General features: G+C 48.8%; 5 protein-coding genes and 2 long non-coding RNA genes across 9 annotated transcripts; 5 read left to right on the top strand and 2 right to left on the bottom strand.

The window, feature by feature from the left end:
• Positions 1–28,194: 28,194 nt before the first annotated feature.
• Positions 28,195–44,412, top strand: HNRNPL (heterogeneous nuclear ribonucleoprotein L). Its single transcript, XM_079985526.1, has 13 exons — positions 28,195–28,528; positions 33,327–33,445; positions 33,561–33,798; positions 34,223–34,310; positions 35,523–35,617; positions 36,258–36,330; positions 39,814–39,885; positions 39,978–40,258; positions 41,345–41,466; positions 41,586–41,787; positions 42,185–42,242; positions 42,589–42,684; positions 44,078–44,412. Exons 1-13 carry the CDS (start codon positions 28,232–28,234, stop codon positions 44,134–44,136), a joined length of 1,800 nt encoding a protein of 599 aa, XP_079841652.1. The 5' UTR covers positions 28,195–28,231; the 3' UTR covers positions 44,137–44,412.
• Positions 30,800–31,728, bottom strand: LOC307221425. Its single transcript, XR_013841399.1, has 2 exons — positions 31,645–31,728; positions 30,800–31,281 (listed from the first exon to the last, which is right to left on the bottom strand). It is a non-coding gene; the product is annotated as an uncharacterized lncRNA (long non-coding RNA).
• On the top strand, positions 31,191–32,538 carry LOC307221438. The gene is made up of 2 exons (XR_013841412.1): positions 31,191–31,255; positions 31,624–32,538. It is a non-coding gene; the product is annotated as an uncharacterized lncRNA (long non-coding RNA).
• Positions 44,413–46,669: 2,257 nt separating the features above from the next.
• ECH1 (enoyl-CoA hydratase 1) lies at positions 46,670–74,148 on the top strand. 2 transcript variants are annotated; one of them, XM_079985674.1, is made up of 10 exons: positions 46,670–46,813; positions 49,239–49,419; positions 51,058–51,146; positions 55,132–55,256; positions 55,341–55,389; positions 57,853–57,917; positions 61,288–61,358; positions 62,417–62,488; positions 67,511–67,661; positions 71,894–74,148. In XM_079985674.1, the coding sequence occupies exons 1-10, from the start codon at positions 46,681–46,683 to the stop codon at positions 71,996–71,998; spliced, it is 1,041 nt and encodes a 346-aa protein (XP_079841800.1). In that variant the 5' UTR covers positions 46,670–46,680; the 3' UTR covers positions 71,999–74,148. The 2 variants fall into 2 exon arrangements, with proteins under 2 accessions (XP_079841800.1, XP_079841801.1); XM_079985675.1 differs by lacking the exon at positions 46,670–46,813 and having other exon boundaries at positions 49,064–49,419.
• Positions 74,149–80,096: 5,948 nt separating this feature from the next.
• On the top strand, positions 80,097–97,270 carry LGALS4 (galectin 4). The gene is made up of 10 exons (XM_079989365.1): positions 80,097–80,217; positions 86,307–86,395; positions 87,529–87,730; positions 88,761–88,921; positions 90,774–90,870; positions 93,210–93,245; positions 94,305–94,334; positions 95,112–95,200; positions 96,223–96,382; positions 96,991–97,270. Exons 1-10 carry the CDS (start codon positions 80,173–80,175, stop codon positions 97,135–97,137), a joined length of 1,056 nt encoding a protein of 351 aa, XP_079845491.1. The 5' UTR covers positions 80,097–80,172; the 3' UTR covers positions 97,138–97,270.
• A 10,333-nt stretch (positions 97,271–107,603) lies between these two features.
• LOC307221353 (galectin-7-like) lies at positions 107,604–122,652 on the top strand. Its single transcript, XM_079985821.1, has 4 exons — positions 107,604–107,736; positions 117,636–117,724; positions 120,117–120,330; positions 122,366–122,652. Exons 1-4 carry the CDS (start codon positions 107,713–107,715, stop codon positions 122,543–122,545), a joined length of 507 nt encoding a protein of 168 aa, XP_079841947.1. The 5' UTR covers positions 107,604–107,712; the 3' UTR covers positions 122,546–122,652.
• Positions 122,653–126,019: 3,367 nt separating this feature from the next.
• ACTN4 (actinin alpha 4) lies at positions 126,020–273,938 on the bottom strand. 2 transcript variants are annotated; one of them, XM_079985342.1, is made up of 21 exons: positions 273,695–273,938; positions 201,747–201,861; positions 199,654–199,773; positions 189,301–189,387; positions 187,292–187,379; positions 184,514–184,592; positions 177,507–177,588; positions 173,567–173,652; positions 157,323–157,415; positions 156,110–156,340; positions 152,606–152,753; positions 142,889–143,039; positions 139,779–139,887; positions 139,530–139,670; positions 137,500–137,682; positions 137,205–137,339; positions 135,215–135,394; positions 133,670–133,816; positions 131,874–131,954; positions 129,742–129,900; positions 126,020–128,551 (listed from the first exon to the last, which is right to left on the bottom strand). In XM_079985342.1, exons 1-21 carry the CDS (start codon positions 273,833–273,835, stop codon positions 128,393–128,395), a joined length of 2,715 nt encoding a protein of 904 aa, XP_079841468.1. In that variant the 5' UTR covers positions 273,836–273,938; the 3' UTR covers positions 126,020–128,392. The 2 variants fall into 2 exon arrangements, with proteins under 2 accessions (XP_079841468.1, XP_079841467.1); XM_079985341.1 differs by lacking the exon at positions 173,567–173,652 and adding an exon at positions 174,536–174,621 and having other exon boundaries at positions 273,695–273,937.
• Between the last annotated feature and the right edge of the window lie 4,536 nt (positions 273,939–278,474).

Below are 278,474 nucleotides of genomic sequence, written 5' to 3'. Positions count from 1 at the left end.
ACCTTATATATTATTAATTTTCAAGCATATTAATTATCATGCATTCCACAAAATTTCATCTCATACAATCTTTTTGGACTTCCATCAGCACCTCTGATGATCTTCCATTTTTATAATTTGTTCTACATTTCTTAAATTCATATTGCCTTAATTATCATAACTAACATCATCCTTTTCATTCAATAAAGCAATAATTCCAATTATTAACCTTACAAAACTTCCTGTAAACCTACAAATGTAATTTGGTCATCACAACTACTTTTCAAATAGCCCGTAAATTTACGCCAATCTTCTGTGAATCTCTGGTCCTGCCGGTTTCGAATTCTTCCCGTTAGTTTATCTAGTTCTGCATAGTCCATTAGTTTCATCCTTCAGTCTTCTTTCGTCGGTAATTCTTGCTTCCAATTTTGTGCCAATAATATTCTTGCTGCCATCATTGCATACAGAAACAACTTACAATCACTTCTAGTTATATCATCTCCTACAATGCCTAGTAAAAATGCTTCTGGTTTTTTAATAAATGTATATTTCAACATTTTTTTCATCTCATTATATATCATTTCCCAGAAGTTTTTCACCTTTTTACACTCCCACCACCCAGATGCTGCTGAACTACAACTCCCCTCATCGCTGGCCATTGGCCAGGCTTGCTGGGGCTCATGGGAATTGTAGTCCCACAACATCTGGAGGACCAAAGCACCTCTAGGCTGGAACCTCCCGTTAATTCCGACTTTCCCATTTCGTGCCAGTTTCGGAACATAGCAACGGGACCAGGGAATGCCTGTTTTCCTGAATGTTTCCTTCTTAACCCGCATTTGAGCCACTAAGGTGCCGTTTTAAATGGTTACGGCTGCACGCAAAGATTTCTGGAGACCCTTCTTCCCCTTCCCAGAGCTACAGTTCCCAAAACGGCTTTAACAATCCCAATTCACAAGGAACTTTGGAGAGTTGTAGTTCCATGACGGGAATGGGCTTCTCAACAGCACCCTCATAACAAACTACAGCTCCCAGGGTGCTTTGTGGGAAGCTGTAGAATTGGACTGAAATGTATGGTGAGACCCACCCGGGAAGAATGGCAGCTGAAGTTGATGGACTATATGGAACTGGCGGAAATGACTGGCAGAATCCGAGACCAGGGAGAAGAGTCGGTGGAAGAAGATTGGAAAAAAATTAAAGATTATTTACAGAAATATTGTAAAATTAATGAGCTTTAGAAAAATGGTGGAATGAAGTTATATGGCTTTGGCAGAAATGTTATAAGGAACTAGGTACAGATAGATTGTTAATGTATTGAAGGGGGGGGAAACTGGGTTAGAATATGTTAAGATTAATTATAGGACAGAAAATAGATGAAGATGGAAAGGACTTGCTGAAATAGTTGATTGAAGTGGAATACAAAAAGGGAGGCGTGAGGAAGTCAATGAAACAAGTGAATGAAAGTTAAGACTGAAAATATTGGAAGTGTTTTTAATTCTTTTCTGTTTTGTTTTGTTAATTCAATGTTTTATGTAGTGTTTTTGTTTTTGTTTCTGTATTTTATTGTGTTAAATCTTTCTTTTTTCTTTTTGTAATCTCTAAACTCTTAATAAATATTATTTTTTAAAAAAATGAAATGTATGGTGAGGCCCCTCTTCCCCTCGGAGAACTACAATTCCCAGAGCCTCCCTAGGAAGAGGGACAGGTTAAACCACTCTGGGAATTGTAGCTCTGTGGGGGGATGAGGGGCTCTCCTAACGCCTCAGCGCCCTTAAACTTTATATTGCACATTTACATGTGCAATATAAAGATATCCACAGTTTCTGGCAGAGTCTCTTTCAGGGCAGCTCTGATCCTCACGGAGGGTGAAGGGAAGAGAGGGGCAATTAATTTCTGCTTTTCTCCTGTGACTTAACCCGCTTGTGACGTCCGCTGAGTCCTTTTCTGGTTCCCCTTTAATTTAAGAGGTGAGGTGCAGCTGAGACTTTGCACCAATGACCGGGGAGCTGCCAGACGGATGTGCTGCTGTCAACAGGTTTTCATTTCCCCTTTTCTAAACATAACAAAAGAGAGGTTTGTTTGTTTCTTCTGCTGTTGAGAGGGAAATACTGCATCGCCTCTGCAGCCGCCTCCTGCAACACTGTGCCCAGATGGTTTGGACTGCAATTCGGGGCACCCTCTTAGCCAGCACAGGGAAAACCCGCTCGGAACAGCCGCCTGCATTTCAAAAAGCAAAACACAAGACACCATTTTCTCCCTACACCCATTCTCCAACATGGTGCCCTCCAGATGTTTGGGGCTGATACTTCCCATCAGCCTCCATCGTGCAAAACATTTGAAGGGACATCAGGCTGGCAAAGGGTGTACATGGGTTGTTTATTGCCAACCTGATGCCCACAGGCAAGTCTAGGCCGTCTAGAAAGAAAGTTATGCATCAAAATGTTCAGGTACCTTATTATTATTATTATTATTAATTATTTATACCCTACCCATCTGGCTGGGTTTCCCCAGCCACTCTGGGCGGCTTTCAACAGAATATTAAAATACAATACAGTGGTACCTCGGGTTACATACGCTTCAGATTACATGCGCTTCAAGTTACAGACTCTGCTAACACAAAAATAGTGCTTCAGGTTAAGAGCTTTGCTTCAGGATGAGAATAGAAATCGTGCTCCGGCGGCACGGCAGCAGCAGGAGGCCCCATTAGCTAAAGTGGTGCTTCAGATTAAGAACAGTTTAGGTTAAGAACGGACCCCTGGAACGAATTAAGTACTTAACCCAAGGTACCACTGTAGTCTATTAAACATTAAAAGCTTCCCTAAACAGGGCTGCCTTCAGATGTCTTCTAAAAGTCTGGTAGTTGTTTTTCTCTTTGACATCTGGTGGGAGGGTGTTCCACAAGGCGGGAGCCACCACCGAGAAGGCCCTCTGCCTGGTTCCCTGTAACTTGGCTTCTTGCAGTGAGGGAACCGTCAGAAGGCCCTTGGAGCTGGACCTCAGTGGCCGGGCAGAACGATGGGGGTGGAGACGCTCCTTCAGGTATACAGGACCGAGGCCGCTTAGGGCTTTAAAGGCTTTTAAGCAATTTCTGTATGGTTTTCCCAGTAGTGATGTATGGAAGTGAGAGCTGGACCATAAAGAAGGCTGATCGCCGAAGAATTGATGCTTTTGAATTCTGGTGCTGGAGGAGACTCTTGAGAGTCCCATGGACTGCAAGAAGATCAAACCGATCCATTCTGAAGGAAATCAGCCCTGAGTGCTCACTGGAAGGACAGATCCTGAAGCTGAGGCTCCAATACTTTGGCCAGCTCATGAGAAGAGAAGACTCCCTGGAAAAGACCCTGATGTTGGGAAAGATGGAGGGCACAAGGAGAAGGGGACGACGGAGGACAAGATGGTTGGGCAGTGTTCTCGAAGCTACCAGCATGAGTTTGACCAAACTGCGGGAGGCAGTGGAAGACAGGAGTGCCTGGCGTGCTCTGGTCCAGGGGGTCTCGAAGAGTCGGACACGACTAAACAACTAACAACAACAATATTTTTCTGGTACTGAGGAATGTTCCTTGTTGCTAATTCTAGGCGGCTAATTCTATTCTAGCCTGCCCTGCATTAACAGAAGCATAACATCCAGAACCTCTCTTCTGCCCCTAAATCCTTTTCGCATGCACTGCTAGTAAGCCAGGTATCCCCCATCCTAGGTTCGTGCACCTGTTTTTTCCTGCCTAAGTGCAGAACCTGACATTTGTCCCCATCAAAATTCATTTTGTGAGCTTGGGCCTGGCCAGGTCTCAAATCTGTTAAGGTCATTTTGAATTCTGATTTTTTGCACGCGGCCCCAGGATAACTCAAGAGAGGACTCTTAAAAGCACCGAGACACCTGGGGAAAATGGTTCGTGCGAGGTGCGGCTCCTGGCAGTCCCCCAACGCCTCGCTGCGACACCAGTGGGTTGTGCGAAGTGGGTGCGGTTTTGTGGCTTGAAGGTGTGGCGCCGCACCTACTTTTGAACACAACACCTTTATTCTTTCTCCTCTTAAGCAGGTAGGGGTTTGTCACTGGCAGGGCTCCAGGGTGGGGGTTCAAGGGCCATGAGCCACGCAGCTTGCAAGGCCGTTGTGGTTTCCATTCATTCGCGCTTTCCCAGCAAGACTCTCATGCCTTTGGCAGCTGTGTGGCAGGCAGGAATTCCACGGGTCTAGCTTTTGCTGTTGAATTTCATCTCCACGCCGGGAAACAATAATCCCAGTCTAATTGCTACCACGGGATGCTGGTGGCACTGGGGGTTAAACCACAGAGCCTAGGACTTGCTGATCAGAAGGTCAGCAGTTCGAATCCCTGCGACGGGGTGAGCTCCCGTTGCTCGGTCCCTGCTCCTGCCAACCTAGCAGTTCGAAAGCACGTCAAAGTGCAAGTAGATAAATAGGTACCGCTCCGGCGGGAAGGTAAACGGCGTTTCCGTGCGCTGCTGTGGTTCACCAGAAGCGGCTTAGTCATGCTTGCCACATGACCTGGAAGCCGTACGCCGGCTCCCTCGGCCAATAAAGCGAGATGAGCGTCGCAACCCCAGAGTCGGTCACGACTGGACCTAATGGTCAGGGGCCCCTTTTACCGTTTAATTGCTACCAGCTGCCATGTAGCTTTTATTTTTTTAAAAAGGCACAACTGGAATCCTGCCATGAAAATCGGCTGCAAAACCGATAGCAATATTTATTTATATCCCACCTTTTTTCTCTGATAGAGGCTTAAAGATAATAGTTGCTGTTAGAATGGTAGAGGTGGAAGGGGCACCGGTGTCATCTAGTCCAACCCTCTGCAGTGCGGGGATATTTCGCTCCTTCTTCTTTGGCGATCACTCGTAGCCGAGTAAGATTGTCTTCCACAAACACGGTTTTAACAATTTGTCCGTAAGTGACTGTGGAGGCCAATTCTGAATCCACACGTCCTTCCACAGTGGGGACATTGGTTTCTGTCCGGGAGCTGATCACGGTGTGGATTTGCCAAGCGTGCCTTCCTCTTAGCACGTTTCTCCCTTGCGTCCTGAGTTCGAGTGTCTTCAAAGCCCACGACACCTTTGGTAAAGGCTGTTCTACAACTGGAGCGCTCACAGGCCAGTGTTTCCCAATTGTCGGTGTTTATACTACATTTTTTAGATTTGCCTTGAGAGAGTCTTTAAACCTCTTTTGTTGACCACCAGCATTACGCTTTCCATTTTTAAGTTCAGAATAGAGTACGTTGAAACCTCAGGTTGCAAACGTGATCCATGTGGGAGGCACGTTCGCAACCTGCAGCGCCGTGTCTGCGCATGCGTGTGACGCGATCCAGCGCTTCTGCGTATGCGCAAAGTGCAACTTAGCACTTCTGTGCATGCGCGAGCACCGAAACCTGGATGTAACCCGTTCCGGTACTTCCAGGTTTCGGCGCATCCGTAACCTGGAAACGCGCAACCCGCAGCTATCACAACCCGAGGTATGACTGTAGTTGCTTTGGAAGATGATCATCAGGCATCCGCACAATATGGCCGAACTCACAACCTTGAGGATAAGAGTCTCATGCTCTACTGACCGAGCAAAACCACATAAAGACTGTGAGAAACACAAAAACAACAGATGCGTTTAAAACACAGCTGAGGCCCTAACAAATGGGGCACTCAGGGTAGAGACGAAAACTGGGAACACCCATTGGAAGAAAAATATCTGGCCCCGTCTATCCTACCTTCCATGCAAAGCGGTACCAGCCACCACCAAAAGCCTTCAGTGCTGGGAGGTTTTTTTTTAAAGAAGGGAGGCAAAGAAGACCAACTTTCTAGTCCTCAAGATTTTAGTGAGCAGCTTGTGTAGCCAAGCAAGGCCTCCCACCCTCCAGGGATGCAGCTCTTGGTGTTACCTGTACCCTCTACCCTGAGATGTCTCACCCTCCCCCGACTGTAGGCTCATTCAGTAGAGACACTTAACCTCAGGGTTGTGGGTTTGAGTCCCATGTCGGGCAAAAGTTTCCTGCATTGCAAGGGGTTGGGCTAGATGATCCTTGTGGTCCCGCCCGGCTCTATGATTATATGACATGGGTAGGCAAACTAAGGCCCGGGAGCCAGAGCCGGCCCAATCGCCTTCTAAATCCGGCCCGCGGACGGTCCGGAAATCAGTGTGTTTTTACATGAGTAGAATGCGTCCTTTTATTTACAATGCATCTCTGGGTTATAGTGGTACCTCGGGTTACATACACTTCAGGTTACGTATGCTTCAGGTTACAGACTCTGCTAACCCAGAAATATTACCTTGGGTTAAGAACTTTGCTTCAGGATGAGAACAGAAATCATGCAGCAGCGGTGCAGCGGCAGCGGGAGGCCCCATTAGCTAAAGTGGTGCTTCAGGTTAAGAACAGTTTCAGGTTAAGAACAGACCTCCGGAACAAATTAAGTTCTTAACCTGAAGTACCACTGTATTTGTGGGGCCTGCCTGGTGTTTTTACATGAGTAGAATGTGTCCTTTGATTTAAAATGCATCTCTGGGTTATTTGTGGGGCACAGGAATTCGTTCATTTTTTTCTCCCAAAAAATATAATCTGGCCCCCCACAAGGTCTGAGGGACAGTGGACCGGCCCCCTGTTGAAAAGGTTTGCTGACCCCTGTTCTATGACATCACCCTGAACTGCCTGTGCGTATGGATCTTTCCTCTACACGCTCTGGAAGAATGGCAAATGAAGGTGATAGACTATATGGGACTGGCAGAAATGACCGGCAGAATCCGAGACCAGGGAAAAGAGACGGTGGAGGAAGACTGGAAGAAATTCAAAGACTATCTGCAGAGGCATTATAAAATTAATGGACATTAGTGTGATGTTGGATAAAAATTAAGTGGTTACCAGCTGTAATGTAGAGGTTGAGTAATAAGTTACAATAAGTTACAACAAGTTATAATAAGGATTTGCTGAATTAAGAACTTGAACTGGAATACAAAAGGGGGAGGTGAGAGGAGGTCTGGGAAATAAGTTAATGGAAATGAGTAATGGAAACTACATTTGTTTTAACTGTTCTTTTTTGTTTTTGTATTTTTGTATTTTTATTACTTCTTTTTTTGTGTATGTTTATTTTTTTGTATTAATTGGAAACTTTAATAAATATTATTTTAAAAAAAAAAGGATCTTTCCCCTACACGCACTGCAAAAGCTTTCAAATGCCAGGCGCTCAAACCCACCAGCTCCCTTCTCTCTGACAAAGCCAACCTCCCTTGTGTCGTAGGAGACATTCCTCTTTTGCGTTGGAGGGTCCTGATGAACCCAGCGCCTGCCTCTTGCGAGCCAAGGTCTACGTGGGGAACTGAATCGAGCCCGTGGGAGAAAAGGCTACCTTCGTTTTATTTCAAAACCGAACATGCCTCTGGCAGCTTCCTTCAGCTCCTTAAAGTTTCTTTGTTGCTGGGTTTCCTAATGGGATGGACAGTGTAGCAAGGTGTCCGAAGGCCAACTCTTTCTGTTCCAGAGAGAGTGAGCTTTGGGGGGTGTGGGATTTGCAGTCCTCAAAAATCCTGGAGCCAGGCCTGAGCGTAGGAGTAAAAAGAGCAGAGAGGAAGGGTGCCAGCCAGGAGTTGGCAAGCTGGCAAGCTTTGCCAGTCCACAGTCCTGCACGTGCTGAGGTCTGGAACTTCTCACTACGACGGCGACGCCTTGTGGGGCAGCGGCGCAGAGGCAGCTGCAGCCTTTTGGGGCCGGTCCAAGCCAAATATTAAATGCCGGAGGGTGGGGGAAGAAGGCACAGAAGCCGAGCCTGTCTTTTGAATTGTTCCCCTCTGGCGGTTCTGTTTGGAGCGATGGCTGGTTGCAGGAACACAGAGAGAGTCCAAGCAAGGTTTTTCTGTTGTGATAGGAATTTTATGGTCTTAGATATATGGTAATGTTCATAAGTGTACCAACCAAGCACATACATAGATCAGCACAGGAAGGCCAACCTGGAACCATTTTGATTCCTAAACTGAGCAAATGTTTTCTCTGCAAGGTCAAAGTGGGAAAGCCTCCCCCTTGTCTTTTCCTTCACAAATCCTGTCTTAAGGGTATGTCTGTGTTTGAATAGGGTGTGAGCCTGTGACGTGGCCCAGGAACTAAGTATTTATCACTACAAAAGACTGGCCAGGCTCCCCAGGCAACCCAACCAAGTGACCTGCCAGACAGGAGATAAACAACGACAGGAGAAAAACAATATTCAAATTTCTGTTTTAGACCGCCTTTTCTGTGATGTAGGTGTGATGTATCTGAGGGGTGGTCTTAGGTTACACCCCTTCTGTGATGTATGCATGATGTTTCTGGGGGTGGTCTTGATCTACAGGGTGGCAATTACAAAAGTCTTTATAAGGCCTTGCACACCATTTTTCTGGGTCCCTCCCAGTGGTGTAGTGTGGGGGGTGCAGGGAGGCCAGCCGCACCGGGCGCAACATCTGGGGGGGGCGCGCTCGCCGCCTCCGGAGTCGCCGAAGAGCCTCGGGCGCAGGCTGTAGCAGAGCCCCATGTCTTGAGGAACTGACGAGCTGTGCGCGCGTCCGGGCTGAAGGCGTCCGGCAGGCAGCGGCTCTCAGCGCTCGCCGCGGTCCCCGCGCGTCAGGGCCGCGGAGGGCGCACCAGGCAGCCCCTCCTCACAGCCCCACCGCCGCTGCTGCTGCTGCAGCTGCTGGGCCATGTTGCATTTTCCTCGCCTCTCTGCCCTCCTCCTCCTCCGGGCAAGAGGCGGCGTTTGGGCGGCAGCGCCAGTGGCAACTCGCCTCAGATCACCTGACACGGACCTGCCGCCGCCGCCGTGGCTACCTTACCGTAAATACCCCAGCCCAGGCAGCAGCAAGAAGAAGCTGGCAGCAGCGGCAGGTTAGGGGTTAGAGGCGCAAATTACTTGCCTTGCCCCGGGTGCTGACAACCCACGCTACGCCGCTGGTCCCTCCTCTCTCCTGCAGGTGAGGGGAGCACCCTGTTGCAACAGATCAATAAAGGCCAAGCCTACAGGCTGCTGTTTTGCTCCAAGTTATCCTGGTTGGTGTCTTTGTTTTTTGTCCAAGGGAGCCCTTGGATTTTTCCGTTAACACTTTGGCAAGGCAGAGTCAAAGAGGAGGAACTGGCGCTCAACAGCAGGGATTATCGCCACATCCAGGCTAGTTCCGGCAAGAAGCTGGGAATCTGATAAGGCAGCTGGCATCTTGCAATGGTGTAAAAACATGCAGAGGATAATAGCATGGTTGGCCAATCTTATAAAAGAGATGTTGTTGTTGTTGTTGTTGTTGTTGTTGTTGTTGTTGTTGTTTATTACGACAAGTTGCAACAGTCAAAATGCAATACAGAGGTACCTCGGGGTTAAGAACTTAATTCGTTCCGGAGGTCCGTACTTAACCTGAAACTGTTCTTAACCTGAAGCACCACTTTAGCTAATGGGGCCTCCTGCTGCCGCCACGCCGACGGAGCACGATTTCTGTTCTCATCCTGAAGCAAAGTTCTTAATCCGAGGTACTATTTCTGGGTTAGCGGAGTCTGTAACCTGAAGCGTCTGTAACCCGAGGTACCACTGTATTGAAAACAGTTTGGCACGACTTAAAAATTACAGAAATAAGGTGGGAATATGCACCCCAAGTCTCAAGAGTCAGAATAAAGAGGTAAGACCTGCACCGAACGTACAGTGGTACCTCAGGTTACATATGCTTCAGGTTACATACGCTTCAGGTTACAGACTCCGCTAACTCAAAAATAGTACCTCGGGTTAAGAACTTTGCTTCAGGATGAGAACAGAAATCGTGTGGCGGTGGCAGCAGGAGGCCCCATTAACTAAAGTGGTGCTTCAGGTTAAGAACAGTTCCAGGTTAAGAACAGACCTCCGGAACGAATTAAGTACTTAACCCGAGGTACCACTGTATTGGGAAACGTTATTTATCAGAAGGTGAAGTTCCGTGACGGCTCAACCTTATCTATTATTTTCTCTCGTATGATTTGACCTTCTGCTTAAAATATAATGGAAACCAAGGACACCTACTAAGTTATGTAATGCTCCCTAAACCGCAATTGACATTTTTTTTTGTGTGGATGCAGGATATTAGGAAATGATATACAGATTATATATATATATATATGCATGCAGTAAATATTTTTTTCCCCTGTAGCAACATCCTCTTCTTAAAAATGAGGAACCTTTGCAGAAAGGAAGAGAGAATGCATCAGGCAGGAAGTGGGTGGCGAAGAGGTTGCAGATTCGTGGCTCCACCAAAACCGCAAAGGGACGTGTGTGTGTGTGTGTGTGTGTGTGTGTGTGTGTGTAACCGGTCCCAAGAGCCCAAGAATCCGCCTTTGAGACTGAGTCAGGCTTGTGAAGTATGACTGGTATTTATTCTGACTGGTGTTGGCTCTCCGTGATCTCAGACGGAGAAGTCTTTCTGGACGGCACCTGCCACTTTGGAACAAAGGAAATCTACCTTATACAGAGTTGGACCCACCATCCCTCTAACACAGTACTGCTTAACAGGAGATTGAAGCCAGGGTGTTTGACCGGCTGGGACGGCTTGGTCGCTAGAGCACGAGACTCTTAATCTCAGGGTTGTGGGTTCAAGCCCCACAAGGGGCCAATTTTATTTTATTTTTTTCCCAAAAAAATTTAAAAACAAACATACATAAATCTCAGCCGTATTTAAACCAAACTTTGTATCATTGTTAAGTGACTTCCTCGTATCCCCCTGGTTGACTTTCAGTGTATGACATTTTAGTGGTTTTCCAAAACCTAAATTCTTAAAAAAATTAAACGTAAAGGTAAAGGTACCCCTGCCCGTATGGGCCAGTCGTGACCGACTCTAGGGTTGTGCGCTCATCTCACTCAAGAGGCCGGGGGCCAGCGCTGTCCGGAGACACTTCCGGGTCATGTGGCCAGTGTGACGAAGCTGCACTGGTGAGCCAGCACCCGTGCCGCACATGTAAACACCGTTTACCTTCCCGCTATAAAGCGGTACCTATTTATCTACTTGCACTTTGACTTGCTTTCGAACTGCTAGGTGGGCAGGAGCTGGGACCGAACGACGGGAGCTCACCCCGCCGCTGGGATTCGAACCACCGACCTTACGATCAGCAAGTCCTAGGCACTGAGGTTTTACCCACAGCGCCACCCGCGTCCCTTAAAAAAATTACTTACCGGTAAACACTTAACATCTTTCTTTCTTTCCAATTCAGCATTAAACATATTAATTCATCACATTACATATCTAAATCCTAAGCCTATCCGGTATTTGCAAGCTTTTCCAATTAATTTAACTTAACATATTTAACTACCATATTTTTTTGCTCTATAAGACTCACTTTTTCCCTCCTAAAAAGTAAGGGGAAATGTGTGTGCGTCTTATGGAGCGAATGCAGGCTGCGCAGCTATCCCAGAAGCCAGAACAGCAAGAGGGATTGCTGCTTTCACTGCGCAGTGATCCCTCTTGCTGTTCTGGCTTCTGAGATTCAGAATATTATTTTTTCTTGTTTTCCTCCTCCAAAAACTAGGTGCGTCCTGTGGCCTGGTGCAGTGGCGTAGCGTGGGTTGTCAGCACCCAGGCAAGGCAAGTAATTTGCGCCCCCTAACCCATGGATTTGCGCCCCCTAACCCATGGATTTGTGCCCCCTAACCTGTGGATTTGCCCTAACCCCAGATGTTGCACCCGGTGCGGCCAGCCCCCCCTGCACCCCCCACGCTACGCCACTGGCCTGGTGAGTCTTATAGAGTGAAAAATACGCTAAGTAGTCTCTAAATTTCTTCCATTCTTCCTGGTTATCCTCCTCCTTCTGGTCGCGGACTCTTCCAGTCAGGTCGGCCAGCTCTGAAAATTCCATCATCGGACTGGATGGTCCCTCTCAGCTCTGGGAATCCGTTATTCAAATCTCACCCTGGCCACGAACTTGGTAAGGTGACTAGTGCGAATTGTCTCTTAGCCCTCCGTCTGCAATATGTGGATAATAGTGACACCACCTTGCAGGGCTGTTGATTTAATAGGAGTTGGCATGGTGTACTGATGCAGAGCATGTGGTGTTCCTAGAATCATATAATTGTAGAGTTGGATGGGACCACCAAAAATCATCTAGTCCAACCCCTTGCAAGGCAGGATTCTCAGCTAAAGCATCCATGACAGGTGGTCACCCAAGCTCTGCTTAAAAACCTCCAAGGAAGGAGGGTCCACAGCCCGAGAGAGACCGTTTCCAGGTCGAACTGTCAGAAAGTTCATCCCGGCCTAGGACCCACGTACCTACGGGACCGCCTCTCCTGGTAGGCCCCGCGGAGGACCTTAAGGTCCGCAAATGACAACATTTTGGAGGTCCCAGGTTGCAAGGTGGTTAGATTGGTCTCAACCAGGGCCAGGGCCTTTTCAGTACTGGCCCCGACTTGGCGGAACACAAGAGACCCTGCGGGACTTGACACCTTTCCGCAGGGCCTGCAAGACAGATCTGTTCCGCCTGGCCTTTGGTTTGGATTCGGTCTGACCCTTATGTTTCCTTCCCCTTATAGTCTTGATTTATCGGCTACTTTAAAATGAGGCTGCATTTTAAATTGCATTTTAACCTGTATTTTAAATTGTACCCCCCCCATTATGTTTTTACTGTAATTTTACTGGTGTTAGCCGCCCTGAGCCTGGCTCTGGTCAGGGAGCTCGGGGTATAAATAAAATTTATTATTATTATTATTAGTTGGAATTTCCTTTCTTGTAATTTGAAGCTGTTGGTTTGATTCCTACCCTCTTCCATGTGACAGCCCTTGAGATATGTGAAGATTTGTTTTGCGTCTTTAGTTCAAACGTATTTCTTTTATACCCCAACTTTTCCTTCAAGGAACTTGAGGTGGCAGACTAGTTCTCCCTCTGCTCATTTAATCCCCGAGACACCCCTGAGAAGTAGGTTAGGCAACCAGGGAGAAGAGACGGTGGAAGAAGATTGGAAAAAGTTTAAAGTTTATTTATAGAAATATGGTAAAATTAATGAGTGTTAGAAAAATGTTGGAATGAAATTATATGGCCTTAGTAGAAGTGTTATAAGGAGTTAAGCATAAATAAGTATTATAGTATTAATGGAAAATAAGGTTAAAATAAGTTAAGATATTTATATGACAGAAAATAGGGAAAGATGGAAAGGATTTGCTGAAACAATTAATAGAAGTGGAATACAAAAAGGGAGGTGAGAGGAAGTCGATGAAACAAGAGAATGAAAGATAAGGCATTGAAATGGTATGATGTATGTTTTTAAATTGTTTTTGTTCTGTTTTGTTTAGTTTAATGCGTTAATGTTGTGTGATGTATTGTTTATATATTGTATTGTATTGTTTTTTCTTTCTTTTGTTTTTTCTTCTTTTTTTCTCCTTTTCTTTTTCTTCTTGTTTGTAAGGTTTAAAAGTAATAAATATATTTTTTTTTTAAAAAAAAAAGAAGTAGGTTAGGCTGAGGGGCAGTGAATGGCCCACGGTCTCACCCCACTGAGCTCTATAGCCGAGGGCAGATTCGAACCCTGGTCTCCTAGGTCCTAGTCCGACACTCTAACCACTACACCATGCTGTCTCCATGTTACCCAAGCATTGCCTGGTTAGGTGGCCTTAGGGAAACACAGGTCCCTTTCTCTCTTGGCTACAATAGGAAGGTATCTCACAGGGCTCTTGAGCGCGAAGAGCGCTGATGCCGCAAAAGGACAGGTGCAGCTGTGATCAGCGGAACTTTGCAGGAGGTGGGAAAACGAAACCCGCTTTCGGATTAATCTCTGGGCTTTTGAGTGACAGCAGACAGGGTGGTGCCAGCGGCTCTATAATCTGCTGCTTCACGTATGCGACAACGGCTACGAGAGTTCTAATAGCACAAGGATGGAAGACTGAAGAAACCCCAACTAAAGAATCATGGCAAGAAAAATTGATGGATTATGCAGAACTGTCAAAACTGACATACAAGCTATGGGACAAGGATAACTGTGACTTTAAGGATGAATGGGAACCCTTTACAAAGTATCTGAAGACGCAACAAAGCAAACTGGACTCCTTGGCTGGTTTTGAATAAACATTCACAAACTTTTTATTGATAATAATCAGCTAAATAGTTTGAGGATCTATACAACTGTGTAACATGCAGAAAACAGCATTTTTAGAGAAATCAAAGACGAACTGAGGGACGTTGGGGGGGGGGTGGGGTGAGTTCTGTGGGGGGAGGGGGGGAGGTAAAATGGGGGGGAATTAAGGATGATATGTTTCTGGATAATATGTTTTTTAAAATTTTGAATAAAAAAGTTATTTAAAGAGGGGAAAAAATCCGCCTCTGAACGGACTTGCATCTCACAAGGTGAGCGTGCGTGCCCGGAAAAAGCAGCCAAACAGGTTAACGGCGGTTAATGTTCCACCGGCCATCAAAGTGTGAACTGATGCCCTTCCTGGCATTAAGTTTGCTCAGTCAGCTGGTCTTTGAACTTGCAGAGGGGGCGGCAAACAGGGGGGACGGACCGTGCCAGAGATCAGCTCGTGCCACAAGTTGCAAGCGCTTATTTCAATGCGCTGCATCCTTCAGCCGAGTGATGCAACTTGCCCTCCTGCAGCGGAAGCCAGTGCGCAGATGAGTCTCCTCTCTTTGTGGTCTGGGGTCGCCAACTGGTTGGCACTGACAGGTGCACGGGGCCCCCTCTCTTGGCTGAGGCAGTGGAGCATCTTAATCTCAGGGTTGTGGTCAAAACAAAATTAAAAAATTCCTTCCAGTGGCACCTTAAAGACCAACTAAGTTAGTTCTTGGTATGAGCTTTTGTGTGCATGCACACTTCTTCAGATACACTGAAACAGAAGTCACCAGACCCTTCTATATAGTGAGAAGGTGGGGAGGGGTATTACTCAGAAGGGTGGTGGGATTGGGTGATTGGCAGATAGCTGTGGTGAGCCTGTTGACGACTCTTAAGACCTATTGCAGTCATTAAGAGTCGTCAACAGGCTCATCACAGCTATCTGCCAATCACCCAATCCCACCACCCTTCTGAGTAATACCCCTCCCCACCTTCTCACTATATAGAAGGGTCTGGTGACTTCTGTTTCAGTGTATCTGAAGAAGTGTGCATGCACACGAAAGTGTTGGTTTCTGCTCTCTTCACTGTGCAGCGAAAGGCTTGTCACAAGACAATGTTTACATTCCACAGAGTTACTGTTGGAGTTTTCCCACGGGAAAGGGGAGGCTGGATGTGACGTACACTGGTTTCCTGTTTTTCACTGTTCTCACACAGTGTGATTCTCTCCGTGCTTCAGAGGAGAGAGGATGCAGTTTTCTGCTCCGGCAGAGACAAGATGGTTTTCTGTAATCTACCAGCTTTGAAATGTAAATAAAGCAATAATAGAGCATGTTGGCACGTATTCCTCATCATTCCGCTGTGCACTTGGATGCTACAAATCAACATTCTGGTTATGGGCCCAGAAGACGCAGTCATTGGAATTCCGGAAAAAGGATCGGAATGCAGAGGGACGGATCGGACGGTATCTGCGCGTCAAGATGATTGATGAGGTATGTGCTACTGCTCCGGGCAGCCTGCCAGCTTCTATTTAATGGCTTTATGGCTGGACTTTGAACTTTTATGTCCGTTTGCCGGCTACAGGCAGCGGCTATGGCTATGCTGGCGAAATCGAAAGTAACTTTTACAAGGGCTGAAGCAGCTGTAGAAGTGACGCAGCATGATTTAGGGCAGAGAGAAAGCACTTTTGAACTTGCCTTTGGAATGAGGCTTGAAGCAGCACAGACGCAGCTTGTATAAAGCAGCTTGTTTAAAGCAGCAGAGATGACGCAGAAGGCTAATGCCAGTGTCATGATGGCCCTTCAGGATGCTTGTGGGATTCCCAAGCTCAATAAGAAGAACTATACGGACTGGGTTATCTATGCAGAGGCTATTCTGCGGAAAGAGGGTCTGTTTGAAGTTATTACAGACACCCCCCCAGCTCCAGTTACAGATGCATGGAAAGCTAAAGATTCCAAAGCAAGGGGAACTCTTACATTGATAGTATCCCCAGAAGAGCTCTGTCTATTGCGTGATAAGACCTCAGCCAGAGAAATTTGGGACGCTTTGAGGGAGGCACACTTGAGGACAGAAGCTGAATCTTCTATGTTTTATTTTAACAAGCTGCATAATATGGCTAGCTGCAGAAGGCTGGCTGATGCACGTGGGGAATCTGATGCCAATCAGCCACATGCTCAGCTCAGAGTAGCTTGTGATACTGCCATGATTCAAAATGAAGCAGATTGCCAGGGTGATAGCTGCATGGGAAAGGGGGAGACTTCACAGTCGTCATCCCAGAGTGCAGTGGAACCACCAGATGGCGCCAAAGCTTTGAAGGCAGTGAAATGCTACTCGTGTGGACGTCTAGGCCATATGAAGAGGGAATGCAGATATCCCAGGGCCAAGACAGAGCAGCGCAGCGGAAGCTCATCGCGTGGAAAAGGCCAGAGCAAAGGCAGAGGTCCGGTGTCCAGGACAACGCAGCCCAAGGCAATGGTCTCACGCTTTACTCCAAAAGTTGCAGAGGTCCAGAAGACGTCTAGATCTTTCTTCGTTGTTGATTCAGCGGCAACCCATCACATGTGCAACGATAAGCGACTGTTCGTGTCTTTTACACCGCAGGAAGGTGCGATTCACCAGGCGGATGACCACACAATTCCCAGTAAAGGCTACGGAACTGTTGTTCTTCACAGTTTGGACTTATCGATACAGAATGTACTTTATGTGCCAGATGCCAAACATAATTTGCTCAGCGTTGGACAGCTGAATGAGCGGAACATTGACGTTTCCTTTAAGAACAAAAGGTGCATTATCACAAAGAAAAATGATTATGTATTGTATGCTGAATATGTTGATCGTTTATATGTTTTGTATTATGATGATGTTGTGCAGGATGACACTTGTTGCATTGCAGGTTCTAACAAATGTTTGCATGCAGAATGTATTCATGATTTTCATCGAAAATTTGGTCATTTGGGTTTTGAGGCAGTATCTAAAATGCCTGCCTTGGTTGAAGGTATGACTATTAAACCCTGCAGGTACCACATGAAGTGCAAGGCATGCGCAGCAAACAAGGTGAAAATGGCTGCGAAAGGTAAGATGTCTAGTAGGCAAGCTACAGAACCATACCAAATTGTTCATGCTGATTTGGTTGGACCACTAGCGCCCTCTTTGGGTGGAAATAGGTACTTCATGGTTCTCATTGATGCATTTTCCAGGTATATTTATGTGTACAATCTCAAGCAGAAATCAGAGGCTTTTCCTAGGTTCAAGGAATTCTGTGCTTGGTTGGAAAATGTGCATGGTAAGAAGGTAAAGACTCTTTTCACTGATCGCGGGGGGGAATTCACTTCTCAGCAGTTTGAAGCTTTTCTGACTGAGAAAGGAATTCAACACGATTTGTCTAGTCCTCGCTCGCCATGGCAGAATGGACTTGCGGAACGAGCAAATCAGACATTGCTTCAAGGGTTAAAAACCTTGCTGCATGATGCAAATCTTCCAGAGAGTTATTGGGCCGAAGCTCTCTCATGTTTCACTTACAGTTATAATCGCAGGTTATCTTCAGCGATTGGTTGTACCCCCTATGAGAAGATGTTTGGCAAGAAGCCATATGTCAAACACATGAAAATTTTTGGTTCTGACATGTGGGTTCACTCACCACAAAACTCCAAGTTAGACAAGCGTGGTTTGCATGGTATCTTTCTAGGTTATGAGAAAGGTTCTTACAGAATAAGGATGACTGACTCTAAGACAATTAAGCTCACAAGAAGTGTTGAGTACAATGCCAAGTGGGGGGAGAATGTGGGAATTTTCCAATGTTACCCTGATGACAGTGATGAGACTGAGGATAGTCAAAAGCAACCACAGCAACCCACACCCACTGATGAAAGTTCTGATTCTGAGTCTGAAACTGAATCGGGTGATTCAGAGGATTTCAAGAGTGCGAAAGCCTCTATGCGACCCTCTGAAAGTTCTGATCAAGAATTGGAGGAACCATTGTTCACAATAGGTCGCTTTTCTCCCAAGAAGGAAGAGGAGAGTGTTGAAGACTTAAGGCTAATTCGCAGGTCACAGAGAGCAACAAAAGGCAGACCTCCAAAGAGATTTGCTGATGAGTTTGCTAAGATAGCAGTAACAGCTGTTAAAAGCACCAAGAAGGTATTTGAACCTTCAAGTTTCCAAGAAATCCAGGATTTGGATTCAAAGGAAGCTGAGCCATGGTTAAATGCCATGAAGGCTGAGCTTGATTCCTTGGAAAGGAACAAAACATGGGAACTTGTTCCAGTAGTTCCAGGAATGAAACTGCTTGGAAGCAAATGGGTCTTCAAAGCGAAGACTGATCAAAATGGCAAGATAGTCAGACACAAAGCCAGATTGGTAGCCAGAGGTTTTGCACAGGTACCAGGTGAAGACTATCACGAGACCTACTCACCCACAGTGAGGTATGAGAGCATTAGGCTTATGCTCAAGCTAGCTGCAGAGGAGAATTTACACATTAGTCACCATGATGTGAATACAGCTTTTCTGTACGGATCTCTAAATGAATCACTTTATATGCTTCCACCTGATGGCGTACAGGTAAAACAGGGATTTGTTTGTGCTCTGAAAAAGTCCCTTTATGGTCTCAAACAAAGTGCACGGTGTTGGCACACAAAACTCACTGAAGTATCGTTTTCTCTAGGTTTTCAGCAAGGGAAAGCTGATCCATGTGTATTTGTCAAAGAGGAGGGGCAAAAGAAACTGTATTGTTTGTTTTATGTTGATGATTTATTATTCTTTTGGAAAGATGTCACAATGTACAATAACGCCCTAGCTCAACTGAGAGAACACTTTGACATGAAAGATCTTGGTGAGGTAAACAACTACCTATCTCTGGAAATAGAGAGAGATCAAGATGGTAACATTCTAGTACACCAGTCACGGAAAATTGCTGATGTGTTAGGCAAACTAAACCTGATGGATGCTAACCCTGTAGACACACCGATGATAACAGGTTATCAGGTAGATGACACTGAAGAAGCATTTTCTGACACTACACTGTACAGAAGTGTGCTAGGCAAGCTAAACTTCATTGCCAGATGTTCAAGACCAGACATTGCTGTTAGCTGTAATTTGCTAAGCAGACAAGTCAACAATCCTACTGTTAAGGATTGGAAAGCTCTGAAACGCATAGCGCGGTATTTGAAAGGCACTATGCATTACAGACTGAGATTTAACAATCAGAAGTCTGGTGGTCTTGAGATATTTGCAGATGCAAGTTTTGGAAGTGACACTACAGACAGGAAAAGTACGTCTGGAGTTTGCTACATGTACAATCAGGGTCTTTTTGATTGGTCATGCAAGAAGCAAACAACAGTTAGCTTAAGTACTTGTGAAGCTGAACTGAATGCACTGTCTTATTCACTTAAGGATTGTGAATGGTTGTTACAATTGTGCAAAGACATGAAAATTCCTGTCAAATGTCCAATCCAGGTTTACCAGGACAACAAAGCATGTTTGGCTTTGCTGAATTCTGAAGGTTGTAAGCAAAGCACGAAGCACTTGCAATTGAAGTTGCAACATGCTAGGGAACGTATTCAGAAGGGACTCGTAACGGTGTCCTATATGCCAGGTAATGAAATTCCTGCTGATGTATTGTCCAAGATTGTATCAAGGGATCAACACTGTACCTATGTGCAGAAGTTGGGTTTGTACTGATATTGTACGAACACGCTGCCCAGTGGTGTTCACAGAAAGGGGGAGGATGTTGGTTTCTGCTCTCTTCACTGTGCAGCGAAAGGCTTGTCACAAGACAATGTTTACATTCCACAGAGTTACTGTTGGAGTTTTCCCACGGGAAAGGGGAGGCTGGATGTGACGTACACTGGTTTCCTGTTTTTCACTGTTCTCACACAGTGTGATTCTCTCCGTGCTTCAGAGGAGAGAGGATGCAGTTTTCTGCTCCGGCAGAGACAAGATGGTTTTCTGTAATCTACCAGCTTTGAAATGTAAATAAAGCAATAATAGAGCATGTTGGCACGTATTCCTCATCATTCCGCTGTGCACTTGGATGCTACAAATCAACAGAAAGCTCATACCAAGAACTAACTTAGTTGGTCTTTAAGGTGCTACTGGAAGGATTTTTTTTATTTTGTTTTGACTATGGCAGACCAACACGGCTACCTATCTGTATCAGGGTTGTGGGTTAGAGTCCCACATGGGGCAAGAGAGTTGTGCATTGCAGGGGGTTGGACCTGATGGCCCTTGTGGTCCCTTCCAACTCGATCGTTCTGTGGCATCCTGTGGCCAACAGGTGGGTGGCCCCATGCGGGTGGGGAGACCTGCTTCATCAGAGCATCACCTACGTGCTGGCAAAGCAGCGCCCAATAAACACACGAGACATAACTGGCTGTGTTCTTAGAAAGAGAAGAGAAGAGTTTTGGATTTGATATCCTGCTTTATCACTACCCGAAGGAGTCTCAAAGCGGCTAACAATCTTTCCCTTCCTCCCCCACAACAAACACTGTGTGAGGTGAGTGGGACTGAGAGACTTCAGAGAAGTGTGACTGGCGCCCAAGGTCACCCAGCAGCTGCATGTGGAGGAGCGGGGAAGCGAACCCGGTTCACCAGATTACGAGTCCACCACTCTTAACCACTACACCACACTGGCTGTCTAATAGGTACACTATTCATAGTATCAAATTATAAATTTCAACGGAAGTACAGTGGTACCTCTGGATGCGAACGGGATCCGTTCCAGAGCCCCATTCGCATCCTGAAGCGAACGCAACCCGCGTCTGTGCGGGTCGCGATTCGCCGCTTCCGCGCATGCCGTAATTTTGAGCGTCTGTGCATGCGCGAGCGGCGAAACACGGAAGTAATGCGTTCCCCTACTTCCGGGTCTCTGCGGAGCGTAACCTGAAAATGCTCAACCTGAAGCATATTTAACCCGAGGTATGACTGTAACTCATGTTGTTGTTGTTGTTGTGTTGTTGTTTAGTCGTGTCCGACTCTTCGTGACCCCCTGGACCAAAGCACGCCAGGCACTCCTGTCTTCCGCTGCCTCCTGCAGTTTGGTCAAACTCATGCTGGTAGCTTTGAGAACGCTGTCCAACCATCTCGTCCTCTGTCCTCCCCTTCTCCTTGTGCCCTCCATCTTTCCCAACATCAGGGTCTTTTCCAGGGAGTCTTCTCTTCTTATGAGGTGGCCAAAGTCTTGGAGCCTCAGCTTCACGATCTGTCCTTCCAGTGAGCACTCAGGGCTGATTTCCTTCAGAATGGAGAGGTTTGATCTTCTTGCAGTCCATGGGACTCTCAAGAGTCTCCTCCAGCACCATAATTCAAAAGCATCAATTCTTTGGGGAACAGCCTTCTTTATGGTCCAGCTCTCACATTTTATATATATGACCTAAAAAAAATTATTTCAGGACCTAGGTAGCAAAAATGTATTTTACTCCAAATAGGATTTGAGCGAACAGGGAAAGGGGATTGCATTGGGAGTGGGGGAGAGATAGAAAGACTGTTTTTGGTAACAGCTGCAACCTGGGCAGCTGTCCCTGAATCCCAACACTGGTGTGAGGCTTCTGCAGCTGCAGCCGACACTTGAGAGACTGCTTGTTAGAAGCGAGATCTCTTCAAGCTTTGTGGTTAAAAGGGGAGGGAGCCCTGAAACCCGTCTCTCCACTGGTACCCTGCAAGCGTTGAAAGCCAATGTCACCTGCGTCAAACTTTCCGCCGCTCTCGCCCTCCCTCTGGCTGCCTCGTCTGCTTTTCCATATGGCAAGTCAGTTAAATCTGTGGTTACTCAAGTAAGCAGGATTTAGGAGCAGAGGGTTATCTGCAGAACCTTGCTGCTGTGAATCCAGAGCAAAGGGGTGCAATGCAGAGCAAAGGCTACAGACTCCTTCACAGTTTACGGTCGGCTGTTTGGGGAATGCCAAAACCCGCAGGTTCCCCAAACTTCTGATAGCAGAAGCACGCTTCCCCACACGCTTCTTCTTCTTGGATTAAAATGGAGGGCACAGTCCACTCTGAACATGCAGATGCACACACAGAGAGAGGTTTCCTGTTACACTGTGAGAATATAAGAAATACCTGCTGCAGAGGTGGTCAAATCATTATGTTTCTGCCTGAGTGGCTGACCTGGCTGTGCCTTTGTTCTGGGCAGCAGAACAGACTGCCCTCTGAAGCAGCTGGTTTTGAAGGAGGTGGAAGCGGAGCACCATAACATAACCTCCAACATCCCTCAGATGAAAACAGGGACATTTCTCACTCCCCTGCACAACTGACTCTCCTCAACCCTCCTTTTTTGCCCTTCCACCCCTCAAAAATATTTCCACTACCATTGAATGAAGAGGACACAACACACATGCCCTCCGCCATCCTGAGAAAACCCCTTAATCTCTTTTTTAAAAATTCTTTGGTAGATTTACAAAAAGGAAACACACATCCCAATACAGTGGTACCTCAGGTTAAGAATTTCCCGTAATTCGTTCTGGAGGTCCATTCTTAACCTGAAAATGTTCTTAACCTGAGGTACCACTTTAGCTAATGGGGCCTCCCGCTACGGCCGCTGCGCGATTTCTGTTCTCATCCTGAAGCCAAGTTCTTAACCTGAAGTACTATTTCTGAGTTAGCAGAGTCTGTAAGCTGAAGCGTCTGTAACCTGAGGTACCACTATACATAAATTTTACAAAGGGGCAAGATTAGATGCAGGTGCACAAAGCATTTTTGTACAGTGGTACCTCGGGTTAAGAACTTAATTCATTCCGGAGGTCCGTTCTTAACCTGAAACTGTTCTTAACCTGAAGCACCACTTTATCTAATGGGGCCTGCCGCTGCACCACCGCTGTGCGATTTCTGTTCTCATCCTGAAACAAAGTTCTTAACTTGAGGTACTATTTCTGGGTTAGCGGAGTCTGTAACCTGAAGCATCTGTAACCTCCTTTCCTGCGTGTGAGGGGAGTACCCTGTTGCAACAGTTCAATAAAGATCAGGCTTACGAGCTGCTTTGCTTCTCAGTATTCTCTGGTTGGCCTCTGTTCTTTTCTCCGACCGATGGAGAACCTACAAAGGACTCTATAAGGGCTCTTGTGTCCCCCATAAGGGAATATGGGCAGATTTTGTTTACAACACTCCCTTCAAAAAGAGGCTGGAAACAGTGGGTGAAACAGAAAGGCACAGCCTGACGTCTCCTTTCCACAAACCCATCACCTTCCCACAAACATATTTAAAAGGGTATCTGATGTTTATCAGCCAAAGGCCTGGTTGAAGAGAAATGTTTTTGCCTGGCGCCTAAAGGTGCACAATGAAGGTGGCAGGTGAGCCTCCCTGGGAAGAGCATTCCTCAAACGGGGAGCCACAGCGGAAAAGGCCCAGTTGTTGTGTTGCCTCCCTCTGGACCTCTCATGAAGGAGGCACACAAAGAAGGGCCTCAGAGGATGAACACAAAGTCCAGGATAGTTTTGAATTCTGGTGCTGGAGGAGACTCTTGAGAGTCCCATGGACTTCAAGAAGATCAAACCTCTCCATTCTGAAGGAAATCAGCCCTGAGTGCTCACTGGAAGGACAGATCCTGAAGCTGAGGCTCCAATACTTTGGCCACCTCATGAGAAGAGAAGACTCCCTGGAGAAGACCCTGATGTTGGGAAAGATGGAGGGCACAAGGAGAAGGGGGCGACAGAGGACGAGATGGTTGGAAAGTGTTCTTGAAGCTACCAGCATGAGTCTGACCAAACTGCGGGGGGCAGTGGAGGACAGGAGTGCCTGGCGTTCTCTGGTCCATGGGGTCACGAAGAGTCGGACACGACTAAACGACTAAACAACAACAACAACAACAGGATAGTTTGAATTGTGGTCCTGAGTTGTTTAAGGCTTTATAGGTCAAAACCAGCACTTTGAATTGGGCCCAGAAACTAATCTGCAGTTGGGCCAGGGTCGATGTGATATCATAGAATAGAATCATAGAGTTGGAAAAGACCACAAGGGCCATCGAGTCCAACCCCCTGCTCAAACCATCCTGCTGGGTGAGCAACCTGGCTGCTGAATTCTGGACCAGCTGAAGTTTCTGACCCGCCTTCAGAGGCAGCCCTACGTATAACGTGTTGCAGTAATCTAACCTCGAGGTTACCAGAGCGTATTAATATTTTAGATGTTTCTGCTCTGGTTATGACAATCTTGTGACCTGAAACCCGCACCCTTTCAGATAGAATCGGATGATCTATAGCAGCAGTTGTCTGATTCACTCTCCTTTGGATATATCTTGCCTCCTAATGCTACCAAAGTTCTGCAAAATCGCAGGGGGAGAGAACACTTTTCCTAGAAAAAAGGTAAAGGGACCCCTGACCATTAGGTCCAGTCATGAACGACTCTGGGGTTGCGGCGCTCATCTCGCTTTATTGGCCGAGGGAGCCGGCGTACAGCTTCCGGATCATGTGGCTAGCATGACTAAGCCACTTCTGGCGAACCAGAGCAGCGCACGGAAACGCCGTTTACCTTCCCGCTGGAGTGGTACCTATTTATCTACTTGCACTTTGACGTGCTTTCGAACTGCTAGGTGGGCAGGAGCTGGGACCGAGCAACAAGAGCTCATCCTGTTGCACCGAAAATAGCTTATGCGCATATGTACGAGTCTCCTCTGACCCAGACGTGCACTGGAAATATTGCTTGCACATGCGCGCAAGCTATTTCTGGTGCTCCTCCGACCCGGAAGTGGGCAGCTGCACAGCACATCATCGGTAAGAGTGGGCGGCGAGGGTTGCCATGGGCCAGATATACGAGTCCCTTGAGCCTTATCCGGCCCGTGGGCCATAGTTTGGGGACCCCTGCTCTAGTCTGACGAAGCTTTGAACAGAAGAAGCAAGGGGGCCTCCGTCCCATAGCAGAGATGGGTGAGGTGGTGCTCAAAATAGCCACAGTAGAACAGGCTGTGCTGCCTTCTTTTTGCTGAATAATCCCTTTGGCTGCATAGTAATCTCCTGCTATTAAACTGCTGAGCAATCTCCGTAAATCCTGCTCCGTAGACACAGTTAACTATTGCTGTCCAGGCCCCCGTGTGGCCATAGAGAGCTCTCAGGCATAGCTGTCAACTTTCAGATTTGAAAATAAGGGATCAGCAGCCTCACCTATCTTGGGGACAGTGTACGGGATATCTAACAATCTGGGATAGCAGCAGGAAACGGCACTGGAATAAGGGAATTTCCCGCAAAAAAAGGGAAGGTTGACAGCTATGCTCTCAGGACACATCCTAGGGAACCTTTTCCACCTGAGGACCACACTTCCTCCTGAGCAACCTTGTGGGGGCCGCATGCCAGTGGAGGGAGGAGCCAGGGGCAAAAGTGGGTGGAGCAGCACATTTTCTCTTTGAATAGTAGGCTGGTTTCCATGACCCTCACTAACTTCCTTTCAGACAAGCAAGGATACATTCCAGCCAGGTGAAAACACTTACGGAGAAATAAGAAATAGGGCTGGTGAGGGGTGTGGCCTGGGAGAGTCCTGGGGGCCAGGTAGAAGCCTTGAGGGTCCGCAGGTGATAGTGTTAGAAATTAGCCAGGCACTAGGCGTGTTTTGCAACTGATGTGGATCCAACTGCGACCATGTGATCTTGGATGCCAGTTTGGCGACTGGGGAATAATAAATGTCACTTGTAGAAAGTTCTGAAATATTTGGGACTGGCAGAGATGACGGGCAGAATCCGAAACCAGGAGAAAGAGACAGTGGAAGAAGACTGGAAGAAATTTAAAGACTATTTAAGCAAACACTATAATATTAATGAAGGCTAGAATTGATATGAGTCTTAAAATTTTGTGGTTTTCAGGGGTGTAGATTAAGGAAAAATAACAGAATTATAAAAAATAATGGGAAATAAGGGAATGGATTTGCTGATTAGATAAATGGAATTAGAATACAGAAGGGGGAGGTGTGAGGAGGTCAAGGAAATCAGGTTTAAGAAATAAGATTTGAAATTATACATGTTTTTAGTATTGTGTTTGTGTATGTTTTTATTGTTGTTTGTGTTTTTATGTGTTAATTGGAAACTTTAATAAATATCATTTAAAAAAAAAAGAAAGTTCTGAAATATTTTCCTTGAAGATTGGATTTGTTTTATTCAGGATTGCTTTATTTTATGTTTTAATGTTTTGTAAACCGCTTTGAGATTTGTTCTTTAAAATATAAAACAGTGTAGAAATGAAATTAATAATAATAAAACTCAATTGCAAAAAAAGAAGCCCCTAGACATTCCATTGTGGCAACCCTAACCTAGTGTAATAAAACAAAATTTGCCCTTATGGGGGACACAAGAGCCCTTTTAGAGTCCTTTGCAGGTTCTCCATCGGTCGGAGAAAATAACAGAGGCCAACCAGAGAATATTGAGCAGCTCGTAAGCCTGATCTTTATTGAACTGTTGCAGCAGGGTACTCCCCTCACATGCAGGAAAGGAAGAGGACCCAGAACAAAGGTGTGCTTGCCCTTATAATTGCCTTCCCTGGAGCTCAAGACCACCCCTCCATACATCATACCTACATCACAGAAGGGATGTAACCCAAGACCACACCCCACAAACATCATACCTACATCACAGAAAAGGTGGTCTACAACAGAAATTTGAATGTTGTTTTTTTCCCGTCAGGTTATCTGATAACGCCTTATCTGATTGCCTATCCTGGTAGTCTGGCCATTCCTTTGAGATGGTGATTTCCCAATTTCTGAGACAATGGGAAGGTTCCTTCACACCCTCCCTCCTTGCAGAGAAAACATTTGGACTGTTTGGGAGTCAAAATGGTTTCAGGACGGTCTTCCTGTGCTGCTCCATATCTATGTACGTGCTTGGTTGGTACATTTATGAACGTTTATTATATATATAAAGGTAAAGGGACCCTTGACCATTAGGTCCAGTCGTGACCGACTCTGGGGTTGCGGCGCTCATTTCGCTTTGTTGGCCGAGGGAGTCGGCGTACAGCTTCCGGGTCATGTGGCCAGCATGACTAAGCCGCTTCTGGCGAACCAGAGCAGCATATGGAAATGCTGTTTACCTTCCCACTGGAGTGGTACCTATTTATCTACTTGCACTGGTGTGCTTTCGAACTGCTAGGTTGGCAGGAGCTGGGTCTGAGCAACGGGAGCTCACCCCGTCGCGGGGATTCGAACCGCCGACCTTCTGATCAGAAAGCCCTAGGCTCTGTAGTTTAACCCACAGCGCCACCCGCATCCCTAATTTTGTGTGTGTGTGTGTGTGTGTGTGTGTGACCTTAATTTTTTGATTACAAGCCTTTGCAGCTGTGCACCCATTGGCTGCCTCAGGAAGGTGCAGGGCTGCTCCCATGACCTTTGCAACTTAACCAAACCTAGCCAAATACTGTATGCCCTTGGTCACACCAGAGGCCCATTGGCTTCATTGGCCAAAGTGCCAGGTGGCTCCCAGAATCCTTTGCACATGTGCCAGAAGCTCATTGGGTCCTTAGTCCTAATAGCATGGCGGCTCCCATGATCCTTTGCAACCTGACTGGGTTCTAGCCAGTGTCTTGCAGTATCTTGCTCAGCCAAGATGCCCATTGGCTAAAGTGAAGAGCTACTCCCACAATCCTTTGCTGCTAGACGCCCGTTGACTTTCTTGGCCAACATCCAGGAAAACTCCCACAATGCTTTGCGTTGTCCTCGGCCTGAGATGTGTAGGCGGGATTCTTTTCGTCTTAACGATTAGAGTGGATAGGCCTTTTGTGGCGGGAAAATCCCGCCTCCTGTTTTATTTTATTGGCTCAAACTCACAAGGGACGGAGGGGGGAGGGACTGAAATCGCGCTCACCAATTAAAATAAAGAGCACAGGCTTTAAGTCCAATGGTTTTCAGCGAGCAGGGCGACGGACACAAAAACTAGCCAATAAAATTGACGCAGGGAGACAATGCGTTCCGTTATAGGAACAAATACATAAGAGGGTGTCTTCTTGCGATATGGCCCAATCAGACTTTGCGTTGCTATGATAGATACTCCAAGTACCCAATAAGACAACAGGAGCGAAGTGCAGCGTTTTCTGGGAGCCAACGGTTTTCTGTAGAAGAAGGAGGGCGCTCCGTGAGAGGCAATGCGGTGGGGCGGGATGCCGACTGGAGAGACGTCGTTTCCGTCCAATTAATTTGAAGGGACGTCTGATGGACGCTGCCGCCGCCCAACCGGGCTTGCGGAGCCGCTTGAAAAGCAGGCACGGAAGCGAATCAAGCCGGCAGGCGGGAGACACCCGATCCAATGGCGTCGGAGGGCGGGACGCAGGTGGGTAAGGGAGCCGCTGGACCCAATGGGCGCCTGGGCGCTGTTGAATGACGGGAGGCGCGCCCAATCGAGGCGTACCTAAGGTGGGAGCGAGGGTGGGCTGCTGTAGTGCGGGCGCCATGTCGCGGCGGAGGTGGCGCGGTTCGCAGAGCGGCGAGGGCGGCGGCGGCGGCGGCGGCGGCGGCTCGGGACGCGGCGGAGAGATGGTGAAGATGGCCGGCGGAGGCGGAGGAGGCGGGTCGGGGCGCTACTATGGGGGAGGCCCTGACGGCGGCCGCGCGCCCAAGCGCCAGAAAACGGAAAACGCGGATCACGGCCCGGGAGGAGCGGCCGGTGGAGGCGGGGTGAGGAGAGCCGGGGCCGGCGGGGCGGGATAGGCCTGAGGAGGAGGAGGAGGAGGAAGGCCGCGCGGCGGTACTTTGGGGGGGGAGGGGGACGTGCGCGCGCAGGGTGGAAAACGAAGCGAAGCGGGCCTGGTCGCGGCCCCGGCGGAACCTCCAGGCGCAGGAGCAGCCTACCCCTCCCGGGAACCTCGCGCCCTCGCGCGCCGCCTTCGCTGGACGTAGCGGAAGCTCAAAAGCGGAGCCTCCACGTGCGGGAGCAGTCTACCAGAAGCAGGCGGGCGGCTGCCTTTCCGCGCGTGCGCCGGCTTTCCTAAGAGGGAAACAAGGGCCCTGATTCTACGCGAATGCAATTCTGGTTCTAAACGCAGCATAAGGGGTCTCTATAGTATAGTGTGTTTTTCAATATAGTATATTTTATTGTATTGTATTGTATGGTATAGTGTATTTAATAATAATAATAATAATAATAATAATAATAATAATAATAATAATCTTTTGTTATTTGTACCCCGCCCATCTGGCTGGGTTTCCCCAGCCACTCTGGGCGGCTTCCATAGAAACCAAAAATACACTAAAATATCACAGATTAAAAACTTCCCTGAACAGGGCTTTAAAAATGGGGTTTCAGAGTTTTTAGGGGTTTTTGAATGTTTTATGTAGTTTTTCAATTTCATTGTTCAGTATGGGACAATGACAATAAAGATATCGTATATCGAACCCTAAAAACACTTTGGATTTCGTATTCGGTGCAGTGCATGCGTACGTACAGTACGTAAACACACACATATACAGCTGTACCTCGGGTTACAGATGCTTCAGGTTACAGACTCCACTAGCCCAGAAAGGGTTAATAATAATAATAATTTATTACAGTGGTACCTCGGGTTAAGTACTTAATTCGTTCCGGAGGTCTGTTCTTAACCTGAAGCACCACTTTAGCTAATGGCGCCTCCTGCTGCCGCCGCGCCGCCAGAGTCCGATTTCTGTTCTCATTCTGAAGCAAAGTTATTAACCTGAAGCACTGTTTCTGGGTTAGCGGAGTCTGTAACCTGAAGCCTCTGTAACCCGAGGTACCACTGTATTTATACCCTCCCCATCTGGCTGGGTTTCCCCAGCCACTCTGGGCGGCTTCCAACAAAACACTAAAATACAATAACCTATTCAACATTAAAAGCTTCCCTAAACAGGGCTGCCTTTAGATGTCTTCTAAAAGTTTGGTAGTTATTTTTCTCTTTGACATCTGGTGGGAGGGCATTCCACAGGGCGGGTGCCACTACTGAGAAGGCCCTCTGCCTGGTTCCCTGTAACTTGGCTACTCGTAACGAGGGAACCGCCAGAAGGCACTTGGCGCTGGACCTCAGTGTCCGGGCAGAACGATGGAGGTGGAGACGCTCCTTCAGGTATTAAGGTATTAAGAGGTATTAAGGGTTAAGGTATTAAGTGGGACGCGGGTGGCGCTGTGGGTAAAACCTCAGCGCCTAGGACTTGCCGATTGCATGGTCGGCGGTTCGAATCCCCTCGGCGGGGTGCGCTCCCGTCGTTCGGTCCCAGCGCCTGCCAACCTAGCAATTTGAAAGCACCCCCGGGTGCAAGTAGATAAATACCAGCGGGAAGGTAAACGGCGTTTCCGTGTGCTGCGCTGGCTCGCCAGATGCAGCTTGTCACGCTGGCCACGCGACCCGGAAGTGTCTGCGGACAGCGCTGGCTCCCGGCCTCTAGAGTGAGATGAGCGCACAACCCTAGAGTCTGTCAAGACTGGCCCGTACAGGCAGGGGTATCTTTACCTTTACTAAGGGTTAAGAACTTTGCTTCAGGATGAGAACAGAAATCACACGGCAGCAGCATTAGCTAAAGTGGTGCTTCAGGTTATGAACAGTTTCAGGTAAAGAACCAGACCTCCAGAACGAACTAAGTTCTTAACCCGAGGTACCACTGTAGATAGATATAGATACAGTGGTACCTCGGGTTACATACGCTTTAGGTTACAGACTCCGCTAACTCAGAAATATTTTTTCTTCAGGATGAGAACAGAAATCGTGCTCTGGCGGTGCGGCAGCAGCAGCAGGAGGCCCTATTAGCTAAAATGGTGCTTCAGGTTAAGAACAGTTTCGGGTTAGGAACAGACCTCCAGAACGAATTAAGTTCTTAACCTAAGGTACCACTGTACATGTTTATAAATGCACACAAGGAGACCTGTGTAAACCTGGAGTTCAGCTGCCTCGTTTTTTGCAAAGGTTGGGAGGGGAATTTGGGAGGGTGCTGTTTCCCCCCCCCCAGGTGACAAAGATGAAACCCATAATAGTCCCTGCTGAATGTCAGGCACATGGGAAAGGCCTCATTTATTTTAGCAGGTATTTTAAGGTAGTTCTTTTGCTTTTGTAATGAATATTCATGGCTCTTACTCTCTTTATGATGGTTGGTTTTTTAAAAAAAAAATCCCCACCACTTAGAAATTCTGAATGAATACAGAACTAAATCCGAAGCAGAGTACGCCCATTGAAACCTATGAAACTAAGTTAATTGGGTCAATTAACTTCCTAGGGTCTACTATGAGAAGGATTAGCATTGAATGCCCCCATGACGCCTCACTTTGTGTGCCCTTTCCTACCCTGCTGCCCACCAGATGTTTTGGACTGCAGCGCCAATTGTAGTCCAAAACATGGAGGGCAGCAGAGTGAGAAAGAATGTACTGACGTAATTGAACAGGGTAGTAGTAGGTGTGAGGTGGTACTATTTTGTGCTCCACTAAAGGACTCTTTGGGGACGCGGGTGGCGCTGTGGGTTCAACCACAGAGCCTAGGGCTTGCCGATCAGAAGGTCAGTGGTTCGAATCCCTGCGACGGGGTGAGCTCCCGTTGCTCGGTCCCAGCTCCTGCCAACCTAGCAGTTCGAAAGCACATCAAAGTGCAAGTAGATAAATAGGTACCGCTCCAGCGGGAAGGTAAACGGCGTTTCCGTGCGCTGCTCTGGTTTGCCAGAAGTGGCTTAGTCATGCTGGCCACATGATCCAGAAGCTGCACGCCGGCTCCCTCGGCCAATAAAGCGAGATGAGCGCCGCAACTCCAGAGTCGGTCACGACTGGACCTAATGGTCAGGGGTTCCTTTACCTAAGGGACTCTATCTTTAGCAACTGCCACAAACTTTGATGGCTGGTAGACTGGGTGACACTTTAAAATAGACATTACACCTGTGAAGTAGAGGGACTTAACTCATAACTTGCAAGCAGAGCCTGGGAGTATAGGGCAGCATAGCTCTCAAGTACCAGATACAAGGCACAGAACATGAGGTCGTTGTCACTATTTCTCCTCCGTTTCTGCACCAATTGGAAATGGCAGGCTCAGTCAGATGGTGTCCTTCATTCTGATTCACAGGGTTTTTCCTTCGCCTCATCTTTAATACAGAGGCAAAGTAGTGTGTTGCTAGTAAAATTATATTGATAATAGGAGAAAGTTTAGGGTTTTTTAAAATTAACTCCAAATTAGCTATAGTTCAGCTGCCAAAAGCAAATTTCAGGAAAAGCAAACACCCCCTGCCCCCGCCCCCCAATACATCGTGGTGTGGAGGAAATAAAATGTAATAACATTGGTGGATAAATCTGAGAAAGATACCTTGCTCCACACACTCTGTGAGGTGCTAGGCAGGACAAAAGCTCTTTTTCAGATTTCTGAAAAAGGACAGTTCATTGCTAACACAGTGGAACCACAGGCATGGAACCTTGGATGAGGGCTTGTGTTGAAATAAGGACCGAACCTCTTGGCCAGAGGTGGCCAACCTTTTTTAACCAGAGGGCCACATTTACTTTTAGCTCACCCTCCTGGAGCCACATATGAGTGCTGGCTGTGGCTGTCTGCTACTAGCAACATGGGCATCTCTGGAAGGAGTTTGATTGGCTTGTGAGAGGTGAAAGAAATAATGATGACTTGAATAGAGGGTGATTTTCACAGTGTGCCCAGATTGAGAATTGGGAGAATTTTGTAACCATCAGTTGCAAAGTAGTCTCCCCCCCCCCCCCTGCAAAAAAAGAGTCTCAGATGAAGGCATGAGTCTTAATTTCTCTGGGGGAAATAACTGTCTTCTACAGTTCTTGGCAGTAACCTCTCCAGCTGCCCAAGGGCAACTTTGTTATCTTTTCTCAGACTGACAAGAGTGGTTTTGTTTTGTTATTTTAAAAATAAAGAGTCTAGGTTTTTTGGGGGAGCCAGTGTGGTGTAGTGGTTAAGAGCGGTAGTCTCATAATCTGGGGAACCGGGTTCGCGTCTCCGCTCCTCCACCTGCAGCTGCTGGGTGACCTTGGGCCAGTCACACTTCTCTGAAGTCTCTCAGCCCCACTCACCTCACAGAGTGTTTGTTGTGGGGGAGGAAGGGAAAGGAGAATGTTAGGCGCTTTGAGACTCCTTAAAGGGAGTGAAAGGCGGGATATCAAATCCAAACTCCTCTTCTTCTTCTTCTTCTTCAAATTTACTTGCCATTGGGAGGGGTAGTTACTTTTCTCTCAGAAATACAGTGACTTTGTGGTGTTGGAGATGAAGCCTTTATTTCGATCTAGAAATGTGTAGTATCAGTATGGAGTATAAAATAAAATGCCTGAGTCTAGCAAAGGAGGCTTTGGGAGAGTCAAGTTAATACAAAAAGTTTTTCCTTAATGTTTGATTACTCCACTGAGGAGGCTCCATGTCTTTTTGCTTGTGGGGCAATTCCTAGAGAGAACTAACCTTTGTGTAAAGAGGCTATTCTTCATTTGCAGCTAGAATGGTTTGCAGTAGAGAACAAAGTTTTTCTCTTCTTTCGTCCCTGGCAGGAGAACTATGATGATCCCCACAAGCCAGCTGCTTCCCCTGTTGTCCACATCAGGGGCCTGATCGATGGTGTTGTGGAAGCTGACCTTGTAGAGGCCCTGCAGGAATTTGGCCCCATAAGGTTAGGAGTGGGCAAATTGGGCATCTGACAAGATGGAATGGAGGATGGTTGGACGTTTGTGTAGTGTTGACTGCTTCGGCAGTGTAAACAGTCTGGTTCCTTTTCTTCCCCCAAGCTATGTGGTGGTGATGCCCAAAAAGAGGCAGGCTCTGGTGGAGTTTGAGGATATCTTGGGAGCCTGCAACGCTGTGAACTACGCAGCTGACAACCAGATCTACATCGCTGGGCACCCAGCCTTTGTCAACTACTCCACCAGCCAGAAGATTTCACGCCCCGGCGACTCGGATGATTCTAGGGGAGTCAACAATGTTCTTCTCTTCACCATCCTGAACCCCATCTATTCCATCACAACGGTGCGTAGTGATGCTGCGTGTACTCAGCCAGAAACACTTGAATGTAATTGGTCCATGTCTTTGTTGGGGGCCCCAGGGTTCATTTCATGCAGATGAATAAATTATAGCAGCCAGGATAATTGCTGTCCTTGCAAGTCCATCCAGGTCCACAAAATAGCTTGCCTGGATCCTAGGGTGGATGGCAGCAGTGTGTTCCATTGTTTTTGAAGATGCTCTGTTGCCTTTTCTCTGTTGCCTGTGGTCTTGTGACTAGTAGTCAGATCTACTAGGTTAGGGTCTGACCTTCCAGATGTTGGACTCCAGGTCTCATCAGTCTTTTTCACTGTGGCCAATGATCAGGGATTAGGAGGGTTGTAGGCCAACAACATCTTAAGGGCCACATGTTCCCAGTTTTAAAAATATGTGATTGTTTTTCATCTTACAGGATGTGCTGTACACGATCTGCAACCCATGTGGCCCAGTGCAGCGGATTGTTATCTTCCGAAAGAATGGTGTCCAGGCTATGGTGGAATATCCTTTTTCCCCCTGGTGTCTAGGAAGCCTGTAGTAATGGAACCATGTTTTTCCTTGGAATAGTTCAAAATAAGTGCCTTGCAGCTTGGGCAAACAAATTGCTTTTATCTGTTGTCTCAGGCTTTTTGACAATAACATTTGCTGTGCCACTAGCCTGAAGAAAGATTATTACTGTTCTGTCTTCATTTGAGTTTCAGTGAGTGGTCTCAGCTCCTCAGAAGACAGTTACAATGGTACCTTGGTTTTCGAACGCCTCCATAGTCGTACGTTTTGGAACTCAAAACGCCGAAAACCCAGAAGTAAGTACCTTGGTTTTCGAATGCACCTCGGAAGTCGAACAGGAAACACGGAGTTTTCCGTATTGAGGCTTGCGTTTTGAGACTTCCACTTTCGGTTTTCTGACATTTCGGAACTTGAACAGACTTCCGGAACGGATTATGTTCGAAAACAGAGGTACCACTTCTGTTTTGCGGACTCCTTTGATCAGGGGTCGGCAACCTAAGGCCCATGGGTCACAAGCGGCCCATGGGGGTTGTTTAACTGGCCCACAAGCTGCCTACTTGGTGAGTCCCTGCGCGTTGCACAGAATGGGGGGGGGGGGGGCTTGCTTCCGCAGCATCGGAAATCGCGTCTACGCCGACGCTGGAAATCATGTCTGCACCAGATGCAGACGCCGGAAATTGCGGGCACTCACATGCGCACATAATCCGGCCCACGGAGGGATCTCCGCTGGAGTGAACCGGCCCAGGCGAGGTAAACCTTGCCGACCCCTGCCCTTGATAGTCTTCTCTACTGTGAGTGCATAGGTTTACAAATCCCCAAGTCCTGTTTGAGCCTCTGGCTTTGGTCAAGGCCTGGAGCCATCTGGGAATTGGCAGAACACTGTGTCAGGCTTGTTCACGTGGCCCTCACCTGATTACCTGAGCACTATGCTTCCACACCACAGGTATCTCCACCACTAACCTGAAGGAGCAGTCTCTACAATAAAAGGCAAGAGGCAATTGCAGTTTCAGTGGGGTGGGTTTAGTTCTGAATGCATGTGATCTCAAGTTGGACATACGAGGTGAAAGTGGAAGGGAAGGCAATTCTCAGACACTGATGTACTTCTGAAAAGGTCCAACAATAAGGACTTCAAAGTTGAAGCGTTAAGTTTTTCCGATGGCCAAAAGGCTGCCCCAATTTCTCCAAGGCTTCCTTAACACTACAAACATTTGACTCTGTGCAGAGCGCTCAGAGAGCAAAAGCTTCTCTGAATGGGGCTGACATTTATTCTGGATGCTGTACTCTGAAGATTGAATACGCAAAGGTGAGTGTCCCTTTGAAGAATTTGATAGGGTTCTTTGTGCCCGCTGAAGGATCTTCTGTGAAGATCCGCTGAAGGATCTTGGTGAATTGAAAGGGTCATGACCCTTGCCATCAAAAATGTGTATAAGTATTCTGTCCCTTAGTTCAGGTATGTCACTCCCTGTTCCAGGGCTTGTGGGTAGTCACACTATTCTACAATGTTTTTTCCAGCCCTGAAGCCTCCCTTTCTAATGCCGCTCCCTCAAAAAAACCACTCCTAAAGCATACTGGTTTGTGCTCTGATTTATGTTGAGTCTTGCTTTCTCATCCAACATGGCATTAGCTACATTATGCTACTGCTGGCTATAAGGGGAATCACATAAGTGGAAAGGGCACGAAGTCTTCACATGCCGACTAGTCTGTGGAACATGTTGCTAAAAAGTTATTAATGGGCTAAAGTTGGGTCAGTAATGGTCACTGTATCTTGTTGATGGCTCTTAGACTGAGCTGGATGAATTGCTGATCTGGCCTAGTTGGTCTGCACTGTCTAGCACTCAACCATCAGTGCAATCAAGCTTTTGGAAGAGGCATAGCTAAGGGTTGGCCACATAATTTGGACATCTTGCATTACTTTTGTATGGCTGTGTGTGCTTGTTTTTTAGCCAACCCGCCTGAATGTGTTCAAGAACGACCAAGACACATGGGACTACACCAACCCTAACCTCAGTGGACAAGGTAACCTTGATAGACTGCTTTGCAGCCACACATGAACCCTTGCCTTTCCCGTTGAGTAGCACACTTCATAGATCTGATTTGTGTGATGTAATGCCATTTGCCTGCTGTCCAGCATTGTGGCTGATTTTGGAAGTCTTGAGCTAGTGCAGCTGTGCTTTGACTTCTGACGTTTTTTGTAAGGCGTTATCAGGCCACCAGAGCCTTTTATTAAGGAGGCCTAATAAGACATTTAAGATCAGCGGTTGTAAATAGTGACAAGTAGTTTCAAAGGGAAATGTGCATTCTCATTGGCATGTTTAAGGTCTTTGGGACAACAATGAATTCACTTCCTCCACCCAGTATAGGCAGGGCCATGTGACCAGGCTTCAGTCACAAGCGCCAGTTTCTCTGGCTCCACCTTCCTTTCCTTTCCTTGCCTAGGATAGTCTCCAATCTACTTGTGGCAAGATTCGAGAACTGGAACACAGCATTGGGAATATGGTGGCACAGTTAAAAGGAGGTGGTTCCTGAAGTTGAACTTCAGGGCACGTGTGGAGCCTGTGTAAGGTACAGCTAACCAGGGTGAAGAACGGGCATCGCTAATACTATTTTGCAAAAGGCAACGCCAAATGGACTTTCAGGAAGCGCTTGATCCTGGAGGTATCACTTCAGGGAATGGCTGTTCTCATCTGCTTGAAAAACAAGGTGCATTGTTGAAAGCAGGAGCGTCAAAATGGCCTATTGCCCCAACCCTGATCCAGCTGGGGGTGGTTGCATAGCGTGCCTGCCATTCAGTGGGTTGGGTGTGGGCTCCTTCCCACTGAGAAGTCTCAGGCGACACCTTGCTGTGCACATAGCACAGAGATGGTGAAGGAAGGGGGCTTTGCTCAGGCCGAAGGTAAAGCTGTGCATTAAGCTCACAGATATTTTTAGGGGCAAGGAATGTGGCCTTTCAGCTGGTGGTCTCAAGCGCCATTTCCTTGAAAATGGAATTAAGGAGGATGAACAAGTTAGAACGTTAACATGCTCCAGATCAGCCCACAATCGGCTGAAGAGCAGTGTCTTGGTTTCTGAACCGGAGGGGAGTGGCAAGTCTTATCTGACCCACCTTATTTTAGCGGCTTGTGTGCAAGGGTGATGCTGTCTTTTTGTGTGTTACACCACAAGCAGTGTAATTCACACAACAGGCATTAAATTGGCTTAAAGATGGGTTTTGTGTGGTCTTGGACCCTTAATACTTCGGCGTTGCACTGCCTTCTTCCATGGATGTAGAGATCACTGAGTGCTGCAGGAAGGCAGTTGTGGGGGGCGGGCTGGAGGAAGCTGTTGATCGAGGGGGCTGGCCAAGGTCATTTTGGGCCCCACCCCATAGCAAAGCAAGCAATGGCATTACATGACTTGACATGAACATGACTCACTTTCTCCTCCAAGGTACATAACTAGAAGATTGTACAGATTGGCAGTGGCTAGTTGGCAGGGCTGTGCAATTCAGTTAGCTGCCTCCTGGCTCTCCTGTCTTTAGGCTGGGCAAAGAGGAGGTACATTAACCTGGCCTTTCCCCAGCTCTGAACAGTGCGTTCACACATGACCCTGGGGGAACCGTATGCTACTGCAGCCGAAGTCCTGAATTGCCTGTGATCTGCCTTCTGCTACACATGCTTTAACACCACACAGTGTAGGAAAAAAAAAAGCCAACCTTCCACTAGCTCTGCCTGGAGAAAACACGCAGCATCTTAACAAAGTACCTGAAAAGCAGCAGATTTGAGTTCCAATCCTTTTACATCAAGAACACCACACCGTGATCCAAGAAACATCTACAAGCACAGAGTGAGACAGAGAGAGAATGAGAGAGAGAAAGACGCACCAGGCCACGACATTCTTACAAATCCAAAACAAACAAACCAAACCTTGAACCCAAGAATGTTACACAGAAACTAGGAAAACACAGACCAGATGGGTCTCTCAGACAAATGCACCAGCGCTCTTACCGGAGAACGGAGTAGATCCCAGAGACCCTCCAAGACATAGGACGCTCTCCATATCAACACGGTTTGGTTTGGGAGGGCAGTTTATCACTCCTTTTCTCGCAGTCCACGGCTGCCAACATTTATCAGCGCCGAGCGGAGACAGACAAAAAAACACCAAGTACCCAGAGCCCCCAGCTCCCTAGAGACTTGGGGGTGCTTTCTGCTCCAGGGGGCACTTGGGATCCAAGGCACATTCCATTATCAGAGGAGAGACATGCACACGGGAGACCTACACAGAGCCAGAAGCACCAAACCTGTTAACAGCACATGACAAAAACATCAGGAGATGCAACACGGAAGGGACACTCATTATTACACCTTTGTTATGTCCTTTTTTTCCTTGATACCATCTGAAGACAAACAAAAACATCTCTGTGAGCCCTATTTTTACTTTAAAAAACTTTTTTTTACTTGAAATTGTATCAGTTTGGTGCCTGTTGACTTGTATTTGACTCTGAAACCATGTAACGCAGGGTCGCAGTGTATGTTTGATGGGACGCCATCTTTCAGAACTGTGCTTACACTGTTGAAGCGTCCAATGGTAAGAGAAATGCAGAATATGTATGTGACAATGGACATTGTACTGTGTACTACTGCTGTAAGTAGCCCTTTTCAATCTTTGTAATGACTATCGAAATAAACTGCAAAACACCCCTTTTTTGTTTTGTTAGAGCAACAGTGATATTGTATGGATTGCTTAAATTCTTCTGCCTTGTATACAATCACGTGTTTTAACTTGACTGTTGTTTTTTTTGCTTTGCTTTTGGCGTACTCTCCTCAGTCTCTTGCTTAGTCCCTTTACCTTTGCTAGGGTTGGGTGGGGATGTTAGTTTTTTATATTATTATTCTTGTTGCCCTGAGTAGAACTGTCAAGTCCTTTGACTCCCTTCTCCTCTTCCTCCCTCCTCCCCTCAGCGAAGGTCACCTATCTTTATAACTCGTTTCCATGTTGATAAGGTTTGGCATGCTCTCAGACACCACCGGGTGCAGAAATTGAACTTCACTTAGGCCAAAAAGCAGCTGTTTCGAGGAGAACACTGGATCCAAATGCAAACCTGTGCCGACCACGACCTCGGAGTAGGTCAGACAAGTGGCAGTGCTCTGCTTAAAAGGCATATCAGCCTAGAAAAAATGGCTGGATTTGTAGCGTTGCAAGAGAAAGCCAAATGTCCCCTTCCAGAGCTGCTGCCCCTCCTCCCTAGCTCAAAGTTTGTGTTTGGGGGGTGGGGTGGAGCTATTTGTCTGCCTCAGGAGAAGAGTTAGGTGCACTTTGGACCCTTGAAAATGGGTAGACCTTTCGCCACCTTCTGTCTTCCAGTGGCTGGAGGCAGATCTTATTCTCAAGGTGTTGGAAATATTTAACTTAAGGAGAGCCACGGGGGTGGACTTGTGACTTTCTAGCATCCAACACGTGCCCCAGAGATACAAGTGCCGGGCTTTTGCTGCCTTTTCCTAATGGCCTCCTCTTTTTGGACAGGTGAGCCAGGTGGGAACCCCAACAAGCGTCAGAGGCAGCCTCCTCTCCTTGGGGACCATCCTGCTGAATATGGTAAGAGGTTGGCACACAGCATCACCATCCAGGAGAACAAACCCCAAATCTCTAGCCTCGCCTTGAGCTCTCGATGTTTGTTCCCTCCCCAGGAGGACCTCACGGTGGCTACCACGGGCACTATCACGATGAAGGCTATGGCCCTCCACCGCCTCATTATGAAGGGAGGCGGATGGGCCCACCTGTCGGGGGCCGCCATAGGGGGCCGAGCCGCTACGGGCCTCAGTATGGACACCCCCCTCCTCCACCCCCACCCCCAGAGTATGGCCCCCATGCTGACAGCGCAGTCCTGATGGTGTATGGCTTGGATCAGTCCAAGATGAACTGTGACAGAGTGTTCAACGTCTTCTGCCTGTACGGAAATGTGGAGAAGGTAATTAAGCTGACTGTCTCCTTCTCCCAGAGCCTGCTCTGTCTTGCTCCTTTTACCCAAATTTGAGAAGCTCAGTCGGAGAACACACGTTGAGCTTGCTGGCAAAACGACAGTGCAGTTCTGCTTGCCATCGTGATGATGGATGGGCCTAGATTATCTTTCAGCAGTAGAGGTTAGGCAGCAGCAGATTACTCTTCCCCCTTGATTTGGAAGCAGACCTGTGAAAATGACTTGATGCCACTGGAAAGAGACACTCTCAGTTCTCTTCGCTGTGGTCTAGCTCTGAGCTCTCTTTGTCATGATATGAGTTGTATACGGCATTGAGATTACTTCCATGTCTGGTCTTCAGGCTCCATCTCCTCTTCCTCTCTCTGCTCGTACCGCCCACTTGTGTGCCCCATCTTTCTGGGGCCATTTCACCAACACACCCAGGGTGATGAGCAGGGCAAAGCTTCAAAGATTGCTGCTGCTGTTCTTGTTGCTGGTTCCTCTCACTGCTCTGTTGAGGTCAGATGAACAGGCAGCAACAGGAAAAAGGAAGAGAGGTGTTGGGTGCAGCAGATGCTTGATAATGTCAACCCTTGAAACTGATGAGAGTGGAATTTGATGGCAGTAGGTTTCTTATGTCTTGCTGCAGTGACGGGGGGCTTTCTGATACTGGGAATTTACTCTTTTGAGAAGACAATTCTCATAGGTTCTCAGTCACTGAAAGTTGAACCAGAGTACCCAGAATGCCAAGAGTATAGAACCTCGTTCCTAATGCAGCAGGAAAACAGGCCTGAGTTTTAAAAAGGCAAGTGGTTGCTGAGTAAGAGAAGCTCGTACTTGCAATTCAATTAAAAAATGTGCCTCCTGCAAACCAGTGGCAAAATGAAAGATGGTGGCGGGATTGGCTAAGGAATCTACAGGCGACTGAGGAAAGTTAATACTGGCTACACTGGCTACACTCTTGTGCCCAGTGTCCACACAGTAAATGCCTCTAGTGCAGGTTTGTGGCTGTACCTTAGAGTTGGGGTTTTGTCTCCAAAAGGGATCAATCTATGCCAACAGTTGATTGTGTTTCAACAAAGGTATGTGTTTTGTTAGGTGAAGTTCATGAAGAGCAAGCCTGGAGCTGCCATGGTGGAGATGGCTGACGGTTATGCGGTGGACCGAGCAATCACTCACCTGAACAACAACTTCATGTTTGATCAAAAGCTGAATGTATGGTGAGTGCTGCTACTCCTAATTTTCCTCAGGGCTCATTCTGCTTCGTTCTCTGCCCTTGAAGGCTGCTTCTTGCCCTTAATGTTTGCCCGCTCTTAAGCTGTGCGTTTCCTTCCGACAGTGTTTCCAAGCAACAGGCCATCATGCCTGGCCAGTCTTACGGCCTTGAAGATGGTTCATGCAGCTACAAGGATTTCAGTGGCTCTCGGAACAACCGGTTTTCAACCCCAGAGCAAGCAGCCAAGAACAGGATCCAGCACCCCAGTAATGTGCTTCATTTCTTCAATGCTCCTCTGGAGGTGACAGAAGATAACTTCTACGAGGTAATGCCTCAGGCCCATCTTGGAGTCAGGTAACATAGAAAAGGGAGTTCGGCAGTTGGTCTGGCCAAGGGAGAGTCTCAAGAGGTGTGCCAAGGCCTGCTGCCCAGAGGGATCACAGGCATCGCCCGGTATTTGGCTCCCTAGGCGGATTGCCACATCATAGGTGTGGGAAGAAAGGGACTATGTGGCAGTGCTAAAACATTCTGTGAAAATAGGACTACAAGTTATTTGTCATGTCCCCGGCACCTTATGTTGTAGATAAGTAACTGTTCGCGGTGCAAAAGCATTTTTCTTCTCTTGGATTTGGAAACGGAACATGACTTAACATGCATGTTATAAAAAAACACTGCAATCAGTTTCATAACTTAACACTTGCGTTGTATTTTTATCCTGTCAGATCTGTGATGAACTGGGGGTGAAGAGACCAGCTTCAGTCAAGGTGTTTTCGGGGAAAAGTAAGTACATGCTGCAGTTTTCAAGCCTCAAAATGCTGCTACTCAGCAAGCAGGAATAGGGGCTGGAGGGTGCAACTCAGCTGGCTAGTTAAAACACCGTGCTCCACATCAGGTCGTCCATTTTACCTTATACTGGTGTTCAGAACAGTGTTTGTTGAGGCAGCAAAACTAAGGCTGGCTGCAGCATGCTTTCACTTGAGCCAGGGAAGAGCCTTAAAGATTTAAATGGTGTATGGGTGAGGAAACAGCATCATTCCCCTTTCTTAGCCACCCTAACCAGCCAGCCAGTCCTGTGCACATTCTCCGTGTTGGCCCAACTATGTCTTCGCTGTTAACATCTTCATAGGTGAAAGGAGCTCCTCTGGCTTGCTGGAATGGGAAACCAAGGGTGATGCCCTGGAGACTCTGGCATTCCTCAACCATTACCAGATGAAAAACCCAAGTAAGCTCTGTGGGGTGTGCATGTTGTGGGCTGGAGGCCTTCCCCCCCCCCCCCCTTACTCATTTTTTCTGGTCTCATCTTATGTAGAACAGTTTCCTCAATGGGTAATGGGTGAGCTGCTTTTTTCCTAAAACTTCCTGCTGGCAGGAAGTGGGAAGTGGAGTAGGTACCAATAGGTTTCTGACACGTTTGGAATTGTTAAGGCAGCATCATCTATATGCTCCCCCCATGTTGCTGGCCTGCAACTTCATCCTTTACCATTGGCCACACTGGCTGGGGCTGATGGGAGTTACTGTGATGTTTGAAGGGCCACAGTTTCTGCACACCTGATCTAGGGCCTACTAGAAGCTCTGTTGTTGGGCTGCTGCTGCCACTACCACAAACATAAACTATGTTGAAAAAGGGCAGGGGGGAGGGCAGGTTTCTGCATGGGCTCACTGCCAACTGGGCCTAAACTTTGAGGTTCAGCCTGTATTGTAATGAGCTCATTTTTCTGACCCCCCCCCCCTTTAATACTCTTGATACCATTGCTTTTGCCTACATAAGTAGGCAAGCAGGTCCCATCAGATTGGTCCAAATCAGAGATCGCCAAACTTTAAAAACTTGTCCCATGAGCACACTCGCAAACTGGAGGAACTGTCATGGGGTATCCCAGCAGTGACACCCACCCCCTGGAAATTGCCCCATCTCCATTGTAAAGGTAAAGGTAAAGGGACCCCTGACCATTAGGTCCAGTCGCGGATGACTCTGGTTGCGGCACTCATTCGCTTTATTGGCTGAGGGAGCCGGCGTACAGCTTCCGGGTCATGTGGCCAGCATGACTGAGCCGCTCCTGGCAAACCAGAGCAGCGCACGGGAACGCCATTTAGCTTCCCAGTGGAGCGGTACCTATTTATCTACTTGCACTTTGAGGTGCTTTCGAACTGCTAGGTGGGCAGTAGCAGGGATTGAGCAACAGGAGCTCACCCACCTTCTGATCGGCAAGTCCTAGGCTCTGTGGTTTAATCCACAGCGCCACCCGTGTCCCTGTCTCCATTGAAGTTACCCCTAAAAAATGTTTTCTGTAGCCAGTGAAGGAGTTTTTTCCAAGCTTAGTTGGAAGTGGGGGCATTTTCCCATATTGCAATTAGATGTTGTTTTTTAAAAAGGCTTCCAGTGGTTACAATAGAATTCTTCAGTCAAGCCTGTTGGCTGTGGGGGCCTAGACTGCATATGCACCCATGGGCATGACACATACTCTAAGTAGATTGGAGTGTGTGGAGACAACAGATCTTGAAATTTATGTAAAGCCTCTTTTCACTGGTTCATCCCTCTGAATACCTACATCCCTTGTGTTGCCACAAAAACAAATAAAGCTCAGGGGACCCTGATGCATGTCTCCTCTTCTGCCTAGATGGGCCGTATCCGTACACACTGAAACTGTGCTTCTCGACTGCTCAGCATGCCTCGTAAATTTCGTTTGGCTCCTGCCAAGGAAGACTTCCTCCGTTACTCTTTTTGTGTGTGTGGGTTTTTTCAAAGTGCCCTGCATTCCTTTTTTTAAAAAAAGAAAGAAAAAGCTTAAGTAGAGGCTGCCTGCAGCTATGTCAGCTGGGAAGAAGAAGCCCTGTGGAGTTCGGGCGACATTTTAAAACTATTGTACATGTGACTTGTTCCCCCCACCCCCCCAGTCTTACAATGTGCTGCCTGTGCAACTTGGCACACCTTAATAAAGCTGTTTGGAAAATACCTCTGGTGGCTGTCTATATTGGTGGTGTAGTGGGGCTCTTGAAAAAGTTTGCTTGAACTTTGGCAGGAATTTTTCAAGTACAGAGGAGGGATGTACATGGTTAGTATTGGCGTGGGGCCTTGGTGTGTGGTTTTGTCCCCTTAACCTTTGATTTCATGGAAGGAGGCATAATGGAATTGTCAAGACTGACTGCTCAGAAATCAAAAACACTAACTAGAATAATTTACTTATTTCTGGATTTATAATCTGCACTTTCATGAAAAATAATAGCAATGTGGAATGCAGCATTTAAAAATAAAATCAACAGAAACATACAAATCATAAACACTGCTTGGATTAACAAATAAAATATTGGTAAACAAGTACGAAATACTTGTCTAAACATAAACCTTTTCAAAATAGGTCTGGCAAAAAACAATCTTCTCTCTTCAATCTTTTACCAGTAGGGAGTTCCACAGGACATACTAATTCAAATGTGGACTCAGAATCTTCCATTTATTCTTGTATATTCTGATTTTGAGAATTTGATGTCGTAAGCAAAGACTACAGAAATAAAAAGTGCAATGGTAATGTGTGTGATGTGCTTGACTCCATATGGTGCTCTCTCCCAGAGGGCTCAACTGTTCTATAGTCAAGGGCCAACCTTATTTACTTGGAAGTGGATTTCTCTTATGAGAGTGTGCATTTAGCAGCATTGCAGGCTAAATATTTATACAGTGCCTGCTTTAAAAATTCAGTGGCTTCCAGTCATGAACGAAACATCAAAAACTGCCATGGATGCTAAGAGGTGACCTCCACCTGCCTGCAACTGGTTTGTGTACCAGTTAAGTTTTCATACTCGCTCCAAAGTTGGAAAAACAGGTAATGAGGCGGTGTGACTGTGGTTCCTGATCTTCCCTACCATAATATTTTAACAGAAGCAACGCTTCAGTTTTTGTAACGGTGAAAAACCAATGTCTATCCAGCCTTGAGTTTAGTAATAATTGGCATAAATTCAACACACACCCCTTCCCCAACTTCCCTTGCAATGACTTGTAACAGGGATGTTGAGCGAGAGATTCCTCCATTGCAGAGGAATGGACTAGATCCAGTGGCCAACTCCCAAGAAGCTGCCATCTAAAGGTAAAGGTAAAGGTACCCCTGCCCGTACGGGCCAGTCTTGACAGACTCTGGGGTTGTGCGCTCATCTCACTTAAGAGGCCAGGGGCCAGCGCTGTCCGGAGACACTTCCGGGTCACGTGGCCAGCGTGACATCGCTGCTCTGGCGAGCCAGAGCCGCACACGGAAACGCCGTTTACCTTCCCGCTGGTAAGCGGTCCCTATTTATCTACTTGCACCCGGAGGTGCTTTCGAACTGCTAGGTTGGCAGGCGCTGGGACCGAGCAGCGGGAGCGCACCCCGCCGCAGGGATTCGAACCGCCGACCTTTCGATCGGCAAGCCCTAGGCGCTGAGGCTTTAACCCACAGCGCCACCTGCGTCCCAAGCTGCCATCTACTCACAGTTAAAAACTAGTAGTGATCTACCCTGTTTTGGGTGGTTCAGGTCTACATTGTTGAGAGGCAGGAGGGAGGCCTGTTTTGGGGGGCTTGGGTCAAACTTGTTGAGCTTTTTGGGGGGTGCAAAGTTGTTGAGCTTTGGGGATGTTTTTGGGACTACAACTCCCATCATCCCAGACCACTAGTTCTGGTTAGCTAGGCATGATGGGAGTTGTAGTCCCAAAACAACTGGAGAGCAGAGTTTCCCTATGCCTGATCTACCTGTTGGAGGTGCCTAGACTAGATGATCTCCGGGGATCAACTGCTGAACTCCCTTTTCTGTGTTGTGTTGAATTGAATATTGAATTTTATTATTTTGGTCACAGACCAGTTCCAACCCGCATACAATACCAAGGAAGTCATAAAACACGATAGGGATACATTTGAATTTACAATTAGGTAAAACAGGGGCAATACAGAAATAGCAACAGTTAATATATATATATAAATTAAAACTTAGTTTTTCTGTGTTACTGCACTCCCAAGATGGGCCCTCGATTCCACGGCAAGGCAAACTTCAAGCGGACCTTCCACTTTCCCCTTTCCCACGTGCTCCTTCCGGCGCAACAAGAAGGTGGGAAGAGGGGTGGAGGCGACGAACCGATTGGATAGTGCGCGAATAGGTCCCGCCCCTTCCGCTTGCAATATTCTTTGCGGAGCAGAGAGAAGAAGAAGAAGAAGTGGGAGCGGCGGGGGCGAGGATTGGCTGGCTGGAGCGGAGGCGGAGCTAGATGAGGGGACCTTCTAGCCTTCCGACTCTGTGGTGCGGCCTCCAGCCTCCCCGCCCACCTTCGCCCTCCCGTCAGTCGGAGGAAGACATGGCGGTGTCTGCGGGAGCCGTGCTGAGGGGGATCCTGCCCAGGCGTGAGTGAGGGGCTCCCCACTTCCTTGGAGCGGGTGGTTCTCCTTCTCACCTGCCCTATTTCTCTCCTCTTTTTGCTCTCCTTGTGGAGGGAAGGCGTGTCTTTCCCCTATTATTTTTATTTTATTTATTTATTTATTTTTATTTTATTTCTTCTTATTTTATTTTATTTCTTCTTATTTTATTTATTTATTTATTTATATTTTATTTATTTATTTAGTTATCTATTTATTTATTTATTTATTTATATTTTATTTATTTAGTTATCTATTTTATTTATTTATTCATATCTTATTTATTTATTTAGTTATCTATTTTATTTATTTATTCTTATCTTATTTATTTATTTAGTTATCTATTTTATTTATTTATTCTTATCTTATTTATTTAGTTAGTTATCTATTTTATTTATTTATATCTTATTTATTTAGTTAGTTATCTATTTTATTTTTTTATTTTTATTCTATTTATTTAGTTGTCTATTTTATTTATTTATTTATTTATATCTTATTTATTTAGTTAGTTATCTATTTTATTTATTTATATCTTATTTATTTAGTTAGTTATCTATTTTATTTTTTTATTTTTATTCTATTTATTTATTTAGTTATTTTTTTATTTATATCTTATTTATTTATTTAGTTATCTATTTTATTTATTTATTTATTCATTTATTTATTTATTTTATTATTTATTTTATTTTGTTGCAGGGGCTCAAGGCAGCCAGCCTGCGGGTTAAAAACAAGAACCGCCTTAAAACAGGGGGGTTTGGTGTGTGTGTGTACGTGTGTATGTTTGGAAAACAATATTTTTTTTGGGGGGGGGTTTAAGCACTAATAGGATTCAAAAACTACCTTTAGGGGAGCTTTTAACGTTTAACAGACCACTGTATTTTAATACTTTATTGGAAGCCACCCAAGGTGGCTGGGAAAACCCAGCCAGGTGGGTGGGGTATAAATAATAAATTATTATTATTATTATTATTTTATTTTATTACCTGCGTATATATAATCTGTTCAAGAATATAAGGATATATACCAATAAGAAATGACCGCTGCTTCCTTGGATTTAGACGGAAAAGAGAAATGGAGCGGATGGTGTCGTTGGCACAACGGGTGGCACTGAACCCCAAAACTCTGTTGTTGTTTTTCTTTATTTATTCATTCGTTTATTTACTTATTTATTATCCACCACCTTTTCCCCCTGTCAGAGACTCTGTTGCCTTTCATGTCGCCCTTCCTCTCTCCGAAATAGGGCAAAGGTGACTCGACAGTAAATAAGGTCTCCTGTTTTTAAACTGCTTACTGAGCCCAGGAAGGAGTGTGAAGACACTTTGCTAGGGGTTTGTTCTCTCTTTTTTTTGGTGGGTGCATTGGGGGCTTAAAAAAAAGAAAGAAAAATGAGTCTTATTTGAATCACCCCTTTCCAGGCACTTTGAACCCTAAGCTGCTTTATTGCATTGTATTTCTATCCAGCCTTTTCCTTCAACTAGCTCAAGGTGGCGCCTACATTGTTTTCTCTCTCCTTCTTGCTCAGTCCCCTTCATTTTATTTGACCCCCTTCTGAGTCCGCAGAGGGGTTTCCCCTGTTGTTGTTTTTTAGTCATTTAGTCGTGTCCGACTCTTCATGACCCCATGGACCAGAGCACGCCAGGCGCTCCTGCCTTCCACTGCCTCCCGCTTTTTGGTCAAACTCATGCTGGTAGCTTCGAGAACACTGTCCAGCCATCTCGTCCTCTGTCGCCCCCTTCTCCTTGTGCCCTCCATCTTTCCCAACATCAGGGTTTTTTCCAGAGAGTCTTCTCTTCTCATGAGGTGGCCAAAGTATTGGAGCCTCAGCTTCACGATCTGTCCTTCCAGTGAGCACTCAGGGCTGATTTTCTTCAGAATGGAGAGGTTTGATCTTCTTGCAATCCATGGGACTCTCAAGAGTCTCCTCCAGCACCAGAATTCAAAAGCATCTATTCTTTGGCGATCAGCCTTCTTTAGGGTCCAGCTTTCACTTCCATACATCACTACTGGGAAAACCATAGCTTTAACTATACGGACCTTTGTCAGCAAGGTGATGTCTCTGCTTTTTAAGATGCTGTCTAGGTTTGTTGTTGCTTTCCTCCCAAGAAGCAGGCGCCTTTTAATTTCGTGGCTGCTGTCACCATCTGCAGTGATCATGGAGCCCAAGAAAGTAAAATCTCTCACTGCCTCCATTTCTTCCCCTACTATTTGCCAGGAGGTGATGGGACCAGTGGCAATGATCTTCGTTTTCTTTCGATGTTGAGCTTCAGACCATATTTTGCGCTCTTCTCTTTCACCCTCATTAAAAGGTTCTTTAATTCCTCCTCACTTTCTGCCATCAAGGTTGTGTCATCTGCATATCTGAGGTTGTTGATATTTCTTGGTTTCCCCATTAACAGTGCGTTTTTGCCCCCAGACCTGCTGACCCGTCCTCCTCCCTGCCTCAGTTTAAGGACGATGTCGTCGCAACCGCCGGAGAAGCCCAAAGCCTTGGACACCTATGAAACCCTGAAGCTGGAGCGGGTGAAAGAGAAGGTTTTGCACGTGGAGCTCAACCGGCCAGAGAAAAGGAACGCCATGAATGCTGCCTTCTGGAGGTAAAAGGGACGTAATGGAAAAGATCGCAGGAGGGGGCATCTGTTTTCAGTATGTGACAATCTGAGCGTTCTGAAGATGGTTGATAAGACGCCAGCTACCTGCTTTTTAAGAGGCTTGGTAAGGGCAGAAGACCCAGCAACATTGCAGTTTCTCATTGGCCCAGTACTTGCAGCCTAATACAGCAAGGCGCATTCATTCAGCCATTGGATAAGAAACAAAAGCATGTGACTTTGGATCATTTTCATCAGCAAGTGTTTTGTTTTGTTTGTTTCTTCCCCATCCTCATCCCCAACACAGCTTTAGAGCAGTGTTTCCCAACCTTGTGCCTCCAGCTGTTTTTGAACTACAACTCCCATCATCCCTGACTAGCAGGACCAGTGGCAAGGGATGATGGGAATTGTAGTCCAAAAACAGCTGGAGGCACAAGGTTGGGAAACACTGCTTTAGAGCAATCTAAGCAATGAGACGCGGGTGGCGCTGTGGGTTAAACCACAGAGCCTAGGACTTGCCAATCAAAAGGTCGGCAGTTCGAATCCCCGCGACGGGGTGAGCTCCCGTTGCTCAGTCCCTGCTCCTGCCAACCTAGCAGTTTGAAAGCACGTCAAAGTGCAAGTAGATAAATAGGTACTGCTCCGGCGGGAAGGTAAACGGCGTTTCCGTGCGCTGCTCTGGTTCGCCAGAAGTGGCTCAGTCATGCTGGCCACATGACCCGGAAGCTGTACGCTGGCTCCCTCGGCCAATAAAGCAAGATGAGCGCCACAACCCCAGAGTCGGCCACGACTGGACCTAATGGTCAGGGGTACCTTTACCTTTACCTTTAAGCAACGAGAACTTGGATTTGTCAGCAGCAAAAATCTTCGCAGTTTTACAACCGGGCTGAATTCGTGCCAGTTTTTGAAGACTGGGTGTGTAGGCTTGGGAGCATGGAAACAAATTGTCTGGACAATTGGGGCTGGTGGGGAGGGGCTCAGAATTTGTTTTATGGATAAGATGAAATGTCCCACCTCCTCAGCTCTCTTGTCTCCAGCAAAGGAAGTGCCCAAGCGATAGGTATTCTGAAAATTTTAATTTTTATTGGAAATTTTATTTACAACATAACATAACCCCCCCATCCCCCCAGTACAGAAATACAATAAACATAACATATAACAATACAAACAACCAAATAAAAGACTTTATTTATCCTGTATCTGGCCTCCTTATTTACTTCTTGTAAGAAAAATCTTAATAATTATTCATAAAGGAAACAGTGATCGGTATTCTGTTGGTGACACCCCACCCCACCCCCGTAAGCTGATCCTTTTCACAACATCAGAAGATACACTGGAGATTGCAAAGGAGGAAAAAGCCACAGAATAAACTCAGTGGGTGGCGTGGCTGATGGCTGCTTATGCTGCCCCAGTGTAGGGCTAGAAGAAAATGAATGTGCCGTTGTACTCCCTTCTCTAAAGTCGAAGCCCTGTACACAGTCGTATGCACTTTTGCCTACATGAGCCGCCACATGAGATTGTTCAGAAGACTTGTTAGGCAAGACATGCATCAACCTGTTTAAGTCAAATGGCTTCCTCCCACTGTGGCAGGAGGTGTTCCCAAACTCACCCTCTTTTTTTGTCTCTCACCCTCCCCTCTTGTCCTAGGGAAATGGTGGAATGCTTCAACAAGATTGCTCAGGACTCCGAGTGCCATGTGGTGGTGCTATCTGGCGCTGGGAAAATGTTCACCTCAGGTAGGTGAGGAGAGGTGCTGAGGACTAGAAAGATGTTTCTCCTGCTTTAGGGTAGAAAGTTCCTGGGCTGTTGTAGAGGCTGGCTCCTGGGGAAAAAATTAACTCTTCTTAAAGTGGGGCACCCCTGGCCACTGGTCCCATCACCTCCTGGCAAATAGAAGGGGAAGAAATGGAGGCAGTGAGAGAATTTACTTTCTTGGGCTCCATGATCACTGCAGATGGTGACAGCAGCCACGAAATTAAAAGACGCCTGCTTCTTGGGAGGAAAGCAACGACAAACCTAGACAGCATCTTAAAAAGCAGAGACATCACCTTGCCAACAAAGGCACGTATAGTTAAAGCTATGGTTTCTCCAGTAGTGATGTATGGAAGTGAGAGCTGGACCATAAATAAAGAAGGCTGATCGCCGAAGAATGGATGCTTTTGAATTCTGGTGCTGGAGGAGACTCTTGAGAGTCCCATGGACTGCAAGAAGATCAAACCAATCCATTCTGAAGGAAATCAGCCCTGAGTGCTCACTGGAAGGACAGATCGTGAAGCTGAGGCTCCAATACTTTGGCCAGCTCATGAGAAGAGAAGACTCCCTGGAAAAGACCCCGATGTTGGGAAAGATGGAGGGCACAAGGAGAAGGGGACGACAGAGGACGAGATGGTGGGACAGTGTTCTCGAAGCTACCAGCATGAGTTTGCCCAAACTGCGGGAGGCAGTGGAAGACAGGAGTGCCTGGAGTGCTCTGGTCCAGGGGGTCACGAAGAGTCGGACACAACTAAACGACTAAACAACAACAAAGTGGGGCAGGGAACCTTTTCGCTCTGGAGGGCCTCATTCCCTTCCAGGTAACATTCTCAGGGCCACATGTCAGTGGTCGGTGGAGGCAGAGGGGAAAATGGGCTGGAGGGCAATTGCTGCAAACACTCACACTCCCCTCTCCATCCTGACACACAAAAGGCATTGTCGGAGTGCAAGGATCCGTTCTAGCCTGGCAAAAGCCCTTGAGCTGTAAAATGTGTCCTTTTGTTTGTCCAGAGTCTGTTGTGTCTCATGTGGCATCACTACCTACAGGAAATGCTGCCAGGGTGGAAGAGGGAGAAGTGAGGCGAATATTAAAGGAGGTAAACACCAAGAAGGCTATGGGCCCGGATGGGGTGGCTGGCAGGGTGCTAAGAGATTGTTCGGACCAACTGGCAGGAATCTTTACGAAGATTTTTAACCAGTCTCTGGCCCAAGCCACTGTTCCACCCTGTCTGAAATCTGCTACCATTATACCCCTGCCAAAAACATCAAAGATAGACAGTCTGGATGATTTTCGCCCTGTGGCGCTGACACCCATTATAATGAAATGTTTCGAAAAACTGGTGAGGAAGCGCATCTTATCTTGTCTGCCAGTGGGACTTGACCCTTACCAGTTTGCGTACAAGGCAAAGAGATCCACAGAGGATGCTGTGGCAATGGCTTTACATGCTGTCCTGACTCATTTGGAGAAGCAAGGGAACTACGCGAGATTGTTATTTGTAGACTTTAGTTCTGCATTTAATACTATTCTTCCACATAGATTGGTGCCCAAATTATTAGACCTGGGACTTCCACCATGTTTGTGCAGGTGGATATTAGACTTTCTATCAAACCGTTCCCAAAGGGTCAGGTTGGGTTCCCACGTCTCTGCGGATCTCATCACGAATACGGGGACGCCGCAGGGGTGCATGTTGAGCCCGCTTTTATACATGCTCTATACAGCTGACTGTGCCCCCAAATACCCCAGTAATAAGATCATTAAGTTCGCAGATGATACAACGGTGGTTGGTTTAATTACGGCTGGAGAGGGGGAGACGGCTTATAGGAAGGAAGTTGAGCAGTTGGGGGAGTGGTGCAGGAAAAACAACTTACTGCTTAACTTAAAGAAAACAAAAGAGATCATTGTGGACTTTAGGAAATGTAAATTGAATATTCAGCCACTTATTATTGAGGGGAAGTGCGTGGAATAGGTCTCAGTGTTTCGATTTCTGGGAATGGAGTTGAGAGACGACCTAACCGGGGGAGAGAACAGCAAAGACCTGGTGAAGAGAGCACAGCAGAGGTTATATTTTCTGAGAATCCTCCGGAAAAACAATCTCTCAAAGGACCTGTTGATGGCATTCTACCATTGCACTGTGGAGAACTTATGGTTTGTGCGTGTGGTTTGGGAGCTGCACGGCCAGGGAAAAAACAATGCTATCCAGGGTTGTAAAGACTGCAGAGAGAATTATTGGGTGCACTCTTCCCACCTTAGATCAAATCTATGCTGCCAGGTGCCATAAGAAAGCGGCAGAGATAGCACATGATAGTACGCACCCCGGAAATGATCTCTTTCAGCTTCTGCCTTCTGGAAGAAGGTATAGGGTTATAAAGGCCCGGACTCGCCGCCTGAAAAACAGTTTCTACGCTAATGCAATTCTGGTTCTAAACGCAGCATAAGGGGTCTCTGTAGTATAGTGTATTTTAAAATGGAGTTTTTTAGGGGTTTTTGAATGTTTTATGTAGTTTTATATAGTTTTTATGTAGTTTTATGCAGTTTTTCAATTTCATTGTTCTGCAAGGGACAATAACAATAAATATATCGTATATCGTGTGTGAAAGAGGCATTAAGAAACACAAAAACAGTTTTTCTGACTGTTATGGGGAACATTAAAACTGCACATGCACAAGTGTCTGTTGTGCAGCTGTTTTGCACAACACAGAACGTGGAGGTCTTTGGAACAAAACGTTGGGTACCTACAGACTGCCACAATTTTAGGAGTTCAAGCTTATGCTGTAACTTTAGTGTTGTGAATTTAAAGGACTCCATCACCCTAGCACAACAAATCCACTTTAAAAAAAGAAGCCTTTTTGCTGTTTGGAAAGTGGCCAGGAAATGTGTTGAAAAGTATGGGACATACTTTCAAAGTGTTGGTGCTGACCTTCAAAGCTCTAAATGGCCTCGGTCCTGTATACCTGAAGGAGCATCTCCACCCCAATCGTTCAGCCCTGACACTGAGATCCAGCGCTGAGGGCCTTCTGGTGGTTCCCTCATTACGAGAAGTGAGGTTACAGGGAACCAGACAGAGGGCCTTCTCGGTAGTGGCGCCCGCCCTTTGGAACGTCCTCCCTTCAGATGTGAAAGAAATAAGTAGCTATCTTATCTTTAAAAGACATCTGAAGGCAGCCCTGTTTAGGGAAGTTTTTAATATTTAATGCTGTATTGTTTTTAACACTCAATTGGAAGCTGCCCAGAGTGGCTGGGGAAACTCAGCCAGATGGACGGGGTATAAATAATAGATTATTATTATTATTATTATTATTATTATTATTATTATTATTACAAGAGACTGATTAATGGTTAAACACCATGTAAGCAAGCGAGGAGGGACGCAGGTGGCGCTGTGGGTTAAAGCCTCAGCGCCTAGGGCTTGCCGATCGAAAGGTCGGCGGTTTGAATCCCTGCGGCGGGGTGCGCTCCCGCTGCTCGGTCCCAGCGCCTGCCAACCTAGCAGTTCGAAAGCACCTCCGGGTGCAAGTAGATAAATAGGGACCGCTTACCAGCGGGAAGGTAAATGGCGTTTCCGTGTGCGGCTCTGGCTCGCCAGAGCAGCGATGTCACGCTGGCCACGTGACCCGGAAGTGTCTGCGGACAGCGCTGGCCCCTGGCCTCTTGAGTGAGATGGGCGCACAACCCCAGGGTCTGTCAAGACTGGCCCGTACGGGCAGAGGTACCTTTACCTTTTTAAGCAAGCGAGGATGAGTGCTTATTGTCTCATAACCTGCTCAATATACAAAAGGATGCTCAGTAAAGCTTGGGTAGCCTAATCACTGCGTGATCTTTGTGCAAGCAAGTCAGGATGAACAAACAGGTTTTCTGAAGAAGCCGGGAAGTTTCTTTTGAGCAAAGCAGCGGCACAGAATTGAGACAGGGTGTCACTTATTTGGGAGTAATGATGACCGTCCTGGTTCTCCCATGCTCTCGCCCGGCAGGTATTGACTTGATGGAGATGGGCAGCACATTCCTGATGATACCAGGAGACGACACAGCCCGGAAGGCTTGGAACATCCGCCAGAAGATCCGGGAGTATCAAGAAACCTTCACGGTATTGGAGAAGGTGAGTGGGCTGATCCTGCAGTTGGCCCCACCCTTGGATGAGAAACCATCTCCATCCACAGCTAACCGTTCCTTTGTCTTTTAGTGCCCTAAGCCCGTAATTGTTGCCGTCCATGGGGGCTGCATTGGAGGAGGTGAGTCTACAACACTTGCGTCATAAATAACCTGAAACCCCCCTCTTCCCCGCTTCCACCATTCCCCCCTCACAACTGCAGTAGTTTTGTGGATGTTGCAAGTTGCAACAGGTAACCGTGGGCCAAATCTGGCATTTCAGCAGCGGCTTTTATTTCTTTTTCTTTACTGTGTATTTTGATCTTGCTTTTTTATTTTATTTTTATTAGTTTTTTTAAATACAGTGGTACCTCGGGTTACATACGCTTCAGGTTACAGACTCCGCTAACCCAGAAATAGTGCTTCAGGTTAAAGAACTTTGCTTCAGGATGAGAACAGAAATCGTGCTCCAGCAGCAGGAGGCCCCATTAGCTAAAGTGGTGCTTCAGGTTAAGAACAGTTTCAGGTTACGAACAGACCTCCGGAATGAATTAAGTACTTAACCCGAGGTACCACTATATTACAAAAAAAGAAATAGAAACAAAAATCAACACATAACACTGTACACAATATGACAATTCAGACTTGAATACCTATGACTACACCTTTTTAACAATGTTTTCCCACCTCTCTCTCCTCCCCCTACTTCCCACTCTCTATCCGTCTTATCGCTTAAATATTCATTCCAGATCTCTTCATATTCATCCATTCTTAATTTGCTTCAACATGCAATTCGTTCGTATGTAGCTAATCTGTCCATATTATCAATCCATGTGCTCAGTGGAATCTTTTTGCAGCTCTTCCAATTCATCAAGACAAGGTTTTTTTGCTTCTGATATGTGTCTTTTAAACTCCCTCAGATATCCCAACTGCAGGGGGCAGTGTTGTAACGTTTTATTATATATTATATTATATTATATTATATTATATTATATTATATTATATTATATTATATTATATTATATTATATTATATTATATTATATTATATTATATTATATTAAAGGTAAAGGTACCCCTGCCCGTACGGGCCAGTCTTGACAGACTCTGGGGTTGTGCGCCCATCTCACTCAAGAGGCCAGGGGCCAGCGCTGTCCGGAGACACTTCCGGGTCACGTGGCCAGCGTGACATCGCTGCTCTGGCGAGCCAGAGCCGCACACGGAAACGCCGTTTACCTTCCCGCTGGTAAGCGGTCCCTATTTATCTACTTGCACCCGGAGGTGCTTTCGAACTGCTAGGTTGGCAGGCGCTGGGACCGAGCAGCGGGAGCGCACCCCGCCGCAGGGATTCGAACCGCCGACCTTTCGATCGGCAAGCCCTAGGCGCTGAGGCTTTAACCCACAGCGCCACCTGCGTCCCATTATATTATATTGTATTGTATTGTATTGTATTGTATTGTATTGTATTGTATATATTTAAACCATTCTGAAAAGCATTTGATCCATGCTTCAGCTACATAATCAACTTTCCTTTCTCTTAAATGGGTGTAATCTGAAGGCACCCGAGGATGTCACACAGCTGAAGCGAATCAGGTCGTGCACCTGGTTGCAGGTTCCCAGACGTATTAAATATATAACGTTTAAAACATATAACCCAGGCTTTCCTGGACTCTCAACCCTGTTTTTTTCCCTTTCCTTTTGGTGTGTGTGTTTCTTGCTCTGTTTTACATATATAGTTTTCCTCGGTTTTTATGAAGTTCTGCTGAGTATTATTGCAGCACGCTTATATATTTAACGAAGCGTGTATACCGCTTGACTGTAATAAAAAAAAACCACACCTTGTGGTTTGCAAAGTTTATCAACGTTATCAATATGTCGCTGACTTTTTCTAATACAGTGGGTTACAGACGCTTCAGGTTACAGACTCCGCTAACCCAGAAATATTACCTCGAGTTAAGAACTTTGCTTCAGGATGAGAACAGAAATTGTGCTCCAGCGGCGCAGCATTAGCTAAAGTGGTGCTTCAGGTTAAGAACAGTTTCAGGTTAAGAACGGACCTCCGGAACAAATTAAGTTCTTAACCCGAGGTACCACTGTACTTTAACTATTTATTTGTGCTTTTATCTACTGTTTTTATCTTGTGAACCGCCCTGAGATCTTTGGATGAAGGGCAGTAAATAACTCTAATAAAAATTAAAATAAAATTTGGTTTTTTTGCATTCAGCATGCTTTATGTGAACCCTTAAGATTCGCTGCTGCATTAATCAGCATGTAAATTATACAGTGGTACCTCTGGATGCAAATGGGATCCGTTCCAGAGCCCTGTTCGCATCCTGAAGCGAACATAAGATGCAACTGCGAGGTCGCATTTCGCTGCTTCCGCGCATGCGCGTGACATCATTTTGAGCGCATGTGCGAGCGGCGAAACCTGGAAGTAATGCGTTCCGTTACTTCTGGGTCACCGCGGAGCGCAACCTGAAAATGCTTATCTTGATGCATATTCATCTTCTGGCCCTAGATCTGGAAACGTGCTGAATGTTCAGCTGCTGAGCATCCTTCTATTGGGACGTGAGCAGCATTGTTTATCTGTACTTGTTCCCTCTGCAGGTATGAATCTCATCTCCGCCTGCGATATCCGCTACTGTACTCAAGATGCCTGGTTCCAGGTTAAGGTGTGTTGTGAGAGCTCCTATCTTTTTTTTCTTTTTTTTTGAATAAATTTTTATTAGGATTTTTTTTTAAAGGTTACAGAAAAAAAAAGAAAATATAAATCAAAACAGAACAATCAAAAAAGAAAAAAAGAACAATACATAAAAAACAAACATCATCCAAAACAAAAAAAGAGAAAAAAAAACAAGTCAAGCCTTTACATCACTTGCTTTCATTCGCTTACTTCCTTGACCTCCTCGCACCTCCCATTTTTGTATTCTAGTTCAATTAGATATTTCAGCAAATCCTTTCCAGCTTTGTTTTTATCTTAATAATTTATCTTAAATACTGTGATTTTACATTCTCTTCTTTCACCAATTCATTTTTGCTTAATCCTTTATATCTTTTCTGCTAAAACCACATAATTTTATTCCAACATCTTTCTAACATTCCTTAATTTTACAATATTTCTGAAGATAAACTTTTTCCAATCTTCTTCCACCGACTCTTCTCCTTGGTCTCGGATTCTGCCAGTCATCTCAGCCAGTTCCATGTAGTCCATCACCTTCATCTGCCATTCTTCCCGGGTGGGTAGATCTTGTGTTTTCCAATACTTTGCGATAAGAATTCTTGCTGCTGTTGTGGCGTACATAAAGAAAGTTCTATCCTCCTTTAGCACCAATTGGCCGACCATGCCCAGGAGAAAGGCCTCTGGTTTCTTCTGGAAGGTATATTTAAATACCTTTTTCATTTCATTATAGATCATCTCCCAAAAGGTCTTAATCTTTGGGCACGTCCACCAAAAGTGAAAGAATGTACCTTCAGTCTCTTTACATTTCCAACATTTATTATCTTGCAAGTGATAAATTTTTGCAAGCTTGACTGGTGTCATGTACCACCTGTAAATCATTTTCATTATATTCTCTCTTAAGGCATTACATGCCGTAAACTTCATACCTGTGGTCCATAACTGTTCCCAGTCAGCCATCATAATGTTATGTCCAACATCTTGTGCCCAGTGAGAGCTCCTATCTCCTTTCTTCCCAGGGAACCTACCTGGCTTGGCAGTCTTGCTCCAAGCCCCTTAGGAACTAAGGAAGGTTCCTTACACCAAGTTTAGCTCAGTATTAACTACAGTGGCAGAAACTCTCCAGGATTCCAGACAAGGGACATTCAGGAAAATTCAGGAGAAACATAAGAAAATATTACAGTGCATAGTTACATACCCGCCAACTTTTCTCCGATGAAAAGGGGGACACCCTATTCCATAACAACAACAACAGTAATACTAATTTTATTATTTATACCCCATCCCCCTGACTTGGTTGCCCCAGCCACTCTGGGTGGCTTCCAACATACAGTGGTGCCTCGCAAGACGAAATTAATCCGTTCCGCGAGTCTCTTCATATAGCGGTTTTTTCGTCTTGCGAAGCAAGCCCATTGACGGCTTAGCGGATTAGCGCTATTAGCGGTTTAGCGGCTTTTAGCAGCTTATCGGCTTAGCGGATCAGCTGATAGGCAGCTTAGAAAAAGGGGGGGAAGAGGAAAAAAACCCCCGCAGGAACTCGCAAGACATTTTCGTCTTGCAAAGCAAGCCCATAGGGAAATTCGTTTTGCGAAGCGCCTCCAAAACAGAAAACCCTTTCATCTAGCGGGTTTTCCATCTTGCGAGGCGTTCGTCTTGCGGGGCACCACTGTATCTAGAAGCCTAATAGAAACATTAAAAAACCTGAACAAGGGCTGCATTTTGATGGGTCAAGGGTCATATAACTCCATGCCCTCCAACATCTCTCCAATGAAAATAGGGATATCCTCCAGAAAAGTGGGACATTTTGGGATCAAATCAGAAACCGGGACGGCTTCTGTAAATCCGGGACTGTCCCTGGAAAATAGGGGAACTTGGAGGGTCTGAACGGTTGCCTTCAGTTGTCTTCTGAAGGTTTGCATAGTTACTTGTCTTGGGGGGGTCACATAACTCCAGATCCGTTGCAACATTTCTCCAATAAAACCAGGGACATCTTGCCATACCCTCCCAACATTTCTTGGGTGAAAATAGGGACGTCTTAAGGAAAAGAAGGGGACACGGGTGGCGCTGTGGGTTAAACCACAGAGCCTAGGACTTGCCGATAAGAAGGTCGGCGGTTCGAATCCCCGTAACGGGGTGAGTTCCCGTTGCTCGGTCCCTTCTCCTGCCAACCTAGCAGTTCGAAAGCACGTCAAAGTGCAAGTAGATAAATAGGTACCACTCCGGCAGGAAGGTAAACGGCGTTTCCGTGCGCTGCTCTGGTTCGCCAGAAGCAGCTTAGTCATGCTGGCCACATGACCCAGAAGCTGTACGCCAGCTCCCTTGGCCAGTAAAGCGAGATGAGCGCCACAACCCCAGAGTCGGTCACGACTGGGTCTAATGGTCAGGGGTCCCTTTACCTTTTTTAAAGGAAAAGCAGGACATTCCAGGAGCAAATCAGAAACCGGGATGGCTTTTGTAAATTCAGGACTGTCTTCGGAATGCAAGAACACTTGGAGAGTATGTAGGTTTTTTGTTTTGTTTTGTTTTTTTGCAACTTAAATATATGTTTATTAAATATTTCTTAGTGTACAGTTGGAGAGTCTGTAATTAAACTATGGAACTCGCTCCTGCAGAAAGCAATTATGGCTGCCGTATTGGATGGCTTTTCAAAGAAGACGGCTAGCAGCCATGATGGCTATGCTCTGTCTCTGTGGCCGGAGGAGGAATGCTTCTGAATACCAGTTGCTGGAAACCGCAGCCGGAGAGAGGTCTCCGCTGCTTGTGTCCTGCTTGCAGGTTACAACATAATAATAATAATAATAATAATAATAATAATTATTTATTATTTCTACCCCGCCCATCTGACTGGGTCTCCCCAGCCACTCTGGGCGGCTTCCAACCAAATATCAAAAACAATACAGCGTCAGACATTAAAAACTTCCTTAAACAGGTGTCTTTTAAAAGTAAAATAGTTGTTTATTGCCTTGACATCACCTGGGACAGTGTTCCACAGGGCAGGCGCCACCACCGAGAAGGCCCTCTGCCTGGTTCCCTGTAACCTCACTTCTCGCAACAAGGGAACCGCCAGAAGGCCCTCGGTGCTGGATCTCAGTGTCTGGGCTGAACGATGGGGGTGGAGACGCTCCTTCAGGTATACAGGACATCTGGTTGGCCACTGTGAGAAGGGGATGCTGGTTCCATGGGCCAAAGGCCTGATCATTTTACGTTCTTAATATGCCCTGCCAGGAAGGTGTCAAAAGATGGAACCTTCTTCAGATGCTTTACCCCCCCCCCCCGAGCTACAGCCCTTCCCTTTATCTCAGTCCAAAGCGCTTTGATCTTCTGTGTCACGGGATGCCTGAACCCATCTTTCCTCCTTCCTCCAGGAAGTGGACGTCGGTTTGGCAGCCGACGTCGGCGTTCTGCAACGGCTACCTCATATCGTCGGAAATCGGAGGTCAGTGTTCGTTTCTCTTTCAACTTCCCTTCCTCCCCTCCCTCCCTCTTGTGGCTTGTAAGGGAGGTATTAGCATTGGTGACGTTGGTTTGTGGCACAGCGAGCCCTTTATAACGGTGTGAGAGATATTAATGAATAAAATTAGAAAAGATGAGACTATAAAAGGGATTGTGATGGGGGGGGGAGTATAAAGTAAGAGCCTTCGCAGACGATTTGATCATCGCTACTGAAAAATCCATTAGAATGTATCCCAAGGGCAATAGCATGTATAAATGAATTTGGACACCTAGCTGGGTTTAAGATAAAGTATTAAAAAAATGAATCTATTAGTTAAAAAAATGGGGAGCCAAGAAAAAAGTGAGCTACGAAGAATCTCAGGGTTGTAGATAAAAAAAAGAAAGAAAATGAAATACAGTGGTGCCTCGCAAGACGAAAAGAATCCGTTCCGCGAGTCTCTTCGTCTTGCGGTTTTTTCGTCTTGCGAAGCAAGCCCATTAGCGGATTAGCGCTATTAGCGGCTTAGGGGCTTAGCGGATCAGCTGTTAAGCGGCTTAGCGGCTTAGAAAAAGGGGGGGAAAGGGAAAAAAAACCGCAGGAACTCGCAAGACATTTTCGTCTTGCGAAGCAAGCCCATAGGAAATTCATTTTGCGAAGCACCTCCAAAATGGAAAACCCTTTCGTCTAGCGGGTTTTCCGTCTTGCGAGGCGTTCGTCTTGCGGGGCACCACTGTATTTCGGCATATGGATGACAACAAAAAATATAGACCTATTCTATCCCTTCTCCCGCTTCGCTGTGAAGCCAGCAGAGCAGTTGGACTTAACTGTCAGGGGTCCCTTTATTTTTACTATACCACCCTACAACAGAAAGACAAAATGGGAATGCAAAATACATAATAAAACCCTTGCTGTCCCATCCAACTGGAGAACGGTTTATAATACCACAAGAGTTGGTAGTTCAGCCGACAGTTCGGCTTTGCCCTGCAGGGAAAAATGCCTCACTTTCTTCTCCATGAAGGAGAAATTTTCCTGACCTGCTGATTCTTTCCTCCTCCTCCCAGCCTGGTCAACGAGTTGGCTTTCACTGCCAGGAAGATGATGGCGCCTGAAGCCGAGAGCAGCGGCTTGGTCAGGTATGTGGCACATTCCCCCAGACAGTCCGCCTATTCATAATTATGTGGGGCTGATAACAGCAACTTCCTCCTCGGCCCACAGCCCTCTTTTGAGGGAGGCAGGTTCCCCTTTTCATTGCATGGCCTCTGCCCAGCAAAGTCACGAGTCTGGAAATTATTAGGGGGAGGGTTTGGGGGTGGGGATGCAAATGAGAGTGGCTAATGGCCCTAACGCCATGCAAAATCTCCTGCCTACATCTCAAAAAAGAAAAAAGATACTTATAGAGCCAGGAAAGATCTGGAACAAAGAGCCACTTGAACGAGGTGAAACAGGAGGAAAAACTGAAGCAGGGTGGGTTGTTGTTGTTTAGTCGTTTAGTTGTGTCCGACTCTTTGTGACCCCCTGGACCAGAGCACGCCAGGCACTCCTGTCTTCCACTGCCTCCCGCAGTTTGGTCAAACTCATGCTGGTAGCTTCGAGAACACTGTCCAACCATCTCATCCTCTGTCATCCCCTTCTCCTTGTGCCCTCCATCTTTCCCAACATCAGGGTCTTTTCCAGGGAGTCTTCTCTTCTCGTGAGGTGGCCAAAGTCTTGGAGCCTCAGCTTCACGATCTGTCCTTCCAGTGAGCACTCAGGGCTGATTTCCTTCAGAATGGAGAGGTTTGATCTTCTTGCAGTCCATGGGACTCTCAAGAGTCTCCTCCAGCACCATAATTCAAAAGCATCCATTCTTTGGCGATCAGCCTTCTTTAGGGTCCAGCTCTCACTTCCATACATCACTACCAGGAAAACAGTAGCTTTAACTATACAGTGGTGCCCCGCAAGACGAATGCCTCGCAAGACCGAAAACTTGCTAGACGAAAGAGTTTTCCGTTTTGGAGGTGCTTCGCAAAACGAATTTCCTATGGGCTTGCTTCGCAAGACGAAAATGTATTGCGAGTTCCTACAGGTTTTTTTCCCTCCCCCCCCCCTTTTTCTAAGCCGCTTATCCGCTAAGCCGAAAAGCCGCTAAAAACCGCTAATAGCGCTAAGCCGCTAATGGGCTTGCTTCGCAAGACGAAAACACCGCTAGACGAAGAGACTCGTGGAACGGATTCTTTTCGTCTTGCAAGGCACCACTGTACAGACCTTTGTTGGCAAGGTGATGGGTTGGCAAGCGGGGTGGGTAGGGACCGTGTTTTCTTGTAGGCCGTCTTCTGCGTGTCTGGGGCAACGTCTGTGACTCTCGCCCCTCCAGGTAAGCAGGAGGTCTGGCCACAGTTGAAGATCACGTTTATTATGACGTTTATATTCCACCTTTTCCTCCAAGGTGGCACGCTTGGTTCTCATTTAATCTCCACAACATCCTTGCGAGGTAGGCTTGGCTGGGAGGTAGTCACTGGCTCCACGGTCACCCAGTGTGAGCTTCATGAGCTGAGGATTTATCCAGGTGGGGTGCTGAGGGGTTTGCCCTGGGGAAAATGTTAGAAAATGAAGCTTAATTGGTTTACGACCCCAATTAGCTGCAGTTTATAGCGGTCCGGCACGCTCCTCAGCCAAGCTGCGCCGATCTGCGTCTCTCCAGATTCGCCTTGCAGAGTAAAAACACAGCGGAAAAACTGTTGCTTGCTTAGATCCAGGCAAACACATCAGGCACTTGTGTGTCCATTTTGTCAGTCTTTTATTACAGCAGAATATTTACAACTCAGCATTTCTCAGATTAACTCTCCCGGACTTCTAGCACTCATGGCTAATGGCCGCTGTCTCTCTCGAAAACACAGAGACAAGTAAGGCAAAACTCCTCCCACCTTCCAAATTACAAGTCAGAATGTGAGGCATCACTCAGAATATCTTAACCCTGTAAGTTCTGAATCCCAACACCCCCTCTTGCCTTGCATTCTGACGAGACCTGTGGAACATCCTCACAACTCTCAGATTCGCATTGTGCGAAACTTACCCACGCACCTGTGGCCTGATACCTTTCATGTGGAATACCCTTCGTTGTGCGACTGGACCGCCTGGGCACAAACTCAGGTGTTTCCTCTGACTCACTGTGGCCAGCAGGTGTATCCTCTGCATCACCGGATTCCCCCTCTGACTTAAAGCGTCTTCGAATCCTCTGCATTACGCTAACAGGAGAACTAGGCTCACTCTTGGGCTCTCTTTTTACAACTTGTGGAGATGCCCCATCCTGTTCCTGACTTTGGTCAGTGAGCTGATCGTCATCAGCAGACTCAGCCTCTCCTTCCTCCTCATCAGAACCTTCCTGCTCTGAATCAGAAAAACATTCTGAGAGAAAATCATGCCTTGCAGGAGTCTTTGGCCTTTCATCCTGCTCATAGAATTCAGCGTGTTTACTGATCAGCAGCTTACTCTGATCACCTGATGGGTACGCAAACCTCCTGATGGGTACGCAAACCTCCATGCTTTAGAAACTGGCTCATACCCACAGAAGATCATTTTCTGGAACTTGGGTTCACCTGGCCCTCGCAAAGCCTTAGGCACAGATGCAACTGACCCAAAGGAACGCAGAAAGTGAATCTGGGGTTTCCTGCCGTGCAACATGAAAAAAGGTGTGTCACCTACCACTGAATTGTAGATCCGATTCCAGGTGAAGCTCACATACTTAATTGCCTCCATCCAAAAACTTGGAGGTAATCCAGAGTCTGACAGCATCACCTGTGCAGCCTTAACCAGAGCCTCACTTCTGAGCTCTGCCACCCCCCTCTGTTGAGGAGAAGTCACTTTGTGACGTATCCCTTTCTGTTGAAAGAACTTCTGCAAAGCAGACCCAGTAAACTGTGCACCTCGGTCACTAGTGACTGCTTGTACCTTGGTGGAGAACCTTAGTTCCACCTCCTCAATCCAACTTTTAATCAGTTGTGCTGCATCTTCCCTGGATTTGAGAGCATGAGTCCAGGAGTTCTGCGAAAAACTATCCTGCATCGTCAGCAGAAACCTGGCCCCTCCCAGACTTGGTTCCTTCATGGGACCCAACAGATCTATGTGCACAAGATCAAAAGGTTTTGTGGTTACCCTCTCCACCTTTGGGTAACTACACCCTTTTACCTTTGCTTGTCTGCAAGTCTCACAATCTATGGCACTTCCACATTCCTGAATTTTACAGCCTTTGGTGCATTCAGGTAGCACCTGTAGCTCTTCAAGAGAACTATGAGCTGTCTTCTTGTGCCAAACACATGCACATGAAACATGAGTGGGAACTGTAGCACGCATCGCTTGTGCTCTCTCAACCTTCCCCTCACCCTCCAGAGGCGTTTTAAGAATGAAGAGATCATTCTGCCCCTTTTTAACTTTGACTAGCTGCTTCCCTCCTTTGGAGATTGTACAAGCATCATTCTCAAAGGAAACCTTAAACCCCTTTTTTAACAAATAAGGGACAGATAAAAGACAGTGATGCATCCCTGGTACAGTGCAAACCTCCAACTCATCCTGCAAAACAGAAAGAAAGATTTTTGCAACATTAGTTACATTTCTTTTTTCCCCATCTGCAAACAGAACAGTTTTCCCAGCTGGAATTGCCTTGCAATTCCACATCTCGACAGAAGGGATCTCTGGAATCAAGTTGCGGTTCGCTGCTGAGTCGATTACAAAGCAGAGTTCATTGTCTCTCTCAGAGCTGTCCTCAAACATTGCCATACTGGCTGTCAGCTGATGAGCTACTTCGTTGTCTTTAGCACCAAAAGTCTCGCTGCCCCCTCCCTCTGGGCGTCTGCAGCAGTTCTCTCTGGTTGCCATGTCAACCAACTCCCCCTTGTTCAGGACCTGACCAGCTTCAGTAGAAACAACGTCCTCTGTTGCCTTGGAGACCGGACTGGCCTCTGCTTTCCCACGCAACTCTTTGGGGCTTATCTGGACTTTTCGCAGGTGGCTGGCCTTGAAGCATCTCAGCTTCCCAGACCTCTGCGCACGACGAAAACAACTCTTGGTAGCCTTTGGAACACAAGCCGTTTCTGAGCTTTCACCGCTCACTGCCCCCCCCCCTGCTCTCAGGGCTCCCAGGACGTTTTCCTGCACCCCCTCTGGTGGGTAAAGGGCTCCCAACGCTTGGCCTCTGGCCTGGCACCTCACACAAGGCACGGTGTAGCACTCAAACAGCTGCCAGCAACAGTCCCTTCGTCCCCCTCTGGGGGCTCACAGCTTCCCTCAGCTGTGTGCTGGCTCTCAAGAATGTGCCCAGCGCCATCTTGCCTCTCCCCTTCGGATGCAGCCACGTCTAGGCTCTGGCGTTCCACTCCTGCTTCACAAGCCTCACGGAGTGCTAGCCATGCAACCTCAGGCCTCTTAGCATCTTGGACAATAGGCTTCAGCGCATCGCTTACATTCTCTGCCAGGAAAACTAGCACACACTTCTCAGCTTCACTCAGCTCTGTAGCTGCTCCAGCCGCTTTCTGTAGTGGCTGGACTGCCTCCCAAAGGCTTTCTCCGACCAATAACAGTTCTACGTGGAGGCTCCACGTCCACCAGCCTTCACGCGTCAGCTTTTCACATGGCAGCTTAAGCTTAAAGCCATGCTTCTGGAACTGCGCCATCTTCTCCCCCAGTGTGTTGAATATGTCTTATAAATAACGCCCCCTCCCTGAAAAGAGGTGTCTGTGAATTTCCCCTTTTAGAAGGACAACTTCATGTGTGCGTGTTTTCTGCTAACTCCCCCACCTTTGGCATGGAGAACTAAGTGAGATGATGCCCTCCTCCATCATTGCCCTGGGATGATCCCCTGGGTCCCTTCCAATTATTCTAATGTAAGAATCACACCATCCTTCTTCCAGGATGAGCCAGTGTGGTGTAGTGGTTAAGAGCGGTGGACTCGTAATCTGGTGAACTGGGTTTGCTTCCCCGCTCCTCCACACGCAGCTGCTGGGTGAGCTTGGGCCAGTCACACTTCTCTGAAGTCTCTCAGCCCCACTCACCTCACAGAGTGTTTGTTGTGGGGGAGGAAGGGAAAGGAGAATTTTAGCTGCTTTGAGACTCCTTAAAGGGAGTGAAAGGCAGGATATCAAATCCAAGCTCCTCTTCTTCTTCTTCTTCCCTCCCCTGCTCAGCCGTGTCTTCCAAGACAAGGAGACCATGATGCAGAGCGCTTTCGACTTGGCCACTGAGATTGCCAGCAAGAGTCCGGTTGCTGTGCAGGGCACCAAAGTCAACCTGGTCTACTCCAGGGACCACCCTGTGTCTGAAGGCCTGAAGTATATGGTGAGTGCCGTGGGGCACGGGCTTTGCAGAGTAGGGGGTCTCGGGTTTGCTGCCCAGACCCTCCAAGAAACAGAGCAGAGATTTCAATGGCCTTTGGCTGCCTCCACTGCCAAGCCAGAGGCTAAGAGTGGCCCTCCAGTCCTTCCTACCTGGCCCTCAGGACTCTTCCCCGGGCTGCACCCCTCACCAGCCTTTCTTCACACCTTCCTTGCCTGTTTTTGCCTGACTGGAATATGTCCTCCAAGTCTGACAGTACCGTATTTTTCGCTGCATAAGACGCTGTCAGGGACTCAGCGGGAGCACAGGGAGGAGAGGAGATGGAGAGCGAGGGGGAGCAATCCGAGGGCAGCGTAGGAGAATATGACAGCAGCCCGATAGATTCCATGAGCCTCTCCAGCGAATCGGAAGATTCACAGAAGGGGGCGCCGATGGGCAGGGCAAGGGGCGACCCAAGGGGGACACCCCAGAAGCAAGGGGCCAGCGGGGACTCCCAGAGCACCAGTTGCAAATCAGGACCAGCTTCCCCACCAGAGCGCAGTGGGGGGGAGGAGTCCCAGGTGTCAGAGCCCACATATGCACCACCAGCGAGAGAAGATGAGTCAGGGGTGGCCACGCCTCCATCGGAGAGCGAGTTAACGGTTAAGAGGAAAGTTGCAGGCTGGGCGCGCGCGCCAAGTTCAAAGGTACAGGCGAGCGGCACAGAAGGTAGCCCGGATAGGGAACCAGGTCCTAAAGCCCGCCGGAAGGAGGGGCAAGAATCGTCAGGGTCAGCGTCAGAGGAGTCCAGGAAGGATGAGACCCTAGCGGGCAGGAGGGCCCAGAGGAGAAAGGAACTTAGGAAGAGGTGGAGCAAAGCGAGAGTCTTAAACTGGTGTGGTGGGGGAGGAGACTCAGACGGGACTTCGCCGGTCTAAGGTCGGGACGTAGAGCTGCACGCTGCGGCTTTAAAATGGAGACTGAATCTCAATAAAGACTTTTGTACATAACTACAGCCTAGCGTTGGTCCTCTGTGAGCTGGGACCTGGAGGCAGCTCTGACAGACGCACTTTTTCCCTCCTAAAAAGTAAGGGGAAATGTGTGTGTGTCTTATGGGGCGAATGCAGGGGGGAGGCAGGCAGGAAAAGCCCCCAAGAGCCACAAACAAGCTCCGTGTGGCTCTTGCGGGCTTTTCCCCAGGAGGGAGAAGGGACTGACGCGGCCAGTCAGTCCCTCCTCCCTCCTCGTAGAAAAGCCCGCAGGAGCCGTGCGCTCCTTAAAGGGTGCGTGGCTCCTGTGGGCTTTTGCGGGAGGTGTGGGTATTGCCATAGCCGCGCGCAGCCCCTCCGGCCGGGAGAGGCTGCGCGCGGCTATGGCAGAAGCCAAGACAGCGAGCAGGAAGGATCCCACTCGTTGTCTTGGCTTCTTTGCTCCTTTGGACTGGGGGGCGGGAACCCAGGCTTCCCCCGGCAGCCCCAGAAGCTCTGGGAGAAGCGCAGCCTGTCCGCTGCTCTTTGGGGCTTGGGGGGGGGGATATTTTTTTTCTTGATTTCCCCCTCTAAAAACTAGGTGTGCCTTATTGTCCGGTGCACCTTATGGAGCAAAAAATACGGTACCTATTGGGTGGATGAAGCCTGGCTGGAGGATCGAGAGGGTTGTTCACAGAAACTAGCCTACTGTTAACAAAGCAAAATGTGCATGGGCTGCTCCTCCCACTTCTGCCTCTGGCCCCGCCCGCCACCAGCATGCAGCCCCTGGAAGGTAATGCAGCCCACGGGTTTAAATACATCCCCCATCCCTGAAGTAGGCAGCACTTTGCAGGAAGGCTTCCGCCTAAACTGGCTCCGTGCAACTCATAAATGCATTTCGCCCTTTGTTCCCGTTTTGCAACAGGAACAAGGTGCAGCCGCCCTTGGTCTCTAGGATTTGGCACCAGCAGAAGCAAGCGTAGTGCAATAAAGCAATAAAGCGATTTGCACAACATGGTTGCCAGGCTGCGGAATTCCAGGCTCTGACTTTTGCACTCAGACAGCTGTCCCTGCTGTGCCACGGAAAACCCCAAGGTGCCCAGCTGACTTTCAGAGATGTGTCCGGCCAAGTTCTGCTCAGATCAAGCCCAGTGAAGTGAATGGGCCTGAGTTAATCTTGAATGCTAAGGGGGGTTGCTCTGAGCCACAACAACATTTCTAGTTAAAAGGTTTTTGGCAGGGACTGGGGAAAGTGAAGGCCCCTGCTTGGGGTGAGCAGGGAGTCCCCCAAGTGCTGCCCCACTGAAAAACAGATTTCTGACAAATGTGGAACAAGGGTTATGTGTCACCTGTAACAGTTCTTGAGCGGGGTCCATATACAGCGGCACCTCGCAAGACGAAATTAATCCGTTCCGTGAGGCTCTTCGTATAGCGGTTTTTTCGTCTTGCGAAGCAAGCCCATTGACAGCTTAGCGGATTAGCGCTGTTAGTGGTTTAGCGGCTTTTAGCGATCAGCTGTTAAGCGGCTTATCGGCGGATCACCTGATAAGCGGCTTAGCGGCTTAGGAAAAGGGGGGGAAAAGGGGGGGAAACCTGCAGGAACTCGCAAGACATTTTCGTTTTGTGAAGCAAGCCCATAGGGAAATTCGTTTTGTGAAGCGCCTCCAAAACGGAAAACCCTTTTGTCTAGCGGGTTTTCCGTCTTGCGAGGCGTTCGTCTTGCGGGGCACCACTGTACAGTCAAACCTCTGCTGTTGTTTTGGAATGTTTCGGCTCCCGAACGCTGGAAACCCAGAAGTTAAATGTTCCAGTTTTCAAACGTTTTTCGGAAGCCGAATGTCCAACGCGGCTTCCGCTTGAGTGCAGGAAGGTCCCGCAACCAATCAGAAGTCACGCATCAGCTGTCGAACGTTTCGGAAGCCGAACGGGCTTCCGGAACAGATTACAGGGGTACCTCAGTATTACCTACGCTTCAGGTTACAGACTCCGCTAACCCAGAAATAGTGCTTCAGGTTAAGAACTTTGCTTCAGGATGAGAACAGAAATTGTTTTCTGGTGGCACGGCGGCAGCAGCAGGAGGCCCCATTAGCTAAAGTGGTGCTTCAGGTTAAGAACAGTTTCAGGTTAAGAACGGACCTCCGGAACGAATTAAGTACTTAACCTGAGGTACTACTGTATGTTCGACAACCGAGGTTTGACTGTAACGTATGAATCTGAGATGTTTAGGTCTGAAGAATGGGTAAGTATCACTTAGCAGAAGGCAGTATAACTGGATGTTAGCTGAGAGAAAATATTTTGAATAATTTTTTGTATATAACTGAAAAATGCAAATCAGAAGTCCCTTTGATCTCTCTCTTGTCTTTCTTTCTCTTTTCTGTTCCTCTCTTCCATTTTTCTTCCTTTTTCTCCTCCCTCCTCCTTTTCTTGGTGTCCTCTGCTCCGGGTTTTCATTGGAACTGTACACACCTGAAGGTGACAGGTGGTTGGCAAAGGGTCTTGGGTGAGAAGCTGGGAGGAGAATGGGAAGCTGCCAACTAAGAGCTGGGAGGGTCCACACATTTCTGTGTGACAGAAGGGTTAAGGTCTGTCTTTGAAAGAGGACTCTGCCTTTTTCTTTCTTCCTCTGTTTTTCTTTAGATTACCGTATTTTTCGCTCCATAAGACGCATCTAGTTTTTAGAAGGGGAATGCAAGAAAAAAAAAATTCTTTAAAGGGAGCGCTGAGCAGAGCCTGAATGCATACCAGGCTCTGCTCAGCGCTCCCTTTCACAAGCCGCGTGGAGCATTTGCACGGCGCTTGCAGGCTTTTCCCCAGGAGGGAGAAAAAGCCCCAAGAGCTGCACACATGCTCCACGCGGCTAGTGAAAGGGAGAGTTGCTTTTGGGGGCTTTTCCGGGAGATGGAGGAAGGGCCTGAGGGGCTGCCCTCTGTCCCTTCCCCCACCTCCCACAAAAGCACGCAAGACCCGCGCGCTCTTTAAAGGCTGCGCGGCTCCTGCGGGCTTTTCTACGAGGAGGGAGAAGGGACTGACGCGGCCAGTCGGTCCCTTCTCCCTCCTGGGGAAAAGCCCGCAAGAGCTGCACGGAGCGTGTGTGCGGCTCTTGGGGGCTTTTCCCGCCTGCATTCGCTCCATAAGATGCACACACATTTCCCCTTTTTAGGAGGGAAAAAGTGTGTCTTACGGAGCGAAAAATACGGTAGTTTATTTTAAGATATGCTCGCATAAAGAACAAACAGCTAAGGCTGTTGCTCAGCTGTCTTCTGAGCCCGTTTTGTTTCTGCCCTGCAGGCTACCTGGAACATGAGCATGCTTCAGACAGAGGACATCTTGAAGTCCGCCCAAGGCATCATGGAGAAGAAGACAACCAAGCAGATAACCTACTCCAAGCTGTAGCTGCTCTGTGCTTGCAGCACAAGGCCCCAAAAGACCAGTAAGGGTGGGCTGCCGCTTTGGCCGTGGGCGAGACTGGACTCCAGGACCCCCTGCAAGAGGAAGGGGGCTAGCAAGTGCCTTCAGATACCAGCTCAGCCATGCAGCTGAGTGACACGTAACGCCTTAGGGAGGGGTAGAGAGGCCTTCCTTCTGAAAAATGGTGCTTACCCCACCCAAAGGAAGGTTAGTGGTAGAACCGGAAATAAACATTTAAAACACAATCAGCGCTCTGGGAGGAGAGGAGATGATTTCGGCAGAGAATAAACCCTGCTTCAGTTAACGCCGCTGCGAGGATGTTGGTTCTCGGCTCAGTTTGCTTGCTTATATTGGTGTACTGCTTTAATTCTGTTTGCAAATAAAAAGGTAGAAAAAAACCCGTCAACAAATAAGCTGGAAATATATTCATAAAAGTGTATGACAAAGTGAAGGTTGCCCTTCTCTTCCCTCTGCCTGAGTAAATAAGCGGAGAGCCAGGCTGACCTCTTCCTTTCCCTGAGATCCCACCGGTCTGTCATCAGGGCCACGTTGAAACTTAAATGTGGAAAAATAATACACATCAAAATTCTTCTGTGCTGTCTGTCTGGTGGCTTGACACATCGCAGTTTGAGCATGCAGATATTTATTTTGCAACCTCTCAACCTAATCCTGTTTTTGCATCCATGAGAACTAGAAGTTTGGCGGCATGCTCAGTAGGACGCTGAGTCGTGCACACCCTGTGCCAAATTTTCCACACCTGCAGCCCTTGTGTACAGTGCCCCTGCGGGAATGCAGCCCTTGACAGAACGCATAGTGTTCCCCAAACCGCCTTAACCTGGTCCAGAATCGAAGAAGGCACCCCAAACTGCCCCAAAGTCTTCCCTGTGCTCTTTGATAGCTGTGAATGGGGAAGATGGAATTCTAAGAGAACGGGAAGCAGCGTTGCATGCTGGTCTTCAGGAAGCGGTTGTTGTTGTTGTTTAGTCGTGTCCGACTCTTCATGACCCCCTGGACCAGAGCACGCCAGGCACTCCTGTCTTCCACTGCCTCCCACAGTTTGGTCAAACTCATGCTGGTAGCTTCGAGAACACTGTCCCGCCATCTCGTCCTCTGTCGTCCCCTTCTCCTTGTGCCCTCCATCTTTCCCAACATCAGGATCTTTTCCAGGGAGTCTTCTCTTCTCATGAGGTAGCCAAAGTCTTGGAGCCTCAGCTTCAGGATCTGTCCTTCCAGTGAGCACTCAGAGCTGATTTCCTTCAGAATGGAGAGGTTTGATCTTGCAGTCCATGGGACTCTCAATTCATTTCAAATTTGGGGTTTGGGACCTTTTGTGTGCTGGATAAATCCAGCAAGTGGCAAGGAACCTTTGACTCTCCCAAGTGTTGCTGGATGGAATCTCCCATCACCCTTGGCTACTGGGGGCTGGGGTTGAAGGGAATTGGAGTCCAATAATACCTGGAGAAACACTGGCTCTCTTCCCCTCACTCCTTAATCAAGTGGTTCTCAAAGGGTGTGAGAGACGGGAAGATTCAAGGACAATCAAAGAAAAATTTCAGCGTAGTATACAGCAACCCCCGATTTGCATGCGATGCCCCCTTTTCCGGCCACTTCTGGGCTGTGCGCCAATTGGACGTGTGTCAATGGGTTGTTGCCCATGGGATCAGAATTAATTTTTCTGTTTGTGGAATGTGGATCGGTATCTTCAAAATGAGAGCAAGAGCTCTTCTCCACGACATATTGCTGCGAACAGGAATTTTCAACTGACAAATATGGAAGTCTGTTTTCAACTGACAATGCGGAATATCAGAAAAAGAGAGGGCCTTCTTTGGGCCGATGAGGAGATGGGAGTTTGCTTGTCTCAAATTAGACCTAATATAGATGAGATTACCCAGCACAAAGCACGCCCACACCTTGCACTGAGTTTGTATGCATACTAGGTACATAGATAAGAGGCTCGTTTATCATTATATTTTGGGAATGATTCATATTCTTATGTAGCGTTTTATACTTTCCGGGTGTCCCGTGATCATATGAGAAAGCAGTCGTGTTCTGTGTTACAAATCAAGCACAGCAAGGAGCTGTTTCTTGTTTTCCATTGTATTTCTTACCAATAAATAAATTCAGTGTGGTGCGAATCAATTTTTATTCTGAAAGTATGGCCCAGAAAGAAAAGTCTTGCGAACCACTGCCTTAAGCAATTTCCCCCTTGCTGGTTCTTGTACAAGGCTCAGCCACGGGAATTTCGAACTTCAAGGCTGAATCTCAAAGCAGCTGTAACCTTGAAAAGCTACTCCTGTTCAGAGTGAACTATAGTGAGCTAGGCCAAACCAATGGCCTGATTCTGCAACAGCTTCCATGGCATTTTCGAGATTCTGAACCAACTCTCCAAGAGTCCAGGAAACGGGTCTTTGAATAGAACTGAGACCTAAAATATTAGGGAGGGCCATCTCAAAATTCATCGTTCGTCGGCCAGTCCTGCTCCCAGAACCGGGGCGGTTATATCTCCACAATCTTGCAATCTCTGTACCCATCAGTGACAGGCTAGCGCCTGAACCTTCAAAAATAACCCTTGATCATGGATTTTAGAGGTTCTGTTCCGCTGGCGCCGCACCCCTTGGCCTCTGGCAGATTGAAATCGGCGTTTGTGGGCGGCTGATAACTGAGGTTTAGCAAACAAGCAATAAAGGCTAAAGGTTAGTTCAAGGGGAAGGTCCATATAGATCAACGGAAGAGCATATAGAATAGATCCCAATAGATGCCCTGGCTAAATCTCTGGGCAAAAACTGGGGAAAACCCCCTCCTGGAGAGTTGCAGCCAGTCAGTGTAGGGAAAACTGAAATTTTTTCTCTCCCTCATCATAGCAGAGTTTGTGTACACTGTCAACGGATATTAGAAGATTTGGGACAGATAAATAATGATAATAATATTTTATACGGTGTGGGTTAAACAGAGAGAAGAGACGGTGGAAGAAGATTGGGAGAAGTTTAAAGAATATCTGAAAAAATATGTTAATATTTAAATCCTAGAATAGCTCTGGAAGTGGATATAGGCTGTAGGGTTAGAAGTAGAAGATAGTGTATTTTAAAATAGTATTATTTGTAAGTGATAAAACGTGAAGATTTCTATGGTAAAAGTAAGCGTGATTTTAAAAAATGGCTAGAAATTATGATATATGTAAACTGCTAAAGTTGAGGTAAAATGAAAATCAGATTGTGGGGGGGACTTGTGGAAGCTCACCTAACGATGTTTAGAAAAAATAAGGATAAGACAATAATTTGTTTGGGTTTTTTTGTGTGTGTGGTTCGGTTGTGTTATAAAATGAATAATTTTTTTTTTTTTTGGGGGGGGGGGAGAATTCCGGGAGCTGTAGTTTGTTATGGGTGCTGAGAGTAGTTAGGGGATTCCTTATTCCTCTCACGCAACTACAGTTCCCAGAGTGACTTATCAGCCAATCCCTCTTCCCAGGGACGCAGGTGGCGTTGTGGGTTAAACCACAGAGCCTAGGGCTTGCCGATCAGAAGGTTGGCGGTTCGAATCCACGCGACGGGGTGAGCTCCCGTTGCTCAGTCCCTGCTCCTGCCCACCTAGCAGTTTGAAAGCACATCAAAGTGCAAGTAGATAAATAGGTACCGCTCCGGCGGGAAGGTAAATGGCGTTTCCGTGCGCTGCTCTGGTTTGCCAGAAGTGGCTTAGTCATGCTGACCACATGACCTGGAAAAACTGTCTGCGGACAAACGCCGGTTCCCTCATCCAGTAAAGCGAGATGAGCGCCGCAACCCCAGAGTCGGCCACGACTGGACCTAATGGTCATGGGTCCCTTTACCCTTTATATATATATGCTGCCCATCTGACTTGGTTTCCAAAAGACCAGTCGCTGGAAACCCAGGACGACAGAGCACTATCCTTGTACACAAATCCTGCTTACTGTTTTCCCACAGGCCTCTGGCTACAGGGAACCAGGCAGAGGGCCTTCTTGGTGGTGGCGCCTGCCCTGTGGAATTCCCTCCCATCAGATGCCAAAGAGATAAACAACTACTTGACATTCAGAAGAGATCTGAAGGCAGCCCTATTCAGGGAAGTTTTTAATGTGTGACATTTTAATGTATTTTTAAATCTTTGTTGGAAGCCGCTCAGAGTGGCTGGGGAAACCCAGCCAGATGGGCGGGGTACAAATAAAAAATTATTATTATTAGGAAGGATAAGGCATTGAACGTTAGAACAGCGTGTCCCTTGTGGCTGTCCCCTTGCGAGATAGCCCTTTGCTGAACGTGCATATCATCGCCTCGTTGCTATACGTAAGGTAAAGGTAAAGGGACCACTGACCATAGGTCCAGTCGTGGCCGACTCGGGTTGCAGCGCTCATCTCGCTTTATTGGCCGAGGGAGCCGGCATACACTTTCCAGGTCATGTGGCCAGATGACTAAGCCACTTCTGGCGAACCAGAGCAGCGCACGAAAACACCGTTTACCTTCCCGCCGGAGTGGTACCTATTTATCTACTTGCACTGGTGTGCTTTCAAACTGCTAGGTTGGCAGAAGCAGGGACCGAGCAACGGGAGCTCACCCCATTGCGGGGATTCGAACCGCCGACCTTCTGATCAGCAAGCCCTAGGCTCTGTGGTTTAGACCAGTGTTCCCCAACCTTGGGTCTCCAGCTGTTTTCGAACTGCAATTCCCATCATCCCTGACCACTGGTCTTGTTAGCAAAGGATGATGGGAGTTGTAGTCCAAAAACAGCTGGAGACCCAAGGTTGGGGAACACTGGTTTAGACCACAGCGCCACCCGCGCCCCTGTTGCTATAGGAGTGCCATGCAAATGCCAACCCACTCAGCGCCTGTATGAGGAAACCACCTCATTGCCCTTTGCCTTGGGCGGCAAAAAGTCTCCGGTCAGCCTTGGCTTACATCTGTTCAAGTGGGCTGGCAACCTGGGAGCCTCCTCTTGAGTGCCTGGGCGCCCATCCCGTTGTTCCGTCTTCCAGCTGGCTGCCACAGTCCAGAGTCCAACCGGTGGGGCGTTGCCTCCATTTATGAGGTTCATCTGTGCCCTCCCCACAGTGCCCCCTTCCCTGGACCCAGCCCATCCTTCGCCACTCCCAGGTGGTTCCTGCCAAGACCTGCCACCTCACCCAGTCTCACCCACCCTCCCTTTCCACAAGCAAGGCTCCGGGAATGTTTGCTGTCAATTCATTCCCTCTGCCCAGCCCAGCCACAGCAAACAGCGCACCCACCTGTTAATGACCAATATTGGTTTCCCAGGGACAACAGTCTTGGGGGTTTATTGTAGCTGCTTCCTCCCAGGGTGTTCACGCCAGTTCCCGATGCAACCCGCTCCGCAGGGAGGGCGTTTCAAAGATTTGCTAGCCAAGATAAAGAAAGGAGAGAGGGGCAGAGGTCTCGGGTGAGGAGAATTGTCAACGGCTGGGCTTGAAGCCAGGGCCCGAGTCAGGAAGGTATGATGCCCTCGAATTTCCTCAATGCCATCTTTGTGCCACTTTAAAGAGCTGCAGCTCCCCCCTCCAAATATAAAGGTAAAGAGACCTCTGACCATTAGGTCCAGTCGTGACCGACTCTGGGGTTGCGGCGCTCATCTCGCTTTATTGGCCAAGGGAGCCGGCGTACAGCTTCTGGGTCATGTGGCCAGCATGACTAAGCCGCTTCTGGCGAACCAGATCAGCACACGGAAACGCCGTTTACCTTCCCGCCGGAGCGGTACCTATTTATCTACTTGCACTTTGATATGCTTTCGAACTGCTAGGTTAGCAGGAGCAGGGACCGAGCAACGGGAGCTCACCCCGTCGCGTGGATTCAAACCGCCAACCTTCTGATCGGCAAGTCCTAGGCTCTGTGGTTTAACCCACAACGCCACCCGCGTCCCTGGGAAGAGGGATTGGCTGATAAGTCACTCTGGGAACTGTAGTTGCGTGAGAGGAATAAGGAATCCCCTAACTACTCTCAGCACCCATAACAAACTACAGCTCCCAGAATTCTCCCCCCCCAAAAAAAAATTATTCATTTTATAACACAACCGAACAACACACACAAAAAAACCCAAACAAATTATTGTCTTATCCTTATTTTTTCTAAACATCGTTAGGTGAGCTTCCACAAGTCGCCCCCATCTGATTTTCATTTTACCTCAACTTTAGCAGTTTACATATATCATAATTTCTAGCCATTTTTTTATCACACTTACTTTTACCATAGAAATCTTCACATTTTATCACTTACAAATAATACTATTTTAAAATACACTATCTTTTACTTCTTACCCTACAGCCTATCCACTTCCAGAGCTATTATAAGATTTAAATATTAACATATTTTTTCAGATATTCTTTAAACTTCTCCCAATCTTCTTCCACCATCTCTTCTCTCTGGTCTCGGAGTCTCCCAGTCAGTTTGGCAAGTTTCATATAGTCTTATATAATTCTTGGGGGGGGGGGAGCCATATAAATTTGAAGTGGCACCATAGAGCTTTAAATGTTTTGAGTAACTCCAGCAAACAGGTTCACCGCCGGCACTCAGGTGGCAAACCCAAGCATTTTGGGGGGGGAGGTCGCGGGTCTTGGCCGATCAGAAGGTCTTGCCGATCAGAAGGACTTGCCGATCAGAAGGTCAGCGGTTCGAATCCCCGTTGCTCGGTTGAGCTCCTGTTGCTCGGTCCCTGCTCCTGCCCACCTAGCAGTTCGAAAGCACGTCAAAAGTGCAAGTAGATAAATAGGTACCGCTCCAGCGGGAAGATAAACGGCGTTTCCGTGCACTGCTCTGGTTCGCCAGAAGCGGCTTAGTCATGCTGGCCACATGACCCGGAAGCTGTACGCCGGCTCCCTCGGCCAATAAAGTGAGATGAGCGCTGCAACCCCAGTGTCGGTCACGACTGGACCTAATGGTCAGGGGTCCCTTTACCCTTTATATATATATGCCCCTTTACCTTTACCTTACTGTCCGCCTGTGGATCTTTCCCCCTGCTCACATAACTTTGAAACTTTCCCTGCCGGGATGATCACCCCAGTTTCACTCCTGCTTTGCGTTTGTTTCATTCAAGCCACTTTCGAGGTATTACTCAGTGGCGAGAGGTGAACTCTGCACATGGACAGAACCCGATCGTCCAACATCTTGAGTCCACATCTTTAGACACACGCCTTCTTGCCCGTGCTCCTACACAAGTCACAGAGACCCAAAGATATGATTTTTGGGTGGATGTGTTTGCACTGCCCCCAAAAATGCATGTTTTAGGGCATTGCATGACATCACAGCCCAGAAAATGTGCTTTTTTAAAAGGGTAAGATATCAGTGTGGAATTGCACAAGATCTCGACACTCCAAATGACTGCTGTGCTCTCATGTGAGAAAACAGGATGTCCCATTTTTTCCTGGATGCTTGGGGATGTGATGAGTTTGGGGGCTAAAATTACCCAAGCTCTAAAACACCCATATCTGCTCTGGCACCTTTCTGATGTCCGAAACTGCCCTTGTGGGAATTGTGTGAGGTGCCCTAACTCTCTAAGCGCCTGTGTCCCACTCACACGACCACAAACTTTTAAGGATAACTAGTATTGCGTATTCTTCAGAGCTGATTGGCTCTTAGCAAAGAAACAGTGGCCAACAGCTCTCGTTCTTCTTGCCCTGAATCCAGTAGATCTCCTCTGCAGCTAGGCGAATCATTTCCCCAGCCCCCTGCAAAATTTATTCCAGGTGAGCTACTGATCTACAGACGTTTCACGGGTGAAACCGTTTTCCAGGCACGGAGGAAAGCAAAATGGAAAGCTTGGCCTGTGAGATTTCTGCCTGCTGGGCTGTTAAAAGCACCAGAGCAGCCCAGACGGATTGACAAATCTCTCTCTGCAGCACTAAACCCTGGTGACCACCTATTTCCTTGCTGCAACCACTAGGCAGTCCAAAATAGGAGCAAAACCCCCGAATTTTCCATTGCGGAACAGCCAACGAGGTTCCCCCCCTCCCCAACTGCGTCCTCAGTCTGGGCTGAGGATAAGACAGGTGAGCTCCACACCTGTTGAGATGGGTGGGTCCTGGCCAGACCTCCTGGCTGCTCCACCCCTTTTGAGCCATGTGCTATAAAAGTATTCCGGGTGGCTCTGGGTGGTTTTCCTGCAGCCGGTCTTGATCCACATCTGAGCAGAAGTCAGACTGCAGTACCATGGCTTTCGTCCCAGCACCCGGTTACATGCCCACCTACAACCCGGTAAGCCTTCCGCCTCCATCTCTCCCTGCGCAATCTGTGCTCCCGTATTCTCTGCAAGAAAAGAATAAAATTTGCCGTCACTTAACCTGAGTATTCCATTCCCTTTCTCCGCCCCCCCCCCCCAAGACCTGCTCTGGGATTTTAAAAATGCAATTGTTCTGTTTAACTTATAGCTCATTTGCACTTACCCAGTCAAATGGGCAGGGTGCTAATAATAATAATAATAATAATAATAATAATAATAATAATAGCCACCTTTTGCCCTGCTCTATGCAGGCACAGCTTCATGCTATTATAGCTCTGTGTTTGAGCTCTCTGTCTCTCTCTCTTTTGGCCCAGAGCTCCCCCCCCCTCAAAAAAAACAACAACCCAGCTCTTTAAAGTTGAAGCGCCACGAACGATAATTCGCGTCTCCTGCGAATTGCAGTTGGCTCCAATTCACATTTAAAGATCAGGTTATCGTGGGGAAAACTCCAGAGCAAAAGAGAGAGAGAGCGCTTGGACACGGAGCTTTAAAGCTCAGAGGGAAGTGTGGACCAGCCCTCGTTTATTTATTTATTTATTTATTTAAATCAAACAGAAGCATTTGGCAGAGCGGCCTCTAAGGCGCCTTTAAATTTCATTTCAATTTGTATCACAAACAGCTTTTCCTGTCTGAGGTTACTGTAGATTTGTATTGATAAGTAACCTTGCCCGACTCACACGCATTCTCTCTCTGGAGAAGAATTTGCTACCGTTTTATCCAAGAGTTCTGTGCATTTCTGAAGCTTGCACTGCCTGGAGTTCAGTTCAAGCACTCCGTTTGAGAACAAAACTCCCCACTCCCCCAGTCTAAGAACTGCCAGGGCACCATGAACGAAAGTATGCGCAGTTCCTTTAGAGAGCACTCGCCGCAACTGGTGCCTGGGATTTTAGGCCATTGAACTGTCCTAGCAAATGGCTTTGACACCGGTGACCTGCTGTCTATTTTATTAAGGGTGCCGGAAGTCACGACAATTGTGACACAGAACGCACTCCACTGACATACCTGCGTGTCCTCCCCACTCCCTTGGTTGCACTTTTATTAAAATTAGTAAAGGTAAAGGGACCCCTGACCATTAGGTCCAGTCGTTACCAACTCTGGGGTTGCGGCACTCATCTCGCTTTATTGGCCGAGAGAGCCGGCGTACAGCTTCCAGATCCTGTGGCCAGTATGATAAGCCGTTTCTGGCGAACCAGAGCAGCGCACGGAAACGCCGTTTACCTTCCTGCCAGAGCGGTACCTATTTATCTACTTGCACTGGTGTGCTTTCGAACTGCTAGGTTGGCAGGAGCAGGGACCGAGCAACGGGAGCTCACCCCGTCGCGGGGATTCGAACCGCCGACCTTCTGATCGGCAAGTCCTAGGCTCTGTGGTTTAACCCACAGCGCCACCTGCGTTCACACAATATAAATAATGCCAGGCCTCAATATAGTTTAAACTCAATATAGTTTAAAAACGGCACAAGTCAAATGCAAAACGCTGGGTAATGCCCCTCTAGAAATCCTTCGGTTGCCACTGCTTCCACTCTTTCTGAGTTCCTGCTCCTCTGCCTATCTCCACTCCTTGCTTGCTTGCTCACTTGTGGGGGGGGGGCAGGTGAGCAGATGGTAAGAACCAGGGGAAAGCAAAACAGGACAAGGACTGACCCCCCCCCAAAGGAGTTCAAAGTCGGGAAGCCAACTTTGGCGCAGACCTCGGGATGTGCCAGTAAGGTTGACTCCTGACTCTGACCTGGGCAGCATCCCGGACTATGTCCCAGAATCCTTTGCAATGCACAGAGATTTCCCCCAGGAGACAATTTGTCAAGGAGGGGAAGAAAAGTCCTAAAAACCGGTCAATTTACTCAATGCAGCGAACTGAGCATTTTTCAAGGTCCTAAACGCGCTTCCGTGCGCTGCTCTGGTTTCGCCAGAAGCGGCTTAGTCATGCTGGCCACATGACCTGGAAAAACTGTCTGTGGACAAATGTCGGCTCCCTTGGCCAGTAAAGCGAGATGAGCGCCACAACCCCAGAGTCATTCGCGACTGGACTTATCTGTCAGGGGTCCTTTACCTTTACCTTTTTAACATAATAATAATAATAGAGTGGTACCTTTGGATGCGAACAGGATCTGTTCCGGAGCCCCATTCGCACCCTGAGTAGAACGTAACATGCGTCTGCGCATGCGCAGCTCACGTTTCGCCGCTTCCGCGCATGCGCGTGATGTCATTTTGAGTGTCTGCGCATACGTGGGTGACAAAACCTGGAAATAACACGTTCCGTTAGTTCCGGGTCACGGTGGAGTGTAACCTGGAAACGCTCAACCAGAAGCATATTTAACCCGAGGTATAACTGTAATAATAATTTATTATTTATACCCCACCCATTATTTACACCCCACTCTGGGCAGCTTCCAACAAAATATTATATAGTCCTTCAGATATTAAAAGCTTCCCTATACAGGGCTGCCTTCAGATGTCTTCTAAAAGTCTGCTAGTTGTTTTTTTCCTTTGACATCTGGTGGGAGGGCATTCCACAGGGCGGGTGCCACCACCAAGAAGGCCCTTTGCCTGGTTCGCTCCAGTGCTGCTTTTCCTGATGGAGACTTTGCCAGGTATATAATGCACCTGTTCCAATTTCCCTTTTAGCCAGGAATTTGAAGTGTTTGAATTTTGTTTAATCCATGTGTTCTTCTTACACTAGCATAGTGTTTGAGCCCGGCTCCCTAATGCACGGCTAGGGGGGCCATTGGGTTAACACAACAAGGCCTATGCCTTCCTTCATATGGGGGTGGGGAAGGCACTTCAATCAATGATGCCCATCCTGGATCCTGATCTCGCCAGTCCGACCCAGCTGGCGGAAATGTTCCCCTTCCTTGGTTTTTTCGTTTTAGTTCCGTGCGTGCAAAGATCTGATAAGGGTACGTGGCCATTCAGCCATCCAGCCGACCTCTTCCTCAACGCACCTTTCCCAAGTTCAGATCCTGTGGATAAAAGCAGAACTCATTTGCAGCTTGGACCTCAGCCAGCCTGCTCCACCCTAAGCGAGTCCGTTTCATAGCTGGATGGCTTAATAATTAACATGGCACTTTCTGCAGATTCCCAACCGATCTTGCAAAGCAAAGGATGAGCTGGCAGCTAAGGCCATTCCGAGTTCTCGGTTTCCCAGTCTTAAGTACAATCCTCCACAATTTCTGAACCTGTTTTGAAATAAAAATAAAGAAAAGGTTATCGGGGAAAACGCTCAGGGCTTTGAGTGCAGGGTTCCCCAGATAGGCACCTTTTTGTCCTGGTATACATAAGAAGAGCAGAAGAGCCAGTGGCCCAATTCGCCCAGCACCCATCCAGATCCCTGTGGGAAAGCCGTAAGCAGGATTCGAACGCAGGAGCCCTCTCTCCTCGTGTGGTTTCCAGAAACAGGCATTTAGAAGAATTACGGCCTCTCGACAGTGGAGTCAGAGAATAGCCACCAAATACATTTTTTGCAGGCTGGTTCAGGTGCATGAAAGGGACGCGGGTGGCGCTGTGGGTTAAACCACAGAGGCTAGAACTTGCTGATCAGAAGGTTGGTGGTTCGAATCCCCGCGACGGAGTGAGCACCTGTTGTTCGGTCCCAGCTCCTGCCAACCTAGCAGTTCGAAAGCACATCAAAGTGCAAGTAGATAAATAGGTACCGCTCCGGCGGGAAGATAAACGGCGTTTCCGTGCGCTGCTCTGCTTCACCAGAAGCGGCTTAGTCATGCTGGCCAGATGACCTGGAAGCTGTACGCCGGCTCCCTCGGCCAATAAAGCAAGATGAGCGCCGCAACCCCAGAGTCGTCCACGACTGGACCTAATGGTCAGGGGTCCCTTTACCTTTACCTCAGATGCATGAACTTGGATCTCGGTATATTGTAGGGTTACCAGACGTCCCCGTTTTCCGGGGACAGTCCCCGGATTTGCAAATCTGTCCCCAGACAAATTCCATCCCCGGAATGTCCCCGGATTTCATTAAATGTCCCCGGGAAACATGACACCCTGCTCTCCTGAAGTAATACGCAGATGGAGGGGTAGGAAGAGAAGAGATTGCAGGTGGGCGTCCGTTGCCCAGGCAAGACGGGCAGTTTCTCTGCTGGGCAAGGTGCAAAGCTCCTCTTTCGCACCCTGTGAAACTCTCAAAACAAAGGAGGAAGGGGGCAGGAGATTGGGGGAGGCTCGAGAGTCAAGGGCGGGTGGCACACAGTTGTCCAGGAGGGGCGCAAGGGGCACGGTTTCTCTGCTGGGCAAGGCGCAGAGGGGTGAAATGACTTCAATCCCCAACTGGAGTAGCGGTAGAGCTGGCGACGAGCCGGGCAGCTGAGTGTGAGAGACTGTGAACGAGAGCGTGTCCCTGATGGCCGGGAATACAGAAGTCAAATTAGAACAGGGAAGCCTTATGTTCTTTTAAGTTGAGGCTGCTTAAATTGAAGTACCGTATTTTTCGCTCTATAGGCCGCACCGGACCATAGGAGGGGGAGAACAGGGGGGGGGGGAATCTCCTCCTCTCTGCTCAAAGCCCTTTCAGCGAAGCAGCAGGAGAAACGGAGCCCCTTCCATTTTTCCTCCCGCTTTGCTGAAGGGGCGCTGCGCAGAGAGGGAAAACTGTGCAGCGCCTCTCCAGCGAAGCCAAGCCTGGAGAGCAAGAGGGATCGGTGTGCACCAACCCCTCTCGCTCTGCAGGCTTCAGGCGGCTATCCGCAAGCGAGAACTCCTGCTGCACTCCGAAGGCTTGCGGATAGCCGCCTGAAGCACCCGCAGCGCAGTGCGAACTGCCGCTACGCTCTGGGGGTTCCAGGCAGCCTGCCTCCACTCCCAGAGCTTGCGGGGCTGGGGGCGGGGGAAGCCCGAGCTTCCCCTGCCCCCAGAACAGGTTGGGGAGCGGCGGTCCCTTCTCCCTCCTGGGGAAAAGCCTGCAAGAGCCGCGCGAAGCTTGTGTGAGGCTCTTGGGGGCTTCTCCTGCCTGCCTCCCCCCCCCTGCATTCGCTCCATAGGACGCACAGACTTTTCCCCTCAGTTTTTAAGAGGGAAAAAGTGTGTCCTATGGAGTGAAAAATACAGTAGCTCCATTGCAGGGGGTTGGCCTAGATGCCCCTCAGAGATCCTTTCCAAATCTGTGATTCTGTGATCATCCCACCGTCGTATTCTCAAACGCTGCTTCTAACTCCACTCCCCCCAGGTTTCTCTCCTCCTCCGGACTTCTCAAGACAGCAAAACAGCTAATGTATAGATGTAATTAGGGATAATAAAGCATGTTGTCGTTTAGTCGTGTCCGACTCTTCGTGACCCCCTGGACCAGAGCACGCCAGGCACTCCTGTCTTCCACTGCCTCCCGCAGTTTGGTCACACTCATGCTGGTAGCTTCGAGAACACTGTCCAACCATCTCGTCCTCTGTCGTCCCCTTCTCCTTGTGCCCTCCATCTTTCCCAACATTAGGGTCTTTTCCAGGGAGTCTTCTCTTCTCATGAGGTGGCCAAAGTCTTGGAGCCTCAGCTTCAGGATCTGTCCTTCCAGTGAGCACTCAGGGCTGATTTCCTTCAGAATGGGTCGGTTTGATCTTCTTGCAGTCCATGGGACTCTCAAGAGTCTCCCCCAGCACCAGAATTCAAAAGCATCCATTCTTCGGCGATCAGCCTTCTTTATGGTCCAGCTCTCACTTCCATACATCACTACAGTGGTACCTCGGGTTACATACGCTTCAGGTTACAGACACTTCAGGTTACAGACTCCGCTAACGCAGAAATAGTACCTCGGGTTAAGAACTTTGCTTCAGGATGAGAACAGAAATCATGCTCCCGTGGCGCGGCAGCAGCGGGAGGCCCCATTAGCTAAAGTGGTGCTTCAGGTTAAGAACAGTTTCAGGTTAAGAACGGACCTCCAGAATGAATTAAGTTCTTAACCCGAGGTACCACTGTACTAGAAAAAACATAGCTTTAACTATACGGTCCTTTGTTGGCAAGGTGATGTCTCTGCATGTAATTTTTTTTTTTTTAAGTGTCCCCAGATTCATTGAAAAGATTCTGGTAACCATATATATTGCATCTCTCACCCCCCCAAACCTCTTGTCTTTCAGCCCCTCCCTCATACCCAGCCGGTCCCCGGTGGACTTCGCCCTGGCATGTCCATATATGTGGCAGGGATGGTGCCACAACATACCAAGAGGTAAGGGGTCCTTTCTGGGTAGGAGGGGTGGCCACAGAACTAGGACTGACCACCTCGGACCAGCTTACCTGCGAGATCACCTGAGCCCTTCTATGCCCTCTCAACTGCTTTTGATCTGCAGAACCGGCATCCTTACAGGTGCCACAAAACACCCCTTTCCACATTTGTATGAAATATTTTAGTGTGGCAGCACATGCACTTTGGAACTGCCCGCCTATTGACGCCTTCAGTTTACTCTTTTTTAGCAAATGCCCCAAACATCATCTTTTATTTTTTTTTAAAAAAAGGCAAATTTATCCAGACATGTAGAATGTTGGACATGTGTTTAACCTGTTTTCAGCTTATCGTTGATTTTAATTGTTTTTCGAATGCTTATAAACTGCTCTTACTGAGAATTTTATTCTTTTATTATGTTTGGGAACTGCTTTGAGGTGGGGGGTTTTTTTACACTCAAGTGGTATATACATTTTATCAAATAGAATATTTGTTTCCCCAGCCACTCTGGGCGGCTTCCAATCAAGTGTTAAAAACAGTACAGCATTAAATATTAAAAACTTCCCTAAACAGGGCTGCCTTCAGATGTCTTTTAAAAAGAAGATAGCTGCTTATTTCCTTCACATCTGGTGGGAGGGCGTTCCACAGGGCGGGCACCACCACCGAGAAGGCCCTCTGTCTGGTTCCCTGTAACCTCACTTCTCACAATGAGGGAACCGCCAGAAGGCCCTCAGTGCTGGACCTCAGTGTCCGCGCAGAAAGATGGGGGTGGAGACACTCCTTCAGGTATACAGGACCGAGGCCGTTTAGGGCTTTAATAAAACCTCAAAGCAGTTTTCCAAAATGTGCGCATTTTAGCTTCAGATACTTTAGCCTTAGAACTTGCTCCTTACATTTTTTGAATCGTATTCCAAAGCAAGGACTAGTAACTTGCTACATATATATGAGCAATGAGGGCTAGTAACTTGCCTATTGTTATTTAAACGGAAGCCACCCTTTGAAGGATGCCAAATTCAGTGTGAATCAAGCCTTATGGGAAGTGGGGTGGAAAATGTCGGCATCACAGTATAACAGCAAACAGGTTGCCCTCTGACTACATTTTATTGTTTTCCCCGTTTATTTCCATCCATGGTTTCCAGATTCAGCCTGAACTTTGTCTGTGGCATGAATGACGGGGCCGACATTGCACTGCACTTCAACCCTCGCTTTGATGGCAAAGACAAGGTCGTCTTGAACACCTTCCAAGGGGGCAAGTGGGGCAAGGAGGAACACCATAGCATGCCCCTGCAAAAGGGTTCACACTTCGAGGTCATCATCATAGTCAACCCCGACGGATACCAGGTTTGTGTGAGCACCCAAGGGTGTCAGACCCACCGATTCTCTGTGCAGGTCCCAGAGTTCGCCGTCCGTTCAGCCTGAATGCAGGAGATGCTGATGTCTGTACACAACAGGTTAAATAGGTAAAGGGACCCCTGACCATTAGGTCCAGTCATGACCGACTCTGGGGTTGCGGTGCTCATCTCGCTTTATTGCCCGAGGGAGCTGGCGTACAGCTTCCGGGTCATGTGGCCAGCATGACTAAGCTGCTTCTGGCGAACCAGAGCAGCGCACGGAAACGCCGTTTACCTTCCCGCCGGAGCAGTACCTATTTATCTACTTGCACTTTGAGGTGCTTTCGAACTGCTAGGTTGGCAGGAGCAGGGACTGAGCAACGGGAGCTCACCCCGTCGTGGGGATCCGAACCGCCGACCTTCTGATCGGCCTTCTGATTTAACCCACAGCGCCACCCGCGTCCCTCATAGGTTAAATAGCAGCCTCCTAATCTGATGCCATGGAATGTTCAACAATATTTGACATCTGTGTAATTATGCAAAATGTGCAAACTAGTGCAAACATACCATGATGAGACCAATATAAATTGCCATTCTACAGATGCGCGCCCCACCCTCCTGCTGCGATAAGCTTTTCTCTCAGATCTGCTTTTCTCCCAGGTCCAGAAGAGGCATGAACAGGGCGTAGGAGAGGTTGGCTTCATGCAGGCACAGTCTCCAATTGCTTGGGGGGGGGAACCCTGGAGACAAGGGGACTTAAGCATCTGTGGGGAGGCTGGGACCTTTGGTCTCAGCAACCGCTTCAGAGTGGCAAGACCGACTGGAGACAAGCTGCTGTGCCCGTTAGGCCCGACACCCCTGTGTCTTTGCTAATAGTTCGCTCCAACTTTCTCAGTGTGATTTATTGCTGGCTCGCTCTTCAGTAGGGTTGCTGGGTGTGAAGGAAAGTGGGAGATGGGGTAGGAATGGAATGGAGGGGCTGAAATGATGGGGGGCAGACTCTCGGTGGGCTGCAAATGGGCTCATTTGTGTCCCGGCAGATCCTTGTGAACAGGAACCCCTTCTGCACCTTCGGCCACAGGATCCCTCCTGAGCGAGTCCAGGCTGTGCAGGCCAATGGCGACTTGGAGCTGCAGTCGGTGACCACCATCGGAGGAGGAGCCATGATGGGAGGCGGGGTGAGCATCCGAGATCGTGGAAGGGGACCATTTTCACCCTTCTGAACAAGTTTCCAGGGCGCCACGTGGTAGCAGTGGGAGGGGTCAGAAGCAAAAGTGGGTGGAGCAATGGATGCTAGTTTACTCTCATGCGGAAACACACCCTCCCTATCATCTAATCAGGCAAGCGAGAATCTTTATCAGAGTTCAAAGACACATTCCAGGAAGGCAAAAAGGAGGTTGCAAAGCAGGAATTGTAGATAGGGGTGTGGTCTGTGTGGGAGTGGCCTAAGGAGAGGGGATGTGGCCTAAGGAGATGGGTCAAGGCTTGGGGAGAGTGCTAGAGGCCAGATAAAGAGTTCTCAAGGCCCACATTTGGCCCCCAGGCCTGAGGTCTCCCACTCCTAAGTAGAGATGGGGGTGGACTTTGATTCCATTTCCATTTGATGGCAAATCCGAAACAATACGAAAAGCGAAACACAGCCCTTCTGCAAAATTCACACTACCCTGAATTTTGCAGGGTGGTTCTCCAAACATCCAGCATTTCACAAAATGCATGCAAGAGCGAATAAGAGTTAACGCAATAGAGTAGATGGCATATAAGGGAGAAACAGCTTCCAAAATGGGTTAGCCAGTACTGCATATTAAATAGTGCTTGCTAGGAGAAATTTGCACTAAGATGCTGGCGAGTTTTCATGAGGGTTAAAATTGCAAATTGCTGCAGGAGTCCGGAGAACTGAACTTAAGATCGAGGAACGGAAAACAGCAGATCCACAAGCAGCGAAAATGAAGCAGCAATAAACAGCTATCAATTTGCTGCCTCTTTGCGATGGCCCAAAACCAGCTGAGGTGGCTGCTTCACTCTACCCAACGGTAGAGCCGGCCCTGTTAAGAGTCACAAAATGAAATAGAGTGGTACCTTGGGTTACAAACTTAAATCGTTCCGGAGGTCTGTTCTTAACCTGAAACCGTTCTTAACCTGAGGCGTGTTTTCTCTACTGGGGCCTCCTGCTGCCGCTGCGCCGCTGGCACCCGATTTCCGTTCTCATCCTGGGGCAAAGTTCTCAACCTGAGGTACTACTTCTGGGTTAGAGGAGTCTGTAACCTGAGGTGTTTGTAACCCGAGGTACCACTGCTCTCTACTGGGGAGAAGGGGAAAGGTGTCCATGGCCATTTCTGCCATAGGTGCCCAAATAGTGGCAACCCTCACTGGGTACAGGACCCCAAGAATTGGGAGGGACTTAGGGCATCATCCAGACTGACACCACTCCAAACCCACGAAAACAGCTTGATTGGCCTCGAGTTCTAGGCTCCTTGACTTTGAGCAGAGCAGGAGAGAGATGACATTCGCTCCCTCTCCTCCTGAGTTGGGGAAGCCAGTGTGGTGTAGTGGTTAAGAGTGGTAGTCTCGTAATCTGGTGAACCGGGTTCGCTTCCCCGCTCCTCCACATGCAGCTGCTGGGTGACCTTGGGCCAGTCACACTTCTCTGAAGTCTCTCAGCCCCACTCACCTCACAGAGTGTTTGTTGTGGGGGAGGAAGGGAAAGGAGAATGTTAGCCGCTTTGAGACTCCTTCAGGTAGTGATAAAGCGGGATATCAAATCCAAACTCTTCTTCTTCCAGATGTGGTTGGACCGCAACTTCCAGCTGCCCCAGCCAATCGGCCAATGGTCAGGGGTTGATGGGAGTTGTAGTCCAGCAAAATCTGGAAGGCTGCAGGCTCCCCGTCGCTGATATAGAGCAGGGTTCCCCAAACTGTTTTTGAACTACAACTCCCATCGTCTCCAGCTAGCGAGGCCAGTGGTCAGGGATGATGGGAATTGTAGTCCGAAGACAGACAGAGACCCAAATTTCGGGAAGAGACCCGCTGCTTCCCCAGCCATGAAGTGGATGCAGACGAAAGCCCCCCCCCCCCCAATTGCTTCAATCTTCTTTGCTTCTCTTTCCGGTGCAGGGAATGCCAGGGCAGCAGTATCCACAAATGGGGATGCCTGTAAGTACTGAAAGGTGGTGGGGAATTTCAAGGGGGCGGGGACTGGGCAGGGCACAGGTTGTGTTTGGGTGGTGTGTGTGGTGCTGGGGAGATGGGATGAGAGGCAGTGTGGCGCAGTGGTTAGAGCGCCGGGCTGTGAGCGAGGCGACCAGGGTTTGAATCCTCGCACATTCATGAAGCTCACTGGGTGACCTTGGACCTAGCCTACCTCACAGGGTTGTTGTGAGTATAAACTGCGGGGGGGGGGGGGGGGTAGGACCTCGCACACCTCCTTGAGCAACTTGGAGGAAAAGGTGGAGCAGATATACATGAACAAATAGATATCTATGTCTCGGGAGGCCAAATGGAGAGTTCTGTGCAGGTCTGATAAATTCTGCCGCACCACAACCTCAGTTGAATGGTCGTATAGGCCACACTTTTTAAAATCACTTTTGCAAAATTTATTCTCCTGTGTTCTGATCTCTTGCTCGTTGAGGCAGCAGCAATTGCTTTCAAATTCTCTACAAATGGGTTTGGGGCACCACAATACACAAAGCACAACAGGCGTATTTTTCGCTCTATAGGACACACAAGACACACCTAGTTTTTAGAGGGGGAAATCAAGGAAAAAAATATTATTTCCCCCCAGGCCCCAAAGAGCAGTGGACGGGCTGCGCGCAGCCCGTCCGCTTCTCCCAGAGCTTCTCGGGGCTGCGGGGGAAGCCCAGGTGTCCCCCCCCCCGTCCCCAAAGATCAAAGAAGCCAAGACAGCCAGTGGGATCCATCCCATTGGCTGTCTTGGCTTCTGCCATAGCCACGAAACCTCTCCAACCAGGAGCTAAACCTCTCCAGCATGGCTAAAGAAGCGTGGCTAAAGATGCCAAGGCAGCGAGCGCGATTCATCCCGCTCGCTGCCTTGGCTTCCTCTTTAGCCTTGCGCAGCCTCTCCCGGCTAGAGAGGCTGCGCGCGGCTATGGTAATTCCCCCACCTCCTGCAAAAGCCCACAGGAGCCGCGCACCCTTTCGGCAGCGTGTGGTTCCTGTGGGCATTTCTACGAGGAGGGAGAAAGGACTGACTGGCCTCCCTGCCTGCCTCCCCCCTGCATTCGCTCCATAGGATGCACAGACTTTCCCCCTTAGTTTTTAAGAGGGAAAAAGTGCGTCCTATGGAGTGAAAAGGTAAAGGTAAAGGTACCCCTGCCCGTACGGGCCAGTCTTGACAGACTCTGGGGTTGTGCGCCCATCTCACTTAAGAGGCCAGGGGCCAGCGCTGTCCGGAGACACTTCCGGGTCACGTGGCCAGCGTGACATCGCTGCTCTGGCCAGAGCCAGAGCCGCACACGGAAACGCCGTTTACCTTCCCGCTGGTAAGCGGTCCCTATTTATCTACTTGCACCCGGAGGTGCTTTCGAACTGCTAGGTTGGCAGGCGCTGGGACCGAGCAGCGGGAGCGCACCCCGCCGCAGGGATTCGAACCGCCGACCTTTCGATCGGCAAGCCCTAGGCGCTGAGGCTTTAACCCACAGCGCCACCTGCGTCCCTATGGAGTGAAAAATACGGTAATAATTGTGAACATTTTATTGGTTGTGAGTTCCTGTATAACAGAATCCTTAGGTAAAACTAGAAAAGTCCTCAAGGTAACGAGAACAACACAGCTGATGTAAACTGCTGGCACAAGGATTGTGTTATACAGGAACTCACAAGAAAAAACAATAAGAAAAGAGAAGAAAAGAAGAAATGTATTGGGACCAGAAACTCTTGGAAGATTGGAGTAAATATACAAGTTATTTGAAAGACAATTGTAACCAGCTGACTTTGCGTGTAGGACTACAAGAAGTTTTGTAAGCAGAACTATATGAAATATTGCAGAAAAGATTTATGGGAATGGATTTTAAGTTATGGATTATTAAAAGTAATAGGATAAGAAATGTAAGATTGAGAGATGAGGTTTGAAAACCATTTGACGTGGTTGATGGAAGTCTCAGGCTAAAATAGCCAAAATGTTGTATAAGATGAGATGTTCTGTTTGGAAAATATATGTGAAAACTAATAAAAATGTACATTAAAAAAGAAAAGGAAAGAAGAAATGTATTATCATAGGTTATACGCTGTATATGTGAACGGTATATATGTTGCACATACTGGGCTAGACCTTTACGTTAGGAAATAACCAATAAAATGTTCACAGCTATTATTGTTCAGCTGTTCTGCTTTGGGTATTGTGATAACTGTATTTGCGTCACAAGGTATTGAACTTGTTTTGGGTTTGGGGCACCAGACAGATGCCTGATTGTGCCAACCTCTTGACGCTGGCACAGAATTTAGTCCCCGCTTTATAATTTCTCTCTCTCTCTCTCTAGGGCATGATGCCAGCATACCCGTCTCCCAACCTTCCCGTAAGTGCTGCGAATAGACAGGGGGAAGAAGCATAAAACTTTCCCAGCAGGCTGACTTGCTTAGAGCTGACCAGTATGATTAATTTTATATATATATATATATATATATATATATATATATATATATATATATATAAGATTTTCACAATTATAACAAAAACAACATAACAAAAAGAAGAAACAACAACAGAAAAACATACAACCCCCCCCCACAACAATAAAAAACATAACCTTTATCCCCTGTCCCTTAAAACCCAAATTTTATTTACATTGTTAATTGACTTCCTCAAATCCCTCCCTTCTGAATTTCTTTGTATCTGCATGTAACAGCTTTCCAATATCATTCCAGCTCTTATCTAATTTATTCACTTTTCTTACTGTTCTGAATCCCATTTATTTAATTAAATCCTAATTTAATCCTAGGCCTATTTGGTACTTTCAAAGTGATTTCTAGTTTTTTATATTACAATATTTATTCAAATATGGGACGCAGGTGGCGCTGTGGGTTAAACCACAGAGCCTAGGACTTGCTGATCAGAAGGACGGTGGTTCGAATCCCCGCAACGGGGTGAGCTCCCATTGCTCAGTCCCCGCTCCTGCCAACCTAGCAGTTCGAAAGCACGTCAAAGTGCAAGTAGATACCGTATTTTCTTCCAGTCAGGTCGGTTAGCTCCAAAAAGTCCAACATCTTCATCTGCCATTCTTCCACCCTTGGAATTTATCGAGACTTCCAATTTTTTGCTAACAGCAGTCTTAACGTGAATAAAGTGTTAGACCTGTGAGACCCCAGTTCGAATCCCCGCTGAGCTGCCTCTCAGCTTAGCCTCTCTCACAGGGTTGTCGTGAGGAATAAAGGAAGAAGGGGAAGAACTGTGTATGCCACCTTCGGCTGCCCGGAGGAAAAGATGAGAAAGAAACGCAATAAATTAATGAAAATAACAAAAGGAGAAAGGCTGGTTCAGTGGCTTTTTCTTCCTGGTGCTCATGGGATTCAGGTTGGGAGTCTCTGAGGGGATGCTGAACAGGTAAATGACCTCTTTGGGGTTTCTTCCCTCACAGGTGATGAATGCTCCTGCTTCCTACCACCCGGTAAGTGTTAGCGGGATTTGCTGATATCTTCCTTTCTCTCTCTCCTTGCTGATTCTCAGCCAGTCCAGAGCCTGCAATCTTCATCTCAGGCCCTGCTCTGTGCAGATCGTGTTTTTGGCTAATAAAGAGTTAACTCCAACTTTCACAGTGTGATTTATTGCTGGCTTGCTGCTAGAAGGGTTAAATTGCTTGGAATAGGAAAAAGTGTTGCTGCGCTCAGTTCCTGCTTGCAGGCTTCTCCTATGCCAGGGGTCAGCAAACCTTTTCAGCAGGGGGCCGGTCCACTGTCCCTCAGACCTTGTGGGGGGCCGGGCTATTTTTTTTTTGGGGGGGGGGGATGAACGAATTCCTATGCCTCACAAATAACCCAGAGATGAATTTTAAATGCAAGGACACATTCTACTCATGTAAAAACACGCTGATTCTTGGACTGTCCGTGGGTCGGATTGAGAAGGCGATTGGGCCAGATCCGGTCCCCAGGCCTTAGTTTGCCTAACCATGCCCTATGGGCATCTGCCTTGGGGCTGATCCAGGTATAGGGCTGCTCTGATGTCCTCCTAAGCTTGGGCCACATTTTCCCCAGCTTGTCTGTCTTAGCCCCGAAACATCCCTGTGTTCCAGACACACTGCTGGCTTGAGAAAGTATTGCATATTGCCTTGAATCGTAGAATCTTAGTGTTAGTTGGAAGGGACCCAGGGGGCATCTAGTCCAGCCCCCTGCAATGAATATGCTTTTCAACTCCCGCCGTCATATATCTCTATAAACTCGTGTTTCAGCAAGTGCCATACCGAGGCAACCTCGCCGGAGGGCTGGGATCCAAGAAGACCATCGTGCTGAGAGGATTCATTCCACCACACGCTAAACAGTAAGCTGTCCTGTTTCTGCCTGTTTCCGTGAATAAGTGGCAGCCCTTTTCTTTTAGACCAGGGAATGGCATTAATGCACACATTGTGCACTACTCCCTCACAGCAATTAGACCCACTTTCCACCTGATTCTCCTTGGAGCCTCAGATCCCCACTGCTCTTCAGCCCAATTAGGAGTCCTGGGTTCGGGTTTCATCTTGCTGAATCCCAGAGCTATTAGAGGCTGAGAGTGATAACAAAATGGGGCTTTTCATGCGCTGTGCAAGAGAATGAGGAACCTGCAACCTCCCAGCTGTAGTTCGGCAGCTTCTGCATGGCCTCAGGTTCTCCAGAGATTGTTCCATGAAAACTGACAGGCAACGGGTTCAGGTTATGCCACACAAAAGGATTCCTTCCTTCTGTGAAAAGTTAGCACATGGCATTCACTCGCGACAAGACGCAGGCGCAGGCGCCCAAAGGTGGCTTTAAGAATGGACTTAGAATGATTTACAAAAGGGGGCAGGCCTGCAAGCTGCAATAAGCCGTGCTTGCTACGCAGAGCCCCCATGGTCAGAGGCATTCTACCTCTGAATAACAAAAATTGCAGACAAATTAACAAGGGTGTGGGGGTCTGTTTCCTTTGTGCCCTGATTTGTGGGCTCCCCAGAGTTGTCCAGCAGGGCTGCTATAGGAAACAGGAGGCCTTTGATTTGACCCAGCGAGGATATTTTTATTTTATTCATTTATTTATTCATTCGTGCCATAAAATCGATATACAGTTGCAGAAAACCTCAAAGCAGTTTGCGAAACAAACAGAGCGGTAAGATTATTAGTGAAAACGGTTAAAGCGCCCAGAAAATAAAATTAAAAAACTTAGTAAACTAAAAGCATGCCACCATTCTAAACACCCATCAAAACAAAAATAGCTTTTGACAGAGTCGAGTGGTAGCGCCTGCCTGATGTACATAGGCAGGGAGTTCCAAAGTGCCGCAGCGCTAAAAGATCAATTTCTTACAAATCCTTTCCTTCCTCCTCCTCTTCCAGATTCCGGATCAACTTCAAAGCTGGCCCGGATACGGTCCTGCACATCAACCCCCGCATGAATGAGCGCGCTGTGGTCAGGAACAGCTTCCTGAACGGCCAATGGGGACGTGAGGAACGGGAGCTGTCTGTCAACCCCTTCCAAGCCGGGCAATACTTTGACGTGAGTGTTCATTTGCCCAGAGCTGAGATCTGCCCCAGCCAGGATGGGATGGTGGGGTTAAGAACGACTGGCGGGTGGAGCCTGCATGCCTTGTGCCGATCAAATCGGCCGCGTTGCCTGGGGACTCGCCTTTGCTCAGCACTTCCCAGCGGAGAGGGGACGGTGGTTTTCCTTGCTGCATCCCCTTTGCCGGGTTGCTGCGCTGTGGGAACCACCGCTTGAGGCTTCGTTTGGCTGCTGGCTGGGCTTTCTGCTTTTGGCTCGAAGGGGCTCAGAAGTTGAACATAACTGTGCTTGGAAAATCCCTTATTTTGGCTCCTGATCCCTGATTTTCGAGGCTGCTGGTTCCTTATTTTCATATCTGTAAGTTGACAGCTATGAGCAGAAACCATACAGAATAATTGACAGATCCTCAATAAAATATTGAGCTAACTTGGGGCCAGCCTTGCTCTGTGGCAGAAGGGACAGCGCTCATGGGCTTTGACTCCTGCTCGTGGGTTCCCCCACAGGGATCTGGTTTGGCCCCTGTGAGAACAGGGACTGGGTGGGCCATGGGCCCGATCCAACAGGCCTTTTCTGACGCTCTCCTTCTCCCCACCCCGAAACAGCTTTCCATTCGCTGCGGCAACCAGCGCTTCAAGGTGTTTGCCAACGGCCAACCGCTCTTCAACTACAACCATCGCTACCAGAACTTCCAGCGCATCGACACGCTCGAGATCGACGGAGATGTGGAGCTTTCGTACATTCAGTACTGAGCCAAGAAGGAGGGGGAGGGAGTCGCAAGCACCCAGCACCCAGCTGCATTTTCTATGCAACCCCCACCTCCTTTGGCTCAAGGAAGAAATGGAATTTCTAATTGGCAGCTGCAATAAAGCGTCTTGTTTTGAAGGAGTGTGTTGCGTGCCTGCTTCTTTGCACAAACAGGGCAAGACCTGAATTCCTTTCGGTAAGATGGTAATAGCCACATCTTGGGAGCCTGGCTGGAAGTTGGGGAGTTTGGGCTGCTCATTTCACTCTGAGACCCAAAGGCAAATAACAGAGACTAAGTGAAATATACTCGGAGTCGAGTGTGGATTTCATGTTCTTTATTCAGCTCATAGTAGTGAGGAATGAAAAGTTTCCCCAAAATATCTGCTTTATATACATTATTTACACAATGGGTCACACATGATTGGCTAATTCTGGGATTCTCCTGTAGGCCAATCAGGTTGCGGATTCACTTCCACCTGGAGATGGATTGGGTGGCTCCTGTGGACCAATCATACTGCTGTATTGTTCTAGGACCAATCAGACTTCTGCATTCTGGACCCTATTGTTCTAGGACCAGTCAGACTGCTGCATTCTGAATCCTATTGTTCTAGGACCAATCAGACCGCTGCATTTGGATCCTATTCAACTCAGTGCATAACACTAAGGGTGCTTGCAGACGGCCCATTTCATAGAATTGGTCTTGAAAGACCTACATTGTCTCCCAGTATGTTTCCGAGCACAATTCAAAATGTTGCTGCTGACCTTGAAAGCCCTAAATGGCCTCAAAGGCCCAGTATACCTGAAGGAGCATCTCCACCCCCATCGTTCAGCCCAGACACTGAGGTCCAGCTCTGGCGGTTCCCTGCCTGCGAGAAGTGAGGTTACAGGGAACCAGGTAGAGGGCCTTCTCGGTGGTGGCGCCTGCCCTGTGGAACACCCTCCCACCAGATGTCAAAGAAATAAACAACTTTCTGACATTTAGAAGACATCTGAAGGCAGCCCTGTTTCGGGAAGTTTTTAATGACTGATGTTTTAATGTATTTTTAATCTTTTGTTGTGAGCCGCCCAGAGCGGCTGGGGAAACCCAGCCAGATGGGCGGAGTATAAATAAATTTATTATTATTATTATTATTATTATTATTATTATTATTATTATTATTAATAATAATAATAATAATAATTGGAAGGGACTCCAAGGGTCATCTAGTCCAACCCCCTGCAAGGCACAAATTGTTTCGTCCAACGTGGAACTTGCACCCACAACCCTGAGATTAACAGTCTCGTTCTCTGCCGACTGAGTTGAACATTCACCCAGATTTCTTTACAGCAGCGGTTCTTAAGCCTTTTTCTCTGGGACGCAAATAAAAATTTGCGCGTGCCACACCGAATTTAGGAACACATGGGGAAATGTAAAGAAATAACTCCTAGCAGCGCTTCATTTATAACATAGAACATATTATAATATGATAATGGGACATCCAGAAAGTATAATACAATGCCGCTACAGGGAACATTTCCAAAATACAATGACAAACAAGCCTCTTACATACCTACCTTAAGCATTATGCAAACTCAGAGAGAGATGTGAGCCGCACTGAAATGTTTAAATGTTTCCCTGTCCTTGAATCTTCCTGCCCCACTTGCTTTCTTCTCCAGCCAGGCAAGTGTGGCAACCCCTTTTAGCTCGGGTGGCGCTGTGGTCTAAACCACTGAGCCTCTTGGGCTTGCCGATCGGAAGGTCGGCGGTTCGAATCCCCACAATGGGGTGAGCTCCCGTTGCTCGGTCCCTGCTCCTGCCAACCTCCTGCCGAAAGCACCTCAAAGTGCAAGTAGATAAATAGGTACCGCTCCGGCGGGAAGGTAAATGGCATTTCTGTGCGCTGCTCTGGTTCACCAGAAGTGGCTTAGTCATGCTGGCCACATGACCCGCAAAAACTGTCTGCGGACAAATGTCGGCTCCCTCCGCCAGTAAAGCGAGATGAGCGCCGCAACCCCAGAGTCATTCGAAACGGGACCTAACGGTCAGGGGTACCTTTAACTTTTTACTGAACCTCTGCAGCTCCAGATTTCAACCTCCAGAGTCCGGCAAAACTTCTAGAAGCCACTGGAGGGGGTTGTTGTATTGCTTTCCTTTGAGGAAATGCACTATTTGAGCATTAGGGCCCCCTGGAGGATATCTGTGAAGCTACAGGTGAGGACAGGCAAACAGGTAACATGGATTGGGGGGCGGGCAGGAAACTGATTCCAAACAAGCTCAGGCACATGACATGAGCATCCCTGGCAGACCAGGGTTCAAATCCCTCAATCTGGCCATGAATGAAGCTTGCTGGGTGATCATGGGCCAATCTCTCTCTCTCTCTCTTAAATTTTAACTTTATAAAAAAAAAAAGGTAAGGGACCCCTGACCATTAGGTCCAGTCGTTGCTGACTCTGGGGTTGCAGCACTCATCTCGCTTTACTGGCCGAGGGAGCTGGCGTTTGTCCGCAGACAGTTTTTCCGGGTCATGTGGCCAGCATGACTAAGCCGCTTCTGGCGAACCAGAGCAGCGCACGGAAACGCCGTTTACCTTCCCACTGGAAGGTAATTTATCTACTTGCACTTTGACATGCTTTCGAACTGCTAGGTTAGCAGGAGCAGGGACTGAGCAACGGGAGCCCACCCCATTGCAGGGATTTGAACCGCCGACATTCTGATCGGCAAGTCCTAGGCTCTGTGGTTTAACTCACAGCGCCACCCGCGTCCCTGTGCATGCTCACAAAAGCTTATACCCAGAACAAACTTGGTCTCTAAAGTACTACTAGACATTTTTTAATTTTATTTTGACTGCGTCAGACCAACACAGCTACCTACCTGAATCTAGAACCACTGCTCTGAATAATGTTTTTTATAGGGTTGGGTTTTTCCGGGTCATGTGGCCAGCATGACTAAGCTGCTTCTGGCGAACCAGAGCAGCGCACGGAAACGCCATTTACCTTCCCACTGGAGCGGTACCTATTTATCTACTTGCACTTTGACGTGCTTTCGAACTGCTAGGTTGGCAGGAGCAGGGACTGAGCAATGGGAGCCCGCCCCGTCATGGGGATTCAAACCGCTGACCTTCTGATTCGGCAAACCCTAAGCTCTGTGGTTTAACCCACAGTGCCACCCGTGTTCCAACTTTTTTATTAACCGTGCATAAAAAGAATACAAAAGCACACAGAGAAAATACATAAGCACACAAAGACAAACTGCCATTTACACAGACAATCGCTGTCTCTCGACCTACTCCACAGGGTTGTTGTGAGGATAAAAGTAGAGAGTGTTGGGGGACAACCATGTGGAGCTCCTTGGAGGGGGGTGGGAAACGGTGTGATATAAAAGTAAATACAGTAGTACCTCGGGTTACAGACGCTTCAGGTTACAGACTCTGCTAACCCAGAAATATTACCTCGGGTAAAGAACTTTGCTTCAGGATGAGAACAGAAATTGTGCTCTGGCAGTGCGGCAGAAGCGGGAGGCCCGTTAGCTAAAGTGGTACCTCAGGTTAAGAACAGTTTCAGGTTAAGAACGGACCTCCGGAACGAATTAAGTTCTTAACCCGAGGTACCACTGTAAATGCAATTCTCTGCAGGGAGCAAAAGATGAGTAGAATGGTTGAATCCCAGAACTGGAAGTGACCCTGAGGGAATCCCAGCTAAAGAATGGGCACCCAGACTCTGTTTAAAAAAACTCCAGGGAAGGCGAGCACGCCATCTTCCAAGGGAATCCGGTCCGCTGTGAAGCCTCACTCGCCAGAGCTGTTATTGGGAGGTTCAAAGGCAAACAATTCCAAACAGGAAGGAAAAATGGAAGGCTCAAGTTTCCAGTGAAATGTACCAGAGAGTGCGAAAGGAAGAACCTGCTCTGAACCTCTCTGCTTGCCATCTTTGATGAATTGCAGAGAAGTGGTGAGGTGCTGTCACTGGGCTGGAGCCCTGTCAGAAAAGGGCGTGAAGAGAAACATCCAGGAAACTACAGGTGAATCAGCCTGACGTCTTGATTTGGTAGAAGCCGACGTTTTCCAAGAACAATTCCTATCCCATTAAAACATATCCCTTTAAAAAGGACAAACCAAAACAGGGTTCCTCGCTTTGTTGTTTAGTCGTTTAGTCGTGTCCGACTCTTCGTGACCCCCTGGACCAGAGCACGCCAGGCACTCCTGTCTTCCACTGCTTCCCGCAGTTTGGTCAAACTCATGCTGGTAGCTTCAAGAACACTGTCCCACCATCTCGTCCTCTGTCATCCCCTTCTCCTTGTGCCCTCCATCTTTCCCAACATCAGGGTCTTTTCCAGGGAGTCTTCTCTTCTCATGAGGTGGCCAAAGTAGTGGAGCCTGAGCTTCAGGATCTGTCCTTCCAGTGAGCACTCAGGGCTGATTTCCTTCAGAATGGAGACATTTGATCTTCTTGCAGTCCATGGGACTCTCAAGAGTCTCCTCCAGCACCAGAATTCAAAAGCATCAATTCTTCGGCGATCAGCCTTCTTGATGGTCCAGCTCTCACTTCCATACATCACTACTGGGAAAACCAGAGCTTTAACTATATGGACCTTTGTTGGCAAGGTGATGTCTCTGCTTTTTAAGACGCTGTCTAGGTTTGTCATTGCTTTTCTCCCAAGAAGCAGGCGTCTTTTAATTTCGTGACTGCTGACTCTAACCTTGCCATGTAGAAGGCCTGAAGTAAGAAAGGAACGGATTTGCATTTCTCTTCAGGTTATAGATCGTTTTGTCCAGCTTTTCTTTGGGGAAAATGTTCTCAGGGTTTATTTTCTCTCCAGACTTGATATGTTTGCTTTGCTGAAATAACTCTGCTAACACTACTCAACCTGGTGTGCTGTAGATTTTTTGGGCAGGAGTTTCTAGCCAGCACAGCAGTTTTGCAACGTGTGTTTTATCCACAAATAAGCAACGCAAGTGGGGAAACCAAGGTTTGCCTAAACCACCCTGCTGACGTCATCCCTGAATGACAGTCGACTTCCTGCTACAAAGCTCCCATTTTCAGTTCCCCGGTTCCACCGGCTCCAAAAAAAATTAGTGTGTTGCCTGAAGCATCTTCTGACACAGAATTACCCAGGAAAGCTAACGCCTTAAAATCTGCTCACTGAATCTGCTGCCCGTTATTGCACAGTGGCAATCAAATCCCAGTGGATTTACAACGTCCTCAATCTGAGTGTTCCAGGTGTGTCACCCACAGGACATCAACAATCCTCACCGAAAGCCTGAAAAGGAGAGTAGGTGGTGTAGTGGTTAGAGCAGTGGTTTCCTAACCTTTTTTGGCCTCCTGGACCTTAGGTTCCATAAACCCACCCACCCTGTGCCCCCAACCCTATTAAAAACATTATTCAGAGCAGTGGTTCTAGATTCAGGTAGTAGCTGTGTTGGTCTGACACAGTCAAAATAAAATTAAAAAAATGTCTAGTAGTACTTTAGAGACCAACTAAGTTTGTTCTGGGTATAAGCTTTTGTGAGCATGCACAGGGACGCGGGTGGTGCTGTGGGTTAAACCACAGAGCCTAGGACTTGCCGATCAGAATGTTGGCGGTTCAAATCCCCGTGACGGGGTGAGCTCCCGTTGCTCGGTCCCTGTTCCTGTCAACCTAGCAGTTCGGAAGCATGTCAAAGTGCAAGTAGATAAATAGGCACCGCTCTGGCAGGAAGGTAAACGGCGTTTCCGTGCGCTGCTCTGGTTCACCAGAAGCGGCTTAGTCATGCTGCCACATGACCCAGAAGCTGTACGCCGGCTCTCTCGGCCAGTAAAGCGAGATGAGCGCCGCAACCCCAGATTTGGCCACAACTGGACCTAATGGTCAGGGGTCCCTTTACCTTTACCTAAGGTGCTACAGGACAATTTTTTATTATTTATGATTTATTCAGAGCAGTGGTTTGCACAGCCCACTAAGCAAGATCATTAACACGATAAAATTTGAAGACGTGACAATTAATTGCAAATCCAACGAAAACTATTCAGTTCAATTAATTCAACAAATTAATTAGAATCATAGAATCATAGAATCACAGAATCATAGAGTTGGAAGAGACCACAAGGGCCATCGAGTCCAACCCCCTGCCAAGTAGGAAACACCATCAGAGCACTCCTGACATATGGTTGTCAAGCCTCTGCTTAAAGACCTCCAAAGAAGGAGACTCCACCACACTCCTTGGCAGCAAATTCCACTGTCAAACAGCTCTTACTGTCAGGAAGTTCTTCCTAATGTTTGGGTGGAATCTTCTTTCTTGTAGTTTGGAGCCATTGCTCCGTGTCCGCTTCTCTGGAGCAGCAGAAAACAACCTTTCTCCCTCCTCTATGTGACATCCTTTTATATATTTGAACATGGCTATCATATCACCCCTTAACCTCCTCTTCTCCAGGCTAAACATGCCCAGCTCCCTTAGCCGTTCCTCATAAGGCATCGTTTCCAGGCCTTTGACCATTTTGGTTGCCCTCCTCTGGACACGTTCCAGTTTGTCAGTGTCCTTCTTGAACTGTGGTGCCCAGAACTGGACACAGTACTCCAGGTGAGGTCTGACCAGAGCAGAATACAGTGGCACTATTACTTCCCTTGATCTAGATGCTATACTCCTATTGATGCAGCCCAGAATTGCATTGGCTTTTTTAGCTGCCGCGTCACACTGTTGGCTCATGTCAAGTTTGTGGTCAACCAAGACTCCTAGATCCTTTTCCCATGTACTGCTCTCAAGCCAGGTTTAATTGATCCTGCAATATCAGTTTTTTCAAAGCCCCCCATCAGAGGTAGTTTCCATGGTACTTTTTAGAATAAGCCACCTTCAGGGGGGAAGGTGGTGTATAAATAAATAATAATAATACTCAAATGAGGCAAGGGAGATGTACGTCACCTTGAGCTCCCTTCGAGGAAGGAGATAAACATAATAATACATTGTATTTTCATTTTTAAGAAAACGCCACCTTTGCTGATGAAGCTTGCTGAAGGACACCCCCGGGGGCATGTGGCCCCGTCGTGATTTGCACTTGTGACTTGTCCAGCTCACGAGTTCACCTGCTGGTTAGAGCACCCATAAACAATGGGGTGGGAGTCATCCATTGAGTTTAAGAATCTTGTGGTTTGGCAGATAGACCTGTGCTTTGCATGGTAGGTCAGAACCTCGCTCACTCATTGGGAGCAAGAACAGACAAACACTGAAATAAGAATATTGAGTGGTCCCTTCAAGGGGTTTCGCATCTTAAGGAAGACTGGACCTTTGGAGAGAGCCCACCTTTTAAGGCTCAAACCGGTCAGAAAATGAACAGAGACCAGACCAGGATATACTACAGGATATATTTGGACTACTGCAATGCGCTCTATGTGGGGCTACCTTTGAAGGTGACTACAACTAATCCAGAATTCTGGCAGCTAGACTGGTGACTGGGAGCGGCCGCCGAGACCATATAACACCGGTCTTGAAAGACCTACACTGGCTCCCAGTACGTATCCGAGCACAATTCAAAGTGTTGGTGTTGACCTTTAAAGCCCTTAACAGCCCAGTATACCTGAAGGAGCGTCTCCACCCCCATCGTTCTACCCGGACACTGAGATCCAGTGCCGAGGGCCTCCTGGCGGTTTCCTCACTGTGAGAAACCAAGTTACAAGGAACCAGGCAGAGGGCCTTCTCGGTAGTGGCGCCCGCCCTGTGGAACGCCCTCCCACCAGATGTCAAAGAGATAAACAACTACCTGACATTTAGAAAACATCTGAAGGCATTTTGATGTATTTTAAATATTTGTTGGAAGCTGCCCAGAGTGGCTGGGGAAATCCAGCCAGATGGGCAGGGTACAAATTATAAATTATTATTATTAGTAGTAGTATTAGAAAGGAAAGCGGCTATAAGCCTGATCTTTATTAAAGGTATTGCAACAGGGTGCTCCCCTGACATGCAGGAGAGAAGAGGAGATCACAGGACAAAAGTGTGCAATCCCTTATATAGATATTTGAAATGGCCCACCCTGGACCCCAAGACCACCCCCAGAAACATCATACATATATCACAGAAGGGGCGGTCTTCTCCTGGCTGGCAGGAAACCTGTTGATGGGTTGTAGCAGGAACCCCCCACCCCCATCATTCAGTTTGTACAAACTTCACACACACTCACACTCACACACTACATACGCTACGCTTCTGTTATAAATTCATAGAAGAATCAACCATGCATCGGTTTTGCACTGTTCCACTTTTATTTTACTCCATGAAGGAAGGACTACAAAATGGGGAAGGTTTGATACAGGCCAACCCATAATCCCTTCACCATCCCAGCACATCCACAGGAGCCCTGCCCAGTTGCTATGCCAACCCTGATGGTCTTAGACAGAAGACAATCAAGATCACAAAGAACTTCCATATGGGAGTGGATTCAGCATGGACTGGAACAAAGGACAATGATCAGATCTTCCCTCTGGGGGCAGGAAACTGCCAACTCCCCTTGTCTCCTGGAAGTGACTCATGGGGAGGGGGAGAAAAGGGAACCAGCCAGGTGACAGGACACTCAGGTTACCTCCACAACTCCTCCCTCAACCCCTCCTTTCTGTAATGTATGCATGATGTTTCTGGGGGTGGGCTTGACCTAGAGGAGGGGAATTTCAAAAGTTTTTATAAGGTCTTGCACACCATTTTTCTGTGTCTTTCCTCTCACCTGCAAGTGAGGGGAGCACCCTGTTGCAACAGTCAATAAAGGCCAATCCTACAGGCTGCTGATTTGCTCCAATTTACCCTGGTTGGTGTCTTTACTTTTTGTCCAAGGGAGCCCTCGGATTTTTCGGTAACAGGGTTTACCTGGCTATTCTTTTGTGATGGTAATTACTTAATTCCTGAATCCAGGTCACAGGCTCACCCTATTCATATCTTAAATGTGCCCTTGAGACAGGATCTGTGATCAAAGAGACAATGGGGTCAACTCCCCATTTCCTTCGACCTTGCAGAGAAATATTTGAGGTCATTTGGGAGAGACAAAATGATTTCAGGACTTTTTCTGTTGGTCTCAGACATGTGGTCTATACATTTATGTATATTCTTGCTTGGTATAGTGGTACCTCAGGTTAAGAACTTACTTCGTTCTGGTGGTCCATTCTTAACCTGAAACTGTTCTTAACCTGAAGCACCACTTTAGCTAATGGGGCCTCCTGCTGCTGCTGCGCTGCCGCCGCCGCCACACGATTTCTGTTCTCATCCTGAAGCAAAGTTCTTAACCTGAAGTACTATTTCTGGGTTAGCGGAGTCTGCCACCTGAAGCGTATGTAACCTGAAGGGTCTGTAACCCGAGGTACCACTGTACATTTATGAACATATACTTTATATATACAGTGGTGTCTCAGGATGTGAACGGGATCCGTTCTGGAGCCCCGTTCACATCCTGAAGCGAACGCAACCCGCGACTGCGCGTCTGCACGTGTGCGGGCCGCGATTCGCCGCTTCTGCGCATGCCATCATTTTGACCGTCCGCGCATGTGCGAGCAGCGAAACCCGGAAGTAACGTCTTCCGTTACTTCCGGGTCGCTACAGAGCGCAACCCAAAAGCGCTCAGCCTGAAGCAACTTCAACCCGAGGTATGACTGTATAAGACCTTAAAATTCTTATAACACACAAGAAGCCCGAAAAAGCCCCCTCCATACTACAGTGGTACCTCGGGTTAAGTACTTAATTCATTCCAGAGGTCCGTTCTTAACCTGAAACTGTTCTTAACCTAGAATCATAGAATCATAGAGTTGGAAGAGACCACAAGGGCCATCAAGTCCAACCCCCTGCCAAGCAGGAAACACCATCAGAGTACTCCTGACATATGGTTGTCAAGCCTCTGCTTAAAGACCTCCAAAGAAGGAGACTCCACCACACTCCTTGGCAGCAAATTCCACTGTCAATCAGCTCTTACTGTCAGGAAGTTCTTCCTAATGTTTAGGTGGAATCTTCTTTCTTGTAGTTTGGAGCCATTGCTCCGTGTCCGCTTCTCTGGAACAGCAGAAAACAACCTTTCTCCCTCCTCTATGTGACATCCTTTTATATATTTGAACATGGCTATCATATCACCCCTTGCACCGCTTTAGCTAATGGGGCCTCCTGCTGCCGCCGCGCCGCCAGAGCCCAATTTCTGTTCTTATCCTGAAGCAAAGTTCTTAACCTGAAGCACTATTTCTGGCTTAGTGGTGTAACCTGAAGAGTCCGTAACCTGAAGCGTATGTAACCCGAGGTACCACTGTACTTTCTGCTTCTAGAATCCAGGTTTTCTCTTTTGCAAGCTTCAGGGACGGCTCCTTTCCCTCCTCACAAAGGACCAGGCAGAGCTCTAAGCCACGGTGGTGTCAGGATGGAGCTGAGAGCACCCAAGGCCAGGCCGAAAGCGACGGTGTCTCCCTCTCAGGCTCCAGCTCATGGATCAAGCTGTGACTTCGCCCTCATGGGGAAGTGTGACTAAGCACAAAATCATCAGCTGTGGGAGGAGGCGCCTCTTCAAAATCTGCCCCGAAGGAGATGAGATTGCCACTGTTAAGAAGAATCGCCTGCTGATTGGAAGCTGGTCCTTGATGCCTGCAAAAAGTCTCCAGCAAAGAGGCGGCAGAGATGGCAATAGTGCCTGATAATTTTGTGAGTAAAAACAACCAAGAGCCTTTCCTTTTTCTGGTTTGTGGTGGTGGCAGGAAACGTAGAGGAGCGTCCTCGTTGTCTGCACCTTCGGGCGGGGATTCCCTGCCGGTTCCTACCTGCGGGTGCTGCTGGCAATTGAACCCGGCACATTTTGCTACGGCCCTGGAACAAAAACCAGCGAGGAGAGGCATCATTATTCGCCCCAGCCAGGTAGTGGGTTCTCCTCCCTCAGAGGCATTTCAACAGAGGTCCGTCAGGGATTCTTCTTCTGCAACTCCTGCATCGCAGCGGGTTGGGCTGGATGACCCCCAGGGGTCCCTTGCAACTCAGTGATGCCATGAAAACAGTTCGCCAGGAGGAGAAACGAGCTGAGGTGCCGTGAAGAACCATAGGATAATCCGCTGCAAAGGACGGGGCTCTCGTACCACTGAACAGGTATTGCGGAAGGTGCTCACCTGAGAAGGTGCATTGGCCCAAATTCCCTCTTCTGCACAACTCCGTAAACTGGGGGAGCCTTGCTGTTGTGAGTGCCATAGGAGCCAAGTCCTAGAGACTGAAATAAAATAATTGAGGGGGCCTCCGCTCAAAGTTAATGGGCATTGCCATTTAAATGGTGTGTGCATGCCATGTGATTGATTATTCAGGGTGGGGCTTATTTGGACCCCCCCCCCCAATTTTTTAAAATCCCAGTTGGCACCCCTGTCTTTAACCTTTCCAGACCTGGAAGCCACCTTTGATCAAGTGCAATGTTTTGACAGTGTTACGCCAGCCTGTCTCCCTTTCACCCCATCTTATTTTCTTTTAAAACAGACCAAAACATAAAGCCCATACAGTCCAGCCTTCTGTTCCCACACTGGACGCGGGTGGCGCTGTGGTCTAAACCACTGAGCCTCTTGGGCTTGCCGATCAGAAGGTTGGTGGTTCGAATCCCTGCAACAGGGTGAGCTCCCGTTGCTCTGTCCCTGCTCCTGCCAACGTAGCAGTTTGAAAGCACACCAGTGCAAGTAGATAAATAGGTACCGCTGCAGCGGGAAGGTATACGGCATTTCTGTGCACTCTGCTTTCCGTCATGGTGTTCTGTTGCGCCAGAAGCAATTTAGTCATGCTGGCCATATGACCCGGAAAGCTGTCTGCGGACAAACACCAGCTCCCTCGGCCTGAAAGGGAGATGAGCACCGCAAGCTTTGTCTGGACTTAACCATTCAGGGGTCCTTTACCTTTACCTTTTTTTGTGCCAGGGCATAGAGTCTCTTCTGGTGCCGCTTGGTGCTTTGTCGGCCAGAGACCTCTTCTCCGGCTTTTCACTGGGGGAGTCTACGTCGCCCTATCTGAAAGCCATTCAAGCCAGCGGCCATCGCAAAGTCCCGTAGACATACCGTACTTTCTGCACTTCTGCTATGCGCCAAATGCAGAAATGCTTTCTTTTGCCTGGAACAAATTTTCCAAACGTTGAGCTCCGTTAGAAACATAGAATTGTAGAGTTAGAACCCGGTGCAATGCAGCAATTTTTTCACCCAAGGTAGGGTTCGAACCCACAACCCTGAGATTAAAAGTCTGATGCTCTACCGACTGAACTATTCCACAAGTTTTTTTGTTGTTCTTGTAATTAGATAGTTTTCCAGCTAGATGGACCCAGGGGTCTGGCTACTTACGGAAGCGGCTTCCTTTTATAGCACATAGTGAAACTTTGGAACTCACTGCCACTGGAGGGTAGTGATGGCCACAGGTGTCGATTGTTAGACAGATTAATGGAGGGGAAGGCTATTGATGTCTGCTAGCTATGATGGCTGTCCTCTGCGACCGCGGTCAGAGGCAGCGATGTTTCCGAACACCAGTTTCTGCAAACTGCCCGAGAGAAATTGAGACATCTGGTTGGACCCTGAGGGAACAGGATGCTGGACCAGATGGGTCATTGGCTTGATCAAGCAGCCTTCTTCTTGAAGCACAGAATTGCAGAGTTGGAAGGGAACCTGGCGGTCATCTAGCCCAACCCCCTTTTGAACCCATGACCTTGAGATTTAAGAGTCTCATGCTCTCCCGACTGAGTTATCCCTACCTTACTCCAAGTGAGCCATAGATCCGTGGGCTGAGCGGGTGCTTGAAGGCAGTGTTTTGCTCATCCACTGCCTTTAAATGTCATCCTGGGTTTTCCCTCCTTACGTCAACTGAACCGGCCACCTTTCCAACCCTGCCTGCGCCCTTATGCTGAGCGCTCGTTTTACACCTGCGCTGCAACGATAAACCAGTTTGGGAACCAGTTTGTCCATGCACCTTCAGCAAGGAAGTCTGCATTTTGGAAGAGCACAAAGAGCAAAATCCACACTTGCCTCCCAGAACTACATCTCCCAGAGTTCCTTTGTCAGTAGGCTTGAAAAAGAAAACCAACTTATGATATCTGGGTTTGAGGACTGAAGAAAATGGGATTGTTGTGCGTTATATTGCAATGGGTGTTTGGAACAATTTTCTGTATTTAGCTGACGGATGTTGGAAGACGCCCAGAGTGGCTGGGAAAACCCAGCCAGATGGGCGGGGTACAAATAATAAATTATTATTATTATTATTATAATTAAGAATAAGAAGTTCTCCCCCCACCTCCTTTCTTTCCCCTCTTTCTTTTCTTCCTTTTGCTTTGAATTTTCATTTAGATTAGTTTTTTTAAAAAAACTTTGATAAAGAGATATTGGCCACTTGATGCTAACTTTTGTATTCCCCCAAAAAACTTTAATAAAATCCATTTTTGAAAAAAAACCAAACATTGCCATAAACAACATTTTTAAAAATTTTATATATGAATTACGTGTCCCTCCCTGTTAGACATTTGTGGATAAAATCCTGCATGAAGGAGACATATTGGAATTCATGGACATGGCGAACTTAAAGGTAAAGGTAAAGGGACCCCTGACCATTAGGTTCAGTCGCAGACGACTCTGGTGTTGCGACGCTCATCTCGCTCTATAGGCCGAGGGAGCCAGTGTTTGTCTGCAGACAGCTTCCGGGTCATGTGGCCAGCATGACTAAGCCGCTTCTGGCGAAACCAGAGCAGCACATGGAAACGCCGTTTACCTTCCCGCTGGAGCGGTACCTATTTATCTACTTGCACTTTGACGTGCTTTCGAACTGCTAGGTTGGCAGCAGCAAGGACCGAACAATGGGAGCTCACCCCGTCGCGGGGATTCGAACCGCCGACCTTCTGATCAGCAAGTCCTAGGCTCTGTGGTTTAACCCACAGTGCCACCCGCATCCCTATGCCGAACGTAGGTCCATTCATTTAAATGGGTCTACTTTGAGTAAAACTTCAAGGTCCAGAAAAGGAAAACTGAAATGATCAGGCAGGTAGCCTGACTCCGGTTCAAGGGAGAGCTCAGTTGGTAGAGCTCGACACTCTGAATTTCAGGGCTGGGGGTTTGAGATCCACGTTGGGTAAAAAGATTCATGCATTGCAGGGGGTTGGACTAGATGACCCTCGAAGGTCCCTTCCAATTCAACAATTCCATGAAAGTTTTGGGGACTTCTTAGGGAAAACGCGAGCAAATGGCAACGCAATAGGAGTTTATAAAATATGGAAGACACAGGATTTACCCACCCGGGAAGAATGGCAAGGTGATGGACTACATGGAACTGGCAGAAATGACTGGCAGAATCCGAGACCAGGGAGAAGAGTCGGTGGAAGAAGATTGGAAGAAATTTAAAGCTTATTTACAGAAACATTGTAAAATTAAGGAATGTTAGAAGGAGGCTGGAATGAAGTTATGTGGCTTTAGCAGAAATATTATAAAGGACTAAGTAAAAATAGACTGTTAATGGATGAAAGGAGGAAAGGTAAAGTTACATTATATTAAGATATTATAGGATAAAAATTGGGAAAGATGGAAAGGATTTGCTGAAATAGCTAACCGAACTAGAATACAAAAAAGGGAGGTGCGAGGAGGTCAAGGAAACAAGCAAATGAAAGATAAGTTATGGGAAGGTTTGTTGTGTTTTTTTTAATTGTTTCTATTTTTCGGTTTTTCTGTTTTTTATAATTATTATTTCTTTTTTTCTATCCTATTTTTCTATATTGTGATGTGTTGTTTAGTTTTTGTTTAACTTGGTGTTCTCTCTTTTTCTTTTTGTAACCTTTAAAACTTTAAAAAAATTTTTTTTAAAAAAAAGGAGTTTATAAAATAATCCCTGGAGTGGAGAATGTGGACTGAGAAACCTTTCTCTCTCTCTCTCCTAACACTGGAATTCGTGGGCATCTCAGGAAGCTGAATGTCAGGGACAGAGAAAAGAATGGTAGAATCTTAAGAGTGGGAAGGGACCTGGGGGTCATCCAGTCCAACCCCCTCCATGGCAGGAATCTCAGCTAAAGCATCCATAACAGATGGCCATCCGACATCTGCTTCAAAAGCTCCACAGAAGGAGAACCCACCACCTTTTGTGGGAGTCTGTTCCCCTGCCGAACAGCTCTTGCTGTCAGAAAGTTCCTCCTGCTGTTTAATTGCAGCCTCCTTTCTTGTAGCTTGAAGCCATGGGTTCGAGTCCTGCCCTCCGGAGCAGGAGAAAACAAGCCTGTTCCCTCTTCCATGTGACAGCCCTTAAGATATTTGGAGATGGCTCCTTCAAGCGCTCCTCGTAAGGCTGTTTCCAGACCCTTAATTATCTCGGCGATTAAGCTCTTTCACACGGTCCCTGGTTAATCGGTGGAACTCATTCCCACAAGGGGAGTGATGGCTACCAACTTGGATGATGATGATGAGTGTCCAGAGGAGGGCAACCAAAATGGTCAAAGGCCTGGAAACGATGCCTTATGAGGAACGGCTAAGGGAGCTGGGCATGTTTAGCCTGGAGAAGAGGAGGTTAAGGGGTGATATGATAGCCATGTTCAAATATATAAAAGGATGTCACATAGAGGAGGGAGAAAAGGTTGTTTTCTGCTGCTCCAGAGAAGCGGACACGGAGCATTGGTTCCAAACTACACGAAAGAAGATTCCACCTAAACATTAGGAAGAACTTCCTGACAGTAAGAGCTGTTTGACAGTGGAATTTGCTGCCAAGGAGTGTGGTGGAGTCTCCTTCTTTGGAGGTCTTTAAGCAGAGGCTTGACAACCATATGTCAGGAGTGCTCTGATGGTGTTTCCTGCTTGGCAGGGGGTTGGACTCGATGGCCCTTGTGGTCTCTTCCAACTCTATGATTCTATGATTCTATGATTCTATGATGATGATGATGATGATAATTTATTATTTATTATTTATTATTTATTATTTAATAAATTATTTAATTAATTTTATAATGAATGATTTTAGAGTGTTGTTTATGCTGTACTTTTATACTGTTTTATTGTTGTTAGCCGCCCTGAGCCCGGCTTCGGCTGGGGAGGGCGGGATATAAATAAAAATTATTATTATTATTATTATTATTATTATTATTTGCACCCTGCCCATCTGGCTTGGTTTCCCCAGCCACTCTGGGCGGCTTCCAACGAAGATTAAAAATACATTAAAACGTCACACATTAAAAACTTCTCCAAACAGGGCTGCCTTCAGATGTCTTCTAAATGTCAGGTAGTTGTTTATCTCTTTGACATCTGGTGGGAGGGCGTTCCACAGGGCGGGTGCCACCACCGAGAAGGCCCTCTGCCTGCTTCCCTGTAGCTTTGCTTCTCGCAGTGAGGGAACCGCCAGAAGGCCCTCGGCACTGGACCTCAGTGTCCGGGCAGAATAATGGAGGTGGAGATGCTCCTTCAGGTATACTGGACTGAGGCCGTTTAGGGCTTTAAAGGTCAGTACTGGGAGCCAATGTAGGTCTTCCAAGACTGGTGTTATGTGGTCTTGGCGGCCGCTCCCAGTCACCAATCTAGCTGCCGCAATTCTGGATTAATTGTAGTTTCCGGGTTACCTTCAAAGGTAAAGGTAAAGAGGTAAAGGTAAAGGGACCCCTGACCATTAGGTCCAGTCGTGGCCGACTCTGGGGTTGCGGAGCTCATCTCGCTTTACTGGCCGAGGGAGCAGGCGTACAGCTTCCGGGTCATGTGGCCAGCATGAATAAGCCGCTTCTGGCGAACCAGAGCAGCGCACGGAAACGCCGTTTACCTTCCCGCCAGAGTGGTACCTATTTATCTACTTGCACTTTGACGTGCTTTGGAACTGCTAGGTTGGCAGGAGCTGGGACAGAGTGACGGGAGCTCACCCCGTCGCGGGGATCCGAACCGCCAACCTTCTGATCGGCAAGCCCTAGGCTCTGTGGTTTAACCCACAGCGCCACCCGCGTCCCTATATAAAGAGGTACATACTGAATAATTATCAATGAAATATACATACAGTCATACCTTGGGTTATAGCCGCTTCAGGTTGTGTTTTTTCATGTTGCGGACCGCCGTAACCCGGAAGTACCAGAATGGGTTACTTCCGGGATTCGGTGGTCGCGCATGTGCAGAAGTGCTAAATTGCGCTTTGCACATGCGCAGAAGTGCCGAATCACAACCCACACATGTGCAGACACGTGTTGCGAACGCTGCGGGTTGCAAACGTGCATCTCGCACGGATCACATTTGCAACCCGAGCGTCCACTGTACTAGTGAAGATCATACTAGTGGATCAGTGCTCACTGGATAATGTAGCTGGAGGTTGCTGTTTTGTTGTCATTCATTGCTTGCAATTCCACTTCTAGCTCATGAAGACTTTATTCCGAAACAGTTGAACTATTCCAGATTGCAGTGTTCTTTTGAGACTTTGGAGAGATGTCTTCCTTTGAAACTTTTGCGAGACGTCTTCCTTTGAGAGACAGTTTGGCGTTCTTCGCTATTCATTGGTTGTTTGAACCTTTGTTTGACACTGATACATGTAACATCTTGCAGTTACTTGTACATTTTGTGAGATGTATTTTATGATATATATATATTATTTTGAAGTCGCTTATTTGTATATTTTGAATGACATCATTCCGATTATATATTTACTATCAGTTATTAGCCAGCGAAGGTCCGTATAGTTAAAGCTATGGTTTTCCCAGTAGTGATGAATGGAAGTGAGAGCTGGACCATAAAGAAGGCTGATCGCCGAAGAATGGATGCTTTTGAATTATGGTGTTGGAGGAGACTCTTGAGAGCCCCATGGACTGCAAGAAGATCAAACCGATCCATTCGGAAGGAAATCAGCCCTGAGTGCTCACTGGAAGGACAGATCCTGAAGCTGAGGCTCCAAGACTTTGGCCACCTCATGAGAAGAGGAGACTCCCTGGAAAAGACCCTGATGTTGGAAAAGATGGAGGGCACAAGGAGAAGGGGGCGACAGAGGACGAGATGGTTGGACAGTGTTCTCGAAGCTACCAGCATGAGTTTGACCAAACTGCGGGAGGAAGTGGAAGACAGGAGTGCCTGGCGTGCTCTGGTCCACGAAGAGTCAGACATGACTAAATGACTAAACAACAACATTAGCCAGCGTGTTGCATTTGCATTTTTGTAGATTGCCACATTTTGCAACACAAGGGTTTGTGTTTATTGTAGGAAAAGTTGTGGCTACAGGTAGTAATTTTCCAACATGAAAGCAGCTGCTTTCTCAAGTTGTCTCCTTTCTTCCTCTGATCATTGGGACAGTTCCTCGATTTCCCCACTGTTGCAAGGAGGAACCGAAACCAGCTGAGGGTGTCTCAATAATTCACAGGAATTTTTAAAAGCAAAATAAAACTCATCGGTACCGTGCTAGGATCCTTTGTACGCCACACCTTTCTGAAACCGCAAAGTGTCATGTAGCATCATGCAATTTCAAGGGGGCGAAAGGGACAGATTATGGGCCAATTCTGCATTGCGTGAAATGGGCTTCACATCCTGTGACTCACTTTCCCAGATACCAAACCTCTGACTTTTTCAAGGCTTGAACTCTGGTGGGAGTTCCTTGATAAGAGGAGCTATGGATTAAAGCCTCAGGAAATATAGATTAGATCTGCTTGATAGAAGAGGTTGAAGAAGGGCCAGGAAGTTCACAGGATGACAAGCAGTTTTAAGAAAGAAGGAAGTCGGTTATCTGAGGAAATGGGCTTAAATAGCAAAGAAGGAACTGGATGGCCGCTGTGAGATTAGGATGCTGGACTAGATAGGACATTGGCCTACGAGTGAGGAGGAGGAGGAGGAGGAGAAGATGACAACAACTCCGTTCTTCTAAATGAAGAGGGAATATTCAAAGCAGCATTTTGTTCAGACTGAGGCCTGAGTTCAGATTCTCACACAGTCACAATTTGTAGGTGACCTTCGCCCAGACTCTTTCTTTCTCTCTTCCCTGCCTGGCTGGTTTTTTGTGTGGTTGTAGAAAGATAAGAGACTGTTTGAGAACAAGTCGAAAGCTCTCAATTATATAATTGGAAATAGGATAAATTAGATGGAGAACAAAGTTTGGAGAAATAAAATAAGATGCAATAAATTAGAGGGGAGAAAAATGGAATCCAGGGCAGGGGCGGGGGTAGTCTATACTGTATCCTTGGGAAAGTATTGAAGTTATAAATTATTGCGATTATAAAATTTGAAAATATATATATATATATTTAAAGAAAGCTCTCATGTGAGAGTTTGGAGGGTGCACCACTTTCTGTGTGAGACAAGAGTTAAGTGCTACCTTCAAGAGGACTCTGTGTTTTCTTTTCTCTCTGTTTTTGTTTTTATTTAGTTTCTTTTATCTTATTGTATTCGGAAAAAGCTTCAATAAAACCTTATTAAAAGAAGAAACCAAGCCAATCATCTCACAGACTGGATGGTGTAATAGGAATTTTGAGGTCTTAGATATATGGAAATGTTCATAAGTGTACCAACCAAGCACGTACATGGATCAGCACAGGAAGACCAACCTGGAACCATTTTGATTCCTAAACTGACCAAATCTTTTCTCTGCAAGGTCAAAATGGAAAAGCCTCCCCATTGTCTCTTTCCTCACAAATCCTGTCTTAAGGGCACATTCAAGATATGAATAAGGTGTGAGCCTGTGACCTGGCCCAGGAAATAAGTATTTATCACTACAAAAGAATGGCCAGGCTCCCCAGGAAATCCAATCAAGTAACCTGCCAGACAGGAGAAAAACAACGACAGGAGAAAAACAACATTCAAAATTTCTGTTTTAGATCGCCTTTTCTGTGATGTAGGTGTGATGTATCTGAGGGGTGGTCTCAGGTTATACCCCTTCTGTGCTGTATGTATGATGTTTCTGGGGGTGGTCTTGATCTAAAGGTAAAGGTAAAGGTACCCCTGCCCGTACGGGCCAGTCTTGACAGACTCTGGGGTTGTGCGCCCATCTCACTTAAGAGGCCAGGGGCCAGCGCTGTCCGGAGACACTTCCGGGTCACGTGGCCAGCGTGGCATCGCTGCTCTGGCGAGCCAGAGCCGCACACGGAAACGCCGTTTACCTTCCCGCTGGTAAGCGGTCCCTATTTATCTACTTGCACCCAGAGGTGCTTTCGAACTGCTAGGTTGGCAGGCGCTGGGACCGAGCAGCGGGAGCGCACCCCGCCGCAGGGATTCGAACCGCCAACCTTTCGATCGGCAAGCCCTAGGCGCTGAGGCTTTAACCCACAGCGCCACCTGCGTCTTGATCTACAGGGTGGCAATTTCAAAAGTCTTTATAAGGCCTTGCATGCCATTTTTCTGGGTTCCTCCTCTCTCCTGCAGGTGAGGGGAGCACCCTGTTGCAACAGATCAATAAAGATCAGGCTTACTAGCTGCTTTGCTTCTCAATATTCTCTGGTTGGCCTCTGTTATCTTCTCCTACCAATAGGGAACCTATGTAAGGACTCTATATGGGCTCTTGGATACCCCTGGCAACCTGTTGGGTGGGGGGCGTGAGAGACTCAGTTTCCTGCCCCACCATGAAGAGGACTAGAGGCCTATTTAGAGATTCAAGACTGTTCATGCCTCATTTTCTTCTTTCCTCCCTTGCAGAATATACCATTTTACCGGGCTATCCCGCAAGGCCTGGAACCAGAGTCATGGGTGCTGTTGGAAGGTATCATTCCACCACAGGGCAAAAGGTAACTCAGTACTGATATTATCTTCCCAAGAATGGATTTGGTATCTGGAATTCGTGATGCAAGCAGAGGAGGCAAGTCGCAATTCTTGGCCAGGACTTAATGCTAGGACTTGTGGAATATTACAGAGAGAGACTGGGCCTGGGCATGTGCAGAGTGCCTTTCCTTCTGCTCTGAGGCACGGCAGCCAAACCTCCCATAACTGACACCAGGGGAGATCTAAGCCACAGCCGGTCCCAGCTTTTTAGTGATTTAACTGCGCAAGTCAGGTGAAGAGATAAGGGGTCTCTTATGTTACAAGGAACGCCCATAGCTCAGTTGGTAGGGCATCTGCTTTGGATGCAGAAGGTCCCAGGTTCGAGTCCTGACAGCCTCTCCTGGTAAGCCTGGGAATATCCCATCTGAACCCCTGGAGAAGCACTGCTGCCAACCAGTGTAGACAATACTAAGCTAAATGGACCAACCGTGGCTCCCCTTATTCCTATGTGGAGTAGACCAAGGGAGAAGAAACTTGTTTAAAAGAGTTTAGGTTCCCCCTTTGTAAAGTGCAGCAATTCCCTGTAAGTTGCCTACTGTCTATCCATATTAACTCTCTTAATTGTAATAGCCTCAATAGGAGATAGCCATAAAGGTGTTTCCCTTTCCAGCAGATTTTTATATTTCTCCCAAACTCTACACAAATTCTTTCTTAGAATATGGTTTATAAAACGTTTATAAATTTTCACCTTCCCATAGCAGAGACATGCATGCCAGCCAAACTTCAAATCAGGACCATTCTTTTAACCAGCACACGCAGGCTGCCTCATAATAGATTTGCAGGTCTGGCAAGGCAAAACCTCCTCTTTCTTTTTGTCTATCGAAATTTTATGTCCCCCCCCCCCCCAAAAAAAATGAATTTAGAAATATCCTTCTTCCATTCTTTGAAGCAGCCAGTTATTTACAAATAGTACTGATTGGAATAAAAACAACATCCTGGAAAGTAGGTTCATTTTGATAGCTGAGATTCTGCCAGGCAGGGTTGCTGGAAACCACAGAAGGGGAGAGTTCGCTTTTGCTCGGATCCTGTTTTCAGGCTTCCCACAGGCATCTGATTGGCCACCATGAGAACAGGATGCTGGACTGACCAGGTGGGGGCCACTGGTCTGACCCAGCAGGCTTTCCCTATGTTCTTATGTCTACAACTCTCATTATACCTAACCACTGGGCATGCTGGCTGGGGGCCACGGAAGTTCTGAGTCCAGCAACCTCTGCAGGGTCACAGTCTGCCTTGAACTAGGTGAGGGTGCTGGACTAGGACCTGGGAAACCAGAGTTTGAGTCCCTGCTATGAAGCTCGCTGGGTGACCTCGGAGCCAGTCGCTGCCTCTCAAGGCCTGACCAACCTGTTGTGAAGATGAAATGGGAGGAGGGGAACCATGTACTAGAGCTCGTTGGAAGAAGGCAGCATAAATACCGTATCTTTCGCTCCATAAGACACACCTAGTTTTTAAAGGAGGAAAACAAGGAAAAAAAAAATATTCTGAACGAAACAGTGGATGTATGATTTTTGTGGTTCATGCTGTGACCACAGACATGTGATCTGATGGTGATTTTGGGGTGACCCAATGCAAAAATCATGAGGATCCACATGGATCCGTGCTTTGAAACCAAGTTTTTGCGTCATTGCAGTCCCAGGCAACAGTGGGTGTGTGATTTTTTTGGTGCAGGCTGTAGCCATGGACATGCTATGTGATCTGATGGTGAATTTGGGGTGACCCAATGTAAAAATCCTGAGGATCCATGGGCTTTTACCTCCCCCTCCCAGGCAGCCTCCACTAGCGTCCCTTATCTCTCTTCCGATCCCACCAATCAGCTGCTTCCTTTCAACACTCCCTTCCCTCTTGTTTGCCTTAGTGTCTTTTCCTTAGCTGGAGCAGTTTTTTGCTCCTCCTTTTCTTCTAATTTCTCTCCTTATTGCTTTAGTCTTCCTGTTTTCCTTTGCAAGTTTGCTGTTTTTACCTCCCCTCTCCCAGGCAGCCTCCTTTATCTCTAGCGTCCCTTATCTCTCTCCCCGATCAGCAAACGATCAGCGGCTTTGTTTCAACACCCATTTCCCTCTGCACGATCTGCTTTTTGCCCCATGGCAATTCAGTTCCAGGGACCACGCATTCACTCCGTAAGACGCATAGACATTTCCCCTTTACTTTTTAGGAAGAAAAAAGTGTGTCTTATGGAGCAAAAAATACGGTATATAAAAAAAATACATATAAATAAACAAAGGACAGCAGAGGAGCAGGGATACAGGAAAGAAGTTGGCAGCACGGCAATCATTGTTCAGCTAATTCTTACCTGGGGGGGACAGGACATATGGCAGGATACGTGACCCACGGAACCTGATCTCTCACCTCTTTTCTCAGGTTCTATGTGGACTTTGCTTCCAGACAAGTCGAGGAGGGGAACAAGCCTCTGAGGCTGACGGTCAACTTTGAGGAACCCCCGTCTTCCCCTGGCTGGGTGACCCTCAACAGCTTCGCGGACCAGCAGTGGGGGGAGGGTCTGACGGTGATGGCCCCTTTCCGGCGAGGCCAAGAGTTCAGGATTCAAATCATCGTCACCCGGATGGGCTACAAGGTCAGGGTAGCAACTGAGGGGTCCTCAACGGGGAAGGGGAATCGGGACACACACACACACACACCATCCCCCCCAAAAATGGGGGCTGGGTGAGGGGCGATGGAGGCTGTATGGGGACTGGGAGGGCAGAAGGCTGCTGGGAGCCCAAAAGTAGGTACAGTGGTGCCCCGCAAGACGAATGCCTCGCAAGACGAAAAACTCGCTAGACGAAAGGGTTTTCCGTTTTGGAGGTGCTTCGCAAAACGAATTTCCCTATGGGCTTGCTTCGCAAGACGAAAACGTCTTGCCAGTTTGCTTTCTTTTTCGTAAAACTGTTAATACCCGGGGAATCCGCGCTCCGCAAGACGAAAAAATCGCAAGACGAAGCAACTCGCGGAACGAATTATTTTCGTCTTGCGAGGCACCACTGTATAGTATTGGACAGCGGGGGTAGGTATAGGAAGAGAACAGCAAGATCTTATGTCTGCCCAGGGGTCCCATTGAATTCATTGCCACTTGCTTCCAAGTAAGCAGGGCTAAAGGACCGGAAATTCTAAGGTTCGATATTGTTATCTCAAAAAGAATGTCCTGCAATCCTTCATTTTACTCCCTAGTTGTTGCTCTCAGATTGCTCTTCCCTCATCGCTCTCTGTGAACAGATTGCTTTGCTCACCGACAGACTTGAAACTCACTCCTTCCACTTTTAATAATAATAATAATAAATTTTTATTTATATCCCGCCTTCCCCAGCCAAAGCCGGTCTCAGAGCGGCTAACAACAGTAAAAATAGCACAGTTTACATAAAATCACAGTCAATTAATTGAAATACATTCTAAAATCAATTCAGAGTCAAATTAATGGCAACCATTGGGCTAGAGTTCTATAAGGATTACAGAAGGAGAGAGGAGGTCAGGCTGTGCCTTGGCCAAAGGCCTGGTGGAACAGCTCTGTCTTGCAGGCCCTGCGGAAAGATGTCAAGTCCCGCAGGGCCCTAGTCTCTTGTGACTGAGCGTTCCACCAGATTGGGGCCACGGCCTAAAAAGCCCTGGCTCTGGTTGAGGCCAGCCTAACCTCCCTGTGGTCCAGGACCTCCAAGATGTTTTTGTTTGAAGACCGTAAGGTCCTCCGTGGGACATACCAGTCCTGTAGGTACAAGGGTCCTAGGCCGTATAGGGATTTAAAGGTTAAAACCAGCACCTTGAACCTGATCCTGTACTCCACCGGGAGCCAGTGCAGCTGGTATAGCACCGGGTGAATGTGATCCTGCAGCGAGGACCCCGTAAGGAGTCTCGCCGCGGCATTCTGCACCTGCTGGAGTTTCTGGGTCAGTCTCAAGGGCAGCCCCATGTAGATAAAGATGACCCACTAAATAAAAAGCGCCAAACCTAAGAGTTTCAATCAATCAATCAATCAATCAATCAATCAATCAATGTGGACACAGCAGAGAGAACATGGCACTCTTTCTCTTTCCGAGTTACTAGACGGTTAACTCCCCTAAGGTCCATTTGAGTAGCCTGTACATTTAGGGCAAGCAATAAAAGCCAATATTCCTCCAAGCCAAGCGTGAGAAACTCGTGGAACTAACTTAAGTGCCTTTTAAAAGCAGAAAAATTAGTGGGTTTGTCAATCAAAGGCATGTTTAGAAAACATGGGTGGGGACTCTCTGGCTCTGCTCAGGTTGTTGGGCTTTAAATCGCATCAGCCCCACTCAGCACAGCCAACCAGGTATTAAGAGTCCCACAATATCTGGAGGGCCACAGGTTCCCTACACCTGAGCTTAGTGGAGCCTCCCAGGGGTGGGCGCAGTCTACCTTTATCTACCGGTTCCTAGGCATGAATAGTGGAATCTTGCAGAGCTAGTTGGAAGAGCAATGGTAAACCAGAGCGAACAAGCTCCAAAGCCTTTAACAGAAGCCTGTGCAGAGTATTGAGGTTCCCAAATATCTAAACAGGGGAGCTGCCACTCATCAAACCACACGGGATTCTCATGTCTGTTGGAGTTGGGAGGTTTATCTTCCAACCCTTCTTGACATGCCTTTTTCTGCTTCTTTGCCAGATCCTGGAAAAAGACATCTCCCTTTGTGAGTTCCGCCACCGCCTCTCGCCAAAGAGCATCCGCTTCCTGGAGGTCGATGGGGAAGTCAAGCTCCAGAACGTGGCTGTCAGCTGGGAGGGCAACAGAGCACCAAGGGGCCGCATCCTGCCAACATTGGGCATGGGCCGCTACGCACGTTAGGAGGGCGCCGAGTGCAGGGGGAGCGCTGAGCCTTCCCAAAAATAAAGGGGCACGCCTTGATGTGAGCAGGAGGATATCCCGGGGCAAGAATAAATTATGCAAACCAAGCGGGGCGTCTGTTGTGTTTTGCAAAGTTTTCTTTTTCTGCAGGTGCAAAAAAATATGAAATTACTTGAGCAAGGAGCGGAGGAAAGGGAGAACGGAAGAGTAGCCAAAGGCCCATCTAATCCAGCATCACATTCTCAGCATGGCCAAACGAGTGGCGTTATACTACTGGAAGCCTGCAAGCAAGAACCATAGCTGTAAAGGTAAAGGTAAAGGGACCCCTGACCACTAGGTCCAGTCGTGGCAGACTCTGGGGTTGCGGCGCTCATCTCGCTTTATTGGCCGAGGGAGCCGGCGTACAGCTTCCGGGTCATGTGGCCAGCATGACTAAGCCGCTTCTGGCGAACCAGAGCAGCGCACAGAAACGCCGTTTACCTTCCCACTGGAGCGGTACCTATTTATCTACTTGCACTTTGACGTGCTTTCGAACTGCTACATGGGCAGGAGCAGGGACGGAGCAACGGGAGCTCACCCCGTCGCGGGGATTCGAACCGCCGACCTTCTGATCGGCAAGTCCTAGGCTCTGTGGTTTAACCCACAGTGCCACCCGCATCCCTAACCATAGCTGTAGTCCTCCATTAATTTCTCACCCTCGTTTAATCTGCTCTGGTGGCTTTCTTTTGTCTGTTTCAAATCTTCCAACATTCAGCTCCGTTGCACGTTCCCGAGTTGTATTATGCGAGAGGGAGACAAACTTCTCTCTTCTCCGATACAGAGAACAGAATGGGGTTTGTGTGATGCTTTGTGGACTACGGGAAACAGAACCTATGAGATCTTGTGCCATGATATCAATGTCTTCCTATCGCCCAGAGATGTCCTTACCGTGAGGGAGATAAAATGGGATGCTTGGGAGGTCCAGGATCCCGAAAACCAGGAAGGAACAGCAACAAAACAAAGAGGCCACATTCTTTCTAGATCACAAAAGCTGCCGCAAAACTGTTTTTGTGTCAAAGATGCTCTTTTCGTACGTCTGTTGTACAGCCAATTCTCTGTTACGTCTTTGATTTCCACATTGCAGGAATGGGTAGTGTTTGGATTTCTTTTCTTGCCTCAAATCCCGCCGCCCAAAAAAGTAACCATTTTAGGTCAAGTCCTAATCCCTTCTGACTTCTTTGCCAAAATGTGGGTTGCCAATTCTCCACAACCCACATTCCCATTGCTCTGCTGCATTGGGGGCTGCTATTGGTTCAGTACCAGAAACCTGCAAAATATGCATCTGGAAAACCGGAATGTTAAGAAACCTCACAAAACCCTCATTGTACAGTGGTGCCCCGCAAGACGAATGCCTCGCAAGACGGAAAACTCGCTAGACGAAAGGGTTTTCCGTTTTGGAGGTGCTTCGCAAAACGAATTTCCTATGGGCTTGCTTCGCAAGACGAAAATGTCTTGCGAGTTCCTGCGGTTTTTTTTGTCCTCCCCCCCCCCTTTTTCTAAGCCGCTAAGCCGCTTATCCGCTAAAAGCCGCTAAACCGCTAATAGCGCTAATCCGCTAAGCCGTCAATGGGCTTGCTTCGCAAGACGAAAAAACCGCTAGACAAAGAGACTCGCGGAACGGATTCTTTTCGTCTTGCGAGATACCACTGTACCTCTTCTCTATGCCAGGAAGGGGTTAGAGACGGCTCCCGGCCAGAGATGAACCACACAATGGTTGCAACTTTCTTGTAGGAAAACAACATTAATAAACAGCAAGATTTAGGCTGCAAAGCACACACGCACACAAAGCATCTAACGCTTGCCTTTTTAGTGTTCAGAGAATGTGTTGAGCTGGAGAGAAAGTTTAACAGATCCAATACTTCTCAGCAGAGGGGGAAATGGTTTGTGACATACAGGGACGGCAATCACTGCCTCCTTGACAACAGTTTTATACTAGCTGTGGAATTTCTTTTCCAGTCACTGACCTTCAAATGCCTTAAGTTGAGGCTAAAACTGGATTTTGTCTCCGAAGTCCTTATTTGTGGGTGATCATGTGGCAGAGACAGCGAAAAGTGATAAGTTCGTGTTAGTCCATAGTAAGATTTGATGTGAAGATCTAAGCTTCAATCGCCCTCTCCTGGTTTCTGATCCATAATTGACTTCTGACTTCTGCTCAACGACTGAAACTAAGATCTTCACGTCAAATCTTACTATGGACTAACATGAGCTTATCTCTACTCATAAACTCTTTTCTTTCATACTGTAACGAATCATTGTGTTATACATATCCTTATGAGTTTGAGTCTGTAATCTCTATTTGAGTTTGTAATCCTTGTCAGAATACATACTTTTGAATGGATTAATTTTTGTTACAATTGACTACTGATTTGCGAGTAGGAACCATTCCCACTACTGAAACTTATATTGGCCTGAGTTCTTGGTGTGCTTTTTTCCTGGAAATTTCCTCAGAGCAGCCAGCCATTTTAACGACTCTCCTGCGTTGCTTTTAAAGGATTTTGTGTGACTCTACCCCGATCTTTTGCTGCATATAAATGCTAACGGTTGGGCCAGGACCCTCGTAATGTGCCAAGTCTTCCAATTGTACCAGGCAGCTTTGTGTGAATTTGCAAACGGTGGTAAAGGAACAGGGATGGGGAGGCAAATGAGTAAAGGAGGGAAGCGGTGGGAAATAATAATAATAATAATAATAATAATAATAATAATAATAATAATAATTTATTTATACCCCGCCCATCTGGCTGAGTTTCCCCAGTCACTCTGGGCGGCTCCTAATCAAGTATTAAAAACAATACAGCGTTAAATATTTAAAACTTCCCTGAACAGGGCTGTCTTCAGACGTCTTTTAAAAATAGGACAGCTACTTATTCCCTTCACATCTGAAGGGAGGGTGTTCCACAGGGTGGGCGCCACTACCGAGAAGGCCCTCTGTGTGGTTCCCTGTAACCTCACTTCTCACAGTGAGGGAACCGCCAGAAGGCCCTTGGTGCTGGACCTCAGTGTCCGGGTAGAACAATGGGGGTGGAGACGCTCCTTCAGGTATACAGTGGTGCCCCGCAAGACGAATGCCTCGCAAGACGGAAAACTCGCTAGACGAAAGAGTTTTCCGTTTTGGAGGTGCTTCGCAAAACGAATTTCCTATGGGCTTGCTTCGCAAGACGAAAATGCCTTGCGAGTTCCTGCGGGTTTCTTTCCCTTCCCCCCCCCCTTTTTCTAAGCCGCTAAGCCGCTAAGCCGCTAATAGCGCTAATCCGCTAAGCCGTCAATGGGCTTGCTTTGCAAGACGAAAAAACCGCTAGACGAAGAGACTCGCGGAACGGATTCTTTTCGTCTTGCGAGGCACCACTGTAGCTTTGAGGCTGTTTAGGGCTTTAAAGGTCAGCACCAACACTTTGAATTGTGCTTGGAAAAGTACTGGAAAGAACGACAGCAGAGAAATCATCCTTAAAAATATTACATTTTATTGTCTTGTTCCCAGTGGGAGGAGGGTTGGTTTTCCCCGGAAAGCTCGGAAGTTTGTAGAACAGAGGCAGACAGAAGCCAGCTACTCCCTATTGGCTGAACTGCCCGAACCCTGCAGAGGGCAGGCATTCAGGAGCAAACACAATAAAATAAGCTAAACCTTCTCCGATGACAAAAAGAAAGAAGAAGAGAACCAAAACGAAAAAGATGGGTGACCAAAAAATTAAAAAAGGTGTAGGAATGTTACTGGTTCCCCACGCCCGCCCCCAGTGCTACGGTCAGCCATAACTTTTTAATTACATGATGAAGAAAAAAGACAAAGACGGAAAAAAAACAACCGAACAAACAAACAAACCCAAACACACCCTTCGGCAATATACGATGCTAGATGTATATATATATTTAATAATAATAAATCTGGACGTTATTAAATTGCAACAGTTTGCTGTGTTTTTAATTTCTCTCTTTCTTTTTTTAAAAAAAGATCTCTGCACGGTTCTCTTTCGTTTTAGATTTGGTCCTCAGAAAACCCTGCACCATGATGAAGAAATTACAAAAAAATAGATATATATATAATATATATATATATATAAGCGTGAAGCAATGGATTTATTATTTTTTTAATGGGTTGTTCAGAGCGAGGCGAGAGAGAGAGAGAGAGGAAGACTAAGTGAGCAAGTCGCTCCTGCCCTGTGGGGGGAGAAGAGGGAGCAGCCAACAGTTTGCGAGGTGCCCAAAGAGCTGTTTTGCCTGCAGCGGAGTCTGTTTTGCTACCCTGACGCTACCTTGCAAGGATCACCCCAGAGGATGCTGGGAAGCACGGTCTTGGGGCTCCCCCCTCCTTCTCAGACACCCCTCAAAAGTTCCCTCCGAAAGCACCTGTAGTTATTTGCGATTTCCCCCTGTCCCTCGCCTTGGGGGTCACCTACCCACAATTTCACTTTTCTCACCCTCACCCAAAAAAACCACCCTCGGGCGTGAAGCAAGGGTGTCGAGAAGGGGGAAATGAGACAAATCCGTTCCGGATCGGCCTGCTTTTTAAGACTGATGCCCGGCTCCTAGCACCTCTCCCCCCTCCCGGAGAAAGTTAAAGCCCCTCCTTAAGACACCTCTGGGCGCACTTCGCGCGAGAAAACGAACCGTTTTTGCGTTTCGGCCTCAAAGACGGGCGTCGGTATTGCTGAGATTGTGTTATTTCCAAACTCTGTTACAAAAGCGGCTTGGGGGGGGTGTTGCCGCGACCTGATGGCGTAGGGGCAGAGAAGGATGGGTGGATTTATAAAACCGGAGACTAGGGTGGGAGAAAAGAGGCGAAAGGGCCCGACTGGGGTGGGGATATCCGTTCCGCAAAGGTTTTGCTTCTCCTGCGAGCGCCGGGGAAGAAGCTGCGACGGATTTGAGGAGAGAGGCACTGCCTCTTTGAACACTCGCGTGCTCAGTCTGCGGAATGGGAAAGGGCCAATACGCCCTTGCCAGGCGCAAGCCCTCCCAACTAGCCCCAAATGGGAAGGCAACCTATTTTTTCAAGCAGGTGAAGGGCAAACCGCGGAAGTCAGACTAAGCAGCGTGTGCCACGGGGAGCGTGGGTGGCCGTGAACGAGGGCACCGCTTAAAGGAGCTGCTTAGGACTCCTTCCCAGTCAAAGCTAACAGCCTGGGCAGAAACCGTGAGTTTGGACCTGGACACCTGAAGGGGGTCCCTATCCTCCTCCTCCTCTCGCCCCTAACGGGGGGAAAGAGCCAGTCGGAGGTGTGACGCTGGGGTTGGGGGGCGAGAGGCACAGGCTAGGCCCAAAAACTGCCTAGCGCAGCGAGCGGAAAGGTCCGGAATGAGGTATCTAGGTTCTGTGTCAGAGAGAGAGAGAGGAAAGCAAGGAAGCGGGTCTCGGCAGCCCCTCCGGATCCCGAAGGCGCTGGGTTTCGACGCGCTGCAGACCGAGGGCAGCTTGGGGGCACCCCAGACGCATAAATTAAAAGGCAGTGCCCGAGAAGAGATGGAGGGAGGGCCCCGAATATGCCAGTCGACATATCCGCTGCTCAGAGTTTGGGGGGAAAGAACTGTTGCATAGTGTCCGTCGAGTGCGCAGTGGGGATGGGGTGGGGTGGGGGAGAAGGGGGTGGGGAGGGGGTGGCCCAGGCCAGCTCCCAGGGTCGCCCAGCGTGGAGGCAGCTTTCTGTCCTCGGAGAGAAAGAGAAAGAGAGAGAGAGAAGGAAAGTGAAAGACAACGTTCCCATTGCTGTGTTTGTGTGTGTGTTTGTGTGAATGGGGGAAAATCAAAAGCGTCGCCCCCCCTCCCTCCCCAAAAAGCGCCAGCGCTTGCTGTTGCCGCCGCTGCCTCCGGCTCTAGCCTCACAGGTCGCTCTCGCCGTAAAGCGCCGTGGAGAAGGACTTGTAGTCGAGGGCGCCGGGGATGGCGTCAGGGCCCTGGTAAGGTGCCATGCGCGCGATGCAGTACTCAGCCTGGTCGGGGGGAAGCTCTCGCCGAAGCTCCTCTGCCGTGATGTAGTTCTGTGTCAGGGACGGAGAGAAGAGGAGAGGCCTCTGTGAGGTTGTGCCCACCGAGTGGAGGATCAGGAACATTGGAATAACACAAAGGGATTGTTTGGGGTCCCAAGCCAATATTTGTAGCAAACTCCATCGATTTGCGGGACGCGGGTGGCGCTGTGGTCTAAACCACAGAGCCTAGGTCTTGCCGATCAGAAGGTCGGCGGTTCAAATCCCCGCGATGGGGTGAGCTCCCGTTGCTCGGTCCCTGCTCCTGCCAACCTAGCAGTTCGAAAGCACGTCAAAGTGCAAGTAGATAAATAGGTACCACTCCGGCAAGAAGGTAAACGGAGTTTCCATGCACTGCTCTGGTTCGCCAGAAGCGGCTTAGTCATGCTGGCCACATGATCCGGAAGCTGGACGCCGGCTCCCTCGGCCAATAAAGCGAGATGAGCGCCGCAACCCCAGAGTTGGTCACGACTGGACCTAACAGTCAGGGTTCCCTTTACCTTTACCATTGATTTGCAGCACATTGATTTAAAGCACATGGCCCTCCCCGCAGAATCCTGGGAACTGTAGTTTAAGGGTGCTGGGAGTTCTAGCTCTGCTATTAGCCTATTAACCTTATCCATTCACCTAAATCCTATATTGCAATCTTTTCTATTTTCTTTCCATTGCGCACAAGGCAAAACCTGTATGAAATTTTATTTTGCTGTATTGTGTTCCTATATAAACTAAAAAGGGTCTCCGTTCTTCCACAGATATTTTGTCTTTCTGATTGCTTATTTTAGCTGTGAGTTCCCAGATTCTTGGGCGGGCATGGGGGAACGTTGTGTGCTTCTAATGCGGTGCTGAATGTGTTTGAAACGTACAAGCAGATCTGTCCCCAAAACTCATCTCAAGGCAAAAAGACCACGCTCTCTGAACTTTCAAAAAGTTTTCTAAATTCTGCACCGAGAGAAGTCATATTCTGTCCTGAAATCAGGTGAAAGCTTGCACAAATCTGCATGATCTCCCTTACTTGGTCTTTGAGGGGGCTAAGGAGTTCCTGAAGCCCCCAGCCCCAAATGCTAGAAAACCGACTCAGTTCTTCCTCTGGCTTCTGAGATTCGAGCACTCTCAGCAATGTCTTTTCAGCCTCAACAACTAGAAATGTGGTTGGTTCTTTTTGCTCGTTTCTTTAAAGTCTTTCCCCTCCCCCTTGTTGAACTCACCTTGTCTCCAGCCAGGACCTTGAAGGAGGCAATGACTTGGTCGGCAGTATCCGTGTCCGTGGTTTCCCGGGACATGAAATCGATGAAGGCTTGGAAAGTCACCACTCCGCTGTTGTTGGGGTCCACGACACTCATGATCCGGTTGAATTCCGCATCTCCCTGGCGAGGCAGAGGTGGGGGTGAGAGAAAGGAGGTCATTTGAGCCTCCTGGCAAAAAGGCAGCAAAACAGCTGAGTCCATTTGACGGCACTGACACGTTTGCTGGAAAACTCAGCTGCGGCCTCAAGCTTTAAAGAAGGCCCCCCCCCCATTCCGTGTCAAAGTGGCTGTCCGAATTTGGACTGGTGGGAATTCTGCGGAGTTTGGAACTACACCCGGACGAACTTGGCCCAAACCTTTCTTGCTTAAGGTTTCCTAGGCCTAATTTCCATTTGAATCTCCTGTGATTGCAGCGTTATACTAGGGAGGGGCCATAGCAGGACAGCAGGTCTCTGGTCCCTCCCATCTCCAGTTAAAAAAAAAAAAAAAAAACAGATAGCAGGAAATGGGGGAGAGCTTCTCTCTGTCTCAGATCTTGGGAGAGCGGCTGGCAGCCTTGGCAGCCAATGCTGGGCTCAATCAGCCGACCACAACCTAGCGTCCTCCAGAGGGCCAGCAATGAAGGAGGGCACCGCGTTGGAGAAGGCAGAGCTAGATGGGTGAACAAGTCAAACCTGGCATAAAAGCAGCTTCCTCTACACTACTTATTAGAAATCTATACCCTGCTTTTCACTTTATATGGGTCTCAAAGTGGCCGTCGGAGAATAAAAACATACCATACACCGACGCTGTCATGTTTACCTGAAGCACGTGGCTTTCCCCCAAAGAATTGTGGGAACTGTAGTTTGTTAAGGGTACTTGGGAGTGTGGTTCTGTGGAGAGCAAACTACACTTCCCAGCATCCTTTGGTGGAAGCCACGTGCTTCAAATGTATGGCACAGCTGTGCCCGAAATTTAAAATGTTGGAGAATGAAACATCGGAGCAGCATTTGTGAGGAACAAAGACCTCCTGGAATAAAACCATCTTAACCGGGCACCTGAAACTTAGTAGGGGTGGTGCCTGCCTGATTTCTGACCCCGCCCCCCATGTTTATTTTATACAAAGTCTTCCCTCTACAGCCATCCCCACTCAGCCAAAGGGAACTCCCCCCACCCTGCCGATTCATAGTAGGAATAGTCTGCAAGATCATCCAATCTAGCAACCTGTCCCATAGCGGCCAAACAAACACCCCATATGGGAATCCCACAGACAACAGAACCCTCTCCCCACCTGTGACTCCCAGCAGCCCTAGCAAATGCCCACCCACCAGTAACCCTGAATTTCTCACCCGCCATTTCTTGCAAACCACTTGGCTGTAAGCACAGCCCTGACCCTTGACCCGACTTGACGTCACGTTCCGACTCACACCCTAGGCCCGTGTTCTTCAGCCTGGACCACAACTCCCATAATGCCCGGCTGAGCTGGCAGGGGATGATGGGAGTTGGGAGTTCAGCAAGGCCTGGGTGCCCAAGGTGGAAGGACACTGCCCAAGGCGAGGGCCGGCCATACAACGGATAGATGCAGCATTTCGGCTGTTGCCAGCTGCTGCCGCTGGCATGGAGGACAGAGCGAGGAAGAGAAGTGGGGGGGGGGCGAGCAGAGAGCAGAGCGTACCAGGCTGTATCCCGTGGAGATAAGCAGGGCTCGGTAGTCGTCTGTGTCCATGCTGCCCGTGCGCTTCTATTCCCAGAGGCCGACAGGCGAAGGGAGGGAGAGGGAGAGAACGCAGATGGAGGAGGCATGCAAAGATGGAAAGGGAGGAGAAGGCCACCAGAGCCCCACGGAGGAAAGAGACACAGAGAGAGAGAACATCAGTCAGGAGAAGCCATCGAGATGCCACGTAAACAGACGACAGGGGAAGTGGGGGAAGACACGGGTGCACAAATCGGATACACGAAACACAGCGACGACAAGGTGGCGGGAGGAGAAAGAAGAAGAAGAGTGGGTGTTTGATGGTGGGGAGAAACGAACGTGGTGAAGGAAGAGAGAAAGGAGATCAGGTTAATTGCAAGATCGCCGAGCGGCTGCGCGGTTTTTAACGGGCATCGGGTACCTGTCGGTCATTCTCCACATCGTATCCCAAGCTGATGAGGCAGGCTTTGAACTCTTCGGGTCCCAGGGAGCCGCCGTGGTCCTGCCGCCGGGCCACGCGCAGGGAGGGGCGGAGGGCGCGGCATGCACATTTGAGGGGGGTGGGGAGGAGGGCGGGAGAGCCCACGTGCACACGACAAGGGAGGGGGGAAGGGGAAAAGACACGGCGTTAGTTCCAGCACTCTCGTGGATGCTCTCGGGGGGGGGGGGCTCCAGCCCGCAGGCTCAGGAAGTGGGCAGAGGAGGAGGGGGAAGAAGAAGAGCCCTGCTTCAAGGACCTGGCTGGGGAGCTCAAAAGAGACAGGACTTTCATACCACCACCTGTTCTGATCAGACGTGCCGCAACAAGCCGTGAAAAAATGACTATTATGGGGCTTGTCAACCTGGGAAGGGAGCCCAACTAAGAGAAGGGAAACTCTGAGCTTAAACCTCCGCTGCTTTGCAGGACATCTTTGGGAGAAGAAAATAATAATAATAATAATAATTTACCATTTATACCCTGCCCATCTGGCCAGGCCTCCCCAGCCACCCTGGGCGGTCCCCAACCAAACATAAAAACCGGAAATACATCAAACATTAAAAGCTTCCCTAAACAGGGCTGCCTTCAGATGTCTTCTAAAAGTTTGGTAGTTGTTGTTCTCTTTGACATCTGGTGGGAGGGCGTTCCACAGGGCGGGCGCCACCACCGAGAAGACCCTCTGCCTGGTTCCCTGTAACTTGGCTTCTAGCAGTGAGGGAACCGCCAGAAGGCCCTCGGCGCTGGACCTCAGTGTCCGGGCAGAACGATGGGGGTGGAGACGCTCCTTCAGATATACTGGACCGAGGCCATTTAGGGCTTTAAAGGTCAGCACCAGCACTTTGAATTGTGCTCGGAAACGTACTGGGAGGAAGGCTTGGGAGGAAACCCTGCACAAATCCAGAGTGGAGTCCCTAAAATGGTTGGATGGCGCCTTGTACGCCTCCCTCCAGCAACTCCTGCAGCCAAGCTGGTGCCAAACGTCTTGCTCAGCTGTCCTTGGGACTACATCAGCGATCCCGGGGTGTGTGTGTGTGTCTGTGTCTTGTCGCCCAGGACCTCGAGACACACCGCCCAGGCTTGCGCCCCGGGGAGGCCACTTCGGTGCTGCTAAAGCTGCGGTTTGACTTCCCCCCTGGAGGTGCCCTCCCGTGCCTCTCAAGACAGACAGATGCCAACAACAGGCCTGGCCAGTTTCCTCTGGACACAAACTGAACAGGTCTGATTTGGGTGGCAGAAAAGCGGCTGGAAGCTTGAGTGCCAAACCGTCCAACCCTTTTTTTAAAATTCTGCAAGAGTGATAAAGCAGGGTCACCCCAAGAGCTGGCAGCTACTGTCTCAGCCGGGCCTACCTCACAGGTTTGGCGGTGATAAAATACAAGGAGGGGACTGCAACTGCCCTGAGCCCTTTCAAAGGAGGGGTGGAATAAAAATATAAATTATGAAGAAGGAGCATGGCCTAGAAATTAAGGTAAACAAAAGCACTCATGGCAGCGCTACAAGGCTGAGCTCAGAGGACCCTCCAAGTGGTGCCAGCCTCTGGCATTTTTCAATCTGAGGAACGAACCCTTTCCTATGGGGAGGAGTTTCCTGTCTTTTATTCTTTTTTTTAGTGATCAGAGGCAGGAAAGTCACACGCACACACACAAACAGACACACAGAGGGCAGACTCTTCTGCATCCAAAAAGGACTTTCCGGCTGCTCCACGGCGAGGCCCCAGCCCTGCGCCAAACTCAGGTTACCTTATCGAAGTGGTTGAAGGAGGCCCGGAACTCCTGCATCTGCTCCTGGCTGATCCCCTTGGCGTCCCGGGTCAAGATTTGGTTCTCCACCTCGTTGCTGGTCCGGGCTGTTGTGGTGAGGAGTTGTTCCCACCCGACACGGATATGCTGGGAACGAAGAGTTCGGGGTGGGAGGGGAAGAGGCAAGGCTGAATAACTCACTCGCTTTGGTGTACTGCCTTCTTGAAAGCGGAATCTGCACCTGGGATCTATCAGGGGCTAAGATCTGGTAGAGGGCAGAGGGTTCCCCCAGCCCCAGCAACAAGGGTTGCTTTGTAGAGAACTAGGCAGAACCCCCCGAATCAAAGCCTTCCCCATTCAGCAAAAGGGCCTAGGAAGATGAGCCCAGCTGGTGCATACCCGAAACCCTAAAACCAGCAGCCAGCCCTGGAAACTCTGGATTGAGACGCTTCCTATATGTTTCCAAATGGCTTTTCCTATATGTTTCCAAATGGCTTTGACTGAAGTACTTTATCATTGTTGTCTGTGCCATTTATTCTTTCAATAATAATAATAATAATAATATTTTATTTATATCCCGCCCTCCCCAGCTGAAGCCGGGCTCAGAGCGGCTAACAACAATAAAAGTAACACAGCATTCTAAAATCAATTCATTTTAAAATCAATTCAAAAATCAAATTAATGGCAGCCACTGGGCTAGAGTTTTGTGAGGATTACCAAAGGAGGGGGTCAGGCTGTGCCTTGGCCAAAGGCCTGGTGGAACAGCTCTGTTTTGCAGGCCGTGTGGAAAGATGTCAAGTCCCGCAGGGCCCTAGTCTCTTGTGACAGAGCGTTCCACCAGATCGGGGCCACAGCTGAAAAAGCCCTGGCTCTGGTTGAGGCCAGCCTAACCTCCCTGTGGCCCGGGACCTCCAAGATGTTTTTGTTTGAAGACCGTAAGGTCCTCCGTGGGACATACCAGGAGAGGCGGTCCCGTAGGTACATGGGTCCTAGGCCGTATAGGGCTTTAAAGGTTAAAACCAGCACCTTAAACCTGACCCTGTACTCCACCGGGAGCCAGTGCATGTGATCCCATGGCGAGGACCCCGTAAGGAGTCTCACCGCGGCATTCTGCACCCGCTGGAGTTTCTGGGTCAGCCCCACGTAAAGTGAGTTACTTCTTTGAGAAAAGCAGCTACAGTGGTAGCTCGGTTCTCGAACGTAAATCCGTTCCGGAAGACCGTTCAAGTTCCGAAACGTTCGAAAACCGAGGCGCAAAGGGCTGTCTGCAGATTCAGTTGAGAAAATTGAAAAGCACGCAGTGGAAGCTGTTTGACTTCCAAGGCGCGTTCGAAGACGGAAGCATCTGCTTCCGGGTTTTCGTTGTGTTCGGGTTCCGAAATTTTCGTCAACGGAGACGTTCCGAGGACCGAGGTACCACTGTATCAGTTTTGCAAGGCCTGTTCCCTGACTCCCATTTCCCCAGCATGCAAACTGCCAGAAAAAAACACGAGAGTCGCCGGTTGTGTGGCTAGCTGGCCGAGAGCGTCTCCACGCTGCCCTCACCTCCATGGTGAAGTTGGTGTGCTTGTTGTCGAAGATGAGCGCTTCTTGGATGAGCTGGTGCTGCTGCTCCAAGATGTCAATGTTGGGCTTGTAATCCACGATGCTCTGCTCATACAGCTTCAGGTGGTCCAGCTGGTCCTCCAGGGTCCCGTTCATCTCGATGGAGATGCGCCCAATTTCCTGGCGGAGGGGGGAGAGAAGAAGGTGGAGCCGTGTCAGGGCAAACAGGCCGGGCTAGCAGACATCCTGCCCAGAACTAGCTTGACCGCCTGGCTTTTAGACCTGGAAGGCACTGCCCCCAAGTCAAGCAGTGGGCATGGCTAGTATTATACTGTAAGTCCGCTAGGTAAAGGTAAAGGTACCCCTGCCCGTACAGGCCAGTCTTGACAGACTCTGGGGTTGTGCGCCCATCTCACTTAAGAGGCCAGGGGCCAGCGCTGTCCGGAGACACTTCCGGGTCACGTGGCCAGCGTGACGAAGCTGCTCTGGCGAGCCAGAGCCGCACACGGAAACGCCGTTTACCTTCCCGCTGGTAAGCGGTCCCTATTTATCTACTTGCACCCGGAGGTGCCTTCGAACTGCTAGGTTGGCAGGCGCTGGGACCGAGCAGCGGGAGCGCACCCCGCCGCAGGGATTCGAACCGCCGACCTTTCGATCGGCAAGCCCTAGGCGCTGAGGCTTTAACCCACAGCGCCACCTGCGTCCCACAGTAAGTCCCACAGTAAGTCCCACAGTAAGTCCGCTACACCAGCCCAAAAGGCTCTCAGAGCAGCAGAGACCATGGTGAAAGACGGGTGATTCTTGGCTCACACGTCTCACTGTTGGCTCTTACACTGTACCGATGCTCCAGAGCTCCAGCTTTTTCCACCTGCCTTGCCCCACCATCCAGAACCTGAGAGCCTTTCCCAGACCATGACTATGAGAACAGTAAAAGCAGCTGGGAACGGAGGAGGAGTTCAGGGATATTTTCAAAAAACAATTTTGTCATCTGTGTGCCCTCGCTTCTCAATTTGATGCTGGTTTCATGGTTATTTTATGCATTGTGTCCTGCCGTTATTTTTAGTGGTTAAAAGGTAAAGGTAAAGGGACCCCTGACCATTAGGTCCAGTCGTGACTGACTCTGGGGTTGCGGCGCTCATCTCGTTTTATTAGCCGATGGAGCTGGTATACAGCTTCCGGGTCATGTGACCAGCAGGACTAAGCCACTTCTGGCGAACCAGAGCAGCACATGGAAACGCCGTTTACCTTCCCGCCAGAGTGGTACCTGTTTATCTACTTGCACTGGTGTGCTTTCGAACTGCTAGGTTGGCAGGAGCAGGGACTGAGCAATGTGAGCTCACCCAGACCACCGACCTTCTGATCGTCAAGCCCTAGGCTCTGTGGTTACACCTTAATAATTCTTTATTCTAACTGATAAGTGTAAAACGTTTAATTATTATTTGCTGGTATTTTAGTTAACTGTTGACTGTTATACAGTCACACCTCATGTTATGTTTGCTTCAGGTTGCAGCCCGCAGCGACCTGGAAGTACTGGAAAGGGTTACTTCTGGGTTTTGTCGCTTGTGCATGCACAGAGGCCCAAAATGACGTCATGCACATGCGCAGAAGCGGCGAATCGCCACCCTCACACGCGCAGATGCGGGTTTTATTCCTTTCAGGTTGCGAACGGGCCTTTGGAACGGATCCCGTTCACAACCAGAGGTACCAATGTATTCTAATGGCCTAATGAATATTGCTTTATTCAAGTTGTTTATTTTTAACTTATGCTTTTATTACGACTTTTTAAAGAACTGGATAAGATTGGTATTAGGCGTGTGATCTTTGCTGTCTATCTTGCAGGCTCATAACCTCCCTTGTGTTTACAAGAAAGGCGGTATATGAATTGATAGTGAAAATGAAATGAAACGGAAACCTCTCTGCACCTCTCCAAATTCTCCTGTGGGGCAAGCGGGGAGCAGCAAGCGGGGAGCAGCGGGCAGAGCCCCCTCACCTCCATTTTGGTCTGGATCCAAGGCCCCACAATGTTGGCCTGGCTAGCAAACTGCCGGCGCAGATGTTCATTGGACTGCTGCTTGCTCTGTTCGTCTTGCAGGGCGTGGTCCCTCTTTGGCACCAGCTGCTGGACCTGATCCAACGAAAACAAAAAGAGTTGGGTCATCAGCCCCCCAAGTCTTCCACCAGCCGAACTGGCCGTGGGCCACTTCAGCTGGCCGGCTTCTCTCGCCCCCCATCTCCCTCCAGGACTCTGCCTGGATTCGTGACACGGTCCGGACATCTCCACGCACCCTTTCCCACTTGGAGTTGATGATCTGCGGAGTGACCGAAGTGTACGGGTTGTTCCCGGAGAGTTTTATGTTGTTGTAGTCTGCAATCTTCTGCGCTTCGCTCTGGATACCCAGGATGGCCTCACGCTCCTTGTCCGCGTCGGGAAGGGTGGACTTGAACTGATCGTGGGCTGCAATCAATCCCTGGGAGGAAAAGGGGTTTGTTAGTTGCGATTCCTGCCTTGCAGGGCGTTGGACTAGATGAAAATCTTCGGGTCCCTTCCAAATCTACAATGCTGTGACCCAGGAGGCAGAACGCCGCCTGTCAAGTTCTGTTTGGCTTTTAAAGCCATGTGAAAGCAGCTTCATGTACAGTGGTACCTCGGGTTAAGTACTTAATTCGTTCCCGGCGTCCATTCTTAACCTGAAACTGTTCTTAACCTGAAGCAGCACTTTAGCTAATGGGGCCTCCCGCTGCTGCTGCTGCTGCACGATTTCTGTTCTCATCCTGAAGCAAAGTTCTTAACCTGAGGTACTATTTCTGGGTTAGCGGAGTCTGTAACCTGAACTGTATGTAACCTGAAGCATATGTAACCTGAGGTACCACTGTACAGTGGTGCCACGCAAGATGAAATTAATTCGTTCCGCGAGTCTCTTCATCTTGCGGTTTTTTCGTCTTGCGAAGCACGGCCATTAGCGGCTTAGCGGCCATTAGCGGCTTAGCGGCTAAGAAAAAGGGGGGGAAAGGGGGAAAACTCGCAAGAACTCGCAAGACGTTTTCATCTTGCGAAGCAAGCCCATAGGGAGATTCGTCTTGCGAAGCACCTCGAAAATGGAAAACTCTTTCGTCTAGCGAGTTTTTCGTCTTGCGAGGCATTCGTCTTGCGGGGCACCACTGTACAGGCATATGAACCTGTCTTATACCAAGTCAGGATGCAGGAAGCTGCCTTAAGGTGATGGGTCCTCCAAGCCTCAGGTGATCTTCCCCAGTCCTGGGGACCCAAGATTCTCTGAACTGGGGTCATGCAGCAGTTGGAGTGAGGAGTGGTGGGAGGAACCAGTTGGGAAAGGAAGAAGGAGGTCAGAGCCTGGGGAGGGGTGGTGGGACGACGACAAGTGGTCAGAGGAAGAAGACCAGGAAGAGGAGGTGTCAGAGCCCAAAGGGGTGACAGGGCTTAGTGAGCAGGGAGAGTCTGTGGCAGAAAGAAGTTCAGAATCAAGAGGCTGGAGAGGAGGGAGGCTGAGATGAGTCAGGCTGGTGAGTCCTCCTGCTACTGTGACAAGCTCCCCTTCTCCCCTGATTCCCAGAACCAGGAGAGGTGTGAAAAGGGCGGAGGAGAGGTTGGCTGCATGTAGGCACAGTAGACAGCATCTTAAAAAGCAGAGACATCACCTTGCCAGCAAAGGTTCGTATAGTTAAAGCTATGGTTTTCCCAGTAGTGATGTATGGAAGTGAGAGCTGGACCATAAAGAAGGCTTTGAATTGATGCTTTTGAATTCTGGTGCTGGAGGAGACTCTTGAGAGCCCCATGGACTGCAAGAAGATCAGACCTCTCCATTCTGAAGGAAATCAGCCCTGAGTGCTCACTGGAAGGACAGATCCTGAAGCTGAGGCTCCAATACTTTGGTCACTTCATGAGAAGAGAAGACTCCCTGGAAAAGACCCTGATGTTGGGAAAGATGGAGGGCACAAGGAGAAGGGGACGACAGAGGACGAGATGGTGGGACAGTGTTCTCGAAGCTACCAGCATGAGTTTGACCAAACTGCGGGAGGCAGTGGAAGACAGGAGTGCCTGGCGTGCTCTGGTCCATGTGGTCACGAATAGTCGGACATGACTAAACGACTAAACAACAACAAGAGGCACAGTCTCCAATTGCTTGGGGGAAAGCCCTGGTGAGAAATCAGTCTTGGCAACTGATTTTCATGCAGTCAACAAGCCTGCGGGGATCGTGTTTTGCTTACAAGGAGTTAGCTCTCTCTTTGATGACTGACCGGCACATTCCTGGGGCGACTGAATTGTGCCCGGTGAGCTTCCACCCCCTCCTCCTACCTCGATCTCCTCGATGGTGTGGACGATGAACATGTCCTGCAGGTCTTCCATGGCACTCTCCATCCAGTTGTTGAAGGGCGCTGCCCGCTTGGCATATTCCAGGTGGAGCTGGTCAATGGTCTCCAGCTGCTTCTCTGTTTTCTGTGCAGGAGAGAAATGGGTCAGGTGATCGGGTCACATGACACAGTGCCGACTCTCCCCTGCGCCCCTGGCTGAAGGTCAAGGCAAGCTGCAGGACCGTCTGCTCACCTCCAGCGCTTCCCTCCGTGTGTGGGTCAAGGATCCTAGCGAGTCCCACTGGTCGCAGATCTTCTGGCACCGGGTGTTGACACTGGGCGAGTCGTAGTAGTCCAACTCGCTGCAGGGCAGAGAGAAAGGGGGCATTATTTGGGGCCAGGCCAGTGGGGCTAAGCTTTCTTCCCCCCATGGCCTTCATACAACCACAATGGGCCAAACACCTTGGGAGAAAAGAAGGAGAAATTACCGCATTTTTTGCTCTATAAGACTCACTTTTTCCCTCCTAAAAAGTAAGGGGAAATGTGTGTGCGTCTTATGGAGCGAATGCAGGCTGCGCAGCTATCCCAGAAGCCAGAACAGCAAGAGGGATTCCTGCTTTCACTGCGCAGCGATCCCTCTTGCTGTTCTGGCTTCTGAGATTCAGAATATTTTTTTTCTTGTTTTCCTCCTGCAAAAACTAGGTGCTTCTTGTGGTCTGGTGTGTCTTATAGAGCGAAAAATACGGTATATTCTTAAGGCTCTCTTGTTGCAGAGGTCATGATCTCTGCTTAGAGCACACCTGTGGTCTTTTAATTATTGGAACAAATAGCTCTGTTAGCAGAGCATGAGATTCTCAATCTCAGGATTGTGGGTTTGAGCCACAGAAATATGCAGGAAAACAGCAACCGGGTGCGAGAGACGCCATGCATCTATTTCCTCCCTGAGCCCGGCTGCTGCGCAGCCAGCACAGTGGCAGATCTCGGGCACCAGAGGGTGCTGTTCCCCCCTTTCAAGGCTCTCTGCCCACCAGGCCGACAGGTTGGGAGCTCTCCCCCAAAGTCTCTGGGGTGCGGGGTGGCCCAGCTTGGCGAGCCCAGCACCCAGCCCCAACAACGGCACGTTCCCAGCCAACACCTCCCCCCCGGCCCGAATGCAAAGTTTTTAGCAGAGCTCCTCTGGAAAGCTGCGTGTAGCTACACGTTTGGGATGGAGGAAGAAACCCGGGAGGCTTGCCAAGCGAAATACCTTGGGAGGGGGCCAGCAGAGCCACAGCAACAAGACATGCGGGGATAACAGGGTGCCTGGTTTCAGGCAGAACACCCCTAACCTCAGATCCGTGTCTAACTCATGACGAGGGGGTGGGAGAGAAGGGTATTTATTGCCTAGCGACTCCCAAAGCAACAGATGCATGGTGAAAAGGCTTCAGCGGCCTTCAAATGGCGCTTTCGCTATTTCAAGGCTTTTTTTTTTTCTTTGCAAGAGAGGCGTTTGTATGTGTGTTCTCTCCCCCACGAAGCCATGCCGCAGGGCCACACACATCCATGTTTCCAAGTTCCCTGCCATTCCCAGCCACGGGAATAAGAGCCGCTATTCATGGCTCTCGCCTGTGTGTGTACTAATTGTGCGCGAGTTTATCCGAGTTTGGGGGGGGCAGGGAGAAGGAGGGGGCAGGACGAAGAAGTTTGCAGCAAACTCTTACAATAAGCACATTCTGGTGTGACACAAAGGGAGGAGGGAAGGAGAACAATAGGGGCACTGTGTATCTCATGTGTGTGTGTGCAAGTGGAAGAGAACACTCTTTTAGGAACTCTTTCCAAAAGGAGAGGTGATCCCAGCCGTTTCTGTGCGGGAGCCAAAGACGCATTGGAAAGGGATTCTCAGTGACAAACGGAAAGGAAAAGGGGCGGTGAGGTTGCTATTTTGGACCTGCCAGAAATATCACACAGTGTCTCTTTGTGTCGGCCCCCTTGCTGCAAGACGGTTCGAGTCATACACACACACACACACAAACACAAAGTGGGCCTGGGCGGTGTGATGGAATGGCGGCTGGGAAATTTCTAAAGGGCCTGGAGGCTGCTGATGTTTCCTTTACACAGGATGCAGGAAAATCTTACGGCATAAACACAAGCGCGCACACACACAGCCCAGAGTGACTGAAATTGGGATTTTTACTGTCTGGGCTCGAGGAGGCCAGAGGACTGGCTCAGGAGGAAGCCACAAGTGTCCTGGCTTTAGAGCGGCAGTCTGATAGCTTCAGCAGGGAGGCTGCTCCGAGCGTCGTGGTTTCATTCAGCTTTGGGTTCCCAGATATGAGTGGACGGCAACTCCCACCATCCTTCGTCTCTGATCTAAGATGGCCGTGGATGATGGGAGTTGTAGTCCACCGATGCAGAACCACAGAGCTGGAAAGGAAAGGACCCCAGTGTCTAGTCGAACCCCCAGCAATGCGGGAACTGAGGGTAAAGAATCCCTGACAGATGTCCGTCCAAACTCTTGTGTAATAAACCTCCAATGAAGGGCAGTGCCATCTTCCAAAGTGGTCCGTTTCACTGCCCGACAGCTCTTGGCGCCAGGAAGTTCTTCTTGGCCTGGGGCCTGAGTTTGAAGAACACCTGCCCTAGAACTGTATTTTTAATACTGTATTTTATGCTGCTTTTACAGTCACCGTATTTTTCGCTCTATAAGACGCACTTTCCCCCTCCTAAAAAGTAAGAGGAAATGTGTGTACATCTTATGGAGCGAATGCAGGCTGCGCAGCTTTCGCTGAAGCCTGGAGAGCGAGAGGGGTCGGTGCGCACTGATCCCTCTTGCTCTCCTGGCTTTGCTTCACTGGAGAGGCGCTGTGCAGCTTTCCCTCTCTGCGCAGCGCCCCTTCAGTGAAGCAGGAGGAGAAACGGAGCCCCTTCCATTTCTCCTCCTGCTTCGCTGAAGGGGCGCTGCGCAGAGAGGAAGAGAATATTTTTTTCCTTGTTCTCCTCCTCTAAAACTAGGTGCGTCTTATGGTCGGGTGCGTCTTATAGAGCGAAAAATACAGTAGGTGTTTTAAATTTGTTGTTAGCCGCCCTGAGCCCGGTTTTTGAACCGGGAAGGGCGGGGTATATATAAAAATTTAAGTTTATTTAACTGGCTGGAATTCAAGGCCAAGTTCAGAACAGAAGGACCTGGCGGGTGGGCCTGTTCTCACAGTGGCCGAACAGATGCCTCAATGGGAAGAAGCCCACAAGCCGGTCATGTATGCGATGGTGCCCCCAGTCGCAATATTATGTGTGCTCATGGGCACAGCCTGGGTGGAGGTGCCCCCAGAAAGAGAGCTGCTTTTGCCGGGGTGGGAGGGGGGGGAGGACGTCTGGGGAACAGCGTACTTGAGCTCCTGCGCGATGGCCGCTATCTGCTCCACACGATCCTGGTGAGCCGCCAGATCGCTCTCAAAAGCCTCGTGCTTCCGGATCAGGGCCTTGATATCTGACAGGGTGGCTGTCTCATAGTCCTTCTGCCGCAGCATGGTTTCTTTACCTGGGGTTGTTGGGAGAGAAGATGGAAGGGACTGGTCAAAAGCTGTTGAGGAGCCCGCCCCCCCCCCAATCGCAAGACAATAAAAAAGTATTAAGATAAATTCAACAGTGTAAATAAGTTTTGATGGATGCAACAATGGATTACTGAATGGTTTAGTTCAGGTAAAATATGCAGGGATGTATGGTATGTAAAGGGACGCGTGTGGCGCTGTGGGTTAAACCACAGAGCCTAGGACTTGTCGATCAGAAGGTCGGCGGTTTGAATCCCCGCGACAGGGTGAGCTCCCGTTGCTCGGTCCCTGCTTCTGCCAACCTAGCAGTTTGAAAGCACGTCAAAGTGCAAGTAGATAAATATGTGGGAAGGTAAATGGTGTTTCTGTGCGCTGCTCTGGTTCACCAAAAGAGGCTTAGTCATGCTGGCCACATGACCCAGAAGCTGTACGCTGGCTCCCTCGGCCAGTAAAGTGAGATGAGCGCCGCAACCCCAGAGTCGTCTGTGACTGGACCTAATGGTCAGGGGTCCCTTTAACTTTACCTATGGCCTATGTGGCTAACCCCCCCCCCCAAGATGTACTAAGTCCCTTCGGAATAGAGCCCCATCCGACTCAAAGCTTTGCTTCCAGGATTATTACGTCCCCTGGGCACCAGCTCGCCAGGTCCTCCTCAGGACACTGGAGCCAGAGATTGGCTTGCTTAGCCACGGAAAACCCAGAAAGTGAGGAAGGGGTAGAACTTCCCCCAAACTGCCCTGATGTGACACAGCTGGGTGGAACCCCCTCTGGGTAATGTAACGTTAGGGGTGTGGCGCTGGATGGGTGTCAGCCTCTCCCACCCTAATTTGGCTTCCCCCCCCCACCCCAGGCCCCTACCCTTGTATCCCACCCAAATTTTTCCGCTCTGACAGAAGGATTCTGCAACTGGAGGCACGGGAGACCTCCCTGTAGGATCACATGCAAAGCCCCCGAGGGAGGGCGGAGGAGTGACCTCCTTGGGGCGCAAGCTTGGGCAGTGTGCATGGAGATCTTGGGCAGCCCAGAAGACAAGACCTCTTTTTTGGCCTTGCTGATGTGGTGCAAAAGAAAGCAGAGCAAGACGTTTGGCACCAGCTTGGCTGCAGGAGCTTCTGGAAGGTGGCGTACAAGGCGCCATCCAACCACCTTAGGGACTCCGCTCTGGATTTCTGTAGTTTACTCCTTTTCCTCTCCCGATGATATTACGCATGGCAGCGGAGGTTAAGGGGTCAGAGTATCACTCGAGATTAATAGCGCCCCCTGCTGTTCTGTCCTGGTCAGGGGTTCGGTGTCTGGAGGGGTGGGTGGGTCTTGCTTTCCGGACATGGCTGGTGCTGCAAGGATTCCCCCACACTTGTCAGTGGCGCAGGCCAGCTCTGGGAATCCCCAAGGTATCCTCTCCTTGGGATGACATCACCGATCCCTCATTGGCTGAGGGATCGGTGATGGAGGGGGACACAGGTGGTTTTTCAAGCCCTTGTGGCTCACAAGTTTGGGGGGGGGAGATAGGGTGAGGTACAGAGGGGGAGATCTCCGTTCTAAAAGCAAAGTCTCTCTGCCTCGGCTGCTTGCACTCAGCCAGCTCAGAAACTGTCCCGTTCCCCCGCTGCCCCATCATCTCTCCACCACAACTCCCAGTTTGTCTGGATTTCTGTCTGGCCGGCAGCCAAGGGAGAATTTTCAAAGCTAAGCATGTCCCGGGGAACAGCTGACTGAAACAGAAGAGCGCTTTTCAAAAAAAACTCAAGCCGCTTTTCCGCTCCCGAATCAAATAGCTTTCGAATTAGCGCAGAGGGCTCCGGCTAACGTTGCCAGGTTGAGAGCAGAGGCAGCTTTTGCCTCGGCCCCCAGGCTGGGGCTGGGAAAAGGAAGCCCAAACCAGAGGGATGAGCCGAGAGGAAGCAGGAGCCCGAGGAAAAGGCTCCGAAGCTCAGGAATGTCAGCGGCTCGCAGTTCTCTCGTTTCCTGCGCAGCCGGAGGAAGCCCAGAGCCGGCTTCCTGTGTCTGGGACCCTCTTCGAGAGGGTGGGAGGAGCAGGCGGGAGTTTCAGGGTGCTGTGGGCAAGGGAGCCCCAGATTCCGCCTTGGTAGCATCAATGAGAATTTGGGCTGATGGTCTTGGTGCCTTTAAAAACTTTTGAGTTGAAAGCAAGGCTCTGTAATAAACAAAAATCTGCCCTTATTCCCTTATGGGGGACACAAGAGCCCTCATAGAGTCCTTTGTAGGTTCTCCATCGTTTGGAGAAATTAACAGAGGAAAGGAAAGGAGGAGGACCCCGAACCAAGGTGTGCCCGCCCTTATATAGACATTTCAAATTGCCCGCCCTGGATTCCAAGACCGCCCCCCAGAAACATCATACCTACATCACAGAAAGGGCGGTCAACAACAGAAATCTGAGTGCATTGTTTACCTCCTGTCTGGCAGGTTACCTGTTAATGGCCACTTGTTTGGATACCCTGGGGAGCCTGGCTAGTCTTTTGTAATGACAAATACTTAGTTCCTGAGTCAGGTCACAGGCTCACCCTATTCATACACAGACATATCCTTAAGACAGGATTTGTGAAGGAAAAGACAATGAGGAGGCTTTTCCATTTTCCTTTGACTTTGCAGAGAAAACATTTGGTCAGTTTGGGAGCCAAAATGGTTTCATGGTTGTTTTCCTGTGCTGCTTTAGACATGTGGTTTATTTATTTATGTACCTGTTTGCTTGGTACATTTATTATATATATAAGACCTTAATTTTTTTTTATTTCAGCCCCCACCAGGGGTTTGAGCTAAGGAGGTAGAGGAATACCCACACCCACCCACACCCTGAGGCCTGGGGGCTGCATTTTGCGAGTGCAGCCGAAAAGTTTATTTAGAAATGTCTGCCCTCCAGTTCTTTCTCTCTTGACAAATTTATATTGGAGGTGATGCTGAATTTAACTGCAAATCGTTTCTTACAATGTGCATCAACCATGGAATGAATGTTTGCTTATTTCCTTTTTGTCCTTGATTTCTATTGATTACTTATGTTACTCCGTTTTAAAACCAATAAAGCATTTTAAGAAAATAAATAAAAATTTACATCCCTTTTCCTCCAAGGAACTTAAGGTGGCATACATGGTGGTCCTTCTTCTTTCTCCATTTCATCCTCAAAACAAACCCTGGAAGGTAAGCGCGGCTGAGAGGCTGTGACTGGCCTGAGGTCGCCCACGGCGAGTTTTGCAGCCGAGTGGAGATTCGAACTCTCGTCTCTTGGGACCTCTCAGGAGGAGGAGCACGAGGCTCCTGGGCCCTACCTCACAGGGTTGTTTTGCAGATAACGGGGGGGGGGGGGGCAAGCACACGTCACCTTGAGCTATTTGGGAGAAACTGCGGGATGGAAACGTAATAAAATAGATAATTCATAATAAGTGCAAAGGGACGTGGATGGCGCTGTGGGTTAAACCACAGAGCCTAGGGCTTGCCAATCAGAAGGTCGGCGGTTCGAATCCCCGTGACAGGGTGAGCTCCCGTTGCTTGGTCCCAGCTCCTGCCAACCTAGCAGTTCGGAAGCACGTCAAAGTGCAAGTAGATGAATAGGTACCGCTCCAGCGGGAAGGTAAACGGCGTTTCCGTGCGCTGCTCTGGTTCTCCAGAAGCGGCTTAGTCGTGCTGGCCACATGACCCGGAAGCTGTACACCGGCTCCCTCGGCCAGAAAAGCGAGATGAGCACCGCAACCCCTGAGTCGGTCACGACTGGGCCTAATGGTCAGGGGTCCCTTTACCTTTAATAAGTGCAAAAGAGAACCAAGCACAGCTAGAACTGCCTCAGGAGATCGCACGTCAACTGGCTGAGAAACAGAGTTTTGGTTACCTTCCTGCTCTGCCTAGGTGGGACTCTTTGGCGTTTCTTAGCACCAAATGAGTTCCTTCTTCCAGTTTCTCCCCTCCCCACATCACCACCAAGGAGCAGTCTGGGGCCACACTGGGCCTCCTATAGCAACCGACTCCCCACTTTGATGGAGGAGCCAAGTTGGGTGGGGGAGGGAGGGAGGTGGTTGGATGGGCGGGGCTCCTCCCCTTTGCTGCAAGGAGAAAGGAATTTGCCATGTGCTTGACCAAGCCCGTGGGACGCAGGTGGCGCTGTGGGTTAAAGCCTCAGCGCCTAGGGCTTGCCGATCGAAAGGTCGGCGGTTCGAATCCCTGCGGCGGGGTGCGCTCCCGCTGCTCGGTCCCAGCGCCTGCCAACCTAGCAGTTCGAAAGCACCTCCGGGTGCAAGTAGATAAATAGGGACCGCTTACCAGCGGGAAGGTAAACGGCGTTTCCGTGTGCGGCTCTGGCTCTGGCTCTGGCTCTGGCCAGAGCAGCGATGTCACGCTGGCCACGTGACCCGGAAGTGTCTCCGGACAGCGCTGGCCCCTGGCCTCTTAAGTGAGATGGGCGCAGAACCCCAGAGTCTGTCAAGACTGGCCCGTACGGGCAGGGGTACCTTTACCTTTACCTTTACCTGACCAAGCCCAACAGGAAGCTGCAGGGAGGCTGATAACACTTCCACCCTTCCCAGGCTCGGCTAAGAATAGGGCGGGAAACAAAAGGACTGCAGCCAGAACGCAAGGAGATAAACAACTGGTCTTGGGCTTTCAGGAGACGTAGCAGAGCTCTCTGGGACTGCAGGCTCCTCCTCGTTGGAAGGGTGTAGTAGCTTCTTAAACACACACAAAAGGCTGGGCAACTCCTACTGGAGTCAGGCTGGCACTGCAAAGTGTCTGGTATGGTTTGCCAGTGTGATAGGAATTTTGAGGTCTTAGATATATGTTAAATGTTCGTAAGTGTCCCAACCAAGCACGTACATAGATCAGCACAGGAAGACCGACCCGAAACCATTTTTGATTCCCAAACTGAAATGTTTTCTCTGCAAGGTCAAAAGCCTCCCTATTATCTTTTCCTTCACAAATCCTGTCTTAAGGGCACATTTTAGATATGAATAGGGTGAGCCTGTGACCTGGCTCAGGAACTAAGTCATTACAAAAGACTGGCCAGGCTCCCCAGGCAATCCAATCAAGTGACCATTAAACAGGTAACCTGGCAGACAAGAGGTAAACAAGTCACTCAGATTTCTGCTGTAGACCGCCTTTTCTGTGATGTAGGTCTGATGTATCTGGGGGGTGGTCTTAGGTTACACCCCTTCTGTGATGTGTGCATGATGTATGGAGGGGTGGTCTTGAGCTCCAGGGCAGGGAATTTAAACTGTCTATATAAGGCCTTGTGCGCCATTGTTCTGGCTTCCTCCTCCCTCCTGCGTGTGTTGAGTGAGGTCCCTGTTGCAACAGATCAATAAAGATCAGGCTTACTAGCTGCTTTGCTTCTCAATATTCTCTGGTTGGCTTCTGTTATTCTCTCCTACCAATAGGGATCCTACGTAAGGACTCTATATGGGCTCTTGGATACCCCATAAGGGAAAAAAGGGCAAATTTTGTTTATAACAGAGGGACAGTCCCGGGTTTACAGAAGCCGCCCCAGTTTCTGATTTGATTCCAGAATGTCCCGCTTTTCCTTAGGAAGTCCCTCTTTTCAGCGAGAAATGTTGGAGGGTATGGGTTTGACATGGCCAGCAATGCCTTTCCAACTTATCAAGCAGAGAGGCAGAAAGAGGGGCAAGGAGTAGATACTGGCCAACCACCCAAACAAAAACTAAGATTCTCAGGAAGCCCAAGCACTGCGTAGGTCAGTCATTGTTCTTCCCTGCCTGCCATTATTTCACAGAATCCCAGAACTGCAGAGCTGGAAGTACAGGAAACCTTGGAAGGAAGCTACAGTGATGCCTCGCAAGACGAAATTAATTCGTTCCACGAGTCTCTTCGTCTTGCGGTTTTTTCGTCTTGCGAAGCACGGCTATTAGCGGCTTAGTGGATTAGCGCTATTAGCGGCTTAGCGGCTATTAGCAGCTTAGCGGTTATTAGCGGCTTAGAAAAAGGGAAAAAAAGGAAAAAAAACTCGCAAGAACTCGTAAGACGTTTCGTCTTGTGAAGCAAGCCCATAGGGAAATTCGTCTTGCGAAGCACCACAAAAACGGAAAACTCTTTCGTCTAGCGAGTTTTTCGTCTTGCGAGGCGTTCGTCTTGCGGGGCACCACTGTACCAAGTCCTCTTAGGTTTTATCATACTCAGGCAAGAAGGGAAAGCGGAGTGTAGTCAGAAAACAGACTCTGGACTTTAAGGAGGCTGGTTTCAAAAAGCCCAAAAGAACTACTGGGTGAAAGTCCCACGGTCAGAAATACTCCGAGAGGAGTCCAAGATGGATGGGAGCTTCTTAAAAGCAAAATATTGAAAGCACAAAGGCAGACCAACAAGAAATATAGGTGGGTGGAACCTGAAGAAACTGGTGCGGTTGCAGAGGAAGAAGAAAAATATTTGCAACCTGTCTTGCGAGCCCGAGTTCATTCTAAGCTTTGGCAAGCCTGACCGTCTCCCTGCAACTGTTGACTACTCGTGTGTATTCTTCCTTTGCGATTTCCCCTTTCTTGTTTCTTAAATGTGCCCTTCTTAAATCTCAGCTCATCTGTAAGCTCCTTTTGCAGCTATCTTGATTCGTGTGATGGCAGGATGGAGGGCAGGGCCTCTGGTGCTCAAGGTCAAACGGGAATATTTTATTACCTTTAATTAATTCATTTTATTGGTTGCTCTTTTCCCATGGCAACTCAAGAGAGACTTATAATATTTTAAGCAGAACAAATAAACATATATATATACATTAAAACCAGCATAAACACCCTGTTGCATTAAACCATGCCATTGCCAAAAAAAAAAAAGAGGCCATAGATAAGTTAAAAGTAGAAGGCCTGGTTAAAAAGTAATGTTTTTGCCTAGCCTGGCGCTTACAGATGTGCGATGAAGGTGTCAGAAGGGCCTCCCTGGGTAGAGCAAATAGGGAGCCACCACTGAGAAGGCCCAATCTCGTCTTGCCGCCCTCCAGACTTCTTGTGGAGGACACACATGAAGAAGGGCCTCAGATGATGATGGCAGGGTCTGGGTTGGTTCGTGCGGGTCCTAAGCAGTTTAAGGCTTTGAAGTTCCAAAACCTGCATTTTTAACTGAGCCTGCAAACTAATTGGTAGCCTGTGAAGTCAGGCCAGGATTGGTATCATGTGCCCAGACCGTCTTGCACCGGAGAGCTATATATATATATATATATATAGCTCAGCATATGCATACCCCAATGCTCTAAGAGCAGCTATTTAACAGCAGCTACTCCCCCTGAATTCCCTCCAGGCATGAAAAATAAAATAGGACATGTCACGTTGGATCTGAGTCAACATTGGCCTAACCCAGCGCTCTGTCTCCGGCAGCAGTTAGCCAAGCGTTCCCTGGGGAATCTCATGAGGAGAACGAGGCGGAGGAAGAGTCTCCATCTCCCTCCTCTTGTTCCCCTTTCTTCTAATAAAAGCTGCCCTTGCAGGCGGCCGCCACCCCTGTGGCAATGAGTTCTTTAGGCTTCACAGGCACCAGGTTAGAAGAAGACGCTCTCTGCCCGGTGTCCGAGCTGCTAGCGCATTTCGCATTCAGTCTATGCGACAAGGTCACACGTGAGAAAGGGCGCAGTGGCTCCCGGGAAGCCCCTCGAGGTATTTTGCGAGCCGCCTTGCGGGGAGAGCCAGGTGCGAATGTGATCCCATTCAGCAGCCTGGGTTAAGGGGGGTACGTATGCAGTGGGAGAGCTCAGAAAACCCAGGCTGTGTTGCCGAGTTGCTGGCACTCAGAAAAGACCACCAGGCTAGGGGACTAAATGTCTGGCTCTGGGTAAGGCAAGTTTCATTGGTTCATTGGCTCCCCGCCCCCCCCCCCAACCAAAGAAAAACCAGACGGCCACTCAGCTCCCTTTTCTTCTTTCAATTATTTCCGTCGCTCCCAAAACCCACGGAAAAGCAGAAACAGATCGCTTCTGCGCAGCTGTAAGCGCCTCCTGCCCCCCCTCCACACACTTGCGCAAGCTAAACTATGTTTCCACCCCCCCAACCCGGCAATGTTCTTTCCCCCAACCCTATGAGAACAACATTCCACCCGGCACATTCCTTCCAGAAGGGGGGATTATGGCATTTTTCTACGGGGCGAGACCCGCAGCTGCCATGTTGGAAGGTTCGGCCCTCGCGCCTTGACATCTGGCCAGACTGGAAGAGGCCAGAGGCTAGGCGTTTAATAAAAAGGCAGCGGTACACCCCCCCCCCCTCCGGGAAGCCGACCTCTCTCCTGGATGAGGGGAGGCGTCTCTGGGCTACCTCCAAAAACACACGGCCATCAGCACCGTCACAGGGGGCACTTGGGTAGAACGTAGCAGAAGGGGGCATGGCGGGATTCCACTAGTTCATTCCATGCCTTTGACCTGCAGGATTTGAACTCCATGCAGTATCTGTGTGAGTGTTTGGAGGCGGTTGGAGGATGGATGGCGGCTAACAGATTGAGATTTAATCCTGACAAGACAGAAGTACTGTTTTTGGGGGACAGGAGGTGGGTGGGTGTGGAGGATTCCCTGGTCCTGAATGGGGTAACTGTGCCCCTGAAGGACCAGGTGCGCAGCCTGGGAGTCATTTTGGACTCACAGCTGTCCATGGAGGCACAGGTCAATTCTGTGTCCAGGGCAGCTGTTTACCAGCTCCATCTGGTACGCAGGCTGAGACCCTCCCTGCCCGCACTGTCTCACCAGAGTGGTGCAAGCTCTGGTTATCTCCCGCTTGGACTACTGCAACGCGCTCTACGTGGGGCTACCTTTGAAGGTGACCTGGAAACTGCAATTAATCCAGAATGCGTCAGCCAGACTGGTGACTGGGAGCGGCCGCCGAGACCATATAACACCAGCTTTGAAAGACCTACATTGGCTCCCAGTACGTTTCCAAGCACAATTCAAAGTGTTGGTGCTGACCTTTAAAGCCCTAATCAGCCTCAGCCCAGTATACCTGAAGGAGCGTTTCCACCCCCATTGTTCTGCCCGGACACTGAGGTCCAGCGCAGAGGGCCTTCTGGAGGTTCCCTCACTGCAAGAAGCCAAGTTACAGGGAACCAGGCAGAGGGCCTTCTTGGTAGTATCGCCCTCCCTGTGGAACGCCCTCCCACCAGATGTCAAAAAGAACAAGAAGTACCAGACTTTTAGAAGATATCTGAAGGCAGCCCCGTTTAGGGAAGCTTTTAAAGTTTGATGTATTACAGTATTTTAATATTTTTTTGGAAGCCGCCCAGAGTGGCTGGGGAAGCCCAGCCAGATGGGCGGGGTATAAATAATAAATTATTATTATTATTATTATATCTGTCCTGCGTGGTTTTTTTAAAGAGTTATTCCCTTTGTGCTTTGGAACTCCCTGCCTATTGACATTAGGTGGGCTCCATTGCTGTACCTGGACAGCAGTAGCGGGAAAGGCTGGCTGTTGCTAGTCGCAGATGTTGGGTGTGTTATTTGTGTGTCCTACGTGCACGGGAAAAAGCTGTGTTTTGCATCCAGAGAAGGCCCCAGGTTCAGGTTCCTGACCCTGCCAGTCATCACAGACGACAGACGAGCCAGCTGCCTCGCTTGGCACAAGGCAGCATCCTGCATCCTTAAGCTCACCTTCGGTCCAGCTTTCATGGATCGACGCCTTCTGCCTGAACTTCTCGGCCAAGTGGTCCAGCCTCTCCATCCTTCGGATCTCATTCAGCAGCCACTCTTCGTAGCCTTTCTCCGCCTGCTCCAAGTGCTGCCAGCCATTATTGATGTCCTGGGGAGGTTTTTTGGGGGGAGAGGGAAACGTTCAGCATCGTAAAACTTCTGCATTTGCATCTCATGTCTCAGCCAGCGGCGTAGCGTGGGTTGTCAGCACCCGGGGCAAGGCAAGTAATTTGCGCCCCCTAACCCGGGGCAAGGCAAGTAACTTGCGCCCCTAACCCCTAACCTGCCGCTGCTGCCAGCTTCTTCTTGCTGCTGCCTGGGCTGGGGTATTTATGGTAAGGTAGCCACGGAGGCGGCGGGTCCGTTTCAGGTGATCTGAGGCGAGTTGCCGCTGGCGCTGCCGCCCAAACGACGCCGCTTGCCCGGAGGAGGAGGAGGAGGGCAGAGAGGCGAGGAAAATGCAACATAGCCCAGCAGCTGCAGCAGCGGCAGCGGGGCTGTGAGGAGGGGCTGCCTGGCGCGCCCTCCACGGCCCTGACGCGTGGGGACAGTGGCGAGTGCTGAGAGCCGCTGCCTGCCGGACGCCTTCAGCCCGGACGCGCGCACAGCTCGTCGGTTCCGCAAGACATGGGGCTCTGCTACAGCCTGCGCCCGAGGCTCTTCGGCGACTCCAGAGGCGGCGAGCTCGCCCCCCCCAGATGTTGCGCCCGGTGCGGCCGGGCCCCCCTGCACCCCCCATGCTACGCCACTGGTCTCAGCTCAGGCTAACCCTCTCCCCCAGGTGGCTGTAGACCAGGGGTCAGCAAACTTTTTCAGCAGGGGGACAGTCCACTGTCCCTCAGAGCTTGTGGGGGGCCGGACTATATTTTTTTTGGGCGGGGAATGATGCAAGAGCACCATGAGCCCCAGTGGCTGCTTACCTGTGTCTTGTGAGCGCCAGGGGCCGGTGGCAGTGGCGGCAGAGGGACGATGAGCGGCGTGCAAAAGGGCTCCAGAGAGGAGCTGCTTAAAATGGCGGCCGCTCAAGCGCTGCTGCTGCTGCTGCTGGCACCAACAAAGCCCTGCCCCCTTCCTCCTCTAGGCAGGGCGGGGAGAAGCCAGGAGGAGGGAGGGAGGAGGTGGCGGGAGAGGGAAAGAACGTGCGCACTGGTGACCCACGCAGCGATTCCTGGACTGTCTGCAGGCTGGATCCAGAAGGCAATTGGGCCTGATCCAGCCCGTGGACCTTAGTTTGCCTACCCATGCTGCAGACCAGGTACGTCCAACAGGTAGATCGTGCTCTACTGGTAGATCACCGGACATCTGTGGTAGATCACTGGTAGATCACCCCCAAAGAAGCTCAACAAGTTTGGTTCCCCTTTTTTGCCCTGCAACCCCAAAAACGGGGCTTTCCTTCTCTCTAAAAAGAGCTCAACAACTTTGACCTGAACCCTGAAAAAGGGGGTTGATCACTGCCAGTCTTTAACTCTGTGAGTAGATCGCAGTCTCTTGGGAGTTGGCCACCCCTGCTGTAGACACATCTAAGGACTTAGGAACACAGGGAGAGTCTTCTGGATCAGGCCAATAGACCACCCAGTTCAGCATCCTCTTCTCAACAGCGGCCAACCAGATGCCTGTGGAGGACCACTCCCCACCGGTGGCCCCCAGCTATTGATCTTGAGAAGCATTGCTGCTTCCGATAGCCCTCTCCTCCACGAATCTGCCTAATCCTCTTTTGAAGCCATCCAAGCTGGTGGCCACCACTGCCTCCTTTAAATATGCACAGCACAAAGAATTCTTTTCTGTTATCTGTTCTGAATCACCTGCTTTTTTAAAGACGACATTACAGAACTTCCATTCCACAATGTGTTTCTTTTACAGTGGTACCTCGGGTTACAGACACTTCAGGTTACAGACTCTGCTAACCCAGAAGTATTACCTCAGGTTAAGAACTTTGCTTCAGGATGAGAACAGAAATCGTGCTCTGGCGGCGCGGTGGCAGCGGGAGGCCCCATTAGCTAAAGTGGTGCTTCAGGTTAAGAACAGTTTCAGGTTATGTACAGACCTCCAGAACAAATGAAGTACATAACCCGAGGTACCACTGTATATATGCAGTCGCACCTTGGTTCTCAAACGCCTTGTGACCCAAACGTTTTGGCTCCTGAACGCCGCATACCCGGAAGTGAGTGTTTCGGTTTGCAAACGTTCTTTGGAACCCGAACGTCCAACGGGGCTTTTGCGGCTTCCGATTGGCTGCAGGAAGCTCCTGCAGCCAATCGGAAACTGCGCCTTGGTTTTCGAACGCTTTCGGAAGTCGAACGGACTTCTGGATCGGATTCCGTTCAAGAACCAAGGTACAACTGTATATATAAAGCACCCTAAGCAAACGAGAAGTGAAACACAGCAAGACAAACACATCGGTTCCGCTTAATAGCTTCTAATAGCATTTCTGAAATTGTTCTAATTGCCTGCGTTGCAAACCCATTGGGATTGACTAGGGAACGGAAGGCAGGTGAGTTGGGGAAGAGATGCAGTCTGAGCATCGCTTCCTCTCAGGACTTCTACCTGTCCTATCTGGGGGTCCGCTGGGCTCTCCCTTAATCTTGCAGGCACACACGCTCGTAAACATAGAGAAAGGGGCTGTACGTAGCTACTGGATGACCACCCACTGTTCCCGACAAGCTGGTGCCTTCGGGCTGTTTTGGACTCCAAGCCGGCTGGGCCCGATGGAGCCAGGAAGAGCTGGAGGGCAGCAGGTTAGGGAAAAGGCTGCTCTGCCGTTTAGAGACACTGGAAGAGGAACCTGACTGTAAATGCCATTGAGTTCTCGTTGATTCAGTAATACATTGTCACAGCAACCTTAAGGACTTGGAAGATAGGCCAGCGTCTGCATATTACAGATTAAAGGGAAGCAAGGATGGAGGAAACACCCAGTGATTCTGGCTCTATGGTGCATTTGCAGCCAAATTGAGATTTGACATTAACTCCAACCCAATTGCTCTGTTGGGACGCGGGTGGCGCTGTGGGTTAAACCACAGAGCCTAGGACTTGCCAATCAGAAGGTCGGCGGTTCGAATCCCCGCGACGGGGTGAGCTCCCGCTGCTCGGTCCCTGCTCCTGCCAACCTAGCAGTTTGAAAGCATGTCATGTGCAAGTAGATAAATAGGTACCACTCCAGTGGGAAGGTAAACGGTGTTTCTGTTCGCTGCTCTGGTTCACCAGAAGCGGCTTAGTCATGCTGGCCACATGACCCAGAAGCTGTACGCCGGCTCCCTTGGCCAATAAAGCGAGATGAGCGCTGCAACCCCAGAGTCGGCCACGACTGCACCTAAGGGGTCAGGGGTCCCTTTACCTTTAATTGCTCTGTTGGCCCAAAGCTGGACCAATTCTGACTCTGGAGGCACAGGGCACCCACCCAACACCACCTGGAGTTCCACTCTGCCACCCTATCGGCCCCCTTCTGCTTTTTTAAGCGGGCACACTCACCAAGACCATCTTCCCCTCGGAGGGCATGAAGGCCGGCCGGTTGCTTAGCCGCAGCTTGGTCTGCAAGGTGTTGAAGTTGATCTCCAGCTGGCACTTCTCCTGCACCTTGGGGGGCTTGTGAACCCGCCGGTAGTCGCGGAAATCCTCCAGCTTCTGCTGCATCTCCTGGATGGTCTTCTGAGGGACGCGGTTCTCCAGCCAGGGGATGGTACGCTGAATCCACTCCAGCAGCTGAGGATCGGATTGGCGGGGTGGAGGAGAGAGGCGGGGTCAACGACAGCGAGGGCAACAGCCCCAGGGATATAGTGGCTCCTCCCCACCACCCTACGCAAAGCCCAGGGACCACCTGCGACAGGCCCAGTTCCTGCACTCTGCTCAGCCAGTTACGGCAACCAGAATTCCATTTATGGTGGCCCAAGTGGGACAAAACTGCTCCACGAAACAGCTCCCACATAAGAACATTAAGGACAGCTGAGTGGCAAATCACAGGCCAGCATCCTGTTCTCACAGTGACCAGCATCATCATCATCATCATCATCATCATAATTTTTATTATACCCCGCCCTCCCCGGCCAAAGCTGGGCTCAGGGCGGCTAACACCAGTAAAATTACAATGGAAACATAATGGGGGGGGGGGACCAATTTAAAATGCAATTTAAAAAGCAGCCTCATTTCAAAAGTAGCCCATAGATCAAAACCGTAAGGGGAGGGAAGACGTAAGGGTCAGACTGAGTCCAAATCAAAGGCCAGGCGTAACAGCTCTGTCTTGCAGGCCCTGCGGAAAGATGTCAAGTCCCGCAGGGCCCTGGTCTCTTGTGATAGAGCGTTCCACCAAGTCGGGGCCAGTACTGAAAAGGCCCTGGGCCCTAGTTGAGACCAATCTAACCACCTTGCGACTTGGGACCTCCATGGTGTTGTGGACCTTAAGGTCCTCCGCGGGGCATACCAGGAGAGGCGGTCCCGTAGGTACATGGGAAACCCTGCAGGAAACCTTGAATCAGGGCCAGAGCATGACCGGTCTCTCCGGCCGGTGGTTTCCAGCATGGCTGGAGCATCTGACCCTGGAGGCACAGCACAGCCATCACGGCTGGCAGCCGTTGGCATCCTTACCCCCCTCCCCCAAATCTGGATGCCACAATCTTTAGGGAGGTCTGGCAGCCTTGGCGCTTGCCCCATGGGACTCGCAAGGGGAAGGGGCACTGCCCACACTTACGTCGGAAGCCAGCTTCTCGTAGTCTTCCATCAGGTGCTCATTCTCCTGGTTCACGGCCAACACTTTGCAAATCCGGTTTGCAGCCGTCTCAGCCTGCGGGGGGTTTTGGGGGATGGGGGGAAGAGGAGGGAAAACCAACATGGAGGAAATGGTGGTACGAGAAACAAGCAGGCAAATCAAAGACATGAAAACGACAGCGGCGACAGAACGGCCTGGAGCCGAGGCACAGCGTGGAAAGGAGGTGGTGGGACAGAGCAGCCCTGCAGAGCCCACCGGGTGCAGCCGCAGGCAGACAGAGCGTGGTTTCGAAGAGAAGCCAAGGTGGGTGGAGAGACTCTCGTGGCGTACCCAAGCATCGCCTGGAGGCTGCACGGGTCTCGTCCCCATTCGTAACCCACCCTTCCGTAACCTCCAGGATAACAACTTACCGTATTTTTCGCTCTATAGGACGCACTATTTCCCCTCCAAAAATTAAGCGGAAATGTGTGTGCGTCCTATGGAGCGAATGCAGGCTCCTTGGCTTCAGCGATAGCAACACGAAGCGTCCGAAGCGCAGAAGGAGCGCTCCCTCCGCGAGTTCCTGCTGCACTACGGAGGCTTCGGGTCCCTTTTGCAAGACTCTCCCGGCTTCAGCGGAGAGGGAGAGCTGCGCAGCGCCCATTCAGCGAAGCGGGAGGAGAAATGGAAGGGGCTCCGTTTCTCTTGCCGCTTCGCTGAAGGGGTGCTGAGCAGAGAGGGGGAGATTTTTTTTTCTTGTTCTCCCCCTCTAAAACAAGGTGCGTCCTATGGTCGGGTGCATCCTATAGAGCAAAAAATACGGTATTTATGGACAAGGCAGCTAACACTCTAGCCCTGCAGCTACTGGTGCAAGTTACGAGTTAGGCCCGAGGTTTGCAGACCCGTCAGACTTCTGTGCTTTTGAGTACAGTTGAAGTTCCCACGGAAAGGGATGACCTAGCCAACCTCTCTTGGAGCTAAGAGCAAGCGGGCTCTTCCGTTGCATTCCGCACTCCGCAGATGATGGTCGCCCGGTTTGGATGTACGCATCTCAGCGTGCCAAGCCAAGACTATGTCCTTCCCTTCTCTGTTCCCTGTGCGCAGCAATGACAGCGCATCCTGAACTAATTAGCTACGGTCTCCCATTAAGTCTGAGCTGAAAAATATAGAAAAAAATAATGATTGGGATACGGAGGGGATGGTTTGAACTTGGTTCCAATCCGGGTAACCATGGTTTCCTGGTTCAGGACAAATGGGGAAACCATGGTTAAATTAAACCAGGAAGCAGCAAATTGCAGTGGAGGGAGGGAGGGAAGGAGAGGAGAAAGGACAGAGCACATGGGTGCAAAGGGACACAGCTTAATAAGCCAAGAGAGGTATGTCTGAACCAGATCGTCAGGTTCTTATCTAGGATTTGGCATCTACGGAAGAGGTTCAGATCTACCGCTCGTCTTTACTACAGTTTAGGTTTCAGTAAAGTTATGTCTATTATGTTTAGTCCTGGTTTCCCTGTCTTTCATTTCTTTGCGATGTGCTCCACAGATTTTCAGCGGCTTGGTTTTGGGGAGCTCTTATCTCCCCGAAGAAGAAGAAGAGTTTGGATTTGATATCCCGCCTTTCACTCCCTTTAAGGAGTCTCAAAGCGGCTAACATTCTCCTTTCCCTTCCTCCCCCACAACAAACACTCTGTGTGGTGAGTGGGGCTGAGAGACTTCAGAGAAGTGTGACTGGCCCAAGGTCACCCAGCAGCTGCATGTGGAGGAGCGGGGAAGCGAACCTGGTTCACCAGATTACGAGTCCACTGCTCTTAACCACTACACCACACTGGCTCTCCTCAACATCCTCAACATTTCATTTCAATCGACAATAGGCTTTCCTAAACAGCACAACCCAGTCTATCCTTATTCAGTACTATTGAATGTTTTCTATCCTGCCTTTCTGATAAAAATGAGCGCTCAGACCAGCTTACATCAACCCAAAAAAACGCAACCAGGTAAAAAAAAACAAAAAACAGAGAGAAGTGACAGTTACAGAAATATTTTTCTTTAAAGGAAAAAGAAAGCGTAATAGCAGTGGTAAAATATTTTTAGAAAATCAGTTACACACACACACAGCCTCTGGAACAAGCAGGGGTGGCCCTATCTTATTAGAAAGCAGGAGGGGGGGAAAGGGGTAACACAGAAGCCATGGGATGGGGGGAAGTCAAGAGATCGAGTACCTTGCAAGGAGCAGAGAGAGTCCAAGGGGAGGAGATGGAAGCCAGACATCAAGAGAAAGGGTGGAGAGGGTCTACAGAAGGACGGGCAGAGGGAGAGAGCCATGGAAGAAATGAGTTGCCAACAGAATAGGATATTCAGAGGAAAATAAAAATATATATATTTGCTCTACTAGGAGAGAGAGAGATAAAAAGAGGATAAGCCGCACATTCAATGGGGAACCTTTGGCCCTCCAGACTATTGCTTAACTACAATGCCGCTGCAATGCATTCTATTTTTAAATGGAAGTTTGAACCAAAATGGCAATAGGTCCATCAGAGGAAGTGAAGGTGAAATACTCTGTATAGGGGAGAATTCTCTTATTTAACCACACCACAGTTAAGAAGTGGTGCTTCCCACTGGTGCTGTCGTAAAGTCACAATTCTAGGAGGACTTTGAGATGCAGTTGGGGGGGGGGGGAGAACAGCATGAGTAGTAATAATAATAATAATTTTATTGTTTAGACCCCGCCCACCTGGCTGGGTTTCCCCGGCCACTCTGGGCAGCTTCCAGGAAAATATAAAAAATAATAAAATGTCAGACATTACAAACTTCCCTGAACAGGGCTGCCTCCTAAAAGTTGTGTACAGTGGTACCTCGGGTTACATGCGCTTCAGGTTACATACGCTTCAGGTTACAGACTCCGCTAACCCAGAAATAGTGCTTCAGGTTAAGAACTTTGCTTCAGGATGAGAACAGAAATCGTGCTCTGGCGGCGCAGCAGCAGAAGGAGGCCCCATTAGCTAAAGCGGTGCTTCAGGTTAAGAACAGTTTCAGGTTAAGTACGGACCTCTGGAACAAATTAAATACTTAACCCGAGGTACCACTGTAATTCTTTATCTCCCTGGCATCGTGTGGGAGGGCGTTCTGCAGGGAGGGCGCCACCGCTGAGAAGGCCCTCTGCCTGGTTCCCTGTAACTTTACTCTGGTTCCCTGAAAATTTAAGGCACCCGGGGTCTATAATATTGTACAGAATCCTTTTTTAAAAATAATAATAATAATAATATTTATTCAATTTTTGAAAATTACAAAAAGAAAAAATAAAAATAAAAAAGACAGAAAAAATACAATCATTTAAAAAAGAAAAAGAACAGATTAAACCTTTACATAACTTTCTTCCTTTACTTATTTCCTTGACCTCCTCACACCTCCCGTATTTGTATTCTAGTTCAAATTGTTATTTCAGCAAATCCTTCCAACCTTGTTTTTATCTTAATAATTTGATTTAATATATTGTAATTTTACGTTCTCTCCGTCATCAATTCATTTTTTACTTAATCCTTTATATCACTTCTACCAAAACCACATAATTTTCTTTTTCCAACATCTTTCTAACAATCCTTAATTTTACAATATTGTACAGAAGCCTTGCCCAGCTCCAGCTGTTTTGGACCACCTCGCCGTCATCAGCGTCAGCCTGCATGACAAATGATCGCAGGTGACGGGGAATTTGGGGGAATGTTGTCTCTTAGGAATCAAGCGCTGGAGGTCACCAGGGATCTCAAACACATCCCTGCGCAGCTGTGCCTGTGTGCCGCAAACAAGGCACAAACTGCAGGCTTGGAAGAAGATTTGCTTGGCCTTTTAACCAGAACCCTGATGCCGACCAGCTGGAGGCAAGATCAAAAATGGGGGGCACAGAGTCTGCTTCGTACTGATGGAACCAGATGCTGGTACAACCTGCGGCACAATGGCCAGAGGGCAGAGACGAGGGTTCGAATCCCAACTCAGCCACGAAACTCACTGGGTGACCTCGGTGCAGTCACTGCCTAACCTACCTCGCAAGGTTGTTGTGAGATCGGAGAGGGGAAAAGGTGGGATCACAAATGCAACAAATAAATAAGCACATTTTTTAAAAAAAATGTGAGTTACTAGCAGTCTAATTCAGTTGGGGGAGGACGGGGACACAACACTTTTCTCCCTCTGCATTTTACTATGTAAGACAGAGCTATTCCGCCTGGCTTTCAATTTGAACTTAGCCTGATCTTTTATTCCCCTTCCTTCCCCTCCTCCCCTTTTTATGAAGATTACCCGCTCTGGGATCCCACAGCTAATTCTCCCCTGGTCTCCTCGCTGGCCCAAAGAGGACTAACTTAGCCAGCTAGCCCTGGTGATCATCTAATGTTTATTGGATGGATTTCCCCCCCTAAATTGATTTTTGAATTCTGAATTTATTCACGTTTTATGCTGTTTTTTTGTTGCATCAATTAAGTGTTTTAAATTTGTTGTTAGCTGCCCTGAGCCCAGTTTTCTGAACCGGGAAGGGTGGGGTATAAATAAAAATTTGTTATTACTATTGGGAGTCAGAAACTCTTGCTAATCGGTGATCTGCGGCAAATCAACTGGCAATCCTGTCCTACCGTGTGTGTCCCCCCCCATAAACCGGTGTTCCCCGAAAGCAGTGCAGACGGGAGGTGTCTCCCCAAACATCTGGAAGATGCTGGGTTGGGGCGGGGAAAAGGCTGCACAGTACAGTGGTACCTTGGGTTACAGACGCTTCAGGTTAGAGACTCCGCTAACCCAGAAATAGTACCTCGGATTAAGAACTTTGCTGCAGGATGAGAACCGAAATCGTGCTCCGGTGGCGTGGCAGCAGTGGGAGGCCCCATGAGCTAAAGTGGTGCTTCAGGTTAAGAACAGACCTCCGGAACAAATTAAGTACTGTATTTTTCACTTCATAAGACACACTTTTTCCCTTCTAAAAAGTAAGGGGAAATACAGTACTTAACCCGAGGTGCCACTGTAGAGTGATTTGAGCTGGCTTCTGCAGCAGGGTTGACCTGACCTCACAGTCTGATTTAGTAAAAGCACGGGAGGTTTTTTGTTGGTTGGTTTCCAAAAAAAATACGGGGTGCAGCGGTTCAGCCTGGGCTCCTCGGTCCACTAATTCAGCATGCTTCCAGACAGGCTTCCCAAACAACTTGGAGTCCGTGAAAACACACACACACACACACACACACACACACACACACACACACAGAGGCATGCTGGAGAGAAAGCAGTTACAAGGTGAATAATCAATCCCAGCTGATGGGGAGAACATGCCAGCTGAGCTCCAAAGCCTGGGATCAGACACAAAGGACAATCATAAAAAAAAAAAGATTGGCAAGGCTATAAATTCACACAGTCCAGCTCCCCGCACCCCAGCAAACACACACACACACACACACACACCAAGGGGAGGGCACGTTTGCAAACATAGCACCCCGGGTGCAATTGAGTTCAGGCTTTTATAGGGGAGGGAAGAGTCTGACCCTCATCTCCAGCTGGAATATACAGGACGATTTTCTGGCCAGAGAAAGGGGGCTCCGCTTCCTGCCTATAAAGGATTTACACGTTCGGAGCCAATAAATTAACGCCAAGCTTTAATGGAAAACACTTGGCTGAAGTTCGGTGGCAGATCTAACATGCTTAAGGTTTGGAGGGGGAACCAGCTACAGAAAAACCCACACATAAGACAAGAACGCCTTTTCAAAAGCATCCATCGGAGTGTTTGGGTGAGGTCATTTCTCTCCCCACGTTAGGCATGGCTCTTTTTTGCCTTCCATGCTGAGCGAAGCTTCCAGCTTTCGCTGGCGGCCAGAGGCAGGCAGTGAAAACCTCTTTTCTTTTCTTTTTAACGCAGAGACATTTCCTGCAAGCTAGCTCCCTCGTGCAACCTGAGAGTCTGTCCAGAGCTGCCGACAAAAGCCTGATTACTTTTTTGCCGGACGGTCAAAGGATCCAGAAGGATCCAGCTGTTTTCACCCACCCACCGAAGACGCTCATCTGACAACATCCACAGCCTTCTAGCGTTCCGGCTCTGTGTGTTTTTAATTCCTCTGCCCTTTATTTTAAATAGATTTGCCGCGGCAATATTTCCTTTCCTCTGTTTTGAAGTGATTTGTGATTTTAATATTGTGTTACTGGTTGCATCCTTTTTTTTTTTTTTAAAGGATTAAAAAAAATAAAAAAATATCCAGAGAACATTAGCGATAAGGCAGCCTACAAACTGCATTAATAAAAAATACAAATGGATGTTTGCCGGGGTCTGCAGCCATCAGAGACCGCCAGACTCCTCTGAGTGCAGGTTTGAGCTTTGCTTGCTTCGAGCCTTACAAACCAGGGGCTTCGCTGACCTGTCACTAATTTGGGGAAAATGGATTACCGTATTTTTACGTATATAAGACTAGGGTTTATTTAACAAAAAAAATAGGTTTAAAATTGGGGCTCGTCTTATACACGGGTAGTGCTGAGGGCTGTCTTCTTAATTTGGAATCCCCCAAAATAGGGTGTGTGTTATACATGGGGGCATCTTATACATGGAAAAATACGGTAATTACAGGATCGGGTTAGTTTGCCGATTCCACACAGACTGATGGGGAAAGTCACTTAATATGGGTGAATTAACCCTAAGGTAAAGGTAAAGGGACCCCTGACCATTAGGTCCAGTCATGGCCAACTCTGGGTTGCGGCGCTCATCTCGCTTTATTGGCCAAGGGAGCCAGCATGTGGCCAGCATGACTGAGCCGCTTCTGGCGAACCAGAGCAGCGAACGGAAACGCTGTTTACCTTCCTGCCAGAGTGGTACCTATCTATCTACTTGCACTGGCGTGCTTTGGAACTGCTAGGTTGGCAGGAGAATTAACCCTAAATGCCTTCAAATCAATCAGGCAATCAAGTCAGCTGAAGTCTGTACTTCCCTACCCCCCCCCCCCAATTTGTTTCAATGAATGTGGGGAGAAAGTAGAAAGCATCTGTGGTTTGTGTGAACAAGGCCGCAGGGGGTCTCCAGGCTATTCCAGATGAACTATAATGGACTATGAGGGCAGGATCCTGACCGAGGCACTGAAAGGAAGTTTCATGGATGAAGGCCACAACACGCTATTTGCCCGTTTGGACCTGCGGTCAATTGTGACACTCAGAAGACGGAAGCAGAATATTTAACCCCTTGGGAATTTTGCTTTTATGAGAGCTCTGAGTAGGATACCTTTTAGAGGGCAGGGTGAAGGAAAAGCAAGAACGATGGCTTTTAAAGAGAGAGAAAAGACTTAAAGGGGAGGAGGATCCAACATGGCGGCGAAGGTAGTTTCCGAGTAATCTCGCTTACCCCTATCAGAGTTTTTAAGTGGTTTTAAGCGGTTTTTATCCTCCCTTGTTTTTATCCGTGAGTTTTAATGATCTGCTGGCTGTGCTGGCTGTCTTTTAGTATCTTTTAGTATCCCGCTGCTTGTGTTATCTTTGTTTTCTTTTTATCTGGGTTGCTCTGACGCCCGGACTTGCCGCCACGGCTGCTGCCGCCTCCCTAACTGGGCATAAATCCTCTGCCCTGTCGACCAGCTCTTTCTTTTAGCTTTCAGTTTATTGCACATTACGGAGACGAAGCTGGTAATTAGCAGACGGGGAGGTCAGCTACTGGAAGGACGCCGAGCTTTTTATCTATAAAAAGGGAGGAATTGAAGTAGGTACAACCCCAAGAAACACAAGCTTACTCCAGCTTAGAACAAAAAGATAAGTTACCGTCAAGCAAGCAACCCCTACCATATATCCATATATACCCATATACCCACTATGGTCCTCACCAGGAAAAAATACAAGGACCAAGGAATCTTGCCTAATTCACCACAGAGCCCGATGGAGCGTCGAAGGAGACAAAGTAAAATTACCAGCTACTTTCCTCAAAAAGACTCGAGTAAGAGAACTCAGAACGAGAGTATTCTAGATGTAGCTATGCCTTTGCCACTCACAGTGTTGGATTGGTCAACACAGCTAAAGGATTTGCAGACAAACAACAAGTGGACAAACCATCCAACAAATTTGGCCCAAGAACTCGCCATAGCAGAGAACGCTACAAAGGCTAATACAGCCAACACACCTGATGCTAATCCTTATTTGTCACCGCTGGAACTTGGAAGTAACCTTTCAACCCATTGGTTGAAAGCCAACGACAGCGGAACAGAAATGCGGGGTGATTATCTTCAGGAGCAGATATACCAGATTTCTACGGATCTCCTCAACGTCAAAAATTTTTTAGCGATAACAAACGGGCTTCTCCTGACCCTAGTGGATAATTTCAAACAACATGTGAGCGCTTCAGTCCAGAATACAAATCCCCTAGCCAGCCCGGATCCACCACTCCCCAGCAAATCCCGGAGGAAAAAAGCTGAGCCTAAGATGAAGAAAAGCAAAAATATAAAAAATCTAAGGCGGCTTAAGACAACTCACCGTACCTGCAAAAAATATTGGCAGAAGCTCTTTAACCTTCTTCCATCCCTTTCTACAAGTGGAACAAACAAATCCAACTCGAGTGCTATCAAAGAAACACGTAAAGTAGATACACCCACAAAAGAATTTAAACCAAGTTTTGAAGAATCAACACCGAGCGGGGACAAAGGAACTAATCCATCTACAGTTATACCGCCCCAGAGTCCTCTTATGGCCAGCACAGAATCTGTAGACAGAGGTGAGCTGGCGACCCAAACTATTGAGGGGAACCACTCCTCTCAAGCTCGACAGATGCTGTGGCCCAAAAGAGAATGGAGTTTAGTCCTAATCCCACAAAAGCTTGTCTTTGCTAATTACCCTAAACCGCCTAGATTTTATGCAGGGTCGGACCGTATAGACCACTTTTTGTCCATTATAAGAGGCATTTTACCGGGGATAGTAAAAGCAACTGACATAGCCGCTATAGAGTATCTACATCAAGATGACTGCTCGGTACGAGCATTGATTACCTTTTTAGATCATAATCTGGCCAGCCTTATTTTTAGAGCTAAAAACCTATTCAAAAAAGAAAGAATAGTCCTATTAAGAATATTTGAAAACAGAGCACCTTTAACCTCTCTGATGGGGACCAAGGGCATAGGAATGGAAGTTCACAAAAGGGAAAAAACCAACTACCAAAACCATCAAAACAGAAAGCATAAGTTCCAGCAGGATCATCTCCTTCAAACAGTATCAAATGATAAAAAGGAAGCTCCACATCCAACTGGCATTTGGCCTCCCACGTGTGATAGTGAGGACTCCTTTTTGGAGGAAGAACTCTCGCTGATAAAGCGATTCTGGTCACTGCATCCACCAGCTCAAACTGAGATTCTGAAAAGACTTGATTTACTTCGGAGCAGACTAGAAAAAAAGGATGACCAAGGTGAGACAATGAAGGACCCTTATGTGCAGCCCATATCTCCCAAATGTCTAGTGGATAAGAAGACAGTGGGAGGCACCTTTAAATGCGTAGACGTGGAACTACAATCTGAGCCCCCTGTGATGTACAATAAAGTAAGACCAAATCAAGGTGTGAAATCTCAAAGCTCCTGGCACAGCTATCTTAAATTGTCTCCGAATGAATTAGCTTCCCCCCCAACTCCAAAATCTAGCCCCAAATCACCAAGAAGAGAGGACCACTACACTCTCTCCAAGCAGTCATCCTCGAAAAGAGCCAACGGGTGTGTTTTTTTAGACACCAAAGAATTGCTGGACGTGGTGGTGACATAGACCCAGCTCCCCGAAGGGCCCGGGGCCTAAAAGTGCTGTCTTGGAATATCGCGGGTTGGCACGCCAAGAAAAACACTCAACAATTTTTGTGCTACCTTAAGCAATTTGACATCATCCTCTTTCAGGAGACATGGCAGAATGACCCTATATTTCTCAATGGGTATAACTGCCACTACCTGCCTGCCTCTCCATCTCTAAGGGGCGGCAGATCTAGTGGTGGCCTAGCTTGCTTCATTTCCACGGAGCTGGCGCACTCTCTAACAGCCCTACCCAGCTGCAATTCTTTAGCAACAGCCGCTCTACTTAGCTTCAAGAGAACTACTCTTTTGCTGGTCAATGTTTATATTCCCCCAGGCCAAAAAAACTCCGTGGTCAAGGCTATATGGGCTGAGCTAGAGGCGTTTTTAGAGCCTCTCGAATCTACTTACCCGTCTGCCCTGACTATTGTGTGTGGAGACTTTAATGCTCGCATAGGAACAGATGACAACAGTCTATACACTCACTTCAACCTATTTATGGACCCTGAAGAACTGACGGATACTGGTGCGACACGACTGTCCAAAGATAGCAGAAGTAATTTTTCAGGTCTCTGCTTAGTGCAGGCTGCCAGACGGAGGGATCTGCTGATATTAAACGGCAACATAGAGGGGGATCGCCCCGGGGAATATACCCATTTCTCCAAGGCTGGGGGAAGCGTTATAGATTATATTCTAATCTCAAGATTCGCTCACAGCTTTGTAAGGAAGTTCCTAGTGGGCCACAATACTCTGAGTGATCACCTACCTCTAATTTTAGAGCTTGCAGGTCGGCCTTTTGACTATTCGATTGCCGAGCCACAATATATACCTTCTGTAAATTTGGGTATACCTGCTCCCAAAAGACTCAAATGGTCCCCAATACTGAATGAAAACCTAACCCTCCTTCTTCAGTCAGTGGAGTTAAAGCTTATTCGCTCCGCTATTGTGTCAGGCAATTCAGTAGATGTGATTATGGAACGCTTTAAATTACTTTTGGAAAGACTGAAATCCCATTTAACAACAGTGATACATAGCGCCGCTACAAAAAGGGCAAAGGACGGAGCTAGCTGGTTTGACCTGGAGTCCAGGCAAACAAGGAGACAAATGAGAACTGCCTACCAGAGATATAGGAAATCAGGGACTGCCCCCCTACTTAATGCTTATATTGATCTGAGACGGTCTTACAAACAATTACTAAGGAGAAAGAAACTGGAAGCTGAAAGAACCGCATGGCACAGTTTGGTTAAGGCATCACACGAGAAAGATACCACTTGCTTTTGGCGAACCATATCTGGTCTACTGGACCAGGAGCGTACTAATTCCATCTGTACAGTGGAACCAATGGAGTGGTTGCGCCATTTTCAATCTTTGTTCTATGACCAGGAAGCCCAACATTACAAATTATGTATTCAATTGGAGGACCTACCTCACTGGCCACCAGTAACTGTTAAGGAAGTTGAGAACTTAATCGCACAATTAAAGAACAACAAGGCCCCAGGGATTGATTACATCCCTGCCGAACTTCTGAAGTCCAACATTGGCTGGTGGGCCCCCCTGCTGGCGTCTCTATTTTCTTGGATCGACTCAACGGGTTTACTTCCAGATGGTTGGACTGAGGCAATAGTTATTCCAATCTATAAAAAAGGACCTACGCCAGACCCGGCGAGCTATAGACCAATCAGCCTTCTGCCTATACCCAGCAAACTATATGCCAAACATCTTTATATTAAGCTAACTAGCTGGCTGGAAACTGAAGCTATTCTAGCGGAAGAGCAAGCGGGTTTCAGGCAAGGCAGATCCACCATAGACCACTGCTTCACCCTAGCCTATTTAATTGATAAATATGCCAAAGAATCCCGCGGGGTGCTATATGCAGCCTTTATCGATCTAAAGGCTGCCTTTGATTCAATTCCACGTGCAAGACTTTGGGATAAATTGAGCACATCAAGTATAGACAAAAGACTATTATTCCTGATCAGCTGTCTATATAAAGACACGGTGCTGCATGTAAGAACTTCGTTAAATGGCCATCTTATAGGACCAGTTCCTGTCAGCAAGGGGGTCAAGCAAGGTTGCATCCTGGCCCCAGTTCTATTTAACTTTTACATCAATGATATGGTTAACTGTTTGTCATCTCCGGACTTCCACGCCCCCAAACTGGCTGACAAATCAATATCAGTACTTTTGTATGCTGATGATGCGATACTCCTATCTCGAACAAGAATAGGCTTAAATAGGCTCATAGGTGAATTTTCAGCATACTGTAGGAGAGAGCAACTGGCAATAAACTATCAGAAAACCAAAATTATGGTTTTTGCAAGGAAACACAGACAGTACAGCTGGAGGATGGATAACCAGACAATTGAACAGGTTAAAGCCTTCAAATATCTGGGTATCGTGTTCCAGTCGACCGGGTCCTGGGATGTCCATCAAAAATGTGCCAAAGAAAAAGCAGCTCAAAGTATTAAGATGCTGTCCCGCTTCTTTTACACAAAGGGGGGCAGATACATCCCAGCAGCCCTTGAAGTTTTTCAAGCAAAACCTTTGGCGCAGTTACTGTATGGGGCACAAATCTGGACGGGGAACCACTGCTCCAGTCTTGAAACTGTTCAGTCTAAATTTCTAAGGCAGATATTCGGCGTCCCCCCCTGTGTTCCAAACGCAGCATTACGACTCGAGGCCTGCCTTCCATCTGTAGAAACTCAGACTTGGCAAAGAACATTCAACTACTGGCTTCGTCTTAATCTAAACCCACCTGGTCTACTGCCTCTAGTAATGCAAGATTCTCACAAAAGCAAGTGGTTCAAAACTGTGCATCAAAAACTCCTTACATGCGGTTTGCATTCACAGTCCCTACTATCAATGGGCCTCATTAAAGCAAAGAGTCTAATTGGCCAGCGCCTGAAAGACATTGAACGGCAAAACAACCTGACCATCTTAAAGAAACTGTGCCCATGGTATACCTACTTTCCCCCTTCTCATTTTGACTCCTCAGCCTCATATTTGTCTAAATTAACCATCCCAAAATACAGACGTGCCTTTACATTGGCTAGATGGGATGTTCTTCCTTCTGCCGTACTCGAAGGTCGTTACCAAAAGACTCCATTTGAAAAACGACTCTGCCCATGTGGAGATGGTAACACGGAAACAGTGTCCCATGTCCTTCTATCCTGCCCTATTTACAAAGACCTAAGGAATGAGATTATTACTCCACTTATTCTCTCCAACCCCGGCCGTTCACCAGACATTACACTGTATTTTCTCTTATCTGATACGGATAGTCAGATAACAGAGAAGGTCGCGAGGTACATCGAGAGAGCTGTGAAATTGAGGGCCACCATCTGAGTGACAGACTTGTTCATCTGACGGACCCCCTTTTGCCTGTTCTTTTCTTCTTTTTATTCTTATTTTTATTTTATTTTTAATTCTTGTCTAGCTGTGGCCTGTTGGCTTTGCTAATAAAGTTTTGATGATGATGATGTGAGAGAGAAAAACAACAACAAGGGGCAGAGTAGTATAATGGCTAGAGCAGTGGTGAGGAACATGGGTCGTTGGACTACAACTCCCATCAGCCCCAGACAGTTCAGCCATTGGTTAGGGGTGATGGGAGTTGTAGTCTAGCACCACAGATTCCCCAGGCCTGGGTTAGAGTACTGGACTTAGAATAGGGAGACCCAGGTTTATGTCCCTGCTAAGCTATGAAAGGGGACGCGGGTGGCGCAGAGCCTAGGACTTGCCGATCAGAAGGTCGGTGGTTTGAATCCCCGCAAGGGGGTGAGCTCCCGTTGCTCGGTCCCTGCTCCTGCCCACCTAGCAGTTCAAGAGCACATCAATGTGCAAGTAGATCAATAGGTACCACTCCGGCGGGAAGGTAAATGGTGTTTCCGTGCGCTGCTCTGGTTCGCCAGAAGCGGCTTAGTCATGCTGGCCACATGACCCGGAAGCTGTACGCCGGCTCCCTCGGCCAGTAAAGTGAGATGAGCACCGGAACCCCAGAGTCAGTCACAACTGCACCTAATGGTCAGGGGTCCCTTTACCCTTTACCTAAGCTATGAAAATAACTGGCAGCCGCCACCTCTTAACCTGGCCTGCAGAGAAGATTTTTTTTAAAAAAAGGGAGGGAGCCACCGCCGAAGACTGGTAATGCTTTCAGAAAATTAAACATTGGCAGCCTGACACAAGAGCCAAAGGCGGTGCATCTTGCAGAAATGCAAGAAGGCATTTGATACGGAAGGACGAAGGTTAACCTTCCCATAAAACTGCTCTGCTGGTCTCTAAGGTGCTATATTATAATTTTTAAATTCTTCTGGAAGGACTCTTTTAAAGACTTTCTTTAACTTTTTTGAAGACCTGATTCTTTTAAAGGAGTTTTTAGGTTTTTAAGAAGAGTCTTCTTTAAACTATCTTTTTTAAAGAATTGTTTTTATTTATTCTTCCCAGAAGTAAAATGTCAACCGAGAAGCCCAGAAATCTGGCCAGGGGGACAGGAATGAAGGAAGATAAAAGCCAGAAGCGTAGGTGGGAAGGGCAGGGAGAAGCTGTCAATGGTGGTGCCTAAGGCGAGGGGTTCTGCGTAGCCTGAGAGGCAGGGAGACCCCTGCAGACGCTGGCTTGGAAGACAGATCTGCCATCTTCCCAGCTCTGTGCAATGGTGGCAATAGGCTTGTTTATAATCCAGAGCAGAGGGGAGGGAGGAGAGACGGGATTGGGTTGGGATGCAGAAGAGGGGTACACACTCACTGCACAAAAAGGGGAAAAGCTAGATCAGAATTCTACACCCGAAAATTGGAACTTCTGCAACCTGCATAAAATATGCAAAGCAGGCAAACTGACATTCCTAAGTACCGCATTTTTCCATATACAGTGGTGCCTCGCAAGACGAAAAGAATCCGTTCCACGATTCTCTTCGTCTAGCGGTTTTTTCGTCTTGCGAAGCAAGCCCATTGACGGCTTAGCGGATTAGCGCTATTAGTGGCTTAGCGGCTTTTAGTGGCTTATCAGCTTAGCGGATAAGCAGATAAGCGGCTTAGAAAAAGGGGGGGGAGGAAAAAAAAGTCGGAAAAACTCGCAAGACATTTCGTCTTGCAAAGCAAGCCCATAGGGAAATTCGTTTTGCGAAGCGCCTCCAAAATGGAAAACCCTTTCGTCTAGCAGGTTTTTCGTCTTGCGAGGCATTCGTCTTGCGGGGCACCACTGTACAAGACTATATTTTCAAGTTTAAAATTGGGGGTCATCTTATGCACGGAGAGTGCATATGGGGGACTTCTGTATTTGGAGTCCCCCAAAACAGGGGGCGTGTTATACACAGGGGCGTGTTATATACGTGAAAATATGGTATGTTTTTCACCATTTACTCGGCTTCTGTCAGTCAAGAGAAGCACAGGACTGCAGGCAATGTGGACCACCCAGAAGTCAGAGGATGGCAAGTTATTTTTTGCCAGGGATTCCCCAAACAGAGCCAAGCCTTCAAAACACTAAGGACTAGGAGCTTGCTTCTGTTAGGATTTTTAAAAAAAGAGCTAAGGCTCTCGGGGTGTTACAGTTCGCACTCAGTCCCCCTACCCTGCCCTTTCATATTAGGATGGAGAAATCAGAAACTGCACTGAACAACTCTTGAGTATCACTGCAGACGAACGCCGTTCATTGCCGTAGAACAGCCAGTGACTGTCGGATGTTTTTGACTACAACTCCCATCATCCGTGACCCCGCCGGCTGGGGCAGATGGGAATTGTAGTCCAAAACACCAGGAAAGCATCAGGCTGGGGAAAAGGCTGCAGTGGGGCACACAACACATTCGGAGGAGCTACCTACCTGGTTCAGAACTCAGCTCAGGGGCCGTTGCCAGTTCAGTCCCAGAATATGCGAATTATTGCAAGAGCGCCCGTGGCTAAACCAGAAACTTCAGAGCAGCCTTTGCCAAACTGCTGTCTGGCACTGGCGGGAGTTGTGGTCCAACAGGGCGGCAGGTTGGCAAAGGGTACTGATGACTGAGGCTATCAACCAGGTTTTGCTCCTAGCTATAGAACAAGCCCTGGACAGGGAGGAGACCCAACAGCCAAGCCTATATGGCCTTTTTTCAACCAGAAGGTGATTATTTCAAGGAAGACTTTTCTGGTGGTCTCTCCAGAAAGCCAATGCCACGCCCTGGGAACTCCACTGCTTGCATACAGCTAGGAACAGACTTGCACAGTATTCTGGCAGAGGTGACGTTTAAAGCAAATCTAGAAGCTGCTCCTCGCCTGGAGAATTTTTGCGGGGAGCCAGAAGGGTTTCAGTCTCGCAGGGGGCTTGATGCATTCCTAGCTTACCGCCTGGATTTTTAACGAAACAAAAATTCAAAGCCACTCCACCTCCCGGCCTAGTTGACCCTCCGCAGGCATGCCCTTTCATGCAAATGTAAACCCTGCGCTCCGGAAAGTGGGTGAGGAACATGTTTAGGGGCGGTTTAGACTAGCCAGGTAAAAGCAGCAGCAGCAGACAGCCCCGCCCAGGCAAAGCTCACCTTCTGAGCCCCAGAGAAAGCGTGATAGAAGCAGGAGACATACGTCATGATGGCCTTCTCATCGGGCCTGAGCGTGCCTACAATATCTGCGCAGGAGGAAAGAGAAAAAAAAAAGGGAAGCAAAGTCAAGGGCACAATGCAAGATCGTCCCGGCTCCCCCTCTGGCATGCAGCAGAGGGGGGGGGGGCAAGCCTTCGCTCCGGACAGGGACCCAAACCTCAGCTGGGACAGGGCTCTGCGGAAATAAACGTCACCCTTGATTCGGGCAGCCCTGTAAACTCTCCAAGATAACTCCAAAGGAATCTCTGCTCTGCTCCTAAGAGCTCTTAGGACTGCAAGACAACTGGTTCGCTGCGCAACTCGGTGCCTCTTTACTCAAAAGGAAACGCTGGTGTGTTCAACGGGGCTTACACCCTAGGGAGTGTATTTACGATCAACCAAAGCCTCGGTTGATGCATCGGTGGGGCTGCCCAATTTTAAATGGTTGGGCTTACGGGTTCCCTTGCTTATTTTGAGAAGCTATTTTGGTTCCGGCGTGTTACTGTAATAACAAGTTCTTGCACTTCCTTCAGCCTCTCAAAAGGGCATCTGAAGTGAGGCTTTGCAAATATATTCTAGAAGTACAGGAAAACAAATACATTTGAATATAATTTGCACATATAATTTGTAAGGAGGTGGATGATTAATCCATGAAAACGCTGATTGCTTGGCAGCCCTCCCTGAAACTCGGCAGACCAAGTGGCTTCAACTCCAACCGTTGGGAGTCTCCCAAATAATATTTGAAAGCAAAGAGATTTCTGGCTCATTATGATCTCGTGTTGAACCCTGGATGTCAGACCCTGAGCTAGCTGAGGTTTGGGTTCCCAATGTTCTGCAAGTAGCTGCCCTCGGCACGAGAAGTCAGGAGAGCAACAGGGCGCTGGAAGGAAGAGGAGCTGTTAACAGTAGAGGCTCAGCCACGTCTGGTACCTTCTGAGCGCCAGAGAAGGCATGGTAGAAGCTGGAAACATAGGTCATAATGGCCTTCTCATCGGGCCGGGCCGTGTTGACAATGTCTGAAAAGCGAACAAGAGGCATTAAAGATACCAGGAGGCAAAACTCTCCCCCGTCCCCTGTTCCTTGATGATCTGCTGGTTCTAGCAAAATCTGCCACAGCTCTGGTGTCCATCTGTAGGCAAAGATTGAGCCCAGGGAAAGTTAAGGCCAAGAAGTCAATGTTACAAGTTACCAAGTGAGCCAGAACTGGAAGTTAACTTGTCCAGCATGGAACTGAAGCCAAGGATCTGAGATTTATACTGCCAGAGCTCAAGGCTGCACACACAACCGATGTGAAGGCCTATTAAAGGCTGAAGAGTTTTTACGACTCTGCAGTGGCTTCTCGCTTGCCCTTTCCTCCAAAAAAGAACTTTGAATGCAGAGATTGTGCCAGGCACATCCAATAAAACTCTGCGGACACCCACTGGAATCCGGGCGCTCCTGGTTTGTTTCGGGGTGTGGCTCCCTTGCTGCGTTACTTTTCCTGCCCTCATCCCAGGGCTTCAGGGAGGAAAGCCCCTTAGAAAGGAATGCTAAGGAAGCCGAACAAAACAGTGACAACAGGGGCTTGCTCCACTAGCTGTCAGTCCCGTGAACTGAAGGCCACACTAGTGTCTGATTGGCCAGCAGCAGACTGGTCCTCCCCCTCGGCTCCACCAAATCACAAGCAAAGTATGAGCTTGGAGGAGCTGGGAAGAATTTATCCCATGGCTCCTTAAGGAGGCCCATGGCTCACTTCAGAAAGCAGGGGTGGGACTTGCCATCCATAGCAGGGGTGGGGGAACTTTGGCCTTCCAGACGTTGCTAAACTTCAACTCCCATCATGCCTTGCCATTGACCACGGTTGCTTGAACTGATGGGAGTCATAGTTTAGCAATATCCAGAGGGCAAAAGGTGTCCTCTCCACCCCCCCTTGATCTAGAACCTGAGCAAGATCAGTCAGACTGAGTCGTGAGCCAGGTTCCCCGCGTCCCTGGAACGGGGAAATCTGTCTGCAGACAAATACAGGCACATTTGGCTCCTTACCTCTCTCGCCCTGACCTAGCCACTGTGATCCACACGACGGTCACATCCAGACTTGATTATTGTAACTCACTCTACTTGGGGCTGCCCTTGAAGCTGACCCAGAAACTCCAGCAGGTGCAGAATGCCGCGGCGAGACTCCTTACGGGGTCCTCACTGCGGGATCACATTCACCCGGTGCTATACCAGCTGCACTGGCTCCTGGTGGAGTACAGGATCAGGTTCAAGGTGCTGGTTTTAACCTTTAAAGCCCTATACGGCCTAGGACCCTCGTACCTATGGGACCGCCTCTCCTGGTATGTCCCACGGAGGACCTTACGGTCTTCAAATAAAAGCATCTTGGAGATCCTGGGCTACAGGGAGGTTAGGCTGGCCTCAACCAGAGCCAGGGCTTTTTCAGCTGTGGCCCCGATCTGGTGGAAAGCTCTGTCACAAGAGACTAGGGCCCTGCGGGACTTGACATTTTTCCGCAGGGTCTGCAAGACAGAGCTGTTCCACCAGGCCTTTGGCCAAGGCACAGTCTGACCCCCTCCTTTGGTAATCCTCACAAAACTCTAGCCCAATAGTTGCCATTAATTTGATTCTGAATTGATTTTAGAATGAATTGATTTTAGAATGTATTTCAATTAATTGATTGTGATTTTATGTAAACTGTGTTACTTTTACTGTTGTTAGCTGCTCTGAGCCGAGCTTCGGCTGGGGAGGGCGGGATATAAATAAAATTTTATTATTATTATTATTATAAGGTGGCAGAGTCCTGAGCAAAGAGACTGTACCACTTTGCGTGGAGGAGACTCGTTCTTTTAATACTCCGTGTGAAAGCAAAACTCTCCACGCACAAACCCTCCACAGTACATGAAGGACGAAGGCAGCTGGATAAAACCTCTCCCCAAGTTTTCGACTTTCAGGAAGTCATCAAGAAGGGGAATGTCTGAAATGCAACCGCACCACTTGGAGCCTTAAGCGGTACAGTCCCTTCTGCCTCAGGACTCCGCCGCCTACGATTTCTGCGTCGGGAGTGCGGCAGATCTGATCTGGCAAGTTACTTTGACCCAGAGGAATTTGGGCTTTGCAATTCGGGGTGTGTGTGTGTGGAGAGGCTGGGCAGCTAAGTGCAAGTCAGCCCGACGGAGGGAGCGTCAGTGAGTCTCAGCAAGGCAGCAAACCCAAGGCAGTGCTTGACAGCTCTTTTGGGCTTCCGCAGCCCAGCCCTACTAAGGGAACTGCAGGATGGGGGTGAGACCTCACCTGGAGTACTGTGTCCAGTTCTGGGCACCACAGTTCAAGAAGGACACTGACAAACTGGAACGTGTCCAGAGGAGGGCAACCAAAATGGTCAAAGGCCTGGAAACGATGCCTTATGAGGAACGGCTAAGGGAGCTGGGCGTGTTTAGCCTGGAGAAGAGGAGGTTAAGGGGTGATATGATAGCCATGTTCAAATATATAAAAGGATGTCACATAGAGGAGGGAGAAAGGTTGTTTTCTGCTGCTCCAGAGAAGCGGACACGGAGCAATGGATCCAAACTACAAGAAAGAAGATTCCACCCAAACATTAGGAAGAACTTCCTGACAGTAAGAGCTGTTTGAAAGTGGAATTTGCTGCCAAGGAGTGTGGTGGAGTCTCCTTCTTTGGAGGTCTTTAAGCAGAGGCTTGACAACCATATGTCAGGAGTGCTCTGATGGTGTTTCCTGCTTGGCAGGGGGTTGGACTCGATGGCCCTTGTGGTCTCTTCCAACTCTATGATTCTATGATTCTATGATAGGTACTTCAGCGCCAAGAACATCTTCCTCTGGGAATCGGTTGCACTGCAACGCTGTTACGAAATTTGCTTCTTGGAACCGAACACCCGAGCCCACGCTCCGAGAGCAGCCTCCAGCTTACCTTCTGCATCCAACATCTTGGGAATGTCGAGGTATTTCTCAGCGACCTCAAAAGCGTTGTTCAGATTCGTGACTGGATCATCCTGGGGAGAAAGGGGGGGGGGGTTGTCAGAGAGGCACAGCTGTTAGAACTGGTGCTGTCCCAAAGCCGAATCGCAAGCCTGCCCTGCCAGCTGAGAAGGAACATCCAAAGGAGAAAAGTGTTTCTCTGCCTCCCCCTGCCCCCCTACAAGCAGCTACTGGATGGATGGCGGCCAACAGATTGAGGTTGAATCCTGACAAGACAGAAGTACTGTTTTGGGGGGACAGGAGGCAGGCAGGTGTGGAGGACTCCCTGGTCCTGAATGGGGTAACTGTGTCCCTGAATGACCAGGTGCGCAGCCTGGGAGTCATTTTGGACTCACAGCTGTCCATGGAGGCGCAGGTCAATTCTGTGTCGAGGTCAGCTGTTTATCAGCTCCATCTGGTACTCCCACCTGCCCGCAGGCTGAGACCCTTATCTGCCTGCAGACTGTCTCGCCAGAGTGGTGCATGCTCTGGTTATCTCCCGCTTGGACTACTGCAATGCACTCTATGTGGGGCTACCTTTGAAGGTGACCCAGAAACTACAACTAATCCAGAATGCAGCAGCTAGACTGGTGACTGGGAGCGGCTGCCGATACCATATAACACAAGTCCAGAAAGATCTTCATTGGCTCCCAGTACGTTTTGAGCATAATTCAAAGTGTTGGTGATGACCTTTAAAGACTTAAACGGCCTCGGTCCAGTATACCTCAAGGAGTGTCTCCACCCCCATCGTTCTGCCCAGACACTGAGGTTCAGCGCCGAGGGCCTTCTGACGGTTCCCTCGCTGCGAGAAGCCAAGTTACAGGGAACCAGGCAGAGGGCCTTCTCGGTAGTAGCACCCGCCCTGTGGAACGCCCTCCCCCCAGATGTCAAAGAGAAAAACAACTACCTGACATTTAGAAGACATCTGAAGGCAGCCCTGTTTAGGGAAGCTTTTAATGTTTAACAGGTTATTGTATTTTAGTGTTCTGTTGGAAGCCGCCCAGAGTGGCTGGGGAGGCCCGGCCAGATGGGCAGGGTATAAATAAATAAATAATAATAATTATTATTATTATTATTATTAGGTTCAAAACGTTCTGCTTCTCGTGTGGCCACAACAGTCTGGCTAACTGCACAGCTGCGAAAAGGCTTTTAAGTTTTTCTTGTGTGGGTAAGGGGAAGGACCTTCCTCCATGAGGCTCACTCTCGTGGCACCAGCTTGCCACACCGCCGCGCAAGCCAGGAGATCCACACAGACAGTGCATTTAAACATACCACGTCACAAATGGAAGAGGTGTATCTGGCCTTGGTTCCCATGAGCTAAAGATTCTTTAACAACTTGCAGGAGTCAAGGGTTTTTTGCTACATGCACACCATATATTCAAAGCACTATGGTTCAACTTTAAACAGCTGTGGTTTCTAACAACAACAACAACAATAACACAGTTATACCTCGGGTAACAGACACTTCGGGTTGTGCTATTTTGGGTTGTGCACCATGCCGAACCCAGAAGTACCAGAACGGGTTACTTCTGGGTTTTGGCGCTTGCGCGTGTGCAGAAGCGCAACCCGTGCATGCACCGATGCGGCGGCGCTGCGGGTTGCAAACGTGCTTCCTGCACGGATCACGTTCACAACCCGAGCATCCACTCTAATAATGATAATTTTATTATTTATACCTTGCCCATCGGGCTGGGTTTCCCCAGCCACTCTGGCCAGCTCCCAACAGAATATTAAAAACATGATAAAACATCAGACATTAAAAACTTCCCCAAACAGGGCTGCCTTCAGATGTCTTCTAAAAGTCAGATAGCTGTTTATTTCCTTGACATCTGATGGGAGGGCGTTCCACAGGGCGGGGGCCACTACTGAGAAGGCCCTCTGCCTGGTTCCCTGTAAACTCACTTCTCGCAGTGAGGGAACTGCCAAAAGGCCCTCGGAGTTGGACCTCAGTGTCCAGGCTGGACGATGGGGGTGGAGATGCTCCTTCAGGTATACTGGGCCTTTGAGGTCGTTGAGGGCTTTAAAGGTCAGCACCTTTGTGCTTAGAAACATACTGGGAGCTAATGTAGGTCTTGGGATCCCGGAAGGTGTAGTTTAAGGGTGATGGGAGAATTTAGGAGGCTCCTATTCCCCTCTCAGACTTACAGCTCCTGCAGAGCTTTAGCAATCAATTATTCTTTACGTGGAACTCTTGGAACTGTAGCTTAGTGTGGGGAGCGGGGAGAGAAGGAGATTTGCTAACAACACTCAGCACCCTTTGCAAACTACAGTTCCCAGAATTCTTTGGGGGGGGGGAGGCAAGACTGTACAAAGGTCATGATACAGGGTGCTTTTAAATGGATGGTGCAAATGTGGCTTTTAATTCCACAAAAGAGCCCTGCAGCCCAATATGAGTGTTAGGGCATTTCACACACCCTCCCGACTACCACCTTGGCTTTCCCTCCTTGGCATTTTAGCTCAGGGGGTGGGGACTCTCCTGCGTGTGAGTGTCTGAGGGCCCTGCTCCTTCCTGCCACTCACCATCTGGCCTGGGGCGGGGCCTGAAGCCTCATAAGGACTGCTGGACTCTGCTGCCCAGGAGGACTCTCCTGTGTGAGTGTCTGAGGGCCCTGCTCCTTCCTGCCACTTACCACCTGGCCCAGGGCAGGGCCTGACGGGCCTGACTAGGACAGTTGCTGTTACTGCTGGAGGGGTGCAGAGTGCTTTTAAAATGTTTTAAAAATTTTATTTTGAATTTTTTGTATGTGGGGGGTGGGGGTGGGGTGGATGTTTATTGGGCCTGGGAATTTGTTTGATTTTATGTTTTTGTAATTTTTATTGTTTTTTGTTTGTATTGTTTTATTTGTGTTGTTGTTGTTGTTGTTTTTAAAGGTGTTATTTTGTTCTTAAGGGGAGGGGTCAGGGCTGCTGGGGAGTTGGTCCCAGCCAACAAAATGGCTGGGACATGTTTCACAGGGGGGAATGCACTGGGACAACCGATCTCAGTGATCACGGGTAGGAGGAGGAGTTACGCTAAGACCAGACCATGTCATTACAGAGGAGGCAGGTTTAGTCGTTGTCTGAGGACTATCCCTGCCTCCGGGTCTGGTCCTGACCGGATGGATACTAGAATCAGCAAGGGATACCCACATGACCTGAAAGTGTTGCTGTGCAATGCCAGGTCAATGATTCATAAGACCACTGCCATCCATGACTTGATCATGGATGGAGGACTTGACCTGGCATGTGTAACAGAGACTTGGTTGGATGAAGCAGATGGGCCTGTCCTTGCCGCTGCTTGTCCACCAGGTTTCTCTTACGCACAGCAACCCAGGTCATGTGGGCGGGGAGGGGGGGTTGCAGTGATTTTTAGGAAGTCATTAGTTTGCACCAGGCGTCCTACTGGGAAGACCCAATTTTCCGAGTGCATGTTCTGGAAGTTGGGCAATAGGGGCAGTACAGGATTCCTTTTGGTGTACCGACCTCCCCGCTGCACCAAGGATTCCCTGCCCGAGCTGCTTCAGGTCGTGGCGGATGTTCTCCTGGAGACACCTAGCTTGGTTGTCCTAGGGGATTTTAACATCCATGCCGACACGACTTTACAAGGGGCCGCTCGGGACTTCGTGGAAAGCATGGCCTCCATGGGGCTGTCCCTGAATAAGTCTGGCCCAACCCATAGCCGCGGACATGCCTTGGACCTGGTGTTTACCTCTACGGATGTTGGTGATCTGACACTAAGTAAAAGTGAAACGAAAGAAGTGCCATGGTCAGATCATTTCCTGGTGCAACTGGACTTCTCTGCGACCCATCCCCTCTGCAGGGAGGTGGGACCGATTCAGATAGTCCGCCCCCGCCACTTAATGGATCCAAATGGTTTCCAGAGAGTGGTAGGGGATGCTTTATCCCATGTTGATGGCCTTTCAGCCGATTCCCTGGTGGCCCGCTGGAATGTGGAGTTAACCAGGGCTATTGACTGTTTGGCTCCGAAGTGCCCTCTCCGATTGCATGGAGCCCGGAGAGCCCCGTGGTTTTCCACGGATCTGAGGGCAATGAAACAATCATTTAGACAGCTAGAGCACCGGTGGCGGATAACTCATTCCGAATCTGACCGGACACAGGTTAGAGCTCAATGTCGAGCCTACCAAGTGGCGATAGCGACGGCGAAGAAGACTTTCTTCACCGCCTCTATTGCATCTGCAGAAAACAGCAGCAGGAGACTCTTTCAGGTGGTTCACAATTTAGCGGAATCACCTGTAACATCGGGGCCCAGTACGGGCCATATGTTCTCCTGCAATGATTTTGCAAAATTTTTTGCAGATAAAATCGCTCAGATTCGGGAAGAAGTAGACTCCACCGTGGGAGCAGGGCCGGGGCGGGAGAGTGCTAGAGTCCTGTCTGGTCAAGTTGTGTGGGATCAATTCCAATCTGTTACCTCCGAGGATGTGGACAGGCTGCTTGGACGAGTGAAGCCAACCACCTGTCTCCTGGATCCTTGCCCATCCTGGCTTATAAAAGCTAGCCGGGAAGGACTGGGCGATGGGCTTCGTGGGGTGGTGAATGCTTCCCTCCGTGAGGGAGCCTTCCCAGACCCGCTGAAAGAGGCGGTTATTAAACCGCTTCTTAAAAAACCATCTTTAGATGCGGCCACGATGGCCAATTATCGCCCAGTCTCAAACCTTCCATTCTTGGGCAAGGTGATTGAGTGAGTGGTTGCTGAACAACTCCAGGCACGCCTGGAAGAAGCGGACCATTTGGATCCCTTCCAGTCGGGATTCAGGCCTCATCATGGGACTGAAACTGCCCTGGTCGCACTGGTTGATGATCTCCGGCGGGCTAGGGACAAAGGTGAGAGCTGTTTCCTAGTTCTGCTGGATCTCTCAGCGGCGTTTGATACCATCGACCATAACATCCTTCTGGACCGTCTTGAGGGGCTGGGAGCTGGGGGCACTGTTATACAGTGGTTCCGCTCCTTCCTCCTGGGCCGTGTCCAGAAAGTGGTGGGGGGGGATGAGTGTTCAGACCCCTGGGCTCTCACTTGTGGGGTGCCTCAGGGTTCTGTCCTCTCCCCCATGCTTTTCAACATTTACATGCAGCCTCTGGGAGAGATCATCAGGAGGTTTGGGCTGGGTGTTCATCAGTATGCAGATGATACCCAGCTCTACCTCTCTTTTAAATCAGAACCAGTGAAGGCGGTGAAGGTCCTGTGTGAGTGTCTGGAAGCGGTTGGAGGATGGATGGCGGCTAACAGATTGAGGTTGAATCCTGACAAGACAGAAGTACTGTTTTTGGGGGACAGGAGGCGGGCAGGTGTGGAGGATTCCCTGGTCCTGAATGGGGTAACTGTGCCCCTGAAGGACCAGGTGCGCAGCCTGGGAGTGATTTTGGACTCACAGCTGTCCATGGAGGCACAGGTCAAATCTGTATCCAGGGCAGCTGTCTACCAGCTCCATCTGGTACGCAGGCTGAGACCCTACCTGCCTGCAGACTGTCTCGCCAGAGTGGTACATGCTCTGGTTATCTCCCGCTTGGACTACTGCAATGCGCTCTACGTGGGGCTACCTTTGAAGGTGACCCGGAAACTACAACTAATCCAGAATGCGGCAGCTAGACTGGTGACTGGGAGCGGCCGCCGAGACCACATAACACCGGTCTTGAAAGACCTACATTGGCTCCCAGTATGTTTCCGAGCACAATTCAAAGTGTTGGTGCTGACCTTTAAAGCCCTAAATGGCCTCGGTCCAGTATATCTGAAGGAGCGTCTCCTCCCCCATCATTCTGCCCGGACACTGAGGTCCAGCTCCGAGGGCCTTCTGGCGGTTCCCTCACTGCGAGAGGTCAAGTTACAGGGAACCAGGCAGAGGGCCTTCTCGGTAGTGGCGCCCACCCTGTGGAATGCCCTCCCATCAGATGTCAAAGCGATAAACAACTACCTGACATTCAGAAGACATCTGAAGGCAGCCCTGTTCAGGGAAGTTTTTAATATGTGACATTTTAGTGTATTTTTCATCCTTGTTGGAAGCCGCCCAGAGTGGCTGGGGAAACCCAGCCAGATGGGCGGGGTACAAATAATAAATTATTATTATTATTATTATTATTCGCCACCTTTAACCGAAGTGAAGGCAAAAGACAGGTGTTGATCATCATGTGAGCTGCGCACAGGTGGGCTGAAGCGAGCTGCTGACCAGTCCTGTGGAGCCTCCTTTTATCGAGACAAATATGCAAGCTAGGCAGATACATTTTGGGCTGTGACCTTTACACACCTTCGGTCCCGAGATCGTGGGGTGGTACCAAGTTATTTTGGCACCTGTTTCCACCGCGTCATTTTCCCCTCGCACAGTGTATGACGAAGGAGACAAAAGGTCTCAGGGACAAAGGTTACAGACAGGGCACCGCAGACTGCTGAGACCGCAAAAGGTCAGACAGAGGGAACGATGTTCCAGACAGCCATGACTTTGTCTGTGAAAGGGAGTATGCTACACACCCCAGGGTCATGCATGCAGGCAGACTGTGGCTGCCTCCGGAGCCCACTGCCCACTCCGCGATTATCCCTACATTTAACCCTGAGGCCGGTCGCTGCCATTCTTACGTTACGGACGAGGAGATCGTGACTCGCCCCAGATTGCCCAGGGAGATCCTGGCTGAAGTGGGATTTGAACCTGAGCTCTCAGGTGGCGCAATGGCTCAGTGCATCCGGCTGTTAAGCAGAAGGCTGGTGGTTCAAGCCCACTCAGGGATAGCTGCGGGGAGAATTCCTGCACTGCAAGGGTTGGACTAAATGACCGTCCTGGGTCCCTTCCAGCTTACAATCCTGTGATCTCACTCAAGCCAGCGACTCATGCTCATTTCTGGACTGGATTCTGGGGAGAGCATGTAGGACACAGCTAAAAACACAAATAGCAACGCTACTACTGCTAACACTCAATTTCGAGTCCAAAATGAGGGAGGAAGGAAGGGAGGAAGGAGCTGCTGTCGCCAACATACCTTTCTGAGCTTGTCATACTCAATGAGTTCTGGTCTGTGTCTGTGGATCAAGGCATTAAAAGCAAGGCCGTCTTTCCAGCTGTAAAAAGAAGCCCAAGGATACAGTTAGATTGCTTGGCTGTCCAAGAGCGGAAACTGCGGCTTCGGGGCAGCATTCCTCAAAACTGCGAGGCCGCCCCCCCTTCGGACAGGAGGGTGCTTTTCAGTACAGTAACGCTGTACTGTTTTTAACACTTGATTGGGAGCCGCCCAGAGTGGCCGGGGAAACTCAGCCAGATGGGCAGGGTATAAATAAAAAATTGCTATTACTATTATTATTATTATTATTATTATTATTATTATTATTACTACTACTACTACAGTGGTATCTCGGGTTAAGTAATTAATTCGTTCCGGAGGTCCGTTCTTAACCTGAAACTGTTCTTAACCTGAAGCACCACTTTAGCTAATGGGGCCTCCTGCTGCCGCCGCGCTGCCAGCGCACAATTTCTGTTCTCATCCTGAAGCAAAGTTCTTAACCAGAGGTACTATTTCTGGGTTAGCGGAGTCTGTAACCTGAAGCATATGTAACCTGAAGCGTATTTAATCTGAGGTACCACTGTATTATTATTATTATTATTATTATTATTATTATTATTTTCACAAAAAGGTAACAAAGAAAGGGCAGAACCACGCAAAGTTCAAGAGAGTCGCTAAAAAGTAAGAATGCAAGAGCCCTGCTGGACTACACTGGTTTGTGGCCAAGCCACTGGGATGCCAACACGCAGGGCCTGAAGCACACAGCCTGTTCCTGCCTATTTCCCTTCAATGTGGGGGTACCACACAGCCATCGCAACCACAGACAACCCGCCCCCCTGCAACCTCCTCCGAGGATTTGCCTGTTCTCCTTCTCAAAGGCATCTAAGCCACCACAACATTATGGGAGTTGCATCCCAAGTGACAACTCCCATCAGTATATGGACTCCCCCCCCCCCCCCCCCGCCCGGTGTTCTAAGGATTCCCCCAACCCTCCGGAGCAGATGTGGGGCATGCAAGGTAAAGGTAAAGGACCCCTGGATGGTTAAGTCCAGTCAAAGGTGACTATGGGGTTGCTGCACTCATCCCGCTTTCAGGCCGAGGGAGCCAGCGTTTGTCCGCAGACAGCTTTCCGGATCATGTGGCCAGCAGGACAAAACTGCTTCTGGTGCAATGGAACACAGTGATGGAAACCAGAGCTCATAGAAACACCGTTTACCTTCCTGCTGCAGTGGTACCTGTTTATCTACTTGTGCTGGCATGCTTTCGAACTGCTAGGTTGGCAGGAGCTGGGGCAGAGCAACAGGAGCTCACCCCACCGTGGGGATTTGAACTACCGACCCTCTGACTGGCAAGCCCAAGAGGCTCAGTGGTTTAGACCACAGCACCATCCCTACAGGGCATGCATGGAGTGGGGGAGACGGTGGAAATCCTTGTGTTGATGAGAGGTGTTCCTTGGATTGCTACCCTTTCGCCAGAGAACTCTCCTGAGTCAGTTCCATGCCCTGGGTGGCAGGTTTGCCTTCCGCTGCCCAGAATCTACTGCCCATTTATTTCAGTGGGTGATTCACTTTTCACCCAGCACATATCATTCCACCAGCCTCTGCTCACCACTCTCCTCCCCAAGACCCATTATTCCTCAAATATCCATCTAGCCGCGGCCTCTCGTCCGCACAAGATAACCTGCCAGTCTCTTAAAGATTCCCAGCGAGCTACTCCCAGGTCTCTGGCTCAGGCAGGAAGCACAAAGGCCTCTGCTATTTGATGGGCTGGTCTGCTGGATTTTTAATCGGGAGCAGTCCTCCTGAAGCCATTTCTCGCAGCCTTCGAGACGCAGCAAGGCTTTCTGGCCGGAGAGTGGAAATGCTGCCTCTGTGTTTGGGAAAGGCAAGGCCCGGTGCCTCGCAGAATGGCACCGAATCGTAGGGTTGAAAGGGACCCCATGGGGTCATCCAGCCCAACCACCTGAAATACAGGGATAGCAGCTGACGAATTTCCACTTTTCAAAGGAGCGTGTTCCATTGTCAGAACAGCTTGTGTTTAGTTGGAATCTCCTTTATCGCACTTGGAATCCATTGGTTCTTAGGTGGGATAGCTCAGCAGGCAGAACACGGAGCTCTGAATCTCAGGGTCAGGGGTTTGAGCCCCGCGTTGGGCAAAATATTCCTGCATTGCCGGGGGTTGGACTAGATGCCCCTCGTGGTCCCTCCCAACTCTAAGATTCTTTCACGGTTTGCAACTTACCCTCTAGAGCAGAAGAACACACTTTGCTCCCTCTTCCATGGGACAACCTTTTAGATATTAAAGGTAAAGGTAAAGGGACCCCTGACCATTAGGTCCAGTCGTGGCCAACTCTGGGGTTGCGGTGCTCATTTCGCTTTACTGGCCGAGGGAGCTGGCATACAGTTTCCAGGTCATGTGGCCAGCATGACTGAGCCGCTTCTGGCGAACCAGAGCAGCGCACGGAAACGCCATTTACCTTCCCGCTGGAGCGGTACCTATTTATCTACTTGCACTTTGATGTGCTTTCGAACTGCTAGGTTGGCAGGAGCAGGGACCGAGCAGCTGGAGCTCACCCCATCACGGGGATTCGAACTGCCGACCTTCTGATTGGCAAGTCCTAGGCTCTGTGGTTTAACCCACAGCGCCATTCTATCTCTTCTCACTCTCCTCCTTTCCAGTCTAAACATGCCCAGCTTCCTCAACCGTCCCTCCTAAAGGTTGGTTTCCAGGCCCTCGATCATCTCGGCTCCCCAAGGTTACCTTATGTGGAAGTTCTGTACGTTGACGTTCTTGTAGGGCGCAGTCTTCCTCTGGCACCAGAGCAACAGGCCTTCCTTGGCCGAAGTCTCTGCAGGATGAAAGGGAGAAAGAAGAGAGAGGAGGTGATGGCGCCGTCCTTGGCAGGATGGGTCCCCTGGCGCTGGGAGGGCTGAAGCTAAGGCAGCAACAGGAATGGGACGGAGCCAAGACAACATCTCCAAACCTAATGGTCGAAGGCCAACGTTGCACAAGGCTCTTCCACGGAAAAAAAAAGGTGTGCAGAATGCCCCGAGAGATGCATTTCAGGCACTTTTGCACACGGTCTCCCCAAAACAGTGGTAACTGTCATAAACAAAATTCAACATTGCGTTTTTATACAGGCATTCTCCCGCTTGTGCACGGAACTGGGAAGCAACCCAATAATTCAATTCAAACTGGGAAATGGCAGGAGAGAAGCTGGGGAGTCCCCGTGGCTTGCAAAGGCACTGAAGTCCAGCGCCGAGGGTCTTCTGGCGGTTCCCGCGCTGCGAGAAGCCAAGTTACAGGGAACCAGGCAGAGGGCCTTCTCGGTGGTGGCGCCCGCCCTGTGGAACGCCCTCCCACCAGATGTCAAAGAGAACAACAACTACCAGACTTTCAGAAGACATCTGAAGGCAGCCCTGTTTAGGGAAGCTTTTAATGTTTAATAGATTACTGCATTTTAATATTTTGTTGGAAGCCGCCCAGAGTGGCTGGGGAAACCCAGCCAGATGGGCGGGGTATAAATAATAAATTATTATTATAATATTATTATTAAGGAGACCCTCCCTGGAGCCCAAAGAGGATGTGGGCTAGAGGAAGCCCTGAAGAGACTGGAGGCACAGCGGGGCTTTGTTTACACTGCTCAGTCTCCCCGCCTGGACAGGTAGCGCAGCACCAGTCTTTCATGAATCCTCCAGCCTCCGCCAGCCCCAGAGCTTCAGTTCTAGTTGTGGATATTTCTGAACACAGTATGAGTTGAAGAGAGGGTGTCTTAAGGGTGTTTAGAGGGTGCTCCCAACTTTGTACAATGTCACCTATGTGCGTGGGGGCCCAGAATGTAACCCCCACGCAAGTGGGGAGCTGCCTGTTGTTGTGATCTGCCCAGGGACAGATCCAAGCGGTGAACGGTCTTGGGGGAAATGACCCTTTCCTATAAAGCAGCCCCCCCCCAAGCTGGCGCCCTCTGGGTGTTTTGGATGATGGGAGGCAGTGTCCAAAACATCCAGAGGGCACCAGCTTGGGGAAGGCTGCAACAAAGCGCTTGCAAAACTAGTACCCTGAAAAGTTACAGGCCCATTTGAGTTTTTGCTAAGAAAAATGCCGCCAGGTGCCCTGAACCCTTAACCCGTGTTTGTTGTCACTTGTGCAGAAGGGAAGGGGGGTTGTGGTGGGGGGGCATCTGCAGGGGAGAAGAAGTGGCAAGCAGGATAGGAAGGTGAGCTCACGCCCACCCAGCCCACCCCCCAAAATATGGCATGTTTTGTAAAAAAAGAAAGAAAGAAAGAAAGAAAAAGCGCTCTTGCTTGTGCTTGAGCTGGGAATAAAACGGGTGTATAAGATCAGGTGGGTGCAATTTGTGTTCTTTGGTACTGGGGCTGCACTGGGGCCCAGGCAGAAAGCCACGGGGGGGGGGGGAGTATTGGGCTCTGACTGCCTAATGGCTGCTTGGCAGGCATTCCCAAGGCAGGTATTTGCCAAGGAGCCTGAGCCACACACTCAATAAAGTCAGCGAGGGTTATTGCAACCGACTTGAGCAGCTGCACAGTGCATGATTAATTGTCACTTTTCTAGCGGGAAAGAGGAAGCGGTTGAAGGCATGGGCACCGTCGTGGATCACCGCAAGTCCGCGGTGCATTGCCGCATGGGCTTTGCCAGCTTCCTCTCCCGTCTATTTAAACGTGCCAGACGTACAGCTGGTGCCGACACGCCAGGAGGAAGGTGCAGAGAGGGCAGGCTGGCGCGTGGCCTGCGGGAACTTGGGCGCTCACCTTCTACGGAGATGTCCTGGATGGCGAATCTGAGGATGATGGTCCAGATCATGCCAAGGGTCATCTTTGCGTTGCCGTCGACGATTTCTGGAAGCAGACGGGAAGGGCGTTAAGGGACGGAGGCCGGTTCTGTTCTGGATCAGCTCACGCTTCGGCCAGAAAGCGGGCAACTTGCATAGCTCAGTTGGTCAGAGAGTAGTGCTGATTATGCCAAGGTTGGCGGTTTGACCCCCAGGGTCTTTCCAACTCCATGATTTATGCTGAAAGTTCCCAGGCAAACACACAGAGCAGAAAGGACACACGTGCCAAGGAGATAACACGTGCCAAGGAGTTGTGGCACTGTGATGCGTTCCCACTGCACACCCCTAGGGGCTGGCGGTGTGTGTGTCCCCTGACGCAACACCCGCCGTTTGGAACGCCCTGCCTGCCGATACCAGGCAGGTACCACCAGTTCACTGTACAGTGATAGCCTGTTCGACTTGCAAAACATTCAGAAACCAAGGCACAACATCCGATTGGCTGCAGGAAGCTCCTGAGGCCAATCGGAAGCCGTGTCGGATGTTCGGGTTCCAAAAAACGTTCGCAAACCGGAACACTCACTTCCAGGTTTGTGGCGTTTGGGAGCCAAAATGTTCGACTTGCAAGGAGTTCAGGATCCAAGGTGCCTGCCGAAAATACTGGTGCCTGTTCAGATATGTTTCAATGTGTTTTAATCAGATTTTTAGCTTATCGTTTATTTTAATTAAGTAGCTGACTTTAGCTGTTTTTATTGGTAATTTCATTGTTTCATACTTTTAGAGTGGTGGGGTTTTTTTAAAGGTTTTTGGTTTTTTTTACAACCAAGCAGTATATACAGTACATTTTATGAAACAAAAAAATTTTGGCCTCTACTATATACCGTATTTTTCGCTCTATAACACGCACCCGACCATAACACACACATAGTTTTTAGAGGAGGAAAACAAGAAAAAAAATATATTCTAAACGAAACTGTGGATGTATGATTTTTGTGGTTCATGCTGTGGCCACAGACATGTGATCTGTCGGTGAGTTTGGAGTAGCCCAATGCAAAAATCCTGAGGATCCATGTGGATCCATGCTTTGTAACCACGTTTTTGCACCACTGTGGCCCCAGGCAACAGTAGGTGCGTGATTTTTTTGGTGCAAGCTGTAGCCATGGACATGCTATGTGATCTGATGGTGAATTTGGGGTGACCCAGTGCAAAAATCCTGAGGATCCATGTGGATCCGTGCTTTGTAACCAGGCTCTCTGTCCCTCTCTTCTCCCCACTAAGCGGCTCTTCTCCCGTTTTGCTGTTTCAAAGCGAGCAAAGCGAGCCACGGAGGAGGGAAGGAAGGGGAACCATGGATCCTCTGCTCACGACTGCAGCAGATCCCCCGCCATCCGTAGGCATTCGCTCCATAACACGCACAGACATTTCCCCTTACTTTCTAGGAGGAAAAAAGTGAGTGTTGTGGAGCAAAAAATACGGTATATATGGTTGAACACACTTGCCACTTTGAGGGGCAAGTCAGCCTTTCGTTTTTCTTCCATTTGCGAATTATTGCACCAATTGGTGTCACCTTCTCACCAAGCTGCTTGGCAATAGTCTTGTAGCCCAGTCCAACCTTGTCCCGATCTACAATCTTATCCCTGAGATCCTTGGACAGCTCTTTGGTCCTGGTCCTGGTGGCTAGTTTGGAATCTGCTGGACTGATTGCTTCTGTCGACAGGTGTCTTTTGTACAGGTACTGTAAAGAGCTGGGATTACAGGTAAGACCTCTCCCTTACAGCACCTTGTTACATACGGTGAAGATACTGTACCAGGTACCGCCTGACATTTGGCTGGTTGATAGGGGATCAAATACTTGTTTCACTCACTACAATGCACATCAATCTCTGACTTTTGTCTTCTGTGTTTCTGGGGGTTTTCCTGTTGCTATTCTGCCTCTCACAGGTACGATAAACCTACCATTAAAATTATGGACTGGTCATTTCTTCGTCAGAGGGCAAAGGGGAAAATTTAGCAGGGGATCAAATACTTTCTCCCCTCACTGTATGGGCATAGAGATCTGCACTCAGAAGGGCTGTAGCTCAGTGGTGCGTGTGCATTGCATTTCCCAGGCCTCAATCTCTTGCAAAGACTGCCGCCTGAATCCCTAGAGAGTCCTCTGATGTTATAGTAGCCCAGCTCCCATCAGCCTCAGGGGTAGGGGTTGGAGCCCAACAACATACAGGGAAGGATAAACGACTATCAGACTTTGAAAAGCTGGCATCACTGGGTCAATTTCATCAATTTTGTTGAATTAAACTAAATAGCTATAAATGGATTTTGAATGAATGCACAATTTGTTGTTACCGCTTTGAATTTCATTGTGCAAACTGCTATTTTGAATAATGCTTTTCACGGGGGGGGGGGGGGGGCACTGGGGATGAGTTCGTGGAACCAAGGGGGCTTTGAAGAGGAAAATCTGGGAACCCCTGACATAGACAACACTGATCTGGACGGGCTCATTGTTCAACTCTGACTAAGGCAGCTCCCCAACTTCCTCCCTGTTCTGCGAATCTTAGTACAGTGATACCTCGGTTTTCGAGCGTCTTGGAAGTCGAATGTTTCGGCTTTCAAATGCAGAAAACCTGGAAGTAACTGCTTCAGTTTTTGAACACTTTTCGGAAACTAAAAACGTGCCACACGGCTTCCGTATTGAGTTTTCTGGATGTAAACGCTTCTGGAAATGCATGCTTCGGTTTTTGAACGTTTCGGAAGTCGAACAGTCTTCTGGAATGGATTACGTTCGAAAACCGAGGTTGCACTGTACAGTGGTACCTCGGGTTAAGTACTTACTTCATTCCGGAGGTCTGTTCTTAACCTGAAACTGTTCTTAACCTGAAACACCACTTTAGCTAATGGGGCCTCCTGCTGCAACTGCGCTGCCACAGCACGATTTCTGTTCTCATCCTGAAGCAAAGTTCTTAACCCGATGTACTATTTCTGGGTTAGCGGAGTCTGTAACCTGAAGCATCTGTAACCTGAAGCGTCTGTAACCCGAAGTAGCACTGTACTGGTTTGCTTTTCAAAAGCAAGTTTCTAGGCCTTATGGTGCAAAATATACATTTGGTAGCACAGGGGCAATGTAGTTCTCCGAAGTCAGGCGGTGGGCTGATTAAAATTTCCAGCGGCTGCAGGCAGGGTCTGGGTGCTGTGTGTAGGTCCTGGCTGCTCCCAAAGGGGGAAGCGGCTGCATAAATGATGCAAAGGAGCAGGAACTGCAGAATTATGCAAACAGAGAGCAACTGTGCAAAATCTGCTCCGTTTGCATGATTTGGGCAAGCTGCAGGTTTGCTGGGGCACAGAACTGTTTTGTGTCGCGTTGGTGGAGCACAGGCTACAGACCGGCTTTGTACTCTTGAACCACCCAGGAAGCCTTTCTGGCTGGTCCTCCGTTGCAATCTGTGCCTTTTTTGCCTTCCGCCAGCAGACACAATGGAGGGGGAGACTGGATTCCTCCCCACCCTGGCCACCAAGAAGATTAACAAGAGATGCTGCAGGCGAAGGCGAAGTCAAGTGTTGCTTGCGGTCCCTGGGAGAAGCAGAGCGCAGAATTCCCAATTCGGATTCCTTTATTTGCCACCAGGCCGCCCGGAAGCAAGAGTTAATTCCTTTGCTCTCTTAACCAGCACAAATCAAATCATGGCTAAGCTCATAATGGCCTATATATCTGCGACTTACTGCACTCTGCTTTTGACTGTATTGTGCTTATTTGTGGATTCCATGGGGAAAACCCTGAAAATATTCCTCCCCCCGCAAAAAAGGGGGAAAACTGCAAGCGTTAAAATTTGGTCCCCTAATCTTAACATGCTGAAGGACCAGGTGCGCAGCCTAGGAGTCATTTCGGACTCACAGCTGTCCATGGAGGCGCAGGTCAATTCTGTGTCCAGGGCGGCTGTCTACCAGCTCCATCTGGTACGCAGGCTGAGACCCTCCCTGCCCGCAGTCTGTCTTGCCAGAGTGGTGCATGCTCTGGTCATCTCCCGCTTGGACTACTGCAATGCACTCTATGTGGGGCTGCCTTTGAAGGTGACCCGGAAACTACAACTAATCCAGAATGCGGCAGCTAGTCTGGTGACTGGGGGCGGCCGCCGAGACCACATAACACCGGTCTTGAAAGACCTACATTGGCTCCCAGTACGTTTCTGAGCACAATTCAAAGTGTTGGTGTTGACCTTTAAAGCCCCAAACGGCCTCAGCCCAGTAGACCTGAAGGAGCGTCTTCACCCCCATCGTTCTGCCCCGACGCTGAGGTCCAGCGCCGAGGGCCTTCTGGCGGTTCCCTCATTGCAAGAAGCAAAGCTACAGGGAACCAGGCAGAGGGCCTTCTCGGTAGTGGCTCCCGCCCTGTGGAACGCCCTCCCATCAGATGTCAAAGAGATAAACAACTACCTGACATTCAGAAGACATCTTAAGGCAGCCCTGTTCAGGGAAGTTTTTAATATGTGACATCTTAGTGTATTTTTGGTCTTTGTGGAAGCCGACCAGAGTGGCTGGGGAAACCCAGCCAGATGGGCGGGGTAGAAATAATAAATTATTATTATTATTATTATTATTATTATTATTATTATTATTATTATGCTAAAATTGTGCAAAAGATGAGCAACGTTCTGGATCTCCCCGGCAAGACACAGCTATCTCCCTCCAGCAGTTTCTGCAGGTGGAAACCCTGTAGCCCAAGTGTAGAATTTGCAAGCGCTCAGAAGTCGAAAGAGCAAAGAAGGTGCTGAGCAGAGACGCCAAAGGGTGTTGATCTGGGGAGGGGTGTGTGAAGGAGCAGAGAGAGCGCTGGGCTTGATGAGCCTCCTTTTCTGTAACCGGAGAGGCCACACCCGATGTGCCAAGAGGGCACTTGTCAGAACATGCGCTGGTTTCAACGACAGCTTCCCTTTCCCAGGTTAGGTCCCCGAAGGCGATGCTGGAGCGCTGGGGAAGCTCTGGAGAGCTGGAGGACACGATGGCATCGAAGAGAGATTTGCCACGGGTGCAAACCCTGAAGCAACCGTCCCCCTTGGATAAATAACTGGAGGTGGGTGGGGGGCCTTGCATCTGCAGCTGGCAAAGAAGAGCCTGAGGACACAAGCTTGCTGGATCAGATCAGGGGTCACTGGTGCTCACTGACCGCAGCACCCCCATTTAGGAGAAGCTGGGTGCCAAAGGGGCCAATTTTTAAAAACATATTAAGGGTTTTTGCTCCGGGAAGCTGAATATTTTGGTTGAAAGAGGGTTGCCTGTTTCGGGGGAATTTTCTGCCTCAGTCTTTCTTCTGTAAAATGGGTATGTTGCAGCGCTCAGCAGTTTCTTAGAGATGCTTGACAGTGGGTCTGCCCCAGGAGGTTGTGGCCTCTCCTTCCTCGGAGGTTTTTAAGCAGAGGCTGGAGGGCCACCTGCCATGGACGCTTCAGCTGAGATCCCTGAGCTGCAAGGGGTTGGACTGGATGACCCTCAGGGTCCCTTGCAACTCTACAATTCCACAATAGGATTAGGGTAATCTGGTCCAAGCCAACATTCAGACGGAAGCCAGCTAGAGTGCCTTCGGGGAGTTCAGAGAAAGATCATGAGGGTGGATGGCCTTTCCAACTAATCTCCAGCTACCAGGACACTGTCCCCGAACAAGTAGCTTGCATTTAGTTTCAAAACATTGGAAGAGTCTGCTGGATGAGGCCAATGGCCAATGCAATTCTGGGCTGCATCAATAGGAGTATAGCATCTAGATCAAGGGAAGTAATAGTGCCACTGTATTCTGCTCTGGTCAGACCTCACCTGGAGTACTGTGTCCAGTTCTGGGCACCACAGTTCAAGAAGGACACTGACAAACTGGAACGTGTCCAGAGGAGGGCAACCAAAATGGTCAAAGGCCTGGAAACGATGCCTTATGAGGAACGGCTAAGGGAGCTGGGCATGTTTAGCCTGGAGAAGAGGAGGTTAAGGGGTGATATGATAGCCATGTTCAAATATATAAAAGGATGTCACATAGAGGAGGGAGAAAGGTTGTTTTCTGCTGCTCCAGAGAAGCGGACACGGAGCAATGGATCCAAACTACAAGAAAGAAGATTCCACCTAAACATTAGGAAGAACTTCCTGACAGAGCTGTTTGACAGTGGAATTTGCTGCCAAGGAGTGTGGTGGAGTCTCCTTCTTTGGAGATCTTTAAGCAGAGGCTTGACAACCATATGTCAGAGTGCTCTGATGGTGTTTCCTGCTTGGCAGGGGGTTGGACTCGATGGCCCTTGTGGTCTCTTCCAACTCTATGATTCTATGATTCTAAGTCCAGCATCCTGATCTCACAGTGGCTGACAGTGGAAAACTTGCATCAAAAGTTGAAACTGAAATACTTTATTGTCACTGGACCATAAAGAAGGCTGATCGCCAAAGAATTGATGCTTTTGAATTATGGTGCTGGAGGAGACTCCTGAGAGTCCCATGGACTGCAAGAAGATCAAACCTATCCATTTTGAAGGAAATCAGCCCTGAGTGCTCACTGGAAGGACAGATCCTGAAGCTGAGGCTCCAATACTTTGGCTGCCTCATGAGAAGAGAAGACTCCCTGGAAAAGACCCTGATGTTGGGAAAGATGGAGGGCACAAGGAGAAGGGGACGACAGAGGACGAGATGGTGGGACAGTGTTCTCGAAGCTACCAGCATGTGTTTGACCAAACTGCAGGAGGCAGTGGAAGACAGGAGTGCCTGGCGTGCTCCGGTCCAGGGGGTCACAAAGAGTCGGACACGACAACAACAAAAAAATAGAGAAATAAATAGAGAAACATAGTTCTCCGGTTTCTCTAGATGACTTGTTGCAAGATGAAAGGCGGTAGCTGTTGCATCAAGCAGAATTCAAGCCCAAGATCCCCCTTCCCCTCTTGCTGTTTCCACCAACTGGGGTTCAGAAGCATTACAGATAGATAATAGCCATCCTGGCTAGCAGCTATTGACAAGTCTTATCCTCTTCAGCAGTATTTACCAAACTTGGGTCTTTTGGACTACAACTCCCATCATCCCTAGCTAGCAAGACCAGTGGTCAGCAATGTTGGGAATTGTAGTCCAAAAAAACAGCTGGAGACCCAGGTTTGGGAAACTCTGCTCTACACAAACAGGGTGCAAAGGCGGGGCACAGAGGGGGTGTGGCCAAGGAGGGGTGTGGCCTCTGGAGAGTCCCACGGGCCAGAGGCAGAGGGGTCTCGAGGGCTGCACTCAGACCCCACACTCGAGATTCCCCATCCCTGATATAGTTGTAAGAGCGGCTGATAGGTTTGTTGTCTCTCATCCGTTTTTAATTTTAAAAAAGTAAGAAGAGCCTGGGACGCAGGTGGCGCTGTGGGTTAAACCACAGAGCCTAGGACTTGCCGATCAGAAGGTCAGCGGTTCGAATCCCCGCGACGGAGTGAGCTCCCGTTGCTTGGTCCCTGCTCCTGCCAACCTAGCAGTTCGAAAGCATGCCAGTCCAAGTAGATAAATAGGTATCGCTCTGGCGGGAAGGTAAACGGCGTTTCCGTGCGCTGCTCTGGTTCGCTAGAAGCAGCTTAGTCATGCTGGCGACATGACCCGGAAGCTGTACGCCGGCTCCCTCGGCCAATAAAGCGAGATGAGCACTGCAATCCCAGAGTCGGCCACGACTGGACCTAATGGTCAGGGGTCCCTTTACCTTTACGAAGAGCCTGCTGGATCAGGCCCATCTAGTCCAGCATCCTGTTCTTACACAGGCCAGGCCAGATGCCTTGATGACAAACCAACAAGCTGGATTCGAGCAAAAGAACGCTCCCTCTTTTGTCTAAATCCCGACTGGGGCGCATGCAGTGTTTGAAAACCCACTAGGACCTTGTGTTTGAAAAAGAAGAAGAAGAAGAAGAGGAGGAGGAGGAGTTTGGATTTGATATCCCGCTTTATCACTACCCGAAGGAGTCTCAAAGCGGCTCACATTCTCCTTTCCCTTCCTCCCCCACAACAAGCACTCTGTGAGGTGAGTGGGGCTGAGAGGCTTCAGAGAAGTGTGACTAGCCCAAGGTCACCCAGCAGCTGCATGTGGAGGAGCAGGGAATCGAACCCAGTTCCCCAGATTACGAGTCCACTGCTCTTAACCACTACACCACACTGGCGCTCACTGGTTTGTCTGTGATCTGTAAGACACCCCGGCACAGTTTGAGGAGAGGTCTTTTTCCTAGTGCAAGCCACATCCAGGGCAGGGAGCCCGCCTGGAAGAAGGAACTGCAGAGCTGAGGGTGGGTGGGGGAAAAAAAAAAAAAATCCAGCGGCAAAGAATTTGGGGGATTTTTGTTTGCTTGTTTCAAAGCGTGTAACGTATTTATTGCCAGCATATAAATCTGGCAAGGCTCAAAGGAATAGCGGTCACAGAAGCTCAGAACAATAACGGCAAGTATTTGGATCGGGGGGGGGGGGGTTGCATCACTGGATGGAATTAAGTTCAGAAGAGCCAGCCGTGTGCTCCCAGCTGACCAGCTGCAGGAAAATGAATCTCGCCCTGGGCAAATGGCTCCATGGCTGCCCTGATGGCGCTCTCTCTCTCTCTCTCTCTCTCTCTCTCTCTGTGTGTGTGTGTGTGTGTGTGTGCACATTGCTCTTTCCAGCTCCCAAGCTACTTTTCAAATTGCCTTGACGATATCTGCAGACACAGAGAGCAGGGAGATCGGAGGATGCTGTTCTCCTTCCAGAGAGCCTGTTCAGGACCTGCAGCCAATCAGACTTACATGCACCGTGGAAGATTACACTAAAGCTGCTCTGTTTAGGGTTACACACACTAAGGAAATGAACCGCGGGCTCTGTGGGCACAGAATTCGTCTCTGTGATTTGTATAAATTGGGACATTGTCCAGCATCTCTGCATCATGCGTTCCGGTTTCGCGAGTCACGGGGAAGAGCAGGGAGGGCACAGGGCACAGGAAACATTACTCAGCAGCTCCTCTCGACTTCCGAGATGTGGCCTGCACATTTTTAAGCGTTTCGAAAGATAAGAAGCCCCAAAGGCCCACATGGTCCAGCCTCCTATTCCCACAATGGTCAAACCAGGTCCTATGAAAAGTCTGCAAGCAGGATCTGAGCGCGACAGCCCTTTCCCAACCTGCAGTCCACCTCCACCTGTATTCCAGCAGATGGAAATCTCTTAGCAGGAGATCCAGCTGCCCCAGAGCTGGGGAAAACTGACTCTCCAACTCCCTTCATCATCCCTGATTCCGCAGGGTGGATGAGGCAGGAGTTGCAATACAACAGCATCTGAAGGGCTGCAGGTTTCTAGCCCCCTGTTCTGTCTAATAATAATACCAATACCCTCCTCAGCCAAAGCCAGGCTAACAACAGTAAAAATAGCACAGTTTACATAAAAATGCAGGTCCCGGCCTTTGCCATTTCTTTCTTTGCATTTTATTCTGCACAACCACCGTGTGAAGTGTTGGGAAAGACTGTGATTGTGTGTGTTGTGTGTGTGTACACGGCTTGGCCCACTCGACCTTTATAAGGATTTCAAGTCAGTTTTGTTTGATCCAAGCACAATATCTCTCTCATGCCACACTGTCTCTCCAAACAGATCAACAGAGCACATTTGATAGGTGAAAGTCAAGCTTTTAATGTTTGATGTTTTATTGTATTTTTAATATTTTGTTGGAAGCCGCCCAGAATAGGCTTCCAACAAAATTCAGTCTCTTTCGTCTGAATTTCTTCATAATTATCTGTAGCAGTTTCCAATATCAATATTTCAAAAAACCAAATCACAGTCAAGATGGATGGTACTTAATTGTAATTAATTACCGTATTTTTTGCTCTATAAGGCTCACTTTTTCCCTCCTAAAAACTAAGGGGAAATGTGTGTGCGTCTTATGGAGCGAATGCAGGCTGCGCAGCTATCCCAGAAGCCAGAACAGCAAGAGGGATTTCTGCTTTCACTGCGCAGCGATCCCTCTTGCTGTTCTGGCTTCTGGGATTCAGAATATTTTTTTTTCTTATTTTCCTCCTCCAAAAACTAGGTGCGTCTTATGGTCTGGTGCGTCTTATAGAGCGAAAAATACGGTAAGTGGCATTATGCTATATTGTATGGTTTTGTTTTTGTTTTTTCATTTTTTCTATTTTTTTATTTGTTTGTTTTTGTTACTGTTAATTCTTTTGTATTATGCTTATTTACTGAAAATAATTAATAATATTGGGGGGGGGAGATGTTTTTAGAAAGTACAAGGGAGGAGGTCCCTGCCCCGAGAGGCCTCCAATCACAGTCAACTCACAATAAATAGCTTGCGGCGTTTTGTAAAACGGGCACAACGTTATCGCTTGAAAGAACAGCACCCCGACCCACGTAATCTCACCTTCAGCTCCTATGGAAACCAGCTTGACTCCTTTGCTTGCGATGAAATCGAGAGCTTTGTTCACGTTGTTGATCTTGTGTACCCTCATCTTTCCTCTCTCCGGTTTCGGTAACCGCTCCCCTGGGGAAGCAGAAAGAAGAGAGGGGTTGGCTGGTTGAAGGAGGAGATGGGATTGAAAGAGCACAAAAGTGAGCTTCCTTTTCGCATCAGATGCAAGCTCAGCAAGACACAAAGGAAGTCTGTGGCTCCTGCAGGACAAACACCTTTCTTGTCCAAAGAGGAACAGATTTTTTTCCTCTCTTTTGGTTTCCTAAGTTACTCCAGGTTGAATTCTCTTTAGCAGTCATCCGTCTCTCCAAAGGGAGAAGAAGCTGACATTTAGGTGAGATTTCCCAGGCTGTAAGCCTATTCAAGCACCAGAGTGAGGCAAAAATATTGAACACACGGGGGGGGGGGGGTCGAGAGGGACCTGGTGCGAATGGGGTCAAAATGGGGTTAACAAGGCGCCAGATGGCCCATCAGCCTTCAGCCACCCCAAAAATCAGTTTAAACCCCAACTGTGAAATTATTCAGATTCAGAATAACAAGGTTTGCATGGCTCATTCAGAGTTAAGAACTGGACAGTGCAGAAAGAGTACACTATGCCTTGTCTATTTGTTCTCCACACCTCCCGCTCCCCATTTCTTTGTGGTATCAGACACCAGTCGAAAGCCACGTTCTTCCAACCAGCCCCCTGGAAAAGCAACTGACTTGTGAATTACAAGGATTGCAAGCTCCCCAAGGACATGCTCTATGGCAGGCTATATAGGCAAACTTGGCCCTCCAGGTGTTTTGGGACTACAACTCCCATCGTCCCTTACCACTGGTCCTGTTAGCTAGGGATGATGGGAATTGTAGTCCCAAAACATCTGGAAGGCCAGGTTTGCCTATGCCTGCTCTATGGGGAGCCGCCTTCAGGCAGCAGGCCCGTTGGCAGACCAGCTGTGCATTACAAAGATGTCTGCAAACACGACATGACGGCTGGCAACATCAGCCTTGCCCTTGCAGACAACCACAGTGCCTGGAGACTGGCAAGACAGGTTGTGTATCCGCAGCAGCGACCAGAGGGGGAATAACCAGAATGAGCACAGAGAGAAGAAACGGAGAGGTGTGTCTGCAGCAGCACAACCAGACGCCTTCTTCTGCCCCAGCTGCAACAAAACATGTCTCTCCCGCATCGGTCTCTGCACTGCCAGCAGGAGCTGTAATTCCCCAGTGGTCTGACTTCACCCACAAAGGTGCGCCAGTCCCTTGTCTCCTGAGACAGACGGATGCCAACAACAAACAGGCCGTGGGGCCACTGGTATGATCCCAAGGCAGATGCGTCACCTCCCGCCATCTTAGGACATGAGTAGGCAAACTAAGGCCCGGGGGCCGGATCCGGCCCAATCGCCTTCTAAATCCGGCCCGCAGACGGTACGGGAATCAGCGTGTTTTTACATGAGTAGAATGTGTCCTTTTATTTAAAATGCATCTCTGGGTTATTTGTGGGGCCTGCCTGGTGTTTTTACATGAGTAGAATGTGTGCTTTTATTTAAAGTGCATCTCTGGGATACTTGTGGGGCCTGCCGGGTGTTTTTACATGAGCGGAATGTGTGCTTTTATTTAAAGTGCATCTCTGGGTTATTTGTGGGGCCCCCACAAGGTCCGGGCCCCCACAAGTTCTGAGGACCGGCCCCCAGCTGAAAAAGTTTGCTGACTCCTGTCTTAGGATGGTCGAGGATGACTGCTCAAAACTCAAACTTGCCGCAGAGTGAAAACGCAGTCCTGAAAAGTGCCAATCAACAGCCCTTGCAGCCAGTGTGGTGTAGTGGTTAAGAGCGGTGGACTCGTAATCTGGTGAACCGGGTTCGATTCCCTGCTCCTCCACCTGCAGCTGCTGGGTGACCTTGGGCCAGTCACACTTCTCTGAAGTCTCTCAGTCCCACTCACCTCACAGAGTGTTTGTGGTGGGGGAGGAAGGGAAAGGAGAATGTTAGCCGCTTTGAGACTCCTTAAAGGGAGTGAAAGGCGGGATATCAAATCCAAACTCCTCCTCTTCTTCTTCTTCTCACCTGAAATGACCTCCAGCAGCAACATGAGCTTCAGGCCATCACGGAAATCTTCGTCGATGTTCTCAATCTGCGTGCCGGCTTTCCGCAGGTGAGAATTGCACCATGCTGTGAAAGTCTGGATGGGAGAAAAAGAGGAAACGTAAGGCTCTGGAATAATAATAATTATTATTATTAATTTTTTATACCCCACCCATTTAGCTGGGTTTCCCCAGCCACTCTGGGCGGCTTCCAACAGAATATTAAAATACAATAATCTATTAAACATTAAAAGCTTCCCTAAACAGGGCTGCCTTCAGATGTCTTATGGACCCTTACAGACTCAAAAGCACTGCAGACTGGTACTGTGGCAGCCCATCTGGCTCCAAATCCAAGACAAACACAGGCTAACTTGTTTTTTTGGCTCAGGAAGGAAACACGCAAGGAGGCTCAGCTCTCTGTCCTCCGCCCACCCAGGTTCTGACTTCAAATAGTTATGACTTTGTTCCAAAATTGAGCGGGGCTGCAGTCTGGCCTTCCATGAATCCTCATCACACGAGGCACAGAATCTGGCCTAAAGCCATGGAGCCTGGTTGCTACTGCAACACTTGAAAAGCCACAGGTTTCTAGTCCTCAGGTTCAGAAGCAGCCTGGAAACTTTTTGCCCCTTTAAACACAGCGCAATGTATGGTATGTAACTCCGGTAAAATTAGCAAAAATGTATAAGACAAGTAACAAATGTTGGAAATGTAAAGAAAAAGAAGGTACTTTTTACCATATGTGGTGGGAATGTAAAAAAGTAAAAAGCTTTTGGGAAATGATTTATAATGAACTGAAGAAAATGTTGAAATATACTTTTGTTAAGAAACCAGAAGCATTTTTATTAGGCATTACAGGTAATGAGATAAATAAGAAAGAAAAGAAGTTATTTTTATATGCAGTGACAGCAGCAAGAATATTGATGGCCCAGAAATGGAAACAAGAGGAGCTACCTACGTTAGAAGAATGGAAAACAAAAATGATAGACTACGCAGAATTGGACAGAATGACAGGAAGGATCCGAAACCGACAAGATCAAAGATTCACAGAAGACTGGGAAAAATTTATTGAATATTTGCAAAAACTAAGTGATAATCAGATTACGTTTGTAAGTTTTAATGAAGCATTGTGATGGGAAATAAGTATTAAAAGGGGGTGAAGTTTTACAGAAATAATATAATATAAACAACAAAACAGAAATGTGTTTAAAGTTAAAATATGAAGGATTTGCAGACAAGTTGAGGGAAGTCAAAAAAAAGAGAGAAATAAGATGTAACTAAGATGTATGGAGTGTATAATTTTGTTTTGTATTTGAAAATTAATAAATATATATATATATATTTAAAAAAATAAACACAGCCCAAGGCCTGGCCTTCAGATATTTAAGAGGAAACTTGACTTTCCAAGTTCCTGCTCCCATCCTTTTGGAAACTTTTGAAATAAAAGGTTACACAAAGCACAAAATGAGCTCCTTCTCTTTCCAGTTTGGAAATTGGACTTCATTTTCGAACAGAATCCAAAATCTTGCAGGTCCTGAGTGGAAGGGTGCACAGGGTCTGGCCAACATAATTCTTGCCCCCATCTTACATGGTGGGCTTCAGCCAAATGTCCCTCACAGTACCAGACACTCCCTCAAGAAAAGGGGCAGGTGTGGACTGCCTGCCCCCCAGGGAGGAGAGCCGATTCCTGCCCTCCACCGCACACAGTCTATATTATTGCACTCCCCAAAAGAGCAGCTTTGAGTTAGGAAACTTGTTTCTGCAAACTGATAACGTCTGGCTTTGGGTGTGGGCCCTTGGTTGCAGCGGCAAGAAGCAACTGAGCCGCAAAAGGACCAAAACTTGAAGGAGAAAGAAAATTCTGATGGGGAGGGAGATGGGGCTGGTCAATATCTGGTTTCCAACACCAGAATATGTCACCAGCTAAACATCACAATATACTGATATATCACAATTTCTGAATTAAGGATGGAGCTACAGAGGCACTGGCTGGCTTCGCAGTTTTCCTCACATCATGATTCTTGTGCATGCGCACACATCATGATTTGTGATATATTGCCAGGTCGAAAAATCATGAAAACGATGTCACAATATGGATTCCAAACACCCACGCTAAACAGGTGAATGTTTGCACCCAGGCAACCCAAATGCTTCACCCAGAAAAGCTGGATTCTGCGATTAGTATGAAGTACGGACGCTGAACTATTTTGTAGGACTCAATCCACCATTTTTAGCTACGGCAAATTATTTATTCTGGTTCTGACAAGGGGGAAGAGAGGCAGAAGACACCAAAAAGCCAAGGGAAGTATTTAATAATAATAATAATAATAATAATAATAATAATATTTTATTTATATCCCACCCTCCCCAGCCAAAACCGGGCTCAGAGCCATCTCTTCAGGTTCCAGGAGGTATTGCCCACAAATCTTTGCCGCCATGTGGACTACAAGCTTGTTTTTCAAAAGAAAACAGAGATACGGTACATTGGGAGGTCACATAATCCTGTATGTACAGCTACACTATATGCTCCTTTGGAGTCACACACATTCCAGTCCATAACAAACCCAGGAAGCAAATTATCCCTGCGATGAGGAATCTTTCCCTCATCGCCACCTCTCCTACTTCTTCTCTCACACACTTTAGATGTGTGCAATTTTATGGACCAAGAGGGAGCAAATGGATATGGGGAAGATGAACCAGCATTATCAACTGCGGGGGGCTGCTGAGCCAAAGCGGTCCCTCGACACCGTGCAGAGATAAGCAACCCCAAAGCACTTGCTAGCTTGCTAATCGGCCCTGCTTTCTAAAAACCCAGCTTGGATGCGCCATCAAGGAATCTCCAATGGTGGGAGGCATCAGTGAGGAATTTGTGGTGGCCTGGAGGAGGACACTCAGTCTGCACCAGATCCTTTGCCTCAGGCATCACCTGAACCAAGTCTGGGGCCTGATCCTGAAGAGCCCCAATCTGCACAGGTTCCCCTGCAACAAACACCAGCTGGGCCGAGTCAGGGGCCTGAGCCTGCCCTGGCTCCAGATGCAGGGATTACCTCCTTGCCTCCAGCTGGGCCATCACTTACAGCTGCTCCTCTACCAGTTGGGTCAGGGGAGGCTGAGGCGGCCTCTGGGTCTAGTAACCCACCAACATCTCCCAAGCTGCAGAGACTGAGGTCAGAGAGAAGGAGAGACCTGAGTACTCGCAGGAGGAGTGCTCGTCTTCAGTCGAAACAGGGAGGTGAGTCACTGGGGGATCAGGACCGGCCGCTACCCCGATAAATATAAAAGACTGTCGGACCCCCGCCCAAGGTTGCGGGAGCAACATTACTGTATGCCAGATCCTGCCTGAGATCCTGTACCTGTCCTTGCCTGGTTTCCTGCCTCGCGTCCTGCCTTGGCCCTGTCGGATTGACTCCTAGCAGAACCTTCGGATTCTGGACCAGTCCTGGACTACGTTTCATGGGTTAACCCCGGGCCCAGCACAGAATTGCAGCTCACCACTAAATGCAAGAGAAATCCACACACACACCCCCAATCTGATGCAAATGCACTCTCTCCTTCCAACCCCTGCACAAATCATGCATATTCCAACCAGGTTATGTCAACCTGCCTCCGTCTTACTGATATCACAGTGCAAAGGTATCGGGAACAAAGCGCGATACACTTTGAATGATCGCCTCTTCTGGATGCTGCCAGCAGTGTGTGGCAGGGGAAAGAATCGCTGGCTCACTCAAACTGACACACGCCATCCTCTGAACGCTGCGGCCATCATTTGGAGAGCAGGTGCTCTCTTTGCCAGCATCAGCAGGCAAGGGAAAGGAAATCCCGCTTCCAGGCAGCTGAGAGGAGGGTGGCAGGTAGGAGAAGCAATTTCTGGGTCACAGAGGGGCTGGTGTGCATGTGTGCGCATATGCATGCGAGGCAAAGCTTTGAAGCTTTGGAAATGCCTGCGCCCATGTCAATTCACTGACCGCAGGAACATGGTCCGGAGGTTTTGTTACCACGGACCCCTTGCTGTTCAGCCTCGCTTAGTCCAGGGGACAAGCGCATGGGATTTACAAGGCTTCCTGTACATGCATGTGTAGGGATGGGTGGGTTCTGCACATGGCGACATCGGTGTGGTTAACAAGGGAGCACGAGGAGGTGGCGCCCGACATGGCCCTACGTGAGCTTCCCGAGGCTCCTTTGCGAAAGGGAAGCAAGTCAGTGGCGCTCTGGGCGATTCCGAAATCGCCTGCGCAGGCTTGCTCAGGGGCCATCAAGCCTGTCTCCTGGAAGGAGACTCCCAGCAATAGTTTGGGGTTGTGGGAGATGACTAAGGGGCATGTCTCAAATTATGCACAATGTGGGGAAAGCAAGAAGAAAGCAGAAGTTTCTCTCTTACACACTCTATCCAAGGAAACTTACAGGCTATAGATTTCGGAGAGGCCAAAAGGAAGGGCTTCTTCATGCCACAGAATCTGCGGAAATCACCACCGACTGAGATGTGGCAATAGCCACGGCTGGGATGACACTAAAACGGCTATTGAATGAGTCACAGAGGAGAGGTCCAGCAATAGCTACTACCCAAGATGGTTAGACTGAACCTCCTTGTTCAGAGTCAATGTACTCCCCCCCCCCCCGGTGAATATGGGTTGCCAGTGATGGTTTTTGCCTTCTACAGTTGTTGATGATGGGCTTTCTGGTGGCATCTTATTGGCTACTTGTGGGGAAAGGCTGCTGAACCTGTGATCTGATCCAATAGGACTGAAGTTCTTATGACAAACGCTCCAGTCCGAGAATATGGATTCTATGGAATTTAAATTTTAATACAACACGAAAGAAATGAAACCAAGCAATAAAAATATTTCTTTTTTTAAAAAAAAACATACAGCATCTAGGAACGCGGCATTACAATTGCTTCAACCGGCAGAAAAAACATTAAGTCCGTGTTTCTCAAACTTGGGTCTCCACCTGATGCTGGACTACAACTTCCATCACCCTTGTCCACTGGTCCTGCTAGCTAGGGATGATGGGAGTTGTAGTCCAACAACAACCGGAGATCCAAGTTTGAGAAACACTGCATTAAGTGGTCCACCAAGACCCTCTGCAATTTTCAAGTGCCCCCTTTGGGGTGGGGGGGGGCCGAGTTTGGGAACCACTGGCCTGCAGTAAATTTTTGCTTGCCGCAGGTGACTGCAGCTGTTTGCAAGCCTTACCTCAAGCAAACCCCACCCTTTGCAATAAAACACGACTGTGTAGACCTATGATCTCCCTCCATTGTAATGCTCACTCCCCCCCTTCCCTGAAGATGCTGCAATACTGTTAAAGCCGCCCCCAGCCCCACTTGCCCTTTCAAATTGTGAAGAAATCCACACCTGTATAGACCGCAGGTGCGGCTGCTACTATTATTACTTTTCTGGAACGAGCAACACTGCATTCCTGTTACTCAGAAGCAGGGAGCTTTGAGCCATGAATAGGGCCTGTCACTCTGCATCAAGCAACCTCTGCAACACCCCAGCTCCAAACATGCCCCCCCACCCCACCCTACACATATCCTGGCTGGGGGGCACTGACGCTGCCTGATGAGCACCAAAAGAACGGCAAGCCGGAGAGCTTCCGGCAGCGCAAAGCTTGTTTTGACAACTGTTACTAACCCCATTCATTCAGAAACTCAAGAGGCAGCGGCTGATTAATTGAGCAGCAACGCCACACACAAGATATCGGAGGGAGCGCCAATATGGCTGGGCTAAGCCAGACAAGGAGCCGGGCATGCTGGCTTTCAGAGCTCCTGGAGATGTTGCGCCACCACCCACCGCCTCACCATCTGACAGATGTATCCCACTTGAAGTGGAAACTGATTCAATTGCTCTCTGGCAAAGGAGAGACCAGCAGCCTGGTAGAAGGTCTCTCTCTACTCTGCAAGAGTGGAGGAAGACGAGGAGGCGGCTCAGGTGAAAGCTCAGCTGCAGCGAAAAGGGATGGGAATCAGAAAGAATCTGGAAGGGGCAGTTGGGTGGCGGTGGAGAAAATGCTCCTCTGCTCTTCTCAAGGCCAGCAGCAGACCCAATGCATACGGGGAAGAAGAGCAAGAGGGGCGAGCCAAAAGCTGGCTTTGCATGCAGAAGGTCCCAGATTCCTATCCTTGGCATCTCCAGGTAGGAGAGAACCTTGCTTGGAAACCCTGGGCAGCTGCTGCCAGTCAGTGCAGGGAATGCTGAACTAGATGGACCCAATGGAGTGGCTCAGTGTAAGGGCAGCTCCGGATGAGTCGTGTTGGGCTGGCTCTTTCTGTAGCAAGGGTTTGGTTAGCGTGGCAGTGAGCTTCATGGCTGAGTGGTGGATTCAAACCCTCGTCTCCCAGGTCCTAGTCTGACATTCTAACCATTACGCCACACCGGCTCTCACTAGCGGCAGAGGTGCTGTCTAATGGCCTTCGAGTGGTGGGATGGGTGGGCAGCCTGATTCGGGGGTGGGCTGCAGCAAAAGTGCTACCACTAGGCAAACCTATGGGAAGAGATTAAGAGCAAGCCCCCAAAAGCATGTTTGAGTTAGAAGTGGGTCATGGGTCTGAAAAGGCTGACAATTTGTTGTTGTTTAGTCCTTTAGTCGTGTTGGCCTCTTCGTGCCCCCGTGGACCAGAGCACGCCAGGCCCTCCTGTCTTCCACTGCCTCCCGCAGTTTGGTCAAACTCATGCTGGTAGCTTCGAGAACACTGTCCAACCATCTCATCCTCTGTCGTCCCCTTCTCCTTGTGCCCTCCATCTTTCCCAACATCAGGGTCTTTTCCAGGGAGTCTTCTCTTCTCATGAGGTGGCCAAAGTCTTGGAGCCTCAGCTTCAGGATCTGTCCCTCCAGTGAGCACTCAGGGCTGATTTCCTTCAGAATGGAGAGGTTTGATCTTCTTGCAGTCCATGGGACTCTCAAGAAGATCAAACCTATCTATTCTTAAGGAAATCGGTTGACAATACCTGGCCTAAAAGACAGGAGTGATGCTCTCTCTCCCCCACACACAAGGTGCTACTGGGGCAGTCCCTGGGGCCAAGACAAGCCCCCCACCATACACAACTGTCTGCCCACCCAGGAGGGGGCACCACTGCAAGTCTGCCACCCAGACTCTTGCAAAGGGCTCTGTTGCTTTGGTTGGTTTTCTGGGAATGTGACAGAGGCCATGCTGTCTGCTGAGAAGGCTGCACACAGCTCAGCCGTCATTCTGCTTAACGTATTTGCAAATGAACAAAGTTCAAGTCACTTCTCTGCCCCGAACCTCCTAAACGACCTCGAGCAAGTCTTCGCAGGTTCCCCGCCAGCAATGTGTAGGACGGCATAGCCTACCGTGCAGGGCGCTGTGAGGATGAATGAAGCGCTTTGAACTCTTTGAGAGGTGCTATAAACGCCATGCATTATTATAGTATTGCACAAGCATTGTTGCAAACGGCCCCCAGCTCTTTCAGATGGCAAATAAATTGCAGAATTAAAAATAATTACATCCGTCAAAGAGAACTTTTTTTTTTTTTAATTCCCAGGAGCAGAGGTAGGAAAGATGAGTTGGCCCGGGGCAGGAGGGCTAGGCCTTGCAGCCTCGCCCCTTTACCACTGCGGGCGCGTTCATTCCCACGCTCCGAGGAGACCCCACCCTGGTGGCCTGAAGGGGGCTGGGAACCAGAAAACGGCCCACGTCACGCTGCAAGAGCCCCCTTCTCCCTCTGCCGGGTGGCACCAGGAAGCCCAGCTGGGTGAATGAACAGGCCGTATTCTGTGCTGTCTCACTTCCAAACCGCCCCCCCCCCAACGAATCGGCCAATCTGGGCAGGCTCCGGTGAGCTAAGCAACCAGGAATGTCGCTTTTGACAGCTTCTAATGAACCATTCATCTGACAAGGAGGGGTGGCGGGGAAAGGCTCTGAAAAACAAGAACAAGGGGATCTGAAGCTGCCTCTTTCTTTTAACAGCTCCTAAAGTAACCTCAGAGATCTTGCCGCTCGGGCTGGCGTCAAAACTTCAGACAATTTTCGGAAGAAATGTGCAACGCCTGCTCCTGACCTCCCCTCGCCATGACGGGCGTGTTGAAAAGCAGCCTTATTGTCAGGAAACTTCGATTCCACCTCGACAGGAAGAAAAGTTACCCTTGCACAAGGAATGAATAAAGCTTTGCGTCCAGGGGAGAAAACAAAAGAAAAAAAAGGGGGGGGGAAACCTTTTAGCTGCATTCTTAAACGTAATGTTTGTCATTAAAAGGGCCCAAGTTTGGGAGACTTTGTCTCTACGCGCTGAGCTAACTCTGGGTAAATATTTTGCTCGGAAAGGGACTAGCGCTGCATGTTTGGAAAAATTAAAGAGAAGGGGCTTTACTGATCCACACCAGATGTAAAGGAGCAACACTCACTCACCCCAACACCACCAGAACAGAAGGAAAAAGCATAGACAGACTGTCTGTTGCTCCTTGCAGAGTTTCTGCCTCCGTTTACCTTTCGACATCGCCTTCCCCTTGCAAATTCAGCTCACTCAAATATAATCGGTAAGGAGGAGCAAGATCAATAGTGCACCAACATGCTGCGCCCCCACCCAAAGGAGGCATCACCCCACTTTCCTTCCACACCTGCCTAAGACAAAGCTACAATTCATCTTCTGCACCTACAAAGGGAGGATTCTCTCAGCAAATCAACGATCGTTGTAGGAAAGAGCATGTTCGTCTTTACGGACTGGAGTGAACAAAGCTTTCTTAGGCTCCACAGCCCAAGACGCAGCCACCCCATCCCAAAATATTAAGACCCATACAGGAAACAGCACTCAGAAACACAGAACTGTACTGAAGGTACCCCAAAGGCCATCTAGTCCAAACCCCCACAATGCAGGAATCACGGTTCAAGAATCTTCAGGCAGATGACCATGCAATCTTTAATGAAATCCTGGATTTTCGGCAAGTCAATTGACTCAGGGTGGGGTAACATATGTGCCAGTTTCGGCCAACCGGGTGCCCTCCAGATTCTTTTTGGACTACAACTCCCATCAGCCCCAACCAGTGGGCACTAGGTTGGCCGAGGCTAACACATCCCGTTTAGGGTGCCAAGTGAAATGCTACTTCACTCAGGTATTCCCAGTGTGGCCTTGATTCTAAAACAGCAGACAGAGACACAGGAGGACACAAGACCATATCAAATTGCTTCTGAAAGCCCCTTCAGTTTCCAAGTCATTTGCCACACTGGCAAGTCCAAAGCCCCACTGGTTAAATGGAACTCTTTGCCTAGCTCTTTAGACCACAGGCAGCGATTATCGTACCCTATCTCCAATCATAAGAAGCCAATTTCAGTAAAACTTATCTTGCACCACTTCGAAAGAGATACAGGATGAAAATTTGGCAAGGCTTGCAGGGAGGAAGTTCCTATTCTGGGGCAGGCTCTCAAAATGTATCTCTGCACATCCTTCAGGACCCAATTTGATGCTTAGAGCATTCTCAACACACACTGGGCTAGGTTGAAATACAGCCTTGTGGAATTCAGCCTGGAAGTAGAAGGAGACAAGGCAAGGATTCGGGGCTCACTGTGACTCCTCCTCCCATACCCTTGAAGTAAAGGTAAAAAGGTAAAAGACCCCTGGACGGTTAAGTCCAGTCAAAGGTGACTATGGGGTTGTGGCACTCATCTCGCTTTCAGGCCAAGGGAGCCGGCGTTTGTCCACAAACAGCTTTCCGGGTCATGTGGCCAGCAGGACTAAACCGGTTCTGGTGCAACGGGACACTGTGACAGAAACCAGAGCGCATGGAAACGCCGTTTACCTTCCCGCTGGAGCGGTACCTATTTATCTACTTGCACTGGCGTGCTTTCGAACTGCTAGGTTGGCAGGAGCTGGGACAGAGCAACGGGAGCTCACTCTGTCGCGGGGATTCGACCCGCCAACCCGAAGAGGCTCAGTGGTTTAGACCACAGCGCCACCCGCATCCCTTGAACTATGAGGGGCGGCACAGAGGCCAAGATGCTGACCTGGTAAGTGCCGTGATCCAACGCCTAAAAGGAACACAAAGAGCAAACTGTCTTCTAGCTGGAGGTGTCCTTCTGTGGTGGCTTGGAGCCAAATCCTACATGTCGCCGGCAAGTGGCTATTTACAGGCCCCAACCAGGAGCACGAGGTGCAAAGGTGCTGCCATCAGAAAGCTTGTGATTCAGAAATAATGGCAACCAACACCTGCTTGCCCCATTTCACACAAGTACTGGTGCTGGGTGGCTATTCCGAACAGCACAGGTTCGTCAGCAGCAGGGGAAATGGTTTTCTGTCTGAGTCCCTGCACAGATTTTAAAGCCATTAAGCCCCCCCTCCCCCCCCCCGCTCCCATTCCTGGAATGCAGGCATTTCCCTCCGGTCAATGAAAGCCTTGCTACAGTTTCCATAGTTAATGATAGATCTATGCTGACTCCAGACGCCCCAGCGCTCGCTCTTCCAACCAGAAACCTCTGATTTGTACATTTGTGTGCTTTGCACCGAATGAGCCCAACTTCTCACAATCAAGTGCAAATGTCGACTTTAATTATTCCTCCTTGCGGGGCAAGCCTCTGCTCTCTGGGCAGACAGGCAAGAGCAAAACCCCTTCTAAACAACATATGGAGAGATGTGTCGCATTTTGAAAGCTCGCGTTGGGTCTCATGCAGAGGTAGCACCGAGCTGTTGGCTCGACATTGCAGGAAGGAGCTCTGCGCCTGCACGAAATTTCCCTTTCTCAAGTATATTCAACAGACTAACGGGTTCTGCTTGCTCTCCAAAGCAGACTGCAAACCACAGTTCAGAGCTGGTTTGCAAACCTGGTTTGCAAGGCAAACCGTGGTCAAGCAGGAGGCGGCAAATGAAGAGGGGTGTGAGGGCAGGAAGGGCAAAAGCATAGTGCCAAACCATGGTGTTGTGTGTGAAACAGCTCACAGAGCTACATACTTACTGCAGAACCAAGTGATCCTGATAACCACTTGAGAACTGAAGACAAGAATTAGCGTATGTAATACATAGGTGTTTGTTCTGCTCAGGTATGCATCAATCAAAAGATAAAGGTAAAGGTAAAGGGAACCCTGACCATTAGGTCCAGTCGTGGCCGACTCTGGGGTTGCGGCGCTCATCTCGCTTTACTGGCCGAGGGAGCAGCGTACAGCTTCCGGGTCAAGTGGCCAGCATGGCGAACCAGAGCAGTGCACAGAAACGCCGTTTACATTTCTACCGGAGCGGTACCTATTTATCTACTTGCACTTTGACGTGCTTTCAAACTGCTAGGTTGGCAGGAGCTGGGTCTGAGCAACGGGAGCTCACCCTGTTGTGGGGATTTGAACAGCTGACCTTCTGATCGGCAAGTCCTAGGCTCTGTGGTTTAACCCACAGCGCCAGATACAGGAGCCTTAAAACTGTCCACAGCGCTGCAGGTGGATGCAGAGGTAGGAGAGGAAATCCCCTGGTCAAATTTCACCTCAGCTAAAGATGCACTGTATTATCTCAGCTTCAGACTTTCAATTCATGACACAGGGGCAACAGAGGTGGAGGAGGTCTGTAAATAGTCGCTTGCATGGTCGCCTCTGGTGAGTAATCACCACCCCAGGGCGACCAGGCAGTGATGTTTTTGGAAACTGAAAGGCAATAAGAACTCCTCCCCCCCCACCCCGCCACCATTTCTGCCTTGTAAGTTGTGCATGTGCAAACAAACAACTAATTTGGGTAGGAGTGGGCAGGCAAGCTCTATGACCTAGTAACTTTTGTGGAATCATTTTCCAGGCTGAGACAGGAGGAGGAACAGGGTTTATTTTCAGCTTAAAGTAAAGGTAAAGATACCCCTGCCCGTACGGACCAGTCTTGCCAGACTCTAGGGTTGTGTGCCCATCTCACTTAAGAGGCCGGGGGCCAGCGCTGTCCGGAGACACTTCCGGGTCACGTGGCCAGCATGACATCGCTGCTCTGGCCAGAGCCAGAGCCAGAGCCGCACACGGAAACGCCGTTTACCTTCCTGCTAGTAAGCAGTCCCTATTTATCTACTTGCACCCGGGGGTGCTTTCGAACTGCTAGGTTGGCAGGTGCTGGGACCGAGCAGCGGGAGCGCACCCCGCCGCGGGGATTCGAACCGCCGACCTGACGATCGGCAAGCCCTAGGCACTGAGGTTTTACCCACAGCACCACCCGTTTCAGCTTAGAGCACCCTTACTGCTCATTCCAGGTGAGCAGCAAACAGCATCTCTGGCATGAAACCCAGAACTCAGCATTTGCATAGCATTTCAAATGTTCGGAGAAATTTCCTACACTCTCTCGGCAATCCCTTTTGGGAAGGACCGGAGCTCAATGGCAGAGCATCTGGTTGGCAGGCAGAATGTCCCTGCCATCAATCATAGGAGAGCCACTCCATGGAGACAAGAGTGGCTAGACAGACAAAAGACAGATCAATAATACGACTCTATATGGCAGACTCCCATGTTCTAACCCCGTGTAAAATACCATATTTTTTGCTCTATAAGACTCACTTTTTCCCTCCTAAAAAGTAAGGGGAATTGTGTGTGCGTCTTATGGAGCGAATGCAGGCTGCGCAGCTATCCCAGAAGCCAGAACAGCAAGAGGGATTGCTGCTTTCACTGCGCAGCGATCCCTCTTGATGTTCTGGCTTCTGAGATTCAGAATATTTTTTTTTTCTTGTTTTCCTCCTCCAAAAACTAGGTGCGTCTTGTGGTCTGGTGCGTCTTATAGAGCGAAAAATACGGCAAGCACAGCAAACGCTGCAAATAAAGGGGGCAGGCCCCAAGGCCACCTAACGAGTCTGTGGCCAAAGTCAGACTGGATTCTTAGCTACAAGTTTTCTAGATCCCGTGATGATTAAAATGGTCTGAGCATATAGAACCAATCCTGGCACAACTGCACTGCCTCCCAATTAGAATCCGGGTCCAATTCAAACTGCTAGTGTTGACCTATAAAGCTTTTACACAGCTCAGGACCTCAATGCCTTAAGGACCATCCCTCCCCATACAAACCACCCCGGAACCTGCACTTGTCATCTGAGCCCCTTCGCTATGACCTGCCTTCCAGAGAGGTTTGGAGGGTGGCAACAAGAGAACGGGTCTTTTCTGTGGTGGCTCCCTGACTGTGGAATGCCCTCCCCGGAGAGGCTCGCCTGGCACCATCATTGCGTGTCTTTAGATGCCAGGCAAAAAGCAAGGCCTATGGCTATTATATAATCTCTGGCCTGTGAAAGTGTGGGGGAGAGAACTGTTATTATGATGATGATTTTACTATTAGGCTGTCAGTATGCTTTTTACTAAGTTTTTACTATGCTTTTATCACCGATGTTTCGTAATGTGTTCCTAATGTTGTACACAGGCCTGAGATCTTTTGATAAAGGGTAGTACATAAATAGAACTACTGTATTTTTCGCTCTATAAGATGCACTTTCCCCCTCCTAAAAAGTAAGGGGAAATGTGTGTGCGTCTTATGGAGCGAATGCAGGCGGGAGGCTCTGCTCAGCGCTCCCTTTAAAGAGCCGCACACGCGCTCTGTGCACTCTTTAAAGGGAGCGCGGCTCTTGGGGGAGCCTTCATCCCGCTGCCCTGAAGAGGCTTGGCGCGGCTATCCCAGAAGCCAGAACAGCAAGAGGCTATCCCAGAAGCCAGATCCCTCTTGCTGTTCTGGCTTCTGAGATTCAGAATATTTTTTTTCTTGTTTTCCTCCTCTAAAAACTAGGTGCAGTCTTATGGTCTGGTGCGTCTTATAAAGCGAAAAATTCGGTAATAGTAATAATACCACCACAAAAGACATGCGCAACGCATGTGGAAATTGTAGAGCTAATGCATGCTCCTCCAGGTGTAGTTAACAACTCTCATCCGCCCGAGTGAGTATGGCCAACAGTTAGGGATGACAGGAGTCATAGTCCAACGCTGGGAATACCTTACTGCGGTAGAGGCAAAGCTTTGTCCATTACCCAGCATGCATTGCTTGCCATCTGAACCGTACAGGTGGCTCGTGACTGGGGAGGGGCCAGATTAAACATTGCCTAGTTATGAACGGCTACTTGGACGCAAGTTCTAAGTGCAATTTTTTTTTTTAATCCCTTTGCAGCAGTTCTTCTGCTCTCTCTCTCTCTCACACACACACACACGCCAGCCGTGCCTTAAGGTCAAACTGCAGGTGGCGCTGGAATGTTCCAAAATGACTAAGAATTTAAACACGCTATTTTGAAACTGGGTGTGGCATGGCATCGGCGGGGGAATGAAGGAGCTGATTAAGCAAGCCTGGTGTCGGCTGGGCCCAGATCTCGCAAGTCCCACTCTCTTCTACAAACCCCGTCCACAGTCCGGAGCTGTAAAACTAGATTTCTGGGCCTTACACAACTTCTTTGCAAGGTGGGGCCCCAGGGTGTCTGAAACAGCCACCATCAATGTTCCAGCTTCATATTCTGTTCACAATGCAAGAATTACCGTATTTTTCGCTCTATAGGACGCACCCGACCATAGGATGCACCTTGTTTTAGAGGGGGGGAACAAGAAAAAAAATTCTCCCCCTCTCTGCTCAGCACCCCTTCAGCGAAGCGGCAGGAGAAACCGAGCCCCTTCCATTTCTCCTCCCGCTTCGCTGAATGGGCGCTGCGCAACTCTCCCTCTCTGCTGAAGCCAGGAGAGTCTTGCTCTCCCGGAACCTCTAGGGTGTTGCTATTTATGGACCTTAAGGTCCTCCGTGGGGCATACCGGGAGAGGCGGTCCCGTAGGTACGAGGGTCCTCAACACCCTTTGACAGTAAGGGCCGTTTAGCAGTGGAAGAGACACCCTCGGGAGGTGATGGACTCCTTCCTTGGAGGTTTTTAAGCAGAGGTTGGACAGGCATCTGTCATGGATGCTTTAGTTGAAATTTCTGCATTGAAGGGGGTTAATTTAAGGTGCTGGTTTTGACCTTTAAAGCCCTTCACAGCCTAGGACCCTCGTACCTATGGGACCGCCTCTCCCGGTATGCCCCACGGAGGACCTTAAGGTCCATAAATAGCAACACCCTAGAGGTCCCGGGCCCTAAGGAAGTCAGATTAGCCCTCAACCAGAGGCAGGGCCTTTTCAACACTGGCTCCGGCCTGGTGGAACGCTCTGCCTCATGAGACCAGGGCGCTGCGGGATCTGATTTCTTTCGGCAGGGCCTGTAAGACAGAGTTGTTCCGCCTGGCCTTTGGCTTGGAGTCAATTTGATTCCCTCCCCCTCTTTCTTTTTTCCTTTCTCCTTCTGTGATGAGGCTGCATTTTAATGTTTTAATGTTGTATTTTAATCTTGTTTTTAAGTTGTATTCATTCAACTTGTTTTTATTATTGCTTGTTAGCCGCCCTGAGCCTGGCCTTGGCTGGGGAGGGCAGGGTATAAATAAATTTTATCATCAACATCATCATCATCATCATCATCATCATCTGGGTTGTCCTCATCTGCACACATCCCAGCTTGTCAATATCCTTCTTAAATTGTGGTGCCCAGAACTGGACACAGCACTCCGGGTGTGGTCTGACCAAGGCAGAATAGGGTGGGACTATTACTTCCCTTGGGACGCAGGTGGCGCTGTGGGTTAAAGCCTCAGCGCCTAGGACTTGCCGATCGAAAGGTCGGCGGTTCGAATCCCTGCGGCGGGGTGCGCTCCCGCTGCTCAGTCCCAGCGCCTGCCAACCTAGCAGTTCGAAAGCACCTCCGGGTGCAAGTAGATAAATAGGGACCGCTTACCAGCGGGAAGGTAAACGGCGTTTCCGTGTGCGGCTCTGGCTCGCCAGAGCAGCGATGTCACACTGGCCACGTGACCCGGAAGTATCTCCGGACAGCGCTGGCCCCTGGCCTCTTCAGTGAGATGGGCGCACAACCCCAGAGTCTGTCAAGACTGGCCCGTACGGGCAGGGGTACCTTTACCTTTACCTTTTATTACTTCCCTTGATTTGGGCACTATATGTTGATGCAGCCTAGAATAGCATTAGCTATTTTTGCTGCTGCATCACACTGTTGACTCATGTTCAGCTTGTGGTCCACCAAGACCTCTAGAGCCTTTTCAGATGGACTGCTAGTAAGCCAGGCGTCCCCCATCCTATATATGTGCCTCTGGTTCTTCCTGCCGAAGTGCAGAACCTGGCATTTGTCCCTACTACTGAAATTCATTTGGTAGTTCTGGCCCTGTTCTCCAATCGTTGAAGGCCACCTGGAACCTCAATCCAGTTTTCTGCGGCATTGCCCACCCCTCCCAGTTTGGTGTCATCTGCAAATTGGATGAGCATTCCCTGCAGGAAGCTGCAGTTATTGGGAATGTGACAGCCACAAATTAAGGGTTTGGCCATGGAGTCAAGCTTGCATACCAGTAGCCACGCTCATGAACCAAACAGCCTGGTCATTTATATTTTGATCCAAGCTTCTGATCAAACTAAGGTGAGCAATCACTGGCTCCAGGTAATTCACAGGGAAGTGTTACTAAAGTTTGAGGGAGGGAGGGGAGACTAAGGTACAAATAACTGGTAGGCTAGCAACTTATCATTGTGGACTTGATGAATTAATTTACCAAAATTTGCACTGAATAATCTGAATTACTCCATGACACTTATCAGGGACAGCCTAGAGAATGGGTGGGGTTATTGTTGTTGTTATTAATTGTGGGGGTCAGAGGGGGGAGATCTGACTTACACCCCCTGTGAGGGTTTTTGGGTGGCAGAGTTCAGGTACAGTGGTGCCTCGCAAGACGAAATTAATCCGTTCCGTGAGGCTCTTCGTATAGCGTTTTTTTCGTCTTGCGAAGCAAGCCCATTGACAGCTTAGCGGATTAGCGCTATTAGCGGTTTAGCGGCTTTTAGCGATCAGCTGTTAAGCGGCTTATCAGCGGATCAGCTGATAAGCGGCTTAGCAGCTTAGGGAAAGGGGGGGAAAGGGGGAAAAAACCCGCAGGAACTCGCAAGACATTTTCGTCTTGTGAAGCAAGCCCATAGGGAAATTCGTTTTGCGAAGCGCCTCCAAAACGGAAAACCCTTTCGTCTAGCGGGTTTTCCGTCTTGCGAGGCGTTCGTCTTGCGGGGCACCACTGTACAAATAACTGGTAGGCTAGCAACTTATCATTGTGGACTTGATAAATTAATTTACCAAAATTTGCACTGAATAATTTGAATTACTCCACGACACTTATCAGGGACAGCCTAGAGAATGGGTGGGGTTGTTGTTGTTGTTGTTGTTGGGGTTGTTGTTGTTGTTGTTGTTATTATTATTATTAATTGTGGGGGTCAGAGGGAGGAGATCTGACTTACACCCCCTGTGAGGGTTTTTGGGTGGCAGAGTTCAGGTATAATGTCTATCTTGGAACACACAGCCATACTGTTTCACACACCTCCGAAATTTGAAAGTATAAATACCCTGGTTACAATACTAATTACCGTATTTTTCGCTCTATAAGACGCACCTAGTTTATGGAGGAGGAAAACAAGAAAAAAAATAATCTGAATCTCAGAAGCCAGAACAGCAAGAGGGATTGCTGCGCAGTGAAAGCAGCAATCCCTCTTGCTGTTCTGGCTTCTGGGATAGCTGCACAGCCTGCATTCGCTCCATAAGACGCACACACATTTCCCCTTACTTTTCGGGAGGGAAAAAGTGAATCTTATAGAGCAAAAAATACGGTATTTCCATAAACATTACATATGATTTAATGTTGTCTTTTTGCTTTTTAGCATCCAGGGAAATGTCTACAGAGGATTCTTTCTGCCAGCTGGAAAAGAATGGGAGGGGCATGTTTCAAAAGCTGAAAACTGAAATGATCAAGTGGTTAAAAAAAATGGGGAAGGGTAAAGTTTTTATTATCTGGGCTTAGAAACAGCAGAGCTCCACTTTTATCGTTCAGAAAAAGAAGAAACCGCAACTTTCAGATAAAAAAAAAGGCTCAGAAAATTAATAGACCTAAAAGGTAGGTAAAGAGCAGCAATATGTTTTGGCTACGGAGTTAAAACTTTGCAGGCTCCCAGTAATGTTTCGCGGGCTTCAGAAAATGGAAGGTCTGCATGAATTTTAAAGGTGTTTTTTTTAAAAAACACACACACACACACAAAAACCTTTGCAATGTCATTTGTATGTGTGCTTCGTCAAACATTAATCCGTTTTATTTCCCCAACAAGGAAGGTGGGTGTATCTTAGGCAATTGAGGGGCCGAAAGATTCGGAGGCTTCAGAGCCACATAAATCAGGAGCGAAGGGGCTGGCAAGGCTCCCAGATTGCACTTCTGGGCCACATACCGGAAGATGTTCCGTAACCTTCGGATAGATCACCCCGAACCCACCCACACCCAAGCGCCTAGGAGTGCAACTTGTTTCATAATCCACTTTTTTTTATCGGCTACATTCCGACCTTTGAATCTCGGACCTTTGATTTGTAGCTGTGCGCTTTTGCCTGCGGTGCTATTAAATTTTGAGCCGTGCTTCACTCGCTGCTCTGGAAGAAAATATTTCCTAGCAGATTTCTCTGTTGAGTTCCAATTCTCCATTTCAGACCTGGAGCTGTTCAGGGTGGGGTGGGGGGAGGAAGGGAGGAAAACCATTCATCTGTGCCCTACCCAGGCATTTCCTCCCTGGAATTTTTCATCCATTGGACAGGCTGAAGAAATAAAAGGAGCTGATAAGGAAACCGCAAGCTGGAAGTCTTAAGGGGCCCCTCCCTTGCTCAAACTCACCAAGCCGGCTCCGGTGTTATCTTGCCATGCCTGCAGCCCGCCCTTCCCACAAGGTGCTTCCTGTCAGTTTACACCAGGGGTGTCCTGTTACATCCCCACAGTTACACGGTACAGCTCGGCAGGATCCGTACAGTAATACAGAACGGCGGTGCACAAAAGTGACATGAAATGAAAATGGCGGGGCCTGCTCGGTGGTGGCCCCCTATTTGTGCAATGTATTCTTAGGTGAGGGCTGAAAGATTAGTTTGTTTGGTTTTCTGCACTGATTCCCCACCTTCTCCTCCAAGGATGGCCTACGTGGTCCTCCCCTCCTCATTTCACCCCCCACAACAACCTTGTGAGGTAGGTTTGGCTGCGAGGCTGACTGACTGGCCTGAGGTCACCTAGTGAGCTGATTTATGGCCAAGTGGGGATTTGAACCCTCATTTCAAATCCGACACTGGAGAGCAGCGGTTCTCAAGCTGTGGGTCCCCAGATGTTGTTGGACTACAACTCCCATCATCCCTGAGCTCTGGCCTTGCTAGCTAGGGATGATGGGAGTTGTAGTTCAACAGAGAAAGGCTGCTGTAGAGACTCTAACCACTGTACCACACTGGCTCTTCCTGGCAACCCAGAAATTAGCAGCGGTTAGGATATTGCAGGTGTTTTCAAGTTCATTTTTTAATTCTATTGCTTGCTGCTTTGTTGCTTGCCAGCCTTCGGGAAGAAGGGTGGGATTGGTATTTAATAAACAAAATAATAAATTTAATAATAACAATAATAACAATAAACAAACAACAAGTAGTAGAGCAGGCGCTTTGTATGCAGGTTCTCCAGCTAGGTGGATTTCAACCGGCAGGTAATGGGAGAGACTTCTCGCTGCCAGAGACCCCCCCAGAGTTGCAGCCAGTCTGGGCAGAGGAGGAGACAGGACCAGGCCATATGGACAAACAGCCTCAGCTACAATGAGGCAGCTTTCCAAAAGCCAAAGACTACCAAGCGAGCCTCAGGGCTGGGGAGATCTGAATCCAGGGCCTCCTTGTCACGAGAGTCTAGCATATACTGTCCTCACACACCTGGGATTAAAAATATGGCTTACTAAACTGCAGCAGGCTTACGAAGCTCTAAAGATGACAGGCCCCAAACTGTGTCACCTACTGAACCGTGGGAGATTAAGGAATGGCCACAGCCCAGCAGAAGGAATATCTGTGATCTCAGGTTCAATCCATGAAATCTCCAGGAAGAGCCGGGAATGTCCCATCTGAAATCCCAGGAAGCCTCTGGAAAGTCAGTGTAGACCAGTGTTTCCCAAATGTGGGTCTCCAGCTGTTGTTGGACTACAACTCCCATCACCCCCAACCACTGGTCCGGCTAGCTAGGAATGATGGGGGTTGTAGTCCAACAACAGCTGGAGACCCAAGTTTGGGAAGCCCTGGTGTAGACAAAACTGAATTAGATGGGCCAAATGATCTGATGTGCTATAAGGCAGCTTTCTGATAGGTTTGCTCAGTCAAATTGAGTTATCCACCTCCAATCTGGACTTAGAGGAATGAGCAGGGTCTTGGTGGCAGCCCTTTAAGGGTGGGGTATGAGAGGAGGGACACAGGTGGCGCTGTGGGTTAAACCACAGAGCCTAGGACTTGCCGATCAGAAGGTTGGCGGGTTCGAATCCCCACAACAGGGTGAGCTCCCATTGCTCAGTCCCTGCTCCTGCCAACCTAGCAGTTCGAAAGCACATCAAAGTGCAAGTAGATAAATAGGTACCACTCTGGCGGGAAGGAAAAAGGCATTTCCGTGCGCTGCTCTGGTTCGCCAGAAGCAGCTTAGTCCTGCTGGCCACATGACCTGGAAGCTGTACGCCGGCTCCCTTGGCCTATAGAGCGAGATGAGCGTGCAACCACAGAGTTGGTCACGACTGGACCTAATGGTCAGGGGTCCCTTTACCTTTTTATGAGAGGAGAGGTGGAGCAAAAAGTTCACAAATCCCCACGTCCTCTGCAAACGGCAACTTTGCGCAAGCGTGGCTGTGCCGTTAACCTGGAAAGGTCAGCGAAAGGACCTGCAGATAATCTGCTCGCGTTGCCCGGCAACTTCTGACACTTCCAGGACACGGAGTTCCCGAGGTGGCGACTGCAGAGCCCAGTTCTGCCTCTCTGGGACCTGGGCTCCAAAAAAACCCAGGGAGCAAAACCTGTGTACCTGGAAAAGGGGCTGGAGCTTCTACCCCAGCTTTCCATGCCAGATTGCAGAAATATTTTAGGACTAAAATAAAAAAAAAAATCCTTCCAGTAGCACCTTAGAGACCAACTAAGTTACCGTATTTTTCGCACTATAAGACGCACCAGACCACAAGGCGCACCTAGTTTTTGGAGGAGGAAAACAAGGAAAAAAATATTCTGAATCTCAGAAGCCAGAACAGCAAGAGGGATCGCTGCACAGTGAAAGCAGCAATCCCTCTTGCTGTTCTGGCTTCTGGGATAGCTGCGCAGCCTGCATTCGCTCCATAAGATGCACACACATTTCCCCTTGCTTTTTAGGAGAAAAAGTGAGTCTTATAGAGCAAAAAATACAGTAGTTATTGGTATGAGTATCTGAAGAAGTGTGCATGCACACGAAAGCTCATACCAATAACTAACTTAGTTGGTCTCTACAGTGATAATGGAAGGAATTTTTTTTTATTTTGTTTCAACTATGGCAGACCAACACGGCTATCTACCTGTAACTAGAACTATCTTAGGACTGGGAGGGTGGAAGTAGCTTTGCAAGCCTTCCCTCTTTTAACCCAGCTTCCTGGCAAGTGCTGGTTTTGAGCAAGAACCCTGGTATTTTAGGAAAGAAGTTCAGCAGGAATGGGGACGTGCAAAGAAGTGGTGGATCTTGTTGCATTTTTAAGGGCCGGTTTAAAGTGTGACCTGGGTCACAAGCACACAGCAAGCGTGGGTTGGCGTTCGGGGGAGAGGGCAGCTTAATTTGCTCCATGCTCCGGCCAGAAATACCCAGAAATGCACAGCTACGGCTTGGGTTCAGAGCTCCGTGTGGGCAGCAAAGCTGAAGTCGCCCATCAAAAAGGGCCCAAAATGGAAAGCGGCGGAAACTTCGCAGAAGCCAAAGGGGAAGCAGGAAGCACCTACACTGGAAATAGTCGCTGGGGAAAAAAGCAAACAGCTTCCTGTTTAGAAAGTGTGGCACATCTGGGAGGCCACTGACAAACCTGTAACTAAATTTAGCCCCTGCGGTTTTGCATCTGGGCCCCAGCACTTGTCCCTTATTCTGCACCTGAGCTCAGCCGGACAAAGGCCCCTTGAGCCATCTCCCCGTCAGACTCGAGCAGCAAAATGCAGACCGCCGTCTGTCACTCTGCTGCATCATGCTTAGCCATTCTCTCCTGCACAAGCGAGATTTAGGAACCCCCCCCCCAACAAAGCAAAGGACCCCTTGGCACAGGGCACCTCAGCCAGCCACTGATGTACCTGCATCTCAGAATAAGCAGGTGATCTGCCTTAAAGGGGAAGGAGTCAGAGTCTGCCATAGCCTCCGTTGCTGTTCAAGGGCTAATGCAGCTCAGGGAGGTCCAACAGGTGCAGCCAAACTCATTGCCCCCCCCCATTCAAAGAATGGCCATGCTGAAAGCTGACAGGCGAGGGTCTCCGCTGCACAAAGCAGCCACCTTTTATAAGCTGCCTTTTCCACCTCTCTGCTTCACACAACCGAAATCTTACACTGTTTTTAAACTTCCATTTTATTTGTCATTGCGTATGGCCTATGTAAGGGACGCGGGTGGTGCTGTGGGTTAAACCACAGAGCCTAGGACTTGCCGATCAGAAGGTTGGCGGTTCGAATCCCCACGACGGGGTGAGCTCCCGTTGCTCAGTCCCTGCTCCTGCCAACCTAGCAGTTTGAAAGCACATCAAAGTGCAAGTAGATAAATAGGTACCGCTCTGACGGGAAGGTAAACAGTGTTTCCGTGCGCTGCTCTGGTTCACCAGAAGTGGCTTAGTCATGCTGGCCACATGACCCGGAAGCCGGCTCACTTGGCCAATAAAGCGAGATGAGTGCCGCAACCTCAGAGTCGGCCACGACTGGACCTAATGGTCAGGGGTCCCTTTACCTATGGCCTATGTGGCTAATAAAACCCCCCACAAAATGTACTAAGTCCCTTCGGAATAGAGCCCCATCCGACTCAAAAGGCTTGCTTCCAGGATTATTACGTCCCAGGGCACCAGGTCCTGCTCAGGACACTGGAGCCAGAGATTGGCTTGCTTAGCCACGGAAAACCCAGAAAGTGAGGAAGGGGTAGAACTTCCCCCAAACTGCCCTGATGTGACACAGCTGGGTGGAACCCCCTCTGGGTAATGTAACATTAGGGGTGTGGCGCTGGATGGGTGTCAGCCTCTCCCACCCTAACTTGGCCTCCCCCCACCCCAGGCCCCTACCCTTGTATCCCACCCAAATCTTTCCGCTCTGACAGAAGGATTCGGCAACTGGAGGCACGGGAGACCTCCCTGTAGGATCACATGCAAAGCCCCCGAGGGAGGGCGGAGGAATAACCAGTTGGTGCTCATTTGAACATGCTGAAACCCAACACCGCTAAGCCCTGTGATTAGCTCCTACCTTCGGAACGGGCCAGGAAGCAAAACTACACCCTAGCAGCCTCCTCGCCCCAGCATTCCTGCTGCCACACCAACATCACCGGCCTCCTTGGGCTGCTTTCGAGAGGCTACGGGGGACCGTTTTGAGGGCCCACTGCTATTTCAGGAGGAGGCAAGCGGTTCCTCACAAGCAGATCTAAAATAACCAAGGAGGCAGGGGAAGAATACAGCGTGAGAAGGGGAGATCTGGTCTGAGGTTGGGAAGCACAGAGCCGTTCATATTCGCAGCTCCGCTGGGTGGAATTCAGTGGATCAATCTGGGAGACCGCAGGGTCAGTTCTCACACTGCTTCTTCTTGCATCAAGAGCACTCCTGCTTTTGTGAATTATGGGGTCAGGCCTTTGTTTGGAAACTCATGCATCTGTCTGTCTCCTCATCCACACTTCCACTGTGCAAAGGCAAAAATGCTCAGAGTCGTGCCTAGAAAGCACAAAACGCACACACCGCGATCAGAGCTGACTTGGGGTGCCTAAGCGTGCGGCGCGGCAGAAAGCACTCAGAACACAGCTGGTTGCTAATTTTTCATTACTACCTCCACACCGTAGTTGTGCAAGCACATGACTGGATTACGCACTCTCTGGGCACAAATAAGGGCAGGAAAACGCATTTCAAGGAGAAGTGATGTGTACAGCCTAGAATGCAATTCAAGACAGGGCAGGCTTCTAAACCCTGTGATAAGCAAGAATTCTACCTGGGCACCCAGTCAAGGCGCTGTAGTACGTGTGACTCCCGACCCACTCTTCTTAGATCGCTGACACGGCACAAATGACTTGCCAGCCTGCCTACGCACATGAAACTTTTCAGGACTTATTTGGAAGGCTGGGATAAGTGCCCCAGGTCCCTCAAAGTAGCCAGCCTTGGTCATTTGGCCGGAAGAAACTTGGGCATACCAGCCTGCAGCTAACCAGGGGTCAGCAACCTTTTTCAGACATGGGCTGGTCCACCGTCCCTCAGACCATGTGGTGGGCCAGACTATACAGTGGTACCTCAGGTTACATACGCTTCAGGTTACAGACTCCACCAACCCAGAAATAGTACCTCGGGTTAAGAACTTTGCTTCAGGATGAGAACAGAAATCGTGCTCTGGCAGCGCAGCAGCAGCGGGAGGCCCCATTAGCTAAAGTGGTGCTTCAGGTTAAGAACGGTTTCAGGTTAAGAACAGACCTCCGGAACGAATTAAGTACTTAACCTGAGGTACCACTGTATTTTGAAAAATAATAATGAACCAATTCCTATGCCCCACAAATAACCCAGAGATGCATTTTAAATAAAAGGACACGTTCTACTCATGTAAAAACACCAGGAAGGCCCCACAAATAACCCAGAGATGCATTTTAAATAAAAGGACACATGTAAAAACACGCTGATTCCCGGACCGTCCATGGGCCGAATTTAGAAGGCAACTGGGCCGCATCCAGCCCACGGGCCTTAGGGTGCCTACCCCTGAGCTAAATGAACCACACTGCCACACCAGAGAGAGAGGCTGCAAAGGCAATTTGTGGAGCCGGGCAGTAGGGAAAAGAATGGTCCACACACCTAAATTTCGTCTGCCAAGAGACAACCTGCCTGTACTTGCCCCACTGCCTGGAAAAAGGAGAGGCGAGGGATGAATCATACCTAACTTGAGAGAGACGGGAAGATCTGTCAAACGCATTTGGGAGGACAAAGCTTTTTAGGTTTAACTTGCCAGCCAGTCCAACACCCCCTCCTCTCCCTCCCGTGCTTGCAAATCCAGAAACCCCACTCTGTGGAGATCTACCAGCTGCTCTGTGGAGATCTACCAGCTGCATCATCCGGGAGACTCCTTCCATGAGAGATGGCTAGCTGCCTTTCAGGCTGTTTTATGTTAGACTAGCTCCCGGTTCCAAGGAACAGTGAGGCTCAGTTGCTGTAGGGTGAGGGAAAAGGCCGACTCCTTGCCTGTCTGCACCTCTTGGGCACTGTTTGAATCGCTCTTCCGCCTGGGGGCCCTGCAGTAAAAGCCCCCACCCACTCCCCACCTGACATGCCTCGCCCAGGAACAGCCATGGAAACTGCCAGCTCGCTTTCGTGAGCATGCATAATCTTCCTTGCCATGGCAAAGGGTCAACTGTTTTGCTCTGGATTCATCCATGCAAAGCACACTTGGCATAAGCCCGACCAGGTCTTCGGAGAGCTGGTGGGGTGGAAGACTACAGATCTGAACCTGGTTTCCTCCCTTTCTTTAATGCGGCTTCAGGCAAGTCACGGCTCTCTCACCCTGCCGAAATCACATGGGCGAAGCTTTCTGGACACTCGCAAAGTGCTGTGTAAATTCTGGACGGCCTTCTTGCACTCCTTTGCAGCAATTCTCCCCGCGGCCCAGTGTTAGAAACTCAGATCTATATAAGGTAAAGGTAAAGGTACCCCTGCCCGTACGGGCCAGTCGTGACCGACTCTGGGGTTGCGCGCCCATCTCGCTTAAGAGGCTGGGGGCCAGCGCTGTCCGAAGACACTTCCGGGTCACGTGGCCAGCGTGACGAAGCTGCTCTGGCGAGCCAGCACCAGCGCAGCACACAGCAACGCCGTTTACCTTCCCGCTATAAAGCGGTACCTATTTATCTACTTGCACTTCGGGGTGCTTTCGAACTGCTAGGTGGGCAAGGACCGAATGACGGGAGCTCACCCCGCCGCGGGGATTTGAACCGCCAACCATACGATCGGCAAGTCCTAGGCGCTGAGGTTTTACCCACAGTGCCACCCGCGTCCCCGCAGATCTATATAAGCTAGGCGCCAAATGGCTCTTTAAACCAGGGTTAACAGTTGCCAAACAGGAATGTCTAGTTGCAACCTGGCACCCGGCGCATTTTGAATGCTGTCCCTGCCGCATTATTCTCTCCATCTACCCCACTCTTAGCGAACTGCTTATTCTGCAAAAAGAAAAGTGGGATCCTGAAGCATGAATTCTGTAGACCAGCATTATGTAGTGGAGTAGAGAAAACTTTCCCAAGCTTAGGTCTCTAGCTGCTTTTGGACTACAATTCCCATTATCCCTGACCACTGGGATGATGGGAGTTGTAGTCCAAAATGAACTGGAAAATTTGGGAAACCCTGGACTAGAGCCAGGGAGCCCCACGTTACAGAACCCCACTTAGCCACAAGACTCATTTGACAAGCCTAGGCCAGTCACTCGGAGTCTAACATTTTAAATTGTATTTTAACCTATACAGTGGTACCTCGGGTTAAGTACTTAATTCGTTCCGGAGGTCAGTTCTTAACCTGAAACTGTTCTTAACCTGAAGCACCACTTTAGCTAACGGGCCCTCCTGCTGCCGCCGCGCCTCCGGAGCCCGATTTCTGTTCTCACCCTGAAGCAAAGTTCTTAACCTGAAGCACTATTTCTGGGTTAGCAGAGTCTGTAACCTGAAGCGTATGTAACCCGAGGTACCACTGTATTTTAAATTGGGTTTTTTTCTTCTCTCCCCCCCTCTTTTCCCCTATTATGTTTTTACTGTGATTTTATTTGTGTTAGCCGCCCTGAGCCCGGCTCTGGCCAGGGAGGGCGGGGTACAAATAAAATGTATTATTATTATTATTATTATTATTATTATTAACCTACCACACAGGGCTGCTGAGGTGTTGTTGTGTGGGTTGTTGTTGTTTTTTAAAAAAAAGATAATGCAAGAAATCTGTATGTCACTTGTTCTGAGCTTCTGGGTGGAAGCGTGGAATAACAGCGGGGGCAGAAATCATAAACCAAGCAAGCTCACTTGATTTCCTTTCCCAAAATTTACTCTGCAAATCAACAGGGAAGGAGAACAAAGGCTGCCCTACCCACCAGTTACTGGAGATTTTATTCCGTAACTGCCACCATCTCCGAGCACACAATGAATGGAAAAGAGCCAAGGCTAGGGCTGGCTTGACCAGCTGCGGGAGAACAAACATGGAAATCTGAAGGGTTCAAAATGCAGAATTTTAAATTTCGAAGTTGCTTACATGGGATAGCTTGGTGGAAATTTACAGAACTTCCCGGCCATACGAAAAGGGGGGGGGCAAGGTGGAGACATTTGGGATTACCTGCACAGAGAATAGCTCCTTCCCCTGTGCATGTCGTTCCCCAAACCCAAGTCCAAGCTTCCATTGGCAAGGGTGCCAGTCCCTTTTGTGCTCAGGAAACTGCCAAGATGGTATATAGACATCCCTCCATTGTGGAACGAGAAGGAGCAGACAGACGAAATCTCTGAATTATGGAGGGGAGGCAGGCGTGTGGCGAAGGGCCTGGAGTCCCAGCCAGCCAGCAGGAGGGTGACAAATGCCACACACACCATCTTGTGACAGGTTCCCTGGCCTGGATCAGCCAGATTAAAAAGCGGAGAAAGCCGGTGGAGCAGTTACCTTGATAATGGATGGTGACGGCGAAAGAGATAAGGAGCGTGAGCGATGGGGAATGGGGGGCGGGGAGGGTAAGCCTGCAGTCTGTTCCATCTAGTGAGCATTGGCAAAAAAAAAAACCCCATACACAAATGCACACACAACACAAACCTACCTCTAGCCCAAGCCGTATCTGGAGGGGAGGGGAGGAGAACTTTATTTAGGTCAAGGCCAAACCCCCTTGTCAGATGCTGCCCACACTCCTCCTGAAATCTGCCGCTATTCGAGACGTGATAAGTCGATCAGCACCATCACAGATATATTCATATAGCACTTTTGAGAGCGTGCAAAGCATTTCACAGGGTTGCACTGTATAATGCCCAACATGTAGGACAGAATTCAACACAGAAAGGGTGTGGGGGCAGAGAAAGATACCGTATTTTTCGCATTATAAGACGCCCCAGACCATAAGACGCACCTAAGTTTTTGGAGGAGGAAAACAAGGAAAAAAATATTCTGAATATCAGAAGCCAGAACAGCAAGAGGGATCACTGCACAGTGAAAGCAGCAATCCCTCTTGCTGTTCTGGCTTCTGGGATAGCCGCGCAGCCTGCATTCGCTCCATAAGACGCACAAACATTTCCCCTTACTTGTTAGGAGGCAAAAAGTGAGTCTTATAGAGCAAAAAATACGGTATTGGCCCATGGCAAGGGGGGGGGCACTTGTGAGCCTCCAAATGTTCCCAGAGTCTAATTCCCATCAGTCACAGCCAGCATGGCCAATAAATGGTCAGGATTCCCTAAGGCCTAGGGTTGGACTCTGGCAACTCTACTTCTAATGCATGCTCAGCCATGAAGATAACTTGATCCACTTGGGCCGGATGCTCTCTCAAGCCTACTAGTTTTCCACAACCAGGGGACCTCCTGATATTTGGGGACTATGATTCCCATCATCTCTGACCCCTGGCCAGGCCGGATGGGAGTTGTAGTCCAAAGCAGCCGGACGCTGGGAGCAACTGGAACCGACCTCCAAGGGTTGGTGTGATAAAATGAGAGGGGAAGTACTGCGCAAAGTGGACCCTAGGTAGATCTGCCACCTGAATAAGTTTTTGGGGAGTGGCCCAGGAAAGGGTGTTTTCTGTGGCAGCGCCAAAGTTCTGCATTTCCCTTCCTACAGAAATGTACCTGGCACCTTCACAATATGCAGTGTTTCCCAAATTCGGCCCTCTAAATGTTTTGGGACTACATCTCCCATCATCCCTAGCTAGCAGGAACAACGGTCAGGGATGATGAGAGTTGTAGTCAAAAAAAAGCTGGAGAACCAAGTTTGAGAAACACGGCAATACAGCTTTCAGCGAATGCTGAAGCTGCCCCTATTTGCCCTGGATTTTGACACTTGTTTTCACGACCCGCCTTTCTTGCCAGCTGGTGGAGGTAAGAAATTTGACAGCAATGTATTGCCTCAAGCACCTTGGAGGGAAGGTAGGATATATAAATATAATAACTAAAGAAGCAAGCAGAAATGTCAAGATGTTGATCTTTAAAGCCCTAAACGGCCTCAAAGGCCCAGTATACCTGAAGGAGCGTCTCCTCCCCCATCGTTCTGCCCGGACACTGAGGTCCATCTCCGAGGGCCTTCTGGCGGTTCCCTCATTGCGAGAGGCCAAGTTACAGGGAACCAGGCACAGGGCCTTTTTGGTAGTGGCATCCGCCCTGTGGAACGCCCTCCCACCAGATGTCAAAGAGATAAATAACTATTTAGAAGTTTAGAAGACATCTGAAGGCAGCCCTGTTTAGGGAAGTTTTTAATGACTGATGTTTTAATGTATTTTAAATCTTTGTTGGAAGACGCCCAGAGTGGCTGGGGAGACCCAGCCAGATGGGCGGGGTATTAATTATTTTTATTTTTATTCCCTTGCTGCTCAGGCACCTGACCAACTTTAGACCAACTACAGCGGTACCTCAGGTTACAGACGCTTCAGGTTACATACGCTTCAGGTTAGAGGCTCCGCTAACCCAAAAAATAGTGCTTCAGGTTAAGAACTTTGCTTCAGGATGAGAACAGAAATCATGCTCCAGCGGTGCGGTGGCAGCAGGAGGCCCCGTTAGCTAAAGTGGTGCTTCAAGTTAAGAACAGTTTCAGGTTAAGAACGGACCTCCGGAACGAATTAAGTACTTAACCCGAGGTACCACTATACAGTGGTGCCTCGCAAGACGAAAAGAATCCGTTCCGCGATTCTCTTCGTCTAGCGGTTTTTTCGTCTTGCGAAGCAAGCCCATTGACGGCTTAGCGGATTAGCTCTATTAGCGGCTTAGCGGCTTTTAGCAGCAAATCGGCTTAGCGGATCAGCTGATAAGCAGCTTAGCGGCTTAAGAAAAGGGGGGGGAAGGGAAAAAAAGTCAGAAAAACTCGCAAGACATTTCGTCTTGCGAAGCAAGCCCATAGGGAAATTCGTTTTGCGAAGCGCCTCCAAAACGGAAAACTCTTTTGTCTAGCGGGTTTTCCGTCTTGCGAGGCGTTCGTCTTGCGGGGCACCACTGTATAAACGTTGCCTCTGCCCTGAACTTCATTAGATGGCCTTTGGCAACCCAGCCTCATCTGCAATATGGTCAGAGGTGTTCCTCCTGGTCAAAGCCAGTGCCACGAAGCTTCCTACGGGTGGGCAGATAATGCGTCCTTGAAAAAGCACTTTGGACTCCCCGCGGTTTGTACAGCAGGATGTACAAAGATAAAACGAGTCTTCTTTGGCCAAAACACGAGCCTGGAAGCCCTACGTTCGCAGCAGCCTCTTTTATCTTTTGGAGGTGGGGGGGGGGTGAGGAAGCTGCAGTGACCGTGCGACTTCCTCTGAAAGCTTTAAAACAGTATGTCTGCCTACCTACAGAAACCACAGGCCTGCCAGAGAGACTAACCGGAAGTTAGTGAACTTCCTCTCGCAGCTACAAGTGCCGAATGAGCCACTGGAATAAATGGGATCTCTGGGAGCCTGAAGCTGGGGAGACGGTTGCTCAAGCAGCTCTGCTCCCCCTGCCCCGGTAAAAAGTTAGGTCTTAAGGGATATACGTGATGTATAAAGGTAAAGGGACCCCTGACCATTAGGTCCAGACTCTGGGGTTGCAGCGCTCATCTCGCTTTATTGGCCAAGGGAGCCGGCGTACAGCTTCCGGGTCATGTGGCCAGCATGACTAAGCCACTTCTGACGAACCAGAGCAGCGCACGGAAACGCCGTTTACCTTCCCGCCAGAGTGGTACCTATTTATCTACTTGCACTTTGACGTGCTTTCGAACTGCTAGGTTGGCAGGAGCAGGGACCGAGCAACGGGAGCTCACCCCGTCGCGGGGATTCGAACCGCCGACCTTCTGATCAGCAAGTCCTAGGCTCTGGGGTTTAACCCACAGCGCCACCCGCATCCCCATACATGATGTATAGATGGTATATAACACCAGTACAAATAGCAAGAATGTATAAAACAGGTTCAAATATATGTTGGAAATGTAAGGAAAAAGAAGGGACCTTTGATCATATGTGGTGGGATTGTAGAGAAATAAAAAAATTCTGGGAAATGATATATAATGAGTTGAAGAAAATGTTTAGATTAACATTTGTAAAAAAATCCAGAAGCATTTCTGTTAGGGATTGTGGGGAAAGACCCACCAAGGAAAATGAAAAACATATTTATGTATGCGACAACGGCGGCAAGGGTCTTAATAGCACAAAGATGGAAGAATGAAGATACCCCAAGAGAAGAACAGTGGCAAGAGAAATTGATGGACTATGCGGAATTGGCTAAACGGAGGCACAAACTACGTGGTAAGGACAACTGTGATTTTAAAGAGGAAACCTTTAAAGGAACCTTTTACAAAGTACCTAAAAAACCAACACAATGAGCTGGACTCCTTGGCAGGTTTTGAATAAACATGCACAATTTATTTGTTAACATAATAGATGGAAAATTTAGAGATTTTTACACTTTTGTAATATGCAGAGAACAATATATGAAAATAAATCAGAAAGAGGAACTGAGGGAAGTCATGGGGGGGGGTAAATGGGGAAAAAAATACAATTGTTGAATAATTTGTTATGTGAAAATAACCAATAAAAAACTTTTTTTAAAAAAGGAATATATATGAAGCTGAGAAAGCGCTCTCCTCTCATCCAAACTGGGGTTGTGTTTGTGCGCTGACAACAATCGTCGGTCCCTGAAGCGTATGGCATGACCTACTTGTCTGGATGATTTGTCTACGCTCACAATCTGCCCAAAAGCTACTGCTCCCATTTTACAGACAGGAGAACCAAGACTGCAGGTAGGCCTTCTGGAGCAGCACGGCTCAGCCTGCTGCATGCCAAATGCCATTGGACTCCCCAAGTCCCATCAGCCCCGGCCAGAATGGCCAATGTCTGGGGATTGTGGGAACTGCAGGGATGTTGCGATGGCTGATCAAAACACTGGGGTGGAATTCAACTAACAGGACCCATCAAATCAGTGCAAGGGATTCCCACAAGTGCAATGGGGCTTTCCCCCTCTTTCCTCCACAAGTGCGCTCCAAGGAGTTGGGGGAACCCCTGGAACAGATTTGGGGTGAGCAGGAAGGAGACAAGGGGAGAGCTCCACTGCTGGTCTTCAAGTGGTCGGCTGGGACCATGTCGTAAAATGAGTTGCTGCAACTCTACACCCTACAAACAAACACGAAAATCTGGCTCTCCAAAAGGTAGGCTCGCTGAGAGGTGGGTCCTCCACTTCTGGAAAGTCTGAAGCCTCATAAAGCGACAGGAAGAACATGGTGTTTGAAGCAAGTCCAAGTTCAAAGTCCAGCACTCTGCTACTCCCTGAACACGATTGGCACTATTCCAAGGACAGAATGTAGGCTTAGAAGCAAAGGAATCTGGATTTAGGGCGAGGGGTGTATACATTACCCATAAGCCTGCCCAATTAACATCACAGGTTCAGAAGGTGCTTCTTCCACTCACCTTAATGAGCGTGCGCCTGCTGAGTCATGACAATGTGGAGATTGAAACCCCAGAGCTGAATTTTAGAATGAAAGACCGGCCATTCTGGCTACCAGCACCGAACATATGGAGGAGGGAGGTCCTGTATTTTTCTGCAAAGGATGAGGTTCACCTCATCTTTGCCAAACCAGTTTAAAGCCATTCCCGGCTAATCTGGTTTAGACATTCTGGGCTGCACAAAGGTCTGAGCACAGCTGCAAATAGGATTTGTTTTGTTTTTTTGTTTTTAAAAAAGCAGCAGCAAGGCTATATATAAGTTTCATACCAATATAATCCTGAATTTAAAAAAGATTCTTATGTGGTGTTTAACGGCCCTGCAGTCAACAGGAGGAATGAGCAGCGAGAAAAAAGGACTCATTCAGATGTTCAGTCTACCTGCTGGCAAGCCCAGCACTGCTGAATCAGACCCAAATATCCATTTTGGCCAACCAGGTGTCTCACAGGAGGTCTGCAAACAGGAAGTAAGGGCTGTATGTCTCCCATCTACCCAGTGTACATCCCCACAACTGGGATTCTGAGGCAAACTACCTCTGAACAGAAGACCCATTCCAGTCCAGATCAAAGGGGTGGGTGGGGTGGCTGGAGAACAGCACTGGCATTCAAATCAGCCCCCAAGCAAACCTGGGGGTGGCCAGTCAGCACCCCACAAAAGGAACAGACACAATGAACCTGTGTGCACTTTTCAGATACATTTTCATTGCACAGCTCCATCATGTTCTTCGGAGAACACAAAAGTCTCATTCAAAAGACTTGTTTCTCACTTTACTGGTTAGATCTGGACAGCTAAATCAGGGGTAGGCAACCTAAGGCCTTCTCAATCCAGCCTGCGGACGGTCTGGGAATCAGCGTGTTTTTACATGAGTAGAATGTGCCCTTTTATTTAAAATGCATCTCTGGGTTATTTGTGGGGCCTGCCTGGTGTTTTTTTACGAGAGTAGAATGTGTGCTTTTATTTAAAATGCATCTCTGGGTTATCTGTGGGGCATAGGAATTCGTTCTTTTTTACTTCTTCAAAATATAGTCCAGCCCACCACATGGTCTGAGGGACGGCAGACCGGCCCACAGCTGAAAAAGTTTGCTGACCCCTGAGCTAAATGCTCCTCCCCTCGCTGCAGCTTGTGGGGAGCATCCTGCGGCTAGGAGCCGCCAGTCATTTAGCAGGCCCGTTCAGTGAGCAGGCTATTCCAAACCCCGCAGAGAAAAGACCATTTTGTACAGCCTTAAAAAAAGAGAACACTGACAATATACTAGCGACACTTTTCTTGGGCCACTGTGTGACCCAATGTCCTGTTCTTCTAGATTTCAAAATGATTTACAACTTTAGAAAGGTTACTAAAAAATCCACAGCCAGCCATTCAGCTCTCAGATTTCTAGCAGTGTTTATTGGCATGCTATGAAACACTGCACAGAAGCAAAGAACAGGGCACTTGGAGCAGTTCAGCTGCCTGAGAATTTTTGCTTACTTTCTTTTAGTCTCCAGCCCTTACGACAGTCTTCGTCCAGCCAGACAAATTTTATTCTCTTGAATTCTCTGTTCAAAATGTTTGGATATTATTTTAAGCCAAAAAAGAGAAGAGAAGCGGAGGCAGGGCATTTAACTGGTAAAGGAGCTAGAAATAAGCCTTGCCTATTCAACAATTTAGGGACACGGGTGGCGCTGTGGGTTAAATCACAGAGCCTAGGACTTGCAGATCAGAAGGTCGGTGGTTCGAATCCCCGCGACGGGGTGAGCTCCCGTTGCTCAGTCCCTGCTCCTGCCAACCTAGCAGTTCGAAAGCACATCAAAGTGCAAGTAGATAAATAGGTACCGCTCCGGCGGGAAGGTAAACGGCATTTCCGTGCGCTGCTCTGGTTCACCAGAAGCGGCTTAGTCATGCTGGCCACATGACCCGGAAGCTGTACGCCGGCTCCCTCGGCCAATAAAGCGAGATGAGCGCAGCAACCCCAGAGTCGGCCACGACTGGACCTAATGGTCAGGGGTCCCTTTTCTTTTTATTCAACAATTTAGTAGATAGATGCTTGCCTGGAAGATAACGTAGGAGGCCCCTGCAATGCCCAATTTAATCCATAAATACACACTGAGAACTGGGCCCAAGCAGCTGTACTGATGAGGCACCTGAATCAGAGGGTGGATCTCTGGGTATCAAAAACAGAGACAGGATCTGGTCCATGGGCAAAGTCCTCTGGGAAGTTCTCTTGCCTGCTATAGTGCCTAATGGAGGGCCCCTCGCTCGCCCCTATTCATGGACCAGGAGATGCTAAATTAGGTAGGACATTGCTGGTCTGATCAAACAAGGCACTTCTTAAGTTCTAATGGCAGTCAAGGGAGCAGTTTTCGATTATTCTCCACCTCTGGATGATGAAGAGCAATTCCATGGAGATTGGCTAGCACAACTACAGTGACCTTCACAGTTTCTAACTAGAGCTGTACTGTGGTCTATACTGGGGGGTGTCTGAGCCAAGGAAACGTAATTCTTGTACAGTGGTGCCCCGCAAGACGAATGCCTCGCAAGACGAAAAACCCGCTAGACGAAAGGGTTTTCCGTTTTGGAGGCGCTTCGCAAAACGAATTTCCTATAGGCTTGCTTCGCAAGACGAAAATGTCTTGCGAGTTTTTCCGACTTCCCCCCCTTTTTCTAAGCCGCTAAGCCGCTTATCTGCTTATCCGCTAAGCCGCTAAACGCCGCTAAGCCGCTAATAGCGCTAATCCGCTAATCCGTCAATGGGCTTGCTTCGCAAGACGAAAAAACCGCTAGACGAAGAGAATCGCGGAACGGATTCTTTTCGTCTTGCGAGGCACCACTGTATACAGAAATAAAATAAAAGCTGCACCAAACCTTTACATCCGATGCCTTTGCATGGCAACATTTCCTGGCAAAGAAGAATGTTTTGGGAGGAGGAGAGAGGCGGGGAGAAAAGAGAGAAGGAAATGCAATAAAGGTTGTTGCATGCGCAGAACAGGACTAGTGACTGTTGCTCCTCCACTTTGATCTAGTTCCCCGGAGAGGCGCTGGGCAAAATCCGGGGAAGGTGAACCCTTAACTGCAGGTGTGCAAACACATCTTCCCCTTGCCGCCTATGGACAATAAAGATCTCTTTGAGGGGACCAGAGGGAAGTCTTTGTCCCCTTTTAATTCACAAGTGACTCTCCTTAGCATGAGCGGAAAAGGCAGGTCTACTAACAATTTGAAAAAGCAGCCTTAGCTGCCCCACAATGGCTCCCAATGGGCTTCCTTGAAGGTAAGCGTCCCTTTCCATTTGGGAGGCATGAAGACACTTGCATGGAGTTGAAATCACCGTATTTTCGCTCTATAAGACGCACCAGGCCACAAGACGCACCTAGTTTTTGGAGGAGGAAAACAAGAAAAAAAAATATTCTGAATCTCAGAAGCCAGAACAGCAAGAGGGATCGCTGCGCAGTGAAAGCAGCAATCCCTCTTGCTGTTCTGGCTTCTGGGATAGCTGCGCAGCCTGCATTCGCTCCATAAGACGCACACACATCTCCCCTTACTTTTTAGGAGGGAAAAGTGAGTTTTATAGAGCAAAAAAACCCGGTAATCTCCAGCAGAGGTGGACTCGAATCAGCATATTGCCAAGAACTCAAACTTAGTTAGATTTCTCCTACACCCACATGACAAGCTACCTGTCTGAATAGTGAATTGCATCACAATTTTCACACCCCTTTCCTTTTTCGCAAAGGTGGCTGACATTATTTAGGTCTACTGCAAACTCTGCTGAACTAGCAGATAAAGACTAACCCACCACCCAAAAAAGGTATCCACCCCCCACCATATTCCCAAGGCAAGCAATGGGGGCCTCTCTCTTTTTTTGCCAGCTCTCTGACTGTTTTGCTACAAGCATCGATTATCAAGATGGCCAGACACCACAGTGCAGGCACAGTTGCCAAGTTTTAAACTCCAGTCTGGAGGATTCCATAAACAGAGACAGATGGCACTGGGCAGACATGGGGTGGGGAATGCAGAGGAGAGAATATTGTTCTTCCCCATCCCCAACCCTTATTGGAATATTCTAAATATAAAAAAAGATGCTTGGTTTAATTCAGCTCCGTGGAAATTTAGATTACGCAATAAAAATAAACATGCAGAATGAAGGACGGGTTTTTAACGATGGGTTAAAACAGGGGCATTTGCCTTCACCTTCCAATATTAGCTAAAGACCTGCGGCCAAAAAAAAATTGGCTGGTTAATTTAAGATCACCATGCACCTCTCCAGTCTTCAGTCCTGGCCATGGCTCCCTCTCATCTGACCATTTGTTTCCTAGTTTCTCTTCCTTCCAACCTTGCTCCCTTCAGCCACAGGCCCACTATCCCTTCTTCCTCCTTGCCAAGGTTTCTGCTTCCTCCACTATCAGCATTCAAAATTCACCAGGCACATTTTGCACCTGGCTATTGGCCACTTGCAACCGAGTGAAGATACTCAGGGTGCCAGGACTGCGCCTGACGAATGCTGGAAGTGAATGCCTTTAGCATTCTGTTCATGATTTTTCATCTGTACCATCAGAATGAATTTCAGGAACCAAAAAGTCCTACTGAAAAAGACGACTCTTACGCTCCTACGCCACCATTAAGAAGCAGAGGTTCTCCTATTAATTAGAGCTTAGTGTGGACTAATATACAGGTGTGTGCTGGAAATAATGAGATCAAAAACTAGGCATTCCGTTTTACGACTGTAACCCTGGTTTAAGGAGCCATTTGGCACCTAGCTTATATAGTGGTACCTCGGGTTAAGTACTTAATTCGTTCCAGAGGTCCGTTCTTAACCTGAAACTGTTCTTAACCTGAAGCACCACTTTAGCTAATGGGGCCTCCTGCTGCCGCCGCGCCACCAGAGCGCAATTTCTGTTCTCATCCTGAAGCAAAGTTCTTAACCTGAAGCACTATTTCTGGGTTAGCAGAGTCTGTAACCTGAAGTGTATGTAACATGAAGCGTATGTAACCCGAGGTACCACTGTAGGTCTGAGTTTCTAACACTGCCTAATACAGAGGCAGCGAATGCGATGTCATTCAGACTCCAACTCCCATAATCCCCAACCATGCTGGATGATGGGAGCTGGAGTAGAAAAAACATACGGAGAGCGCACCATGCTGGCTATCCTGTCACTACTGCAATGCGCTCTATGTGGGGCTGCCTTTGAAGGTGACCCGGAAACTACAACTAATCCAGAACGCGGCAGCTAGACTGGTGACTGGGGGCGGCCGCCGAGACCATATAACACCGGTCCTGAAAGACCTACATTGACTCCCAGTACGTTTCCGAGCAAAATTCAAAGTGCTGGTGTTGACTTTTAAAGCCCTAAACGGCCTCAAAGGCCCAGTATACCTGAAGGAGCGTCTCCACCCCCATCGTTCTGCCCGGACACTGAGGTCCAGCTCCGAGGGCCTTCTGGCTGTTCCCTCACTGCGAGAGGCCAAGTTACAGGGAACCAGGCAGAGGGCCTTCTCGGTAGTGGCGCCCGCCCTGTGGAACGCCCTCCCATCAGATGTCAAAGTGATAAACAACTACCTGACATTCAGAAGACATAAGTTTTTAATATGTGACATTTTAGTGTATTTTTCATCTTTGTTGGAAGCTGCCCAGAGTGGCTGGGGAAACCCAGCCAAATGGGCGGGGTACAAATAATAAATTTATTATTATTATTATTATTATTATTATTATTATTATTATTATTATTATCTACCCTTCCTTAGTTTCCTTTCCTAGAGTGTCGCAGCAAAGGGCGGATAGTGGCCCTCCTGTCTGGCCCATGCTCTCTGTGACATTGGGGCCGCTTAGCCAACCTGCCAAGGCCTTCGTCGCCACTACCACAACAATATTATCCGTGGACCTTGGTTCAAAGCTCATTCTCAAACATGGACTCAGCTTCAGTTCTCTTATCTTGCAATACAGGGATCCGGACCGACCTCGGGGATGGTGACCTATCTCACAGGATTGTGTGTGGATGAACAAGACTCTCCAGCAATTGTTGGGAACAGCCACTTGTTCAGGTAATTCCAGACAACCAGGAAGTGGAAGATCTACAAGAATTTACAGAGGGGAAAACCCACCAGCAGCATGGAAATTTACGCGTGGACAGGCTGGCGAGCAACTTTTCTTATCTGTTTTGAAAGGCTCAGTTAGTAGTCTATCAGACTCGGCTCAGTTTAACCCCTTTGCTCTAGCAGTGAATTCTTAGCAGGGAGCTAACGCTTGTCTAGATCAAACTGGGCGTTGCCACCTGCATGGGAGGTCAAGATGAACCTGAGATCTTCCGCTGGCAAATCCACACCACTTGCTTCCTCCTCCCCTCCGCACAAAGCCGAAATACAGTGGTGCCCCGCAAGACGAATGCCTCGCAAGACGGAAAACCCGCTAGACGAAAGGGTTTTCCGTTTTGGAGGTGCTTCGCAAAACGAATTTCCCTATGGGCTTGCTTCGCAAGGCGAAAATGTCTTGTGAGTTCCTGCGGGTTTTTTCCCCCTCCCCCCCTTTTTCTAAGCCGCTAAGCCGCTTATCAGCTGATCCGCTAAGCCGCTAAACAGCTGATCCGCTGAACGGCTTATCAGCTGATCCGCTAAGCCGCTAAACCGCTTATCAGCTGATCCACCAAGCCGCTAAGCCGCTTATCAGCTGATCCGCTAAGCCCCTAAGACGCTAATAGCGCTAATCCGCTAATGGGCTTGCTTCGCAAGACGAAAAAACCGCAAGACGAAGAGACTCGCGGAACGGATTCTTTTCATCTTGCGAGGCACCACTGTAATGCACCTTCTGCCATGGTTGCAACCAGGAAGCATGCACAGATCTTGAAACGAAGGGCTTTTGTAGAACACCTTAGAAAATCACGTACTGCTGTAGCCAGAATAGGAGTGTCACATTCCAACACAATCTTTCACTTCACTCCAAACGCCAAATGCTAGATTACCAGTTGGCAACTGGCTTTTGCAGGGCCAGCCCCGCCTCATCTTCCCCAGAGCAGTCCACCTGCCTGCCACTTTGTCACACACTTAGAATCTTAGAGCTGGGAGGGACCCATGGGTCATCTAGTCCAGTGTTTCCCAACCTTGGGCCTCCAGCTGTTTTTGAACTACAATTCCCATCATCCCTGACCACTGGTCTTGCTAGCTAGGGATGATGGGAGTTGTAGGCCAAAAACAACTGGAGGCCCAAGGTTGGGAAACACTGATCTAGTCCAACCCGCTGCAATGCTAATCTCAGCTAACCTCAACTTCTCTTGCTTCTGAGTCGGCAGCTGGGTGGGTTGGCTGGCAAAGGGCTGCTTTCAGCGTCCAGTGGCCGGCTCCCGGGTTAAACACTGCCACTCATAGTGCATCTTGCTACAGTTCAACGACATAGGGAGGCCTAGCTCCCCTCTCATAGCATTCCCGATTTTGACGCAGCTATGTACAAGAGGCCTGCCCTTCCCTCTTTCCACCTGGATTGGGGCGGGGCTTGCCAGGCTTCACAAGGACTGCAGCTGCTTTTAAATTGCTTTTAATTTTTATGCATGTTGTTTTAAATGAGACCATCTTGGCTGTGAGCCCTGGAAGACCTGCACCCTGCCTTACCGGCCCTTTCCCATCTGGCCTGGAAGGCGTGGACTGTGGACTGACTCCAGCTACAAAAGCTGTTGAACAGATTCTTGGGCTGGAGTATTGATCACGGGGTGTTGAGAGAGCTTGTTGCTGTTATTGATATTATTGTTGCATCTTTAGCCTTAGATCCTATGGTTTACGTGGAAATGGTTTCCATTTGGTTGTGTACGTTTTGATGTGTTCTATTTATTATGACTTCTGCTATGTTTGTAATTATGGAAATCTTGTCATGTCGTAAGCCGCCTTGAGCATAGTTTCAACTATGGAAAGGCAGCATACTAATAAAAAGATGATGACGATGATTTGCAATGCTATGATCAGAGCAACAGATAAGACAGTGGAAGACCAAGAGGCTCAAGTAAACGCTGTCACAAGGGAATCTTTCCAGAGCGGGCTCGTTTGTTTTGTTTTTTGCTCCACCATCCTTGCCTGTGAAATATGCCCTTTTGCAACCCCTGGGCTTTAGGTCCTCAGGGAACAGTTACCAAGGGAAAAGCAGGACAAACTGGACTTCAAGGCTGGTTGGACCAGCTCTGCCAGGGCGGCACAGGATTCTAGATAAACTTTTTTTGAAACTGGAATCCAAAAAACTAACAAACCCCCAACCCACCTACAGCCACAACCTGCAAAACTCCTGAGATGACAAAGTGTATATTTTCTGCTCTTTCCGACTGTCAGGAAAACCACAAGCATGTTGTGCTTCTTTGGGCAAATCCCACAGAGGAGCACAATATAAATAAACTGCAGACAGCAGCTAGGAGCTCTCCCCTTCCAGAGCATCATTTCGTTCCTAGACGGCGACATAATCCAGGGGACAGAGTTTCAGATGTACTTGATGAGCAAAAATGCATGTCGTCGGTATTATAACAGGAGAGGAACCATATATTGCTTTTTTTGCACGTGGATATATTACACACACAAATTATGGGCAAATTATCACCTACCCCCATAGCAAAGAACGGATGAATGGCTCTTCACTTATTAGTTAATGCAGTGTTTCCCAACCTTGGGCCTCCAGCTGTTTTTGGACTACAACTCCCATCATCCCTAGCTAGCAAGACCAGTGGTCAGGGATGATGGGAATTGTAGTTCAAAAACAGCTGGAGGCCCAAGGTTGGGAAACACTGAGTTAATGTATATACAACTTACTTGGCAAAGTGACTTCAAGGCTACTTTTATTTGGGGGAAAGTAAATATGGGTGCGGTTGGGGACATTTTGGTGACCCTAGTGACACCAGCCGCTGCAGAACACTCCTTGCTCCTATCCAAAGTGTTCCATCTTGGTCAGGCCAGCATAGTGGGACCTGATGCATCGTAAGGAATACCTTCTCCCACAGAAGCCCCCGCCAGCACGTAAGATGGTCTGACTAAGCCCTGCTCCAAATGCCTTCCTAGGAAGTGGCAAGTCTGCACTACAAGGTCTTCTCTGTCTTGTGAAACTCCGTAAACCAGAGAGACCTTACAGCTTCCCACCTGTTAACTCATTTTCTTGCTGTGCTGTTTGCTTTTGCCTTTGAGAGCTCTTTTGTTGGGGTTCATTTTGCAAACTGCTTTCAAAATGGGAACGAAAAAGTTGAGTGAAATAAGTTTTAAAAACCGACCGGCTGCCATTTGGCACCCACCCTCCAGGAACCTTATCCAGCAACAGCCATTCTACCAGGAGGTTACCGTATTCTTTGCTCTATAAGACTCACTTTTTCCCTCCTAAAAAGTAAGGGGAAATGTGTGTGCGTCTTATGGAGCGAATGCAGGCTGCGCAGCTATCCCAGAAGCCAGAACAGCAAGAGGGATTGCTGCTTTCGCTGCACAGCGATCCCTCTTGCTGTTCTGGCTTCTGAGATTCAGAATATTTTTTTTCTTGTTTTCCTCCTCCAAAAACTAGGTGCGTCTTGTGGTCTGGTGCGTCTTATAGAGCGAAAAATACAGTAATTATTTTTATTGTTTTATTTTTATTATTTATATGCCACCCGTTGGACTGGGTGGCCCCAACCCCTCTGGGTGGCTCCAACATGAGAGGCATCATCAGCATGAAAGTTCGGGAACATGAACTGGTCCCCCCCCCCAGCCCTACAACAGCGTTAGAATCATAGAACTGTAGAACTGGAAGGGACCACGAGGGTCATCTAGTCCAACCCCCCTGCATTGCAGGAATCTTTTGTCCAACACAGGGCTCGAACCCACAACCTTGAGATTAAGAGTCTCATGCTTTGCCAACTGAGCTATCCCAGGCCACTAGGCATGAAGGCTCTACTGATTCCCTCCCTCCCTCTCTTTTTTTTCTTTTCCTTCTCCTCCTGCGATGAGGCTACATTTTAATATTTTAATAGGTACCGCTCTGGCAGGAAGGTAAATGGCGTTTCTGTGCGCTGCTCTGGTTCGCCAGAAGTGGCTTAGTCATGCTGGCCACATGACCCGGAAGCTGTACGCTGGCTCCCTCGGCCAGTAAAGCGAGATGAGCGCCGCAGCCCCAGAGTCGGTCACGACTGGACCTTATGGTCAGGGGTCCCTTTACCTTTACCTGTCAGCCTCTTGCGACTGAGTGAAGATGCCCGGGTGCCAGGATGGCACCTGACATCTTCACCAACTGGAGGTGTATGCCTGGGGATCCTTGGATCTTGCCTGTTTTCGCACATTAACATCCTGTAGAATTCTGTCCATTATATTTTATCTGCACAAATCAGAATGAATTTCAGGAACCCCAAAGGTCCTCTTGAAAAATGCAACTTCCGAGCCGTCTGGCCCCAAATTGGCAACTGGGCATTCCGCTTGGGCGACTGTAACCCTGGTTTAAGGAGCCGTTTGGCACCTAGATATATGAGTTTCTAACACTGTGCTGAAGACAGCCTGCAAGTTGAGAGGCCATGAAATACGACTGCAGTCTTTTACGTGGAAAAGGACTCTTGAACCGACGCTCTTAAAGCAGGAGAAAGGAGCCGCTGCCTCGTCCCACACCAGTCTTTAGCAAGCCTTCATCGCTTCCCCACAAGTGGCCTGTAAACACCGGGGTGGGGAGCCTTTTTGCAGCTGGGGCTGCATTTCCTCCTGGGCCACCTGCCAGCGGTAAGCAAAAGCGGGTGGAGCTAGAAATACACCTTTTACCTTCATACAGGAGGCTCGTCCCTACACTCACTCACACAACCTTTTCTGCCCTCCATCCCCAGAAGCCAAAGGCGCCATCAGAGTTTCCAGCCAGGCAAAAACACCCAAGGCCAAAGCGAAGTAGAACCACTGGGGTCTCGACTGAGAAGAGGGGGCTTAGCTGTGCAGGGGATGCGGCGTGGCAGATTTCTGAGGGCCAGGTAGTGAGGCTTGGAAGGGCCACACCCTACCCCTCGGCCTGAGGTTCCGCACCCATGTGTAAAATGTCTCACACCTGTTCAGTTTAAGGGGCATTTGGGACAACGCCTCGCCTCTTTTCCACGGAAGCTTTTGTTCTTAGGCCTGCTGAGGCACCGGACGGCAGAAGCAGCTTCCTGCCTCTGGAGACCTTCGGAGGAAGTTCCCTAAAAGACAACTTAATGGTCCTGTAAAATGGAAGTAAGGGGAGCAGAGTGGAGGTGGACCTTTTGGTACCTGGGGCAGAAAAATCCGTTGATTGAGATGGCCGCCTCTGAGCACGCGCCAGAAGAGGTTCACCGTGTTTTAACGGCAACAACGAAACCTTTCCCCGCTTTTCAGTTCATGCCAATCTTTTTTAAATCACCGATTTAAAGCCTCCTTATTCTAAACCTTTTGCACTCACTTTCTTTTCACAAATCTGTAACGGTACCCGTACCTCCAAACCTTGACCCCACACCCTGTTTTTGTCTTTGCCATCTCCAGTTGAGCACCATGAGACTTAACCTTTGCAGAAACCACGCCGCCCGGCCCTCTGTTCAGTAATCTGATTACTGTGCGGCAAATCTTCTGCATGTGCCCCCCCTTCCCTTGATAACTTCACCATTGGGCTGCCTTTAAGAAATGCAGAAGTCAGAGCCTCCACCTGCGCTGAGACTGAGTGGCAGGTTTTGTTGAATCGGTGAAATATCTGGCGTTTGTGGTCAAATGAGCCTTAGTCATGAATTTTCCGGCGGGGGGGGGGGGCGCAGAATCCTTCTCATCCAGGAACTAAAAATAACAGTAAATAACTCGTGCCACGAGGTCAGCTGCTTCTCGGCTGCATAACTGCAGGGATAGCTGCATAATGAGTCAAAACTTTCCTTAACCTCCCCGTTCCGCAGGGTGCGAGATGGATCAATGCTTGATGAACCTCCACCTACGGAGCAGGCCTGAAACAGCAGCCTCTCCTAATATTCAGGGATATCGTGTCTCTGGCAGTAATAATAATAATAATAATAATAATATTTTTTTATTTATACCCCACCCTCCCCAGCCAAGGCCGGGCTCAGAGCGGCTTACAAGCAATAATAAGAACAAGATGAATGATTACAACTTAAAAACAAAAATAAAATACAACATTAAAATAATGGAACATTAAAATATTAAAATGTAGCCTCATCGCAGGAGGAGAAGGAAAAGAAAAAAAAAGAGAGGGAGGGAGGGAATCAGTAGAGCCTTCATGCCTAGTGGCCTGGGATAGCTCAGTTGGCAAAGCATGAGACTCTTAATCTCAAGGTTGTGGGTTCGAGCCCTGTGTTGGACAAAAGATTCCTGCAATGCAGGGGGGTTGGACTAGATGACCCTCGTGGTCCCTTCCAGTTCTACAGTTCTATGATTCTAACGCTGTTGTAGGGCTGGGGGGGGGGGGTGATCTGATCTAGGAATTTTATGCCTGATAACAGCCTGTGTGGCTCACTGTGACAGGATGCAGCCACAGTGAGTTTTGGGCTTCTGCACAACCAAGCTCAGATTCCTCCAGCACAGCCACAAAGAGATCAGAAGCTTTTGCTTCCGTTTTTGATTAACCGCATGCTACCAATTTGTCTGAACCTAACAGATTGTGGTTAACCTTAACTAAAACCTGTTTGAAGCAAGTCACAGTATATTTACTACCCGCTTGTTTGAAATAGGTAAAAAGGTAAAGGTACCCCTGCCCGTACGGGCCAGTCTTGACAGACTCTGGGGTTGTGCGCCCATCTCACTTAAGAGGCCAGGGGCCAGCGCTGTCCGGAGACACTTCCGGGTCACGTGGCCAGCGTGACATCGCTGCTCTGGCGAGCCAGAGCCGCACACGGAAACGCCGTTTACCTTCCCGCTGGTAAGCGGTCCCTATTTATCTACTTGCACCCGGAGGTGCTTTCGAACTGCTAGGTTGGCAGGCGCTGGGACCGAGCAGCGGGAGCGCACCCCGCCGCAGGGATTCGAACCGCCGACCTTTCGATCGGCAAGCCCTAGGCGCTGAGGCTTTAACCCACAGCGCCACCTGCGTCCCCTTGTTTGAAATAAGCCAACTCCAAACCATGGGTTATGAAGCAGACTTGTTTTAAGCAAACCATAGTTAAGGCCAGCCACAGCTTAGGGTTCGGACAACATGCTGAACTGCAATCAATCAGGAAAACGTCTGGCCCTCAGATTATGCCAGAGGAGGGGAGAAGAATGCTAAGGCTCTCCGTTCCCATCACAACCAAATCATGGGTGACTGATGTCCTCATTGGTCCCAAAAGTCCACCTAAAGTTTCCAAAAGCCGACAGTTTGACACTGGGAAGTTCACAAGCAGGAAGTGAAATCAATTGCTTTCTTTCATTAGCTCTCGGAATTTGGTACTCAAGAGATATAGTGCATTTGTAGCTGGAGGCTCTATTTAGCCGAGCGCACAGGAGACTCCCAAATTGGCAAGCCACAGTTAAGCTTTAGAGCCCCTTCCAAGTCTACAATTCTAAGCAACTGCTCCATTGCCCGGAAGGTGGTTCGCAAAGCTGTTATAAGATGTTTGCAGCTCATTTGGAAAGAGATGGAAGTGCTCGAAAAGGGCAAAGCTGTTACGCCAGCTTGACTGGGTGCAAACAGAGGCCAGAGAGCCTAGTCTGTGACAGGTTGCCCAGGCTCCATCTCCATCAAGCCTTAATGAGCTCCCTAGCTAAAGAGGCAGCCAGATCTCTGGATCTGCTTTGATGAGTGGCATTTGCAGGAGACTGATAGAGCTGGGTGGGCGATGGCAGCAAGATGTTTGCGTCCACAGCTCATTTCATGCAGGACCTTTGCAGTCAGCCACCCCACTGCATCCAAGCCAGTAGAGCCATGTCACCGCAAAAGCGGGAGTTAATGCACCGTGAGAAAACACGCTGCCCATTTGGAATCATACACAGAAGATCAACTTATGTTTTATATTGAACATGGGGAGGGGGGAATAGGAGCAGGTAAGCTTTTCCCGGCAGTCCTCTACGAAATGCTGTCCAAACAGCCGCTTAGCCTATGCTACCGGAAAGAGAAGCTGACATAGAATTGTTGAGTTGGGTGGGGCCCCAGGGGTCATCAGGTCCAACCCCCCTGCAATACAGAAATCCCAAGTAGATCACAGATGACAGGCGGCCATTCAACCTCTGCGTACAAACCTCCAAGGAAGGAGAGTCCGCCGTCTCTCAGGGGAGGCCGTTCCACCAAGACATGCAGCAGAATGTGATGGCAGAACAGACTGCTTACTTATTATATATACCTACTGCATTTATATCTCAGAACCGCAATACCTCAAGGACCGCCTCTTTCCATATGAACCTACCCGGACCCTGAGACCATCTTCTGAGGCCCTCCTTTGTGTGCCTCCTCTCAAGAAGTCCGGAGGGTGGCAACACGAGAACGGGGCCTTCTCTGCAGTGGCTCCCCGTCTGTGGGATGCTCTCCCCTGGGAAGTTCGCCAGGCACCTTCATTATACACCTTTAGGCGCCAGGCAAAAACGTTCCTTTTTAACCAGGCCTTTGGTTGATCTGATTTACATCCTACGCCCTTTTAAAATGTGTTTTTTTTTGGGGGGGGGCTATTGGGTTGTTGTTTTTATTTTTATTATGTATTTTGTGGTTTTATATCTTGATTTTAATTCTGTGAATCACCCTGAGACCCCTGGGTATAAGGCGGTACAGTGGTGCCTCGCAAAACGAAATTAATCCGTTCCGTGAGTCTCTTCGTATAGCGGTTTTTTTGTCTTGCGAAGCAAGCCCATTGACAGCTTAGCGGATTAGCGCTATTAGCGGTTTAGCGGCTTTTAGCGGCTCATCAGCTTAGCGGATCAGCTGATAAGCGGCTTAGCAGCTTAGGAAAAGGGGGATAAAAGGGGGGGAAACCCGCAGGAACTCGCAAGACATTGCGTCTTGCGAAGCAAGCCCATAGGGAAATTCATTTTGCGAAGCGCCTCCAAAACAGAAAACCCTTTCGTCTAGCGGGTTTTCCGTCTTGCGATGCGGTCGTCTTGCGGGGCACCACTGTATATAAATTCAATCAAAGGAGCTCAAGGTGGCGTACATGGTCCCCCCCGTGTCCCCACCAGCACTACATAGCTGTGAGGTGGGTTAGGCTGAGAGACAGTGACTGGCCCAAAGTGATCCAGTGGGCTTCGTGGCTAGGTAAAGATCTGCCCCCTAGTCTCCCAGGTTCTCATCCAAGACTCCAACCACAGCAACACACTGGTGAGAAAGGCAGTCAGGTGCGCAGAAATCCTACATACTTCTGAATGTATACAGAAGCCAACATTCAGGTAGTTTTCCATTTCCCGGGAGTTTCCCCCGTTATTGTTATCTGCATTCCTACACAGTCCTTCAGTAAAAGTGCCCTGTGCAATAAAATAAAATAAAAACAGCAAATATAGATGCTTTGTTGGTGAGGAAGCTTCGAGGGGGGTTAGCGTTGAAAAGTGGAATCCCCTGCCCGAGCTCTGGAGTGGTACAGCCCATTCTACCCCCTCATTCTGCTCCAGATACAGACCCAGACCCTTAGCCAGGGATCAAGGCATGATGTGTGCACTGCTCTGTGGGAGACAGGACAGGAAACAGGAAGCAGCTCATGAAAAGGGCACTTCCTGTGGCATGGTGGTAGCTCTGCGCTGTCCCTCACCAGCCCGCTTTGGACTGGCAAGAAATGCTACCTCTTTAGTACGTGGATTGCAGGTAGCTTCTGAAACTTCCTATAAACGGCTCCCCCCCCCTCTATACATACTGTATTTTTCGCTCTATAAGACGCACCCGCTCTATAAGACGCACCAGACCACAAGACGCATCTAGTTTTTGGAGCAGGAAAACAAGAGAAAAAAAATTCTGAATCTCAGAAGCCAGAACAGCAAGAGGGATCACTGCACAGTGAAAGCAGCAATCCCTCTTGCTGTTCTGGCTTCTGGGATCGCTGTGCAGCCTGCATTCACTCCATAAGATGCACACACATTTCCCCTTACTTTTTAGGAGGGGAAAAGTGAGTCTTATAGAGCAAAAAATATGGTGTGTGTGTGTGTGTGTGTATAAATATATATATATATATATATATATATATATATAAAATAAATTGTGCACCCCAGCAGAAAATAAATGCAACAGCTGCCTAAGGGATTATCCTGGGGAGTTTCACCGCAGAAATTTCATTGGCATACTTCTGTTCCCTTTAAAAAAAAATGCCCCCACCTCCCCACATTTGAAGCCACAGAGAAGAGTTCAAGGGGAAAGCGAGACACAGAGGATTCCCATCATTCTTTTGCCTTATTAGGCTGCAGCCTGGGTCTAATTTTGCGATATTTAGCCGAGGAACGGCAGCAGGAAACTGCTTTTGTGGGAGACAAAGGGTAGCTGCAAAGGGAGAGGCAGAGAGCGCTGAAACAGAAGCTGCACTGGGGTGAATCACTTCCCAGCCCTGCCATTGTGCCGCAGCGCCAGAGAGTTTGCAACAGGTGTGCTCGCCATTCCCTTCTAAGAGCGCATGAGTCTCCGAAGGGAGGCTCCAGCTTTCTGAAGTCGGGCGCACCCTTCCCAATGAAAGCGAACCTACCTCACCGCTCCAACGCAAAATAAGCACAGGGAACCTGCAGGGAAAGCAGCTACCTTATACAGTGGTACCTCGGGTTACATACGCTTCAGGTTACATACGCTTCAGGTTACAGACTCCACTAACCCAGAAATGGAACCTCGGGTTAAGAACTTTGCTTCAGGATGAGAACAGAAATCGTGCTCCGGCGGCGCGGCGGCAGCAGCAGCAGGAGGCCCCATTAGCTAAAGTGGTGCTTCAGGTTAAGAACAGACCTCCAGAACGAATTAAGTACTTAACCCGAGGTACTACCGTACAACGTGCTGGGATTCGGCTCCGGGAGGTTTCAAAATTGCGGCGAGGGCTCCGAACCCTCAAAACGCACTGCGAATGCTAAAGATTACTCCTAGCCACCATTTCACTGGCAAAGCGTATTTGCTCCCCGTGCCCCCTCCCTGCCACAAGATGGCCAGTCGCCCGGCCTTTGGCCTCGGAGAAATTCAAACGGCAAGCTTGAAGCCTCCCACACAGTAGCACTTAGCAGCGCCGGCCAAGGCACTTCAGCCAGTTTGCGCTAGCGTCAGGCTCATGTGAAGTGCCACTTGTCGGAAGGCTGCCTCCTCCGCCTTTTCCTCATGGAAGAGGGGGAAAGGGGAGATCTGGAAGCGTGGAAGGAGCCCAGTTGAACAGGCTGGCACTTCTGCCAGGAGAGGCATTTAAGGGTGCCAAGCCTGCGAAACAGGAGAAGGCCTGTAACGCTCAGCATTCATTGCAGAGCAGGGTTTTTACTTAGCAATTTTCTTCATTTTTTTTAAAGGCTTAAAGATACAGTATCCAGTTTAAGATGGTGGGGTGCAGGAGGAAGCAGAAAATCCACATTGCACCTGCCAATCACCAGGAGGCCCAACCCACTGGGAGGTTCTCCTGCACAAGCCCCGTTGAGCTGCGCAGGAACCTCCCAGTGGGCTGGGCCGCAGCTGACAGACCCGTGAGCCTTTTAATCTGCTGGTGGGCAACATCTGCCGCCCGAGGCAAACCACCGCACCTCATGCCAGGGCCGGCTTGAAGAAATCACGCTTGGCTCAGCGGTGTCCCCTTGGGCCAAGACCAGCGGCATGGCAGCCGTGGCAACACGGCAGCTGGGTTACACCCGAGTAGCTCCTGAAGCCGGCTGGCTTTTGAAGTAAGGGGGGAAACCCCACAACGCACACTAGAGGCATGCCCACACAGTGCAATATTTTTCCAGAGTGACACGTCTGCGGTCAAAGCTTCCTTTGTGCTAGCAGCAAGACCGTGCTCTCTAGCCCAGCCTCATCCTGCGCCTCTGCTCTATTTCTGATACTGTTTCCATCAACCTCTGCCTCTCTGGCAGTCCCTGCTGCCCGTTGCAAGGAAGCCAACTCCTTCCTCCAGACATGTCATTGCTGCTCTGGCAAATCCATTAAGCTCAGCGCTGGCCCAGGAAATTTTGCTGTTTGCTATGGAGCCCAAATGGCACCCCACCCTCACAGCCAGGGCCAACGCTTCAAAAAAGTCTGGCAGAGCCATTCAGGCACCGGTTCCTGTTTTTATCCATTGCTCCCACTCCCGCTGTGGTACAGCCTGAAATGGGTTGGTCCATCCTACTGGGTGGCACTGCTGGTTTTGACCAGCCTTGTGGGTGAACCTGTCAGGTGTGGGTGTGTTCACCTGCATACACCTGTCAGTCGCACATAAAGGGACCACAGAAATTGTTGCAGGAGACTAAAAAGCTCTGCCTCTTACGGCATGTAATGCCTTAAGAGAGAATATTATGAAAATGATGTACAGGTGGTACATGACCCCAGTCAAGCTTGCAAAAATTTATCATTTGCCCGATAATAAATGTTGGAAATGTAAAGAGACTGAAGGTACATTCTTTCACCTTTGGTGGATGTGCCCAAGGATCAAGGCTTTCTGGGAAATGATTTATAATGAAATGAAAAAGGTATTTAAATATACCTTCCTGAAGAAACCAGAGGCCTTTCTCCTGGGTATGGTTGGCCAATTGGTGCCAAAGAAGGACAGAACTTTTTTTATGTATGCGACAACAGCAGCAAGGATACTTATTGCAAAATATTGGAAGACACAAGATCTACCCACCTTGGAAGAATGGCAGATGAAGATGATAGACTATCTGGGACTGGCAGAAATGACCGGCAGAATCCGAGACCAGGGAAAAGAGTCGGCAGAAGAAGATTGGAAGAAGTTCAAAGACTACTTGCAGAAATATTGTAAAATTAATGAATGTTAGGATGATGTTGGACAGAAATTAAGTGGTTTCCAGCTGTAATGCTTAAGAGATATGAAAAATAATGTTCAGAAAAAAGTATAAACTAATGGTGAGGATTTGTTGAACTAACAATTTGAATTGGAATACAAGAAAGGGAGGTATGAGGAGGTCTGGAAAATAAGTTACAAGAAAATAAGTGATGGAAATGTTATGTGTTTTTAACTACTTTTGTATTTCTGTATTTTTCTTTTTTGTATTTTTGCTATTTTTTATTTTTTCTCTTTCTTTTTCAGTTTATATTGTATTATTTCTTGAAAACTTTAATAAATATTCTATATATATATAAAAAAGCTCTGCCTCTACTACCTAAGTGCCTTTTGAGCTCCACTGTACAATTGAAGCTGTTTCAGTTTACCCAGAATGTGGAGCACAACGCTGGGCTTCCTGCTGGATTCAATTTATGTTTCCAGCACTCATGCCCAGGAGGCAATTTCGGTGTCTTTGAAAGGCCCTGCCACTCCCCGCAGCTTCCATCTCTGCCGTCCACTGCACAGAAGGCCAAATCTTTGCCACTACTATTCTAAGTCACTTGGCTACTCATCAGTAGAGAGTAATTTTGGCCCACAGTTTCCGTAAATGGGGGAAAGAGATTTTGTGCACATGTTTTCACCTGCAGCCGCTGACAACCGATGTTTGTGCAGCGACAGGTGGGGCTCGTACGATGTTTGGCGTTCTAGCTGTTTTTTGTAGCCACACTTGTAAGAGGTTGCGCACGCCCTTTCCCCTCCGCATGCGTATTTTGAGACATGATCCACTCTGCCCATCAGGCTCAGTATAACCCTTAATCACATACATGCCTCCCCCCGAAATTCACAAATAACCCTCATGCACAGCTACTGGATCCAACTACAGTGGTACGTCGGGTTAAGTACTTAATTCATTCCGGAAGTCCGTACTTAACCTGAAACTGTTCTTAACCTGAAGCACCACTTTAGCTAATGGGGCCTCCTGCTGCTGCTGCCGCGCCGCCGGAGCACGATTTCTGTTCTCATCCTGAAGCAAAGTTCTTAACCTGAAGCACTATTTCTGAGTTAGGGGAGTTTGTAACCTGAAGCATATGTAACCCGAGGTACAATGGTGCCTCGCAAGACGAAAAGAATCCGTTCCGCGATTCTCTTCGTCTAGCGGTTTTTTCGTCTTGCGAAGCAAGCCCATTGATGGCTTAGCGGATTAGCGCTATTAGCGGCTTAGCGGATAAGCAGATAAGCGGCTTAGCGGCTTAGAAAAGGGGGGGAAGGGGGGGAAGTCGGAAAAACTCGCAAGACATTTTCGTCTTGCGAAGCAAGCCCATAGGAAATTCGTTTTGCGAAGCAACTCAAAAAACGAAAAACTCTTTCGTCTAGCGGGTTTTCCGTCTTGCGAGGCATTCGTCTTGCGGGGCACCACTGTACCACTGTATACAGATGAGCCTCCTTGCCGAAGATAAATGTAGGAATTGCAATGGACAGAGCATTTTGCTAGCGCGCTGCTTAGCCAAGGGGCAGTCGAGATGGGGAGGATTAAAAACCCTTTTCCCGCCCCTGCCTCTATGGAAACCCTTCCTGCTAGCGCAAAAAGGCAAGACAGAGGACACTAGGCTGCAATGAAGAATCCTTCTCATCAAGCAATCCAGAACTGGGGTTGTTTCAGCACAATCCCCGCCCCACTGTGGCATCCTGCGCAACACCAAATCTCTCATGTTCGGCTTGCTTTGTATACAAAGCTGGGGGAGCCCTGTAGGTGGCATTCCTGCTGACATGTCGGTGTTGGGGGTGGTCTGTGATACGCAATATGTTCAATTAAGGAAGAACCACCAGCAGAGCTAATTGCCCTCTTTTCAGCCGGGGTTATATTTTGCTCTGCACTTTGATGCCTTAACTGCCGGTTGCATTTCAAGAAAGGCAACAGTCACAGCTGGTTTGAGACTGTTGGGATTTTTCGTTTCTTTTTCTTTTTTTTCCAGTTTGCACTTTCAACATTCTCAGGATTCCTCCACCACCACCCCCCCCCCCCCCGGGCAGAACAAGGATCTTTCCTTTCTTCCCAAGCTGCAGATTTCCAGATCTAAATATAATTTAACAATATTTGCAGGGTAACATCATGGGAAATCAAGCGGTAATTCTCCCGGCTTGCCAGGAGATTGTGGCTGGGGGGGGGGGGGGAGGGAAGAGAGGAAGAGAAAGAGTGTTTAAAAAGGAGCAGAGAGTGACGGGGAAGGGAATGAACGCACAACCGGATTTAGGTTACAGAAGCAACGCTTTGAATTATACATCCAGCTATGAAAGTTTTAGTAGATAACAGTTCATCCTCTACTGGCATGTTCTTCTGAAACAAAAAGGGGGAGCGGCAGCCAGGAGAACTCGGGGAAAATCAAAACACAACACACACAAAATGTCGTATTCGGCAGAGACTGGCTTGCCATGAGCCATTTACTGGCGTCTGTTAAGAAGAGATGAAGCCCTGTAGCAGGAGGAAGAAAGGAGAGGGATCTCTGTTGGTTTGCGGCCGGGCAGGAAAGTGGGGTAGCTGCCATTCTCTGTGTGTGCATGTACTCTGGCGTCGCCTTGCAGTATTTGACAAGCACACGAAACCATCTGAAGCCTGAACATGAAAGGCCAACAGACTAAGAGTTAAGTGACCTTATTTCCACAGGCTGCCAAGGGAAGCCACAGACGCATTGTCCTGCTGGAGGAAAATTAAATCCCAGCGGAATTTGAAACTCGGAATGGCGGGGGGGGGGGAGCGGGGGGAGAGAAAACAAGAAGGAAATTCCTCCGCTTACTGTTCCATCGCTTCATCCGTACCTGACCCTCTTTTACGAAGGACATTTGAGGGAGTATCAGGTTGAAAGAGAAGGGGTGAAATTCCCACTAGTCGGGATAACCGTGTGTGCAAACCTTGCAGGAATGGCACCCGTTCCACCACGATCCGAAATCTGGAAAGAACCACTTTGCATGCAGGAATTCCCAGACTCCGGGCCGGCCTCTCGAGGGGAAGCTGTGCTGAAGCCCTGGAGAGCTAGAATACTGACTCAGGATATAAGGCAGCCTTTTCCATGTCCGGAGTGAGGATGAGCCGCCTAAGCAGGGGAGTCAGCGAAGACAGAGCCGCTTAAAAATAGCGTCGAAACGCTGTGCCACAGTAACCCAAATTCTATAGACTGAATTCTGCTACCGTTATAAGTTAGGGGCTGCATTCAATGCTATCCATGCATGAGCAGAACAGACACGTGACACTCACAGAATGCTATTTCACTCTCTTTTCTATTCCGCTGCAGCCCCAATGCACAACAGGAAGCAATTCCTTAAGTTTCCTGCAATGAGCATATGGCACCGCACAAACTGTGCACTGGCCCTGGGATGCATCGGGCCACATTCATGCAGGTGCTTGGGCAGACCTCTCCCGTTTCAACGCTGTATGTAAGAGGAGATCAACTCTTAGGTCAGGATTGGGCAAGCTTTTTCTTTTTTTCTCTGTTGAGGATGCTATTCCCTTGGAGGCTGCATGCCAGCAGTGGGCAGAGCCCAACCATTTCCAAAACTAACTAACCTAGAACACAAACGGCACTACTTCAGATTAGAACACCCAACCCGATGCAGGTCTATTCACAAGGGAGGAGTGTTTTAGTGCAACAGACCAGGACAGCTACTTGTTTTGGAAAGCAAGTGGAAGCGATTCCTTTCTGACTTTCTACGCTGTGTATGCAATTGGTTCTCAGACAGGTAGGGGGGAAAGCCTCCTCCTCCCTCCCCCCCCCGCCAGGCGTGGGGGGGGAGAGGGGGAACCATATGTTTGTGTGTATATAATTTTATCAAATAAGTGGAATACACCTTTAAAAGCCAAGAAAAATAAAGAAACAAACAGAAATGATAGAAGACTGGGGCAGCTTCAGGAGGCACTGGGGGCCATGTGTATCATCACCATCATCATTATTGGCAGACGGGGGTAGCAGGTTGCCCACCTATGTCCTAGACCATGGGTAGGCAAACTAAGGCCCGGGGGCCAGATCCGGCCCAATCACCTCTAAATCCAGCCTGCAGACGGTCCGGGAATCAGCGTGTTTTTACATGAGTAGAATGTGTGCTTTTATTTTAAAATGCATCTCTGGGTTATTTGTGGGGCACAGGAATTCGTTCTTTTTTTCATTTCTTCAAAATGTAGTCCGGCCCCCCCACAAGGTCTGAGGGACAGTGGACCGGCCCCCTGCTGAAAAAGTCTGCTGACCCCTGCCCCAGACACTCTTTCCCCATCTCCTTCCATGACCACAGAAGCCTTCTAAGCCCCACGCTGAAGAAAGGCCAGTGTTGCAAGCCCAAGAGAGCTTCTGCTCTAAGAACCCACTCTTTCCCCATCACAGTGATTCAGGGTCGGCATCCCTCTTCTGCTATGAGTGGGCCCACACAACAAAGAGCCTGCAAGTTGCTGTGGGACTGCTCTGCCGCTGAGTTATATGAGACAGGGAGGCGAAAACCTTATCTCAGGCACCTGCATGAGCCCACCGCTGATTTAACGACATACGGAATGAAGCTTTTAGATTTTATTTTATTTATGTAATTTGTTAAGATTTATATACCGCCCTTCACTGTGAGATCTTAGGACGGTTCACAGGGTAAAATACAGAAGTCACCAACCACAGCTACTGATTTAGCTGCGCTGGCCGGGGCTGATGGGAGGTGTAGTCTGAAGCACTTGTAGGGCACGCACCAGGGCGGGTGAAGGCTGCCTTCAGTTGTTCTGCTGGAGGTAACCCTCTCTGGAGGGTCTCCTGGGGTCTCAGGAGCAGCTTTCAGGGTGTGCAAAGGGCTGCAAGCATGGAATAGTAGGCAGGATCCTGGCTTAGCCTGCAATGTACCATGTCAAGCTAGTGGGGCGGAGAACACACAAACCATTTAAAACTGAACACAAGTCCATTCACATCTAGATATAGAAAATGCAAGGATAGCCTGTTTAATCATCCTGGTGAAAGGGGTTAATCTCCGTCACAAGGTGTTAAGTGAGGATAACATGGGAGGAGAGAACGATATACTCCCCAGAGGAAGATCAAGATAAAAAATGTAATAACACAGCGAGCCTCTGCTGGCTGGATATTTCCCCAGCCTGATCACCTGCCGTCTGTGTTGTTGCCCCACAGCCCTCATCTCTGAAGCCGCCCGAGGGACAAAGGGAAGGTTGCAGAGATGCTGCAGGGACACAACATCTGGACATGGGGCCGAATACAGGCTCATCTGAACCTGGGATATGAGCCTGGGATGAAAGGAGGCAAGTCTGAGGTTGGAAAGAGGCAGCTAACACCCAAATGGCAAGTGCATGCGCTTAACAGAATCACAACACTATTTCAGCTGCACCCACATCGCTGGATAATGTGGGGGGGGGATGCACATCATTAAGACACGGGGCAGGTTGCAATAAATGTTGTGCAGGGGAGAGAGAGGAAAGAATGAGGCACACAGATGCCATTTTCATGGGCAGTTGCAATCTTAGGCTCACAGATGACTTTGCCCGCCAGGTGAGGGCCAAGGAATGATTATCATGTTCATCTGTGGCTGGGACCGCCCCACCCCCTGTTGTCCACCCCAAAATGAATTGGCTTCAGGGGTATCTGGGATACAGATGACTGAAGCATCCCACCTAACCAGAAGGAAGAACAGAGCAAGGGTATACTTGAGCCAGTGATTCACTTCCCACAACTCTTTCAGCATCCATCTAACCAAATAAGGCCTAAAGGCCGAGTCTTGCTGGTCCCAGATCTGGCAGATCTTGTACTTCCTGATTCTTCGCATGCTTCTAGGTTGCACCCTTGGCGCAAACAACGGGGTCAAAGTCTGCTTCACAAATTATTTTATTTCCGAGCACTGCTTCCTTCGAACAGGAGACATGGATGGCTACCAACTTGGGGTGGGCTTTAAAATAGGATTGGACATCACATTACATTAGAAGATGAAGAATTTGGATTTGATATCCCGCTTTATCACTGCCCTAAGGCGTCCCAAAGCGGCTAACAATCTCCTTTCCCTTCCTCCCCAACAATAAACACTCTGTGAGGTGAGTGAGGCTGAGAGACTTCAAAGAACTAGCCCAAGGTCACCCAGCAGCTGCCTGTGGAGGAGCGGGGAAGCGAACCCGGTTCACCAGATTACGAGTCCACCGCTCTGAACCACTACACCACACTGGCTCTCATTACAATGTAATATTCAATGTATTGGTGTTGTTGTTGTTTATTTTTATTTTCTTCTTCTTTAGTTGTTAGGAGGTGATGGATATTTGTATCTTCATATTTTCTTTTTGTATGGGGTGTATTAAAATGAAATAAAAACTATAAACTATGAAATAAAAAAAGGAAAAAACGAGGATTGGACAAATTCACGGAGGAAAGGGAGACTATCAATGGCTATTAGCCAAGATGGCTATGATCCACAGCAATGGTTCTCTGAGTACCAGTTGCTAGAAACCACAGGAGGGGAGAGTTGGTTTTGTGCCCGGATCCTGCTGGCCGGTTTTCCACAGGCATCTTGGTTGGCCACTGGGAGAAGAGGGTGCTGAACTAATGGGCCATTGGCCTCATCCAGAGGACACTTCCTATGTTCTTAAGGCTGTGAAACTGAATCGTCAAGCCTAGAGAACCAAGTTCCTAACTGTGGGGCTGCGGGAAGAGAAGCAGACTGATTGGGGAAGAAATTTAAGGACTATCTTAAGAAAAATTGTAAAATCATGGAATGATAGAACGATGTGGACTTAGAAATTAAGGGGTTTTCAGCTGTATTGATTAGGTATTAAGAAAAGGAAGACTAAAAAAGTTAATAGAGATAAGGGGAAGGATTTGCTGAATTGAAATAATTAGAGAGTGGAATACAGGAAGGGGAGGTATGAGGAGGTCGGGAAAGTAAGGTTTATGAACATAAGGGACTGAAATTATACTTGTTATTGTATGTGGTTTATATGTTTTGTATGTATTTTTTCTTTTTCTTTTTCTTCTGTTCTTTCTATTTTAGATAATTCATTGAAAACTTTAATAAATATTTTTTAAAAAATAAAAAAATAAAAAAAGAGAAGCAGACTGATTGGGTCACTCTGGTTTGTTGGCAATTGTCCACTACACACACACACACACACACACACACGCTTCAACTTTCGGGTTTTGGCTTTCTTCGCCCGCTGCAACAAGATATCTGAATATGAGGCAAAGGAGATGAGAACTTTCAAAAAAAACAACAACAAAAGGCTCTCGGAACAGAGGGAGTATTCAAAAAGCGAAATATCTGATCTTTGTGTAAGAAGTTGCTCTACCTGTCTTGTGAACGAATGTGGCTTTTCATGTGCGCAGCCCTCTCCTTATATGGAGAGGAAGCAGGCATCCAACTGAAAGAGCCAAAGAAAAGAAAAGGGGGGGGGAGAGAAGTTGAGCAGGAGGAGGGGCACTTTCCACTCCCAATGTATGTGGCAGCTGTATATCTTCTGGCACCTCTCGAATTACTACGGCGAAGCAGCGCACCAGTATGCAGCAAGGAGCTAGGGAGAAACTCGGAGAGAAGGGCTCTTTTGAAGTCACGCTGGAAAATGCGGAATGCCATTGAAATTAAGGAGTTGACTAAAGAGGGCGGCTGCGCTGGGACAGCCCACTCACAGCAGCCTCCTCCTGGGGGGGGGGGGCAGGATGGAAAACTTGTGTAATCCTTCAACGATTTCTACTACTTTCTCCGAGGGTGAGCCCTGGTCACAAGTAGCCTTGGGAGTAACCCACTCGCCTGCGGTGGGTTAATCATCTCAGGGAAGGAAGCCCTTTTTGTCAAAAGGGGGGGGGGAGGAGAGAAAGCTGGCTCTGGTTTCAGGCCAGAAATTCCTTTAAAAAGAGGAAATTCAAGAAAATAAGGCTAGTCAATTCTGCAGACTTATCGGAAATACAGTGGTGCCCCGCAAGACGAACGCCTCGCAAGACGGAAAACCCGCTAGACGAAAGGGTTTTCCGTTTTGGAGGCGCTTCGCAAAACGAATTTCCCTATGGGCTTGCTTCGCAAGACGATATGTCTTGCGAGTTCCTGCGGGTTCCCCCCCCCTTTTCCCCCCTTTCCTAAGCCGCTAAGCCACCCCCTGCGATGCAGGAATCTCAGCTGAAGTATCCATGACAGATGGCCATCCAACCTCTGCTTTTATTTATTTGTAGTACCGGTATTTATAGCTCACCTTCTTCTCCAAGGACCTCAAAATACAACACGGGATTTCCCCCTCCTCCTTCACATTTAATCCCCCACAGCAACCCTGTGAGGTAGGCTCCAAGGTCACGCAGTAAGCTTCATAGTCATGTGGGGATTTGAATCCTAGTCTTCCAGATCCGTGTCTGACCACCTAACCACTACACTGCACTGGATCTCGATTAACAGGGGTCAGCTAACTTTTTCAGCAGGGGGCTAGTCCACTGTCCCTCACTGTCCCTATATTTTTATTTTTTTTGGGGGGGGGAGAACGAATTCCTATGCCCCAGAGATGCATTTTAAATGAAAGCACACATTCTACTCATGTAAAAACACCAGGCAGGCTCCACAAATAACCCAGAGATGCATTTTAAAATAAAAGGACACATTCTACTCATGTAAAAGCAAGCTGATTCCCGGACCATCCACAGGCCGGATTGAGAAGGCGATTGGGCCGGATTCAGCCCCTGGGCCTTAGTTTGCCTACCCTTGTCGTATAACTTCAGGTTTGCAAGTGTTGCCTCCCCCTCCCCATGGACTAGGGTGCAGGACCATAAAGGACAGTTGCCCTTATTAAAATCAGTAGGTTACTGGAACCAGTCATTTAAGAAATTGCAACAGATTTCGCCAATGAAGGCCTAATTACTCCAAATCCATTGGCATTTCTATTAGACCATTTGGATTAATTGCTTTCTCTTCTGCACCTGCTGAATTTGTTCATCCTGGCTTGTGAACAGCGTGGAGTTAGAATAATCAGGCAAAACTTGATGTGTTCCAATTGGGTCCCACCACAATTTAGCCCCCCTTTTTCCGTGTGACAGCACTAGTTGTTTTCCGTGGGTTCATCCCATGGTATGGCTGTAATGTAAAAAGGCCCTCAAAGGAACATGGGTGAAACCAATCATAATGGTGCCAATTCAGGAGGGCGGGGAGAGACCCACAGCGCAGGCCCCACCCACAGGTTTCCAGACCTTTCAACATTGCATGTGCACAATGAGATGTCGCCAAGGAGAAGCAGGCTCTCCAAAAAGCAAGCCTGTGATGTGCAAAGCAGTTCACAGCACATTAGAACATCAAACAAAAACAATCCAGAATAAATAAAAAAGGGAAAATATTTCAGTTCCTTCTCTAGGTGACATTTTGTGTTCCCCATATTTATTTAACTGCTTAATTTACAGAGCAGCCCCATAGCAGAAGGGCTCTAGGAAGCCAGTGCAGTGTAATGGTTAGAGTGCCAGACTAGGACCTGGGAGATCAGAGTTCGAATCCCCACTCGGTCACGAAGCTCACTGGGCGACCTCGGAGTCCGTCACAGCCTCCTCACCTACCTTGCAGGGCCGTTGTCGGGATTAACTGAGGAGGGGGGTGAACTTCTTGGAGAAAAATGTGGGATATAAATGCATTATATAAGCCAGGGGTCTGCAACCTTTAAGACAAAAAGAGCCACTTGGACCGAAGGGGAAAAAAACTGGGAGCCGCAAAACCATTGCGACATTTAAAACAGTGGGGAGTGTCAGGGCACACAATGCGCCTCCTCCCCTCGCTAGTATCCGCCCCGGAGCTGCGGCAAAGGTGTAAAAGAGCCACATGCGGCTCCGGAGCCGCGGGTTGCTGACCCCTGATATAAGCTCTTCTGCTGACCTGCTGAAGAAAGCTGGAAGAAGAGCCAGCCAGATGGAGACGTCCATCGCCAACCTGGTCGCAATGGAACCCGATCCAGTCGCAAAACGCACCTGGCACCTGGCTAATTTCTAACACTGCAGCTAAGTAATAAGTGATCAAAAAGGCTAGTGATTTTTTACTGTCAACAAGGCCATAAACTCATAGCTCCGCTAAGTCTTCTCTTTGTGCAAGATCCAGCTCCCTTGGAACCAGTTGTTTACATCCCTTTAATCTATTCTTGCAGAAATCCTGCACGCACACTCATCTTCATCTGGCAAAACGCTTTAATGTGGCTTGTCAGCATGCAGCAAAGGGGTAAGCGACAGAGAGCCGACTCTCAAACTGTTAGACAAGGCAGCTATTTAACCACAGACCTCTTCGACCGGGAGCTCTAGGGCCAAGTGTTGTAACTTGGCGGCCCAAGAGACGCTCATATGCAACTCGCCTCAGTCGGGACAACTTGGCTTTCTGGATGTGCTCCAATCGAGTGAAATTTAAATCATGATTTGTTACATAGGCAAGCTAATAAGAGATGATTCATCTGCCAGCCCGTCCAACCAGCTCAGGGAAAAAGAAAAGCTTTTCATGCAGTGCTTGGCTATGGCTTCCAAACCACCAGAAAGTTGGAAGCAGATCCTCCGACGTACAAGGACAATTTACGGCCGTTGCCTCGCAAGAGGAAGGGTGGGAAGGAAGGAGAAAGGTTAGTACGCTTGAGAAGCCAGCCTTTTTCCTAGCAAGGTACAACCAGCCAGCAGTCACTCGTTTTGTCCCCTTTCCTTACAGAAAAGCTTCCAAGATTGGGAAGTTCGTGAAAACACAAAGCTGGAATGCAGACCGGCTTTTGTTTATTTGCAACAGTCTCAGTAGGACAGCACAGGAGATGCAAACAGTCGCACAGTGCTATTGAAACTGTGCATAGCTCACATTCCAGCACAGACCCACTCCCCCCCCCCCGCACTTTCCCTGAGAACCAGACATGTAACAGCCACACACAGCTTGCAAACCTCACAAGTGGACACACAACTTCCCAAAGTGACTTTACACGGCCATTTTCGGAACTCCAGCACCTCACTGCCCCCCCTCACTCCAGAAGATACCATGAGCAAGTTTAAACCATTACCTGGGGGAGATCCTTCAAGACATCGCACCCTTTTATGTTTCAGGAGAAGACTGAACCATTTAAAAGGGTCACGGGCTTCACAGAGCTTGCCAGAAGCTGGTTAAAAAGTCCTGGGACCAAGAACTGCTATTTGAGGTTCAGCTCAAAGTTGTTGGGCTTTTTTAAGGGAGAAGAGCCCAGTTTTTTTAGGGGTTGATAAGCTTGGGGGGGGGTTAAAGGCAAGGGACATCCCTGGTATACACAGATGTGCCATTTGCTACCCACCTCTGCTTTGTGGGGCAGCTGGCCCCCCAACCAGTCTGTTTCCACCAGGACAAACCCAGCATGCCTAGCCCACTGAATTCAAATCGGGAGTGATGGGGAAGCTGTGGTGTGGCCCTCCAAGTGTTAGTGGTCTCCAATAATTCCATGCTGGATGATGGGAGATGGAGTCCAACATCCAGAGGACTTCACCCCCTGAACTGAAACCTGGGATGGCAATATGTAAGCCAGGAATAGCATCAGGCAGGGTTAAACTTGGGTATATAAGCTAAAATGGCGGTCTAGGTTGCGGTCGGTCGCCACAATGGAGTATCTATTCACCGGGGGTTGGACTAAATGACCCTTGGCGTCCCTTCCGATGCTACAATTCTGTGGTTCTAGTATCTCAGCCACATTTCTCGGCTGTAGATAGCTCTTACAACAATTCACTTGTCCCAGCGCAAGAAAGGGAAGCACACACAGCGGAAATGGAATTAACAATGGACTAAGGCAGAGGATTTTAAAATCGCAGTTGCCAATTTAGCACACGTAAATCTCCATGTAGTATTTTTCACCCTATAGGGCGCACCGGCCCATAGGGCGCACCTAGTTTTTTTTGGGGGGGGGAATAAAGAAAATAAAGGGGGGGGAAATTCCTCAGGCGCCGGGCTGGGGCGGGGGAAGGCCGAGCTTCCCCCGACCCCCCAGAACTCCCGCCGGGCTCTCCAGGCTTGCGGATATCTGCCCGAAGCCCGGGGCGTGCTGCCCGGGGCCCGGGGCTCCCAAGGCTTGCGGATAGCTTCCTGAAGCCTGGAGAGAGAGAGGGGTCGGTGCGCACCGACCCCTCTCACTCTCCAGGCTTCAGCGAAAGCCTGCATTCGCCCCACAGGACGCACACATATTTCCCCTTCATTTTTGGAGGGGAAAAAGTACGTCCTATAGGGCGAAAAATACGGTAGTCGCAACTGGACCCACGCCAGCAGCAAAACTCCGATTTTGAACACTGACATCAACAGCACCAGCTCTGCCTTCCTGTGGCCTTGAAAAGCTCGAGCAAATGGGAACAGAAGGGTAGGCAAACACCAACACCCCAGGATTGCTCACAAGGCACAACCTGATCGCACCTTTGCCAGATTTCCAAACTGAATTAACACCCTTTACTTTTGCCAAGTAAATGGCAGCGGATTTCCCCAAGTTGTGTGCCAAAGGAGATACAAACTTGCATTTCTCCTCTCTACAATGTGGCGTGTTGCTGCCGCTAAACTGCACCAGAAACTGTTTCATATCAACTCAGCAATAATTCAGTGTTGGGAAGTGTTACAATGTCTGCCTGCTGTGTTTTGCAACGTCCAAGGCAGAGGGGAGAAGGAATCCTCCATTCTCAAGAACTAACAACCTCTTCAGAAATTAAACACAACAATCAGAAGTATCTAAGGCCCTGCCAGGCGGCCACAGGCATGCAGTTGGGCGAGTGGGCTGGCATGGTTGAGATGCAGAACTCCATCCCTCCTCTCGGCTCAACACAGAAACCAAGCGGGCTGCTGCAGAGACAGAGACACAAAACCCTCCTTCACACACACACCTTAGCAATGCAGGTCTCCTCCATCCCTCCTCTATCAGCTACTAGCAGGTAGTAACCTTGGGAGGCAAATTTACAAGGGTGGTTAGGTAAAGGTAAAGGGACCCCTGGCCAACTCTGGGGTTGCGGCGCTCATCTCGCTTTACTGGCCGAGAGAGCCGGCGTACAGCTTCTGGGTCATGTGGCCAGCATGACTAAGCTGCTTCTGGCGAATCAGAGCAGCGCACGGAAACACCGTTTACCTTCCCGCTGGAGCGGTACCTATTTATCTACTTGCACTTTGAGGTGTTTTCGAACTGTTAGGTTGGCAGGAGCAGGGACCGAGCAACAGGAGCTCACCCAGTCGCAGGGATTCGAACCGCCGACCTTCTGATCGGCAAGTCCTAGGCTCTGTGGTTTAACCCACAGTGCCACCCGTGTCCCATACAAGGCTGGTTAAAGACCACCAATCAGTCCTTCAAATCGCCTTACAAGTTTTGAAATCAGCGACAGTTTTTAAACAAATGTTTCTGAACCTTCTTCATCAACAGCCGTTGCACAGTTCTTTAGTATGTAATAAATCTGCAAACCACATTAAGATCGTTTCTGGATCACGTAAAAGGGCTGCAGGCCTTGTCCAACCCTTTCAGACAGTAGCTACCTTTGTCAATACGAAGCAATCAACACAGAGAAACAGGGGTCCAGCACACCTTAAACTAATGACTCCTATACACTTGAAGATATTGCGTGCCTAACCACAAGCAACAGGAAGCCACACGACACAGGAATGTCACCCGCTGTTCAAATATTGGCACTAGTGTTTGACGTACAGAAATTGATAGGGTGGCGACGCACACCCTCCCTTGACCTTCGTGGACTCAGCATTCCCAGATCGCTCTTTCATGCTGCTCTAAGAAAGGCGCCCATTTGTCACTTTAAAAAGCAACATAACCCAGAATTTGCAGCAGAACACACCATGCACCTTTTGCTTCCAAAGCAAGCTCCAAATCTCAAATACAGCTAAACCTCTAAGTTTGGTACCTGTAAAAAAAAAAGAAAAGTAAAATTGTCATCTTGTGGGGGGGTGTGGAATAACCAGTTTCCTCAGCATTTGGGGTAAAAATGACCATTACAAGCTTGACGTTCCCCCATCTTTCAGCCACGTGAGGAAAGAAAGTCAGATTTTCCACTTCCAAGCACACAACCAGAGCAGTTTTGGTTACTGTTGTTTTTTTAATAGAAGAAATCGGAGCTTTGGTTGAGAATGTGACTTAAAGGATGTTTATCAAAGTGCGACCAGCACAGAAGCAGTAGGAGTCTCTCTGGCCAAACACTTTTGCCATAACAATGTTTGAACAAGAGATCGGCGCCCGGGAGCAACATGGTGCAGAGCTACAGCCCAGCAGGACTGAAATGGCTATGGACAATCGATTCCAGATGGCTACCTAACTGCGCATCCGGTTCACAAAGGGGAGGCTCGGTTTGCTCACGTCATGGCAATTCAGGAAGTCGCTGAGTAGCCTCGGCCGGGCAGAAAGGCTCAGGAGAGGCGAACGGAAAGCCGCAGAGGGACTGGGAGTCAGGATCTCTCCAGTTCAAAGCCCATCCCAGCTTGTACCTCCCTGCAGGGCCTTAGACAAACCACCACCATCCACCCTGCTCCTCCAACCTGCAATATCAGGGTAATAAACAAACTCCTATGCAAATGCCAAGTTATGGCTTGGGCTCCTTGCTGACATTCCAAGCTCTGATCTGAGCATGGCCTGAATGTGGCAACAGACCCAACACACCCCTTTTTCTTTTATCTGTCCCAGACCAAGGATGGGAAGGAGACGGCTATTATGGCTCAGTTGCTTGTTAAGAATTTCCTCGGAAAAACAAAGAGAGGAGCAGCTCATGTCAGTTTCCCCCAGTTCATACCTGGTGCCCTGATGTTCCGGACAACAACTGCTACCAGTAGCACCAGGCAGCACAGCGGATGGGAGTTGTAGTTCAGGGCACCAGCTTATCGGAGGGGGGGGGAAAGAGAGCTCATTTATACAACTATCAAAATGCTGCAGTGCAGCACTTTAGGCCGCAGGTGGGTAAAGGGTGGGGACACATGTCTGAAAGGCCTTGCATGAAGCAAACAAACATATGAAGTTTTCATAGCCAAACCTCTGTACAACACCCCTACATGCATTTTTTAAAAATAAATAAATGTGCAAGGGGGAATTTTCTGCAAACAAGCATTCCAACATGAACGCAACCCATCAATTTTCAGCCTGAAATGGTACCACAGAGGAAGAAATTACAATAAACCTGCAACTGACACGGGGGTTATATTCCAGGGATCACACCTAAAGCCCAAATCCTTTATGATCAAAACCCATTGGCAGGTGGGATAGCAGGGAAAAAATTCCCAGACACCCACCCCTTTTCTGCCTCCATTTTATTTTATTTTTCAACTTTCTTTTTTCACTTGCCAAGTGTGTACTGCTGAACATGTGCAAGTTTCAACCCAAGTTTTCCATTCTGGGGGGGGGGGGAAAGAAGGCGGAGAAAGGAATAGATCATCTGTGCGACGACACCTTGAAAGCCCTTCCTCTGGCATGGAGGCCGTATGCTGCTCTTGGCTGCGCCTGCCCCATAAAAATAGCTCAGGTGCAACGTCACAGTGACAAGGTTGATTCAAAGCCTGTGTCGCCAGGTGTAGTGGGAGGAGCACGATGCTACCGTTCAGCATTTAAGAGGCCGCACCTTTCCCTTCCCCAGCAACTGTTACGTGAACAGGCTTTCGGAAAGACACATATACATTCCCTCCAGGCCGCAAGTATGCTAGAGAACATGGGAAAGTCATTAGCAGCGCTGAGCTTGGCTCTCACACAGCAAGCCGTGCCATTAAGTCTAGTGGCTACTACTCTCTGGTATCTTGATTTCAGCCCAGATATTTTTGAGGGGAGGGGAGGCCGAGGAGCCGAGCATGCAGGGAGGGTCTTGAAAGTTTGAGGCTTGTTACATGTATTTGAGCAACACATGCTCATTCTATTCAGAAAAAAAATATTCCCGGAAGGACTTTCCTCCTGCCAACTCAGAGCCGGTACAGAGTCCCGTGCCTCCTTGAATTTGGCTCCGCTGTTCTTAGCTGAGCCTTAAGACAGCGTGCAATTAAGATAATTAAACTAAATAGCAGATGGCCCACCACCGCTTGCTATTCAAATCCAGAGCACAAATGCTCTGCTGGACGATACAAACGCAACGTCCGCAACAGCCAGTATATTTTTCCAAAGTCTTGGAGTAATTTCGCACGCGCTGGGGACTGGCGGGGAAAGAGAAGGAGATTTCCCCCTCCTAGCACTCAGCAAGGTAACTAGGATTTTATAATAGAAATTCTACATGACTTGAGGTTGAAGACAAAAGTGAGGAACGTTGGCCACTGCAGATTGGAAGGAGGAAAGCTGGACCAGAAGCTTGAGGGTTAAGTCCGGCAAAAAAAAGAGAGGTTATTGGAAGATGAAATCGCCACACAGCTGCTATTGATCGGTATAAAGATACGGCTTTTTAGAAAGCACCCTTGTGTATTCCCTCCCAATAATTGTAACACTAAATGATATTATATACTGCAAAGTGCTGCTGGAGTATTAGCACACATTCGTTCTAGCAATGCTTACAACGACCCTGTAAGGTAGGTTAGTGTTGTAAAAGGAGGGGGTGCCAGGGCAAGATCATCGTGGAAACAGCAGAACCAAATACACCCAAGTTCCCAACTCTCGTCTCCCAGATGCAGCAGACTTTTCCCTCTAGAACAGGAGCGACCACGCTGAAAGACAACAGACTTCTTTCAACTCCAGCCAGCATGGCCAGTGGTCTGGACACACGTTAGCTACTCCTGCGACTGAAACACACATACTGTACTATGCAATTGACAGAGGTTGTAGACATTGTACATACACACACATGCGCTTCTCAGATCTGAGAGGCACAAGATGTGGTGGGGAGGATACGTAAAGCAATAAACGAGGCTGTCTGTTAATGTAAGCCTTTGCCACACACAAAGCACATGGCTTTAACACTGAGCAAACTGCAGAGGGATTTGCTACAGTTAAACAGCACAGGCAGCTGGGGAATTCAGTCTGCCCCTACGACTATTTCCACATCACAAGCCGCAGATATGAGAGCAGAGACCCTGGCAGCCCAGTATGACGGGGGGGGGGGGCAGGCACAATCAATGCAAGTCAGTGCTACTGGACATGACAGCTGACCTCAGGGAGCTGGCTAACAACAGCAGGGGAAACTGAAGGCCTGGCTTTCAAGGGCTGGACTTGTCCAATAAAACCACGCAATGAAGTGGCTTTTAACTACAGGGGGGCAGGGGAATTAAATTTACCAATCATCTATGAGCAATGCCCGAGGCAGCAAATGTTTGCACTATTGTCATTAATTTATGAAGGTCCTAAAATGTCTAAATGCTGCACATTTTTTGGAAAAGAACAGTCCTTGGCCGCAGGCTTCCAATCTAATAGAGTCCAGACACATTAGGATGGAGGCGGGGAGTGGGGGGGGGCGCGAGAGAAAGTGGGCAGTGGGCGGAGAACCCGTATACGAGGTAGAACTTCCCCTTCTTTCTCAGCATTTAATGGCCAAGCCACCCCAGTCTGGGGTGTGGGGAGAGAACTGCTCCAAGGGAAGAGAACATACACATCACCCATAAAAATGGTGTGTGATGTATGGGGATGCTAACTGAGCAGCCCAGATCTCCCAGGGGGGTTTTCTGTGGTGAGCCAGTTTGTAATTAAAAAACGCTTCCCCAGCAGCTGAGGAGGGAAGAGGGATGGGGGGGGGGGGAGGCGGGAAGCAGCAGTCATTCCTTCCAGCGGCTCTTCCCCATCCCCCTTCTGCAGGATGAATCAATCAAGGGAGAATGCTGGGAGAGGGATGGCTGGCAACACGTGCTCATCACCAGGCAAGTTAAGCTGCCCCACCCAGCACTGCCTCTCCTCCTCTTCCTACCACTCCCTGCTCACCCCCCCACCTCCATCAACATTTCCATAAGCAAACTCCAGCCACCTTGAACAGTGACTAAGCTGTATTCTGTGTGCCCTCTTCTCTAGGCCCACACCTGCCCTCCCAACTCTCCATCGCAGGCAGCAGCACCTAGAAAGCAGCACCCCACAGACCTCACCACCACCCCGGCCAACGTTTTGCTCCCTGCTCTCCTCCTAAGAACTCTGCCACTGTCACCCCAACATGAAATAGAAAGGTATCCCTGCGAAATAACGTCCTCCACGTCATCAGAACCAGGATCAGCACGTGCTAGTGCCCTATTCATTTCCAGTCCCTAGCCAACTCTTTGCCCCTTCTGGTTTATGCCCCCAAAATGCAGCCCCTGGCTTTCTCCTGTCCACAACCCACACCTCACGAAGCACACTGCCAGCCCCCTAAGCCAACAAACCCCATACCCAGAAGTCTCGGTCCTGTAACACATGCCCCACACGCCCGTCTCTCTGCCACCCACAATCCTCCACATGCTGCTCATACAAGGCAATTGCATTCCTGCAACAGCGCCTATCCAGGGGGAAAGTCTCAATGGATTACTTCAGAGTAGACCTGCACAGAACTATACACATCTAAGACTGCCCAGGGCAAAACAGGCCCTCTGATAATCTAGCTTCCCCTGACACCTTACCTTTGGTGTGCTTTGCCATATTCCTAGATCGTGCAATTTCACTTCCACCTCCAGGATCCACTGAACACCCCCCACACACCGTGAATCCAGATTCAGAACCACTATTTGGCAGACCAGAGTACACATGGGCTCTCTGTATCCCTATAACAGTCTATGTTGGGGCTCCTATACCCAACCTGGGCTGCCCTTTGTCCACCATCACCCCACTGGCAAGGAAACCCTGCACCCCTGTATGGAAAAAAACCCACATGCCCCATCTGTCTGCCTCCTCCAATCCTCACATCACAACATTATCACACACCCAGGCCCTGAAAACCCCTCTCCCCACCATATTATCCCCCCACCCACCCACAAAGGAACGCCTCTCCCTTTAGGGCACAAGCAGCCAAAAGCTCACACAGGACTCAGAGGTAAGTGCATTTTTTTTATTATCTGTACACCACCTGGTGCACATTGGAAAGCGAGATTACAATAAATAACACGCAGACAGCCATTGTCTCCCAAAGCAGCTCAGGGCAATTAAAAAACACACACACACACCAGACAGGCCCTATCGCCAGAGCTACACAAACTAAAAAGGAAGACAGGCAGGGGAGGAACAGAAGGGAAAGGTGGAGAAAGGTAAGTTCCTCAAGGCCAGAGCAAAGTGGTAAGCCACAAATAATAATTACTGTTGGCGTTGTTATTATATAGATGCCCTCCAGTGTGTAATCCGGCTGCTGCCTCCACCGCTGATCCCAGTACACCCCATCAAAACCCACTGGTCCCCCCAATCTCTTACCTCGGACTCCCCCCACAAACCACACTTCTACCTTCTCTAAGCCACTGGTGGTCACAACAGGAGCGCTGCCACCAGGCAAAGGTATGTCAAGGAAGGTGGAGAAATGGCTCCCCAAAATGCATGCTCGGGTTAAAGGCGGATCTCCCGGTGTCTGCAAAGGCTGAAGATCGCTGCTCCAGGCCAGGCCGTGGAAGCCTCTTTCTCCATCCCCATTCCTACCCCACCCTCGGAAACATTTTATCTTTATTTTTTTGCTCGCCCAATGCGGGGAAGAACCACCACCTACGGGGGAAAAACCCCACTCAGGATCGCGCCACGTTCTCCTAACTCAAGACTTGCAAGCTTCTCTCCCCAACCCACCCCCGCGACCTCCTTTTCTGGAGCTTTAGTTTTCTCCCGTTTTAAAAAAATTAAACTTGCACGGATTCACACAGACACGCATGTGCGTGCGCGCGCACACACATGGGCCCCCGGGGACGACGAGGGAGTGCATGAGACCACCTAATAATAATAATAATAATTCCAGTCCTAAGGTAAAGGAGAGAGAAGGGGCCAAGGGAGCAGCACTCTGCCCATGCCCAGAGGAACCCTCGCCTCTCTTTATTTGTTTTTAAGGTTCCCCCCTAGGCCTGAAGCAAGAGAGAGAGAGAAGGGGCCAAGGGAGCAGCACTCTGCCCATGCCCAGAGGAACCCTTGCCCCTCTCTTTATTTGTTTTTAAGGTTCCCCCCCAGGCCTGAGACAAGAGAGAAGGAGAAGAGGCCCAAGGGAGCAGCACTCTGCCCATGCCCAGAGGAACCCTCGCCTCTCTTTATTTGTTTTTAAGGTTCCCCCCCAGGCCTGAGACAAGAGAGAGAGAGAAGGGGCCAAGGGAGCAGCACTCTGCCCATGCCCAGAGGAACCCTCGCCCCTCTCTTTATTTGTTTTTAAGGTTCCCCCCCAGGCCTGAGGCAAGAGAGAGAGAAGGGGCCAAGGGAGCAGCACTCTGCCCATGCCCAGAGGAACCCTCGCCCCTCTCTTTATTTGTTTTTAAGGTTCCCCCCCAGGCCTGAGACAAGAGAGAGAGAGAAGGGGCCAAGGGAGCAGCACTCTGCCCATGCCCAGAGGAACCCTCGCCTCTCTTTATTTGTTTTTAAGGTTCCCCCCCAGGCCTGAGACAAGAGAGAGAGAGAAGGGGCCAAGGGAGCAGCACTCTGCCCATGCCCAGAGGAACCCTCGCCTCTCTTTATTTGTTTTTAAGGTTCCCCCCCCCAGTCCTGAGGCAAGAGAGAGAGAGAGAAGGGGCCAAGGGAGCAGCACTCTGCCCATGCCCAGAGGAACCCTCGCCCCTCTCTTTCCCCGTTTTCAAGGCTGTTTCTCCGCAGCCTCCTCCGGGCTCACCTTGCGCTGCTGCTTCTCCCAGGCTGGGTCGAGCAGGAGGTCCCGGTCCCAGTCGTCCTCTTGAGCCATGTAGTCGCCGATGCCCGGCCCGTTGCCGCCGTACTGATAAGAGGGTTGCCCGGCAGCGTGGTAATCCACCATACTATCCGCTGGGGCGCGGGAGCTTCGGCGCGGAGCGAGCGGCTTCCGTCTGAGGGAGAAGGAGCGCCCAGCTCCGTGCGAGGCGGCGGCACTGACCCAACTGACGACGCGCGGGCGCCGCCGCTGCCCAGAGGAGCCGCCGCGCCTGCGCACGGCCGCCCTCTCGGACACGCCCCCCTCGACCACGGGGCGCATGCGCATCCCTGCGAGGCTTTTTTTTTTTAGCGAGGGAAGGAAGAGGGCGGGGCGGCGGCAAACCCAGCGAGGACCCGCCCACAATCGCAACAAAAACAAAAAGCGGGACCCGCCCACTCCTTTCTTATTTAAAAGAGCGGCCGCTCGGAGAGGGCTTTGCGCACGCGCAGGGGTGGCCACACCCGCCCAGCCGCTCGATTGGCTCTTCTACGCTCCGCCTCTGCTCTCCCCTCGCGCTTCTGTCGCTCAGAGGAGCGGCAAGGGTTGGGTATTTATCTCGGCGCGCATGCGCGAGTGGGCTCGGCCCCACCTTCCCTCACCTCAGGGAAATCGCGCCCAAATCCACCTCTTACGTTCATGGGCGGTTTTATTATATCATACGTGTTGTTCTGTATGATTAATACGACTTTTTTTTTTCCGCAATAGCGGCAGCGCCTCATTAAAAGCATTCTAAATTAAAGACGTTAATTATAAACAGATAACGTTTAATCACCCCGGGATTGTTAATATTCATGAAGTGAGCTTAATTAACATCCCATGTCGTGGGTATTAAATTAGTACCTATTAATGTTGTCCAACACAGCAACTAGATAACATGTTATCAGTAAATCTATAATATCCACACCACATTGGCTGGAAAACCGTTGCCCGCACTCAAATATCAATATAATCAAATTTTAAATGTGTTTTCCCTGCAAACAGCCGCACCTTGCACAAATAATCTCAATAATGATTTATTTTAACATCCTAGTTTGGGCTCTTGAGGAGGCAGGAGGGCACTGTCTTTTCCTGCAGATAAGTTGCTTGGAGACTCGGTTTCCCTGCATCTCAGTAATGCCAACATGCATTGAAAATAATATATGTACATAACATAAATTGAAACCGCTATGAAAACACTTTTCTGCTGCCTTCCACCAAAAGAATTCTGGGAGCTGTAGTTTGTGGAGGGTGCTGAGAGTTGTTAGGAGACCCCCCCTATTCCCCTCAACAAACTACAATTCCCAGAGGTCCCTGCAAAGAGGGACTGATGGTTAAAGTGCTCTGGGAATTATAGTTCTGTGAAGGGGGATGAGGGGTCTCCTAACAGCCCTCAGCACCCTTAATGAACTACATCTCCCATCATTCTTTGGGGGAAGCCATGGCTGTTTAAAGCGGTATCATAGCGCTTTAAATGTATGGTGTGGGTGATGGCCTCAGAAGGAAACGTAACTGGGGCAGAGCCTGTGCTTTGCATGAGGGAAGGTCCAAAATTTAATCCAGCTGGATCCCCAGTGAAATATACTCAGAGTCGAGAGTGGATTTCATGCTCTTTATTCAGCTTATAGTGGTGAAGAGGAATGAAAGTTTCCCCAAAGTATCTGCTTTATATACATTATTTACACAATGGGCTGCACGTGATTGGCTAATTCCGGAATTCTCCTGTAGGCCAATTAGGTTGTGGATTCACTTCCATCTGGAGTTGGATTGGGTGGCTCCTGCAGACCAATCATACTGCTGCATTGTTCTAGGACCAATCAGACTGCTGCATTCTGAATCCTATTCTTCTAGGACCAATCAGACTGCTGCATTTTGGATCCTATTCAACTCAGTACATAACACCCAGTTTAAAAACAATCAGGTACCAAGTTGGACTCCCATCTCTACAATTCTATGAAAGTGATAGGAAAGAACCTGGAGACCCTGGAAAGCCACTGTCAGTGAGAATAGATAAGGGTCAGGGAGCCTTGGGCCTGGGGGCCTATGTGGCCCCCATCTCTCTTTATGTGGCCCTTGGAACTCCTCCTAAAGGACCTTCTTTGCACCCCAAGTGTTTTTCGCTTGGCTGGAATGTGCCCTTGAACCCCGATCATGCCTCCTGCTTGTCTGGACATAGAAGAGACAGGGGCATGTGAGCATTTGCAGAAACTAGCCTACAGTGCAAAAGTGAAATTTATGTTTAATAATAATAAATTTTATTTATACCCCGCCCTCCCTGGCCAGAGCCAGGCTCAGGGCGGCTAACACCAATAAAATCACAGTAAAAACATAATAGGGGGAAAAGAGAAGAAGAAGAAGAGGAGGAGGAGGAGGAGGAGGAGGAGGAGGAGGAGGAGTTAGGTTGGCGCAAACAACGGGGTCAAAGGCTGCTTCACAAATTATTTTATTTCCGAGCACTGCTTCCTTCGAACAGGAGACATGGATGGCTACCAACTTGGGGTGGGCTTTAAAATAGGATTGGACATTACATTACATTAGAAGAAGAAGAATTTGGATTTGATATCCCGCTTTATCTCTGCCCTAAGGAGTCCCAAAGCGGCTAACAATCTCCTTTCCTTTCCTCCCCCACAACAAACACTCTGTGAGGTGAGTGGGGCTGAGAGACTTCAGAGAAGTGTGACTGGCCCAAGGTCACCCAGCAGCTGCAGGTGGAGGAGCGGAGACGCGAACCCGGTTCCCCAGATTACGAGTCTGTTGCTCTTAACCACTACACCATGCTGTCTCTCGGGGGCGGGGGGGGGGCAATTTAAAATACAGGTTAAAAATCAATTTAAAATGCAGTCTCATTTTAAAGTAGCCAATAAATCAAAACCACAAGCGGAGGGAAACATAAGGGTCAGCCTGAGTCCAAACCAAAGGCCAGGCGGAAGGCGGAACAGCTCTGTCTTGCAGACCCTGCGGAAAGATGTCAAGTCCCGCAGGGCCCTGGTCTCTTGTGACAGAGCGTTCCGCCAAGTCGGGGCCAGTACTGAAAAGGCCCTGGTCCTAGTTGAGACCAATCTAACCACCTTGTGACCTGGGACCTCCAAAATGTTGTCATTTGTAGACCTTAAGGTCCTCCACAGGGCATACCAGGAGAGGCGGTCACATAGATATGTGGGTCCTAGACCGCATGTACTAGGTTGCATGTTTGTTGCTCTGCCCACTTTTGACACAACCCAGCCAATGGGAATGTGGTTCCCAGAAGGTTCCCTAGAAGGAAACTTTTTCCAGTCGGGAAAAGGTTCGCCACCCACGACAACTCTGAGTTAGACAGTCTGATTTGATAGAAAGGGGCTTCCTTTGTATGAATATGCAGGGCCTGAATTACTTGAAATCAAAAGGCTACTTGGAGGCAAACCCTTCTTGCATCAGTGATGTTCTTGTCTCCAACCACCCGAGGAGATCCTGTGGTCCTCGGTTTGGAAAGAGAAATTAGCTGCCCTTTGCACAAGAAAAGCATCTCATCCCAACAAGTTCTAGGCAGCAGCAGAAGAAGAAGCAACAGGTCACCAGCAGAAAAAGCAGGGTTTTTTAAACCACAGGTTCCCTAAACTGTAACCTCAGTATCTGTGTCTATGGTAGGTTCCCTAAAACTGTAACCTCAGTTTCATGCCACGAAAGGATGTGGTCGAATCCTCTATCCGCCAGCATGACTGATCATGACAATCCAGGATGAGAGCCATGGACAGCTTTTTATTCTGACACCGCTCTTTTACCTATAATATTATAAATATTCTATTAGAAAATTTTCATTTATAAAAAGTTAGAGTGAGGGGGGAAAGGAAGACAAAAGTGAGTGAGAATGGAGATAAAAAGTACTGCTACATTAAAGGTAAAGGGACCCCTGACCATCAGGTCCAGTCGCTGACAACTCTGGGGTTGCGGCGCTCATCTCGCTTTACTGGCCAAGGGAGCCGGCATACAGCTTCCGGGTCATGTGGCCAGCATGACTAAGCCACTTCTGGCGAACCAGAGCAGCGCACGGAAACGCCGTTTACCTTCCCGCCAGAGTGGTACCTATTTATCTACTTGCACTTTGACGTGCTTTCGAACTACTAGGTTGGCAGGAGCAGGGACCAAGCAATGGGAGCTCACCCCGTTGCGGGGATTTGAACCGCCGACCTTCAGATCAGCAAGCCCTAGGCTCTGAGGTTTAGAACACAGCGCCACCCACGTCCCTCCACTGTTACATTACCATACATTCATATACAGCGGTACCTTGGTTCTCGAATTTAATCTGTTCCAGGAGTCCGTTCAACTCCCGAAACGGTTCAAAAACCAAGGCGCAGCTTCCGATTGGCTGCACTCAAGCTGAAGCCACGTTAGATGTTCGGCTTCCGAAAAAGGTTCGCTTTATTTCATCGGCACTGAATCCTTCAACATTCAGCTTCATCAGATTGTCCCAACTTCCAGTTTTATGAGAGAGGTCAAAAAAGAAAATACACACAAAGCATTTCTCTGCTTGATTTCTGGAAAAGCCAGCTAGCTTTATCCATGTATTTGCACATGTTCTGCTCTAAATATGTGCGGAAACGATTCTAAACTACCACTGACACATCCAGCAGTAAGCTAAGTGCCCCCGGGAGACATTCCAATATAGGAAGCCGGTGCAGAAAGTCCCGCAATAGGAACCAATTAGTTCCGTCCACCTGCACAGAAGTTCAGGCCTTCAGCAGCACATTCCTTCGCTGTGCATTCCATTTTG

This window comes from Podarcis cretensis (assembly GCF_951804945.1).
Source record: "Podarcis cretensis genome assembly, chromosome: 8".
In the NCBI taxonomy this organism is placed as follows: domain Eukaryota; kingdom Metazoa; phylum Chordata; class Lepidosauria; order Squamata; family Lacertidae; genus Podarcis; species Podarcis cretensis.
Note: the sequence above shows the minus strand (reverse complement) of the source record. Positions and strands in the feature narration are given on the sequence as shown.

Excerpts from the sequence above, each read along its gene's own strand:
- HNRNPL (XM_079985526.1), top strand. The coding sequence starts at position 28,232 with ATGACGGGAGGCGCGCCCAATCGAGGCGTACCTAAGGTGGGAGCGAGG. Across the intron at positions 35,618-36,257 it reads TGAAGATTGAATACGCAAAG|CCAACCCGCCTGAATGTGTT; the intron begins GTGAGTGTCCCT and ends CTTGTTTTTTAG. Across the intron at positions 40,259-41,344 it reads TGTACGGAAATGTGGAGAAG|GTGAAGTTCATGAAGAGCAA; the intron begins GTAATTAAGCTG and ends GTGTTTTGTTAG.
- ECH1 (XM_079985675.1), top strand. The coding sequence starts at position 49,079 with ATGTTGAGCTTCAGACCATATTTTGCGCTCTTCTCTTTCACCCTCATT. Across the intron at positions 55,257-55,340 it reads CCTTCACGGTATTGGAGAAG|TGCCCTAAGCCCGTAATTGT; the intron begins GTGAGTGGGCTG and ends TTTGTCTTTTAG. Across the intron at positions 61,359-62,416 it reads CATATCGTCGGAAATCGGAG|CCTGGTCAACGAGTTGGCTT; the intron begins GTCAGTGTTCGT and ends TCCTCCTCCCAG.
- LGALS4 (XM_079989365.1), top strand. The coding sequence starts at position 80,173 with ATGGCTTTCGTCCCAGCACCCGGTTACATGCCCACCTACAACCCG. Across the intron at positions 86,396-87,528 it reads GTGCCACAACATACCAAGAG|ATTCAGCCTGAACTTTGTCT; the intron begins GTAAGGGGTCCT and ends CATGGTTTCCAG. Across the intron at positions 96,383-96,990 it reads AAGCCGGGCAATACTTTGAC|CTTTCCATTCGCTGCGGCAA; the intron begins GTGAGTGTTCAT and ends ACCCCGAAACAG.
- LOC307221353 (XM_079985821.1), top strand. The coding sequence starts at position 107,713 with ATGGCAATAGTGCCTGATAATTTT. Across the intron at positions 107,737-117,635 it reads CAATAGTGCCTGATAATTTT|AATATACCATTTTACCGGGC; the intron begins GTGAGTAAAAAC and ends CCTCCCTTGCAG. Across the intron at positions 117,725-120,116 it reads ATTCCACCACAGGGCAAAAG|GTTCTATGTGGACTTTGCTT; the intron begins GTAACTCAGTAC and ends CTCTTTTCTCAG.
- ACTN4 (XM_079985342.1), bottom strand. The coding sequence starts at position 273,835 with ATGGTGGATTACCACGCTGCCGGGCAACCCTCTTATCAGTACGGCGGC. Across the intron at positions 143,040-152,605 it reads CCATGAAAGCTGGACCGAAG|GTAAAGAAACCATGCTGCGG; the intron begins GTGAGCTTAAGG and ends CAACAACCCCAG. Across the intron at positions 128,552-129,741 it reads AGGTCCTGGCTGGAGACAAG|AACTACATCACGGCAGAGGA; the intron begins GTGAGTTCAACA and ends TCCCTGACACAG.